Genomic DNA, 288,358 nt, shown 5'->3' on the forward strand with positions numbered 1-288,358 from the left:
GCAGCCTTCAAACAATGTGAAGAGCTGAGCCAGACACAGCGTATTCCTGATTCTGCTCTGGCACCTTCTGCCGGAGCCCTATCACGCTGAAATGCCGCCTGCCAGACAGGAATGGGAACATGCTGCTGCTTGAAGAAGCCTCTGAGCACTGGGATCCTAAGGGGGAAGACCTCCCACCCGGAGGGAGGCTGCTGCTCACCTGCAGCATCACCCAGCCGTTCCCGTGAGAGGATATGGTACCCATGAGCCCTCAGAAAACCACAGTGACCTACCCCCCAAGCTTGGCAGTCAGGCACCTTTATTTTCACCGTGTTTGGCGGAAGCCTACTTGTGAGGTTATTCATCTCATTTCCTTCTGGATTCAGTGACCTCAACAGCCCTAGACATACTAAGGCTGCGGCTCTAAGCTGCAACTCCATTTCAGACTCACATGCTCTGAGGGGCTGACTGTTCATTCTGGAAGGTTCTCCACCTTTGGCCCCAAGCTCAGCACCTAGAATGGCTACACTCAGAGCTGGCTTTGGGCCGGCTCCCCACCCTGGCTGCAGACCGGTATAAAACTCCTTCATCCCTGTATGACCTTTGTGTGCTGAATGGCCAACATCACGTCTCCAGGTGGGAGTTTTTATTATGTTTTACAACCATGAAAACACAGGACGGAGGCTGTGACAGCAAACCTTTCAGACAGAGGAATCGACCAAGATGCACCCGCCCACCCTTACAGCCCCCTTCCACACGTCTCTCAGAGAATGTTCCTGGGTCCTTCCTTCGCAAATTCAGGAGGGTTGAAAGTAGACATTTAAAGTAGCAGGAACACCGTCGGCAAAATGGAAGCAGAAGATAACTTTGAGAAAGAACTGATGAGAAACACAATACAGAAAACCTCTTCTCTGGTGTTACGAGGTCGGGGTGGAAGAGTGTGCCCTGGGCTCAGCGTCCATCCTCCCGAGGTCCGGGTCATACGGGGCCCTCGGTGACCCCCTCCAGGGGCAGGCTGGGGGCGCTGTCGGCTGGGGGCCTCTCGTCTTTCTTCAGCGAGGTCGGGACTCGGAGACTGACATAGGGTTTGTGACAAGCTGTGTTGGCCAGAGGAGGGTAGTGCTGTCTGTAGCAAATGTAGGCAAAAATGAGGCCAATGACTCCGCCAACAAAAGAATCTGGGAGGAAAGAGCAAAACCAGGAGAAATGCCTTACGATTCGTTCAAATGTGGCCAGTTATGTTTTCCAGAAAGCATTTTTCCTACCGGTTCCAATGACTGGCTTGCTTGTTGGACCCCCTGAAAGACCAAAGGGAAGAGAGACCACACTGGAGGTATAAATCTTGGTGCCCTCTGCAAACTCATCATTTCTAGAACTTAAACACTCCTTTTAAGTGTGTACTTGATTCTCCCTTCTCTATAAAATATGCATCTGAGCATGGCACAAACTCAGATTTGCATTCTTGATTTTGAAAATCAATTCTGAATTCTGGAAGAAGAACTCCAGCCATCTCTAGGGGATCTAAATGCCCTCAGGGGCTGTGATTTCTTTTTCTTTCGCGAGTTCCTACTAGAGTCCTGCAGTCTTGCCGGTGCACCACAGAAACCCTGCAGGCGCACCGGTCTCTCCCCCGCAGTAAGTGACTTCCCAGGGATGAATGACGCTTCTGAGTCACAAAGTGAATAAAACATTTTATAACACAGTAGGATTGGCTGACTCAGCAGACCTAGTGGGAGGGGCCAATCCCTCCAACAAACCAGAGGTTTCATCGCGTGAGGAGGGTAGACAAGGCAAGGGAGGGTGTCTGCAGGCCAAACAGGCCCCTCTCCACGGCACGGCCCCTTGCATTCAAAGAGGGCATTCAGCTGGTGCCCAACAGAGACCCCATGAAAGCAGCCCACCCCAAAACCCCTCATTCTGTGTGAGTGCGTGTGTGCACATGTGCCCTTTAAACAGTGTCTATGGGTTATTCTTGCCAAAACGATGACAAAGCAATGGGAACCCTCCCTGACAAAAGCAACTTGGAACCCTTGCAGAGGCCCCTGCCAGCCTGAGCGGTCATTCTTAATTTGAGGGTTTCCACGGTCATCTTCATAATCTTGTTGAATTGCCCACATCTGCTATGGGCCGTAGCCTCAGCCCATTTTACAGAGGAAATTCAGGCTCAGAGAGGCCCACAGAGCTCTCCACAGCCACACCCCTTGTCAATGACAGAGCTGGACTTGAACCCTGGGGTCCTGACTCTGCACCCGCGCTGCTCCTTGGGCTGTTCTCACACCCTGGCACGTTCATTCCAGGCTTTCTGATATCCCAGCTTTCAGAACACGGCATGCACTTGGGGTTCAGGTGAGGAGCAATGGCTTTGCTTAACTGATCAGCGCCCAGGATGGTACATTTCCAGATACTTCCCAGTACGCAACACACTGCGTACAGACCTCGTTTAAGTCACAAGCTGACCCTTCTGGGTCTCCTGCAAGGGAGTCTGGGGTGGTCATCAAGGAAATTTATCTTCCAAGAAAACAAACTGTTCAACACTGAGATTTCTTCATTCCAGGTATCAGTCCTTTCGTTATATAGGTATCCTGGCTCCCTCTAGAATAACCGGGATCATTTCTGAGGGAGGGGGACAATATTTTGGTATTTTATTACCTTTTGAAGAATTGCTTCTACCTTCAGCATTTTTCCTAGACTAACAGCAAAATGTTTAATAGTTCTGTAATAAATAGCTTTAAGCTATTTTAAATAAATTTGGCAATTTAGTACATGTAATTTTATTTGTAAATAGCTGCCAAGCAGGTAAGGAACATAGGCATTTCTGTGATGGCAGCATGAAACCCACTGTGTGCAGACCAAGTGCCCAGCCACCACTCTGGAGCCTGGAGTGGGGACAAGCAGCTAGTGATGGTTCTTCAAGGGTAAATAGATGAGGTTATCCTCCCAATCAACATCCTTCCCGTTGCTCTTAGGGACTTGACTTCAAGGCTACACACCTAGTCCTGTCAAGCCCCACAGCCATCTCCAGCCCCCAACTCTACAGCAGCCACTGTCTTCCCTTCTATTCCTCCACAAAGCTTGCTTCTACAGCCTTCTTCCCCTTCCTACAAATGCTGCTCTAATCCTGGGCATCCCTTCCCTTCATCCCCTCGCCTATTCAATTTCTACTCATCCTGTGGAACTCAACTTGACATCCTTGTGCAACGATGCCTCACCCGACTTCCAGACTAGGCCAGGTCTCCCAGGTACACACTTTCATTATCCCCCGTGGGATCAGAACGGCAAATAATGCCGAACTGTTTGATTATTAATGTTTAACGTGGGACTTAACTCCACGCGGGTATGGGCTGTGTCTATCTCATTGGCTGTTGACTCTTCAACACCTGGAAGAGCACTCTGCTCACCTCGCGCAGAATTAAGCTGGTGGAGGGAAGCGGATGAATAAATATAAGCACAGTAATCGGGGGCTAGATTCCTGCCCCTGTCCTGTGGTGTCCTGTGTGGGCCCCGTTCCCCTCTCTGGGCTTCGGTTACCCCATCAGAAACATTTAAGAGCACCGAACAAGTCCATGGCAGCTACAGGCCTTCCCACATAAGTGTTCTAGGAATTTGATTTCCAGGGTCAGCCTACGGAGACCAGCTTTCAGATCACCTGGAAACTGCACCAAGGCATATTCAGAAAGTGGGTCATATCTTTGGGATAAAAACATCACTTAGAAACAAAAGTCATTCTAACTGGTCAAAGAGAAAGACTGAGTCATTGTGGCTACTTCTCTCCATAGGAGCTCAACACGGTGAGACCGTGTGGCCGCCACCAGCAGAAAGGCAGACAAAACACATTAGTGGCCGCTCAGCCCTGGTGAGTAGCCACCAAGGTAGGAGGGGCGGGGAGGACCATCTGAGAGACAGCAGAGAAACCCAGGGGCCCATCCTGCTCCCAGTACAGGCACCTGGGGCCAAGGTAAGGTACCCAGCACCTACTCTCAACCCTGAGCCAAGAATCCTCCAAGCTGAGGGGTCCTCAAAAAAGACCCTGCAGCCCCCAGCAGGGCAAGTGTCTGCACTTCTGAGCCTCAGTTCCCCAGCTCCCAAACAGAGATCTCAAAATCCACGCCACTGAGTTGCGACAAGGATTCAATGAGACCTGCTTCTAAAGATTATGTCCCAGGGCGTGCCACAAAATAAGACCTTCAAGTACAGTGTTTAAAAAATAGTCCCAACTGTTCTTCTGTTCCTCTCCGGAACTACTGGGGACTTTCTAATCCTTCCGCATCCTTCTCTTCACATAGCAACTCAGCAGTCTAGACTTCTCAGCTCTTTTGTGTGGCCAAACCTTCACAGCATTTTAAATAAACATCTCATGAACTTAAAAAAAATGAGTCACCCAAGACATTAAAAAAGTAACATGCACTGTGACTTCCTGAGCGGGGCCATGAGGCATTATTACTGCGATTAGAGCGAGTCCCTCAAACTGAGCGGCTCTTCACATGGCCGGTGGCCAGCAGCCTGTGACGTAAGCCAGGGCTTTTCTTGTTCAAGGTCTTAGACTCGCACTGTAGTTTTGTTTTCCCAATAACCCCAGAGAAGAGCCCCATGGGGCATTATTTTTATTGAAATCTGAAATGATCCAGGACATCTGCATTTGAGCCACTGACGACTGAACAGACCAAACCGCAAAACCTACAAATAATGCCATTTGACTTTCTATTTTCTGTGACAAAGCATTTTATTAGGTGCCTCATTGACCAAAAGACATCAAATCATTCCAAGTACATGTTCCCCAGGCTTCCTGATGCAGCTGCAAGGGAGAGACTGGTGACTGCTGCCAACACTGTTTTCCCATTTAATGGAATGAGTAAAAAGTGGTACCGTAGGTGCCGCCAGAGTTATCAGAAGCAGCCAGGGCAATGAGAGGTCTAGCGAAGGCGCCTTTTCGGCAGAGTCATTCGGGGCTTTGTTTATTACAAAGGTGCTGAACAAGATTTAAAAAATGACTTACTTTATGACCGAGAATGTCATCAAGTGCCTCATGTGGACGACTGTCACTTGGATGAAATCACATTCACATCCTGCAGAGTGTGTGCTGGCAAGGAAGGCTGGCAGGGGACAAGGAGGCCTTTATTAGGGAAAAAACTACTTGGGACTGACTTCATCCCAAATAAAGCAGCGTGGGACTGAAGGGTTCCCACAGGGGAATATGTGGATCTCAGTGTCCCCAAGTACATAATGCCACAGTCTCCTCACTCAGCACTGATGTCATTCACTCATCACGTATATTGTACGGGGATCAGGCATCAGGAGTGAGGCCCGATCTTAGGGCACGAGGCTGAACAAAACAGACATGCTCCCAGTCCTAGGGGGCAAGACAGACACTGAAGAGTGACAGCCTTATCAGGGAGCTACAGCTGTCACACGCGCCATGAAGGAGAAGGCGGGTCTGTGAGGTCGGCCAGTCAAGTGGCCAGGCTTGTCTGGACCAGGGGGTTTTCGCTGGGACAAGCCCCACAGGCCAGCCCTGCAGGACTGGCAGGTGTGAACCAAGGGGACTGGGACGTGGAGGCAGGGAGGGCAGCACAATTGTCCAGGCAGAGGAGGGAAGGGGCGTGGCAAATTCAAGAACTGGGAAGCCCATCTTCTACCAGTGAAGTGGTGTCTTTGTAATTTTACAGGACATTAGTTGACCGAGTTTCTGGCGTGGGCGGGAGAAGAAGGTTTTCCATATTCCCTGAGGCTCTGTTGCACCCTCAGCCTGGACCAGGGGCCCCATTGGCTCTCTGGGCTGCCATAGATGCACCCTTCTCAGCCCCTACTTACCAAGGGGGGCGCTGACTCCCTCTTAGCTGCCTCACTCACCTGCGTTTCCCCAGAGCCCCACAGCTATTATTTAGTAAATGTTCGGTGAACTGAGATGCACTGAAGAACAGACACCACCAGCCACAAAATTTCCACGAGAGGGGAAATTCAGAGGGAAAGAGAGGAGATTCATGGCTGCCCGAGCCTGGGTGAATGGGGCATGACAATTTTCTGCAATTAGATAGTGGTGATGGTTGCACAACTCTGATTATACTAAAAACCATTGAATTGTTCACTTCAAAGGAAAGAATTTATGAATTATGAGTTATAAATTATACCTCAATGAAGCTATTCAAAAAGGAGGGTTAAAATCAACACCAGATGGGCTCCAGTGATAGTGGAAAGAGCGCTAGACTTTAAATCAGGCAGCCTAGATTTGAATCCTTACCTGTAAAGGGTGCATAGCCCCACCCCCTTCTCATGAGGTCAAAGGACAGGAAAGGATCCCACAGAGTCTGGTCGACTGAAGTGCCAGTACCTACCAGCCCTGCTCTCCGGCTCTGGCACAAATAAGCAGAAAGGCTTCTGAAGATGTGCTGTCAAGTCCCTGAGAGGAACACATCCCTCCCTGTCACCATGGCAACATCCAGCATCACTGAGCTGGTCTGACATGGGACCTTGGATGCCTTGGGCTCTTATGGGGCCAAGATCCTAGGGTAGGTAAATACCAGCTCCAGAAAACTCAACCACCCCGCATGACTGTTTCTGTTCTTTTTATCCTACTACTAATGAAGCTTCCTGTTTTTGTGACTTTGAGTTTCCATAAGAGAACTTATTTAGCACAAAGGATGCACGATCTACCCGGGACACTGTAAGCTGGAAGGGCAGCGCCACATCTGTCCACCTCACTACGGTGCCTCCATCAGAGAATGTGTCTGGCACACAAGTACAAGAGACATATGAATGAATGAATGAAAGAATGAACATTTAAAGTTTAATTTGTTTTGTTCATTTATAAAGAAAAAGAACTTTCAAAGAATAAGAGTAATTTTAGTAAAACCCATATATAGAAAAAATAATAGTAAGAAAGAAATATAATTTTGTCAAAATCATTCATTCATTCCACACTTATTTGTTGAACACTGTTACGCATAATGAATGTCGCCCCTTTCCCCAAAGATATGCTGAAGCCCTAACCCCCAGAACCTCAGAATGTGACCTTATTTGGAGTCAGAGTCTATACAGAGATAATCAAGTTAAAATGAGATCATTAGTATGGGCTCTGAAACAATATGACTGGCGTCCGTATGGAAAGGGGAAATTGGGACACAGAGACGGACACATACAGAGAGAAGACGATGTGAAGAAACAGAAGGAGAGTACCACGAGACGATGGAGGCAGAGCTTGGCATTACACTTCCATAAACCAAGGTACATCTGAGGCCAATGAAGCCAGAAGAGGCAAGGAAGAATCCTTTCCTTCCAGGTGTCAGAGGGAGTGTGGTCTGGCTGAGCCCTTGATTTTGGACTTCTGGCCTCCAGAAATATGAGGTGATTTCTATTCCTCTAAGCCACTCAGTTTGTGGATGTTTGTTTCAGCCACCCTAGGAAACTGACACAAGTACCTATTACGTGCCATGCCAACAAAAGAGACACAAATCCCTGCCCACGAGGAGATTTTATTCTAGTGCCAAGTACAGCAAACTACGTGAACTGTTCACTTACATATTGTCTACACATATAGCTGCTTTCACACCACGAGAGTGTGGGAATGGGCTGCAATTTCAACAGGGGGGTCACCACAAGGTGTCCTCACCTGAGCTAAGTAAGATAAGGAGTGGGGAAGGAAACAAGTCACATCCACATCTGAGAGAAGAGCATTCCAGACACAGGAAGAGCCAGTGTAAAGGCCCTGAGGTGGGAAGGCGCTGGCATGAACAAGGAGGGGCAGTGGAGATACTATCCGAGAGGCAGGACCTGAGGGACCAGGTCTCATAGCCAGTTCAGGACCTGGGCTTTGATGCTGGCTGCTACAGGGAGTCACTGGGGGTTTTAGCAGAGGAGTGGCACCACAAGGGATACAGACTTAAAGGCTCATCCTGGCTGCAGTGTGAGAGGAAAAGGGGGAAGGAGGGAGACTGGCAGTGAGGCTTCAGCAATAATCCAGGGAACAGGTGACGGTGGTTTGGACTAGAGCAGGAAGAGGAAGTTGGATTCTGGAAATATTTGAAGGTAGAGCCAATAGGAGAAACCATAGAAAACCACAGAAAGCAGAGAGAAGAAGTCCCTCGAGTGAAATGAAGCAAGGTTGTCAGTGAGACTGGGGAGCAGCCAACGCCCATCTTCCCTGGGGACTAAGCCACGGGGAAAGGCCAGGGCAGAGGGCCGAGGGCAGAGGGTGGCGAGCCTGGCTGAGAAAGCTTCTCTTGAGGCCCCAAAGCTCCCTGTCCAGAGAGTTCTGATGGAGGGGGTGACCTGGGGCTGCAGACGGCTCCAGCCCTCCCACAGGGATGCCCTGGGGATGAAGGCAGAGATGGGCGGCCTCATAGGCAGTCAAGGCTCAGAGGTTCCCAGACCCTGAGCAGCACTTGGCAGCAGACGATACACGTGAATGCAGAGCCCAGCACATGGGGCAGCCGACGGTGGAGGGAAGGCGAGGGGAGGCCAGTTCACTCAAGACGGAGGCTATCATTGGGAAAACCTTAGTACTTTTGTTCTGTGTAAGGCTGGTGGGCTTCTGGTGGGAGCAATAATATAGTTCTAAGGGCTCCTTTTCAGGTCACTTCATTTAGAAAATCTAGAGATTGCTTCTGATGGCCTCAGGGAGGCCTGGTGAACAGCGTGTGCCGCTGAACTGGGTGTGTGCTTGGGGGGAGAGGGGTGAGTCAGGAAGAGGCGGGGAGGGAGCAGCCTCTGCCTGGCTTTTCAGTGTGGCTCATGGAAAGTCAGGTGCAGTGCCCCCGTCCCCAGCCACCCCACCTGCAGGGTTGACAATCTCCTGGAGCCTGAAAACTAAATTCCTTTCCCATCACAGCCCCTTCGCAGCCCAGTCAGGGGAACCAGGATGGCAGTGGCACCATCTTGACATTTCAGCCCAGTCAAACACGGCGTCTGTGACTGGGACGGGTGCTTCCCAACCTCCCGCTGGGTGGAAACAACCAACCTGCTTCCTCCCTAGAGACCCATTTTTCTGGATTACAGTCAGAGGGAGATGCTCTTTCTTATGATGAAACACTACATAAGGCACCCGGGGCTGCTTAAAATGACCTATCATTAGAGAAACCAGTGTTGGTTAGAAGTTTACCCAAAAGCCGGAGTCATATAAGGAAAGCCTGGGTCCAGATACAGGGATCTGAGGGCAAGGGAGCTCGTTATCTCACCCCTTCATGGAGACAACAACACGCTCCTGCTACTTCCATCTCTAACTTGCCACTGACGGAAACCATAAACACACGAGACTATGAATCAAGGCAGAAGAGGGTTCATGAGATGCTCTGCTCTTTCTGTGCATTATCCTCTAGAGGTATTCTCCCCAGCGGGGAATTCCACAAGTTTTAATACTGAAAACATATAGTTCATCACAAAGGTTAAGCATCTTTGTGAAGCGCTGGCTTTGCAGTTGGCATCACCCATGGAACTCTCCAGTTCCCTTCTGACCCGAAAGCCAGCATGTCACAAAGATGTGGAGAACCTCAGCCACACACAGGTTTATTATCCACCCAGCGGTGTTTATTTCTGAAGAAGTCCTGCCAAATGTTTCACTGCCCCTCCAGATTGTAGCCTGTGCCCTTCATTTTCCTCACTTAATCAAACGACATACTTGTGAATTTGGAGAGGAATTCAGAAAGCAGAAAAGACCAGAAGGGTGTCGACTACAGGAAACCACCATGACACTGAACAGAGCAAGGCATCTGAGATTATGGGCTATTTACTGGATATGAATATGTAATCGAGTAATTGGATATACTTCCACACTGGGCACAGTTGCTTAAATCAAAATTGAAATGGAGTCATAAAAATCTCATAATACCAATGTTGTTAGCTAAAGTCTATAATGAGAGGGACTTGGGTTTCGCTGCTGCCTCTGGGGCTCCACATGAATTCTCATTATGATGGATAGTCCCCGCCCACGGTCACCGGGCAGCTCAGTCCACCAAAGAAAACCAACAAGTCATTCATCTCCGTCAGACATCCTGCCTCGCCACCTATACAGCAGTCCAAGGCCTCGCCATCCGTCCCCTTCTCCAAGCTGGAAACCTTGGCGGCCTCCTTGATGACTCCCTTGATAACTGAGCATTGAATGAGCAAAATTTTACACTCATTGAACATTGCTGCTTAATGTGTAACGAGCGGAAGAAAGATGGGGCTGAGTGTGGCGTAGGTCAGGGTTCCTCAACCTCAACATTTGAGGCTGCGTAAGCCTTCATTGTGGGGGAGGTGCTACCTGGTACTTTGTAGGATGTTAATAGCATCCCTCGCCTCTAACTCACTAGATGCCAGTGGCAACCCAACTGATGAAAACCAAAAAGATGTCTCCAGACATTGCCGAATTCCCCTGGGAGGTTCGGTTGCCCCCATTGGGACCACTGGTATACACAGTGACAGACGGCCCCATCAAGAGGGATTTAGGTTAAAGTGCCGCCTGCCTCAGAGCCCATTAGAGGATCCAAGGAAAGGCACCTTCCTCTCCTGGCTGACCCCGGGGCACAAACTGAGCCGACGTTGGCACAGCTGAATGGGTGCTTGGGCCACATCCGTGACCTGTTCCAGCTGATGCGCGTTCAGTCTGGGCCGCAGGAGTCTACCATGATGTGATTTTGGTTTGCCCTCCAAGTACGGCCCTACACGTCACTGAACATGCACTCTCCTTCTCTGCTTTGCCCACCGGCCCACAGAGCATTCATATCCTCCCTGCACGGCTCCAGCTCCTTTCTGTGCCACTTGCACAGGGTGGGGCTGAGGTCCCGTTGCCAGCGGGCCTTGAGTGCACGCGCTGCAATGTAAGCCCTCCATTTCCCCAAAGCCAACAGCTGTGAGTCTTCATTCTTCCATGATGCACCAGCCACAGCTCAGTAATGAGCTACAAAACTGGTTGGGACCAAGAGTATTTAAGCGAGGCCAAACCCATGTCTTAGTTTTCAGGACAAGATCACCACACAAAGGCTCTTACTCTCTTCCAAGATAGGGCCAAAATCTCTTCAACTCTGAAACCCTTAATGCTTTCTCAGATCCAAAGTGGCCGAATCAAAGTGGAAACCAGGGATCCATTACTTACAGATAGACCATGTTCCAAAGCATGTCCGCCTCTCAGTCAGTGGTTTGGGAAACTCAACACATCATTCTTCACAAATGATGCATGAAGCAACGATACCGGTTTGCATTTGCGCGATACGTTTTCATTTACAAAGTCCACTCAGATCCGTTATTTCATTCAGTCTGTGAAAGAGCTCTGGGAAATACTGGGGGATTATTGTTCCCACGTTCAGAAGAAGAAAGTACAGTCTGCAAGGGATACGTGAGAAGCAGCCCATAAAATGCCATCCAGCACATAACAGCCCTCATGGGGAAGTGCTCTAAGCACACGGGCAGCTGAGTCTTCTCGAAAATATTCCTAGCTCCAAGGGTGCGGTGGGTATCCACGCCCTTGTGGTCCTGGCTCAGCAATTCCCTCCCTGCTCCCCTCTCATGAAATAGCTTCAGATTATCCAGAATTTCATCCAAATCACTGGATGGAGCAGAGAACAAGGGAGGGCTCAGGGTCCGGCCTGATGGGCCTCTACTACCACCCCCATCAGGCGGGCCTCAAGACCCCATCAGTGCTTGCTGCCGCCACCTGTCCAGACCATGCATCAGCCCTCTTTCCCCTGTACCCTTCACCCCCCAGGCTGAGGCTGCTGCTAAAGGCTCATGACACCCAGAGTGTGGGTTCCAGGATGGCAGAGGGTGGAGCTGAAGCCAGGGAAGGAACAGGAGATGCTGAGAAAATGCTGGGGGGAGCAGGAGGCTCCAGAAGAAGATGGGGAGAATGCGCCCCCAGCTAGGAGCCCCTCTTGCCTCTGGCCTCAACTGTTGCCTCACTACCACTGGACCAAACATCAGGAAAGAGGTGAGAAGAGGGTGGTCCCACAGGCAGCTGGCTGCAGAGACAGAGAATGGGGAGGAGGGGAGTGGTGCCTGGTGACAGCAGAAGGGCAGGAAAGGAAGAGGAGATGCAGCCACAGACCAGCTGAGGAAGGCCTTTCGTCCTGGGAAGCAGGATTTAGGCACATTTAACTCAGTGTGTTTGCTGAGAGCTCTCCACGGTGCTTCCCGGACTTCATCAGAATGAGCGGATTGACTTGTTAACAATTCAGAGTCCTGCCCACTGCTCTAGACCTGCCCCCAAGGGTCCAGCTCCTAGCTTCGATTGGCCTGACCAAGGTGGTCTGAGGATCTACTTTTGAGAAACACAACCCAAGGCCCTGCGCTCCCAGAGGCCACACGCCCTGTGGACATTGCCTCTGTCTCTGCTCCCTTTTTGCTGTGGCAGGTTCAGGCAGGCTGTGAGCTGCAGAGGAACACGGCATGGTTTAGTTTTATTCCAGGAACAAGCCCCTCACTTGTTTGCGTCATCCTGACTTTACACAGATACATACAGGTGAGCTTCACTCCAGCCCTGCCGTGGCTGCTGGCATCCAACCCTGGGCCGGACATCTCCTTTGGAAGAGCATCCGTGGGGAGAAACATGTCGTTGTGGGATGGATGTGAGATGTGAAAGGAGCCAACAACCATTTGGCACCAAGTCTGAGGATGGAGGCAAGGGACCCAGAAGGGAAGTCATATCAGAGTCTACGACGGAGGGCCCACCATCCTGGCAGGACGGAGCGGTCCCCTTGGGCATGTCCAGCAAGGGCAGTGTGAAGGTCAGCGCTCACCTGAACAGGCGTATTTTCTTTCACATTGTGTCTGCTCTGTCATTTCAGCCTACTCTGGTTTCTCACAGTGGGCACTCCGTTCTCCCCAGATAGGTGCACGTCTCCCCTTCCCTGCAGGAGAGTGGCAGACGGTGTGAGGACCAGGTGGCCCCCGGGCAGGAACTCACCTTGCCAGTGATGCTTGTAGTCGCACATGCGGGACAGGGCGATCATCATGGCGCAGTACAGGGGCAGGATGGCAGCACAGAGCCGCCAGCTCTTCCCCCGCCCGCTCTCAGTGAAGCAGTGCAGCTTGCCAGCCAAGTAGAACGTCGTGAAGCCAAGGCCTGAAAAGGCAACTGCAGAAGAGAAACCGCAGGTGTTACCCTAGCAGGTGGTAAGCGACAGGGACAACGGGCATCCTGAGCATCCTGTCTGCCGTCCTGCACACCCCCAGGGGCCAAGGCCACGTTGGCACCAGGCACCATCCAATCTGTCCTCTCACTAGAACCACGCTGGGATGAATCTTTCCACAATGAGAACGACCTTCCAGGCTTACATGAGATCAAAATCTATACTATTTCATTCATTCATTCATTCATTCATTCAAACAGTGATTTAACGGGTATGTACTCTGTGCTAGACAGGCACAATTCTAGGTTGAAGGCAATAAAAAGATACATCAGAGGCTGTCTCTGGTCTCAAGGGACTCACGGTCGGTTTGAAGGACATGGCCAAGCTAATAGTTTTACTACAATGTGTTGCATTCTATGTGTTGAGTTCTTTTCTAAGAAAAAAAGGGCACAAAAAAAGGAACAAATGACTGTGATGGTGCCTTCGATTTCAAGGGCTGGGGAAAGTACGTGATTTTTGGCGTGGAGACACTCACTAAGGTGGGACCAGCAAATGCTGTGGAGGAATGAGTTTAACAGAAAAGCCAGTGATGACAAATTCCTTATTCTCTCTTAGAAATGATGGTTATTAATTTTTAGAATTGCAAAGACAATTCATGGCTGTGCTTAAATCCATTGTCAAAAGTATGGAGTCCCGTGTAGTGTGTAAGCCGCAAGCTTTTCATTGTCAGGTTTAAAACATACTTGAACTCTGTGAGATTTAAGGTGGGTCTTCTGCGGGCTTAGAACAACGGTCCTAAACCCTGGCCACACACGGAGTCACCTTTAAAACCTAGGAAGTTTTCAGAAATACTGGTAGTCAGGTCTCATTGTCAGGCTTTCTGCTGGACCCTGGTGGTGTGTGTGTGTGTGTGCGCGCGCGCGCGTGTGTGTGTGTGTGTGTACTCCCCAGGTGATTCTAACACAGCCAGGAGCAAGTTTAAATGCTTTTGTTGAAGGCAGGGGCTACAGTTCCCACCTTCTCTGGCTTCCAGCCTATTCGAAACTTTCCTCTTGATGAGAACACACTCCTGACGGGCAGAGCTCCTGGGTAACCAGCCCACACAGTGATTTGGTGGAATGGGTCTAATGCCAGGAATCCAAGGACTTTAAGAGACTGACTGAGCCTCATCCTGAGCAGCAGCCTGGGAATCAGCGAGCTTGTCACACACACAGAACCTCAAGTCCGCCCTGGACCCACTGAGTTAGAACCCGCATTTCACAAGATCCACAATGAGCTGTGTGCATCCTGAAGTCCGAGGAGGCCTGGCCTAAACACATTCATCCTCTTTATATGACACCCCTGCCAGTTCATCTTCAGGAAATAATACAAAACTATGGGGAAATCTAGAACATACCCTGCTCAGAGCTTTTTACAATTATGGGAAAATGTAAATACAGGGGCACAGAGAAGCACACTGGGATATTTCCATTCAGTGGATTATGATGCAGCCATGGAAATTATCCTGATTCTGTAGCACTACAGACAACACTTAGGACACACAATGTTAAGTGAAAAAGCAGGATGCTAAACTGCAGGTTCAACATAATCATGGTTGTAGCGCATGGATGTGAGTAACTGCAACTTTCGTAAGTTATCACTGATAATGATGTGTCTTCTTAAATGCGATTCCTCCCGGAATGAACACAGGCTTATGCCAAAGTAGAACTTTCTCAGCAATCAAATTAAACAAGGCAGCAGAGTACTTTTTGTTTTTGTTTTTAAACAGAATATTAAGCCAGGGTTATCTCAGGAATAAGAATGAAGCACTTAAACATTTCTGAATAATGATTAGCACTCAAATAAACAGCAAAACAGTGCCAGCATATACTGAACATTCTGTTTAGAGTACAGCTATGAGCAGAACTGCATTGCCCAGGCCTGTTCCAGATGGCTTGCTGTGATGAAGGGTACTGAATGATTTACAGGGTGTACGGGCCGCCATCCTAGCAAGCACAACGGGTCTTAAGTTCCCATCCTCGTCCTCTTCGCTCTGTTCCTTCTCTTCCTTTACACTCTGCCCCGAGGTAGCGGGGTGGGAGGGGGAGGCTGGACACTTGGCTCTGGTGGGAACTGGCCTCATTCTGAGCTCTTACCGGAGAAGTAATGGACTTCGTTCAAATCTGACAGCTTAGCAAGTCTACCCACCTAATTACTGCTACTTCGTTTTATAAAAGGGGTTTGAGCATCCATGGATTTTGGTATCTGTGGGGGTCCTGGAACCAAACCCCAAGGATACTGAGGGACAATTCTACACTGAATGTGGGGAGCATAAAAGATCAGCCCTGGGGCTTTGGAGGGTTGTGGATTTCCAAGATTTGAATCAGAAGAGAGGCAGCTCTGGGTATCACCAAGTTGTCACCTCTTGGGAAAACATGAAAGAAAAAAAAAACGGTCAATGAGCACAGGGTAGATGTTGAGCAGGAATTTGTATGTGTTCTCATAAAAAATGATTTGGAGACTTTAAAATAGATCATTCCCCGCTCAACAGCCCTGAGCCTCCAGGCACACTCACAGGATGGACAAGGGAAGGGGAAACCTTCCAAGGTCAAGAGCTGCGGCAGGTGGTTCGAAGCCAGACACTCGGCCTCCACCCAGTCACCTCTTTGCCCCCAGGAGCTCAGATCTGGCCAGCCTTGGCACTGGGGGCTGTGGCTCATTCTGTGGAGAGCAGGTAAAACTGTCTCTCCCCCAGAGAAGGACCCATGCTGCAGGCCCCCCCAAAACGGTGAGGTGTCTACTTCTTTGAAAGGGAGGAGGGTTCAAAGGTATTTTTAAAGGCTGAGCTCAACAGCTGAGATCCTGTGGACATCCAGATGCAGCCCATGTCCTTTGAAACCTTCTACCGGGCCTTCAGGCAGTATTTTTAAAGCAGCTCTGTGCACCTTACCTCTCTAGCTGACGTGACAGACTCCAGCTCTACACTAAACCTTACGCGTGTCACTTCCTCACTGATATAGTTATTGAACCAGCATCATGTCCTTTGGCAAAGGGCTTCTGAGAGGCACTTCCTTCTGGCCCAGGAACCACATCCCAGGCACGGGCAGCTCAGGTGCTTTGCCAAAATTCCTGCTTTTCCAAATACTATCCAGATAAGAAATAAGCTCTAGCAAACCATCCTGATGTCACAGGCTCCCATGGTTTTCCTGCCACCTCCTCCTGTGAGGCCGGGGGTTTGGGTCCCAGGTGTAATCTCCCGTGAGCCTTCCAGCTCTGAGATCCTGGGACTTAGCAAGGCTGAGATTCAAGTTCAACTGGGAGAAGAAGAAAACAGAAAGGTTTTTAAAGGAATGCTTTCCAACTCTGGCCAAACAACACCCTCTTCTCTTCTCAAAAAGGGGCTGTAAAACCTCCTAGGCTAGTGAGGGACAAGCGAGACGATGTTCATTCCAAGTGACTATCTTTCCCCTTAAAGGTGCTCTTGCTTCCAGCACGGTCAGAAAATAAAACCGAGAAGTGAGCTTCCAAAGGTGAAGGCAGAGCACTGGACGTTTGAAAGATGAGGATTATAGAACAGGATAAATGCATCCATATTTGACTAACACTCTGAACAACAGAACTATGGTTAGAACAGTCCCAAGCCAGTGGGGTGAGAGGAAGCTGATGGTCTATCTCTCCTGGGGGCTCCAAATGTGCTTATTTGCTCTCCAGGGTTTAGAAGACACATACCACACACACACACACACACACACACACGAGCGCTCATAGTGATCGTGGGAAAGAGCACTTCGCTTTCAGAGCCTGTAGCAGGTTTTCTTGGCTGGCAGCAGCTGATTGTAAATATTTATATGTTGATCTGGCTGTGAAGAGTAAAGATGCTTCTGGAGCTTCTAAACTCGGAAGCAGATGAAAGAGGGTGGCTTCCCGACCCTGTTTCGGGCACTTTCAGGGCTCACTTGGCTGTCATCAATGACACTCGAGAAGCAAAGCATCACGATACAAATTGCTGGTCCAGGTGGGGATGCCAGGCACGCCACATCAACAGGGCTACCTGGCTGCCCGGTGATTCTGAAAGGGAATCACTGATTCTTCTCTTCAGCTACGCAAATGAATTACCACACGTTTACAACCTCCCCTTTGCAAAGAAAGGTCTATTTACTGAGCCAGCTTACGTGAAAGAATGTGGATTTGCCTTTTCCTCCCCAGTTGACTTTTAAAACAAGTGGAAGAGGTCTGGACCCCAACAATGGCAAGAAATAAGAAAATTAGCACCAAAAAAAAAAAAAAAAAAAAGCTTTAAAAACAGATGAGAGAAAATCAGGGCAATAAACCTGACTTTTCGTGTTGCGTTTCTTCGCTCTTGCTAATAGATTTCTCCAAACCGATTTTTCCTGGCACCACAAATGGAATTGTGTTCTAATGAGGTCATCGGTAACAAATTTTCATTCTATGATGCTCAGAGAGTTAGTATTTTCTTCTCCTCTCTTGGAGGTAGTTGAATTAACTACCAGGTAGTTGAATAAACCCTGATGCTGAAGGGTGTTTTGAGGAGGATGCCAGTGCATCTGCACCAGACCATCCCAAACCAAGGACGTGGAAGGAGCACACCTGGTTGGTGCCTGCAGACCCCTTGCAAGCAGGAGAGTGCTGTCAGGAGTCAGAGATCTGAGTTCCCATCTTGGCTTTGCCATTACCTGAATACATGATCTTTCTGGGCCTCAGTTTTCTCTGTAAAATAAGAGGCTGAACCACAAGGGGCCACCACATCATGCACGAGGGGGGAGCCAGGCAGATGGGGATATATGAGTAAAGTAGTTGGATGCTACAGTCAACTATTTTTTTTTTTTTTGCAACAGGAAACCTTCCTGGCCTATCCTCTATTACTCCACTATCGCTAGACACTCAGATCCAAGAAATATTTCATTTTCAGAAAAAAAAAATCAATGGTTCATTTGCGATGATAAATGGCAACAAATACCTGGCCTCGCCAGTGGGAGACATCTGATCTGGGAGTGGTAAGGACTGGGGCACACTGGGGAACATTTGCCTATTTAAAGATTCAGCCCTGCCTCTGCTTAGCTGGTGTTTGCCACGTGGAAATGTGGGCTCTGTGTCTGTTCCCAGAAGTTTTGATCTTCTGACAAAAGAGGGAAACCCTGATATTTATGAGAAAGGTCTCCATTTTTAAAATATTAACAACTGATCAAAAATTAATACAGTACCGACAAATGGAACTCATCCGTGTGCCAATGAGGCTGGGTCTGCAGGCTGCCAGTTTGAGAGCTCACTGAAGTCCTGCCTTCTGGTGCTAACGGTCCACTGTTTAAATGACCCCCTAAGCCTGAACCAAAAATTACGTACGTCAATCCATCCCTCCTCTCCACAACAGAGCGAAGAAGCACTTCATAAGTTTGGGGTGATTTTGTTTAAACCAACAGCAACAAGAAGTTAAGTTACACAGGGGACTTGGGGATCACATAATCCATTCAACAGCAGGGGATACTGGGTGCTGTTGAAGAAAGCAGACTTTTGAGGCAACCAGAACCCATGTGGATTCAGCTCTGCCAGTTTCTCCCATGCGTGCTCACCTCTGGGGGCCTCAGTTTGCACATCGGAACAATACCGTTACTAGCACTCAACTCACAAAGTCATCTTTAGGATGAGATCATGAGGAATCGTAACATGCTTAGCGTACTCGCTTGGCATGCAGTCACCCTCCTAACACTGTGCCCAGCCCCAGCTCTGTGAAGTTCCACTCTCGAAAAAAAGCCTTCACAAGGTCCACTCTTGCAGGCTACAGCTCTTCAGCTGTATAACCGCATGCTTGCTTAGAGAGAATTCCAGAGCCGATTCTCAGCCTCTTACAATTCTGCAGCCCCTGAGGCTCTCAGCAGATGAAAAAGGATCTTAGCTGGTGAACTGAGCAAGAGCCTAAGTGAGAGGAGCCAGCGGAGCTACTGCTCCCATCCCACGGTGCAGACGCCTGACGCCCTCAGACGAGAGGGTCAGCCAGCCAGGGGGCCGCGCTCAGCTCAGGCTGTGTGACCCCATCATAGAGCTTTTCTCCTGGGGTTCATTCCTCAGAAATGAGTTTCACTGTGTTGAAACCTATTTTCATGTCCCTGGGGCCTGAAATCCCTTAAGAGGACCAGTTTCTCATTCAGAGTTTCAGTTTCATAATTTCTCAATTCATACCTCATTCTAGCTGAGATGCTTGCTCTCTTTTCTTCTTTATGACAAGCTATACTCATTAATATTCCAAGTCCCTGATTAAGAGATTTCACTTACAAAAAAGGCGAAAGAAGACTGCCACAGATCTTGAGAGCATGTGGGTCCACAGTGCATCTATAGCAGAAACCATTCAACCTAACAGGAAAGCCACTTACTTATTCCTCATGAAATGACCGGCAGAAGATCATTGGCATCTGATTTAGTTTGGTAACTAAACCAGAGTTACAATTTCAAGGGGAAATTCTAATAAAAGTTACAGAATAGATTGATTTTTTTTTTTTTAATCTCTCCTCTCTAATCCAGCAGCGATGAGATGGTTTGGCTCTGATGTAAGAGACAAAAAGTCTATCTTTGCTGGAACAAAGAGAATTCTCAGAATCCCTAAAAATCTCCTGAATCTCACACCAGTGACTCCTTTGGGACTCCTTTCTTCCCATTTTTTTTTTGGATGGAGGAAGGGAGGATAATAGGTGCATTTATTTATTTAATGGAGGTACTGGGGATCGAACCCAGGACCTCATGCATGCTAGGCATGCACTCTACCACTGAGCTATACCCTCCCCTCCTGGAATTTCTTTTAAAAACAAGAGTTCATCACAATCAATGTAATTCAACAACCTCAAAAATTATCGATTAATTCAACTAGATAATTTAAGGGAAAGGATTTGGATCCTCATTTATCTTAATTAGTATCTACACACAATTCCTTCTCTTTGCAAGTGTGTAGCTAGGTAGACAGAGGTCCCACTGCTCTGTAAACTCTACAGGGTAAGACGTACACTGCCTTCTTCACTCCTGTATTTGCAGCATCCTACACACTGATGGCACATAGTAGGTCCTCATAAACACATGTTGAATGAAACAAGGCCCAGTGGCATGTCACTGCCATCCATTCCTTCATCCGTTTTCTCAACTCCTGCTTACTAACAGCCTCTTGGAGCCAGGGACCTTGCTGGGCCCCAGGGATAAGAAGACAAGGAAAGTTCCATGGAGGAAATAAGAGTGGAGTCTGAGGACAGACAAAGGAAAGAGGGGTATAAGACAAAACCTCAGTTATTCGGAATCCAGGAGCTTAAGTTCATTCATCCCTGCAGTTGAGCTGCCTGTGAGTCTAGGCATGGTCAGAGTGGCCACCAGCCAAGGTAGAATTACTCGAGTACCACCAGCCTTCAGATTTAACAAGAACCGTTGTGCTGGTGAGAAGCTGAAAGCCAGAGGCTGGGACAAAAGAGACTGGGTGGGTCCTCAGCACCTTGGGGAAGGCAGGTGAAGCCAACACCCCTTGACAGCCTGATTCAGAGGATGGAGAGAATCATTTTGGCCCATGGAAGGAGGCCAGGTAGCAAGCAGACTTCGTGGATACAACCCTAGAGATGTAAAATGAACTGAGACCCAACCGCTCATCAGAGGTGGAGCGAGGCATGAGCACAGGTGAGAAGTACTCTCGCTGCACAGCTGGATGGACCTAGGTAGGCGTCCTGACCCCCCACCTCCTACCTGTGTGACCTAGGACAAGGTGCTTAACTTCTGAACCTCAGGCTTTCATTAGCTGGTTCCACTTCATCCCCAGAACAACACAGTGACATAGATATTAGGCCCATTTTATGGACAAGAAATGGAGGCTCAGATAGGTCAAATTATCTACCAAAAGTCAATGCAGCCCACAAGAAACTGTGAACTATTTCTAAATAGAGCAAAAAAAAAATCATAAATTTTCTTAGCATAATTGCAGTTATAGCACTGCTAATTGCCTATTTGTTTTCATACCCCCTATAAGCATGCGATTATCAGGGACACCACTGAAGCCCTAGGACCCAGCACACTGCCTAGCAAGAGAAGTCACCGACACACAGTGACTGAATGAACATGTAATCAGTAGAGACAATTTCCACCTTTCACAAACATAACTTGACTCTGTTGAGTACTCCGGCAACAGCAAGATCCTTGGAGACAGAAAGACATATGTGGCCATGAAAGGTCATGTCCTTCATCCCCTGTTTCTGGGCAGGGTGATTCTTAAGCTACCAGAGCCAGCTGAGATTTCCATCTCATGACAGAAATGATCGTGCAGCCTTGTTTGGGAAGGAGCAGTGGGGAAAAGGAAAAGGAACCAAAAAGCTCATAATTAGTCCAAAAGCAAATGTCAGAGGCAGGAAATGCAAACAGAGAAAAGCAGACAGCAAACTCCTTGCATAACCCCAATTTGCATCTCCAAAGAGGATTTTGTTCTGAAAAAAAAAAAAAAGAACCAACTCAGGCACAACGCACAAAAAGTGCAGAGGAAGCATGAGTGGTAGGGAAGAAACTGACTTTGGGGGAAGAAGGTGAGGGTCCTTTTGTCAACCCCTGGGAAGGAGTGAAGCACCAGCAGAGGAGGATTAAGGATTTTTAAATGACAGAAGACACTTTGGCTCCCCCCATCCACCCTACACTGCTTGATGAAAAATTCTTATTAGGAATCATAAATGTTCTCCCTCGCCCTAGAGCGAGCTAAGAACAGTCACCAGGATGGGATGTGGTTTTGCATATCAGAACATCCCAATCTAACAGAAGCTCTTAATCCCCAGGACAACTTTTGCTTTTTTTCAGTCTTGATTATACACCAAAATGACCTGAAACATAAATATTAGACTAAGACTTCAAAAGGGAGAAATCACCTTTTTCCATAACACTGCTAGGGGAGCTGATAAAAGCATGGGCAGGATTCAATAAAGATAACATTTTAATGGAAAATAATTTTATTTTACCGTCGACAGCCTTAGCAGAACGTACATTTGATGGCAAGATTTGAATCGTAATGTACACATTTGAGAAACAACTGAAAAAGCAGTAACCATTAATTTGCCCAGGGTGTTCCTCCGCTTAGCCCCTCCATGGGGTGCACGGCTTCCCTGGGACCTGGGACTGCCACAGCCCAGCTGTCTGCTGAGGAAGTGGCCTCAACTGAATCTGCCTTTTGTGAAATATTGTATGATTTCTCAGGGGAAAAACCACCCTGCTAACTTGCGCCTAGCAGCCTTGATGGGGATGTGCAGCCCCCACAGGAAGGGAATGTGTGAAATAATAGAAACTACATATATTGGTCTCTGCCCGTGATTCCCAGCATAAAGCTCCTTAAATCCTTGTAAATTCCTAAGTGATAAGAGCACAAGAAACATCTTTTGTTCTATTGAGGAGACTCTGGGTGGGCTCGCGGAGTAGGGCTGGTCACCAGAAAGACCAAGCCTGATTAGAAGCTTGGAATTTTCATCCGTCATTTGCCAGAGAGAGGGGAGACGGGCTGGAAACACAGTTAACGATGGATTAGACCTATGTGATGAAGCCTCCACAAAAATCCCGAAAGTACAGGATTCAGAGAGTTTCCAGATTGGTGAACATATCCACATACTGAGAGGGTGACCCAGACTCCATGAGGGATGAATCTCCTGTGCTCAGGACCCTCCCAGACCTCATCTTACGTATCTTTTTACCTGGATGTTCATCCGTATCCTTATCATATCCCTTAACAAACTGGGAAATGTTAGTAGGAATAGAGGAGAAACACAGGAGGAAGACTGGGCTTTTCTACCTAGAAAGTAAACAGGCTGGGTGTTAGGAAGATCCACCACCCCTGGGGTATTTGGCTCAAATGCTGACCATCAGGGCAGTCTGTGATGGGTGCTGACCACACGGCCCAATCAAATCTTCCCAATATTGTGTGGATGGAAAAGGGGAAGACAAACCAACTTCACAATTCTGTCCTAAGCCAGGCTAGGCCAGTGTTCTGGTTACTGAGGAAAACTGTACACCTGCCAAGTCGCAGGACTGAAGCCTCAGCGACTGGGTGGCTGACGTGGCAGCTTCCAAAGCTTCCCCGACATCCTGGTTTCTCTGGCAACAGACTCCCATCACCAAAGACCATCCAGGTTCATCCGTCACTTACACCCCTAAGGGAAATCACCATGATCAGGACAAGAGCCTCACTTACTTGATGGATCCAACAGTCTCCCCTGTTACTTCAAAAAAGGTTTGCTTTATGTTTCTATGGGAATTGTAGATTTTTTTTTTTAAGTTAGGAAGGCCATTTAAATTTTGGAAAGCAAATATGTGGCATTTAATCTCCTGAGATCTTGGCAGCACTGCTAATTGATCAAGGGACTCTTCATCGAGAAGCCAGCTTTGGACTCAGAGTCTTCCTCAAGACAGTGTCCAAGTAGCGACTTGCCCCACACAACAAGGTGAAATCTACCTTGGCTTATTTTAAATCATATCATCCAGGGCAGCACAAAATAGAGCAAAAAAAAAGAACTCTCCTAGGTTGTTAGAAGATCTGGGTTCCTGGTCAGAGTGGTGTCCCTCCCAATGCTCCACCGTGATGTCCACCAAATGGGGAACATAGTCCTCACCCAGCTCTCAAAAGACAGGGTATTTGTGAAAGCACTTTGTAAACAGAAATTCGATATACACATGAAAGGTGTTGTTAGTAAAGCTGAGGAAACAGGTAACTAGAAATACTGAAGCTGGTCTTGAGCCTAGATCTGACTGTTTCTAAGCCCAAGTTTAATCCTCTTTCCCAATACAGAAATACTTAGTAATTCCCAAACCCAAAATTTTATTTCCAGCAATGTGGCAGACTATATATCCTAACAGAAGTAATTAAATGTTGGATGAAATATGAAACAAGCAAACAAGCTTTTAAACATATAAACACTGAGTTGACACTAAGAGAAGAATTAATGAAAGCAAGGTTTCCCAAAATGAAAAGAAAGCAAGAGGCTAAGATGCAAGGAAACAGCAAAGCAAGATTGTGCCCTGAGTATATCTGCAGAAACCTGTAGACCTTGAACCTCACTTTGATGTCTTGATGGGATGCAGGGGTGAAAAGACAAAGTCTCAGGCCTATCCAAGGTGGAGAACACAACAGAAGACCCTGAATAAACCTTAGATCCTAAAGGCTTCAGAGTAAGTAAAAAAGGAAGCCTCCTTTTCAGAAGGAAATAAGAGGGAAGCTTGGCTGTCCCCATCTTTCTGCTGTGTGGAGAGATTTCACAAATACAGGACAACTCTTGTGGGTTTTTGCTGCCCAGTTCATACTTCTTTTATGGTCCCGCAAAAACCTTAAGTGGAAAATTAATTTTGGAAGGTCCTGGAGTAGGGAATGCTCTGTGGAGGAATTCATCATCAATCGAGACATAAAAAAACTTCCCCAAATAAAGTCCTAGGAAAAGTTAAAAACCCACAGGAAGAAAATTCAAAACACAAAAGATTTCAGGGCATATATAGGAAAAACAGATTCACAACAATGTTAGATATCATAAGGCACAGAATAGAAAATAATTACTTGCACTATGTTTAAGGAAATTATAGGGAAGCATGAAAATTAGGACAAAGAAGAAGCATTACAAAAAAAAAATGAAGCAGATTTTTAAGGATCAAATAGAATTTCTATAAATAAAAAATGAGGATTAAACTTAAAATGGATAGATTAAATAATAAATAGATTAAATAAATAGATTAAATAGCAGGTGAGACAAAGCTGAACAGAGAATTAGTAAGTTGGAAGATAGTTTCAAATTTTTTCCAGAATGCAGTTAGAAGAAAGATAAAAAATATGAAGAGAGGTTAAGTGACAAAGACAATACGGTGAGAAAGTCCAACAAACATCTAATTGGTCCTAAATTAGGGGAAAAGATAATTGAGAGAATGGGGAAGAAGCAATATTCAGATAGATAACAGCTGAGGATATCTCAGCATGTTTTTTTTTGTTGTTGTTTTTTCATTTTTTTTTTTCAGCATGTTGAAAACCATAAACCTGAGATTTAGAAAGCCCAATGAATCTCATGTATCCAGAGGGAACTTTAATTCAAAAAGACACAGGAACCCCAATGTACAGAGCAGCACTATTTATAATAGGTAAGACATAGAAACAATCTAAATGTCCATTGATATATGACTGGATAAAAAAGTTGTGGTATATTTATAGAATGGAATACTACTCAGCCATAAAAAATAAAATAATGCCATTTGCAACAACATGGATGGACCTGGGGATTGTAATTCTAGGTGAAGTAAGCCAGAAAGAGAAATAAAAATACCATATAATATCACTTATATGTGGAATCTTTTAAAAAGGGTAAATGAACTTATTTACAAAACAGAAACAGACTCACAGACATAGAAAACAAACTTATGGTTACCAGGGGGGAAGGGGGTGGGAAAGGATAAATTGGGAGGTCGACATTTGCAGATACTAACTACATAAAATAGATAAACAACAAGTTTCTACTGTATAGCACAGGGAACTATATTCAATATCTTACAGTAACCTATGATGAAAAAGAATATGAAAATGAATATATGTAGGTATATGTATGACTGAACTATTATGCTGTGCACCAGAAACTGACACAACATTGTAAACTGACTATACTTCAATTAAAATTGAATTAAAAAATAAAGGTTACATGGAATTAAAAAAAGAAGCCCAGTGAATCCCATAAAAGTTACATAAAAGGAAACCCACACCAAGACACACAGTAATAAAACTTTATGACACACACACACAAAAGCAAGTGCTAAAAGCATTCAGAAAAGAACAGAACATCAACAAAGGAGCAGCAGTAAGACAACTGGCTTCAAATACGCCAAAAACTCGAAGCCAGAAAGCAGCTAGATGATACCTTCAAAGTTCAGAGAGATAGTAACTGTCAAATCAGAACTCCATATTTAGTAAAGCTATCTTCCAAGAATGAGGTCGAGTAAGAAAATTTAGAAAAATCAAAAACAGAGCATTTACCACAAAAACGGTATCAAAGGAGGAAATTTAAAGGATATATTTTTGGCAGAAACTGGAAAGGCTGAGATGGAAAAGGAAATGGTATGTATATAATTAAACTATGCAAGGTTGGTGGTTTTGTTGGGAAAGAGAGGGGAAGAAAAAGGCTAGAACAAAACACCAAAGAAAACCACAAGATATATTAGAATGCATTTATCAGAGCTAAAGCATTTAAAATCTTTATGTTGCTCAGGGGAAAAAAAAAAAAAGAAAAGAAAAACATTAATTAACATGAGACTTTGTTAACTATGTTTGTTAATCAAGAGTCCTGGTAGAACTTCTAAACAGAAGGAGTAAAAATAATGGAATCAGAAGATGAAAATATCACAAGAAGGAAGAAGAAGACAGCACACAATGAATAATGTAAGTAAATTCTAATATATGAGTTGTAACAATAACTATAATTGAAATTAGCTCCCCCAGATAAAAGTGAAAAAACGCACAGATAAAACATAGAGCAAAAACAATCACAGGACAGAAAAAGATATGAGATGCAAATATTAACCAGTAGAAAGTCAGTCTCACTATTAAAGCAGATGTTCTTTATAGTAAAAAACAGTATTAGAAATAAAGATGGTCATGGACTTAATAATAAAGGAAGTAGAATATATAATAGGAAGTATGATAATTCTAAACAATGTTCACATATCACTTCAAACTATATGTATCAAAAATGGACAAAATTACAAAGACCACAGAACTATGATCCCTACTATAAGTGTGGAATTTTTAATGTACATTTTAATAAATTAAGTATAAATTAATATTAACTTGTTGGTTAATTTTATAAATTAAGCATTAATTAATAATAAACAGAACATTTAGACAGGAGATTTAAGATTTGAACAGCACAATTAACAAGCTTAGTTCAATGGACATGTATATAACTTTATGGTCAGCAATTTAAAATTTTACGTTCTTTTTAAGCCATATGGAACATTTATGAAAACTGACCATATGTTAAGCTAGCCTTGAGATCAAAGGATTGCTAATTTTTACAGATCACATTATCTGAACACAATGTAATTAAACCATGAATAATTTTTAAAATACAACAAGAAAAATATCATGTTTAGGATTTCTTAAAAAAAAAATCTTTTATAAACAACTTACAAGTCACAGAAGAAAAATCAAAATTAGAAAATTTTGAGAAGTATAATTAATAAAAACAATCTACACTAAAACTTACAGAATGTATCTAAAGCAACATTTATAGGGAAATTTATAGCCTAAACTGTTTAAGTTAGAAAAAGAAAAAAGGCTAGCATTATTAGACAATGCACTTAAGTTATTAAGCTCAGAAAAGAACAGAACAAATTTAAAGTTGACAGAGGGAAATAATAAAGGTAACAGCAGAAATAATGAAAAGAAAAGCAAATACATAGCACAGAGGCTCATAGCAAAAGCTGCCTCATTGACAAGACAACAGATTAACCTCTGTCAAAATCAGCAAGAAAAAACATAGGCGAGAGAGAGAAGGTACATTTAAGCAACACAGAATGAATAATCCAGAGACCGATTGAAAACAAATGATATTATGAAATACTTTGTCAATACATTTGAAAACTTATGTGAAAGAACTAAGTTCTAAAAATAAATAGAAATTACCAAAAATTTCTCAAGAAAAAAATTTAAAACACAAGAGTTTTTTATTTTTAAGTAAATTGACTCAGTATTTTACATTCTAGGACCAAATATTTTATGGGCATATCTACCAGACATCCCAAAAGGAAATAAATCATCTTACCCAGACTCTTTATAGAGAATTAAAAATTCATGTTATGAAGCTTGTTTGCTATGCTCTTCAAATCTTATACATTTTCCCATTTTTGTCTAATTTGTTAGTCACTGAAATGAATATTTAAAGTTTTAACCATTTTGGTGGATTTTGTAAGTCTTGTACTTCTTTTTTGTACTTCTCTGGTTTGATTGGTAAAAGATATATACAAAATCACATAAAACATATCCATAGGGTTTACATAATAATATTATTATTACTGTTAAATAACATTCATAAATGTTAAATAATAATAGAAGGCGGACCCTCATGTACCCACCACTTGGATTAAAATATAGTCTTTAACTGTAACCTTAGAAATTCTTTATAACCCTCCCACCACCCCCTGGTGCCTAATTGTTCTTACTCCCGCTGTAGCCCTTACCTTGAAATTTTTGTATGTATATTTTCCTGTTAACTAATTACCCCTGTAGAACAACAGCAGGATACTAAGAACTTTATATGGTCCAGGAGCAAATGAAGAATTAGAACCAGTCACCAAACTATTTGCCTTGTAACAGTGACTATTCAGCCATTCCTTTAGTCATCAAGCAAGTCAGGCCATTAAAAAAGGAACAACTTCAAATCCCCCAGCCCTGGTCTCCTCTCATTGTAAAGCTTAACTTAAAAGCTCCATGACCCCAGGCAGCAGCTGCACATGCCAAGGCCACGCGCAGTGTTTTGTCTGGAGCAGCTCACCGGTGCACACAAAGTACTAGATTTGGCTTCAGGAGATGCTAAGTGTCAGGATTATGCAGCCTTTAAATTGCATTTCTGTGATGACAGTGATTTTTTAAGCAGAAAACAGAAGCGATGCTCCTCAAGAAAACACAACAAAGGAAGCCTACCCAAACATCATCTCATTATTCAAGAGCAATGAACTCCAACTAACACTTAATTACAAAAGGCGCGTGGAGGCTCTGAGCAGAATGAGACATGGCATTCTCCCGAGGCCCTTGATTGATTTCTCAGATTACAAAATTCAAGCCACTGAGAATTCTGAAAACATTGATTCAGCAAGACTGAGCCCGGGGAGCACTCAGGGCTTGTAATGGGAAGAAATACAGAAGAAATGAAACTGGCCAGGCTGCCTGTTACAGATCTTACATCAGGATGTATTTCAAGCTTCGCTGATATTTTATTTTTCTAATGCAGTTATTTCTTTAGGGTGAAAAGACATCTCACCCCTTTTTCTCTTCTTCATTGCAACACAGGCCCACGACTCTGTGTCATGTGTCATGATGTTCTGCATGATTTGCATAGGCTCCAAAATATGCTAAGCCAGGATTTGGGTTACTTATTTTCTTTAAAAATTATTAACAAGGAAGCATGCCCCACAGACATGAGCACAAAATAAAATACTTCTGTCACAAAGTTATCAAGGAAGAAAGCGGCTCCTATGAGCATAAATCATCAACTGGAGAGTTCTTCATAACGATATAACTTTATAAGATAGTTAGGCACAGTAGCACCTAAGTGCCTGGGTTTGAATCCTAGCTTCACTGCTTACTAGCTGTTCGACCTGGGGCAAGACACAACGCTCTGGGTCTCACCTGCAACATGGGATTAATGAGGATGTCTACTTCATGGATTTTTCCTGAGGATTAAATAAGACTACGCATGTAGAACATTTGATGTATGCCCAGAATATAGTAAATGCCCAATAAATAGCTGTATACAGTCAGCAGAAAGACTCTATACTTAGTTGAATATGCTCAACAGGAGACTGAACTTTCTCGGTGTCCCCTCTATTGCAAACGCAAGCTTAAGTGATATACGCATATCCACGCCATTTGACGTTCTGCCCATGAAATCTGAACACACCCTGCATCCACAAATAGATGATTGGGCCGGAAATAGTTTACCTGTCCCTCCCATCACCACCATGACTTTCAACATGAGAAAGAGAACAATTGCTCCCCAGGTCAGAAGAGCTCTTAACCATGTGATCAAAAATTACTTCAAGAATCTCTATAAAAGCACGGAAAACAGGAAAAAAGTGCCAGAAGTCTGATGACAGGGAAATATCCTGATTTGTCTGGAAAGTCGCTGAAAATATTCATAGAATGGAGTGTGATTTCCTAACAGCGCTCACCACTCTCCTAAGGCAAGGATCGGGGAAGGAGTTAGTCACGCAAGCCACATGTCTGTAGAAACAACAGATTGGGGGACAGCCTCACCTGTGACTTGGTCTCCTGGTACACAGCCAGTTACTCTCCTGGAAGAAGCCCTCCTTCGTTGTCTTTACCCCCTTATGAGACCTTGAGGGCTGATGCTCATTCACTTTCACACTTAACTCAGTGCCTGGAACCCAGGAGTTAATATGTCTGTTGTGTGAATATATGAGAAGTCAAATAACCTGCTCAGGGTCACCACTGGAAGTGACAGATATAAGACTCAAAATTACATCCATCCATTCATTCATTCACTCATTCATGCAAACAGGCACTAAGATAGTCAGTCCTCCCAAGCCCCATGCTCCTTCTGCCTTGCACGATGACATTCAGTAGGTCTTGATTTTAGTGAGGCATTTGCCAAAGCCACACCCAAGAACTTGAACAGGCTGAGCAACAGGGGGCTATTTTGGAATTTTGGGATTTTAAGCTGACTAAAAACTTAAAAAAAAAAACAAAAAAACCAATGCCACCCTGACCAGGAGCCCTTGGTCTTATCACTCTCCAAAGTCTTCCTGGATGACTTGGATGAAAGAGATTAAAAAGTAAGGTGCCAAGTAAAGTCCTCATAATGCTGCCGAGAAGTCAGAGTTCTTTTGACTTAAGCAGTTTCACAAGCCCGGTGCACAATACAAGGAAAATATAAAACGTGATTCAAATACTACGGAGAAAAGCCAGTGGGGGGCAGCTCACCATTTGGAAGCTTCTACATTACTCAGGTCAACCACAGTACAGAGTCAATTTCTTTCAATCTAACTATTGGAGTAAAAGTTATTCCATGAAGCCAGGTTTTCTCTTTTCTTCTCTAGAGGCAAAAGTAAGTGCTTTGCTATTTGGGTTCTGCTTGTGTTGGTGTTTGGGGTTTATTTCTCCCTTTCTGGTACTCTTCTCCATTCCCTTCCACCCTCACCTCCCAAATTTGGCACTCAGTTTAACTAACAGCTTCTGGGAAGTTATCAGCATTCCCCAAACTTCCTATTGGAGGGTTTGAAGGCAGGCAAGGCAGTCATATTCTGCCCAGAGTGAGCAGGCAGAGCTGTCTGCTGTGGATCTAGGAGTGGGTAGGTGTGGGGACACCCAAGGGAATGCCAAGTCTGGGTCACAGCTGAGGCCACTGCACCGGTCCTCTCAGACCTCCCTCTCCACCTCCCTGAGACTCTCCAGGAGTCTCAGACACCCATGGGCATCAGGAGGCCCCAGGCATGTGGAATCCAGGTGACTGTCCAGGACAGGTAATCTCTTTGATGGCAAAAAGTTACATAAAGTCAATCTACTCACAACAAAGAGCAACATTTCATATTAAACAGTGTAAAAAAAAAAAAAAAGCTTTTCTTGAGATTCCAACTCAAAAAAATTAAACTAAAATTTATAAAAATAAATTTTTTACCTTCTTTCTAATAAAATATGGGTTATAATTACAACTAACCTAATTTTTACAATGAAGAATAAATCAAGTTTGGATGATTTTGGACATAATTTAAAAAATAAAAGTGCACAGCCACAAAATACAACACTTTTCCCTCACAGTCACTAGGAGGATCTTTTCTCTTAACAGAAACATTGGTAGTATTCATCACTTTTTCCTCAATTACGTCTCATAATCCTTTGACATCCAAATCAGTCTCTTCTGAAGCAACTCTACGGGCCTCATTCTACTGGATTTGCCCCCTTCCAATTGTCAACTGGTCTCACTGTCTGATCCAGCAGTTCTGAAACATCACTGTCACTGACTTCATGAAAGCCTGCATTCTCAAGATGTGCAGTTTGATTTATCATCAATTTGCAATGTGTTTGCATTGAACTGTCATATTAAAACACCCCATAATCAGTGAGAGCTGAGCGAGGAGGAGGCAGGAGGAGCAACAGCTGTTTGAGAGCAGGTTAATCTGAGAGGTGGTCAGCTCCTTGCTGTACACTTCCTTTCACAGCATGCTGACATTAGCTTCTCCGTGCAACCTCGTAACTGCAAAGAATCAGGTAATAATTTGAATGCTGAGAACCCTCACGTCCCCACCCCTGTCCAACGTGGTGGAGCTCTGTCTGTATCAATCATCTGGAGAAGAGAATTTCAGAGGTGGGGTCCCAGCTCCCTCACTGCAGCACTCAAAGGCTTTTTCCTGTATCAATTCCATCAGCTCCAGTCTTTGTCACCCAGTTCCTTGAAGAGATCTGGAAATCAATGGAGCCGATATGCCTTCCCAATCACTGATGCAAGCCTGTGGCTTTGGGGAAATGAGTCTCAGAGATGAAAGCTTGTTGGTGTTCTATAGCCCTGAAGTAGGTCATGGATTCAGTCAGTTCGGCTAGAAAAGAAAAGAAAAGAAAAGAAAAGAAAAGAAAAGAAAAGAAAAGAAAAGAAAAGAAAAGAGAATGGAAGGGAGAAAGGAAAGAAGGAAGGAAGGGAGGGAGGGAGGAAGGAAGGAAGGAAAGCAAGCAAGCAAGCAAGCAAGCAAGCAAGTTAGCAAGAAAGCTGCAGCAGCCACTTGTCAAGTCAGTCAAAATGGTCCAACTGGTCCACCAACCAGACTGCTTTCCTGGGAATGAGCACAGAAGTAGGTGCACTTGGAATGCAGGAAATGACAAAGTTCCTGAGACTCCCCGAGATACTCCTTGATGGCCAATGGTGGTAGAATGAGGATAGAAAATGTCAAAAACCTCCAATCAGATTCCAACTTTCTACTCAGAGGAGGGATGATGACGTATTGCCCTGATTTCAGCTTCAGGGTTTCATCCATTAGACAAAGAAACTGCAATTCAGTGAAAGGTCATCTAACTGTACTCAGCCAGGAGTTTAAAGGAAGAGGACTTTATTGCCAATAATACAAGTTTTTGTCAATGAATGAGAATTTGGCCTGCCGAGATTTTGAAAAAATGTGTGGATTTCACAAGACACACACACACCCCCCCCAACATTTACTCAAAACAACTTCCAACATCACCACCTGGGGCTACAAGGTTGAGAGTTTTATTATGAAACAATTCTATCAACAAATATTTATTCAGTTCTGTCTTTGTGCCTGGCCAGGTATTAGGCTCAGATCTGGAGGGATAATGAGATAAATTTGATTCTTGGTCCTACGGAATCTAGAAATAGAAATAATTATAAACTATGAAAAGTGTTAGGAAAAGAACATACAGGCTTTTGGAAGAGAAAATGGCTGGTGGGGCCTGGGAGGCACGACTTGACATAAATCTGAAAGATGAGAAGGAGCTAGATATGCAAAGAGCATCAGAGAGTTCCAAGGTAGGCAGGCCTTGAACAGGGAGAGCTTGATACACTCAAGGAATCATCAGGTCAGTAGGAGTAGACCATGACATGACATGAGGCTAGATGATTAGGCAGGGGCTAGATTTTTACGGGGCTTTGTGGAGCATGAAAACTCACTTGATTTTTTCATTCCAAGAGCTGGATTTTAATGCTAAGACTGTTAAAGAGAAGAGTAATAGAAAATCAACTGGTTGCTGTGTGAATGGCAGGGGAGTGAAATGGAAGAAGGAAGACGTAATAAGAGCCCATTGGTCTGGACAAGTGTATCATCAGATGACAACTGACCTCCGGTTACCCTGCGATTTCACAGTGTCATTTCAAATGCCACTTCAATGCAGTCACAATTTACAACCTGCTTGTTTTTCAAGTTAAAAATCAAATGCTATGTGAAAGCCTTCATCAATTATCAAGCTGTTCTTAAATATCTTTCAGGTATACTAATATGTAGACAGTATGTTCTCAGTGTCTGAACATTTTTTCTTTTGGTCTAGTTTTCAAAATTAGATTAAATTTATACACAGTGAAATGCACAGATCTTAAGTCCTGAAAAACACAGACATTCTAGCAAACAAGCCCCACCCCCTAAAAAAAAGATAATGTTACAGCCTTTCCCAGTCAGTCCTCCCCCAGGCTACAACTGCCACGCCTCCACACACACTCAGAACAGTCTCTCTGATCTCCATGGACTAGTTTCACCTGTTCTTGAAACTCATATAAACAGAATGTTACAGTATGTACTCTTGTGTTTGGCTTCTTCTTCTCAACATGTTTTTGAGCTTCGTCTATGTTGCTACATGTATGAGTAGTTTGTTCCTTTTAATTTTTAACTACTCTCCTATTGATAAACATTTGAACTGATTCTGGTTTAGGACTATTAGTAATAAAACTGCTATTAACATTTTGTACAAGTCTTTTTGTGAACCTGTGTTTTTCTCTTGGGTAAACACCTAGGAATGGACTGCTGAGTCACAGGGTTAAGTATATGATTGCGTTTATAAAAAATGACCACCAGTTGACAAAGTGTTATATAATTTCTACTTCTATCAGCAATTTACGAGAGTCCCACTCAAATCTACATCCATCATTATTTAGTGTTGTCAGTCTTTTTCAATTTAGCCATTAGATAATGGCTGTGAAGCGGTATCTTGCTATGGTTTTACTTTGCATTTCCCTAATGAGCAATAATTAAGCACCTTTTCATGTGCTTACTGACCATTCATATATCTTCCTTCATGTAGTCTCTGTTTAAGTCTTTTGCCTACATTTTTATTGGGTTGTCTTTTTATTACTGATCTGTTGGAGCTTTTTAAATACTCTGGATATGCGTGGAAAAGTCCTTTGTGAGATATATGAATTGCAGGTATTTTCTTTCAGTCTGTGATTTGCCTTTTTATTTTCAAAATGATGTCTTCTGAAGAGTAAAACTTTTATACTTTGGTAAAGTTTAATTTATCATTTTTTTTAATTGTTGGGGCTTTTATATTGCTTCTAAGAACTCTCTGACTATCCGAAAGAAGTACCAAAGACATTCTTCTACATCATCTTCTATGTAACTTACAGATTTAACTTTTAGTATATAATTAATTCTGAATTTTTATATATAGTGTGAGGTAGGGGTCAAGGTTAATTTTTTTCACACTTCTTTTCAGGTTTTCTGGCTTATTGATTTTAGTCTTCCCTTTTGCCACTGAACTACCTTGGCCATATGTGTGTGGGTTTATTTCTTGACTCTATTCTGTTCCATTATCTATTTATCTATCCTTAAGCCCCACTGGTTTGATTACTGTAGCTTTAGAAGAAAGCTTGAAATCAAGTACTATCAGTGCTTCAAATTTCTCTCTCTTTTAAAAAATTGTTTGGCTATTTTAGACCCTTTGGATTTTCTTATACATTTTATAATCAGCTTTTCAGTTCCTATAAAAATTTATAATAAGATTGTGTTGAATCTATAGTGCAATTTAGGGAGAATCAATATCTTAACAATATTAGATCATATGATTCATGAACATGGTATATAGCTTTATTTAAGTCTTCCTTAATTTTTTCTCAGAAATGTTTTATAGTTTTTAATATATAGGTTTTTGTAAATTTTGTTAACTTTATTTCTGTGTATTCATAAGTTGATGCTACTGTAAATGGTACTTTTAAAATATGCATTTTCTAATTGTTTTTTTGTTATATAGAAATAAAATTGATTTTTAGATTAACCTTGTATCCTATGATCTTTCAAAATTCAATTATTGATTCTAATATACTTTGTATATTTCTTAGGCTTTTCTAAGTAAATAATCATTTCATCTCCAAATAAAAATAAGTTTTCTTCTTCCTTGCCTTTTATTTCTTTTTTTGCCTAACTGTACCAACTAGGACTACCATCACAACTTTTAATATAAGTTTTATATTTTTATATAGATAAAATAATTAAAGAAAAAATTTTATTTAGATATAGGAAATGGACATCCCTTTATGATGTTACCAATTAAAAGGGGAAAGCGTTCAGCCTTTTGACCATTAAGTATGAAGTTAGCAGTAGGTTCTTCACAGATGCCTTTTATCACACTGAGGAAGTTTCATTTTATTCCTAGTTTAATGAAAGCTTTTATCATAAATGGGTGTTGTTTTTTTCTAAATCTATTGACATGATAATACAGTTTTTCCCTACATTTTTGTTAATTTCATCAGTTGCAATGAATGAGATTCAATTTCTAAATTAACTTTGAATTCCTAGGATAAATGCCAGTTCTTTTTTTGTATTACTGGACTTAATTTGATAATTTATTAAAGGATTCTGTATCTATGTTCAAGAGAGATAATAGCCTATAATTTTTCTTCTCTGCAGTATCTTTGTCAGATGTTGTCATCAGAATTATACCATAACCTCATCTGTTTAGTCTTATAGAACCAGTTGGGAAGTGTTCTCTTCTCTTCTATTTTTTTTTTGTTTAAGATTGATATTACTTCTCCCTTAAATGTTTAATGATAGAAACCAGTGAAATCATCTGAACCTGGAGATTTCTTTCTACAAAGGCTTTTAATTACAAATTAGATTCCTATTTCATCCTTATCAGTTTTGGTGATTAGTGGTTTGCCAGGAATTTGACCATTCTATGTGCACTGTTGAATTTATTCACATAAAATTGTTCACAATATCCCCATATTGTCCTTTTAATATATTTAGAATCTATAGGAGGAGCTCATTTTTCTTTCCTGATATGGCAATTTGTGTTTTCTCTTTTTCCCTTGATCAGTCTTGGTAGGAGTTTATCAGTTTTATTAACCTTAAAAATAACAATATGGCTAAGTCCAATACCAATTTCTCCCCTAGAGCTGGAACTGGAAATCCTTTACCTAAAAGTTCTGGCATTGCAAACATCTGAATTGTTGGAGTCTAAATCAATCCCCCAAATCTAGCACCAATTATCTTGGACCATATGTAATCATTATCCTTAAATTCAATGTAATGTGACTTAAACAACATTTTAAATTAGTGTATTTTGAAAGTTCAATGATACAATCCTCACAACAATATTATGAAATAATATTATATCCATTTCAAAGATGAGAAAACCAAAGCTTAGAGAAATTAAGCAATTACCAAAGTCACAAAGCTATTTTGGATTCACAGTCACATCCTTCTGATTCTAACCCCCATGAACTTTCCACTCAACCATGAAGTTTCCACAAACAAATAATTCAGGATCCTATTACCAGTGCTTGAGCAACCTGCCTTTAGAAAGTATCATACTTCATGAAACAGGACTAAATGCAGCTTGAAAAAGGAACACAGAAAGAAAAGATACCCCTCAATTTTTTCACATGACCAAGAAGGGTCACATTGTACTGAATAAAATGCTATTGTTGATGGAAATTACAGAAAGCAACATTTTGGCCAAGCCTAAATGAATGTGGCTGTTTTTTGACTTATTGAAGATCAATCATTCTCATTGAGTTTCTCCTCCAAACTGCCAATTGTTTAATTTTTTTAAAAGATACAATTTTCAACTTTCACTTCAGAAGTTATGATTGCTGAGGATGGGAAATGTCACTTGCAAGCTTACGTCATGCTATATTTGAGCAAAATCATGCCATTTCTATTTATCTAATAACACTTCCTCACAGTTGTTTTCCCCCTCTAACTTCTAGACATCTTTGTAAGGCTTTATTTCCTTTTAGTCAAGAAATACTAGAGTTTAAACACTAATTTTAAACACTAATTCTTACTGAATGCTTTATTTTAGAAAATAGAAAACAATAACTTTCCTTTCCATTATCTTTGCTTATCACTCTTAAAAAAGATTAAAAACAAGGTAACTATTTCAAGGACAGTCATTGTAGGAAAAAGAACATGCTATCCAGTCTCCCTAAACTCTAATAAAATACCGGACATAGATTTTGAATCTATTAATTCCTTGTGAACTTCTGTTATTCATTTCACCTGTCATTCAATGCATATGATAAATTATTTAACGCTAAAAACAATCACAGACTGTGAATTTACCATGGGCAACAGTTCTCTCCTGTATTCTCCAGCATTATCTATACAATCACTCTGCAAGAGAAACGAGGTGGATGATACGGAGAAGTGAAGGCGGATCTTTACAATCAGAGACGGCTACCAGGAAGAGCGGGGGAAATGCCCAACCTTGAAAGATGAGTAGATAGGATGTACATTCATTGTCTCAACACTATTTTGTGCCAGGCAGGGGGCACTGTTAGAGAAGGGACAAGAGGGCATTTCCTGAAAGGGAAGGGAACGAGCCATTTGCTAGGGCCGTGACAATGGGGTCTTGAGGCTGACTGGTTTGAAGGGCACGTGCTGGAGAGGATAGGAACATACTCCCCTCAAAGGGAGTAGGAGAGTATGATGGTTAATTGTATGTGTCGACCTGGCTGGACCACAGGATGCCCGGATATTTTGCTGAACGTTGTTTCTGGATATGTCCGTGAGGGTGTTTCTCGATTAGCATTTGACTGGTACACACTGAGCAAAGCAGACTTCCCTCCCCGATGTGAGTGAGCATTGTCCAATCTTATTGAGGGCCTGAATAGAACAGAAAGGTGGAGGAAGGGAGAATTTGCCCTCTCTCTCTGCCCCACTACTTGGCTGAGACCTCAGTCTTCTGTTTTTGGAATGGGACTCACATCTTCAGCACTCAGACCTTTGGACTTGGACTGGAATTTACAACACCAGCTTTCCTGAGTCCAGCTTGTAGACGGCAGACTGTGGGACTTCTCAGCCGCCATAACCATGCGAGCCAATGCCTCATAATAAATCTCACTGTAAATCCACAATTGGTCCTGTTTCTCTGAAGAGCAAACTCACATTGGTTTAAGCATGGTATGGGAAAATCCCCAGATTAGAATTCCCTAATGAATTATCAGAGAAATTGGTGAGTGACTGTGAGTGATACAGATGCCAGTATTTTCAAGGTTGGTGTCACAGAGGAGCATTTAGGGTTTCTGGTGACACGGTGGGTGAAAAAACTGAGGAGGAGACTGTATAATGGGTCTGGGGACCAGAGGAGGTACAGAAGCCAGGTCAACTTTCCATTCTCAAGAAAGATTTAAACAAAAAATTGGAAGAGAGCCAAACCTTCATCCTGTCCACCTTTAAGCTACACTGTTATTTCCAGGGCAGAGTCAGGGAATGAGACAACACCCTGTGATGGCTGTACGCAGTCGAGAGGCACCACATTCCTCATATTCTCCTACCGTCCATCTGTTCCCTGTGACAGATACTTGTAGCAGTATCTCTTAAGAAGAAACCATATAGACGGCCTCTGGGAGAAGAAAAACTCCATCCAAGTGAGTGCTGCAGATGTATGGCAGACTTTTTCAAGACTGTGGGAAATGAAGACATCGTTTACCAACAATCAGGATCTAACTCCTCCAAAGGGCAGGGACGAGAGTGAAGCATCATAAACAGTCACTTCGCAGAGGGCATGGTGGTGGTTGTTACCGCAGAAAAAATTTCGGCCAGTTAATTTCTCAGCAGCAAGGGAGGAATGAGAGTACGGGCTGGACGCATGAAGGGAACTGAATATACTTTTACAAAGTCACGAGGTTTACACCATTCCTGTGTTGGGCCAAATGCCTCCAAAAGCACCTCTTCTTTCCTGGGGGAGGTGGCCAGCTCCTCTGCAATGAACTTGCACTTCCATGCCTGTGCTATTCCAAATCCTCTCTCTCATAAACAGACCACTAAACAGTGGTCCCCAAGTTGCCTCCAACTTTTTGGGAAAAACATCCCAGCTGTACCCAGAGACTTCCTTTGCATCTCTAGCGAATGCCCCCCTACATTGTTATTTGCCTAGAGAACTGACTGGTACTTCTGCCTTTCAGCTTTAACCACCAGCCAATGAGGAATACAATGGAGAAAACAGCAGGTGATGACTTTCTGTCCCATGGTCTAAGGTCAGGCTACATCTCTGGCAGTCTGTTTCCGGGCCCATGCTGTCTGACACATGGGCTGACCCTCGCTCTGGGTATCCCCTGCCTCTGTAACCTTTCTGGTGTGGATGCAACTGTTAACCAACCTTCCTGGAAATGAACCTCCAGCAGACCTCCCACTTCTAAGCCTGAGGCTGGTAGGCAAGAGTGCTAAGCTGCGTTCATTGATTTGGCTTTGTTCGTAAGCCCAGCTCAAGGGAGGCTCTTTGAAACACACACTGGTTTTCAAGAATGATCTAAGTGGCACGCCGTAATTCTCAGATGCACAGCAGGCCATGATCGGAGAAATATTTTTTCAACTTTTTACTTTTGTTTTGAAAAATGACAAGACAGCAAGTTTCTGAAGTGTATAGATCTGTACTTAGAATCAAATTAATAGCATCAGTGTAGACATGAGAACCCCTGCAAGAGGAATGTGTTGACTGAATATACTGCACGATTCTCACAGCAAAACGCATACACAAAGGACAGTATTAAGGATGGAATAATCCAACACACACCTGTCAGTATGGGACTCAACCGGAAGCACCTGTAGCCTGCTGTCATGCTGTGTTAGAAACAAACGCAATTGAAGGGATACCTACTGGGGACAGATCTTGTTTCACTCTTGCTCTCCCGTCTCTGCCAAAGGGGACAGAGACTAGAATTTTCCAATCTTTCCCAGAGTCAGAGTTCAAGGAAGAACAACACAAAATCATCTCATTTAATTTCCCCCCAAACCTTGAAAGGTAGGGAGTAGAACTCCCATTTTACAGATGAGTAAATGGAGGCAGAAAGTCATGAAGCGAGTTGCCAAGATCACATCGTTACTAAGTATTTGTAGCCAGGCCAAACTCAGGTCTGTCTGAGTCGGAACGTAATTCTTCTCTCTATCAAAATCAACGTAGCAATGTTCTTGAATACAAAATAATTTATTTGTGTAGAGCAATCTAATGATTATAAACACAAATTTATCATTTGCAGCCCCAGGCTAAGTCTTAAAATGGCATTCTTTTGACATTCAGCAATATGTAGTTATGAGCATACTGAGAAAGAAAAAAATAGATGAATGCTCATGGTAATTAGACTAGAACTTGAAAAGCCTTAAAATGATCTAAGTGCCCCAGCCCTCTTCTCCACAGGCACCATGACGAGGGGCAGGGATGCTCGGGGTTCCTCCGGTCCGAAATGTTCTCAGCCCCTCTTCCTGGTCTTTCCCTACCCTTCCTTCAGTATTAATTGTCCCAAGTGCCTCTTATTATGTAAGAGACACCACTTAATTATTATGTATTATGTACTTTTCCTACTTTTATATGTCAGGCTTGTAATTAAATGGCTATTTGAGTAATTATTTGTTTAATGTCCATGCCGTCCATCAGGGCTGCCAAGACTGGTTGCTCAGAATGCTCACTGCCCAAGGGCACCCAGCTGATAAGGGACGCCTGCTTTCTGCTCACTATGCCCTGTACCTCGGATTGCGTCTGCTAGGAGCAAGAGACACCATTTCCTAATTGGTATGAGGCACCAGATGGCTTATGGTGGCCCTGCCCTGTAAACACTGCTAGGACAGGGATGATGTCTGTCCCCTTTCGCACTGTGCACAGACCTGGCACAAAGTAGGTACGCAATAAACATGCGTTGCATTAATGACTGAATCACTATAGAAATGCATTAATGAGTACCTTCTCAAGCACTTACAGAGTATTGGGGCGGGGGGGGTTACCTAGTGACAAAGGTCAGATCGTGAAATATGTGGCAGCATCTCACTTGTGTTAGCAGCGAAAGCCTAATAATAGGCAGAAACAAGCCCTCAATTCACAAGACCAAGAAATGGGGAGACACGGGCAATTCTTCACTGGGCTTCCTTATTTGTAAGGTGCAGTAAATAACACCCAGGTCAAAATACTCGAACATTTGACCAAAGGTCCATATTAGCGAAGGACAAAAATATGAGCCATGTATTTGACAAGGTTACTGATAATTGTGGGATCTGGATAAGCTCGGCCGGAGGCTTGCAAGGGTATCGAGTTCCACCTAGTGTCTAGGCAGTAAATAAACCATAAGGAAAACAAGAGGTTTTCCTCCCTACCTCCCCTTCCTTCCTTCCTTCCCTCTTCCCTCCCTTCCTCCCTCCTTCCTTCCCAGCCTTCTTCCCTTCCTTTCTTCCTTCCCTCCTTCCTTTTTGATGAAAGATTGTAGAGTTCTTCATGGCCCACAAAACTAACAGGGAGGATCCTATGAGAGACAATCACCTGCAACTGAATCCATCTGCTGGTGGAAATAAGCACAAAGAGGCTCCCAAAGAAGTTCTGAATTCTGAATATGTCTGCTAACAACAGCAACAAAAAAGACTTAGGAATGTCAAAGCTCTGCAGTAAAGAAGCTCATTGGTTTCTCCTCCCACCAGTCCTGGGTTCCCAGGTCCCACCCCAGACTTCCAGGCAGAAAGGACCCTAATCAATGGTGTCATCTTGGTCTTTATGGGCATTGGCGGGCTTCCCTAGCTCTGCTGGAGGATTAAATGGGTAAGTCCCTTAAAGCTGTCAGCACAGTCCCTGATACACTTTATGTGACATCCGTTCACATTATCATCAAAGGGACAGGGTTGCTGGAATACAGGAAGAGGAGGCAGGGGGGAGGAGAGCAGGTCATGAGGGGAAGAGGTAGCAGGGGCCAGATCACACGAGGTCCAAAGACCAGTTAAAGAGACTGGATTATCCTTTAGGCACAATGGAAGCCACTGATGAGTTCTAAGCTGTGGAGTGACCTGACATCATCACTCTAGAATGCCCTGCTCCTCAAAGGCTTGAAATGCTTTTTCTACTTCTCTATCTCCAGTGCTAACTCCACTGCTGGCATAGAAGGAAGGTGCTATTTAGCACTAATTAGCAGACACCAGAGGCTGATGAGAGGAAAGAAGTGTTGGTTTGCATCATCCAACAACTGCATACACTTGGCTGTAGAATGATCTGTTTCATTTTCCTTCAGCAGACTTAACTTCCTAATTAAGTTGGCTCCAGCTAGCATTCAAATGACTTTGCATTTTCCAAGTAGATGCCAACAGAGGCAAGAGAGATGGCCCCCAGACCCAGTGGGAGGCATAAGGAAGCAAGTCTCGAATGAAATGTTTTTTGTGGAGACCCTCATGAGAATAACTTATGTGAGTTCTATCCAAAAGGGAAAAGAAAACACAATGGCTCTAAGGATATGCATACTAGATATGAATACAAAGAGAAAATACAAAGAAAGGGCCTGGTGGTCCTGAACCCAAAAGATTATGTTCCTATGGCAGAGCCCCAGCTGAGGCTGGGCACACACCTCAGGACTGGGACAGTTTCCAGGGAAGGGGATTGTGGAACTGTGTTGGCTCATAATATCTATCTACCTATCTCCCTTCCTTCCTTCCTTCCAACTATCCATATCCCAAAAGATGTCCTAATCAGAGGACATGTGGTCATCCGAGTGTCTATTTTTAGAACACGTCTCACATCTTGAATGATCTCTAGGCCCAAACTTGGAAGACTCAGTTAAAAGCCAATGGTGTGAAACAGAGATAAAAGGAATCCACACAAAATAGCTGCCTATCCAATAATTCCTTTGCAATTAAAGTCCATTCTATCACCACGAGCCAAAAACAAGATCTCTGATGGGCCCAGGGGCCTCACATCCATAAGAAGTCACGACATGTAATAGGAGAAGAAAGAATGAAGAACTGAGGACATTTCATAATGATAAAAGGGTCAAAATAACAATATCATACAACAATCATAAATATGTATGTGCCTATAAAAAGATCTCCAAAACACATAAAGCAAAACCCAGCTACACTAAACGGAGAAACAGACAAATCTATAATCATAGTTGAACACTATCAAACCCTACTCTCATTAACTGACAGGACATGAGACAGAAAGAAGAATCAAAAATCTCTGAATGATACCATCTTAATTGACACATAGGCCACACCCAACAAATTCAGAATATGTTTTCAGGTACACATGAAATATCCATCAAGATAAAGTATATACTAGGTAATAAAAAGGCTCTATAAATTTCAAAAGACTGAAATTTTGTATATTTCCTACTCACAACAAAATCAAATAAAAAATTCAAAATGTTAAGGTAGCTAGAAAAGCCTTCAATATTTGGAAAGTGAAAAATCCACTTATAAATAATACATAGATCAAAAAGCAAGTCACAAGGGTAGTTAGAAAATATTCTGAACATAATAATAATAAAAACACAATATATCAATTTTGTGGGGTACAGCTAAAGCAAGGTTTAAGGGAAATTTATAGCTTTAAATACTTACATTAGAAAGACAAAAAGACTTTAAAAACTATGATTTAAATTTACAACTTAAAGAGCTAAAATATGTGCAAATTAAACACAAATTTTAGAAAATAAAGATAAGAGCCAATATTAATGAAGCAGAAAAGACACAGAAAATTAAGAAAATAAACAGACTAAAGTTGGTGTTTTGAAAAATGTAATAAAATTGAAAAGATTAATAAAATTGATCAACCTAAAATAAAGTTAATCAAGAAAAAAAGGAGAGAAAATGCAAATTATTATATCAGAAATGGAAGGGAGCCTATCACTACTGATCTTACATAAAAAGTCAATATGGGACCATTATGGATAGCTTTATACTAATAAATTCTACAATCTAGATGAAATGTATAAGTTACTTTAAAAACACAATTTATCAAAACTGACATAAGGGAGTTCCATTTCCAGAAAGGTACATGAGAAGTTCTGTGGACCTCACTCCCAAGCTAAACTGGAGAAAATTATTTTAAAAAATAATTTTATCTCTGGAAGTGGTCCTAAGAGCATACAGCAAATGAAGAGACATTTATTGAAGAAGATATACTAAAACTCAGTAAGAAAAGTGATAATCTGTGACATCTGGACCTTGATCCATTCTTCCTCCTTCCCTCCCAGCCTAGTATGATGGAAGGTCCATTCTAGATGGGTAAAGCCCAGAGCACAGGGTTCCCTCTCCCTCCTTCCCCAGCTCCTAGTCAAGGGCAATGGTATCTTGCTGGGAGAGACAGGCTCCTAGTCCTTCTCATCCCCTAAGAAGCCAGAGGCTACTGCGCTCCCCTCCTTCCAGTACCCAAGTCCTGGGCACGGGTGTCACTCAGATGGAACCTGCCACTGTCTCTCTGTCCAGCCCCAGAGATATGGTTTGGGGAGAGGCAGACCTTAAAATAGCGAGCTCTGGAGCTCTTCTCAAAGAAACTGACTTGATCTGAGACTGTGTGGTAAATTCAAGCCTAAGGGTGCTCTCAAAAATGGTAGAGGTTGTGATGAAAAGCAATTAAGAGGAGAATAGTAGCTTCACTAGAGATAGAAACTAGATGGCAGGCCAGCTAGTTTACCAGCAAGAACCAGGGAAAGAGGAGAGGGACGTTCATTTGGGAGATGGATAAATCTTAAACATGACCTCAAAAACTATCCCTGAAAAGCAGCTTGCTTTTAATTGGATGAACCTGTGGAGCAATTTATGTCCCAGGGCATCGTTGAAAACAACAGACCAGTAAGTCATCAGTTAGTGGAACCTAACACAGTTTCTTCTAATGTTAAACATATACCTAACTTTTTACCCAGCAATGTCACTCACAGATATTTAGCCAAGATAAACGGCAACACAGTTGGCTAAAAGAATTGTACACAAATGTTTCATAGTAGCTTTATTAACAATTGAAAAAACCACAATCTAAATGTTTACCAAAGAGAGAATGGACAATCTGTGGAATATTCATTATGAATGAAATACATTTCAGCAATAAAAAAGAACAAATTACTGATACTCATAACAACATGGATGAACGTCAAGATATACTGAGCAAAAGCTGCCAGATGCAAAGAGAACAAACACACTATATGATTCCATTTATACAAAGTTCTAAAGTAGGCAAAAATAATCTAAAAGTTAAAAAAAAACAACAGCACAGTGGCTATCTCAAGATGGCTGGAAATGAACATGAAGGAACTTTCTGGGGTGATGCAAATATTTCACATTGTGATATGAATATGGGTTACATAATGTGTCCATTTGTCAGAACCAAATAGCAACGACTTATGCATTTCAATGTAAATTTTTAAAATGCTGAAATAATTTTTAAAAACCATCAGCATTATTGAATGGGGGTAGGAAGTGGGCAGAGAAAAAAAAGGAAGCAAGAAGGGCAGATTAATGTATCTGGGACATGGGGATTCATTAGATTGCTGTTTTGTTTTATACATCTAAATTTTTCATAATAAATTTTAAAAGACAGAAATAAAAAGGCATTAAACTTTAATTATAACCTTTAATCTGACCCTGGTCCTTTTTCATAGATATCAAATGGTGAGCCAAGTCTTTGAGGGAGAGTATTTTTAATTAATTGAACAGTAACTGTTTCTAAAAATATTCTATTTATTCAGACCAAGAATTTGGAAAGTGGGCGAATTTAACACATGAGTGATCAATTTCTCCCATGTCTGCCTAATTATCAGAGCACAGCATTTCTCAGCCTGGACACCGCTGACACTGGGGGCTGGACACTTTTTTGCTGTGGGAACCGTCCTGTGCACTGTAGGATGGTTAGCAGCATCCTTGGCCTCAATCACTAGATGCCAGTAACAACCGCCCCCCCCCCAACTTGTGACAGCCAAAAATGTCTCCGGACCTTGTTAATGTCCCCTAGGGGACAAAACTCTCCAGCTGAGAACTCCAGGACCTAGAGTCCCACTCCAGGACAATATCACCCACAATAGGACCAAAACTGGTTCTTGGGGAGATGAGAAAATCTTAGATATTAAAATTATTTGTGATCCTCCAAAGGGGCAAACATACAAACAGTTATACAGTATATCCGTGGTATTAAAGTTTAATGGTAGGGAAGAGCAATTGGGGTAGGGGGAAGCCTATAAAAAGGAGGAAGGGTGATAATGAAAAAACGATTGAAAAGCATTATCCCACAAAGAGATCTGATTCTGCTTAAAGCAACCATTCCCTCCAGGGGTTTGGCATCCTCAAAGCAAGTCTTTCCAGCATTCAGAAGAGTCTTCACTTGCGTGAAGATGTGGCAAAAATAAGTGCAGTTGCTTCCCAGAACCTCTGAAACTGTCTTGGAAGCTTGAGATGTAGGATACCACAAATTCTGGAGAGGCTCTTGCCAAGTTTGATGATGTCCCCTGACATGACAGTGAACCTGGAAGTTTTCATGTCTCGTTTGGAAGACAAACCACACAGACTGTGCTGACCTCAGACAAACCACCACGCATTTGTTCTGGTTGAACCACTGACCCAAGCAGCCTATGCCATTTCATTCCATTTTTAAAAGAAGAAGAAGGTAGCATTTTTCAAGCTTCCTGTCTACCAGCAGAGTCTGTGGGGAACAATTTCTTTTCATTAAATGATGCAAAACAAACGAATCTTGCAGTTTCTTCTGGTCTCCTGTTTCCTGTTTCTTTATGCAAAAGCCTGCCCAGCCACTCCAAGAAGCAGCTGGTTGATAATATTAAATATGCATGCTTGATTGAGTCAAACCTGGCTGCTTAGCATAGATGATCTCTTGCGATAATTTCTCAATCCACAGTTGAAACCCATTTTGATTCGTTCCGCAAAAGCAAACTCCCAGACACTCAGCCTACAGAGACCCTTTGGTGTATGTATTCCACTCTCAAGGATTCTGTCATCAAAATGACAGTGAGGTTGAATGAGAATCTGCTAACACATGGTGCTCCTGCAACTAAGGTGTTAGAGCATGATGATGGTATTTCTGATTTTTAAATGATACAGGAAGGAACAAGAGCGTGATGGCTAATTTTACGTCACCTTAGCCAGGCCATAGCGCCCAGATGTTTGGTCAAACACCAGTCTGGATGTTGCTTTAAAGATATTTTTAAGATGTGATGAGCATTTACAATCAGTTGACTTTAATAAAAGGAACTCCCCTCCATGATGTAGGTGGGTCTCGTTCAACCAGCTGGAGGCCTTGGGAGCCAAGACTGAGGTTTCCCAAATAAGAAATTCAGCCTAAAGATTGCAACACAGAAATCCTTCCCAAGTTTCCAGCCTGCTGGAAATTTCAGACTTGCCAGCCCCCACAATCTTGTGAGCCAGCTTCGTAAAGTAACTATTCCTCTCCCTTTATATATACACACACCCTGTTGGTTCTGTTTCTCTGGAGAACCCTGACTAATAAAAACAGAGACAACAATTCTATCTTAAATGGAACGAGAGTCACTTCAACTCCACCCCACAGTCAATGAGGATGGGAAGCAGCTGACAGAGCAGATACTGACCCTCAGGGCCAGGGAAGGCGCATCTCCATGCCTGCAGAGGGTGGTGCTGATGAGAAGGGCTCATTCCCCAGGCAGGGCCCTGCAAAGCTTTGAACCAGAGACACAGGTACCACAGGAGGCGGGGCTGAGACACAGACTGGACAGGAAAGTAAGTGGAAAGTCCCTATAGCAGTTAAATTCTTCAAGTCCCCACCCCATCCGCAAACCAGAAAACGGCCACCTCCCCAACTCTTGAAGAAGGTGGAAAGTTTACCCAACCAAGGCTCTGGGCTTGGAAAAAGTAGGCGGGTAGAGAACAGGGCCGAATAATCAGACTGAAAACAGGGGGATGGAGTGGAGATCTGCAAGGTGACCCATGAGAAAACCAGCCCCTGGGCGGTGGCTCACATACACCTGGCAAGAGCCTGGGGGTTCTCCTCCAGGGAATGGAATAGCCTTCAAGTAAAGACCAGAATCTAACACTCAGGGTCACCCAGTGAAACCCCAGCTCAATCCCATCCACCCTTGAGCAAAGTCCAATTGGTGAGATCCGTCCAGTTAGCTCTCGTCTTTTCACCTTAAATAAGAACAACCAGCCGAAGATCGCGAGATATTTAACGAAAGCTAGATACTCAAAACATGCCAATAAAGAGAAGGCGTGGAACACATGAAACCTGCAGACAAAAAGAGGAAAGAGATAGTGTACCCACGAAAAAAAGAATCAGATGGTTTTTTTTAATCAGAGTTTAAAGAAGAGCTCTTAGAAATTAAAAATATAAAGACCATAATAAAATTCAGGGTTGGTAAATAAAAAATTTTAAATCTCTGGGCGAGATGAACAAAAAAGACAAGAGACAGACAATAGGCAATACAATTAAAATATAAGATAAATCCAGGAGATTCAGCACCTGCCTAATACAGGATCCAGAGAAAAGAAACAGGGACTATAGAGGGAAGGTCACAAAGTTCCAGAATAAAAGAACCCACTGAGGGACCAGAACAATAAATACAAAGAATCCCAGGAAGGCACATCATTGTGAAACTTCAGATGACCAGAGATAAAGGCTCCCAAAAGGTTCTAGAGGGAGAAAGAGAAAAGCAAAACAAAAGAAAGGAACGTCACTGGGTGTCTCTGAAGCACACCGTAAACTAGAATCCTGCACAGAAATTATTTTCAACCTAGAATTCTATACCCAGCTAGGGAACAGAATAAAGACACTGCAAACATAAATAACCCAAAACACAGAGCTCATACGCACTCTCCTGGGAAATGACAGGAGAAAGGGCTTTTCCCGCAGAGGCTTTCCCCATCCCCTGACTCGAATTCTCAGCTCTCCAATCCCAGAACACTCCGTTAAAGCACCCAGTGTTTGTCCTGGCCCGAGACAGGTCATGGCCATGTCTGCGCATCCTGTACCCACTACCTACAAAACACGAAGTGCTCAAAAACAGTCTGCTTAAATCACCATCAATCAGCCAGACACACCTTTGGAATTTTGTCTGTCATTTAAAGAATGCATCCCACAAGCGTTGATTAGCCTCTAAAGGCCCCCTTTTTATACTGTAATGGAGTTGTTTAAAAATGAAACATCTATGTGCACCATTCAAGGGCACTGGTCTTGCTTTAGTAATGTTTTTTCCTAAACTTGTTTATTAGCAAATTCAAGAAGATAAAGACTTCCTATAAACTGCCCCCCTCTGCAGCCCCACACATGCATAGCCTCCCTCAGTATCAGCATCCTCCAACAGTTATTACAAATGATGAATCTACACTGACACAGCGTAATCACCCAAAGTCCATGGTTTACATTAAAGTTCACTCTTGGGGATGTACGTTCTATGGGTCTGGACAAACAGATGATGACACACATCGACCATTATAGTGTCAATCAGAGTAGTTTCACTGCCCTAAAAACCCTCTGTGCTCTTCTGTTCATCCGTCCCCCACACAGACCCCTGTAGTAACGCTTCTTAATACTATGTGTCTGGAACGTGGGCAACATGTTTGCAGTTTTGTGGGCCAGGTCTTTCTTTCACTACTCAACTCTGCCGTTATAAAGTGAAAGACTCCGTAGACAATATGCAAAAGAACGAGCATCTCTGCGTTCCAATAAGACGTTATTTATAAAAACAGGCAGCCCACACACTGTCATTTGCCGACCCCTGAGCAATGGTATCGCTTTATTCATTCCCACCATTTTTACAGAAAGGAAGTTTCTTGATAGCTTGATTTGGCAATAATAAGATTTTTTTCCCTCAATTTTTCTCTGGGAGTTGGAACAACACCCAATCTGAGATGGGTGAGATAAGACCCAAGCTGAGATGATGTGATAAGAGACAAATTTCCTTTTCAGAATTTCCCTGTACTGAAGCCACATTGCTTTCTTTCCATTTTAAATCCCAAGCTTCTCAAAACTCTGAAGGAAATCACTCACTCTTTGAAATTGTGATCTCTGCTTTTCCAACAAGCATGGCTCAGGTGGCCTCACAGAGCAAGTCCCACAAAGTCGCTGCCCTGGGGACATGCTGTTTGTTGAAACTCTGTCACGTGGACACTTCAGGGCAGTGCTGTTTGACTGCTTATGGTAAATTAAGAACAAGAGCCAAGAGCTTTCGCTTCTAGAAGAAATCAATGTTTGTTCTTATGTTCAATGAGAACCAACTATTCTGCGAGGCAAGGGTCACCAACTATCTGTGAATAGAACAGAAGCAAACCCACGCCTGCCTAGAATGGGGAATTCATCTCAGGAGAAGCCCTGGCCCAGACCAACTGTATCCACGCAGTCAAGTGCAACTTACAAAACTGATTTTAGTAAAGGAAGAAAGAGCGTGTGTATCAAAGTGGGAGTCCACCGAGGTCACCCCAACTGAGGTCCACCACATCCTCTGTGGAGCCAAGAGTCACACCAACCACTAGGCTTCCTATTAGCAACAACAACAAAAAAAATCCAGAAAACAGCAATGATGATTTTTCTAAGTGGATACGGCAGCTCCCTATGAGGCAATCACTGACCTGTCATTACAGAAAAAGAAAAGAAAGCAGAAGAAAATACTCACCAAAGCCTAGAGGCTGGAGGATTCTGTGCCCAAGCAGTAAAAAATCTGCAGCATTTTAAGTACATCTTCAGTGAAAAATAGTAACAACCTCTGTCAAGAAGCTTGTCCAGCACAGACGGGACATCAGCCCCACACCTGACAAGGCAGCTGGTGGGCAGACCTGTCAGAAAACGCTTTTGACAGGGAGCGTGTGCCTCTCAAGTAAAAACTCTGTGGGCCCTGGCCTCGGCTCTCTGCGCTCCAGCAGTGTTCTAGCTTGAGTTACTCACATGAGAGCTACTTCTATCCCAAGTTCAAATGCAACAGCAGATACAAGTTGGTGCTGCCGCCCTCCGTCAATCATCTGAAAGTCAGGATTAAGGCTTTCCTGGAGGGTTTCACTTCTGACCGCTTACTAACACTTCTGAAGCCACTTAAGAGCTCAGCACCAAGTCTCTGGGAGAACAGAACGTGTCCTAAAACAGCAGAGAACTTGAGTGACCCCACAAGGACACAGATGGAGAGCAGACAGCCGCGGGCCCCAGGTGAACACCATTCCAGGTACCTCTACACGACGCCAGCACGGGAACCCCTGACCGTATGGAGACAGGAAACCAGTACAGCAGGCGTTCCTCCAGCTGGCACCGAGACGGCCTCCTAAACAGATACTGACTTAAAACCTGACGTCAGAGAGGAGGCACAAAGTCGGAGAGCAAGTGATTCCAAATGCATGTGCGGCCTCACGTGACAGGGATGCTGAAAACTGGAAGCCCCGCGAACCCCACACCTTCACGTGTGCTGGGCCCTCTGCCACGATACCCTCAGAGGGCATTTCAGAGACACACACACCTGTGAACGTGCTTCCTCTCAATCCCTCCCGTAACTCTGGAGACAAATCCTTCCCATGAACTGCTAAGTGTTCAGTCTTAAGTCTCCTGACTCCTTTCTCGGGACTGTTGTAACGAATTACCATAGACCTGGCGGCTGAAAATGAAAGATTTATTCTCTCCCAGTTCTGGAGGCCAGACGTCCAAACTCAAGGTGTCAGCAGGGCCGTGGTGCCTCCGGAGGCTCTATGGGAGGCATCCTTCTCTGCCTCTTCCAGCTTCCAGGCGTTCCTTGGCTTGTGGCTGCATCACTTCAATCCCTGCCTCCGTCTTCACGTGGCCTTTGCCCCTGTGTCTCTGACTCTCAAATCTCCCTCTGCTTTTCTCTTATAAGGACACCTGGCATTGGATTTAGGGCCCACCCTAAATCCAGGATGATCTTGAGATCCTTAATTACATCTACAAAGACTTTTCCAAATAAGGTCCCATTCACAGGCTCCATGGGCTAGGACTCGGACGTGTCTTTTGGGGGCCATTACTCAATGCACTACAGTCTCCAAGAAACTAGAGGAGAAAGCAAGTTATTTATTTAAGCAAATGTGGACTGTGGACACCTCGTTGTATTTAATCACCGAAAGCTCAAGAAACGATTGTGCTAGAGGCTGGCACAACGGTCAATGTAGTGTCCTTGAATAAGTCTCTGAGTCTGTCTAAGCCTCACTATGCCTGTGCACAAAACGGGGACAACTGGACCCAGCAGGGCTGCTGCACAGCTGGATGGAGATTCACTTGGAGCGCCTGGCAGCCCAGTATTGTGACAGGCCCTAATCTCCAAAGACTGAGCAAATGCCCAACAACCACCCTGCAGGAAAGGCCATCCAGTTGTTCCCTGATGCAGCCACTATCGGGATGTGTATTAGGGACTTAGAAAAAGCAGCAAAGATTATTGGTACTTAGAAAAAACAGAGAAGATTAAGGTAACAGGCTTGCCAAAGGGGAACCAAGGATTTTAAGTCATGAGAGCAGCCTGTCCTCTCCCAAGCGGTCACCTATGAGCCAGGACACTCTGGAGCCTCAGCTTTGGTGATAAACAATAACATGGATAACTGGGGTTTATTTAAAGCACGATCCCGAGTACTTTACATATGCTGAGTGGATTAAATAGGACAGTGCACCTAGACATGTTGGCGTGGCAGATGCTCCAGAAATGTCAGCGGTCAGCATCCCTTATGTTAACTGTCACTCCAACCAACAGTGGAGGCCTGATCATCCCCACTGTACGTAGCAGCAACTGAGGCACAGAGAGGTTAAGTCACAGAGTTAGAACTTGGCAGAGCCTGGACTTGTCGCACTTCAAAGACCTGTGTGATTTCCAACACACCACCCTGCACCAGGTTCACAGAATTGAGTCTTTGCTGTAAGGCTGGTCCCAGCCCATAAAACTATAATCAGACTATATACTGGGGGGGGAGTGTACATGTATGTATGTATGTACGTGTGCATGTGTGTATGTGTGTGTATGTATGTATACAAATATGTGCTATATGTTAGTACATAGACACACTCACTCACTCACACACATATAATACGTTCACTGAAGGAGTAAACTAGAGAGAACACTGAGCTGAAATGCGTAAGGTCCCAGGGAACATGGTTAATTCCCTTGCACTGTCATGTTCCCAAATGGTATTGCCAAAGGGTAAACTGTCACACGTTCCACTCTGCCGAGTTCACAAAAGCAACACATACAATGTTTTGTAAACTCCAGAGCCTCATCCACAGGCTTATTCCTTCCCATTGAATATCTCGGTTCTAAGTCAACCACCATACAGAGAAGAGAAGTGAACTGGGCTTAACATTCACCTATCAACACTCTTCTCTCCACCTAAACTCCAAAGAAAGTGATCAGGAGACATGACCCGGGAATTAGAGTGTCCCAGCCACTGAACTTACAGGAAGAATGGATGCTGGGGAAGCTTTTGCGGCCCTCGGACACCAGGTCGGGGTCACCTGTGCAGTGCATTTCCGAGTTCATCACTCCATCTGGAAAGCAGCGGTAAAAGAAATCGGGGCGAGGTCTACAAAAGACACCATGGACATTTTCAATATAAAATGTTGCCATCACAAACAAACCCCAAGCTGACCCCCGCCAGGCCCCACTACCCCAACCAGCTTCTTCTTCTGCCATCAACTTTGGAGCCCCCAGTGGAAGACACTGTCGGCCTGGGAAAAGCTCAGGCTTCGGGGTCAGAAAGATCTGGGTTAGAACTCGCACTCTGCCACTTACTAGTTTTATGACCTTGGGAAGGTCACGTAGCCTCCCCCAGCCTCAGTTTCCACATTTGTAAAAGAGGGAGATCCGTACCTTCCACAGGTGAGGTCCTGAGGGCTAAGTGAGATGACTTACAGGAGCCCCCTAAGCGCAGCGCTGGTGGAGTGAAAGGTAGTTCCTGCCACCATCTATGGCTCCGCCACTCGGAGGCTGCTTCCAAGATCCAAGACTGAATTTGAATGGCCAACTCCCTGCCCTTCCTTAAATAGCAGGTCTCCCCTAACCTCACTGGGAGGACCTGGAAGCTCAGCTCCAAGATGGAGAGCACACAGTCACCAGGTGGGCTGCTGGTCCAGGCTGTGGGGGAGACTCTCCAGGGAAGTGGAGTAGAAGCTGGCCCTGGGGTCCAGCCTCCTGCCACAATCACAGCTCACATTTCGGGAGTACTTCCTGGGTACCAGACCCGGCGCTAAGCCCTGGACGTAGGTCATGTCATATGGTTCATATGACAATCCCAAGGCAGGCCCTGGGACTTCCCTCATCTTACAGATGAAAATAAAGGCTTAGAAAGATTACGTGCCCGCCCACGGTCACACACAGCCAGTAAGTGGCAAAGGCAAGCTGTGAACCCCAGGAATTGGATTCTTGCCCCTACACATTTCACCCCATGCGTGTCTGCTTCCCTCAAGTGAGAATTCTCACACAGACACGTGATGGTCGATCACATTAATTCAACTAATCTTTGCTGAATGCCTGCCATGGACAAGGTTTCGCTAACGCTGTGAATAGAGTCCCCATTTTGTGTACACACTGGCTTACAGTTCACACACTGGTCCTCCAGCTCTGGGACCTAAGCCCAGCAACAATCCACCAAAATCTTAACCTATCAATTAGCAATAATCCGTCAGAGCTGCTGGTGTACGGTCTCTCCTGCACGTGGCTAGTGCTCCTCCGACTGTGGCTACTCACCTACTGAACCTCAAGCTCAGAGCGGACAAAGGCCTGAGAATCAGCGTTTTATCAGAGTCCCACAACAACTCTAAGCACGGAAAGTTGGAAGGACACCGCAGCACCAGGTCACGCACTTCCTAATTTGTACCCACCTTCTGCCCCCTCTGTGCCTGGCCAGCACTGCACGCCAAGTAGATGATCATTAAATACTGAGATTCTGAGAGGGGAATCCAACCTGTCCAAGGCCAACAGCTAGTCAGGGCCAAAGTCATGTCTTGAGTTTGGGTCTTTTGGCTGATTGTCTCTACAGAGACCGGCTCACTTCCGGAGCAGTTGGGGGAGAAGCCAAAGATAAATGGAGGACAGAAATCATTTCCCAGGCAGGTAAGAGAAGTGTGCCCTGAGCCAAACAAAGCTCAAAAGCCAATCCATACTTCTCTTCCCGAAGAGAACAGTAAGTAAGCAATCTTATTTATTTCTGGAGGCCAAAACTGACAAGCGAGTGGGTGTCTGGTGAGGACCTGGGACAGCAGTACATAAACTGGAGATGCCAGCAGTAGGCTTTAGCCCACAAGATAGTACAGTCAGTGGATACTTCTTTACTGCTGATGTTCGGCTTACTGAAATACTGAGTTCGTAATTCAAAGGAGAGGAAAGATCTGTGTTGAGGACAGAAATCCCAGGAGGACAACAATTTAAGGGAAAACCAGAACAGCTCAAATCTGTCCTATCCAGTGTTCTGTGGCCAAGGTTCCTACACAGATGACCTTGAGAGTCTAAGTCACTGTTTCTTTTTGGAACTTACCTTCCCACTATTAATTTAATAGTGTTTGTGCAGACTCCATTCAAAGCAAGAGCCAAGGACACAGCTACAAAACAAAACCAACAGACAGAAAAATAACCAGCTGGCTCTCAAATCAAAACCATCATCATCATCATCACTGTTTCATCATCATCATAATTGATTTATGACCATAGAAATATGAACAAATACCCTTAAACAAGAGAGGGAATTTGGAGTGGCTAGAGTAAAACATAATTAGAACAGGACTTTGGAGAGTGCCTCATAAAATTCCAAGCCCCTATGACATGAAATTTATCTCTCTTTCTTGACTGAAATTTTCAGTATCACAGAGCAGTCCATCTATCATGTTCTGGCCTGATAGTAACAGATTTAATACTACAGCATGTAGAATTTCTTTCACTGGTAGCAAGAAACATAACTTTTTTGTTTTCTCCTGGCAACCTTCTCAGACATAATTCTAATCAGAGCAGCTGCCGAATCCTACAAATAGGAGGTGCCCACTCCACCATTACCTCCTCATTGACCTACCCGTCTCCTGCCAACAGCTGTCCACTTGTTATCAAACAAATCACTGTTTCTGAGAAGGTGAAGCGTCCCACCTTCTCACTGGGTTTTGGAAAGGTTTACCCAGGTGGGGCTTTCCGCCACCTAAAACAGTAGGCACTTCTGGATGCCATGCTTTAAAAATAGACAGCCTGGGGACTTTCTCCAAGCAGCTGGGAAGGACTTTGCTGGATGAAGCACAGACTGTCCAAAGGGTGCAAGTGAAATGAGTCACAGAGCCTTCTCTGCAAGAACGCTGCACCTCTCTCCTGTGTTTATCAAGACTGCACAAAAGGCAAGTCAATGTGATGGAAGGTCAAATGCTTTGCATAAGCAATAAAAACCTACGGATGCCCCGTTCCATTGCTCTGTTGAATAATAAAGCGTAGTTACCATTTCCCTTTGGCAAATAGTCACTGTTCAATACCAGCTGAGATTTATGTAAGAAAGTAACAGTGTAGGGATATTTTTAGGAAGGAGCTGCCTACAGCAATTCATGGTCCTCCAGGGAGACAAATGTGTTATTCTACAAATGGAAAGTACCGTGAATGACCAACCCAGTCACCAAGGGCACAGGCCACTGAGATGGAGGCAAAATTCACCTGCTTTTAAGAAGCCATGGGAATGGGAAGCAGAGAGAATGAGAGGGACCAGTTCAAATGAACACTTTTGTCAAAGGGAAACTAATGCCCCAAGTATGGGATGGGAAACACTGCCGTATCTGGTGTGGCAGAAAGGAGGGACGGGCCACCGGGGTGGGGAGCAGAGCATGAGTCAGCAGCATGGTGCCACCATTGAAACACCAAGCACGTAACACCACATGCGTAAACTAGAAGCAAGAGTGGGGGAACTTGGAGAGATCTTCTGATTACATTCTGCACACACAGGCCCTTCCTTCCTAAAACATCGGCTTCCCTTCTGTCTCACAAGCTCAGAGCACTGCCGAGAGGTCTCCTTTGCAGAGAGGAGGGCATATTCCCCGGGCTATCTTCCCTGCAGCATTCTCCCAGAGCCACAGTAATTAACAGGCTGTGAGGCGGCCCTGAAATGACAGGGGTCTTTGCTTGTTAGGGCTGGTCCAGTAGGCTCACTGCTGTGTTTTCCCAGCAGGGCTGGACTCCTTATCCTGGTCCCAATGTGGCTTTATCACAGAGATCTCCAGGAACAAGCATCACTAGCTGATCTCATAGTGCCCATGGGGAACCTGACAGACCACTACATCAATTCAGAACACCATGCGCGTCCCCAGCCTCGGCAGCGGCTGGGCTTCCTGTAGCCCAGAGCAGTTCTCTGAAAAGCTTCAAGTAGCTGAGCTAGAAACTGTGTGGATGTACTGTAGCTACCAACCTCTGGCAGCTTCACTCTCTGATTCAAAAGCCTGAAGGAGACCAAAAAGAGTGGGGATCTGGAGTGACGACATTTAGGGTGGAAGTCATTGCAGCGTTCCAAGAGTAAACGGAACTGATTATTATGTTCATCTGAACAGCACAACCCCCAAGGGACCAAAACAGGGGACCTTTCCCTGATACCAGAGAGAAGGCTGGGCTGAGATTAGATGCATGAGAGGCTGGCCGAGCAGGAAATGAATGGTCCCAATCAGGGGGGCTTGCTGATTAACAATAGCCCCGGGTAGCTGGTTCATAAGGGCTGTGTTCACAGCGACCTACAGCACTGCAGGCTTGGGAGAAGCGTCAGAAAGACAAGCCAGACTGTGCCTGATAAAGAAATTCAAAGCAGCGTGTCCTGAGAGTTGGCCCGCAAGTGGCCTATGTTGAGGGCACGCCTGCTTACAAGCACCCCCGAGGATTTAGATGTCTTTTGTTGTCACTTTTGCTGTTGCTAGGAATTCAGCACTGTGGTCCTTCCAAAACAGGGTTCTCTGTTATGCAGACCTGGCTGTCTGCAGCCCAAATCCCTTACAGCCCGACGCTGGGTGGGGCAAGCCCCCCTCCCCTCATCCAGGAGCAGATGCGCAAAGGGGGCCGCTGGGGTCTGCTTGGGGTCCAGGTCTGCTGAGGATGCAGGGGTAAAGAAAGACCTCAGCACTAAACCACCCTCGCCGAGGAAGTCCTGGATCCCAGATAGCAGTGGAAAAGTACTCCTAGTCTTGGTTTTTAAAGATCCACTCCCCAACCCCCTACTTCCAAGGCTCCCTAAAAGCAGTGATTTTTTTTTTTAACTGTGTACGATGGGAGGTTCTTCATCATTTTTACAAGCAGGCTCCCGTTTATTTAGGCAGACAGAACATCCAGTAACTCCGCCTTCTCTGTTAATATATAGGAGGTGGGTGTGGTGTGCAATTTAGAACTGCCATCCTAAGGGAGATTTAGCTGAGACTAAAAAGACCTACAGGAAGCTCCTCACTGCCTTAACAACAGCCCAGTTCCAAGAGCGGGCAGCAAATTATAACCATAACCATGAAAGACAGTTCTCATCCACAGTCACGTATCTTGGGACTCTGTGCCAGGGGAGCAGCTAGAATAACAAGGGAGGCACAGGGATTTCCAGGTTAACCGAGAGGGCTCCCCATGGGACATTTGGGGGACCACAGTGGTATCTGTCCAAACACCACCCCAGCTGCTCAAGCCACGTCCATGAGTGCACTGACACCGTCCCTGGAAAAACTGACCCTCTCATCACCTCAGCTGAGGAGACTGAGACCACCAAACTCTCAAATCACAAATGAGAAACCTGGGGTACACACCTGACTTCGGGGAGGGCACCTACAGGCTGGCCAGAGATTCATGACTTTGGTGTCCACACTTCAGAAATGAGTCGAGCTGGAGTCTCCACCTGGAAAGTCTCGACCATGAGATGTGCTGAAACTTGGGAGGTGGGCACTGGAGCTGAATGGACATATAGGTGTGGGCCAGGGGCACCCACCATGACCAGCTCCAGCTTTGTATAGACCAAAGGTGTGGGCAGCAGAAATGACATCCAGACAGGAGACTGAAGCCAGGGGTGAGAGGAGAGGGAAGGCGTATCACAGAGCAGAGGGTCAGGAGGCGAAGGGGCATCTCCACCCCAGGTGGCTTGGATCCCTGCTCCATCCCCACCAGGCTCCTCTGTCCTCTTCCTTATTCTTGGATGTCTTTGAGACTGCTTGGTATAGCCCTGTAACTAAATCTCTCATTTATCTGAGCTAATTTGAGAGGAATTCTGTTCTTTTCAACTAGACAGAGCCTAAGCAAAGCCTGGTTATGTAACAAACATTCTCCACCCCTTTACTGTTCTCTATAACCTAGATTTCACCCTCACCCGCTTTCCCTTACCAAGAAAAGGGAAGACCATATTTTGCTACATTTTCATTTCCTCAAAGCCCAGTAATTAACAAACATAATCTTTAGTGAAGAATCTCGTATTTCCAGATTTACTACCTAACTGGATGGTGAGCCTATGCAATACACCAGCAACACAATTTGTGTGAGGGTTTGGGTAACTTTAATGTGCAGTGTCAAAAAATAAACCTAATTCAGTTTTCCTAATGACCAAACAGCTGAAAATCTGGCTACTGGGTAGTTTATTTTGGTTGTTAAACAAACCAAATAGTTTTGCTTTCTCTTAATATGTCATTTACTCAGTTTTTTGATTAATATAAAGATAAGGTAAAAAAAATTTAATCCTAAAAATGTCAAACTCGTAGCACATGAAGATACGGCTTAGCTTGGGGAGAATTTATAACAATGGTATTATAATCAATGGCAAAGACTGTAGCATTCTTTACACAATCACACTTCCTTAACTGCCAGAATGTTCCCAAACTGACAATGAGTTATGGAACTTTTTTCCAATTTATGTTTTACATCTGCTTTTGCCCATTTTTGCCTCTAGTTAATAGTGGTTGGTCAAGGAGTCTGTGGTTGATTTTTGAATTGCCCATACTGTGGACATATTAGCCCCAAATGTGGGACTGGGCAATCAGTGGTGACAATGTTTCAGATTCACTTTGCCTTACAGCCAAGAGCTGCCCTTCCCGTGTGCCTGGGAAGCACAAGAGCTCTGATGTGCGAGACTGATACTCATTTTCAGCACAAGGGACAGCGGCAATGGGCTGGCCCCGGAGGTAAGGTACTTACCATCCGTGCACTGGCTCTTCTTAGGGCTAAAAGTTTATTCTGTCTAGTGTCTTCCAGGCTTAATTTGGTCAAGAGAAAAATCAGTTGGGTGCAACTGAGATTTTCAAAATCTAGTCATCTAAGTTCTGCCCCATCCCCTAAAGCAGAAACTGAATACTCTACCTAGGAAGGCTTCCTTAATTTCAGTCTTGTCTGTCCGCCGGATAATTTTCACCACACAAATAACAGCCAGAGGTGTGAGGAAAGAAATTGCCTGGAAGAAATAACAAATAATCCCTTATGAGGACAGCAGTTTGCTATCAGAGGACTGACTGATAATTAGTTCCAGTTAGCTTAGTTTAGACTCACTAGTTGAATGATCTCACTGAACTCCTGACCTCCAACTAAGAAGGATTTATATCTATACTTAGAGGCTCCATAGACTTGAAAACTCGGAGGTCTGATTATGGGTTATAATTGATTTGTAATTGCTGGGAGCCACGTTGAAATTGGTGGCTTTTTAAACAGAAAAGGATAGTGTATAATTATAATGACTCATCTTTGCCAGGAACCCTCGTCACGTCCTCCCCCGCAGAGGGGTGGAAGAACCCTTGGCCTCCCACCCCCAGCGCTCTGGCAGCGTGGGAGCACGTGGGACTTGCTTAGAGTCAATTGATTCATTCCCTTTTGGTGTTCTTTTGTTGAATAGTCATTTCCTCTGCAAAGCTGAGGATAGTCCTATTGTATAAAGTCTCCTTCCACCATCCCCTTCTCTCCTCTGGACCAAAACACACAGAAGTGCAATAAGTGTTTAATGGATCAAGCTGGTGGGATTCAGATGCAAACAACAGTCATTAGCAAATCTTCTATGAGGCGGAACTATGTCTAGGTACCATCAGGAAGTGGAGTCTCTTAAATCTTCATGCTGGCTCTGTGACTATCTTTGTCAGGCTTGGGGACTCCATCATGTGCCTGAGGACACACAGCTGGTGAGAAGCCAGGCCAGGCTTTGGAGGCCAGGCTTTCTGCGTCCTGTACCTAGTCTCCTTAATCAATATTCCATAATTAGCACATTGTTTTCAGCATTCCAACAACCAAGAAAAAAGGTATTTATGTTACTTTCTTATAACAACTCAGGATAACAATCAAAAGGGATTAAATAGCTCACAAATCCACAACTGAGCTCACAGATGGTGGTGGGACGGGTGGGGTGTGGCAACTATTGACCAATGGTGCTCACACTTTGGGAAATCGCTACCCATGCTCTCTAGTCGATGTCATTTTCTGGAAAGGGGCTTTTCAGTAGGGCCAAGGCATGAGTAGAAGATACTTTTCTTTTTACAAAAACAGAATTCAACCAAATGAACACCGTCTTTCAAAATAAATAGGTATGCCCTACACACTTGCTACAATAGACTGCCAGAGCTCAAAGCATCTTGGGGACTCCTCTTTGGGAGCTGTCTTCAGAGACAGCCCATGAGAAACCCTTCTCCTTACTGGCCAGTTTCTTTCTGACCACAGGTGGTAGTAACCAGCTCAAAGAGTTTGTCAGCAGTGGCCCTGAATGACTTGGCTATTAAAACACCACATCACTAAGTCCTACCACCAAGGAGGGGATTCAGAAGGCTACAGCATGGGTCTTAAGGCAGCCGTACAAGAGGAGGCTCAGAACTGAAACAGAGAAGCAGAGGATTTCCCCAGGGGTGGCTCACAAAGGCAATACTCCCTTGTGAATGAATAGTTCCGGCAAGTCTGTGAGTTTCCACAGGTGCCTGGGTGGCACTCACACCTGAATACCTGCTGACTCGGTACAAGGCTGCATCCTTCAAACATACACAGGGCAGCTCAAGGAATCGACACTGTGTAACAGGCATCTCAAAGGATACTGATACTGGTGACTGAGAAACACTGTGTCAGTTTTCATTCACACATTCACTGTTTACAGAGCGATGACTGAAGACCCTGCTTACAGAAGCCCAAAGCTACAGTCAAGGTTGAAGAAATTCTTAGCTTTTTTGTTTCCTCTCGCTTTGGGCACTGAAGACCACTTATTTCTGCCAAATAGGAGAAAGTAGCTCACTGAACAGTAAACAGGGCTGCAATGACCCCACCGACAGTCAAACCTTAAATATGAAGATGGAAGAAAACCCTATTAGACAATCCCAGATGTCAATACTCTGAAGTTAGACAGAAACGGAACCCTGGAGAAAATACGATATGGGAAGACATTCCCTCTGAGGCTCTGGTGGCTGCCTGCGGGGAGGACCCTGAGTGGACTGTGCCGACCACACAGGAGACGGGGGGCACTACGTGGGAGACCCGCAGCTCCCAGCCCACGAGTGGGAGACCCGCAGCTCCCAGCCCACGAGTGGGAGCTGAAGAAGGCATCAGAGCTGCCCAGCGGCTCCAAGCTCATGGTCTGATGACCAAGGGGGTCTCTTTAGCACTGCTCGCTGCCTCAGCTCTCCTGCTCCTCATTACAGCCCCACCAGACTGCACTTAATGCAACCTGTTCTGTGACTTTCCTAGGTAGATGCACATTGGGCTGTTTTCTAGAACCACTAACAAACCAATGTTAAGCCAATGTTAAGCACCCAGGAGGGCTCAGGGCTCTCCTCATGAGCTCCTCAGGTGAGGGATTGCAGCCATCAGATGAGACACAGCCCCCACCCAGGCAGCCACAGCAGAAATGTCTGCACATGACTGTGACAGGTGGCCGGGGTGGGGGACAGGTGGGGGTCCTTCTCCCCGCCAGTCATCCTAATGGCATGTGGGCTCCAGTCCCCTTCCATCTTCCTAGAAACATATCTGCCATATCCTTGAGCAGCACAGTCCTCAAATCAGGACAGAGACATATTTATGTTTATCATCTGCTCCCCTTTCTACAAATATTTTTCAACCAAAAGTCGGAATCAAGAGATGAGCCCCAGAAGTCAACACATTAGGGAAAGAACTTCCTCCTGTGCAAAAAGCACCTCTGAAGTGAGTGAAAGAGGGATAAAGAGAGAAAAGGCACCCCTTTCACTCAGCAAGCCAGACTGAGTTAACCCAGTGCACGCCCCTTCCACGTTCTGTCAAAAGCCTTCAGAAGCCTTTGTTCCGCTGCCTGAGCCCGAGGAGAAAGTGAAGATGGACACAGAGACACAGGGGCGGGGAGTGGTTACTTCTACCTCCAAACAGGTGTGGAGATGGAGGACAGACAGCATTTCCCCCAGCACTGTTTTCCCTTAGGTTAATATTTCCATGGCTTTAAAAAAAAAAAAAGTTTGAAAATCCTGAGAACAACCCAGGGGAAAGGCAGTGAATGGTCTGTGCTTATTAAATGGGACCTGAGAGAGACCGAAAAAATGAACTCCAGCCACTCACTGCTGCAGGATGCAGGGCCCATACTGGCCCCTCTCTATTCTCCACATGTTGTCCACACGAGGTATGAAAGGACAGGGCCACTGAATGTACATTCGTAGGTTAGAGGACAAAGGCTGACATGTTCTGAAAACTTACTAACGACATGATCTGTTCCATGCACTTCATGTAAATTAATTCATCCAATCCTCAAGCAACCCCTATGAATGACGCTCCTTACTTAACGGACAGAAAACTAAGGCACAGAGAGGTTAAGCAACCTGCTAAAAGCCACACAGCTAATAAGCAGTAAAGTGGGCATTTGCACACAGACTGTTTAAATCAAGCTCTGTGCTTTTAACCACAGTAATATAGCAACTCTCACCTCAGAAGGAAGCAGCATTAATAAAACATGGTATATGCCTTTACTCTGGAGTCAGAGAAGGAAGGAAGGGCGTTCATTCCAGGAACATGGGTAAATCACAGAAGTGTCATTGGCAGCTGTCATAGATTAAGCACGTACTATGTGTTAGGGGCTTTCCTCACATTGTCTAAGCCTCTAGCTACTCTGTTGGGGGAAACATCCTCCTTGTACAGAAAACAAAACTGGAACTCAGGGAGATACATGAACACACAAATGCACGCCGCTGATGGGACCAGGACACCCCAACCTGGCTGCCATGCTACCTGCAGTGGAGTCCTGAATCACAGTGATCACCTTAGGCCAACAGACGCATCTTACAGATGGGAAAACTGAGGCTGGGGTCATTCTTGCACTAAAGGACACTTAGTAAACTACCGATTGAATGCACTATGCAGCACCTACACATCAAGATAATATATAGAAATCATTAAGCAGGGTCTAGAACGTGGCTGGTTTTGCGTGATGCTCTTCCACAGGTGGGGAGGCCAGAACCCTGTGAAGGAAAATCTAGGGAACAGGCTCAGGTTAAGGGGAGCCAGGTTCAAGCCCCAGCTCTGACATTTATCAGCTCTGTGACCTTCAGTATGTTACTTAACCTATTTACCTTTGAATCTCAGTGTCCTCATCTGTAAAATGGGTACAATGATGATATACATAGCAAAGCATTGTTGCAAGAATTTAAATTCACTATGGCTTCTTATGTACCACACACTAAGTGAAGCATTGTAAGTCTATTATCCCATTTGATGCTCTCAACGCCCCAGGGAGGGAGGGAAGTGCTGTTAAATCCTCCCTTTTACAGATAAGGAAACTGAGGCACTGAGAGGGGAGGGGATTTTCTCAACTCATGTAGCTAGCTAGTAATTAGCAAAGCTGGGAGCTGACCGAGGCAGTTCACTCTGCAGCCCCAACGATTGCTCACCTACGGAGCCCAGCAGAGAGCGAGCTTCCACGAAATGCTGGTTGCTGTTCCCGGGGAAACCTGTTAACAGATGACCCAAAGCAGGCTCCTGTGACCAGACATAAGCTCCTGCCCATCTGTGCCCTTAGGTCTGGGCGGTGCAGGGAGGTCTGGGGCACAGAAGAGCCTAATTTGTCCAGGCATCTTACCCGGGCCCTACAGGACCAACGTCTCCAACAAGAGCCACCAATGAAACCAACACAGGAAGTGCCATCCACCCCCAGCCGTGCTACACCGGGTGAGCCCTGGGCACTGATACAGGGCACTGTGCTGCCAGGATGCTTCTGAGAATCAGCCAAGCAGGGAGCAGCATGTCTGAAGGTAAAGGCATGAGTGTGCCAAGAACATCTATCCACCGGAGGGGTCAGAACCAGAGCACCTGATGTTAGGATGTTAGCCAGAGGAGAGCTTGTCACCGGGGTCCCTGCACATCAGACAAAACAATGGGCCCAGAGTGCCTTAACTTCCGGCATCGGACAGAACGGTGTGCTGTACGGTGCTCCTGGTGATGGCTCCCGACGCACAGACACCTGGGAAAGCCTTGCTGTGGGCGAACCATTACAGCGCATCGCAAAGTAGAGAGCTGAGTTTTCAAAAGCACCTAAAAGTTAAACTGTCTATCAAAAGCCATCTCTGTCTCTTTTCCTTCCCTCCTCCCCGCTAAATTGACTTTATTTCTGTCTCCCTTAGAAGACTTGAGAAGAGAAAACCCTGTTATCAGATCAACACAATATCAGTAATATTCTACAGAAGTACATCTTCTGGACATATCATGGCTGGAGCAAAAAGAGACCAGGGCCAAGGACAGGGCTTGGGTAGATTTTTTTTTTTAAGCCAAGGAAGGAAATGGGGAAATGGCTACCATTTCTTCAGCTTCCTACCTGAGTCGTGTCAGTCCTTCGTGGGCTTTCCTGAGACGCTGCACTGTCTGACTTGTGTTCATGTCTGTGTCCCCACAAGACGAGAAACTGCACCTTATTCAGCTTTGCACCTCCACTATCTGCCACCGTGCTCAGCCCAAGGAAGATGCTTTGTAACTGTCTGTTGAATTAAGCAATAATTAACTAACCTGGAGTCTGTCCACCATTTGCCTCTACCCCTGCCTCCCTCCACCCCCTTCACCACCCAGCACTCGAAGCAAATTCCTTTACACCTGCTCTTCTGTGTGTGACACGCTGCACTCACCACCTCACCTGAGCCCCCAAGGAGGCAGCACTCAATGGCTCCAAGAGGGTCTGCACTCTGGCCACTGGTGTTCAGATCCTGGTCCAGCCACTGGCGGTCATAAACCTTGGATACGTTGTTCGATTTCATGACAGTTTCACTTTCTCCACTAAAATTACGGGATAACAAAAGTGCCAACCTCAAAGGACCCTGAGGGGATTCACCGAGATGCTGTTCGTAACACGATGAGCACAGCTGCTGTTCTCCAGAGACGAGGGCTGCTGTTGTGACCACCGTGACGGTGATGATGATAATGGGGCTCCCTGAAAGTTCTCCTGAGCCTCTCCTCTGGCCCCTTCCAGATTCTATTCGACTTCAGAGTACTGTCTCTCCCAGGAGCCTGCAGGGGTCAAGTCCGATTTGACTTCTCACCACCTGCAGCTCGTACAGCCTTCTTCACCCACAATCAGCTCCTGGAAGTGTTCTCTGCATGCACAGAGACATGAACACTAAAGACAACAACAGAGGGTTTACTAAAAAAAGCAACACCCAAGACCAGCTGAATCTCCCTACACCAAAAAGTAGGCTTTCAAAGATGCTCGGATAAACTCCACACGTTCAGAAAGAAAGCATGATCTCTTCTGAATAAGGGAGCAAGCAGCTGATGGCTTGGGAACATCCAGGAAATGTTAAGTCAGGACTCAGTGTGCGAGAAAAGAGTTTTCAGCCTGTCTCTCTGGTCAACAGAAACCCAGAGTCATCAAGGGAAACAAGTTATCGGAATCACACGGTCCACCCACACCAAGGTTCATGTTGACAGATAATGTCACCTGACGGTGCCAAATACGGAGAAAATGCCAGTCGGGGCTTCCTAATGAGGTCATTACCATTTCTTCCTCATTTAATTCCCTAATATTCTGATATTATTTTTGTGACATTTGACCAAGTAGTTCCTTTAAGACACACACACACATACACAAACACAACTCCAAAAATACTAATTTCCCAAACAAAGAAACACCTGGGTTAATAGCAGCTGCCTTTAAAAAACACTTTGGTTAGAAAATTAGCAAGTTTGCCTTCGGATTAAAATATTCCAACCAAAAGTAGAGGAAATCCCAAGATCGTGTTTATGCATTAAATGATGAAATTTGAGCTTTCTAAGGAAACCAGGCTCTTTTTTAAAAACAGTGAAAACATGCTCCGTTACAAATCCTCCTATAAACACCAGAAGGCCTGAAAGGATCAAAAGCAGACAAATGGTATCTTGTATTAAACTCTTAATAAAAGCCAGGAGAACAAATCTAATTTATGGGATGACAAAGCATTTTCCATCTTGTGTTACAGGTACTCTAAATGTATCTACGGCTTTCCTTGGGTTATTGTGGAATCGCACTAAATCTTGTGAGCAAATGAATGAAATTCATCAACTTCTATTAACAAAACAAAAGGTTGAGGTTATTTCATTAGGAGATTAGCGGGTATGAATCAGTGTTTGTGGCTGAATACCCTTCTATTCTCTGAGCATCACAGCTCTGAATAACTCCTTTACTGCCCCCTTCCCACCACTGCCAACATGCAAATGTGCCCCCTCCTATTCGTGTCTGCAGCCAGAATATTTGTGGCATTTGGATCTAGACTTCAAAACAATCCATTGTTCATAAATCTAGGACACAGCCACAAATTTCTCACAACATCTCATATGAACATTCAGCTCCAAATTGTGTTTTACAGCCCAGGAAATGTGAAATCTTTGAAGAATGGGGATAAGTGACAAACAGAAGCTCCCCCCTATTAAAACTATGGGATGAACTAGTTAGACACACACTAGTTACTTTATTGCTAGGATTTAAGGAAGGTTTGAGTTAGAGCAGAAATGATAACAAAAAAAAAATTGATTTTAATACTCAAGTGTAACATAATGCCCTACTCACAAGCACCCTGAATTTTTCAATTGCCTTGGTATTCCCAAAAACCCAGTTTACTTTCCAGCAGAAAAGTCATTATGAAAAAGCAATTAAAATAACACTCAAACACTCATGTAGTGTTCTGGGCACTTCGAGCTGTTTGCAGACCCAAAGATCTTTCCAATCATCACTGACGAATAAGATTGCCTCCACAAAATCAGAGGGATTTCTTTCAAAATACAAAAATATTCCTCATATGCTCTGTGAAAGCTCTGAAACAGTCACTTAAGTTCCCAGAGGCAGAAGACACAGCGGCATGGCAATAAGACTAAACTTTGAGCTACAAGGTTGCCCATCCAAAAGCTACATTATTGTTCTGTAACAAGAGGCAGCTTCAATATTTTCTCTGCTACAGAGAAGCCTGATGGCAATTCTCCAGGAGCCAGGAAGCATCAGCAAGGAGTCCTGGACACTCAGCTCCCGACTGCAGGGCAGAGTCTCCTGGCTAAGAGCGGGGCTCAGAGCTGGCTGTGAATCCTGGCTCTGCAGCTCTCTGGCTGTGTGGCTTTAGGCAAGTTCCTTCATCTCTCTGGGATGCAGTTCTGCACCTGCAAAATTTGGGCAATAATGACATCTTCCTCCCTGGGATACTGAGTGGGACTACATGAAATAATCCTTTCTTAAGCTCTCAGCAAAGGGCCTGCACATAGTAAGGGAAGCGTAACAGGCTGTAATTGACATGGAGCAGGGTGAGGAGGTACAAATATTCCCAGTATATCCACCAGCTATCTGGATGCTTGCCCGTTTATCCTAGGAGCAGAGACATGAGATGCTATCCTGGGGTTGAGTCACACACAGCGGTCTCATCACTGGTCAACTGATCAGCAAAAACCAGGAAAGTGGTTAACAGAGCTATCTGTGGTACCTGAGTTAGGCTAAATTGAGGTTTACTTTAAAAGGAGATGGAGCAGGAAACTCTGTTCACTAGTTTCAAGTCTTGTTTTACTGTTTTGGGAAACAACTCAGCATAGCTCGGGTAAGCAGGTCCCTTCTCTTTCCAAAGTGTCAGGCAGTTACTTCTCACATGACCAAGTGGCATCTCTCCTGAGCTGGAACTGAATTTTAATTTGAGGGGCTGCTCACTTTTTTTTTTTTTAAGCTGCTCACCATCATCAGCAGGGGTTGGAAAAGCAGAAATGAAAACCCGTTTTGTTCATACTCAGGAGAGTGTTCAAATCATCCATGAAATCAGGGTACTTACAAACATGAGGCGGGTAGGTATGTTGTCTGACTGCACCAGAGGATTTTTATAGAGCCAGATCTCTTCAGGCTGGATAACTCTCTGGAATGGATCCAAAAACTCTGTAAAACTGAAACAAAACAAAGAAAGAGGCATGAAGGCAGAGCATTGGAGAAGGCAGCTCTTGCACGTGCCCAGGTGGACAGTCCAGCCTCAGGGGGAGGGGAGGGGAGGACAGGCTCCCGGGCTGATGGTTCTCGGCCAGTTCCAACCGAAAGATGGAAAGAATGACTGAGACTGTAGCATCTTCTGTCCCCACCTGCCAGCAAGGACCAACTCTGGGCATAAGAGAGCAGCTGTGAGGCTGACATACAAGGACCCTAAGAACTTGGGGTTCCAAAGTGAGCCGGAAGTTGGAAGTCCAGAATAGTGGCTCGGACAGGGGCCAGGCAAGGCCAGCAGCACAGACCCTGGGAATTAAACGGACTTGAGCTGAAGCAAAGGCGAAGGAGGAGAAAGAGCTGGCGGCGTTCTTTTCTTCATGTTACCCGGACAGCGCCCCGCCTCCCTCGCCACCACCAGGGGGCAGAGTGAGAAAGAAAAGCTTCCAAGAGAAGACAGAAGATTGGGACAGGAGAGACTCAGAGAAGGATGGAAGGGAAAGGAGGAGCGAGGTGCATTCTGGGGCTGCTGCCAGGAAACCAGACAGCTTTAAGCATCCACCGCCTCAGCTTGTCCTGGGAACCCACAACACCCAGGTGGAGGAAAGACTCACCACCAAGAGGAAAACTGGGGGAAGGACAGACAGAGACTGCAGGGATGGGGTTTGCTTTGTCACCTCTCGGCCATCAGGCCACCTCCCGGCTCTCCAGCCCAATTCTCCACCTGGTGAATTCAGTTCAGAATGGCTTGAGATGCGGCCGGAGAGAGCACAGGGGCCGGGTGACTCTGGGTTTGAGTGCCAGCCTAAGGAATCTGGCTTTTGAACCAGTGAGGAATTTGGCAGAGAAGCATGGAATGAAATTTACAATGCAAGATAGTGGTGAGAATGGGGAATTGGAGCAGAACAGAGAAGGGAAGGCAGAGGCAGTTAGGAGGCTATGACAGCTGTCCCGGCAAGAGACGCCTGCAGAGAGGAGAAAAGGGCAGGACAGAATGGAAGAACACGCAAGCGGGAGGTAGGGGTGGCCAAAGCTGATTCCAAGGCCTCTGTCTTGGGCTTCCAGGAAAAGGCGCACCGTTACCCAGATGAGGAGTAGGAGGTCGGGGGTGAGGAGGAGGAGGTCAGCTGTCTCTGCATCTGGGAAACCACCCTGGTGACCAACAGTTTCCCGATTCGCCCAGGAGGACTCTCTCCTGAAAGTTCTGTGTCCCAGGAAACCCTGCAGCCTTAGGAACAACCTTGACAGTGGATCATCCTAAAGCCATCCCAGCCCCTGGGCAGAATCAGGGGTCTCACAGCCTTGGTTTCTATCCCAGACTTGGGCTTTTGTATAATCATGATCTGCTGGTATGGCTAGCTACACCGGGAGGGCATGGAGGGTGGGGGCCACTCCAGGGCTGTGTGCTCAGAGCCCAGCAGGACGGGACTCTCGGTGCCTGCACATCTGATTTCTGTCCGGGACTCTGAACAGGTGCCACAGAAAATATCCTCAGTCTGATCAGCCTCACGCTGAATTCTCTTATGTATCAGAAAGAGACCTAAAATTCAACCTGTCTTTTGTGTCTCTCTCTATCTGTCTCTCCCTCTTTCTCTGTCTCTCTTCCTTCTTCTCTTCCCCTCCCTGTGCCCTGAGCTGAGGTTTTAAGTCCTAAAACTCTGTCCCTCTGTGTACTTATGTAATTTCAAGAAGAAAGAAAGTGGTGCCGGCCCATGACTGTTTCGCTCAGCACTGTGCCTGGAACATGCCTCTCGAAGGATCTTATTCCAAGTGCACTGAGATCCCTTTATCTGTGTACAAGTTAACTTATGCTAAGGGCCCTCCAAGCCTCCTCCAAAACGAAGCACGGGAAGCATGCTGTCTGGGCGCTGGGTAACTGCTCTCTGCCCCAGCCCTGCCATCACGCTGCTCTGGGCCTCAGAATAAGCCACTTCTCCTCACTGGGCCTCAGTGTCCTCACCTGCAACATGGGAAGTTGGACTAAGTCAGAGGTGTCAAATGGAGATGGGTCAGAACCATCTAGAGACACCCCACCCCAGACCGACAGTCTTGGTATGAACGGGGCCTAGTATGTGGATTATAAAACACTCCCCAGGTGATCTGAAGGGCCCAGCACTGAGCAGATGATCCCAAATGGTCCTGAACCCTTATCCCCAAGGAGAGGAGACTGAGAGACTTAACTCTCCACCTTAACAATTCTTCCATCAGCTGCAGGACAGGTTCATCCATGTTCAAATTTCAGCTCTGGCTGTGTGGCTCTTAGTGAGTTCCTTAACATCACTGAGCCTCAGTCACCTTACCTGTAAAATGGGCACACCTTATAGAGTGGGAATAAAAACTAAATGAAACAACATAGAGAAAGTACCTAACAGGGCATGAACAGAAACCAGCATTTTATCATCATTATCATTTTACTCTAGACTCCACCTGCAAGCTTTCAGTCCAGGAAAAGTTTTCAGGCTTTTTGGGGTTTTTTGTTTGTTTGTTTGTTTGTTTCATTTTGTGACAACCTCTTCACTGTTCCCGGGTGTTTTCAAAACATTTTAAATATAACTAAATAAAAATTTTGTTTGACAGATGTTCTGAAGAATATATAACCTACTTGCGAAACCCAAAGCTTCCAAAATATTCCAGTTACTATGGCTGCATCACAACTTACCCCAAAACTTAATGTCTTAAAATAATCATTTTGTTTTTGCTCATGATTTTGTGGATTAGGAAACAGAGAAGGGTCCAGCTAGGCAGAGCTCTTAGAATCTCTCATGTGGTCACAGCAGGCAGACATCAGCCGGGCAGCATCACCTGAAGGCTCGACTCGGCCTTCAGGTCAAGGATGGTCCCTCACATGGCCACGGTCGGCACTGGCTGCCAGCCGGGAGCTCTGGGGCTGCCTCCTGGAGCACCTTCGAGCCCCTCTCCAGCACCGTCATCTCAGCAGAGTCAGAATTCTTCATGGCTACTGGCTTCACCCAGAATGGGGGTCCCAAGAGAATCAGGCAAAAGCTGAATGGCTTTTCTGACCTAGATGCAGAAGTCCTGTAGCATCACTAGGTGACAAGTCCTCAGCACAGCCCAGATTCCAGAGAGGGGAACCGACTCCACCTCCTGGTGGGGGCGTGGCAAAGTCTCATCAGAGAAAAGCAGGTAAGATGAGAGATATGGCTGCAGCCACTAACGATCCTGCAGTCCCCACTCTAAGAGACTCCAGAACCTGGATTCCTGTTTCCTCCCCTTACAGCCGGCCGCGGGGCCGGAGAGCTGGCTCACCGCCAAGCACTGTCCTTCCTCAAACTCCCAGAGGTTACTATCCTCCTGGCAATTTTTTAAAGCCTCATGCACCCAGCCTTTTGCACGATTCCTCACCCCATCCAGTGTGGCTGTGACCAGAACACATCTATCAAGCAAACTAGACCCTCTGGGAGCATCGGCACCAAGAAAGAAAGATGTCCCTTCTCCAGCCACGTGCCAGCCACCAGTGTCTGCAACTGAGAATCCAGTCAGCTCGGCAGCTGCACAGAGACCATGGGTCTCAGAATGCAAATGGGAGATGAGGTGGGCACGTGGTGGGATGGAAAGCCCTGGAAACATGAAAGGGTGTTCCCAAGAGAGGCCACACCAGGTCTGGAAACATCCTTCCTCGAGCTCTTTGCAAGCAGTGTGGAAACCAGGAAAGGGAAACCCTGCTTCCAGGTGAGTTCAGGCATAGCCCCAGCTGCCTGCTCACCAGGGCTCATTACACACTGAGGACTGAGGACTCCCAGCAGCGGGTGTGGTCACGGCTTCCCAAATGCTAACGTGCTCAGGCACCACCTGGGGGTTTTTGTGACTGCAGATACAACAGGTCCAGGGAGGGGACTGAGGGCTGGCATCTCCAGCAAGGTTCTCGGTGAACTCTTGACTGCTGGGGAGTGTGTGAAACCATTTAGCTTCCTTTAATTTCCAATAAATACGATGCAGAGGAAAACATCTCAGTGCTGCTGATCTGTGGACCAAACCTGGAGTTGTCAGAGGCCAGGGCATCAGCATTACCTAGAAGGGAGCTTGTTAAAAATGAAGAATCCTGGGCCCCAGCCCGGAGCTACTGAATCAGAATCTTCATTTTTAACAAGATCGGTGTGAGCACTACAGTTGGAGGCAGAGCCCTCAGGGAAAACCAGCGCTTCCCAACTTCAGCCATTTAAGAACCACGTGGACTGGTTTTGCCTGACCCTCCATCCACCTGCACTGTAACTTTTCTTCGACTTTGCAAACTAAAATGAGTTTATTTTAGAAGAAACGTCATGTCATTGAATTATGAAACTGGCATTCCCTCCATAAACAGCTGGTAAATGTCATAACAAATACAATGAAAAGAAAAGTATGCTCTTCAATTCCACCTGAATGCTGTAGCCTCTGGGCGGAGGCCTGCCTTCTCCATGAGGGTCAACGAGACCTTCCCAGGCAAGACGGGAGGATGGAAGGAGAGGAGGCGGGGGGAGTGCGCCCTCTCTGTGGTGCACAGTCAGGAGGGTCACGTCTAGGTATAAGCTGAACTCTCCTTGGAAAGCCCCTACAATCACCTCCAGCAGCACTGGTGTCACAGGAGAGACAGAAAGGAAGATGAACAACAAAAATGACAACTCAGAAGCACAGCCATCAGGGGCCATTTGGTGCAGAAGAGAACAGCCCCACCGGTCTTAGCACCTCCTGCCAGCATTAGTGTATTTCAGGCTAGTGGGAGGACCAACGCCCTTGAGTTTTCAAGAGAAGGCTGAAGAAAGGGTAGCCACTCTTTGACCACTGGGGAGTGTGTAAAACCCTTTAGCGTCCTTTTATTTCCAATAAGTGCAATGCAAAGAAAAACACCTCAATGTCCAGAAAGGGTCTGACAGATCCACGGATGCAAAGGCGTCTCATATTCTGAGGCTGAGAATCAAAACTGTCCTCACTCTGAATGGCACTGTCCCATCGCTGCAGAGACTCGTGAAGAAGAGAGTTGCTATGACAATCAGTACCCCGATTACGTGGCTAACTGCCCAGGTTATCCACTTCATCTCCTGAAATGCTCGAAAGCAGTGGAGACGCTTAAGATTTCATCAGGCTTGACGATCAAAAGTAAGCAGAAAGGAAGGGCTCTGTGTCAGAAGGAGGGGTGGGAATCTAACAGGTCGGAAAGTATCATTTGTTAATCATTTCAAAGCAAAAACGCTATTTAATGAGACGACACAGGTGTGAAAGCAGTGCTTTCTCCATTACTACCGATAAACTCTGGTGCAGCAGCCAGGGCCAGTCCAGCCTCAAAATAACGTCTTCCCCCATCAGATGCATTCACTGAATCTTAACTATCGTCAACATCACTGCACTTGACGGGGATTCAAAACTAAAACATGTCTAAACTGCACAGGGCAACATGTTTTGATGTGAAAAGCATGGGGTTTCTACTAAAGTAAACAGATCATTTCCTTCCATGAAAATAACTGCTCAAAGTCAGGTCACTTGCTGTGGAATTTTGATACAAGACACGCTTCTTTAGTTTCTTCACTGATTGAATTGGACGATTAATCTTAATTGAACATCTTAATTTCTCCCTGGCAAAGTTGGGACAGTGTTACTCGTTTTCTCCTTAGTTTTCTGACGATATAGTTTGAAGAAATCGGAAAACAGAAAAATGAAAACTCAAAGATATTCCACTTTATGCTGAGCAATTCTCTCCTTAATGCATGTGCAGTACCAATGCTTTAATCCTCCTCAGACCAGGTTCTTATCTCCACACCTCACACACAAACATGCATGTGCATACACACATCAAACCAGAACCTAAATGAGTGGAAGGCAAGCAAACAAAGCAACTTTCTAAGATACAAGGACGATCTACCGAATTAACTGAAATAGAAAAGAGGCAGGAGGAGAGCTGATGCGGACACAGAGTGAAAAGCAGGCAGAAAGCTAAAGTCAAGTAAAGCCAAAGTCAAACAGGCACAGACACCTTAGTGTCCCCCCTCCTCCCTTCCATGGACCTGAACTGCCAGGTACTTCTTCCTGCAAAATCACAAACATGTGGCCTGTGGCCCTTCTTTCGTCACCTGAACCTTCCCCCAGGAGCACTGGATGCAATTCCAGGGCACACCCTGCACCACGGGGGGCTCTCCAGGCTCAGCCTGGCATCAGCTAAGGACATTACCTCGCCCCTCAGAGGATCCCCAGGCGAGGCCCAGCTAGTGTAGCATCTGGGGTGGTGACAGATACACACTACGCTCACACACACACGCACATGCACACGCACATGCACACACTCCCTCCTGGTGGCTACTCCTATTTCCACAGCTCAACCCGACCTTAAGCAGCATCGGACACATATCTGCTTCTACAGGAAGGAGCATAGTGGGGGACAGATAATGGGCGTCCATCTCTACTGTTTTTTTCATTCCACAAGCATTTCCTGAGTGCCTGTGATGTGCCAGGCACTGTCCTAGGGACCCTGATGTATAAAACAGGCACGGTCCGCACTCTTGTGGAGTTTACAGTCAAGGGATGCTAAGTGCCACCTGACCGGGGGATGACACATCAAGGCCTTTAGTTACAGGTATCAGAACTCTGACTACACAGAAGCTCGCCCCCCAACTCTTTGGTGGGTGTGTCAGTAGTTGGACCTGTGAGACGGCCCCAGACCTGGAGCCGCCTGTGAGAACTCCTGTCCCCTAGGGATGTTCCAGGGCGGGTATCTATCACTATCCACATGCTGCATGTGGCAACAGATTCAGCCCAAAGTTGGAAACCCAAAGGACAGCTAATCTTGATACTACACTAGCAGGAACGGCAAGTCCCTGAACAAGCGACCGTGATGCCACTGTCCCCTGTGCCTCTTCTGACTCAAAGTCAAGTTCTCAAGGCCCCAGAATCTCCCCAGCATCGTCTAAAAGTTTCTATAGATTTGTCAGTGACCTTTAACTCATGTACCTGGATAATATACTTTTTTCAAGATAGCTTTACATTTCAGTCCCACACTAGACACAGATTTCCACATCCTCTTCCCTGACCATAAATAACACCAGATTATATGGAAATATGAACTTGATCAGACAATTAAACTTGCTTCAAGTCCCTGATTTGGCATTTGCCCCAGCTGGGTGACTTGAACAGAAGTCACTCACCCTCTCTGAGACTTCAGATCTCGCCTCCCAGGATGGCCACACCTCCCTGGGCAGTGACAATACTGCCATTATCAGCAGTAATGAACGTTAGGAGCTGGCACAGGGCCTGGAGCACAGAGGGCCGCAATCAAAGGTGGCTGCTGTTCTTGTCAACGTGAACACAAATGATGCTGCCGTCACGATGACTGGCTCTGAGAAGAACCCCCACCCATTATGCCGCACCTGGGGGCAGTGAGGTTGCCTGCTGCGGGAAGGAGATCGGACAGGACAGACGAACGTCAACAACTACCACATCTTTGGCCCTTCTGTGAGCAAACAATGGCCCAGAAAGCCACTTTTGAATCTTGCAAGGATCCGAAGGAGGAAAAAACCGATAAAGAAGGTTTCCAGACAAGAGCAAACAGCAAAGCATGTTTCTTAATTGCACTATTGGCTTTTTCTCTCTAGTGGGCCTCTCTCATGCAAGAGGGAAAACACTTACAAATGGGCACCAGATGTGGTCAGCACAATAGGCAGGCAGCTCCACTCCTGGCAGGGAGCGGGGAGTACTGGGTTTTCCATTTAGTCCTGGGAACAGGCCATTGAGAGAACATACTGATGGATTGTCTCTGTGAGCCAGTAAAACCAGTGACCTGCCTTTGGACAGGCCTCACCCTGAGTCGGAGTGGTTGGCCACCCCCAGAGGCAAGTGTAACAGTTATAATAATTATAAATGGTTATCACACTTGGAGCCAAGACCTGTACTTGGTGCTTTCCAACATTGCTTCATGTGATGTTTGTAAGAACCATGAGGTAGAAATTACTATTATTCCCATTTTAGAGATGAGGGCACTGAGGCTACATGACATGGTGTCTTGCCTAAGTTCGCACAGCCCTGTGGGCCGTAGAACGACCACTATTCCATGTCCTCCTCAGCACACACTCTGGAATTCCAAGGAGGGCAAGGAACATGCAAACACACATACACACCCACACCCACACCCCCACACACACACACTCCTCCCACTGCTGTAATGGCATCTGCAATTATTTCAATAAGACATAAATTTTTTCCACAATTAGAAGTACAGTCTTGCTCTTGGGAAACACAACACGTCACTCTCACATCTCACGCACTGTGAACAACTGAGATCAGACTCTTGCAGAGAGAAGTTTGCTCTTTGTTGTGAAGGAGGGAAGGAAAGAACACACCGGGAAGGAGGTGGAAAAGAAATGAAGAACCCAAGAAGCAGTTCCCACCACCTCCTGTCATTCTGAGAAGCAGGTCCCTCGCAGGGGTTGACTTAATCAAAGCAACCGGCCTCTTCCCTGGAGGGAGGAGACTTGCCTCCAGGAGACCAGCCGTGGACCAGACAAGGAGCAGCTCCTGGAGTCCCCACCACCCTCCTGGGACAGTCCCTCTTGATCTGCAATAATCCTCACAGTAAACGAAAAGACAGGGGCTTAGCAGCTGTAACTGCCCCCCTGAGGCAGAGCCCGGATTCACATCCTCCTCTCCGCACTTCAGATCTCCGCCCTCTTCAGCTGCGTGGGCGCAGACCCTGGGGGGCAGCCCGGGTCAGGTTCCACTCAGCCCTTCCAGCCATGTGACCTGCGTCAAGGCACTTCACCTCCTGGGCCTCGGTTTCCTCATCTGTAAAGCGGTGCTGACAACAGCGCCTGCCCCAGAAGGTTGCAGACCCCGTGAAATGAGTCAGTAAGATGAAGTGCTTGGGGGGGGGGGGTGACGGCATGTAGACAGTGTGTCGCTGTAACTGCAGCATAAAGCCCACAATTAAGGCCCAATATTATTTCCTCCCGTGACATCTGAACCACAAAGGCTTCAACTGGCCTAACCACCAGTGCCCCTCCCCAGTCCACTCTCTCAGCCAAACCACCCTCCTTATCCAGAGGACCAGGTACAGTGGCTGCCAACCCCTGCACAGCAGGTTTCAGTCCCCTGGCAGCCCGTGGACTTACTCTAACAAGCCAATCATACCCTCCTGCCAGAACCAGGGGGCACCCACCCCCTTGATACTACAAGGCCTGCCTCCCACTGCCCCTGGTTGCTTACTCCTGTGTGGCCTGGTGTGATACGCAGTGTCCGTCTCCCCTGGGCTGCGAGTTTATTACTAATAAACTGCTCTCAGTCTCATCCACTCGGTGACGGCTGGCATGTATGGTCCGAGCCTGTCACTTCAGGGCAGGAATCCCTCCCTCTCCCAGGAGGCGAACAGGAGGTGATGAAAAGATGTACTCCACAGCTACGCCCTCCTAAACATGATGGGGCGGGATGGGGTGGGCAGTGGGACAGCAGAAAAGTCAGCCCAAGCCTGGAGATGCCTTGACCCACCCGGCAGCCAGGAAGGAAGACAGAGGACCAGGAACAGGCTGCATGGATAAAGCGAAACTACTGACTCAAAGATGCTACTGCTCATACCAGTTCTTCTCCAGCTTTTAGAAAAATGGCACTAACCTGCACACCCTACCTGCAATCACCAATGCTGGGACCGCACATGCTTGTGGACCCCTGGCACAGGCTACGTGGAGTGCACGGCATCCCCATGAAGCCTTCTTCGCAAACGTGTATACTCCGAGCCTAATTAGGATTTCAGACCCAACTTCCAGCTTGTTGCAAATATGGAGGCAGAGGAACACACACGCCCAGGAAAAAAGCGGTCAGGAATGTTCCAGATTACAAGAATCTGAAGAGGCAAAACCACCAAATGTAACCATTGTGCTTTGATTGGATCTTGGGTTCAAAAGATTTTTTTTAATTATTAAAAAAAAAACTTTGAAAATGACTGGAGAAATTTGCGGACTGAAGAATAAACTGGATATTAGGTAATCTTAAGGAGGTATAATTTCCTTCGAGGTAGTAGTGACACAGAAATGTAGAAGAATGTTTTTAGGAGAAGCCACTGAAACATCAGGGTGTTTAGGATCATGATCTGTCAGCAACCTACTTTCAAATAGTTCAGAACAGCGTGTACATAAATATACAAATACAGAGATAAAGCAAGCAAGATGAAACATTAATTGCTTAATCTGGATGGTGCATATGGGAATCGTTTCGCTCGTTCAGCTTTTCTGTAAATTTGAAAATTTCCGGGATAAAACGTTAGCATAGGGAGGTCCAGGAGCAGGACCCTCAGTGGGGGAAATAGCGTGGAAGGGAGTGCGGCCGTGAAAGCACAACGTTAGCCGCCAGAGCTGTGGAGTGAAAAGCCTACGTTCTGCGGTTGCCACTTGCTGGCTGTGACCTTCGGCAATTTAAGTCTCCACTCTGGGCTCTAGGCACCTCCTCTGTGGATGAAGATAACCGTACCACCTACCTCGAAGGCGGTAGTGAGGACTGAAAGTGAGGAGTTAGCAGGGACTCAGGGACCCAGCGTGGGGCCAGGTTGCTCTCTGCTCAGGAGCTGTCCCCTCCCCTAGGAGTCATTCCCCAGCAGCAAGGGCATATCCCAAACCACTTCTGCTTCACTGAAAAAGCCGAACATATTCAGACATGCCTGTGATGGAGCCTGGGCAGAAATGGAAGCTTATTCTGCAGAAGCACGATGATCAGAAGCCACGTGCATCACCCCGAAGTCCAAACGTTTAGAGCAACTCTTTCCAAACAATTCTGCAGAGGGCGGCTTCCCTTTGGAAGGAAGCAACGGAAGACTGAAAATGTTTTAATTGCCTGCACTCAAACAGAAAATCCCGGTCTGCACAAACTCAAGCTACAAAAGCTAACACATAGGGTCTAGTGGGGGCTTCGTGACCAGGGGCAAACTGCTGAATCCCCTTCCGCATCTGTGAAATGGGCAGAACACCCTGAGGGGACATAGTGAGAATCTGGGATCATCGTCAGGGCCCACAAGAAGCTCTCAATGCCCAACACTGACACACTAATCACTGAAAAGTTCCAAAATAAAAAAAAAAATCATTCCTGAAATTTCTGCACACCAGGGAACCATGTGTGAACCTAGTTTGGATCTTGATTCAAATAAATTAGTGTTAATTTTATCTGGTGTTACTGCGGTTTGGAAACAGGGATGGGCAACTGAGGTCTTCTTTTTTTTTTTTTTTTTTTTTTCAGTTCTCACTGGTTAAAGTTACTTTTTGAAGTATTTAGACATGAAACGATGCCATATTTGGGACCTGCTTTAAAATACTCCATGAAGGGACTAAAAGAGGGGGACTGCGGAGGGACATAGATGAAATGAAAGTGCCAATAACTGGTGGATGGCGTCTGAAAATTTCACAACAAAAAGGTGGGATTTTTTTCCTTAATGATTTCACTCATTGGCTATAAAATACTACAAAATTAAGTGTCTTATCAGCCGAAGCAACTGATATTCTTGGAAAGTATTATCAGCTTTGAGTGGATCTCAGTAAAGTGAGAACAGGAAGAGTAATGAAAACATCAGAAAGGAAAGAAAGGAGAGAAACAGAAAGAGGTCAAGTCACTCACAAAATGAGTGGCCTTCAAAAATCCACACACCTGGACATACCTAGAAACCCTCAGGTTGAAGGTGCTCCAGAGCCTGGGGTGATGCGGGGCTAGCTCCCTGGCTCTGATCCTGCCCAGCTTGGATGCCTGGGAAAGCAGATGCCTGATAACGAGGGTCAAGAAGGGCCTGTGGATGGGAGCCCCGTGGTGGCAGGTGACTCTGGGCAGAGCCATGCCACTGAGCTTAGGACTCAGGGACACCTGGCACATCTGCCTCCCACTGGCTGCCAGGACTTCCTAGAATCCTGACCCCCGACCCCAGCACAAGCTCCTCCTCTCCCAGCAGAGCCAGCACCACAGAACCTGCCAGGACTGAACACCCTCTGGGCCAGACACACTTCCCAACAGAAAAGGATGTTTGGTGCAGGGACCACTGCACTGTGTCTGAGCCACAGGCAGACAAGAGCCACTCCAAAGAAAAAACCAGTAAAAGACAGAAGACAGAGAAAAGAGTACATATTTCTTTGCTAAGAGAGCTCAGTCTCTCATTAATCTTTGACTCTACAATGTCCAGTGAACCATTCACTTCTGGATTAATTAGGAGTCTTTAGGAATTTAGACAGAGCTTAAAGCACTCTGGAACATTCTGGCCCAGACCAGGCTGTAGCAAGATCCCAGGACACACCACTGAGCAGAGAACTAGGGCAGGAGAAATGCCCCTCAGCACTCAGGGCAAATCACAGTGAAGACAGAACTTAATTTGAAGAGGCTTCTGAGCTGTAATTTTAATTAAAATACACCAGCCAGAAAGCACTTGTTCCTACAAAGGAGCCTGAGATGTGTCTTTGAGATTTTCCTCCCTTCTACCTTCATCTGATTTCCTGCCGTGTCAGTTAGCAGCAGCGAAGGGCAACGTTGGGTCTTCTTTACCTGAGTCAGAAACTAGCAGAGGCTTGACCTGAATGAAGCCCCCAACCATTCTCCCTTTGATGGATTTCCCCCAGTGGAGGGGTAGGCCATGTTCTCCTACGATGGTCTTCAGTTGGGTAGACAGGCCAGAGGAGGCGGACGTGTGAGCTGGAACCACCACAAATCAAAAGGCTGAGGGCTGGGGACAGCCGTGACCAGATGAGAGGCTGATGCCCGGGCCCAAGTCAGGGCTGAGAACAGGAATGGCCAGGTCTGTGGTTTTTGAGCATATAAATCCTCATTTTTGCCCCTAAAGTTTGTCACTGATGGTGAGCATCACTGGGTGTTTTCATGGCCACCCTCACTGCGAACCCTGAACTCCTCAGAAAAAGTCACTTTGAGATACACACCTGACCTTGGACAGTGGAGACACACCCCCATGCTGGTGTCTGTGGCCCCAACAGCACAGAGAATATAGTTATTATTTTGCAATAACTTTAAATGGAGTACAATGAATAAAAATATTGAATCACTACGTTGTACACCTGAAACTAATATAATACTGTAAATCAGCTATATCATAATAATAAATAAATAAATATTAGTTGAATCAAGACTAAACAAATAAATCCAGTTGTTTCAATAAAGATCCAACCCTCTGCCACATGGAATCTTAAGTCAGAGGCCGGTAGCTGGTCACCCTTGGACTGAAGGCAGCCTGCTGCTGTGTTTGGTTTGAGCTGCTCAATGTATTTTTTTTTTAATGTGCAATTTGAGGCCAATATTTAAAAACCTGGCACTCTTACAGCAAAATCTGAATGTCTGGCTTCTGCTGAAGAATTTGGTCTGGCAACCTTGAGCCTGCATTCCTGCATGTTAGCAGAGAGTTGAAGGAGCTGAGAGGCAGCCCCCCACTTTGGGCAAGGCAGAGTCCTGTCCCAGGTCCCAACCACCTGTTTGTGTTGTGACCTCCCCATCCCGACCGTGCAGTGTGACGTTTATGCTCGCTTCTCATGGCTGCATCAGGCTGGCTGCTGGTCCACTTGGGAGTGGGGGTCATTTAACCCTTTGGGCGCCCTCTGTGAAGCCTGCTCCCCTCATGGACGGTGCACCTCTCCCTTCTCAGGGAGCTGGGCTTTGGGGGGCGCTCGTCTGCTGAGTGTATGTTAGGACTAATGAGTCCACAGCACTTGTGTGTTTAACGGCCCCCCTCCAACACCAACACCACCACCGCTTCCCGGCTGAAAGTCAACATGCAGACCTTGCTCACATCCTCATCTGTCCCAAGCGATGGAACAACCCCAGCCCACAGCACTACTGAGGACTGGCTTTGATAAGTCAGACTGCCTGAAAGGCTCCTTATTCCCACGGTAAATGAGCTGTCATCCTCAGAAGCATCCAGAGGTAGGAAGGCAGGATGAGAAGAGGAGGAACTAGGGGAGGGGGCAAATCACCTGATCACTTCCTCAGTGCTCCCTACCTGCCAGCAGACTGCCAGGCACCTCTTACACCTCATCTCAAGATCTCCTCACAGCTAAAAAGTAGGCACCATTATCCCCATTTTCCAGAGAGAGAAACTGAGACCCAGAGAGGTTTCTTGGCCTGCCCAAGGCCATTCAGCCAAACTGGAACCCAAACTCAGGTCTTCTAACCATAATCTTGGGCTCTTTTCACTGCCCTCAATTTTGGAAACATGGGCAAGAGTACTCTGAGGGGGGCGGGGAGGCCATGGGTGGGCTGCAGACAACAACTCGGCTCAGTGGAGGGGATGGTGGGGGGGTCCAGGGTCTGTCCAGGTGTACGGAGATGCAGACTGGTGCTAGTTAGCAGCACGTTAGACTAGGAATCAAAAGAGCTAACTAGCTCTGACTCCACCACTGATAACTGTAAGTGTAGGAAAGTCACTCGCCCTTCAGTGCTGCTACTTCCTTGCAGGTAAAATGGAAAGTCACTCACTTATTCATCCATTCATTCTCAGCACAGCAAGGTAGTTAAATGAAAAGCACAGATTCTGAAATAACTTCCTTGGGTCTGACCTTGGCCAAATCACTTTACTTCTGGGTGCCTCATCTGGAGAAGGATTATTATAAATGAAATGGCTCATAGTAAGCCGGCCCAATAAATGGTATGTTTTACTCATCATTGACTCATTCACTCATTCATTCAGCAAGCACTGGCATCCCACCCACCAGGTGAGTAGGTCTTGGGACCCTGGGCACCTGTCCTTCGACCCCTTGCCCTGCTCACTTTCTCCTTCCCAAGCTCCTCGCCCTCCCACTGGGCCCTTCAAATCGGCCCCACAAGGCCAAGGTCACCAGGCACTGGAGCCCACACCAGCTCCCAGGCCAAGCCTGCCCCTGACTTCTGGTCTTCCCAAACTGACACCTCCATTCCAGAGTTCTCCCTCCTTCTCCTGAACTGTATCTCCAGTTCCTTTTGAGCTGACAGCTGTGGGTTTCCTTTTGGCATTGGAGACAAGTCCCAAGTGGGCAGTAGCCACCAACACCGGGAGCCAGAGCACCTGTTTTTAGCTTAGCTACTAAATCCACTGAGGAAGGATTTTCCTCATTTTTTTCATTAAGGAACTGGACTGAATAGCTTCAGGGTTTTCTGTCAAAGTGCGGCAAATCTCCCCTCCCAAACAATGGAGAATTTAAATTAGGGAACACCTACATTCCAGGAGTGGAATTATGCACTTGACATATATTATTTCATTCAGGCTTTACCACACTCTACAAGGTAATTTTTGCCTATTAAGAACTGAGTTTGGGAAATGCAAATTAAACCCACAATGAACAGGGGAAAGGGGAAGGGATAAATTAGGAGTTTGGGATTTGCAGATACTAACAACCATATATAAAATAGATAAACAACAAGGTCTTACTGTATAGCACAGGGAACAATATTCAATAGCTTATAATAACCTATAGAAAAAAAAAGAATGTGAAAAAGAACATATATATGTATAACTGAATCATTATACTGTATACCAGAAATTAACACAATATTGTAGATCAACTTACTTCAATTAGAAAAAAAAAAAACCCACAATGAAATATCACTTCACACCTTTTAGAATGGTTATCATCAAAAAGACGAGCGGTAACAAGAATTGGTGAGGATATGGAAAAAAGAGAACCCCTGTGGACTGCTGGTAGAAATGTAAATTGTTGCAGCTACTGTGGATAACAATATGGAACTTCCTCAAAAAATTAAAAATAGAACCACCATACGAACCTGCAGTCTCACTGCTGGGTATATATCCAAAGGAAATGAAAACAGGAGATCAAAAAGATATCTGTACTCCCATGTTTAGTGCCAGATTATTTTCAAAAGCCAAGATAACGGAAACAACCCCGTCTATCAATGAACAGATAAAGATGATGTGAGATATACATACAACGGGCTATCATTCTGCCATGAGAAAGAAGGACATCCTGCCATTTGCAACAACACGGATGGGTCTTAAGGACATTGAGATAAGTAAGAAGAGAAGGGTCAGAGAAAGGCAAATGCTATATGATCTCACTTACAGGTGGAATCTAAAAAAGCCAAACACAGAAACAGAGACTAGAATGGTGGCTGTGGGGGCCAGTGGGGTGGGTGAAATGGGGAGATGTTGGTCCAAGGGTACAAAGTTCCAACTATTAAGATGACTAAGTTGTGGGAATCTAACATACAGCATAGTGATTATAATGAACAATATTGTATTTTATACTTGAAATCTGCTAAGAGAATAGATCTTAAATGTTCTCACCACAAAAAAAGAAGTATTAATTATGTGATGTGGTGTAGTGTTAGCTAACGCTAATTGTTTCACAATATATAATCAACACGTTGTGGACCTTAAACTTACACAATGTTGTATGTCAATTTTATCTCAATAAAGCTGAAAAAAGAAAAAAAAATGAGTCTAAAGATCAAGTAATATTGGTAAAAGGAGTCTAACAGTATGTTACTAAATAAATCGACCATTGCTTCTTGCCTTAAATGATTTCCCAAAAGCCCTTTAACTTTCAATTTTATATGTGGTGTTATGTGTCTTCAAACAAATCAGCACCTGGTACAAATGGCAATATTACCAACCAAAAGGATCCCCTTGCAAAACACCAAAGGTGTGTCTTTAATACTGTATGCCAAATCAGCAGAAGGGTGGGCACCTTCCCACCTGTACATGTAATTGCTTTGCTTAAAAACATAACAGTAAAACTCCCCAGCTGCACCTGAAATATGAACACTCAAAAGCAGAAGAGTTATCCTCGCCTTTCTCAACCTGTTGGCCAACCCGCTAGACTTACGAGAGAGGCTTCCCCGGAATCTGCAGTCGTTATTGGAAGCTCTTAATTGGCTTACAAGATTTTGCACAGCTCTGCAAATCTGGATAATCAAGTCTGGGAAAGAGTGTAATCAAGCTGATTTATCCACAATTATCTCCCCCTATTATCCTCCTTGTTACCCCATTCTGCAATTACGTGCATGGGAAATTTTTATGTAATGGAGACACACGGGAGAAGGCAGCAGATCCCTTCTGAAGCCCATAGAAAGCAAGGGGCTCAGCTCTGTCCAAGGAGCCAGGGCCCCTACGGGAGACGGCCCTGCACCGGCTGACCTCGAGAGCGGTGGGACAAATCGGGGCAAATGCCCAATGACCCCCATGCCAAAGCTAGTGCTCCTTGCACCCTACACTCACTTGGAAATTCACAATTACCTCCTCCAAGAAAGGACTCACTTGTGTCTGGTCAAGGAGTGACCACTACCAGGCATGTTACAAAGCAAGCTGAAAAGTAATAGTGAAAAACACATTCATCGATACTTGTTACTGGCTCTGACACTGAACTCCCATTCTCTTCCCTATGTTAATAGTAGTTTAAAAAATAACATTATTTTTTGAAGTACCATCAGTTACAATGTGTCGATTTCTGGTGTACAAAATACAATGCCCCAGTCATACATATACATACATATATTCGTTTTCATACTCTTTTTCATTAAAGGTTATTATAAGATATTGAATATAGTTCTTTGTGCCATACAGCAGAAACTTTTTTAAATCTATTTTTATATATAGTGGCTAACATTTGTAAACTTCAAACTACCAAATGTATTCCTTCCCACTACCTTTCCCCAGTAACCGTAAGATTGTTTACTATGTCTGCGGTCTGTTTCTGTTTTGTAGATGAGTTCATAGTGTCCTTTTTTTAGTTTTTCTTTTTTTTCAGAGTCCACATATGAGTGATATTATATGGTATTTTTCTTTCTCTTTCTGGCTTACTTTACTTAGAATAACGATCTCTAGTTCCACCTATGTTGCTGCAAATGGCATTATTAAAAAATAGTATTATTATAACATCTGGCATTCAAGTACCACACACTGTTCTGGGCACTTTAAATGCACTATGTATGTCTTGTCAACCTCACAATGTCTATGGACTATTACTAGTATTACCCCCATTTTACAGATGGTCAAACTGAGGCTCTCACAGGCCACACAGTATCAGTGCAGCCAAATCTCAGAGCCTGTGCCCATACTCACCAAGTGGTCCTGCCTCATCAAAGGAGAGGTGGAGACAGAGGGGCCATGTTCCTATCAAAGCATCAGCTGATTTTTTTAAGGGAACATTTGGGAAGAAGCAAGAAAAAGTTTAAAAAACTGCGAGAAAGTCACCTACAGATGGAAGCTGGTGGGGTCATCTGATTTGAGGCTGTTGGCAGCACCAGCTGATCTATGGAGGGCATGGAAAGTCCACAGACGGAGGCGCTGGTCTTAACTGGGCCACCAAGTGCCTGTGACCTTGGTCTCTTCATCTGTAAAATGCTTGAATGGCCTCCAAGAAATACCAGTTGATGACTTAGGGTTTGGAGAGCTTCTAACAGGAGAACAGAGCAAAGCGAGAATGCCCTGGAGCAGTAGTTCTCAACCCCTGCTGCATATAACACTCACTCCAGGAACTTTTAAAAATATCACTGCCCTTGCTCTGCCCCAGACCAATTAAGTCAGAATCTCTGGGCACCCAGGGGGCGCACCCCTGCTCTGGAGCCACCTTACAAAGGGAACCAGGCAGCAGGCACCTCGGAAGGTCACCAGGATGCAGTTCTTTATTCTTTTCACTTTTTCTGTTCTTCTCTCTTTCATTTGGATTTTCTCTTTGATCTGTCTTTACTTCATTTATTTCCCTGCTGAATGAATCAATAATGGTCCTTTTAAAAAATGTTACAAGGAATCCACAGTATCCAGAATTAAAAAAAAAAAAAAAGCGCCTGTTTTGAGTTCAGCCCGTGAATCCTTCTGCTTTACCAGGACTCCCCGTTAGTTGTGAGCTAAGCAAGCAGGCAGTGCTCTCTCCAACCAGGCCACCTGTTATGGCCTGAGACTGGCCGGGGCTGGCAGCAGGTCCCTAAGCCATACAAGCCCTTTCCAATGGGCAGCATCCAGCCTAGAGTTTGGGTTTGGGGAAGAGATTCCAAGGGGCCATTCCAGCCCTAATTGGAGGTGTGGCTCCCGAGCAGGTGCAAAGAGGTTAGTAAATGTTTGTTGAGACCGAAGGCTGTGCCCGGCACTGGGATCCAGTGAATGAGGCACAGCCCTCGCCCTCTGGGAGCTCACAGTCTAGGGGAAGGCACAGGCTTACTAACTGACTGTATTAGTTTCCTCTTGCTGATGTAACAAATGACCACAAACTTAGTAGCTTTAAACAACAAAACAGAGGTCAAAGTCTGATGCAGATCTCACTGGGCTAGAATCACGGTGTTAGCGGGGCTGCATTTCCTCCCAGAAGCTCTAAGGGAAAATCCACTTCCTTGTCTTTTCCAGCTTCTAAACGCTGACTGCAATTCCTTCCTTCATCTTCAAAGCCAACAACAGTAGGTCCAGTCCTGTCCACATTCAATCTTTCTGCCCCTATCTTCTGCCTTTTCTTCTGCTTTTAAGGACTCAAGTAATTAGATCGATCCCACCAGGTCATCTGGGATAATCTCCCCATCTTGAGTCTGGCTGATTAGCAACCTTAATTACATCTACAACCTTAATTCCCTTTGTCATGTAAAGTAACAAGTCACAGGTTCCAGGAACATCATTCTGCCACACGCTAGCCATTTACGGTGACTGGATGTGAGGACAGACTATTAGTGAAACGAAAATCCTGTGCTCTTCCCTGCGTTGCTGTTTTTTGTTGTTGTTGTTATTTACATGACATGCAAACACACAAAGGACAACAAGAGAGACAAGGAGAAACCCCCCAAATGTTAACAAGAGCTGTATCGGCTCCGTCACTGTGCCATCACAATGTTTCCATTTCCAGTGTGGCACCTACTGCCACACAAACGCTGGCTTACCGCTGGTGAGCCTCGCCAGGCTGCGAGATCCACCAGAGCACAGCCCTCGTCTGTCTCTCCCCCTCCGGCCCAGCGCCCGGAGCAGAGCCACGCCCGGGGTGGTCACCACAGTGGATGCTGGTGGAGGACTCACAGTGTGCCCAGCACGTTCTTAGTGCTTGACACGCATGAACTCACTCAGTCCTCACGAGACCCACCCTCCCCCAGAGCAGGACATTATTAAGCTCCACTGTTTGCACATGAGCAAACCACTCTAGCCCGCCTCTCTCAATGCCTCCCACGGGGGCCCTTGGCGCTCTCACCACCTCTGCTAATGGAGGCCAGAACTGACTCCATGTCCTGTCCTCAAACAATAATTTCTAATTTATTCCAATTCTGACTTGGATAAACACTCTTTCCATGGAGATTCCACATGGACAAGGCTGAAACCTTGGCAGGGAGCGCCCCACGGGGGGTGGGGGGAGCTCTGTTCCTGGTCAGTGCAGTGGACACCTCTCTGGGACTGGAGTCCCACAGGCTGGGGGGCGGGGTGCAGGGAACCAGGGGCATGATTCTGCAGGAGCAGAGGGAGAGTGGAGTCTCCACTAGCCCAGGACAGAGGGTGTGGGGAGGGCTTTGGAACGTGTGGATCCGGGTTAGAATCCTGGCTCTCCACTCGGAACCGTGACCCTGGGTTTGTCACTTACCCGCCCTGCCTGTCAGTGAGAACCAGGGTCTCTGGACAATGGGGAAAAGCTGAGATGCATGAGGCAGTTGGACCCAGGGCCAGGATCTCCTGCCCAGTTGATCCATGTTGCCACCATCCTCATCATTCTCCCCATTCTGACCACACCAGCCTCCCTGAGGCTCCTTGAACTTGCCAAGAAGCAAGTCCCTACATCAAGAATTTTATCCACGCCATTCCCTCTCCCAGGAACGCTCTTCCCCGACACCTGCATGGCTCACGCCTCACATTCCTCAGCTTCTGCTCAAGAAGCATCCTGTTGGCCAGGCTTTCTCAAACATATTTCTACACAAAACAGCAACACCCCCTCCCAAAGCAGCCCTCTCCCGCCTCCTCAGCCACGTATCTTTCCTGCTGTTCATCACCATCCATCAGACTGTATTTTCCCTCGAGTCCCTATTTATAGTCCTTCTCACCAGATTAGACTATCAGCTACATGAGAACAAGGACTTTGTTTCGTTCACAGTTATGTCATCAAGGTCTGGAGTTCTGCCCGATGTCTAACTGGTGTTCAGAAGAATCTGTTGAGGAATGAATCATCTCTCTCTATAATTTTAGAGGAAAAAGAAACCACTCACATATGTACTGGTATTTCCTCTAAAAAATGATCTGTAATCACATTTCTGGCTACAGAAGAGAGTTATAGAAATGAGTTACATGTTGGGGTACAAACACATGCACATACACACACCCCAGACGACCAGGAAGGCCATGGGCAGGCAGGATGACAAAGGGCAGCAAGGCTGGGACACGGAGCCTTCCCGGGCAGAACGAGGCCAGCAGATCAATGATCTGATTTTCCCTCTTCCCTCCACTCTGGCATCTATGAGGCAGGGAAAGCTCCATGAGCCACAGTTGGTTTTCTTGGACCAGCTCAGCTTACCTGGACTACAGATCTCTGACAGCCTCAGCCATGAGCAACACGGCTGAGAACCTGACGGCAGACGGGAGCACAAGCCATCTTTTGTCAGGGGTCCCCCTTGGGCTGAGTGCTTTACAGAAGTGGAGACTAAGCCTACATTTCACAGCTGAGGTTCAGAGGGGTTAAGTGATTGCACTGGAGTCCCACAGCCGGGAAGTGGCAGCAGGGACTCAAGCCCGTGCTGTCTGACTCCCAGGTCCGTGAGGTCTTCCATCACCCACGACACCTCAAGACCCACCCAAGACCAACATCTGCGTGTTAACAACGCAGCCAAACTTGGCCATTTGCTGACCCAGGCGGGGGGTGGGGGAGTGCGACCAGAGTGGGTCAGACACTGAAACAGGGAAAGGCTCAGCTAACGACCCAGAAACATTGACAGAGGAGGCGGGAGGGGGCTGTATGAGGCAGGCACAACCCCACAGCCGCTGGATTCCTGCACTCACCAGATCCTGGAGGAGATGCTCTTAACCTGCAGACGGCAGACTCACAGCATCAGAGGCCCTTGGCGCGGGAACAGACTTCAGGTCTCAGCTGCTTACTAGGTAGGTGGCCTGACACAGTGAGCCCTCACCTGCCCAGCAGAGGTGAGAGGACCACCAACCCCACAGGGAGGCCGTGAGGACTCAGGTACACAAAGTGCCTGAAGCCCAGGGAGGGCCCTGGAAGGGCTGGCTGTTGTGGTGGTTGGTATTATCATTAGCTTTCAACTATTTACGTCCAACTGAAAAATCCTCTCCAGAGTTCAGCATTCAGTTGATGAGGGACTCCGACCAAGCAAGCAGTCCGCACGTGACTGCACAGCTCCAACTGTTTTCAAGTTCTGCCATTCAAGGCACCAAGTCGTCCCTTCTCCCTGCTGGCCCCTGTGCTGCCCTGGAACCCCTGGGATGGTCCACACCCTCCTTTCTTGGCGGTCCACACCTGGGCATGGTTTGGCTATGCAGCCACAATTCCATTGCCTGTTCCCCACAGGACAAGGTCTACAAACCTGTCACTTCCTGGTGGCAATGAGGGTACAAGCTCCAACCATGTGGAGTCAAGAACCCACAGCCCGTATCTCAAGAATGGACACACCCCGACCCAGGCATCCACTAGGCATCCATCGTGTGCCAGGCACAGTGTCACTACTTGGGGTGGAGCATCCAACAAGGCAGACAGAGTCCTGCCTCCCAGGAGTCCTGGGTCCGAAGGGAAAGATGGACAATCAGACCAACAATGGCCACACTGTCTGGGGAGACGGTAGTGGGGAAGAAGAGGTGTGTCTGAGCACTCAGGAGAGCATAACTCACTCCATCTTGCAGGCTCAGGGAAAGTTCCTCAGAGGAAGTAGGAGGCTAGCTGGGGTCTGAAAACCGTGTGAGCTGGGAGAGGGAGTGGGAGAAGGACAGCTGGGAGGAGCTCCAGAAGGAACTGCTATGAGGCAGTCCAACATCCTTCACGTCTGGAGCTCCTACAGCTGCTAAGAGTATATAAGGCAGAATTAACTTTAAAAATTAGCATCTAGGAAGCCCACAGGCCTTACGAGGACTTCTGCACACAAACCGCCTTCGAGCCAGGCCTCTCCCGTGGCTGGCGGCTGCCGCTGACTCTGCTGAAGCGAACCGCAGGACTCTGCCTGTAATCCTGTTAGAGTTTACCTTGTTAGTTTCAGACCCATCATTCCTGCCAAGGTTTTTATGAATCTTGATTCTATTATCCTACATATTAGCCTTCTATCCTGGTTTTGTGTCATTCTCAAATTTGATAAGCCTGCTTTCTATGTCTTTATTCAAATTGCTGATATAAACCTTGGACACAGGAGGTCAGATTCAGAGTCTGGAGGCATGACCCTTGACAGCGTCCCTCAGCAGCGCCTCAGATGCACAGCCATCACCAGTATTCTCTGGATACGCTACTTGTCCAGCATCTAATTACTCTATTAACCAGAAGTCATTCTCCCATTGTACTCACGGCAGGCACAGACTCAGGAAAAAGAATTGTAATGCCTGGCTCAGCTAGAGTTCAACTATCAACCCACTATCCCCCTAGAAGAACCAGCCAACAGTCAAACGAGCCTCTGGGCACACAGAATACTCAAGCACTTAAACACAGCAGAGCTATTCAGACCCTGAAGCCAAACCTATTCACTCTTATACACAATTTTAATAAGGTGACTCTCTCCTTTCAAAGCCTTAGCAGTTTAGTAGCTGCAAATCAGAGGTGGAAACGTAACCTGCTTCAAGTAAGCACACCGTCTATAGCCTTTCAACAACAGAGGGAAAAATTCAACTGTAAGAAACAGACCACAATAATTATAAACCCCAGTTAGTGCTTGGGAAAGAGGCTTTATGCCTTAGGAATCACAGGGCCACCTGAGGGGCACTGGTTACGAGCAATGGGTTAAGTTATGTTTGGCATCCTTTGTTTTAGAATAAAGGCAATGACATTTTTTTTATGGCATGATAAATACAAGTGTCATTGATATTGTGGATATTGTGGGTAAACATACATTCACTCAGCAAACTTGTCCTGCACATAGAGATGCACAAGTGTCGTGGAAATGGTTAAACAGCTAAAATGTACTGCCGAGCAGCAGTGACCCCCAACAGGCAAGGTCCCTGCCCTTGAGAGTGAGCACCCACTGCGTGAGCTGCCAGTAAACAGGAATGCCAAGAAATAATGGACATCATTTCATATTAAAATAAGTGCTATCAAAAAATAATAATTAAAATGGGATAAAATGATAATATGATAAGGTGGGGCGTGAGACAATGAACAGAATGTTCTGTGAGGATTTCTCCAGCAAGGAACATCTGAGCAGGAATGGGGAGGAGAACCAGCAGATCAGGCACTGCCAGGAGCAATGTAAATTGGTAGAACCTTTCCGGAAGGCAATTTGGCAAAAGTAGAGGGAAAAAAATGCTTTAACCCAGATATTCCTCATCCAGGAACTAAGCCTGAGAATGTAATCAGAGATATATGCATGGCAAAGCATGAGCCAGGATATTTAACACAGTGTTGTCTACATCAACCAGAATCTGGAGACAGATCACTAACATCCAACTCCAGTCTGTTTATCGTATTCGATTATTTGCGCCTAATTTAATGGACTGTGTTGCAGCTATAAGAAAAGCAGTTTTCCCTCTACCCTTCTGACCTTTTGGCTGGGACCCCTATAACAAAAAACAAGTTAACAAGAGAAAAAACAGAAGTGTATTCACATGTATACCTCATAATTATATACATGGGGGATCCCCAGGGGAAAATGAGTAACTCAAAACAGTGGCTTAGAACTCCAGCTTATACAGCATCCCCAGTCAAGAACAATGAATTTGTGAAGAATTCATTTGGCAGGCCAAATGAAAGAAGTTTTAGGCTTTCAAGGGCAGCAAATTGTGGGAAGATCAATATGTATACAAAAGGAAACGAATGGAACACAAAGGCTAGCTGTTAAGTTTGCTTCATAGATTCCTCTGGTCCTGTCTCCAGTGACCAACCTCTGTCCTTCCTGGGAGAGTGAGGAGGGACACCCTTGAAAGTTAATGCCCTGCTTTTAGGCAAATAGGGAGAGGGCAGGAAGCGTTTCCTGCATCTGTCTGCTCTCAACTGCCTTCAACCCAAAATAATCTTTTTGTCAAAGTGATATATCTGGGGGCAGCATATTCTGCCACCATTCACAGCGTTTAGAAAAGCAAGCTGGGGGAGAATACTTATTGGAATAGAAAGATGTCAAGGGTATACTGCCAAATGAAAAGAGGTAGCCTACAAAATTTTATTTCAGAAGACACACACCTTTTCTGCAGAAAAAGTATTATGCGTTATGGCATAAGCGGAGGTGAGGAATCAGGAGACGAAAAGAGCATAAACCAAACCAAACCATGAACTCTGGTTTTCTCTGGGTAGGAGGATCCTACATAATCTCATTTTCTTTCAATTTTTTCTCTCTATATTAAGTTTCCTGCACCGAGCCTACATTCGTCTCGTAATTTTAAAAAATCATTTATTTAAAGCAAAAGCAAAGAATTCCAGCAAAGATCACTTGTTTAAAAGCTGTGGTTCTGGAAAGGTAAGCCTCAGCTCCCAGGTCATGCAGCCACATGAAACAGCTAACCCCCAAGAAGTGAAAGGAAGAAACTGATAGTGGGGTCTGTACGTGAGGAAACGGGTGTGACTCCGCTAAGGACCCCTTCCAAGATGGTTGTGGACAGTCAGCTGTGGGCATGGGCCCTGGGGGGAGGAGGGGAGGATGGAGACCTGGCAAACCTTGGTATGTGTCTGGACATTTAATCAAACGCACACATGGCCACATCACCCCACTGCCACCTTCACCACCTCCCTGCTTGGTCCTACCTTGCACAGCCTCTAAAGGACAGAGGCCAATGGGAGACAGGCCAGGGGCCGGCCATGCTTCCCAGGGAGCTGACAGAGTTGCAAACCCACAGGGTAGCTCAGTGCAGCACCCAGCCTTTTCTTCCTTAGGTTTCTTCCTGGAGATGGAACGTTGTCTTCCTTGAGTGATCCATGCCCTCCTACAACTTCTTCTCTGAGCTTCTCTATATAGCTGAAGGACAAGGCTTGGCTTCTGTCTTCCTGCACCCAGGCCTGGTGGAACTGTGACCTGAAGCCACCTCACCAGTTACCCCATTCACTCAGTGGATATTTCCTGGGCATGTCCCCGGGCCAAGCACACACCAAGGGCAGGAGAGAGAATGGTGAACACAGAAGTCAAGGGCCCTCCTCTCAAGACACTTGTGGGCAAGTGTGAAAATGCTTTCATTAACCCCCGGCCGCAAGGAGAAGTCGCACCTGGACTTATTTCTATCTGACATTGATTTGTACCCAGAATTTGACTCTGTTCAGTGTGAAGTCCAACCTGGCTCAGTCCAGAGCGAGCCCTGCTTTCTGATTCCCTGTTGCAGACAGGCATTCGTGATTTCCAGCACAGCCAGCAGAAAACCCAGAGTAACTTACAAGACACCTCAGAAACAAACAAACAAAACTGGACAATAGGAACACTTCTCTCCGGAGCACAACCTTCACAAAGTTTTTTTCCCCTTCTTCTTTTTTGCAAACTTGAAATAATTAAATTTAATCCCAAAATTATTCGACACACCTTTAGAGTCTCTAGAAGGAAGAAGAAAACCCTCAGGGCAGTAATTCTAAGTGCTGACACAGCAGAGGGGAGATTTTTAAAACACTGTTCTCACAGATTCATTCAAAGCAGGCGGTTTACGGTCTTGAGAGGAAAATGAAAACCATGAATCACACTTCAGGCTTAAAGTACACAGATAATTCATCAAGCTTCACCCGGGGCTACCGATTTTTTTTTTTATGTTGGCTATTCCAAGCCGGGCACTGTTTCCCAACAATGCCTGCTGACATCCAGGGAGAGGTTCCACTTGGTCAAGAAAGAAACAATGATTACAATGAACTGAGATAGCTCTTAGAAACAAACAGCTCTCATGGGCAACTAAGGTCAGATGACTAGAGGACCATTGGGAGAAGGACACAGGAAAGAACATTCTGCTCTGAAGACCGGGCAAGAGGAAGTGTAGGGGAATTTCCAGATGAGCACTTGCAAATATGATGACAATAGCTTACGTTTGCGGCAGGCTCCCTGCACACCAGCTACCTCTCTGCCAGTATTTCTCCCCTGACATGTTCTGGCAGGTACTGTTTTCACCCCCATTTTGCAGATGAGCAAACTGAGAAAGGAAAGGTTACAGTAACCCAAGCAGAGGTGGAGGCAGCATCGGATGCCGGGCGGTCTGGCTCCAGACCCTGGGATCTCCAGCACAGGACTCAGCCGCATCCGACTTCAGGTTTGTTGTGACCAAGATCCAGGCCGGGCACAGCAGGCAGGAGGTCACAGTGTGGGTGGCTCAGGACAAAGATCCCCCTTCCCCCCACCTAACTGCAGCAACAGAACGGGGGGAACACCGTTCATTCCGCTTCCGCCACCTACTGGCAAATGTCCACAGACCGTTCACTCCCCTCGCTGCATTTCAGTGCCCCCACCCTGAATAAAGTGAAAAAAAAACTACAGCACCCACATCGTTTTGTAAGGATGAGACGAGCTAATCGCCCACAAAGCAGAAGAACCTCACCCGGCACAGAGTAAGCGCGCACAAAGGAAGAAGCTGTCATTTCTCCCGGCCAAGCAGTGCTAAGGCAGCCTTAGGGCAGGAGGGCCAGCAGGGGGGCTCCTGAGAGGAGGGCACAGTGCGCCCTGGGCAGAGATGCTCCAGATGTCCTCCACTCCACTCTGCTGCCCACTCGGAGCACTGCCACTCTCGACCCCAGCACCCACTCCACCGCACCCCCGTGACTCCTGGCAAGCCCTCTCGCACCAGCAATTCCCCAGGCCAGAAAGACTGGCCTAGCTGTATCCCCATCTCAGGGGCCCAGCTGTCCACCGGCGACATGATCTGGTCTGCAGAGGCAGGCGTGGGACATTCTTCATCTCTGTGTTCCCAGGGGCTGGCACAGCATCTAACACAAGGGGACACAGTCAATGCACGTCCGAGGCTGCAGGAGTGGAGGAATGGAGGTGAATGCAATGCCAGCCTAAGTGAGGGGAGTGGACTCCCTGCCCCAGACCTCATCCACTCCTGCTCCCAGGACAAGGGAAGTGGACCAAAGAAAGTGAGGTGTCACCAAGGTCTGCCCAAGATGTCGGTATTCTGAGTGTGACCTGTGGAGGCCCCACCCCCAGTTTTTTTAATTTTTTATTGAAGTATAGTTGATATACAATGCCATGTTAATATATATATACATATATATATCCTTTTCATATTCTTTTTCACTATAGGCCATTACAAGGTACTGACCATAGTTCTCCATGCTATACAGTAGGACCTTGCAGTTTATGTATTTTATACACAGTAGTTAGTATCTGCAAATCTCGAACTCTCAATTTATTCCTCTCCACCCTCCTTACCCCTGGTAACCGTAAGTTTGTTTTCTATGTCTGTGAGTCTGTTTCTGTTTTGTACATAAGCTTGTGCCCTTTTTTTTAGATTCCACATTTAAGTGATATCATATGGTATTTTTCTTTCTTTTTCTGGCTCACTTCACTTAGTGTGATGATCTCCAGGTCTATCCATGTTGTTGCAAATAGCACTATTTTATTCTTTTTTATGGATGAGTAGTATTCCATTACACACTTTTACACACACACACACACACACACACACACCCGTATCTTCTTTACCCAGTCATCTGTTGATGGACATTTAGGTTGCCTCCATGTCTTGGCTATTGTAAACAGTGCTGCTGTGAACATTGGGGTGTATGTATCTTTTCAAATTAGAGTTTCCTCTGGAAATATGCCCAGGAGAGGAGCACCCCCACCTCCGTTTTGAAAGCTGAACTTCATAGAGAAAACACCTCCAGAAACACCCACCTATGAACTTTAGGTTCTATACTGTGTCCTGATACTTAGAACAAAGTTCACAGGAAACCTCTGGCCAGGTTGACCACGAGGAGCAGACATCACCCTCAGGCACGGCTGGCTCATCACCTCACGTTCTCTCGGCCTGAGGACACCTCTCCCTCTCATGTCCTACAGGAATGTGATAAATCCATGGGAAGGAACCGTCAGGACTTCTCTTATTATTTTTCCAGCTTTCTTGAGCCGTAACTGACATTGTGTATGTTCAGGGTGGACAATGTGCTGGTTTGATGGGTATATACTGCAGAATGATGACTGCAATAATGTTAACTAGCACCCCCATGACATCACATAACCACCATTTCTTTTTTGTGAAGAGAACATTTACGATCTACTCTCTGAGCAAATTTCAAATATATAATACAGTATCATTAAATGTAATCACCATGCTGTGCATTAGATCTCCAGAACTTATTTACATTATAACTGGAAGTTGGGGGGGGGGTGGAATGGGGAGATGTTGGACAAAGAACTTCCTTTGGACCAAGACTGTGTTTTGATAAGCAAGCAGCTTCCCAACCAGCTGCCCCGCCGAGGCTGTCTAGAAACACAGTTGCATTTGAATGAGCCCAACAGGGTGGGGAAAAGATGGGCTGCAACGTGCAGGACCTGTGCCTCATTAGGAACAGAGGAGGTCATGTGCTACAGCAGCCTACAGGCCAAGGGTCGAGAGACTGAGGTCCTAGGCTCACATCTGCCACTGAACAAGGAGGATCTGATTAAGGCTCTCTGTTTAAAAAAAAAAAAAAAAGGAAAGACAGATGAGACAAAACCTAGAGACTCTCCCAGGTCAGACACAGGGTCTAATGTAATTCACTGTGATGCCTTCTGGTAAAATGTCAGAGCTCCATTCACTCGGCATATGTCAATCCTTTTCATGGCCATGACTTCACTGAGGTTGTCGGGGTCACTGAATTATCAGAAGGCCTCACCACCAGTCCCTTCTCTTCCCCTCCTCACCCAAATCCACTGTAAACTGTTCCAACACGTTAAGCACTCAACTTAAATGTTTCACTGAGAGCACCTTCATCTCACTTATTAACAGTGTGACACCACGTGAGTTCTTTAACCTCTCCAAGCCCTGCATTTCTCATCCGAAAGTAGGAAGAATTATGACATTCCTATTCCATAGGATTGTTTGAAGATTTAAGAAGTAAACTGCCTTTGCACACTGCCTGGCATGTAGTAAGTGCTCAATAAATATTACTTATTACTATCATCAACCTTGTCATCCCTGGAGCCAAACAACCCTAGTTTGCTCCTTCGAGAAAACAATAAAAAGGATCTTTTGCATCAGGAATGAAATCGAAGCAAAGTACATCTTTCTTGTGGATTTTCATAAATAAGGTATTCATATTCTCAAAATCTAACTGAGTATGTCCTCATTACATGACTGCAGGTATTTTCACTGGTCCACAAGAGTGAATTAAAACACAATGCATCCAGGAACCAAGTATTTCCACCATTTAAAAAAAAAAAAGATAAACATGAGACTTCTATGTAACTGTCATTGGTATTATATACATTCAGTCAGAGCTAATATGTTTAGAAAAGATATCACAGAAAAGCAAATTCTGAGCTAAGTCTAGAAAAATAGGTAGGATTTTAGATAGGCAAAGAAGAGGCCACTTCCATCATGACTCAGAACACCATAAAAATATTCATGAGCAAAAGTAAGACTCAATGGATTTAATAAAATTTTAAATATAAAAAATGTAAACATTCTATCAAAGAAAAATTTGAAAAATATTTTTAAAGAGACATCTAGTTCAAGATGACTAACTGTATTCGTACATTTTGTCTCTCTTCTCTCTCAAAACCCCACTAAAAAGAATTAAAAAAAAAATCCATAGCCAGGCTGAATAGCCTCAAGGGGTGCCAATCAGCAAAGCAGAAGAGGAAAAAAATATGGAAAAGATAAAGCACATGGGAATAAAATACCGGATCATACAACAAAGGAGAAACCTCCCTGGAAAGGAGTTTAGACAGAGGGGGAGACCAAAATTCTGTGTACAGATTTCCTTCCAATCACTGGCTAACTCAGAAATTGCAACAGGCAGGAGAAGACTCCAAGGATCGCAATGGAAAGTAACAGTCGCAGTCTAAAGGGTGAAGGAGAGATTTCAGCAGCCAGCTCATGCTAGGAGACAAGAGTTTGGAGTTAAAGTTTCCTCAAGTTACACTTCTACTGAAACCTTTGAAGGGCCAAATCACTGGAGTAAAAAACACATCCCAGGACTAAAGGATGCACCCTGGGATCAGAGGCAAGACCAAGATAGATTTATCCAAATGTAGCCTACAACGAAGGTTCTGAGGATTAAGGTGACCCAGTAGTAAATTAATGGCTTGCAAGAATAAAAACACTCTTCAGAGGATAATAACAATCCAGCAACTCTACAAGGTGTGATCAACAATGTCCAATACACGATTAAAAATTACTACACATGCAAGGAAGCAGGAAATTGTGACCCATAATCAACAGGAAAAAAAAAAACAACAGAATCATGGATCATCCCAATGTTGGAAATTGCTTTAAAGGACTTTCTATCACAAATACATTTAATTCTAGGGACAGATGAAAAGAATAGGTAAACAGGTAGAAAACATCAGTGAAGAAACTAAAATTCTAGAAAAGAATCAAATGGAAATTCCATAACTGAGAAACAATGAGCATCTGAAATAAAACATTTATTGCATGGGCTTATCAGAAAATAGATACAGTAGAATAAAGAATTAGTGTATTTGAAGACAAGTTAATAGCTATTATTTCAAAATAAGTCACAGGGAAGAAAATTTTTTAAAAAATAATAGAACAGAGCATTCAAGACCCGTGGAACGGTATCAAACTGTCTGACATATGCATAATTGAAGAACCAGAAAGAGAGGAGAGAGAGAGAATGGGGCAAAAGAAATATTTGAAAAAATATTGTCTTAAGAGTAACCAACTGATGAAAAACATCAAACCATAGCTCCAAGAATCTCCGCAAACCCAAGCAGGAAAAATACAAATGAGACCCCCACCTAGACACATCATAGCCAAACTGCTGAAAACCAAAAATGAAGAGGAAGTCTTCAAAGCAGCCAACAAGAAAACACATGACATTCAGGAAAGCAACAGTAACAGTGGCGGCTGACTTCTCACCGGAAATGATGCAATCTACAGGACAATCCAAAGCCATCTCTAAAATGCTGAAAGAAAACTGTCAACCTAGAATTCTATATCCAACAAAAATACCTTTCAAAAGTAAAAGCAAAATAAAGAATGCCAATAAAACAAAAGACAAGAGAATTCATTTCTAGCAAACCTACACTATAAGAAATGCTAAAGGATGTTATTCAGGCTGAAGGGATGAAATCCTGAAGGGAAAACCAAATCTTAAGGAAGTAATAAAAAGTACTTGAGATCGTAACTATGTGGGTAAATAGACATTAAAAATGTGGTTTCTGTAAAAGTATACTAATTACTAAAGACAGAAATAATTTAAACGTTCTATGGGACTTACACAGAAAAGTGAAATCTACAACAATGAATCAAAGGCATGAGAAAAAAATGCTTTCAAAAAAGATTTTTACATAGCATGTGAAATGGTGTAATACTGACTTAACGGTGACAAGTTTAAAAAATGCATATTGAAATCTGTAGGGAAACTACTAAAATTTTTTAAAGAGGTATAACTTAAGCACAGTAAAGAAGATAAAAGGGAATGCTAACAAGTATTTGATTAGCCTAAAAGAATACAGAAAAGGTATTCTGTATTCTTGAATTTGTTTTTGTACAAATGGAATAAATGAAAAGCAAGTACCAAGGCAGTAGGCTTAAACCCAACCATACCAGCTGCATTAACTGTAAATGGCTTAAGCACTCCAATTAAGTGGCAGAGATTGGCCAGCCTGGCTAAAATTAAAAGGTAAAACCAAAAGCTATTTATAAGAGTCATACATGAAACATAAAAATACAGATAGGTTGAAAGTAAAGGGACTGAAAAATACATTCTGTGCAGACATTAATCTCAAGAAAGATAATGTAGCTATATATTAATATCAGATAAAGTAGACTTCAAGATAAGGAATATTAAAATAAAGATGTAAACTTTGTAATAATAAAATGTTCAACTCATCAGAAGGAAAAAAATTCAAGAACACTAACTAGAAATGTAGACATAGGAATTGGATCTCCAAATCATTAAAGGAAATAAAGGGGAGGTAACAAAACTTAAGCTATTCAGCTAACGCAAGAAATAAGAGAGGAAAGAAACATAAAAAAGAAGTACCACTTAAAGAAAACAGAGACTAAGTTGGCAGCAATACAATGAAAGATCAGTTATCTCAAAAAAAAAAAAAAAGTGAAAGCTTTAATTACCCTAGTCTGACAGAGGGAGCATATCTTCACATTAAAAAGAACAAATTTAAAAGAGTGAAAATATGAGGATTTGAATAGCACAGCTAACTTCCTTTAATATATTTATAGCTTAGTACTCACTAAACAGAACCTATTCATTATATTCAAACTATGTAAATTTACAAAAATTTACAGTGTGTAAATTTAAAAATTGACCATGTCTGTGGCCATACAGAAAACCATAACAAATTATATAACACAGAAATCACACAAGCCACAATCTCTGATCTCAGTTCAATGAAACTATTTTAGCACATATGATTATCCCCATATTTAAGAGTAGGGAACTGAAGCCCAGAGAGTTAAAGCAATCTGCCCACATTCACATAACTAGTAAACAGCATATCAGTGCTTTGAACCCAGGCAGCCTGGCTCTGGATCTGGCAGTCTTAACCACTGTGCTATGTTCCTTCCCAGGGAGAAGGGGCTATTTCCCCTCAGATATCTAAACATACTATAAAACTAGAATAATTAAAATGTTATATTGAGCCACAATCAGGCAAACAGATAATCAGAATAGAATTCACTTGCAGTTCATGGACATACGGAAATTTGTATGAGAAAGATGTCACTGAGAAAACAATGTCTATTTCATAATTGACAAGCCACACGCAAGAAAAAAGTTATATCCTCTACCTCACTCCATACGTTTAAAAAATTCTCACACATTAAAGAATTAAAATTGAAGAATGAAATTATAAAATACTAGGCAATATAGGAGAATATTTCTGTTTTAGATGAGAAATGATTCCAAATAGGGCAGAAACTCTGAAACCATAAAGAAAAAGATTGATAGATTCAACTACGTCATTAAAATGTGCACCATGATTTCTATCAATTCCAAAGAAACTTGAAAGTCAACCATAGAGGTGGAAAAAAATTGCAATTTATAAAATAAAAGATTAATATCTATAAGGAATAAAGTACTCCTACACATTAACAAGATAAATCTGAAGATCCAATAAAAAGCATGGATAAAGGGAAATGCCAGATATTTCACTTAAAAAATATAAATTTCTAATACACAGGTGAAAAGATGCAAATGTTATATTCCCTCCCATGGCATAAATATAAAACATTAATAACATCTAGCATTGGCAAGGATGTCAAAATACAGACACCTTTGAACTACTGGTAGAATAGCCCTCTGGGTGGCAATTTGGCAGTGCCCATCAGAATTTAAAATACTTGTGGCCTTTGACCCAGATATTTCATTTGCACAAGTTTATCACAATACTTTAATAGGTACCTTACATTATATATGCACAGTTGTAATGTTGTTTGTCATAGCAAAAGATGAAAACACCCTAAAATTCTGGGAACAAGTTAGCACAATGGAACACTAGACAGCCAGCAAAAAGAATCAAGTAGATCTATAGAGACAGAAAATACCTCCAAGATGTAGTAAGTAAAAACAGTTAAACGATCGACAAAATGTGTTCTCAATTTTTTTACATTAGAATATGTGTTTAAAAGTTTAACTTTTAAAAGTGAAGGGAATGGAACTTACAGAAGTGCACGAGTTCAGGGAAACTTGCATTTTTTCTATTTTAATTTTTAAACTATTTTATAATCTTAAAATATTGTTCACGTGAATGGAAACACATTCATCCCCATCACATTCACTTTTGTACAATTCTTTCTAATATTTTCCCAAGTCAGACATATTTCCTGTAGTCTGGAAATATATTTTTGTATAGTTCTTTCTTTAACTATTACATCATAAATTTTTACCGTGTTTCCTCATGATTTTCAAAGTGATTACTTTAGTAGCTATCTAATATTTATTTGAATCCATAATTTACCAAACCATTCTTCAAATGTTGACCATTCGAGGTTATTTTATTCTTATTTGACAAATGCATCTGCTTTGTATGAAACACAGCAATGAACATCTTTATATATGAGGATTTTGTATCTTTTACAGCAGAGCTTCAACATATTTTTTTAACAGTTCTGAGTCAAAGGAAAGGAATAATTTTACTGCTGTCTGTGCACTGCAACATTGTTCTTCAAATGGGTTATATCCATTTATAATCCCACTTGCAGCATCTGATCATATCCATTTCACTACAACCTTGCACATCCTGCATGTTAATCCTTACTTTCTGATTTTCCTTTAAATATTTTAGTTGATATAAAACATAGAGGTTGATTTTTGACACATCCCCACTTCAGATGTTTCTAAAGTAATCACAAAAGAATCATCCAGTGCCCTATCTGAGGATACTTCATTAGCTTCTTTTTTTCCCCCATAACAGGAAACATCCAAATTGATTTTTCTAATTATGCATGAAAGTAATAAATATTTACTGTAAAATAACTTAGACAATAAATGGTGTAAAGAAAAAGGCAAACATAATCCCATCAGCCAGAAATAACCACCATTAAGCTTTTGTTGTTCATCTTTATAGCTATTTTTCTTACAGATACAGACACAAATTGATTTTATTACATTACCACATTACAGTAGCATTATGCACTCTTATGTAACCTGTTTTTTATCACTTAACAACAGTTTATGGGTGTTTTCCCCAAGCTAACAAATAGTTATCTACAAAACTAATTTTAACAGCTGTGCATTTGTTCATTGTAGCCCATAAAAAGCTTGTGCTAAGCTATATGCAATGCATTTTATTGTTTTTAGATGCATATCTTGCACTTCTGTGGAAATCAAAGATTTAAACAAGTATTGGTTATTTGCATTTTGTTAGTTCCCTTTTTTGAAGAGCTCTTTCCTTCTCGCATTGATCGGTAAGAGTTCTCTGTATATGAGGAGCATTAACTGTTTTTTCAAAACACTTTTTAAATGGAAGTATAGTGGATTTACAATGTTATGTTCATTTCTAGTGCACAGCATGGTGATTCATTTACACATATATGCATATCTATATTTTCCTTTTTATTCTTTTTCATTATAGGCCATTACAAGGTATTGAATATAGTTCCCCGTGTTATGCAGTAGGACCTTATTATTTATCTATTGTATATATAGTAGTTGGCATCTGCAAATCCAGAACTAGTAACTTCATAAATTACGACAACAGCATCGCCCCCTCGGGGTGGGGAGTGCAAAGATTAAATCACCCAGGGTGTGACAGGGACCTAGTACAAAGCTGGCACGCGGTGTTAAAGCTTGTTTCCTTTAACCAAGATGGAGATATAGGTCAATAAAAAGATACCTACACATATTCACATACCAGCCATTTCTTTTTCCCAATGGCTACTTGAACAATTATTCAGAATGCCCTCCCCAAACTTCCAGGTTCAGCCCTGCTATGGTACTGACAGCTACGCTCATTACATTGTGACAGTAAGTGTCTTTTATTGGCCTGTATCTCCACCTCCCCATTGGAGGGGACAGAGATGGAGGGAGGAAAGGAGATTGGCTTTAACGCCTACCATGTGCCAGTTTCATAGTAGGCACCTGTGTACATTACATCCCTTCATCTTTACAGCCTCCTGGGCAGTGATACCTTGTCCTCACCTTACAGATGAGGATGCCAGGGCACATCATCATAATCAGCAGTCAGGATTGAACTCCAAAGCCCATGCGCTGATTTTGGCGCTATGCTGTCTGCCCTCCCACTGGGTGGGATCCCAGCGCTAGGCATCCTCATGTCATTCACTGGAGCTACCACATGCTTTACACAAAGTAACTGTTCAAGGGATCAAGATTAAAGCAGCATACAGACAAGAGCTCTCTTTTAGTCTTTGAGCTGCATAAAAGGAAGCCAAATCCTCTTTAAAAACTTCAGATGAGTAACCCAGCATTTCCATTCGTCAGGAGATATCCCAAAGAAATTACAAATGTATTCATTAAAAACAAGAGCATTATTATGCTTAATAGCCAAGAACAGTAAATAATCCAAACATCCATAAATGATACCTATAAAATGAGTAAATAAAGAGGTACCGTCACGCAATGACACACTCTAGGGCAACGAGAATTAACAATCTACAACTATGCACAACATGAATGAGTCTCAAAAGCATGCTAAGCACCCCTCCCCCCAAAAAAAGTAAAAAAATGAGTACACACTGTATGATGCCATTTACACAGAGTTCAAAACCGTGTTAGAAGTCAGAGTGGTGGAGACTCTCGGAGGTGGTGGAAGGGGGCTTAGCGAGTGGAGGGTATTCTGGGCAGCTGTATATTATACATCATGACTTGCCTTTGTATACATTATTTTTAGGTTGAATTAAATGAAATTCCCATTTTTGTAGGTCAAAACAGTCACACATCAGCAATTTCATATGGTTCAAACTAATACTGCAATAAAAACATGTTTTAACGACCCTCTCCTCTGGTAAAGGAGAAAGATACATCTAGCATTGATCAGCAGGCTGCTACCTTCCTGAAAACCAGCCTAGATGCTCCTGTAGCTTCTGACCCTGTTTCTTGCTCCTTTGTCTTCACTGGAGACAGAATAACAGCCGGTCCCTCACCTCGGCAGGACAATTTTCACAGTCACACATCAAAAGAGTGCGATGGAGCGGTTCCCTGGCTCCACGGCCCCAGTTCCTCCCCACTTCCTGCTCACCCATCTCCCAGTCCTGTACCAATTCACTTGCTCACTGTGAACCAGTGTTTCTAATTCACCCACAGAACGCCAAGATTATATTTTTTAAAGGAGCAATATTACCAAGATGATTTTCATATTTAAAAACACTATCATAGAAAAACAGAGGTACGGTGCTTTTATGAGCCTTGGGTGGGTCGTAAAAGGCATAATCTTTATAACTGATTGAGATAACTTTATCCACAAACTATGAAACTAATGATCTCCTTCTATGGTGTTACAAGCATTTATCTCCCTGTAGAAAAACACCATCAATTCTCAGAATTCTGGGTACAGCTGACTCATTTTACAGTGGCAAATAATATTTCAAACAGAAGGAATCTCCATTTATCAGATGACAAAGCAGACGCCGTCCCAGGCGGGGGAGAAGCACTGGGCATGCTTGGTCCATCATGCGCCGAGTGGGCGAGGAGGGGGCGGCTGGTGAAAAGAACAGTGTGGACCAGGCTCCGAGCAGAACCCTGCGTGGTGAACACAGACTCGGAAGTAAGTGATGGGAACGCGGCATTTTCCTCACACGTTATCTAATGCAGTTAGGCTGATAACACTTTGGATTCAATGTCCTAGAATCACTGCTGTAAAAGGGCAGCAATTTGTCACCACTGAGAAGCCACAGGGCTGAGGCACCTCTCCCCCTCCCATCAGACAGCAAGCCACCCACGCGGCAACATGGGGTACAGCTCACTGAATGAACTCCTGGCCAGTTTCATACCTCAGTTTTGGGGGCTAAAAGGAACCATTTGCAATATATTTAAAGGAGTTTATTATTTTATAGAAATCTTGCAGTAAATCATTTGTACTAAGAGTCTCATTAGCCACCTGTGGCATTTCTCGTTCATGTACCTCATGGATTCAACTTAACAAATGGATAATAGTAATCACATTACTCGTCTCGTTTAATATTCACAAGACTTGGGTTCGTGGATGCTGTTAATATTCCTGTCAAAAAGATGGGGAAACACGGACTGAAGTGGGGTAAATACTTCACTAAAAGGCTCACAGTTAAGTGGCAAACCAGAATTCAAGCCCTGGTAACCCAATGCCAAAGGCCACGACGGTGACCCCTACACTACAATGCCATTCCTAGACACGATGGATACGTAACAGGAAGTCACAAGAGTGGGGAGAGCACACCTAAGTGTTGGTACACATACCATAGGCACTTACAGCACCTTATTTAATAAAACCCAATGAAGTAGGAATTAGTGCCATTTCCCACATGAAGAAACCAAGGTTCAGAGGTTTTAGGCAACTTGCTAGTTAATAGCACAGCCAAAATCCAAACATAGACCTGTCCAGCTCCAAAGCCCATGGTCTGTCATTTACATTTGGCCTTAAACAACCCTTTGTTTCTGGAGAGCGAGCAAAATTACTACAGGTGATTTGTCAGAGAGAACAGACTTCTGCTACAGTAGCTAATGAGTCCCCAAATCACAGTTAATGTGGAAAGTTTCCTTCTGTCCCACAGAGTCCACTCCAATAGCAGCTGTCCTGCTGCCTGCATCTTGCCCCCGTCATCTCAACACATAGCTCCGTGCTCACCACCAACAGAGAAGGACAGTGACGGGCCACTAAAGGGGACAGATGCTGCCTCAACCTGGAGGTGAGACCTGTCATTCCACCCATGTTGCCCATGGCCCCACCTCAAGGCAGGGGTCTGGGAACTGCAGTCTCCCATGTGGTCAGAAAGAAGCAAAGAACCAGAGGAGACCCTCGACCACACGAGGGTCTCAAGCTACTGTAAACTGCACAACTGCGGTTCCCAAATGTGGTGGACAGAGGCTCACCTGCTGAAAATGCAGATTCCTGGGGCTCCATTCCATCTGTTGATTCAGTTAAAGCTGAACTGGGCCCCAGTTAATTTAGATGCAGGTGGTCAGCAAGCCGCCCTTCCAGGAGCCTTGCTCTGGACGAATGCAGAACCCTCAGAGGGCTCTAAACATTATCGCTGGACAGCAAGTGATGTCTTGGCATCTGGTGAGCTCATGAGGCACCGACCACACAGGTGGGAAAGTGGGGAAAGCAAAGAAGACAGAGACGCAGCCTCCAGACGTGCAGCCTGCATGGAAGGGGCTGACTCCCGGGCTCCGAGAGAGCTTGGTGGGGCCCAGCGGTGGTAACTGAGCTGTGCATGGTCACTTGCAAAAGGAAATAGGGCCTGTGTGCCAAGGGAACACCTGCTTTCCCCTACTGGGCACGGATCTGATCATGGTGCTTTTTTGTTTCAAACTTCCCAGGGCTCCCCATCAGTGCCTCCCAGGGAACATCCATGCTTCCCGGCAGGGCCCTTGAGACCATCCACGTTCTTGTCCCAGGCTCATTTCCTGCCACTCTTACCGCCCCCAAAACCCACACTCCGTGCGGAGGCCACACTTGGTGACCTGAACCCACCCAAATGCGCCTCTGGGCTTTTGCTCCAGGGGCTCCATCTGCAGGAATGTTCTTGGGCCGAGGCACTCTGTACCCACCACGCGCTGCTCCAGACTCAGGTGGGGATGTCAGCTCCGAGCCGCCTTCCCTAGCACCCTTCTCCACCTTCTCATTCCTCCCAGGACCAACTGACTCCTCCTTCTCAGTAAATCTGAGCACTGGGCTCCAACTACTCGAACCATCCCCCGACCTGGAGTCTTAAACTGGACTCTTAGGAGTAATAGAGGAAGACCTGTTAGTTACTGTCAATATTCCAAAAATCCGCCTGACAGTCAGTGCCCTCAAGCAAGTCACCTGGATGGGCTAAAGCTCCAAGCTTCCCGGTGTCTGTCTGGAATTGCACGAACTAAAGTTTACTAACGAAGGGGAAGGAAAATAACTACTCCCACTGCAGGCTCCCAGAAGATGCCAAGCACGCATCAGTCGTCTGCATGAATGATAAAAGAGAAACATTTGTAGGCAAAACTTTCAAAACCAGGGATTACACAGAGGAAAATAACAAACAGTGGTGCCCAGCACGCTTGCTCTGTCAGGCTGTGAGCTCCTTCGGGGGCCCCTGGCCCTCCTCCCCCAGTCACCCCAGCATCCGGCACAGGCCTCCTGCGTAGGAAGTGCTCAAAGAAGGTCACTGAACTGACCTGAGGTGAGGCAAACGCCATTCCCTGAGCAGCCGGGCATCCTGAACAGACTGCCAGCTCCTGGTGGAACATGCCCAGACAGGGCACCTCCGGGAGCCACAGGGAGGGAGAGGAAGAAGGAGGGAGGGATGGAGGGACAGAGGGAGGCATTGAGGACCCCAGGCTCACAAATAAAACAGGCAGATCATCTTCCCCACCCCCGCACCCCCTCCCTCCCCACGTCAGCATCTCAGATAGTTGTCATATTTCCAGGGTCCTTTCTGCAGTGCTGTAAATAAAGGGTTTTCGGACTTAACTGATGTCCTGGAGGGCAACGGCCAAGAAGCAGCAAGAGAAAACGGCACCAGTTCTTTAACGTTTTTACCAGCAACTTCCTCGCAGCATCTTTTCCTCTGGGCTCCAAAGCCCTAAGGAAGACCCCTCAAAATCTGTAACAAGCCCAATCAGGGAATCTGAACCACAACCGGCACCCTCCTCCATGGAGGCCTCATCCTGAGAGCATGATTTTAGAACTAGAGTGACATCTCTCCCCACACATGAGCGCTTCCTTGGAGATAACAGGCCACGTAAGGGGATCGCTTCTAGAATGTGGTCCCTTGGGCTCCAACCTGGAAGCCTGGAGCTGGACACATTCTATCCCAGCAGCTTTGGGACCGGGGATCAACCGCCTGTTTGAAACCACATGTACCTCCTGCTAGCTGAGTAGCTACAGGCAAGCTACTTAACCTTTCTAAACCTTGGCTTCCTTATTTGTCAAGGAGGGGAAATTAAGAGGATCCCCTCAAGTGAAATGAGGCTTATAAGAGAAATCACATGGAATGCCTTTGGCAGATAGCAAGCCCTCTGCTGACCAATGTCGGCTGCTGTTTTCTTCTGAAGCAGTACAGTGAGGTGACTGAGAGTCCAGACCACACAGGTGAAGGACCTAGATTTAGATCTCAGTGCCCTTACTAGCTCTGTAACTCGGACAGTCCCTTAATCTGTCTGTACTTCAGTTTCTTCATCCATGAGCAGAAATATCAATACCCCACCTTAATCAGGTGCATATAAGGGTTAAACGGTATATGCGATTTATCTTCATTAGTGCCTGGCTAAAAGTAAGCCCTCAATAAACAGTAGTTATCATCCTGGTGACAACAGTAAAAGTGGACGTAGTGCACCACTAGTGGTGCACCGTTGGTCGTGGGACTGCTGACTGGCCACCGTTTCCACACTGCGCTTGCTTGAATTTGGCAGGCTTTGGCAGGTGCAGAAACACACACAGAGTCTCTGCTGGCATCTTGGGTGGCAGCAGGACAGAGGAAGCCCACGGATGCCCCTTCCCTCTGCTCTGCCCCAGTCCCTAAGTAAGAGCAAAGACCACAAGCCTCACAGCACTCAATTCAGCCGCAAAGCTACACATCGTACTTTGATTTTTCCTAAACATTGATTCCTCGAACCAATTTATTTCCTGTTAGGTTAAACTTTATGTGCCAGTCCTGATCTGCTTCACTCATTACTAATTTTCTTCTCAGTGATTTGAGCCTCTCAGGCAGGACTGAGGACCTCTGGGGTGATCTATGGAGAGCATCCTATGGAAAGCATCCTCTGGGGACCCCATATCATCAAAGCTCAGCACTAAACCTGGTCAACAGACAGAAAACTGGATCCTTAAGGGAATAAGGAAAAGCATATGTTCCTACTACCTCTGGATCCAAAAATGCATTTCATTAGCACTAACTTCAAATCTACGGGAGCACGTGGGCATTGCAGGGTGGGATTCTGCTCTTACGCAGAGCAAATATGATCAGAGATCAGGTGCCTCTACACGCGATGTTGCTCCAGAGGCACAAGTTTGCAAAGAAGTAAGGAATCCCCCCACCAAAGGTTATTCTCTTATTCTGAGAAAAGGGGTACATACACCAAGCAGAACCAGATAATATCAGCTAAGTTGGGATCCAACAGCAGAGAAACTGGATTCAGCTTGCCTGGGGGGGACTTTCGAAATCTACTCAAGTGATGCTCTGTGACTAAGAACCACCACCTTCATGAAGAGCAGAGGTAGGTACAAGCCACTGAAGCCTGCCATCAGACCAGTGCAGGCAATGGAAGAATAAAGCTTCCCCCGAAAGTCAGCCTCTGTCATCTCGCCAGAAGCTCATCTGAGAAAACAAAGGGTCTTCTGTATCTGTGTGCTCCGAGCCAGTCCTTCCGGAAGTCGTTATCTGCCTGATGGTAATAGCATCTGAGCATCCAGGATTCTCACCCAGGGAGTCTCACACTGATACCAAAGCTGGTCTTTGCAGGTAAAAGAGCCACAAGTTGGGCACACTGTTCACATTTCCAATTTGAAATGAAACCAGGGAATCATCCAAAAATGCCATCAGCACCCAAGCATATCCCTTTGGGTGACAGCAGATCCCCAATTAAGTAATTAATACAAAGGGGAAGTTTGGAGAAAGGAATATAATAAACTGCCTGGTTTTTACATAACATCCCTAGAGAAAGCAAGAAGCACATAAAATGATAATTATCAAGATTTCAAATCCACTGCACAGACCATTATATTTTTGTAAACATCTCATTAATGTTTGGAGGGATATTTGAAGGGAAATCTTAAAACAATATAAACATTTACATATTATTGGACCCCTTTCTTTATTTGACAATTCCTAGCGGCAATCAAAACAGGCAGCCAAAGAGCCGACCTCACTTTATTTCAGCATTACTCACACAAATATTCACGCAGCAAATGGTAAATTCTACTGTGCACTGAACACTACTTCATCATTTCTATCACATAATAATTTAATGGGGCTTAACCTTCCTGCCAAGTGGAAACTGTCCCCAACTGACCACAAGGCACGTACTAGTTTTAATGTATATTCCAAAGGTAGGAAAATAGACCAAGAGGTGGGGAAAGTGTTTTCTGTTTTCCCAAGTGCATCAAGACCCAACAGAAGTTCTGCTTCCTTCTCCCCACTGAATAACACTAGTGTTTAGCCTGAAGCTGGGAGTGGAGGCTTTTCTGCATCTGGGGAAACTCACGGTTTTTTTCTGATGCGGTGAATAAACACGCTGGATGAATTTAGTCCCTCGTAAAGAAAAACATGCAAGAAAGGGCATTTCTTTCCACGTGTATACCCTGGGCTGCAGGGAACAGAAGTCGCCTCACAGCCTCCCACCTGCTTCCAGTGACTCTGGATTCCGGGCAGAAATCCTCCTGGTTGGAATGTCTCAGTGGGCTTAGAACATAACAAAATCAAAAAACTGGCAAAACCAGAAAGTTCATGCAACTTTAATATTTAAAATGTATCTGAAAACAGTCATGGGCAAAGGAGGAGAGAGAACCTGACCCGCTAATGGAGGGACAGGTGTAGATGTGGGAGACTAGGTGACAGGGGATGACAGGGGGCTGTGAAGTCGGTCTGAGCCTGTGTTCTGGGCTTGGATCTGAAAGGCAGAGAGGTGCCAGCTCCCTGCTGCTTGGGCCCGGAGGAGGTGGGCGGTGGGTCCCCAGGGAGCACTGAGGCTCAAACGTCTCTGATAGAACCCGCGCCAGCGCCCCCTCTTCTTTCCAAGACCGCTATTTCCAGGTACTCGCCGCTCAGAGCCCTCGGGCCACTTCGCTGCTGCCCGCAAGGGTCCCGGCCTGCACCGTAAGAGGATATGGACTCCGACTCGGCACAGAACTTCGGGCGTACAGAGTCCACACCCCGGGCTGCGGCCCCCGAGCCACCACAGCAACAGTTTTCCAACGGGATAAGAACCGCAAACACCTCCAGAGAAAACGCTCATCAGGACCCCGGGCGCCAAAGCCAGGGACACGGCAGGAGACCAACCCTGGCCCTGGGCACAGCGGGGTACAATGAGAGATGCGGCCAGGAGCAAAGACTGCAAACGTCGGGATCGGAAGATCACGCACAGGGAGAAACTTCCCGAGGGCGCCAGCAAGGGTGCGCGCCTGCGTCCAGGGGAGCAGCCCTGAATCCCCCGGCAGGTGGTGCAGAGCCGGCGAAAGGCTACGGCGAGGGGACCCGAGCGGCCGGCCGGCCTGGCGCGATGGGGGTGGCGGGAACACGTTTCAGCCCAGCGCGCGCGGGTGCCTCTGCGCCCAGAGTCCCAAGAAGGGACCCGGAGGATCTCTCTTGGTTCCCTAAGACGCATCTCCGGCACTGGGAGGGGAGGGGACCTCGAATCCAGGCCCCGGAGGGACGCCGTGGCGCAAACAAACTTGGGGCGCAGAGACGCTCAGTCCGCGGGTCCCCGCGTCCGTGCTCCCCCGCCCGCGGCGCGCCGCTACTTACACAAAGACCCCGAAGAGCAGGGCTCGGACCCCGATCTCGATGGCCAGTTCTCTCATGGCGCGGCCGGAGCAGCTCTCGCGGTGGCGGCGGCTGGTGCTCTCGGCGGCTTCCGCAGCTCGGCCGGCGCCGACTCGCCAGACCCGGGGCGGCGAGGGAGGCGCGCTCCAGGCCGCGGGCGGGGGCGGGAGGCGGGCGCTGGGAGGGGGCGGGCGGGCGGCGGGGAGGGCTCAGCCCAAGCCTCCCGCCTCAGGCTCCGGGGCTCGGGGACACCGCTCTGGCCGCCCCCGACGCTCTCGGCCCCGCCGCCCCGCGCCGAGCGGAGGGCGCCTCGGGGACTCCCCGCTCCCCCGCGCCGGGCGCCGCCTCCGCGCCCTCAGCCCGCGCAGTGGGCTGGCGGCCCGGGGAGGGGAAGCCCGGGGAAGCCCCGCCGCCGCCGCCACCGCCGCCGCCGCCTCCCTTGCGCGCTCCCCGGCTCCCCGGCCGGTGGGCGGCCCCTGGGCTCCGCGCCCAGGCAGCGCACTCGCTGGGTCTCTGCCTGCGGCCCTTGTGCGTCTCCCCGCTCGGCCTCCGGCTCCCGCTCTCTGCTCTCTCGCTCCCTGGCACACGCGCCCACGTGGGCAGGTAGTAGGAGAGCGCTCTGGGGATTCTCTTGGGTCCCTGACAGCCCTGGTACCCAGTGTTCATGCCGAGCAGCGCTCCGTCTCTCCCGTTTTCTGCCCTTCCTACATCTTTCCAACCTGGAATTGTTCCTTTTTTCTAGGAAGTTCCCCCGAGATCATTTGCAGGCTTTGCTTTGCCCTCAGGAAGAACCAGCCAGACCCCAGGGGTTCTGGTACAGACTGAGGGGAGCCTGGCTCCTTTCAGGCCGCTAGCGCCAGTCCAGGGGAGCTGCCCCCCAATCACGCCCCAGCCCCCAGCAGCTTCGGACTGGCTCTGTGAAATGTGAAAAAGGAGACTGGCACGGTCCCTGCGCCGTCAGGGTCGCTCATGGCTGACACAGCATTTTCATCAGCACCTGAGGCAGCGGAGGCTGGAGGTAGACCCAGGAGCCTCATTCTCAGGCTTCAAAGGCCAGTTCCTCACAGGTGGCCAGGAGGTCAGGACCTCAAACCATAGCCCAGCGGGGGTGAGGTTTTGCTTTCCCCTCCCTGTCAGGATGATGTATATTTCTCAAAGTCTGAACTCCTCGCCCTTACTAACTTAAACCAAATGGACGTTCAGGATGCAAAACTCACAGTACCCAACCGTAACCATCAGGTTGTTCCCGGGGAGCCCAGATCTCTCCTGGGTTTTGTGAGCAGGGAAAATGGATTAGACGGAGTTTCTAGGGAATGAGGAGCCATAGCTCAGCTCTGGACAAGAGGGAGAGTAGGAAAAACGAAGACCTTAGGAGGAGGGCTTTGGCAACAGGCAAGCAGACCCTTCCTGGAAAGGGATGCATGACAGATCCAAGATTTGGAGTCAAGACATTTCAGGGTCTAGAAAGAGAGAGAGAAACAGATAAGGAACAGTCCTGGCTCTGTGTGGAAGAGATTCCATCCCGGAAGCCCCACAGGCAGGAACTGCATCTGATTAGCTGGTCACTGAATACTCAATGCCTGGTACATTGTGCTTGGTAATATTTAGTGAATGAATGAATGACTACATACACATCAGGCATGTTGGGTGTCAGGTGGAGGTGGAGTGGGAGCAAGGAGGTATGGGTCTGTCTCCTCTGTGCCTCAGGCCCTGCAACTACCCTGGACATACATGGACTCCCATGAGTTGGCAAAGAAATGGAAAACCCCATAGTTAACCCAGCGACCTCTAATGACGCAGCTCTGAGACTCAGGTGGCCAGATTCTAGGAAGGGATACTAACAAGAGTCCACAATATTAACACATTATTTACCTGTAAGCATCAACTGAGCACAGCCTCTGCAAAGCTATGTGTTGAGTGCTAGGATTCATAATCCAAATCTGCCCTCAAGAAGACGGGGAGACAAAGAACCATGAAGAAACATCAAGGAACTATGCAAAGCGGCACTAATCAGTCCCAAAGGAGTGCTTCAGAAAACCGGATCACCCAGAGATCAGAGATTGGAATCATTCCTTTGATCTGGGGTGACCCAAACACAAAGCCTTGTTGAAGAGAGCTGGTTCTTAACAGGCAAAGTAGAAAAGCAGAAAAGGGAGGAAATGTCAAGTGAGGGCCTGGGTCACATGCTTCATCCCTAAGCTGGAAGCAAAACCTTCGCCCAAAGCCCCTGAGCAGAGAAGGGGAGGAGATGAACCCACAAATACAGGGCTGACTGCTCGGGAGGAGGGAAAACATTTGATATAGAGCAAACATGGACCGGGTTATGCCCTTCCACGCCACAACCATGCACGCTGAAGACAATGATCATGCTTCCCTGAGTTCCTGTCCACTCCCTGGATCTTCAACCAGTAGAAGAGTTTTCCTGGGTGCTTGGTGATAAGGCTCCCCGCCTCTGCTTTGAAATGCAGACTTACAAAACTGCCTTTAAACAGCGCTATGATGTCACCCAGAGGCTCATCTCCAGCTGCCCAGACTCTCCCTTCTCCACTCTCTTTGGCAGCCCTGTCATCTGCTCTAATATGGTCTCCTTTCTTGTTTACCAAAGTCATCTGTCAAGGGAAAGCGCTAGCCTTGTTCATTATATAAACCTGGATCAGGGTATTCCGTGGGCTCGCTCTCGTTCCCTTTTTCCTCTCTCTTTCTCCCTCTCGCAGAAAAATGTGTAACTCAAGGCAGGTCCCTCTAGAAGGGCAGTCCCCATAAAACAGACATCCTCGATGTCCCAAATCTCACAAAGCAGGAGGCCGCTCCCATGGGTTTGGAGGTGGCTGGCTCCAGCAGCCGGCTAGCCGTGAACATGTGCCAAATAGTGCAGCTCTCCAAAGTGCCATGTGGCTGCAGCAGCAGATAAATGAGCCGACAAGGGAGTGAAGTAGAGGCGGGTTCGATAAAGCAATCCAGCCAGAGCAGCCAGATGCCCAGCTTGGAAGCCCCTGCTGGCTCCTCATAAGACTCCCATGGAATGTGACGGGTTCTCTAGTAAACGAAGCATGGTCAGAGGTTCTAGCAGTCTCAGACACGTTCTATCACAAGACATGAAATAAACACGTCAGTTCCTTCCCGAGACAAAGTGAGCACCGTAGCTGTAAAGTGCGAGGCTGATCTTTGAAAAATCACTTCAGAAAGTAGACACTCAAACGAGTGCAGCTCCCCTCAATGCTTCTGTGGCTGCACACGTTTTCAAAGTGCCACTTGGGGGAACATCTCTCATACTTCATATTGAGCTTATGAGCATGCCAAGAAAATCACCTTCATCCCTTCATCATCATGTCTCTACAGTTGGAATTTTTTTGTTTAAATCCCAAATGGTATTGTCCAATATGATGATTCCATATTGATCAGATTTTTGGCTATTTCCAAAAACCAAAGCCACTTTTCAGAAAACACAAATTTGCAATGATTTCTTATAATAGGAATTTCCATTTCCAAAAGGTGCACTTTGTATCTCAGTGGCACCTGCCCAGCTGCACTAAGAGTGTGTCCTGGCGACCGAAAGCCAGCATGCTGATCCTGACCTATGGAGAACCACACATTCAGGTTGCCTGGCGTGCCTAAAACACCAGGAATTGAGGAGGAATTTCAGACGAGATCATCAAGTTCAGCTTGGTCCACAGATATCTTCCACAATGGTCTTAATAAATGTTTGTCTGCTTGAACACCTCCAAGGATGTGGAACTCATTACTGCTCATTCCTTCTCTGGAGAGATCTATTGTTGTTGCTATTTGAGTAGAAACAGACTTGCCGGTAGCCTACATGCATGGGTCCAAATTGTACTTTGGGGACCACAGAATAAATTTAATACCTATTCTTCTACCTTATAGCTCTTTAATTATGTAACTGAAAAGAGAGAGAGAAATGGAGATGAGAATGGAGAGAGAGAGAAAGAGGGAAACAGAGCAAGTCTTCTCTTTTCCAGGCTAAATATTCTCAGTTCTTTCATCTTCCAGTAGCAATACTTATGAGACCTCTGAGGATATAGCATTGCAGGCCTAACACTGAAGTGCATTAAGCCAAATTCCACATAATAAAAGGCAATTTTCCTACTTCCTGGAAGGAGATAAAGCACAGTGCAAGTGATTTAACCTTTTCATATCTTTAGAGTAGTTGTTCGGCCATCAAAGGAAAAACATGAATGAACGACGTCTTAAAGGAAAAAAAAAATGTTACTTCATTTCTTAGAAAGCTTTAGGTTAGGAACTTTCTTTTTTCAGCAAAATTTTGTCTCTTATTTTCAGATTCATCATGTGAAATGTCAGAGTACCATTACCTTTACTTCCTCCAAAGTGACATCTTTGGGTGGGAGCCATCAGCTGGGTTTCCATTGCCATAGATGTGGTGTCACCAACAAGAATCCTGAAATATTAATGCAAGAAAAAAATGTAAAGATTAAGAAGCCTTTGTCCTTAGCGCACAGCTAGCTCTGCTCCCTTGCCTGTGGGTGGTCCAGGACCTTGCCGAGACCCCCCAAAGGAGTCAGACGCAGGACCAGAACCCAAGACCCCTCACTCACAGTACTGTGCTCTTCAGTGGCACCCAGCTGCATCTCGGATGGAACCTGACTGTGATTTTGATTTGTGTTTCACTGATGGCTAATGATGTCGAGCATCTTTTTATGTGAGTTTTGGCCATTCTTTCATCTTTTATTTGTGAAGGAGCTCTGCATGTCTTTGCCTATTTTAAAAATTGGGTTTTTGTTTTTTATTATTGATTTGAAGGAATTTTTAATATATCCTGAATCCTAGTCCTTTCTTAAACATGCATATTACAAATATCTTCTATCTGTGCCTTAACTTTTCATTTTCTTAACAGTTCCTTTTGCAGAGCACACATTTTTAATTTTGATGAAGTCCAACTTACCAATTTCCTCTTTTATGGTTGTTCCTTTTGTGTCCTAAGAAATCTTTGCCTCTTCCACATCTGTGACAATTTTCCCCTATGTTTTTTCTTCTAGAAGCTTTCTAATATTGGCTTTCACATTTAGGTCTATGTTATATCTCAGATTAATTTTTGCAGGAGTGAAGTAGGGGCTTATTTCTTCATTAGGACATCTGGTTGCTCCAGCGTTGCTTGTTAAGAATATCGTCTTCTCAGGCTGAATTGCCTCGATAGCTTTGTCAGAAACTGACATTTTGGATGAGTCTGCTTGATTCCTTTCCTTTTCTCCACCTATCTCTTTGGGGCCCTGCTCTGTGCTAGCCAATGCCAAGGGACTTGGACAAATGTTCCATACAGCTTTATTCATAACAACCAAATACTGGAAACAACCCAAACATTTATTAACAGGGAATGGATAAATGGTGGCATATTCTTACAATGAAATACTACTCAGTGATAAAAAGGAATGAGCTACTGATATATGCACACACACAAAGAAATCTCAAAAGCATATTTTGAGCAAAAGGAGCCAGACAAAGAGAGCATACCATATGAGTCTATTTATATGAGCTTCCAGAACAGGCAAAACTGGGCTATGGTGACAGAGAGTGAGAAGGTGGCTGCTCCTGGGTGGAGACGAGAAAAGTGGCCCAGGGGAATTTCTGGAGGTATGAGAAATATTCTGTGCTTAAGTGAGATGCTGTACATAGGTACATACATTGGTCAGTATTCACCCAACTGTGTGCTTTAATTTAATTGTGTGTAAGTTATATCTCAAATTTTTAAAGGAGGGAGAACAAAAGAAAAAAATAGGTCACAGGTCGCAGAAGTTTTCAGTGAAATCCCCCAAGCAAACCATGCCAGCTCCTCAGCTGGTCCAAGTGTCCTGCCTGCCACGGGGTCATACGCGCTCAGCAAAAAAACACTGTGCTTGTCTTTCAGGGACCTGAACAGAAAGGTCTCTTCCAGGAAGTATTTGGAAGCTGCTCAAATGCTCCCTGCAAGGAGGCACTCAGATAACAGTAAAGGTTGTCTCCCTGGCTGCTGACCTGAGCTGTCTGATGAGCGAGCTAAATGCTCCCAGCCCATCCTTCACGGGACAACTGACATTTGTTTGCAAGTTCTCGGCCTCCATTAGCCAGAAAGCTTCCTCCTGGGAGCTTCTTTAGAAGAAGGCAAGGGCGCTCCACACAGCTCCGCCCTACATTCTCCTCCCGTCAGGGAAACCTGGCCGTCTGGTCAGTCTTTTTCCCTCAACGGCACCTCTTGCCTTAGGAGTGCTGCAAAAATATCCACCAAGGAAAAGAAAAATGTTCTCCTTTATGAGCCAGGGTCCTCCTGGCCATAACTGTTATCCTGGGAATGAAGTGGGCTGCAGGGCTGGGCTGCGGAGGACGTGCCCACAACAGATAACTAAGAGTTAGGCAGGGCCTCACCCTCTAAACATCAACCCTTGTGACACGTTGCTATTTCACCATTACAGCTTCACTTGTGTAGCAAGGAAGTGTTTCCTCTTCAAAGATACCCCTTTAAAGAACAAATTCTCCCAAGCAGAGTCACGCATTCTTTTTTATTTGTCAATTTGCTGTTTACACTCTCCCATGCATTACCTCCTTTGATCCTCACCTCATGAGGACAGTTTTTATTATTATTATTATTATTAATATATTATATAAAAATAATATTATTAATTATATATTAATAATAATATATATTAATATTTCATCATCATCATCATCATTTCCACCTCTTTTTCTGGAAGATAAACCTCACAGTTGTGTGGCTCACCCAGACCATCTATATGGTCAGCTGCAGAGTAGAACCAAGGAGCAAGTCTCCCAGGAACAGGCCCAATGTCCTTTCCAGCGTGCCCAGGTCCCCAGCCCTCACTAGCCAAGTGGGGACTGATGGACTGACTGCAGGGAGAGCAGAAATGGAACACAGAACCAGTGCCTGGGAAAGGCAGGAAGGGTGCACGGCATGGAGGTATTGGGGAGTGAGCAGAGGGGTTGATGATAGGAAGGAAGGGGTGACCAGGCCCGCCTTCACCTGCTCCTCGGTTTGGCATATCTGTCCTCAGAGAATCTTAAACACACCAGGAACTCAGAATGTGCTTGTAGCTAAAACTACTTCACCAAGCCTTCCAGGCCAGCAGGTGAATCAATTATGATTCCTCTAGTAGCAATTGAGAGAAAACCCAAGTCAAATTGACCTAGACAATGTCCAGAGGAGAATGCTGGGTTCAGGCACAGTTTGATCCAGGCCTGAAACTGTGTCATGAAGACTCAGTGTCCTTTGCATATCACTTAGTACTGCCTCTCTGTTGTCTTCATACTCAGATCGGTTCTCTCATTGTCAGGCAGCTCCAGCTTATAGCCTCTCAGGTCCACGTTCAGTAGGGAAAAAAAATGTGTGCATAGGGGTGTGTGTGTGTGTGTGTGTGTGTGTGTGTGTGTTTGGTTTCTGATAGCTCCTGAGATTTGCTCTGATTAGACCAGCTTGGGTCATGTATCCACAGTGGTGGGGACTAGGGTTGTAACTATGCTGATTGGGATAACGCTGGATCATAAACCTTCCCCTTAAACCAAAAGAATTGAAAGTAGGAAAAGGGCAGAACCTTGAGCTAAAGTCAGTTACTATGAACGGTAAATGGATATGGAGAAAGCAAATATCAAATGCCCACCAGACAAGACGCCCACCACCCAGATCTCACTAGACAGTAATCACCAATGGAACAGGACCTTTTCCATGTTCACCACCAGGTCCTCTAGAGAAACACCTGGCCCAGAGTAGGTACTCAGTAAATGGTAATATTTGTCATACAAATAAATAGATGAGTGAAACTCAAGCTTTCAGAGAAAGTGCTAAATATGGCTTTGTTTTGCTCATCTCTTTCTTTGTCCAAACTAGGATTTCAGAAAAGAGTTGGGTGCACAGCCACCTCCAGCAGCTATGCCCATTCTTGTTACATCCATCTGTCTGAAAGTCCATTTGCTGCCTGAGCTCAAAGCAGACGACACGTGTCACTTTCTATCATGGTGCAGGTGACACTGATGAGTTTCATAAGTTAATATACATATTAAGACTGCATCTCATAGCCAAGAGATGGAAACAACCTAAATGTCCATGAACAGATGACTGGATAAAGAAGTTGTGGTATGTTTATACAGTAGAATACTACTCAGCCATAAAAAAGAATAAAATAATGCCATTTGCAGCAACACAGATGGACCTGGAGATGATTGTTCTAAGTGAAGTAAGCCAGAAAGAGAAAGAAAAATACCATATGATATCACTTATAGCTGCAAACTAAGGAAAAAAAAAAGACATAAATGAACTTATTTACAAAACAGAGTCACAGATATAGAAAACAAACTTATGGTTACCAGAGGGGAAAGAGGGTAGGAAAGGATAAATTGGAAGTTCAAGATTTGTGGATATTAACTACTATATATAAAACAGGTAAGTTTCTACTGTACAGCACAGGAAACTATATCCAATATCTTGTAGCAACCTATAATGAAAAAGAATATGAAAAGGAATGTGTGTGTACATGGATGACTGAAACATTATGCTGTACACCAGAAACTGATGCAACATTGTGAACTGACTATACATCAATAACATATGTGTATTATTAAGACTGCGTCTTGGAGCCCAATCTCTAAAGAAATCTTTCCACCTTTTGTTCTCCCTCAAAGAGATTAAGGAGAGTCAACTGCAGAGAGACAATATGTTTAGAGTATCAATGGACAGATATACACACACGTTGGCACAGGGGCCCCAGACAGCACTGCCAGTGACCAAGAGCACAGGCCCCTGAATTTCCAAAGGTATCACCCTGCAGGTGTACAGTCTTTGCAGACATGGAACATAGAACCGCCTGCCTCCTGGGGATAAAGTTGCGTTATCTGACTTGCTACTTCTCAGCTTCTCCAAATATGACTTCCAAAGCTATGGAGTTCTCTAATCATAAGGTATGTATAATGCCAGGGTTTTAAGGATAACGTGAAAACCTCGTATTGTCTGTAAAGTGTGGGATATGTGTTTATTTTTCTGGTAAGAGTGTCTACAATTTTTATCTGATTCTCAGAAAGCTTCATAGGAATAAAAAAGAAAAGTCAAGTACCTCTGCTCTAGTAATTCTCAGATCAAACCACCTATGACCCCAATAAGCTTTGATCAGCAGCAATCCCAGCCTTGTGCCCCAGAGGCATTAAACAGCTTTAAAAAAAAAAAAAAAAAAGATTCTAATTGGATAACAAAGATTTCCTCCCAAGATCAGACTCGGAATCAGGTCCACCTGGGCATCTGACCTAAGTCCACCAAAACACACAACCTATATTTGGAGAGGTTGAGGGCCCCTGAACATGAGGAAAAGGAGAGAAGTGGCCGGAGGCGGAGCAGTGGGTCCATCCAGGGTGTCCCTGAAGGCTGACATTTCAAAACACTGTCTGTAACTCGGGCTCTTTTCCCAAAAGGAATGACCCACCTTCTCAGGATAAGTGTCCTCAGGGCATTGTCCTGTGTCACCCACACTCTCTTGCCTAATCACCTCCACTAAGACCTTAGAGGCATTTATGCAAGATCCCAAGACTGGGTCAGCATTAAGGATGACCAGTCCAGACAAACGAAAGAATTGGCCTTTGGTGACCATCTGCCAATGACCACTTTCTGGAAGTCTCCTGACTCAGGGATGGTGGATGTCTTCCTATCATCTTTCTACTGAGCATCAGCTTGCCCTTCTTATGCTAATGGGCTCTCCTTTTCTTCTGGGGACAACTGTGTTATAAAAGTCTAAAATTAAGACCCAGTATTTCTTGTTACCTGGACAGCTGGTGACACCAGGAGGGCCTCAAATGGCCTCAGTGCAAATTCCCCTTCCCACTGTGCTCTAATGGATACGGCCCCTTCGCCAATGACCCTCCTTGTCACACAGGAACCAGGCACAGTTTCTGCTTATCCCAAGTGCTGGGTTTCAGTTCCCTGCCAGCCTGCAAAATTACTCAAACAAGCCAATCACATCTTCCCATGAAAATCAGGGGTCACCCAACTTGTTCACTCTGTTTCCAGGTGCAACCCTCATGTGGCCCAGGGTGGCATGCAGTGTCCTTCTTCCTGGGACCATCAGTGCATGTGATTACTAAATTACTGTCTATCTCATCTGCCCATTGTCAGGGGTCATGTGTTATCTGTTGGCCATCCCAGTAACCCCAGGTCAGGGACTCCTCCCTCACCAAAGGGGAGAGGAGAATAGGAGATGATTAAGACAATCACCATCCCCAACTCTCACACCCTGTGCTTCCAGTAAAGCTGTCCTCACTGTCGCCTCAATGATGTGCACTGACTCAGGCCTGGCCAATCAGAGAACACAAATTCTCCCGGCCACAGTGATTGGTCAGGGATGGGCACATGACCCGGTTAGAATCAATGAGATACAATGCAACCTCTCCTCCTACTGCTGAAGAGGCACTTTTCTTCTTGTTTCAAGGTAGAGCTTGGAGGAGGTAGGACTAGAGCTGGCCCCTTTTCACCAAAAACATCCTGAGAGTTAAGCTCCTATGGAGGAGAGAAGGGATAAGATTTAGAGAGATCAGACCCCCACCGACGTTGTAAGAGGCCCTGGGGAAGTTAGGTCTAAAGCGAGTAATACTTGGACTTCCCAGTTCTATAAGCCACTACATTCCTGGTTTTGTTTTAGTCAGTTTGACAAGGATTTTTTCTGTCATCAAGACCAGATTGAATCATTAAAATCTCTTATAGCAATTACAGAGTGTTTGCCAAATACCTACCATGTGCCGAGCACTGTTGAGGGATATGTGGGGACACAGAAGGGGCTACAACGGTTTAGTTAGCAAGATCAATACCCACAAAGCAAAAGCTAATGACTGAGTGCTACATTAAACAGCACAGACACGCTTAATGTAGCAAGGCAAGGATGCTTGAGAGTGGCTATTCTGTCCATCCATCACCTACAGAATAAAATTCCATCCCAGAATGACTCCCCTCCTCCTTGGCCTCTAGGGATCCACGTGCAGGACCAGGAATTGTCAGGAAGGGCAGGAGGCGGGAGTGATGTCACCAGGACCAAGCTGGCCCCTTGCCATTTTACGTGAAGCTCATCTCCTTATTCAATTCACAGGTCTGTTTTGTAACTTTCCAGGACACGCGATGTTCTGACAACTTGAGTAATAAGTGATATTCACAAGATGTTTCCCCCTTCTCTGGGCCAAGTGTGCTAACGAGAAAGGGTGCCATGTCTCCCCTCTCCCCAGCCTTTGTCCAAGCAGTAAGGGAGCACTCCTCCCTCCCTTTTAAGTCCGTCATCAGTAGCTCTAGACAACAACAACATTCTTAATCCACACAGAGAGAAAGCCAAATGGAGATGCCAACACCCAGAAGATTTTCTCTGGTTTTGTCCTGATGAGTTGAAGCAGAAGGTTAATAATAGGCCAAAGTTCCAGGGGTCCCACCAGGCAGGGCAGCCAGATGTCCCTTTAATCACTAAGAGCCATTACCAAAGCAGGGGCCCCGGAGTTGGGGGGGTGGGGTGGGCAGGTGACCGGTCCCCGGGAGAAACACCCCACGGGGGATGGACCTGGGTTAGCAACAACCTCACTGTTATTTTCTTGCAAGCGCAGTTCCAAAGATGTATTGGTAATAGGCAAAAATTTGGGAAAGTTGGATCTCTGTGGGAGACAGATGCTGTATATTCTACACATCGAATGGCTTATTTTAAAAATTGGGAACATGATTGTACATGATGTTAACTAATTTTTAGTGAGTCCTACCAACACTGTGTAGACAAAAAGACACCCTCTTCCAGTAGGAGAAAGTCCCTTATTTTCAGCCTTGCCTCATCCAGGCCATTAGGAACAGTCAATATATTTGTGGAATGAAGGAGGAACAGCATGTGCTTTGCAATTAGGCCCATCAGGGCCATGGTCTTGATGCAAACTTTGGGAGTTGGACCCCAGCTGTGTCCCTCTTTCACTGTGTGACCCTGGGCAAGTGACTTAACCTCTCTGTGCTTCAGTCTCTATAAAATGACAATGGTAGTTACACCTGGCTTGCAGAGCATTTGGGGCGCCCAGTGAGATGGAGCATGTAAGCGCTGAGTACTGTGGGTGGCACCTGGCCAGGGCTGGGGAAACGGAGCAGCAGTTACTGCAGACCAGAGGGAGGCGCTGGCATTCCTGCAGGCCACGCGCCAGAATATGGTGGTCTCAAACCCGGCTCTGCTTCAGGGGGCTGTAGTCAAATGCATGTTGTTTTAAAACAGATTTTAACCACCTTAAAAGCTGTAATAAAAAAGAACACACACCTGCCTGGGTCACATACTAAATCTTAAGACATCCAAGGTTGCCAGAGGGTGAACCGGTGCAGCCATATAAGCTCATTTTTGTGCAAACTTGGGGAAAGAACCCATTCTCCATCTCTGCGTTGGTCTGACATTCATAGGAAGGTAGCGCCAGTTTGGCCTCACTGCACTCTGGTGAGTCGTTTTAAAAATCCCGGCCTTTGCACATTTCTTTGCATCAAATGCACAAACGAGGACACCACTGCCTGCCTGGTGTGTGCTCTTATCACTTTGAAACAGTCAGCTGGGCCAAGACAGGTGATCGCAGGGGCATTCACGGCATGCACATTGTACCGCTGTCACATCAAGACAACATCATATGCTGGCACTACTCCTATCCCCATTTTAAAGATGAGGACAGTGAGGCTTGGAGAGATCAAACCACCAGCCCGTGATGCCACTGACAATCACCTATAGATTCACACTCAAACCTGGAGCCATCTGACTTCAAAATCTTTGTCCTTTATCACTCCCCCGAATTTCAGTCTTACTTATTCTCACGTATGATGTTAACCAATTGATTGCTGTACTTTCTATCCCATGGCGGGTTAGAAACGGACATGGCAGGCGGCCGCTGCCTGTCAGCGCTCAGGGATGACGGAGGCTGTCTAGCTCTGGGACCGCCCAGCGTTAATGACAAACATGCAACACAAATAATCACATAAAGCCTAAATTACATTCTGCACCTCCTCTTTTAAACGGAACGTAAGGATGCAATGTGGTCTCTGAAAGACTTCCAGCAAGAATCACAAGCAACATCCGGGTTTGTGCTTCGGAAGAGTCTGGGTCAGTGATCTGGATTATCCGTGCCCTGGCAGAGCTGGCTTCCTCCTCGCAGAAGTTCTAGGCCAGCTTGATGAGTTTGGAACAGGCAGAGAGAAATGGTTGAAGGGCCAAGGGGATCATTTTGGGAGGAAAGCTGCATGGTCCCTTGGTGGGTTAGCAAAGGAGAGGAGGACAGCTGTGAGGGCAGGCGCTGCAGCATCTCAGCTGAGGGACAGAGGCTGGTTTTATGGAGAAGCTGCCAAGACCAGGTTAAATAAAGGGAGAGCAGCATAAAGAGAAGGCACCTCCTTTTATCTTCAGAGCCCTTTCAAAAACTGGATTGGAAAACAGCCTAACCTACTGGGAAGCACTGCATGGGAGGGCTTCTGCCGGCCAGTTTTAAAGGGAGAAGTGAGGTGGAGGCACCCTGAAGGGGCCCGAACCAAGGAAAAGGCATCTTTTAAAGCGGGTGCTCTGGTCTGACCACACATCGCTGCTCTCAAGAGGTCTACAACTTTGTAAACTGCCTTCAAAGGAATCAGACAACCATTCCCCTCCGTCACAACCTGGGAAACACAGGCATACCATATTGCGACTCTCACCTGACATTTCGTTCCCTGTCCACTTGGGAGGGGACAGTTCCTACAAATCGCTGCCTCTGTGGTGCAGGTCATGCTACCTAGAGCGACCCTCTCATCTGTGCAACATTATAAATCTCTTGGACGATCCGCCAGCAGCACCCGCCTCTCACCTGACGTCAAACAAAATTCACCAGGAGTCGTCTTCCACTCCATTGTAGTTTAGCCAACCCTGTGGTTACACACAGTAAACAGAATAAACACAACACACAGACAGGGAGGAGTATTTCATGCAAAAGCTTGAAGCTGACAATATTATCAGCTCCGTCCCCATCGTTGTCTTCCGTGGTTTCAAATCGTCTGATGGAATTTTTAGATCTCATTCAATAAAAATGGGGAAAAAAAAACCTACAAAACTCTGCACACAGGACATGTGAAGTGTCTCCTTGTGGGGGAAAAATGTGAGAAGTTCTCCACTGATGGACTGCATGAGAAAACTCAGCCTCCAGAGAAATTATGAAGAGCCTGGCCAGTGATTCCGGGATTTCAGCCATTCACTCAGCAGAAATCCCGTTGAGTGTCACTCAAGCAACTCAAGCCTTGCCAGATCTGGAATATCAGACTGGACTTGGCAGGGGGAGGGAAGAAAGGGCCATTGCTCTTTATTATTAAAATCCTCTGCTGGCAGACTTATACATCAATGTTTATAGCAGCATTATTCACAAAAGCCAAAAGATGGAAGTACCCCAAGTGTCCACCGACAGATGACTGGATAAATAAAGTGTGATTATACATATAATGGAATATTATTCAGCCTTAAAAAAAAGGAGGTGCGGACATGTGCTACCACATGGATGAATCCTGAGGACATGATGATCAGTGAAATAAGCCAACACAAGAGGACGAGTATTGGATGACTCCACTTATAATAAGAAGGACCTGGAGTAGTCAAATTCATAGCGACAAGAGAGTGGGAAGGAGATGGAACACTGGTGTTTAATAGATGTGGAGTTTCAGTTTGAGATGATGAAAACATTCTTAAGATGGATGGTGGTGATGGTAATAAAACAATGAGAATGCACTGAACGCCGCAAAACTGTACACTTAAAAATGGTTTAAGTGGTAAATTTTATGTTTTTTTTTTTTTTGGTAGGAGGAGGTAATTAGGTTTATGACTTATTTATTTTCAGAGGAGGTACTAGGGATTGAACCCAGGACCTCATGCCTGCTAAGCATGCGCTCTACCACTTGAGCTATACCCTCCCCACCCCCACCTTATGTTATTTCTATTTTTACCCCAGTTGGGGGTAGAAATCCCCTGCTGGAAGAATTTCCCATCTCGGTATCTGTCTATCAACCAAAGAACCAAACACAGCAATGATTCACAGCATCCCGCAAAGCGCAGACTGTTTACCATTTTAATTCTCATTTGCACTCACATCTGCACTTTCTTCTCTTTTTTTTTTTCTGTGCCTGACAAAGTGTTCTTTTTTGGCAACTGACTTTTTCTAAGTTGGAAGAAACTTGGAGTAGACTTTCCACTGGATGTAAGAAAATTGGATTATAAAAGACTCTAATATTCTAGGCTTCTTATTTCAAAAATCTGGCACAGAAACTCATAGTGGGTTGAACTTTTTAATATAGAATAATAAAGCTCTGGGTTATTTATTTATTTTTTTGGCTAAAGATATAGGCATACATAACCTTCTCCTTAATAACCTAAGGGCAATTTATCTGATTTTTCATAACGCATGGAATGAAAAGGCCAAATGGAGAAGGTGGCTTCATGTTATTGAAGCTCTCTGCACATTACAAATTCATCCTTCATTTTAATGCCATCACTCACATCTACCTGACAACATCTTTTCACTTTCTTCCTTTCAAAAGGGACTTGGTGTCAGCAAAACAATTACACAGAAAACCTTAAAACGATAAAAACAAAGGAAAGGCCCCCTTTAAAAAGAGACAGAAGCAGGGTTTCTGGGAAGCGCGTCCCGTGAACTCTCTGTATCGGAACATGAATGTGCTGATTGGTGCCTGAAGATGCAGACGCTCCACTGAATCAGAATCTCTGGGAGCCCCGGCCCTGGATCTGCTTTTTATTAAACAAGGTCCCTGGTAACTAAGGGAAGGCCCGCCTGGGGCAAGATGCTGGACAAGACCAAGTGGGATTTGGTCAGAAGGGCTGCATGTCAAAGGGCTGCCTAGGGGAAGCAGACATGTGGGCCCAGGGCCTGCCTGGCTCCACTCCCCACCCCCACCCAGGTACTGATCCCACGTGCCTCAGGGCCCCATCACCCCCACCTCCAATATCCTTAGACATTCCCATTGGTTGTCTTCAAATGGACAGAGCACCACTGCTCGCTCAGAATCCTTAGTTAATGAGGACAAAAAAGTGATGGCCAGGCTGGTGCAGGAGCCTCAGCTGCCCTCCTTCCGCCTCCCCGACTGGCTTCACCACCACGGGCATCACCCTGTCCAGAGCTGCTCCCGGTCCACACCTCCTTCAACCAGAGCCCCCAGGTCTGCTGGACCAGGGTCAGCAAACAGATCTTTGTCTTGAGTGCTAAGTCTCAACGAGTGCTTGTGGGTAACTTGGCTCTGCGATGTGTAGCACGGGCTGAGAGGGGCAGGGCAGCCCCCGGTTTCCAGGACGCCCTCTCTGTCCTTCCGCTGCTTTAAGACAGCACTCTGCATACCTCCATGAATTACTTACTCATTTATTTATTTACAGGTACTTACATAGCACTTTCTAAGTTCCAGACAATCTTCTAAGTGCTTTATAAATATTAACTCATTCAATTCTTATAAAAACACTGAAGCGGAGACTTTTAATCCCCATTTAAAACTGGGGCAGCTGAAGCACAGAGAGGTTCAGAACTTTACCCATAGTTGGTAAGTGGCAGAACCGACTCAAGCCAAAGCGGTCTGTCCTCACAATTTGTGCCAAGCAGTTTAAACAGGGTATACACATGAGTTAGAGGCAAAAATAAAGCACGTCAATAAAAACAGTGTATTAAATTCTGGTTACTGTTGCCTGTCCTCAGGCTTTGTGGAGAGAGGAAATTGAAGTGCATTTCTGAGAGGCGTTAAAGGAAAAAGCACAAAGCTGCAGCTCTCTCATTGACATCACTGGAGCTGAAAGAGGACTGTGCAACAGTAACTTTCTCATTTTGTGGGTCAATGCCATTTAATGCCACAAAGGGCACAATTTATGATAGCTTTTAGGGAAGCAGCCTGCTGATAAATTACTGCTTTGTACTTAGCCTACCCAAGAGTGCCAGAGGGCAGTTTCTTTTCTCATAGTTTAAACCTCTTCTTGATAACTACGTGTGCTGCGGTTTCCCTGGAAAGACCTTATCTATTTTGTGCAAACTGACATCTTAGCCCTAGTCACGTGATCGGAAATCTCTGCAAGTTGAGTGTAAATCGACAACTCCTTTATAGTCAAATATTTACAATCAATGCTCAACCATCCGTTGATACTCGTCGAGGACAGTGGTTCTCAACATGTGGTCTCTGGACCTGAGAACTTGTCAGAAGTACAGATTCTCTGGCCCACCCCAGATCTACTGAGCCAAAACCTGTGGAATAGAGCCCAATGTTCTGTGTTTTAACAAGTCCTCCAAATTGGAGAAAACTGTCCTATAAAAAAATAACCAAATATCATGCATACCATAATAAAAATTTTATGTCCATAATAAAAATTTTATGTCAATTTCTTACCATGAGTTAGGTTTCCAAGGACTTACCTAGGATTTAATCCTGGCTCAACATTTTACTGCCTGTGTGGTTCTAGGCAAGTCATTTAAGCTCTATAAATCTCAGTTTCCTTATCTGCAAAATGGGAATAATAAAACCTGTTATCTAGGGCATTATCTGGATTAAATGGGAAAAAAAAAAGAAGTGTCCAGAATGCTGACAGCTCATAGAAGATGACAAATGCTCAAGAAGTCTGTGTTGGGATTATTACTGTTGTCATCTTTATAGGGGCAATAGCATTTGTTAAGGAATGTTTTTAAAGGGGAAGGATTATGTAATAGTGGGATTATGTTGCAGGTGGGAATTCTAAGGCAGAAAGATGTATTCCAGCCCTGCCTCTCAGAGAGTATCCGGGCAGAGACTGAGGACAGATTCTATCTCGGGCAAATATGTGTCGACCTGGCCTTCCTCCCACTGGACTGCTGTCAACCTAGAGCATCGACATCCTTGACTTTGAAGATCCTTAGAAGGCAGAGATGGTCCTTTCAGTAGACACTTCCAGCCAGACTCTTCTCCTACCAAGGAAGTATCTGAAGACAGTGAGTGGGGGGTGGGAACCACGGTGTTAGAAGAACAGGGTGGACACGGAGGGGGATGAGGGGGAAGATGGGACCAGCCTGGGCAGACCCCAACTCCTCCCCTCCTCCACCCTCCCGAGACCCCTCACTCTGTCCTCCTGCAGCCACCACGGCCCGCCTTTCAAATGTGCTATTCTCCTGTCCCTGGACATAGCCCTTTCCCTCAAATCCTCCCACACAAGCTGGAATTTTTCCAACCAAAACTAAACCCAAAGGAGAGAAAAAGGGGCGTGGGGAGGAAAATAAGCATGAAGGACTCAGAGAAGGAAATACAAACCCCAGAAAACAGCGGAGCTCACCGAGGACTGGGGTCTGATCCTGCGAATTGACTTTTCCTGTTAAATGGAATCACAGGGTTGTCCCAAGGGAAGTGCCATCAGCCCAGGGGAGCCCAAGTGGATTCCCAGGCTCTTTCCCTATCGCATCTGAATTTCTAACCCTGACCTACATCTCTTCATTCTTCCCACTTCTTCCTTTGGGCTAAGTTCAACCAACAGCGAGTGAGGTCAGGACCTCTGCCAACCAACAGCAGATCAGGTCAGCAGGTAAGGTCAGAAGTGAACTGAACAGCAGCTGAAGGATGAGACAGAGTCCAGCAGCTAAAGGACAAGAATAATAACCACAGCTGAGCACCTACTATGTGCTGGGAACTAGGCTGGACACGTTACGTACTTCCTCCACCTCAGTGAAGCCTTGTAACAAATGGACAAGGCATTAGTAACATTAGCTATCGTCCCTGCGCACTCACTGTGTGCCCAGCACTGTCCTGGGCACTTCCCGTAGCATCACGAATTTAATTCTGATTACAACCATATAAGCTATAGATGATTCTTATGCCCATTTTTCAGATGAGGAATTTGAGACACCAGGAAATTAAGAATTGGACCCAAAGTCACACCTAAGTAAATAGCAGAGACTGCAGTTGAACCTAGGGACTGATGAGAAAACCCACCCTCCCCAGCACTGCTTCTAGCAGGAGGGAACAACAGCCATCCAGGGAGAGCCGGGAGTGGTGTGGGCTGGAAGGTCACTGAGTGCTAGCAAAGTGTGGTGGTTCTAGCTTCAGGAAATGATCTGCATGAGACAAAAACAAAAACAAAGAAACAACAGGTGGAACCCGGGCCCACAGCAACTGCAGAGAAAGAAAATTCAGTCTCAGATGAGAACAAAAGAATTCAGAGCGAGGAGGAGGAGCTGCCCTATGAGTCGCTACATCAATCAAAGGTTTCGGCAAAGAACAGAAACCAAAGTATCTTAAGCATCTTTGGATGGATTTTATCACAACGGCAGAAAAGACAAAAAAAAAAAAAAAAAAACAACTTGAAAAACCAAAATAAGCACAAACAAGTGAGATCCAGGCAGCAGGAAATACACTGTGGTCGTTCACCAAAGAACACTTGGTCAGGACTCTGCCCTTGGGCCCTCAGCTGTGCTCTGAATCAGCCACTGTTGGCTGTGAGTCACCTGTCAGTGTCCCTCCACCGGTGTGTCATACCCTCAGGTGGGGGCATCAGCCTGGCCGAGTCTGGACCAGGGACAAGCCCTCGTTCAGCTTCTAGAATTTCTGGTAGAATCCTCTCTGCCACCAAGAGTCACACAGTGCAGGATGCCCTTCCCTCTCCTCCCAAATCCACGCCTTCCACACCAGCTGCTGAGCCCAGCTAGGTAGATAGAGATCCTAAAAACCAGCGAGCCTGGTTACCAGAGAATAAAAACAGCTGGTGAGGTGTCTGAGACAGAGGCGAACCAACCTGCCTCTTTCAGTAGATGGTTTAGCTGTAAGGACTGAGACCACTCTCAAAGTCTTCTTCCTTAGCGTCAGTATCACCAACCTTCTGAAAAGATCCCCTCAACTCAGGAGGGCCTACGACCTTGAGGTCCCAATACCAGGCAGGTGACAAGGTCCTCATTACAAGTGATGGCTGGGCAGTGGCAGAGGACAATGACTAAATCTCCTGGAGTCAGTGGGCTGGAAACGTCTCCCCTGGATGACCACCTTGACCTACTGCTCTTCTCTGTGACCGATGCTCAGAGGAACTGCGGCAGAAAGTGCCCCGTAGAGAGGGAAGTTCATGGCCATATTCTGACCTTCTATCAACAGAGAGTCACCACGACCACAGATTTTTTTTTTTTAACCCATCTGTGCAAAGGCTGGACCTGCATCCAAATTCCCCCGCCTCTGCTTGTGCCGACCTGAAATCTCAGGGTGAACTCAAGTGCACAGTGATGAACTTTCCAAGCTCCCAGAGCTCCCATTATTGTAGATTCCGCTTTTTGCTTATTTCCAACTTGACCCTGCAGAGTCAGACGGGGAATCATTAAGCAAGACTCACCCACAACCCCGGGTGCCTAACGGAGCTGGCATCTGAGATCAAGGCACAAACATGCACACGGTGGGGAGAGAACAATCACCACCACAGATGTGAAACACGTGGCTGACTGAGGATGACAGCAAATGAAAATTTTTAATGGGAACATTTAACTTCAACGGGAAAACCCCCGGAAAATTATAAAAACACAATCATTTGATTTAACCATCTGCATTTGAACGGCTCTGCATGAACAACACATTTAAAAATTTATAAAATGAGGATGATAACACTAATGTTTAGCTACCATAGAAGTGCTTATAATCATCTCACCATCGTCCATAATCAAATAGCAGTTTCAAACATTACTGGACGGTCCCCATTCAACGAAACTGTGTCAACAGAACATGGAAGATTTATCCGAGGAAAAGTTTGTGATTGGTGAGCCCTCTGGTGGCCATAAAGCACAGTGCAGCCAAGGCCTCCGTCCCCACCCCCAGCCCTCAGTCTTGGAGGAGGTGGAGTTGGGGGCCAGAGTCTGAGTTGGAGACCTAATTCTTTCACCAGGCCAGGATATCTGATTCTAAGGGGACTGCTGGGCAGTGAGCAAATGCCCTTTCTTCTCTCTGGTGCCATCAAGGACATCAGGCAGGGCCCAAACCTTCCTACTTCACTGTCACCCAGTACCAGCGCCTCACATTTACAGAACCTGAGAGCAGCACTGATACACAGTATCATTTGATCTGTAAAGGAAACACCATCATTCCTGCAGCTACTGAAGCTGAGGCTCCAGGAGACTTGCGACTCGCCCAAGGTCTTTCATTCTTCTGATCTGATTTTGAACGTCTTCCCTGACCCCCTGTATAAAGTCATACCACCACCCACCCACACCAGCTGCTGTTAAACACTCCATCCTCTCTGCCCCTATTTCTTCAAATGGGGGTGAGCTATCCCTTCCACAGTCCTGGTCACATGTTGGCTATAATGCCTCCCGCACTAGAGTGAAAACTCCAGTGGGTGCCAGATCTGTCTCACTCACCCATGTGCGCCTGGGCCTCAGTGCTCAGGGAGCAACTGTGGAACCAAGTGATGTGAGTGGGTAAGGCACGTGGCTGAAATGCAGGCAGAGACTAGCTGCCCTCGGACTCATTGGAGAAGCCCACTCTCCCTCGGGGCTTGTTGGCTTGGAGCCAGCTCCTGGACATCCTGCTGGGGCCAGCCTGCAGACCCCTCACACTCCACGTGTGCAAGTTAACCTCTGCCCTTGGTCCAGCAAACTCATTCCTCCTCCTTTATTCCACATCTCAGATTGGAGGGACCACTCTCCACCCAGCTGTACAAGCAAAACATCGGGGTGTCATCTTGCCTCCTCTGCATTCGAATACCTCCTTTATCTCCCACCCGTAACCAACACCAAGTCCCACTAATTCTACTTCCCAACGCACCCACCTGGACACACCCACGACCCCCTGTTCCGGGCCACGTTCCCTTGCCCAGGTCATCATCATGAATTGGACCTGCCGGCTGTCCTTCCCAGCTAGGGGGCTGCTCTCCAGGCTGCAGCCAGAGGGTGCTTCCCACAAGGTACAGCTGAGCTGTCCCTGTCACTTAGAGAACCCCCTCAGGGCTCCCTCTTGCCTTTTGGAGAAAGTCCGAAATGGCTAATATGACCCCTTCGGTGGCCTGCCTGATCTGATTCTGGCTGCCCACCCCCACCCCCGTCCTCCTTCCCCACACCCCGCTCCAGCCTTACAGACGTTCCTCCAGAGAGCTCCTGGGCACCGGCCACTACACCACCCCACTCAGGGACATTGTCTTAGTAAATTCTCACACCACCTCTGCAAGGGAGATGTTAATATCCCCATTTTTTAAAACGAAGCGGGCTCAGCGAGGCTGAAGTGATCTGCCTGAGGTCCCCAGGTCTTCCCGGTGGAAGGCCATTTTTCTCCTATCTCATGACTGTCGCTGACAGTGTTTATTAAGCACCTACTGTATACAGGACACCATGCAAGGTAGACGCCAGGGCACGCTCTCCACTGAGCAAGTCTGAAAGCCCCCTTGTCCACACAGGCTAGCAAGGTGTCAGCTGGAGGCCGCCTGACTCCAGCTCCTAGAATCACCAACATCTAGAACAGTGTCCACAGTACGTGCTCCATAAATATTTGTAAAGTGAAAGACTGTCCCTTCTCTTTCCCCTTTTAGGCAATGCAGTTCACAGTGTTTCTAGAGCCATCCGTCCTGCAAAAGGCCAAGCATGAGAAAACATGAGCTTGACTCCTATTCTTCTCTGGTTCTTCAGGTTCCTATCGGTCTGGAAAAGGTTTTTTTTCCATCTCTGCAGACAGAATGCGAATTCTACCACCATGCAGGTCTCTTGCCCCATTGGCAAGCCCTATGATGATGCAAAAAAAAGCTGTGGTGAGGATACTAGAAGATGGAAGTCATTCGGGGACTTTGTCCCGAGGCTGCAGTATGGCAGGGGCCTCAGATGTGACCTGTACTGGTGTCGCCATGCAGAGCTGAGCTCCTGCGAAGCCCCAGGAAAGCAGTGACTGCAGGGAGGAAGAGGCCGCCTCCAGGGGGAGAAAAGGTCCAGACAGCTGCTCATCCAGTTACAGGGCGTTACCTGTTTACACTAGTTGCCATGGCAACCCTGCCCTTCAAATTCAGAAAGTTTCAGGAATGAGATCACTCTGGTGTTAAAGATTTCATGAAGAAACAAACAAACAAAAAAAACAAGTCGACTCGGCAGCCCCTGGGAGCATGTCATTTCTTTGGAGGACTTCTCCCATAAAGCCAGCCACAATATGGAAAGGCTCTGAAGGCTGGTGAATATGAACAGGGAAATAACACAAACTGCTTTGTTTTTCATCCTACGCGTTCAGGATTTGCGAAAATCAAAAACCTTTGTCCTGGCTTTGCAGTTGGTTCAAAAACTGTATGTTGAATATATAAATGAAGAAAGGAATGTTTTAAAAATTGACTTGATGAAAATAGTAATATTTCAATTTATGAAAATAAAAATATTTTTAATATTGACAATTTAAAATTGACTTCTCCTGTAAGTAGATAACAGATAAAATACGCAGATATGTTAAAACTGCCTAGAAAAATAACGTGGCTCTGAAGGTTGGATTTTCTGGTGCATTGTAATTTATGGTTAGAACATGGACACTGACTAGTGGGAAAAGCTCAGGATTTTGGCTTAGAATACTACTAGCAAGCTATTTTTCTTATTTGGGGTGGTCATGATCATTAATTAGACAGTATATGCTTTAAAACAGTTTGGAAAAGCTGAAGTGCTAAACCAATGCTAATAGTTTTTTTTAACCCCATCTCACCAGACTCAGAGTCTCGTGTTTTGCTAATTTGGACCCTAACTTCTCTTTCACATGGTTATTAAACATGACTACGCTGTGCCTTGGGCAACCACGTCCAACCAGAGGGTCACACCTGTGAAGTCTGCAGAGGGGGCACGTGTTTGGGCACTTGGCTGCCCACGTCTGTGCGTGCGTGGACATGGCATCAGGACACCAGTCACTGAGCAGAAACCCCGGGCCATCCTGGCATGAGAAGCAAGTGACAAGGGATTGAGCATTCGTTTCCAACTCACAACAGGAAATGGGAGGTTTCCATGAAAACTCTTCCAGTCTTGTCTGGTTAAATGGTCCACTATCACCTTTTCTGTGCACATGACCCACAAAAATTCCTCTTGGAGACGAATCTCAGTTTCTTGGCAGGCGACCATACCCAGGTGCCATGCATGCCTGAGGAGCCTTCAAATCCCATCCAGACTAAAACCCACCTTTCTCACCCTCCAACTGGTTAGGATGCTTAAACGAGTCCATGGCCTATGTCACCTGCTTCTTCTCCAGAGGCTGGAGTGAATGAAACAGGCAGATGGTATCTGAGAACAAAAGAAAGCCTCTAACCCATTCACATCCTTTTCTTTCTTCTCTCATTAATATTCATCCCTAAGACATTTATTCTGTGAATTTGCTGGATACCTACACAGTGATATGCCCTATAGTAGGCACTGGGATACAATAGTGAACGGGACCCAGACATGACCTCTCACCTTTGCTCTCCATTCTCCCATCTGTTCATAGATACCATTTTCCTGCCCCAGGACATTTGCACTTGCTGTTTCCTCTGTCTAAAATGTTCTTCCCCCAACTCTTTATAGAGTTCATCCCTCCCCCATACCTGTGCTCTCAACTCACAAGTCACCTTCTTAGAGAGGCCTCCGCGGATCACACTAAGAGGAATCTCCCCTCCCCACCCTGCATTTATTTGCTTTATAACTGATGTAAAATTATTTGGATTCTTTGACAGTCCTTTGTCTTCTTCCCTACTGGATCCCCAGCACCAGGCACACTTCCTGGCCTATAATAGATAAAATTTACTTAGCACTTACTATATGCCAGTTGCCCTTTAGAGTATTTTATGTCCACTTTACCAATTAATCACACCTACAAGCCTCTGCTGAGGGTACTAGTCGAGGCATAGAGACGTTACGGACCTTGGTCATGCAGTTAGTAAGAAGCCAGGTTGCTTGTTGAATCTAGGAATTTGATTGTAGTGGCGAGGCTCCTAACCCCTACCCCAGACAGGGACTCAATTTGTCAGCCAGTGTTTTGAATGAATAAATGAATAAGCCTAAGAATGAATGAATGAGTCTAGGATGGAAGATAAACATCAAGCAAGTAATTATTTGACAGGTATATAAGTACAAAGAAATGTAGGCTATGATGTGAGTGTCTGGTAGAGAGATTAAACCTAGCTGAGCACTTCTGGGAGGACCTGCCGAAGGAGGTGACACTTAGACGAGTGGAGGGCAGAAGGGGGTTAGTGGGAGAAGGGGGTTAGTGGGAGAAGGGGGTCGGTCATTCATCAGGTGATCTGTTGGTGACACTGCAAACAGAAGGCGGCTGAACACAAGCACCAGACCCCAGGTTGAGAATATCTCTGTGATAATGTGGAGAAACAGGCAGGGCATTTATCAAGGGAGGAGCAAAAATTGGTAAGTTTTCTGGAAGGCAATTTGCAGAATCCAGGCTATCTATAAACAGCTGGCAGGCTTTCCAATAGACCCGCTTTACAACCCAGCAATTTCACTTTTAACTCTCCATCCTATCAATGCGCTTGCCTATCTATAGAGATAAATGTGTAAGGAAGGTAGCCATGGAAATAGCCTAAAACTGAATAATGAAAAACAAATACTTATCAATCGGGAAATAGATTAGATACTTTTTGGTTCCACCATATTGTGTGGAATATTCTGGAACAATTTTTTAAATGCTTTTTATCAAGAGGCAATGGCACATTAAGATCTACAAGACACAGTGCCAAGTGAAAAAAGTCCAGTAACATTTTACTATGTGCAGGATGATCCTATTTATATATTTTTTTAAAAAAAGAAATTGAAGCTATAGGTGTGTGCACACAACATACACACAGATATAAATGCATGTTTTGAAATGTTAGGGGTGGTTGGAAAGAACATTTAGCACAGCCTTACCTGTGATTTTCTGGGAGAGGGAAAAAGGAGAAAAAAGATTCTGACTTAAAAAAAAGAATCTGAAATGTTTGAATTTTTATAATGAAAATGTAGGCATATATTGCTGTGATTTAATAAAAATCAAAACTCTCATATTGTGATAAAAAGGGAAAAGAACACTGTGTCATCACTATAAATAGAAATCCCCCTGAGAGTGCCCCTGGGGATCCACAGAGGCCCCACCCAGGCAGGAATCCTCTGGCCACACAGCTTGTGCTGGACCATCTTCCTAAAATGTCTAGCTTGTGTCTTAATTTGCTTCCTCATTCACTCAGGTCATTTGGATTCTGACTCCTGGCTTATTCCTGACTCAGCATTTGAGCTTCACCTGGGGTTCAGGACGCCTGCCTGGGCTTCTGCATTCGGCTTTGGCCCTGCTTTGTACCAGTCAATGTAGTTTCACTTTCCTTGTCCACGATTTCTGCATCCTCACCAGGAAGCAGACTAACACGTCCTCCTCAGCCCCTGAGTCTCGCAGCTGAAGAGAAAAGAAACTGAGCACATCCACACGTGAGACAAGGGCACAGCCGTAGCGTCCCCTGGTGACAAGGCTAAGACTGAGCTTTCTGCTGGAGATTCCCCTTTCTCTGCCATGATGCTGGATTATCTACGTGGTTTCAGTTTTCTTTCCAGGATTCTGAAGTAGAGTAGCTCAACATACGAGGAGGCAAAATCATTTTTGTTTGGTTGAAACTTTTCATGGCAGTAATAAAGTAATGCCCTAATCAGTTGGGATGCGTGGACAAAGTAGTGGCTACTTCTGGAGAGCTTGTCTTCCTGGAGATTCTAGTCCAGTTTAGGAGATTTGATACAGGAACACATAGTCTCGAGACTGGTGAGTGATCAAAATTGTCACAGGCACAAGGAGCTATGAGTACAAACATTAGGGGTCCTTAGCTTAGCCAGAAAATTCTGGGAAGGCTTCCTGGAGGAGGCAGATGGATGAGTAAGAGCATCTAGGCAGAGAAAGATGCAGAAGGAGAGGGAAGCGCATGAGTGAGTACATGGAGATTTGAAATGAACGGATTGATGTTGCTCAAGCATTAGTGATGACTGATGTGGCAGTGGGAGGAGATGGCACGGGAGGGGCAGGCAGGGAGGCCTGGAATACCAACTCACATCACTTCCTCTGCATCAGAACATGCCAACTGGCATTTCCACAGTGACCCTTCAGAGCACTGACTATTATTTTAGCACCTTTACACTGAGTCCATACTGTATTTAAATAGGTTAGGGGAGGGAGAGATCACAGTTGTTAAAAATTGGTTAAATCGGCATTTGACATTCTTGTTGACATTCTTTTCTAAAATAAAATGGTCCACTTTTAGGAAGTTCTAGATAATGAGCAACAGGACGATTGCTTTTCATGTCCAGCCTCCCACGTGTGGATATGGCTTACAGTCAGAGAGGTAAATGCAGAGCTTGGCGATGGTGCCAGTCTCAGGATGTGCCCTCGAGGATTTGTCTCCCTCCTGCCGAATCTTGTGTTTGGAATGTGTTTATGCAGAGGTGATTTGTCTCTCTCTTCAAGTGAAAGAACAACCAGATGTTCCTTGATGTTAGAATTGTGCAGTACAGCCTGCATACTGGCACTGCAGCATTCTAATTGATACTGATATGGTACCGACTTGCCATGATAATTCCAAATGCAACACAGCCAGATTTGAAAACCAGATGATTCAGTGCACTACAGTTGTCCTTGGTATCTGCAAAGAATTGGTTCTCTGACCCCCAGCAGACACCAAAGCCCATGGATGCTCAAGCCCTTACATAAAACTGTATATTGTACTTGCGTATAAGCTACATCCTCCCATGTACTTTAAATCATCTCTAGATTACTTATAGTACATGATATAATGTAAACGCTATGTAAATAATTGCCTGCATTCCACAAATTCAAATTTTGCTTTCCGGAATTTTTTTCAAACATTTTCCATCCACAGTTGGTTGAATCCAAGGACATAGAACCTGCAGATATAGACAGCCAACTGTACTGGGTTCAAATAGACATTCTAAATTACTTTTATTAGTGTGTTTTTTGATGCAAAAGAAAGAATAAGAAAGAAGTCACAGTTCTATTACCCATAAATTTACTCTATTATCTCAATTTACTTTTACTTTATTTTTTTATAATCCAGATTTATCAAGGTAAAATTTACATACAGCAAAATTTACCCTTTTGACTGTACAGCTCAGTGAGTCTGGATAAGGCCACAAAACCATCACCACAACTGAGATATAGAACATTTTCATTACCCTCGAAAATTATCTTTTTTAAAGTCATCTCCTTTCCCCACTCCTGGTCCCTGGAAATTACCAATCCAATTTCTGCCCCTACAATTTTGCCCCAATGCTTAAGAAATAATATAAGAATCAAGTAAGAAATTTCAAATATTACGGAAATGTATGAAAGGAGAGATAAAGGGTAATTTAAGAAATACTTTCTTCTTTGTCTGTGAAAGTTCTGGAGTTGGGAAGAAAAGTGGAATCCTATTTTTTTTTTTTTTTTTTTTGGTCAGTTCCTTTGCTTTACTGCATAGTGGCTAGAAAATGTAGTCTTACACTTTCAACTTAATGCAATTTATTGAGATTTTCTCCATGACTTAGTATATGGTCAATTTTCATAAATATGAAAAGACTACTTGACATTAAGGGTAGTCTCCATCAGCTGAGATGCCAGTGTATATTAGATTGACCTGATTAATTTTAATTTTCAGATTAAAAAATTCTCAAGCATATTTTCCTCTATTTCCCCTAATTCTTAAACGAGACTACTACTCTCTACTAGTACCGTTAGCAGAGAAAACTGGGTCAGAGATTGCTCCTCAGAATATAACCACCACTAAACTAGATTCTGAGGAGCAGCGAGCAGTCTCTGACCCAATTTTGTGTGCTAACAGGAGTTAAACTCTCCTTTATATTTCTGTGCATTTCTCACTGTATTCCCTGCCCTTTGTTCTTTACATAATTGGATGCTTTGTTATTTGGTAGTTGTATTAGTTTACTACGGCTGCTGTAACAAGTTACCACTAATGCAGTGGCTTAAACAATGCAAATGTATTATCTTACAGTTCTAGAGATCTGAGGACTCACGGGGCTAAAATCAAAGTGTTGGCAGAGCTGTATTTCTTCTGGAGGCCCCAGGAGAGAGTCTGCTTCCTTGCCTTCCTTGCTTCGGAGGCTGCCTCTATTCCTTGGCTCGTGGTCCCCTTCCATCTTCAAAGACAGAAATCCCATCGCTCTATCCTCAGCTTCCATCACCCTATCTCGTTCTCTGACTCCACTGCCTTCCTCTTTCACGTATGAGAACCCTTATGATTACATTGGGCCCACACGGATAATCTAGGATAATCTCCCCATCTCAAAATCCTTCATTTAAACGCACCCATGAAGTCCCTCTTGTCATGGTCACGTATTTTACACGTTGCAGGAATTGTCATGGCCATCTTTGGGGGGACCATTATTCTGCCTACCACAGAACCTGACATTCAGAATGGGTGACCATTATGGTCTTCTTGTGGAAAATACCCTTTAACAACTTAAAGTGCCACTTTTGCTTATTTTAATCCTTGGCCTTGAATTCAGTCTCGTGTGATGTCAGTACCATTAGTTTAGTATTTGCTTGACCATGTCTTTGTCAAGCCCTTTGCTTTTAACCTCATTGAATCACTTACTTTGAATGTCTTTCATTCAAAATTTGAGTTCTTAAAAACCTGAGCCTGAGGTTTTCTTTTTTTAGCGAATGAAGAGTTTGGCTCTTTTATAGTTACTGGTGTTATGTTTTGCCTCATTCTGTCATCTTCTTTTGTGCGCTTCTTTTTGAGTTTTCAGTGCTTCTTTTTTGCTATCTGGGCTATCTTTCTTTAATCTTATTTACAGCATGTTGCTTTTTCTTGATATTTTTAAAGTTTTATTCACTTGCTATTAGTTCTTCAAATGGTTATATTTATACATTTATAGGTAAGCTTGAACCTATCAGTTGACTTACCAATATCTGATACATCTATTGAATCCTCCTATGAATAGAAGCAGTTATCTATTCTTCCTCTCATCTCACCACACAAATGCAGCCTTAATTTTCATTTATGATATTATTATTCTTTTTTCTCCAGTTTTATTGAGATATAATTGACAGACAATACTATTTAAGTTTAAGGTGTACAGCATAATGATCTGACTTAACACACATCATGAAATGATTATCACAATAAGTTTAGTGAACATCCCCATCACCTCACAGAGATAGAAAATTAAAGAGAAAGAAAAAAGAATTTCCTTGTGATGAGAATTCTTAAGATTTACTCTCTTAATAACTCTGACGTATAACATACAGCAGTCAATTATATTTGTTGTATGTTGTATGTTACATTCCTAGTACTTATTTATGTTATTACTGGATGTTTGTACCTTTTGACTACCTTCATCCAATTCTCCCTCCTCGCATGCCCTGCCTCTGGTTAACCACAAATCTGATCTCTTTTTCTGAGTTTGTTTGTTTGTTTTTGAAGTATAATTGATCTATAACACTATGTTAGTTCCTGTTACACAACATAGTGATTCTCTATTTCTATTCATTTCAAAATGATCACCATCATATGCTAGCCTCAACCTGTCACCACACAAAGATTTACATAGTTATTAATAATATTCCCTACAATGTACATTTCATACATGGGACTCATTTATTTTACAACTGCAAGTTTCTACCTCTTAATCTTCTTCACCTGTTTCTTTGAGTATGCCTCTTGTTGCTGTCACAGTGTTGAGTACATTTTAAAGATTTATGACATTTGCCCTCTAGAATTACGGTATGCAGCTCTGTTCTTTTCATATGTAACCATGAGTTTCAGTGCTCACCCAGCTCTTCTGCCACATTGTCCCCATTTATCTATTTCTGCCCAAGCTCCACCTCAAATATGACCTTCTTCGCCCCTTAGACACCTGAAGAACTCTTTCTTTCCTTTTGCATTTTATTATCTTAATTGGGATATGTCTTAGTATTGATCATTCTGTATCTTCTTTTTTTAATTTTTGGCAATACAAGAGACACAATGATCAATACTGTCTGTTGATAAGAGAGACTTCATTTTAGGAAGAAAACAGTTTTTTTTTCCCCCAATATATCTTTGAATAATGTTTCTGTTCCATTTATTGGATTCTCTGTCAAGGACACCAATTATTCTGAGTTGGATCATTCTGTTTCAATATCTTTGTTTTTATTCTCTGCATTGATATGATTAAATCAGCTTTTATTCTAGCTTTTATTTTGTATTCTCTTTCTTGCAGTTTTGCCATTAAGTTCAAAAATCTTCCTTATATATAATCCAATATCTACTAATATTTTTATCTCTTCTTGAAGCTCTAATTTAATTGAATGCATTTAACCTCCTCTATATAGTAAAGCATTTGTTGGAATTATCTTTCATTTCTTTCTTTTCCTTCTCTTGCATGTTTTGTCTTTCCCTCTGCTTATCTCTTCTCCAGGGTTTTCACACAGTTTTCATGTTGTTGGGGTTTTTTTCATTTACTCATTATGATTAAGATCTTATATTTAGACACAGTGCAAAAAAATCTTTCCCAAGGCCTGTTTATTTTCCCCTTAGAGATTCAGCTTGCAGACTGAAAACTTCATGTCCTCTCCTTACTTTTGGTGCCCCGGGGCAGGGGGCGTTGTGGTAGGTGACTGTGCTCCGCTCTTCCTTTGCACTTTATTCAAAGTCCTGCCCTTCGGCTCACTTTTTTAAGTAGTTACTGATCCCTTCTCTGGGGGGAGGGCCTCAGACTTGGATGCTTCTCTGATTGAGAGTGGAGCCTTTGGCTTCCAACAGAGATAATCAGCCCCGGGGTCCACTTTCCACAGCACTCCTGCTTTGCCTCAGGAGCCCTTCCCCCTTCCCCCTCAGGACTTGGGGGTGAGTTAGCCCGGGGGGTGGGGTGGGGCGGGAAGGCAGGCGGATTAGGCAAAAATGGTGAGTTTGGCCATGGCATTCATCCACGCAGTAGGAAAGACTACATCAGCCCTCATTCTACGGGTCTCCAGCATTCTGGCCCCAAGAGTTTCTCCCCTGGACTCCCAACAATAAAAATGAAACCGAGGGAGGTTGTTTTCCCTTCACCTCTCCTACAGCCCCCGGTACTATCATGACCCCAGGGAGGGTCACCCAGCCCATGGCTCTCTTCCCAGTAGGGTGACCTGAAGTGCAATAGCAGATGGTTAAGGCAGAGTCTGCCCTGAGCTGACACCTGACTCATTCCTCCCTCCTTCTGACCTTCCTCTGGACCTGGTTTCAGCTTGCCCAGCTTCTGCCTCCAGCAGCCAGGGGCGGATGTCCCCCGCAGGGCCCCCCATTGCTCTCTGCTGACTGGCTGACGTCACACTAGCTTTCACACCCTGTGTCCCCAGTTTATGTCCCAAATGGAGAGAAGTGAGATGATTATTCTCCACAAAGACACTGGAGCAAATTTTTAAAATGTAAATTAGATTATGTCACTCTCTTGCTTAAAACACTTCAATGGCACTTCCTGTCACATCTTGAATAAAATCCAAAAGCCTTACCATGGCCCAAAAGCCCCCCACAGTATAGCCTCTGCCATCTGCCCTCTGCCCTCTGCCCCCCATCACCTGTGCCTCTTGAAGGGGACCAGGCTATGCCATGCCTAGAAGTGCCACTCAGGCACAAAGATCATTTTAAACGGAAGGATCTGAGATGCAGGTCCTCAGTTCTGAGCATCAATAGATGCAGGAAGAGTTCTCGTACCTCCCCTTTTCTGCATGAAAGCAGGTCATGAATTTCCCTTTGTGAAAGTGCCCTCTCCTCCTACACTTAGTTACCAGAGGTGGAGAATCAGCGAACCTGCATAAACACACTTTACTAAAATAACCCTTATCTTCTGTTAGTTCCCTCCACGTATTTCCTAGTCTTGTCCTCACAATTTGTCTCCCCTTGAAATGCAAACCCCCTTTCCTTTGTTAAAATGGTATATAAGCTCCTGAGTCTAGATGCCTTTTTGAGTTTCACTTCTTTCCTGTAAACTTCTGTGCACATAAAATATTAACCTGTTAATCTGTCTTTTCAGTTAAATTCACAGGCCCCCGGCACTGAACCTAAGAGGGTAGAAGAAAGTCTTTCTTCCCTGACACTCTCCGCATTGCCGGCTCTAACCCAGCCATGCCTGCCTTCCCCAGCTCCTGGAATGCACGGAGCTCATCTCAGCTCTTGCAGAATTCCATCCCTCCACTAGAAATGCCCCCCCTCTGCCCATCTGGCCTCCAGGTTTCCGCTCAAATATAATAAGTAAGCCTCCTCTGCTGACCTCCATCACGACACAATTTGTTTCTGCGGCACTTCTCAAAATGTGTTTTTGTGCTCAGTAATCGTCCCATTGGAATCCAGGCTCCAAAGGGCGGGAACCAGGTCTGGCCTGCTGACCACCAATTCACCGCGCACCCAGCACAGCACCAGGCAAGCAAGCACTCAGACACATTTGCTGGTGGATGAATGCATTGCCCTACGTAAGTGATTCAGGTTAGGTAATGGCTCCACCCACTGCCCCCGACTGCCTCTGATGGTCCTTCCAGTCCCCACCCAAGGACCCACCATCCCAGAACCAAGCTTACAGTTCCACAGATTCAGCATACCTCCACCACTGTCATTGGAAGACGCTTCTCCCAGGAAACCAGAGTGACGGCGAGCTGTGTCCTCCTCCTCCACCCAGCATGCCCCACTCCCGCCCCCCAGGACCAGGGGTAGCTGCACCGTCCACCAGCACAACTTCCACTTCCTCCAAACGACAGGGCTGAAACGTTTTCGAGAGTCTGAACATTGCCGCCTAAAAGCCCTTTCTCATGTAACTTTGCAGAGAAACTTAGAAGTGTTACAACATTTTAAAGAGATTTGGCATTTTGCTGCCACAAGAGGATTCATAAAGTGAATTAATTATTTAGCTATTTTCTGTAAAGCAGCCTCGAAATACCTTTGAGGTGTCTGTGTTTAAACCTGCTAAAGGATTAGAGTCTGCCTAATTTCTCCCTTTCATATTTTACTAACTTTTTTCCTTCTATGTTTATTCCATTAAAGTCTGTAACAGCATAAAAGAGGAAAGAACGCACTTGATTGTTTCAAAATGCTAATTTCGCCAAGCCTGGGGTGCCTGTTCAAGGTGATTTCTCCTTTAATGAAGAAGTGACTTGGTAAATTTCTGACTCCCAATGTAAACTGTTCAGTGTTCAGTTCACAGCCTTGCTAATTTATGTGTTAATTTGATCAAGAGTAGTTTACAGTGCAAACGCCTACAAAACCTGCATTTCCTTCATTGGTGGCGACAACCAGGAACTCCCACTCAGCGTGTGTAAATCAAGCACTTACTCCTCTCCAAAAGGCAGAGTGTAGTGATTGTAGGTGATGGAAGCCGTGAGTTGGCAGACATTCCACGCACACAGAAGCTACGAGGATAGGATATAAAGATATCCACAGTAGTAGCAAAAATAGGCAGAAAGCATTGTTCCCATGAGGGCTGATCTCCAGAAAAGGGAGCAGTGAATGGCCATCTTGACTGGGGGATTAATAATGTGCCCTCGAGAAGGACAGTGTAATCCAAATGGCTTCCCGGTCCCCCCAGGGAACCCAGCTTTACCATTGATTTAGCTTTCTAATTGGGAGGTACAGTTATCATCATCCCCACTATTGGGGGTAACCTGAATGGTCCCCAAAAACAAAAGACCCAAGCTAATGTCATGGTCCCATGAAGAGGCTAGGTAGCAGGTATGGCTGGTTCAGGGCAAACCTACCAATAGGAGGGGGAAGAACAACTCAAAAGCAGGTGTAGACAAGGGAGGGAGGGCAGCCTGAGTCTGAAGGTAAAGGAGAATATACTTCAGTGATCATGCTGGAGGACCATCTTCCTCAGGCGTTCAGCCAGTAGCATCAGCCATGGGATTGGCAGGGCCACGTGGATAGCCACACAGTCCATGCAAAGCCACACCCCCACCTCCACGTACCGCTGGGGAGCAGAGCAGTGACCAGTACAGAGTCCCTGCCTTCATAGAGCTTACGTTCTAATGGGGGGTGGGGAGGTCCACAGGAAATAAATAAGTAAACAAATAAATCATAAATGTTACTGATCAGATTGTGATGAGTGCTGGGGAGAAGATACTTCCTGGTGCCCTCTTTAAGAGAAAGTTTACCAAATCACAAATACAAAATTAAATGCAAAAGTGAATATTTTTTTGAGAATGAGAAAATAATAAATTTTAAAACTCAATACTTACCACAGACATCACAAAATCCAGAAAAATTACACGATGTTTTTATTAATTAGCTGCCTGATAAAATTTTGTATTACTTTCTTTTCCTGCTCTTCTGCCCATTCATGTGACAATAATTTTTAGAGAACAGAAAGATAATTCAGTATTTCCTCTAACAAGGTTGATTGGCATTTGTTTTTTTCTTATTGATAGTTGCAGGAATAAAATGTGTGACTTCACACAGATATCCTTCCTGTTTGTAATACTGCTACAGGTTTTATGCTACAAATACAGACATGCTGATGGATTCTATTACACATCATGCCCATCAAAAAATTGTGGATTTGTCATTGTAAATGTTGCATCACTGAGGATAGTCTTTCTTCTAAAGCGTCTATGAGAAATTTCCACAGACTATCCTCTGGGTCCTTACATTTTGAAGCTTAGCTCTCTCCCGTTAGACACTTCCCATGCTCAGCACTGTAGGACATGCTCCTACCACGATATGACCTCTGGCTCTGGCCCCTCGTGGCACAATGAAGGATGAGTCAGCAGAGAAGGCAGTAGGAATATTCCTGGAAGCCACTTCTGCATGCGGACAGCTAGTAATATCATAAGTATACATGGATGTTATCCCACCAATGCAAAATAATTGCATCAACAATTCAGCTTCCCCTTAGCCACGTCAGAAAACTACCTCTGGTCAATTCAACCCCATCCAGCAAAAAAGGCATATGGAACAGAGGGGCAGTTTGAATAGAAAGAGAGTGTTATTTTTAACTGACTGTGGTTTAATATCTTACCTTTGCAAATTTTGCAACAGCAAGTGACCTTCTGACCTTTCTAGGGGCTCTCCCGGGGTCCTGGAAGGATCCCCTGCATATGGGACCCCAAGACCTACATGTTGCTAACTAGGCAAACACTTCTGTAAGGCATACTTGTAGTAATGGGTCATCTTATCTCTAAGCTGGATGAGAAGCGTGGACATAAGGGATACTGGGCAGTGAAAACATGGCAAGGTAAATGGTTAGAAGGTGTGAATCATGTTGAAAATTATTCAGGTGGGTGGCACTGGAGTCCATGCACTGGAAGTACGGGTGATGTAGTTCTCAGGCTGAGATGCTTGAATTCAAGATCTTGGATTTACTGAAGTTTCAACAGAAACAAGGACTAGAATATGACCACGGGAGTCCTGGGACTGACTTACACACGATGGAAGCAGTGATCACTGGACACAAGTCAAGAAACTAAAAAGCCAGGCACTGTGTGGATTCTAGAACCACACTGTCCAGGATGGCAGCCACTGGCCACATCTGACATCTGAGTAGTCATATTTAAAATAAGCAAAATTAAAATTTTATTTCAAGGGTCCAATACCCACATGTGGCGAGGAGTGGCTACTATATTGGAAAGTGCAGATACAGAACAAAGCACTATTCTAGAGGATGTTGAAATCACTAAGAATGATGCCCAAAGAGTTGGGGTGTAGAAAAATGAACCAGGCTGCCTGAGTTCAAATCCTGGCTCCACCAAGGACTAGCCATGTATCACCTTGGATGCATTACTTAGCCTGTCTGTGCCTCAGTTTCCTTATCTTTAAAATGGGGATAATAATACTGACCTTACAGGGTTGTTGTGAAGCTAAGTTAATACAGCAAGCACTTACAACAGCATGTGGTACACAGGAAATACTATTCAAGGGTTAGCTACGACTATTACGTGCTAAAACCTGCAATGAAGGAGGGGGCATAAAAGGAGGGGGGACCAGGATCAGAAGATGATCGCAGCAGTGATGCGGCTTGAGGGTGGTGCTGGAGGGAGGCTGGGATTTTGAAGGGAGGATGGCAGAGCCAGCAACGGGAGCCAGGAAGGCACCTAACCCTTCTCTGGTTTCCAAGAAATGTGGTATGAAAATAAAAGCCCACTCTCAAGAGGGCTGCAGGGGAAGCGGAATACTCAGGGTGCAGCTTAATTTCTGCCGGTAGAAGGCGGCGGAAGAAACATTCAGAGAAGAGGTTTATGCTGTGTGGAATTGTGCTGATGGAAACTCCAGCGTCCCAAAATGCAGGGGAAAAGCTGGGGAGGCAGGAGAGGTGGAGAACTGGGTCAAATGACACAATCTGGCCAGAAGAAGCACTACGGTGGCAAAGCTCACCCGGGAAGCTTGTACTTCTGGTGGGGACTGAGGCACACCAGGGTGTAAGGCATGAAGGCATGAAGCCTTCTCCCAGGGGCAGGTGGGAACCCCGAGGTCATCACAGCCTCCTCTGCAGGTCATTCTGGAAATTTACAGTGTATGCTGGACAGTGTCACAGTCAGATGGATGCAGCTCTGGGCTAGTTAGTGTCAAAAATCAGGTGACCTTTCTGTTTTAATCCACCTCTCTACCTCCCTACCTCTCCATCCCTCTGCCCACTCACCCACCTACTCCTCCACAAATCCATCCACCCACCTCTGCATCCAGCTGTCCATCCTGCCACCTGTCCACCCAGCTCTCCACCCAACTGCCTACTACCCACCCCTCTCCCCATCCCTTTTAAGCACCTGATAAACATGACATGAGGCTTCGTGATTCGTTTAGACAACCGAAGCCTTTTCGTACTTTTTCATTTCTAATTGCATTTTCTCCGTTTCTCTTTATAATGATGAATTTTATGCACGTAAATCCCTTGTCTCGTTTATCATTTCATCTTCCAAACCACAGTTCAAGCCATCCCCCCGCCCCCAGAGGCCCCGTCTCCTCCGCACTATTCGCACTGCTTGTGCCTGACTGATTAACTCCTCCAGTCAGTCGTAAGCCTCCTTCCGACACTGCCAGTCTTAGGCAAGAACGCATCACAAGTATTGTGTTGTTTCCTAAAATTTAATAAGGAAACAATAGCTTGGGATTTATACGTTTGCCAACAGTACAGACATCTGCCCAAGGAGAGGTGGATAAATCAAATATAGTTCAGTACCTGGAAACAAAAATGCATCAATAGAGGAAAGGGTTGTTGAAAACATGTGCTGAGCCTGTGTGGACTGTTCCCAGCACAGGGTTTGGGGAAAGGATAATAGCAGCTGACATCTCTGAAGCTCTTACTGAGGGCCAGGTTCTTTGCATGCATTATTTTATTTAATTATCACTATGCTAAGGGATAATTAAGCTGTTACCCCATTTTGCAGATAGGGAAACTGAGGCGGTGCTCAGTCTTGTAGCCAAGCATAGGCAGTGAAACACAGGCAGCTAGGAAGCCTGACTCCAGAGCCCATGCTCTCCCCTCCACTCTCCTACCCCTTTGTATGTGGGAGAAACCTGGAGAGCTGAGGCTTAATTGGAGACCAGGTATACAGTGGAGACCGCAAAGCCTGGGAGGCAAGGGCTCCAGGTGTGAGTCTCCTTCCTGCCGTTACCTCATTGTGTGACCTCAGATGAGTCAATTTACCCTCTGGTTTTCATAAAATGAGAGGACTGGGTTGATAATCTCCCATGGCCGTTCCAGCCTCAAAACCTGGACTATCTACATTACTACATCGCTGGCTACGGAATTCATTTACAGCGTTAAGCCAAAGTCGCTGCAAAGGTATCCAAGGATTAGAATTAACCAGAGCAAGGACTGCAGGTGGCAACATGAATGCACCAAACATGAGGCACAGTCTGGGCAACTTTGTGTCTAGTGAGGGTATCAGAGATGATCCCAGCCGTTAGAAACAGGTACCACAAACCGTTTACGCCATTACCCAGAGGATGGGCAAACCCCGAAGCATCCTTTACAGCTAACAGCTTACAAGGAGGCACATAGCCAGTAGCCAGCACACACAAGACACTGAGTTGACTCGTCCACTCAAAACGCTGCTGTGTCCCTACCGCGTGCCCAGTAGGCAACCAAGTGCTGGTGACGCCAGATGATTGGAAAACAGAGACAGGAGCCAGACTTTCAGACACCCGGCTTGGGGAGCTGTGACACGCCCTGCATGGGAGCACACACGGTCTGAGGGCCCAGACAGGGAGCCTTTAATCCATGCTCTCCCCAGTCCCGCTGACTTCCTTCAGTTCCTCAGACTCACCAAGCTCCTTCCTTCTGCTTCCCCAGATTCTGAAATGCTTTCCTTCTGCTCTGGGGATCGCCAGTTCCTTCTCATCTTCCAAGGGTCAGATTACAAGTCACCTCCAAAGAGCCCCCCCTCACCTCCTTACCTACGAGTTCCTCTGTCATTCTCCATCTTAGTGTCCAGCTGTCTTTCTAGAACTTATTTATTTACTTTTTTTTTTGTCTTAACACCCTCACTAAACTCTAAGTTCCAGGAGGGCAGGTGCTGGGTCTGCTCTACGCACCTCGGTACTCCCAGTGCCCCAGCAAGGGCCTGTTACATAATTTCAAGCATCTTCTGAATGAATAGACATCTGGGGGAGGGCAGGGGAGGTTTTACAGGGCAGACATCCAAAGGAAGAACAGGGTTCCCAGGCGTGCACTGGTGAGGAAGGGCTGTTCAGACACCGGCATGTGCAAAGACCCAGGGGTGAGATGGAGACGGATGATCTCAGGAAACGGCTGCCTGATGGGGAATGAAGGACTTGGCTCCCCTCTCAACACTTATGGTTCTAAACTGTGCAAGGGCCTGCTCTTCCTTTTTCCTTCTTTAGGAAAATGGTGAGCCAGTGAGCAAACAAGACCACTGAGTCTAAAATAAAACAAGGCTAATAAAAACAAGGAAATGATGCAAATTATGGCTTATTAGCTGCATGAGGGGCGGGGGGGAAGCCTCACAGTTGATGAAACCGCACATGACAATGAATCATGCCTTGTCTCCAGATCATTCCACTGCAAAATGGCTACACTATGTCTGTCTTGGTATAATTCCTGAAAGGACTGGCAGACAGTCATTACCACGTTAGTCTAATTTATACTTGCCACTAGCCCCAGTGTGTTATTCTCATCACGGATGAGATCAGCTTCAGAGATCACAGCCCTGACAAGGAAAGCTAGCGAAGCCCGGTTAACAGAAGCACCTGCCAGCCCTCTCATCAGCCCCAGTTGTCTAGCGACTTCTTCCCATCTCATCCTGACTTTATTCATAAGGATGGGATGATACAGTTCTGAGGCTGCACTTGGGGCTTCCTCTGAGTTGCCAAGCATCTCAGAAATCGGGTTTGTGTCACCTTCCTGTCTCCCCTCAAGTGCAGACGCCACGTCTGTTCCCTCCGTCTTAGGCATCTGCATAGTAAGTGCAGCCAGGGGCTTCTAGTTCTGAGAGAGGCGATGAACCGATGTTAAATGGCAAGGATGCCACACTGCATTCAGATTAATTCCAAACATGCTCCTCCCAGGGCTGGTGCCACAGTGCTGACACCAGAGGAATTAGTGAGGATTAGACACCCTCCCTGCCGCATGGAACTGGGGAAGCGATAATTACGAGGAGTTTATGCCTCCTCAAATGAAACGAATGAGCACCTCCTCCCTAATAGAGAAAGCTCCTATGTCTAAGCGTTAGCTGCAACGTGGGTTTTCGGCGGTTAGCATTATTAGCTCTGTGATTAGCCATCCTAATGGAAGCATCTCATGGAACTAAGACGGAAGCCCCTAGGAAGACGTTGCTAGAACTAACTTTACGGTGAGATGGTTCAGGGAAGCTACGACATACACCCCAGAGATTTACTGTGTGCTTTGAACTACCCTTGACTGAGTACGATGAAGAGTTTCTGTTTAAGCAACAAAACCTTTTTCTCCCAGCTTTGAAATCTACTTTTGAAAAATCTGATTCTTTCCCCATCCAGGATCACTTTAACTTTTTAAATTACCAATGCTCCTCCGAAGGGAAGTTAAAACTTCTCAATGAATTAGAAACCTCTTAGTAATCAGGTATTTCAATAAAACCCTCTCCTCGGGGCTTTTTGGTGTCTCTTAGGGGGGAGGTCACTTGACAGGATGAAACGCTCAGAAATCTCCAGGGGACAACCACTGTAGCAGCTGTGACAACCATTTTCCTTGAATTTCTAAGAAAATGTAGGATTTCTTTCCTGTTAGGTTGTGATATACTTTGGCAAACAACTTGGCAAACAGCTCAGGCCCAAGGAATATGTTTTCCTCCAAGAAACGGGGGACTTCAGGGCCCCACTGCATTGTCACAAGTGTCACAGATTAGATGACTGCACTGCAGAGTGACGCTATGTAAACAGCTCCCCTGAACTTCTGGGAAGTCCAGACACATCTAGGAGCGTGGGATGTTTCTTCCAGGAAACTTGACTCTGCTAACATCAGTGATTTGCAGGCATTAAATATACAAGAGATGATTGTTCAAAGACAAAACTAGTTCCTCTCTCTCACTTTCTCAGGCAAGGTACCTCAGTAAATGTACGGTGTCCTTTTATCTATTATTGAAATGACTGTATAAAGCAAAGGTGAATAATTCTATAATTTAGCCTATAAAGTGAAATGGACTGGGTCTTCCATAAACTGGAGCCCAGGGCTAACGGGTTTGGCCCATTCCAGGACGTAGCCACCGCAGTCAGCCTGCCCCGTGTCATGCGATCTTGGGGAGGACCAGGGATGCAAGGACCGGGGAGGCCAGTGGCTCTGCCGAGCTCATTGCCTGCCTGGGCTCAGGACTGCTCTGCAGAGGACTGGCTCATTAATATGAGAAAGTGAGTCCAAGGGAACATCCACCAGCTGCCCGCCTCCCATATTGCATCATTATTTTAATAAAGACAATCATGCACAGGGAGGGAAAGAAGCCCTCAAACTATACAGAGAAAGGTTTAAAATAAAGAGGGGCCCGTTGCTCTCCCCCACTTCCAGCCCTCAGGAAAGATAACCATGATCAAAATTTCCTGCACAGCCTTCCAGTAAAATATTAATGCACAGAACTGCATATATCTGCATATGCTTTAAAAATATTCAACTAGGGTTATGTTCTATATAGATATATAAAAAGATATATAAAGATATATAGAATATATAAATATATATATATCTATAAAAATATATAAAATATATAGAAAAATATTTATATATATAAATACATATGCTGTTCTGGATTTTTCCCTTAATATGTGTTGAAGATCATTTCGTATCACACACATCTCTATTTTTTATTTGTTTTATTTTACTTTTTTATTGTGGTAAAATATACATAACATAAAAATGACCATTTTAAGAGTATAATTCAGCGGCATTAAGTACATTCACAGTGGTAAATGTATAAGCATGTGCAACAATCTCCACTATCCATTTCCAAAGCTTTTCGCCATCCCAAACTGAAACCCTGTACTCCTTAAACAATTACACTTCTTGTTCTTCCCTCCCGAAGTCCCTGGTAACCTGTCTTTATGAATCCGTCTATTTTAGGTACCTTATGCAGATGGAACCATATGATATCTGTCCTTTTGTGTCTGGCTTATTCCATTAGCATAATGTCTTCAAGATTCATCCATGCACGTGTGAGAAGTCCCTGTCCCCAACAACACTTCCTGTAATTGCTTTCCAACTTGAAGGGTGAACAACAGCATCTCTCCGATACTCTGATTTGCATCCTTTAAATATGGAGTGAGGTTCTCACCTTCATTTTTACCCCGTCACTGTAGTCAGTGATGGGAGGAGGCAGCAGCTTAAACCCAAAGGTGGAATGTGAGGGAAATGGCACACCTGACTCAAATTTAGCTGTCAGAGAGCCCAACCAGGCTGTAAAATCTCAGAAGCATCCGGAGTACGCCGTAACTCCTGCGTTTCCATTGGAGCTCTTGGCACTCACGTGTGAGCTGGGGCTTCCGTGGAGCGCGTGGCTGTCTCACACGTGGCTGCTCCCTCTCCCCCGGCCTCTCTCCTGAGAGCGGCCTCACTGAGGCCATTGAGGCAGAAGGTGATCACGGCTCCACCGCTGGCAGCAGCCTGGCTTGTGAGGACTTCCCTGTGCCACTGAAGGTCCTCACAGCCTCCTTTGACCGAGGAAGTTTGAATTCTCCCTGTGGTTGGACATCCATCTCTGGGAAGACTGTGAGTCCCAGGCTAGCTGGTTTTCAGGAAATATGGAAGCCTGCTGTACTAGGTCCCTGTAGCTGCTGTAACAAATTACCACAACCTGGGGGAGGGGGGAGAGGTGGAGCTTAAAATAATGGAAATGCAGTCTCTCTCAGTTCTGGAGGTCAGAAGTCTGAAATCACGGTGTTGGCAGGAACACGCTCTCTCAAAGGCTTCAGGGGATCATCTGTTCCATGCTGTTCCCTCAGCTTCCCGTGTCACCGACAGTCCTCGGTGCTTCCTGCAGCTGCACCACTGCAGCCTCTGCCTCCATCATCATCACATGGCCTTCCCCCTGCCTGTGTCTCTGTCCCAATTTCCCCCTTCTTTTAAGGGTACCGGTCATGTTGGATTAGGGTCCCCTCTAGTGGCTTCATCTTACCTTGATTTCATCTGCAAAGAGCCCCCCTCCAATAAGAGCGCATTCACAGGTGCGGGGGTTCGGGCTTCAACATACATTTCAGGAGATAGGATTCAACGCGTAACAGCCGACTGAATCTAGAAACTTGTCTCCAAAATCTCGCCTTTCCGATGCATTCTTCACTTTGTCACTTGAGTCATTTTGTCCCTAAATTATAGCAACTGTCCTCTCACTCCCTTACTTGGAAAGCTGTCACAGCTTTGAACATTTGCAGAAGCAAATCCAAACTCCTTAGCGCAAGAGGGCCTCCACGATCCGGCCCTTTCTAATTTCTGCCTCTTCTCTCACTACTTCCCTCTCCATGTGCTCTGCATTCCAGGAGCTCCCACCCATCTGCCCTTCCCCACACACACGCTGCACTTTGACTTATTTCTGTACCCAAAACATCCGTCCCTCATCCTCTTTACCTCCCGAACTCCTACTTATCCCTCAAGCCCCAAAGCAAGCACCATCTCCTCCAGGAAACCTGCCCCAATCCTCCCCACAGGCTAATATTCCTTCTTCTGAGCCACTGTCGCTGCATCTTTCCCCACTGTTGTAAGTCCCTCCCTCTCTGGCTGAAATAACTTCCAGGGGATTTAAAGGTCTCACGTCCTTTTCATCCCTCTTCATTTTCCTGGGATGCAAACATTAAAGACTTGAAGAAATAATGGCTGACAATCTCTCACATTTGATGAATGACCCCAATATAAACACCCAAGAAGCTCAACAAAGTTCAAATAAGATAAATTCAGAGACCCGCACTGAGACATTTTATAATCAAACTTTCCAAAGATAAAGACAAAAGTACAGTCTTGAAAGCAGCGAGAGGGAAGTGAAGCATCACAGACAAGGGGTCCTCAACAAGACTGTCCAGACTTCTCATCGGAAACTTGGAGGCTAAAAGGCAGTGGGCCAATATATTCAAAATGCTAAAAGGAAAAAGAAAAAAGCTGTCAACCAAGAATCCTGTATTGACAAAACCATCCTTAAAAAGTGAGGGAGAAATTAAGACGTTCCCAGATAAACAAAAGCTGAGACCATTGTTTCCCACTAGACCTGCCCTGCAAAAAACACCCAAAGGAGTCCTTTGGGTGAAATTAAAAACACCCTGGAGAGGAACTCAAAGCCATATGAAAACATGAGGATTTCAGTGAAGTTATGGAGGATTGCTATCCTTTTGGTACGTGAAGCCCCTGTAACCCACACTCACCCCTCAGGCTCCCACTGTATGTTGGGTGAGATCAAACCCACCCAGATAATCATCGATCCATTTTAACCAATGACACACTCATCCATAATATTCACCTTCTCAGCCATACTGCTGTGGAATTTAGGGACACAAAAGTGATAGCGTTACCCTCCATAAAAAATCAAGGAAAAAGAAAAGCCTTTATTCTCTTTTCTGAAACAGGGTAATGAATTTCCTACATAGTGCAGCATGAGACTAGGGATCAGACAGAGATGCATTTAAATCTGTATTTTGCTTTTCACTTGCCATATGGTTTGGGAAAACGATTTAACCCTTTGAGTTTCTGTTGCCTCATAACAATACCATAATAATAGCCAAATTATAGAGTTTATATGAGGATTAAGAAACATATATTTAGTAGAGAGCCTGGAACAGCCTGAGCATCAGAGAAGTTGCAAACTGTCATAATTATTATTTTTTATGGCATTTTTAAAGCACTTCTCAAAAACAGGCATGCTGATATATTGATATATGTATGCTCTGTATCCCATTCTGTTTAAACAAATGAACTTGCCTCAGTAAACTGATAAAAAAGTAAAATAATGAACAGGGACCCACCTCCAGCCAACTGCCCTCCCTACCGAGGAAACAAAGGCCTCCTCCCATGCTGACGCTTAGCAGAATAGCCTGACACAGCGCCGACTCATGCTTCCCCTATCCCCGCTCCGTACTCTGAGGACAGATCTATCTCCTCTTCGTCTTTATCTCTCAAGGGCCAAGCAGAGCAGTGTAGGTTCCTGGCAAGTAGCGTCTGTTTAATCAGTTAATTCCTTGACGACTGAGCAAGAACCGGGCCCACTCTTCGCCGGCGGTCTAGCTCAGCCACGCTTAGGTGCGTTGCAGATGCTAAGCGCCTAGCACGGCGGCTTCCAAGGAACAGTGACTGTCGATCCTGTCACTGATGAATCACTGGAGAGCAAGCTTAACTTAGACTTGGTCTAGATAAAATTGCATTTCTTTTAGAGGTTGAACTGAGTCCCTGAGAAGTATGACAAATACAGCAATTTGGTCATGTTCATTGAAGAGAAATCTGAAAGCTTGTCCCCAGAGGTGCTGCTGGCACAAAATTCAGGAGACGCTTCTTCCTTGTGTGGAGCTGAGCTACGGGGCACATCCGAGCAAGGCCCAGGTAGCGCCGTAAGGAGGAACTCATGGTTTTGCACACGCTACCTCCACCCCATCTCCTCTGGCCCCCTGGTTCTTTTCCAGTGTTTTCTGCCTCAGTGAATGGCTCCACTGTCCATCCTGGCATATAAGTCAGGAACTAAAATGTCACCCTTCACCCTTAACGTCTCCATCACTTCCATTTCTAAATCCAAAACTACATCTTGTCATGTTTATCTCCTGAATTGCATTCAAAGGTCCAGGCATGTCTACTACCATCGCAGTCCAATTTTCCATCATCTCTCACTGGTTTCTTAATGCTCCCCCATATCCCTTCCTGCCCCTCCCACACCAAAGCTGAGACGTTCCATTCCTTCCAAATGGAAATCAAATCACGGATATCGCACACATCCACACACACAAGCACTTATTCTTAAAACCTTTTAACATTTTCCCTTTGGTATTAGGACAAAAGCAGGAGTTCCCGGCAAAGCCTACCAGGCTCTGCAGAGCCTACATACGTGCCTCCTCTTCAGACCCACCCTGACTTGTTCACCCTTCACTCAACGTCACACTGGCCTTTACTCAATTCCTGGAACACGCATGCTCCCTCATGCCCCAGGCCCTTTGTACTGGCTGCTCCATCTTTCTGGAATGCTCTCCTCTCACCTTGACCAGGTTCAAAAACCCATCTTTATCATTCAGAACTCCATTCGAGGGTCACTTCCTCAGCACATCCTCATCCCTCCTGAACAGGGCAGGTTACCCTTGACAGCCTCTCTATTAACATGTGCCTCTCATTTTTAGCACATACAATAAACAGCTTCTGTTTCAGTGTTTCACTGCGTGACTATCTGATGCATGGTTCTCGCTTACTACCCTGCAGGCTCCACAGGGCAGGCACTGAGTTTCTTCCTCATGGCTTAGATCAGTGCCTGGCGTGTGGCAGGTGCACAGTAAATGTTTGTTGAGTGGCTGAATGACTAATTGTGAATGAATGGATGAGCCCATGCCTTAATACTTGCCCCGGGGCCCACTTGATTGAAACTCCAGCACCCTGCACCGAAGAGCAGGGGAGACCATTCGTTTTATAAGGAAAGTGTTACTGGTCACCCAAACTGTCATAAAATAATCTCAGTAGAGCAACCAGTGCAGCCATAAGGGCAGTGAGTGAATGGGCCACATGGGCCTGCCCCCGAGTTGGCATTAGTTGAAAGTGCTCCCCAAGCAACTTAGCTAAGACCATTCAGTGAGGTTATGTGCATTGCTTTGTCCATTGGTACACTGGGGGATGTCTTCCAAGAATCATGATTTCCATTTCAGCACAGGTAGCATCTCTTCTGAGAAAATTACCAAATAGGCTTGGCGGCCTCTGCAGGCACCTGGTTGAAGATAGAGAAATGATGCCCACAAAATGGAAAAGGACCTCTTTTTCCTCGTTCACACTGCCAAATGGGCATGTAGCCTTTCAACTAAAACTCAAGTAACTCAGACAGAAGTAAGAAGAAGGGGTTGGTAGCAATGAAGCTGAGGATGCTCCTGAGGCCTGATGGGTACCAGTTTCTGAGCTCTTCCTGTCAGTCAGGCTCTGTGCAAAATACCCTCCAGGAATAATCCCATTTGATTCTCACAAATACCCTTCAGATGCGGGTACCGTTATCATCTCCCTTTGACTGACTGAGGAATGAGGGGGTTCAAAGAGGTTAAATGGCTTGGCCAAAGTCCACATCGAGGAAATCACAGCCCAGTGTGCAGCCCAGAGCCTCAGACTGGGGTCCATGTGACTTCAGCAGCATGTGACATTGCAGATTATAAACTGAGTAAACCGCCTCCCTACTGCCCCAGCTTTCCCACCGTCTAGCTTTGTCAGTCTTCCTACAGCAAACACAGGGAACAGAACCCACATCTGAATGGCAACTGTGTGCCTAGAAAATGGAATAAGCCCCACAACAGCCCTGTGGAGAGCAGTATTATCATCTAATTTTACAGATGAAGTAGCTGAGAACTGGGGAGGGTAAGCAGGTGCCTACAGCCACATAGTCAGTTAAGTGCCCATTCCAGCAGTTGAACCCAGGACTGGCTTTGGGACATCTGTTCACTTGATCCCTTCTGCCATATAACATGCCTTCTGCCTGTAGCCAGTATCCCTCTCAGTCCCAAGCAGAGGTTCCCAGGAACACTTCTGAAAAAGATATTACAGGACCAGAGACCCAGGTTGATGGAGAATCTGATGCCTGGTCTTTTTTAAACCAACCTGTTTTCTTTGCATTCCTGACAGGTGCTGATTGTAACAATTACTCTGTTCTATTTCCAGGGGCGCTGAAAACATTGAATCATTAAGCCAGCAATCACTTAGCAAAATAAAGACATTGTATTAAAATCACAGGTCGGATTTAAGTTAATGCTCTGTAATGTATCTGCCTATTCTGGGAGATCTGAAACCTTAACAGGATCTACCCCCAAAGCTGCTTTTCCTGCTCCCAGAGCAGGCTTATCCCACGACACAGCCTGGGAAATTCAGCTGATCACTACTGCTCAGAGTGAGATACTTCCAGCTTTCTGTAATACCCCTCCGTCCCTGAAGTTCTAGAAAGATATCAGGTTTCGTTGCAGAGCCCCCCTCAGTCCCCAGACACCTCAGAGCCTGAGGAGGCTCAGAATGACGGTTCTTCGAATGGGCTGAATGACATCTGCTGAGACAGGAACATAGTCAAAATATAACTGAGAAATTCCATCAGGGCTTCCCCGACAAAAGATTTCTTCCGTGATGACTTCAGTTACTCTCTCAGCATTTCTGATTAAAATATAATCACTTTAACACGGGTCCACGGGAGACAGGATTCTGGAAAAGAAATGACTCTTTCTGCGAAGAAATAAGTTTCAGAGTTTCAGAAGACACGATCCAGACCTAGATATGTGGTATCTGGGCAGGACCCCTCAACATGTAAAATCCTCAAACTCTCTGACACGCTGGACCCCAGACACACCCCATGATCAAGAAGGGGGTGCACGTGTCCACTGCAGGAACAGGAAGCAAACTAACCAACTGGCTTCTAAGCAACCCCCACTGAGAGGCTATGCTCTGGGAAGAAGGTAAGGGGCTGACAATCTCAGAACAGACAGACCCTCCGGAGTTCCTCTGTGACACCAGGGAAATAGGGAAATTCATCGAGGTTAAGAGGAATGTGACACCCTGTAAAATGTCCTGATTGGTATCACCTTTCCTGTTCCATCCAGTTTTTCTATAAAACTTCGAGATCCCAATCCCCAAGACAGACTGGTAGTCTCTGAGGGATTATCCTGCTGTGCCTCCTCTTTGTCTGGCAAAACAATAAAGCTGTTCTTTTCTGACTTTCCCAAAACTCTGCCTCTGAGTCTCAATCTGGTTTTCAGGGCACAGACGCTGGTTTTGCAGCAACACCATGAGGGCAGGAATCTTGCTTTAGAGCAGAGGCTGGCATTTAATAAATGCTTAATAAATATTTGTTGAATGACCAAGTAAGTGGAGACAACCCAAATATCCATCAACAGGGAATGACGAAATACATTAAGGCAGAGCAAGACTGAGGGACAAAGATCAACTGCAAAACACATGTTTTCACTTTCACTGCAAAATGAGAACCAAAGCCCCAGAAGTGTGTGTGTGTGTGTGTGTGTGTGTGTGTGTGTGTGTGTGTTCGTGGGTATGGCTAAGGATCTGGAAGAATATACATCAAACTATTAACAGTGTTACATCCAGGAAAGAAATGAGGGTTGAGGGAATGAATGTTTTCCACTATTTACTTTATACTCTTCTGTTGGGTGTAAATTTTTAGCAATCAATGTGTCTTGAGCTTGTAATAAAAAAGTATATCAACAATACAAAAAATGAAATCTGTGGCCTGAGATCTCAGCTGTACAAACTTTCAAGTTCTAGTTCTCTGAAATCATGGCATTCCTTGGCATCGTTCTGTCTCTCTGGAGCTCCTGGGATACCTGGTTAGAATGCCAGCCAGGCTTGGCTGTTGGCCACAGGGAGACAGGAGGGAAGGGGGCAGGGCACCCACCAGTCATTAAAAGAATGACACGGCAATTAGCACCAAGGTGGTGGAAGATTCAACTCCCAGTAAACCCTAAGCTTCAATACACGCTCACTGAAATACAACAGCATAGTAGATGGTACTTAAAGGCGCCAGGACAGTTTCAAGGCTGACCATACAAGGTCAAAGGGTGGGTATGGCCCAATTCCTGGGAATCCCACCCCCTTCCCCGAAGTAGTTGGAATAGTACTCCCACTTGCTGGCATGGGAAGTTACTGACATGTAAAAACTAGCAACACCGTGCCTCCTGGTCACTCTCTCTTCTGAGTGAGGCCACCCACACTCTGTCTATGGCGCGTGCATCTACTTTTACTTTAAACTGAGCGCCCAAGCCCCACACCTCGTGGCCTTTCTCTTGCCCTCTGAAACAGCCTGCACTCTGTCTATGGAGTGTGCATCTCTCTGAATAAATCTACCTTTACTCAACTGTGGCTCACTCTTGAATTCTTTCCTGCGCGAAGCCAAGGACCCACACTTGGTGGGGAGCGTCCCAGGGACTCAACTGAGACCTGGGACACAGCCACCCTCTCGCCCTGCATTTTTCCTGTGTCAACAGGACAAGGGTGATGTGTTGGTAGGGATGGAGGTTTACTAAACACGAGGCTGAGCCCTGGCCAACCTTTGTATGAAGCATCAGAAATCAATTTATCCACCTGATATAACTGGAAAAAGTCATGTAGGTTACCTGTCATTGGAATTTTGAGATAAAGCCTTGGGGTGAGTGATGTTACTGACAGTTCCACAGTGACCACATTCTATCCACTGGGTCGGGGCTTACTGTGATAAAGTCTTGTTCACCTGGGAGGCCCCGGGCAGCACACTGTAGCCAGGGCTAGGAAGGGTGTCAGGGGCAGTAACTGGTCCTCTGAAAGCTGTCCTACACCTCCTTTCCCTTCTTGTCCCTATTACATCTCCTCCACACCCTCCTAAGGGCTTCCTCCCCCGTCCCAGGGTTAGCACTGCTCTGCTCTTTTCTCTTCAGTAACCTTCTCCCAGATCAACCTCTTAGGTTCTTCTCCCCGTTCCAAGATTGGCTCTGGAATAAAATACTAGCTGGTTACTTCCTGACTATTCCAGATAAGCACTACGGTCCCCCTTTTTGTTTATTTGAAGAAGTCTATTGCCAAGCATGAGGGACAGACAGGGCATTATAAAAATATGCACTTAGAGGAATTACAAAACCACGAAGCAGCGGTTCCAAGTGAGGTACTTATCAGAACTAATTTAGAAGCTTACAAAAACCCCCATCCCTAAAGACTCCTAACACGATACATGATCACACAAAATTTTTCATGTACATTTAAACATTTTTTTCACATGGAATTGAGGTTACTGAAATCACTGGAAGGTTTTCTAAATTCACTGAAGTAGGAAGATGAAACGATACTGACAGTCCAACTAGCTGCATTCCAGTAATAACATAAGGAATCTGAAAAGGGCAGGAAATAAGTGGAGGCTACAAAGGAGAAAAAAAAAAAAAAAGCATGTTCCTTTTTATGCCTAAAATTAAGTTAAAATGTTTTTAAAAATATTCCAGAAAATATTCTAATTAAATATTAATTGTACCATCTGTTAGTGCATATTGGAAATATAGATCATTGGCTTTCCCTTAGAAACCCATAAATCAGCCTTTAATATTTAGAAAGAACAGGAAAAAAAGCAGATAATAAAGTTCTGCTCACCTGTCATTACAGAAAACCAAAATACCAAAGACATGAACACACAGGCCAAATGGGAGCCAAATGGAAAAGGCTATTAAATGGCAGGTGGAGGAACTTAACACAAGGGCAGCCAAGGACGGCCTCTGGAGGTTATGGTTGGAGGAAGTATCTCAAGGTCCTTCTTGTCTATATTCCCTGCAGACTTCTGCTGCAGCGCAGGCTGACAGCAGAGCTGTCCAGGAAGGAGAAGCAGAGCCAGGCTGATGCCCTAAACCAGACGTGGGGCGAGGATGCAAGATGGGATGGGGTCATGCAGGGACCGTGGTCTTACATCTGGCTAGATCCTGGGGAACCAGGAACAGGGAAAACTTGACAAGATCCCAGCTGGGAGAGGACATCACAGACTTCCGATGTCCTCCTTTCCTGCCGAACTACCAAAGTTTCTTTGATTTGCAAACAGAAGACCCACTCTAGCTAGATGGGAGCTTAGGAGGAGAGTAAAAAGGAATTCTTGGAAGGATACTGGAAGACCTCATAGACAGTGGTGTGGCTGAGAGCCTGAGGTCTTCTAAGTTTCTACGTCAGTATGCCTTGATCCTCGCCATACCATAATACCATCTGGAGTTAGCACCGCCTCCACAGGGTAAGAGTGCAGCCCCAACAAGACTGCTCTCTCTCCAGACACCAGCCACAAGCTCTGGGGTCCCCAGGCCACTTACAAATTCAGAAGTTTCTTATGAACCCTTCTGGTTTAATAACTCACTAGAATAATTCACAGAATTCAGGAGAGCGCTATGCTTACGATCGCAGTCTTATTACGAAGGACCAATCAGATGAGAAGACATCCAGGATGAGGTTGGGGAGGGTCTCATCACAGAGCTTTTGTGTCCTCCCCTGTGAGACCAGGGCACAGCCTCCTTCCAGCACATCTGTGTTCACCAACCAGAAAGCTGTTCCAAGCCTGAGTGTCCAGAGTTTTTGTTGGGGTTACATTTGGTAGGCATAATTGGTTGAATCATCAGTCACATGACTGAACTTGATCTTCAACCCCCTCCCTCCACCAGAGTTCGCAATGGTATCTCCTGGCTCAATGCCCAACCCTCTAATTACAGGGTTGAGATTTCAGGTCAAGTTAAAGTCGTTTCAGGTTGCCTGGAGTCATTTTAGCATAAACTCAAGTGTGGTCCACTTGGCCACCATGAATAACAAAGACATTCCTGTCACTTGGGGTACTCCAAGAGTTTAGAAGCTCCCTCCCAGGAACCAAGGATAAAGGCCCAATTCTCTATCACACAACATCCCCTCCAGGCCCTGGTTCTGGGGTTGCATTTGTTTTCTCAAAAGAACAAATCTAATTGGTCCAGCTTGGATCCAGAATCCACTCTTATAATAAACCAGAGACTCAAGGGGCAGAAATCAAACTGCTAGGGTAAACTGCTACAAGATTTGAGAAAGGAGGGGACAGGCAGACCCCCTCTCCTTATAAGCATCTACCAGACCCTGATTAATAACACCTAATCAATAGTCCAGCAGCCTGGAACCAGGAGACCTAGGTTCTAGCCCCAATTATTCCCTTCAAAAAAGATAACTTATATATTATTAATGGAAGAATTGAATATATTCTTAGAATACGGTCAGAGTTGAAATAAGCATTATAAAATCTGCCAGAAATATGATAGAGAAGACTGTGGAGGGTAGGACTTTGCATGAGACAGTGTATTTCATCAAAATGACAACATTTTCTTCAAGTAATTGAAGCCTTCTTCAATCTTGCTATAGGAGTAGCAAGAATGTATTGATTACATGAAGTTCAGAAATTTTATTAGATCCTCAACTCTATAAAGTAATGTAGGAAAATTTATATTAAGGAAACACCCATCACTCTGAAGATTCTAAATCCAAAAACAGCTGAGGATAAAGAAAAAAGATTGTATATGTTTGAACTACTGAAACTAATTTGTGAGAATGCATTTTAAAAAAAAGAAACCTGAAACTATGAAATGACATTGTCTTGCCTGAATACACAGAGGCACGTTAATATCACAAGAGACTGGAAAAATCCTACCAAAGGGCTAATAACTAAAGCAGAAGGTTCTTTATGCTTTGACTCATGTTAATCATTTATCCCACAGAAACCCTATGCATAGTCAGCTCATAAAATGAGTTGATAAGAAGACAATATTTTCCTTTTAGAAACAATTGGACAAAGAACACTTGGATGTGCAGAATCTTGTTACGTTTATGACGCATCTTCCCTTTTCCAATTTGTAAAGCCCACGTGGAAATAAAGACTGATGCCCAAACAAGACCCCAAGAGCCCCTGGGCCTTTGCACTGGCTTACCTAACTTGACCTGTATGACCCCTATCAGACTTAGGAAACAAGTGGGATTTGGGCAACTTCCTCTCCAATACTATATTTATAGATGACCTACACTTTGCCCCTCATTTTAATTCTGAGGAGTAAATATCAGGTTTCTCTTCTTACAACTTCAGTGGCTTATTGGCTGGTCAAGAGGTTGGCCAGGTGGGAGAGCTAAGGCGTGAGGACCTGAGCAGATAAGAAATCCCAGCCGTGATACGGATGGGAGCAAGGCACTGTTCCCAGTTTGGCCTCAGGCAGCATGACATAGCTGGTGGGATTTATCTTCAAACTGATACAGTCATATCACCTGTTCTTCTTTGCAGACAGGCTGGTTCTAACCTGTGCATTCACACAGAAAGCAAGACACACGTAGGGGCAAAGCAAAGCAACCGCAAAGACCCAGAAGGTTGGTGGGTTCTGCTGTTGGTCAGATCCCCAAGCCCGCTGTATCTTGGCCGTGTGACTTAATCAAAAGGATAGTTTAGCCCAATGACTGGTAATTCATGGCCACACACGTTAGTGGGGAAAAGGTGTCATTTTAAAGAGTTCGTGAACACACGTGGCAACAAGCAGCACCATTGTGTTTATCGAGCTCCCAGAAGAAATAAAACGTGACCAGATTTGTGTAAGCCTGTAGGTGCTGCTAAGACTAACTAGAAATTCTTTTTGAAAACCTGCTTTGAAAGTACCCCTCCAGTTATCCGTAGCATGTTGTCACTGTGTCTGTTCTCAATGCACAGGTACTGAAAGGACAACTTCTGTAGAGTAGACAGTTGGGCTCCACCCTCGAGGAGTTTCCATCTGGTAAGAAAGTGGAAGAATAGAAATGATGAGCCGCACTGCAGGTCTCACATATACATGTGATTGGCAGTTATCCAAGTAAGAGAATGGTAAACCCCAGTAAGAGAAGCCCAGATGATATGCCCCAGTAAACCAGAAGATGGAGAGAGATTTGCAGCTGCTGAAAATCAAAGAAGACTTCCTGGAGAAAGCAACCTTTGACCTTGTCTTTAAGAAAGGTAATTTCACGTTGCTCCTTGGGGACGAGGGAGTCGGAGCTTAGACAGAACATAGCATTGACTCTTGGGATCTGTATGCATTTCACAGAGCATGGACTTGTTGGAGACTAAAGACAGGTGCGAATGTTGATGGTTTCTTTGCTTTTCCCCTTAGTCACTGAGGGTCATGTCCACCCATGAGATCAACGTGTGACCCTGGCACTCCCAGCCTACGGCTACAAGTGAGGGTCACAGGAAGCGCATCAGCCCAGGTGTCCCTAGCTCTTCCTCCACGTGCATAATGCAGGCCCTCCAGCTCCTTGAGAAATGCATGTGTATGTTCACACACGCGCGCGCGCGCACACGCATATACACACCCCTACTGTGAAGTGTCATCAAGGAGTCTTCACGTATCTCACAGTAGTTCATGCCCTCTCCTGTCCTGCCGCTGCAGCCAGTGTCCACAGTGCTGATGCTAATTCTGGAGTCAGGGGGGCTGTCACTCCATTCTGCTGATGTCACCAGCCCTCGCGGGCCGGGGCAGGCTGCCTTCCCTGCTCTGAAGCCATGCGGTCCTCCACGTATAGACTAGGGGGGCATCCTCTCCTCCTCACATGTTGTCACAACTCCCACCCAAAGCCACGCCATGAGCTCTCTCATCACTTCATTCTTTCCCCACAGCCTTTCTCTCCATGAGACTCAGTCGGTATGTCAGCTCAGTCCCACCAAAGTCAGAGACTCACTCCAGCCCAATCTTGTTTTCTCCATACAAAACCTTCTCTTCAGTTAAACACACTCAGGCAAATGGCCTCCTGGGGACAGTTTGTTGGAAGGTGAATTATAGAGAAACACCTCCAGGCCCTAGACTCCAGGGGAAGAGTGGGCAAACCCCAGCCTAACCTTCGCAGTCCAGGTCAGAAACGCCCTGGTCCTGAGTGAATCTCACTGGCGAGGTTTGGGGAGGTGGCTGAGCACTGATACTTATTTATCAGAATGTCTTCGGATGATGGGAACGTGCACCTACGGCCAAGCACCACTGCCTACGTGCTCCCTACTGCCAGGGGGACGTCAGCATCTTTTATCATCTCAAGTCCTCTGGAAAGAGAAAAAAATATCATGAAAATACCAAGGACTGTTTTCAAACCAACTGGCCATTGTGTTAAACTATTAAACGTGAGCTCAAGACGAGCAGGGTTTGCGTCCCAATAGCTCCAATCTTTTGAACCAGGTACCAAGAGAATCTGCAATTCTCCTAGGATGCTGGCCACGGTTTTGGCATTGCTTTACCCATTGATTCATCCACAATGAAAAAACTGAAAAAGCAGACGCATCTCAACCGACTTTAGCTGGGGGACCCGCGTGGTAAAGACCAAACTGAACCAAGAACCAGAAGACCATTCGAGCTTTAATGTACCCTCAGGGCAGAATTCTTTCTCCCCGCTATTCATATTCTAGCAAGTGGCCATCAGTCTTCCCACTACCCCCTAGGCCACCGCTCCCACACAGCTTCTGTAGATGCAGTTACCAGGTTCCTTTAGCATCCATCCATCTCCAGGAGGGCTGACGAGAGCTTCCTTGGTGTGCCCTGATAAGGACTTCCCTCGCACACACATTCACAGACTCCCGGTCATCTTCACAATGGGGAAGAGGAAGAAAGCAGCCCCATCTGGCTATTTTGAATGCTTACATTTTAAAATATTTTACAAGAAATTGTATTTTTAAACAGCACTCAGCAGTGTTTTTTAAATCTTACAATCTATTGTTCAATTTTTTACAAAAATGCCAACAAAGCATCATCTAGCTCCAAACGGCTCAAAGAGCATTAGAAGCGGATCTTGTTCTTTTAACCTTCCTGTAAGTATGTTTCTATTACTGCTCAAATCTATGTTAATATCATAATGGCTCTGTGCCGCCAGCTAATGTGATGTATTATAAAGTATGAAGAACTGAGTAATTTCCAGATTATGGGACTCAAATCTATTCTTAATGGGCACCTAAACGTGTATTTATGTATTACTTCACAATAAATCACAGAAATGACCCAGAAGTTTTTAAGCACATATTTGAAAACTCTTTAAAAGCTCCAGAAACCTCAATAAATCTCACTGTACAAATTAATACATAATGTTTCATCTGACTCATACAAAAAAATGTATTTTAAATGCCTATGAGAAAAAAAAACTCTGTGAGTCACCTTTGAGTTCATTTGTCAAATGGAGAAAAGGGAAAAAAAAGATGTGCCATATTACTGAAAAATCTATTGATTTAATTTTACTTCTCATAAATGAGATATTTTATACCAAAAGGAGACTGCATTGAGGAGAAAATTTGAGTTAATTATCCAGATAATTTCAATTAACAGCCATTTGAAATATTTAGATTACTAGATCCAACCTGAGTGGGATGGTTTGAATTACTTGGATAACATAATCGCATCAGCTGTCTTTGAGTGTCTTTGTCACCGTCTGCATTAGGATGGCTCCAGCTCTTGGCACAACCAGTTGTGGCCGTAAGATTTTGGTGTTTTCTTAACTCTCTATTCAAAAACGTCTAGACTGCTTTTTCTTTCACGGAAAGAACAAAACTGATTCTGCTGACTGAAAACTAGAAATTGTCCTACAGACACTGCCTGTAATGAATTGCAGCTCATTAGCTGCAAATGGGCTTTTTCGGTGGCGTGGATTCCCCCCTGCCCCGGGCCTGTTCCTGCTCAGCGCGGGACACTGGCAAGGCAAGCCTGCTTCACCCCGTGCTCACACCAGCAGAAGAACCTCAGCTCCACGTCTGGATAGTCTCCGCTGACCCCTAATACCACCCTCCCCCCTCCTCATCCCACACTGTCTCCTGGAAGCTCCCCAGGGACCACGCCCACTGGACTTGCACCTGGTTCTACCCTGAGAGGCACTGCCAGGAAACAGAGGGAGGAAGGAAAGGGCAGGTGGGGTATCCATGCACCTTGGCCTTTTTTGGTCTCTGCAGTTTGGCCGGGTCCCCTCCACCAAAGGCCGTGGCTCCTGTTGGGAAGTCCTTTCCCCCCTCTCCTCCAGCTTCAGCAACACCTTCTGGCTTCTAGCAATTGCCCCCTCAAGCCACGGGGCGGTAGGAACATCCCCAGGGTCCGGCACTATCCCTCGGTGTTTTCTCTTAACCCTGCCCACACCTTTATAAAGAGCCTCTGTGTTAGTTAATTTTATGTGTCAACTGGACTGGGCCATAATATGCCCAGACATCTGATCAAATGGTACTTCTGGGTATGTCTGTGACAGTGTTTACAGAGGAGATGAGCACTTGGATTGGTAGGGTGCGTAAAGTGAATCACACTCCCCAGTGTAGGTGGGCACCATTCAGTCCACTCAGGGCTTGAATAGAACAAAGAGCTGGAGGAAGGCTGGATCTGCCCTCCCTCTGCCGGACTGCAGAGCTGGGCCGCCCATCTTCTCCTGTTCCCAGTGCTCCTGGTTCTCAGACCTTCACACCTGGACTGGAATCTACCCTATCGGCCCCAGAGCTCTCAGGTCTTTGAACTACACCACTGGCTGCCCTGGGTCTCCAGGCTGAAGACGGCAGACTGTGGAACTTCTCAGCCTCCCCAATCACATGAGCCAATACCTTACAAAAATGTGACCTTGTTTGGAAATAGGGTCTTTGCAGATATAATTAGTTAAGATGAGTTCACACTGCATTTGGGTGGACCCTAATCTAATGACCGGCGTCCTCATAAGAAGGGAAAACACAGACATCCACACATGTGAAGACAGAGGCAGAAATCGGGGTGTGGCAGCTGCCAGCCAAGGGACACCAAGGGCTGCTGGCAACCACCGGGAGCTAGGATCAGACAAGGAAGGACTCTTCCCCCCCAGAGCCTCCAGAGGAAGCATGATCCTGCCGACACATTGACTTTGAACTTCTAGATGTGAGAACGTGACAGAACAAACGTCTGTTGTTCTAAGCCACCTGGTTTGTGGCACTCTGTGCTGGAAGCCCTAGGAAATGAACACGGGGGTGAGCATGCTCCCACCACGTGAGCTTGCGGGCATCTCTCAGGACGGGATGCTCTCACCAGGTCTGACCGACGACATTTCAGCCATTTCAGCAGGTACCCTGGATTGGTAACTCTTACATTTTGACAGTTGTGTCTTCTCGCTGTGTGTCCCCCCCCAAAGCTTCCATCTTTCTCTTTCTTCACTCTCAGTCTCTCATGCCTCCCTCCTCTCCACCCAAGACCCTCTTCTCACCTCCTGGGAGAGGACAAACAGGAGTCACAAGAGTGCCATGAAAGAGAAGCCACCACACCCAGGCAGGGTCCAGGTTCCCTCAGGCCACAGACAGCAGCTCCTGCCAAGTGTCACCACCCATGTCACGCGTGCCTCCAGCCACCACCCTCCCAACATGTTGGCCAAGCAAGGACTGTGACACCTTAGCGCGATGTCTACTGTTCTCCTGAACTGTCACCTTTCCCCACTGAAGCAGGGGCAGGAATGTGCCAGGGAAGAGAGCAACCAGCCTGAAATTACTCGGCTTTTCTTTTCCTAAATCCTGGGCCCACCAGGTTGGATGGAGCTTGAGGAATGGGCAGAGGGGTCCCAGAGGAGCAGCAGGATGAGGCAGTGAGGGTCTTCCCATTGAAGAAGAGATCCCCCGAGATGGGGAAGAGTGTGTCAGGGACTGGTGCCCCCCAAGAGAGACAGCCAGACCCAGGGAGGACCCTGAAGGGGAGGACCAGAGGCACCGAGGGTCCCAGCCTCCCCGCAACTCCACGCCCCAGCATGGCCTGAGTGATGACCAGGTCAGCAGGGAGACTGAGGGTGGTTAGAGACCCCTTCCCTTTCCTGGGTCTGGTCACAACCCTGGGAGTGGAGGGAATCCCAAAATTACTAGAATGGGATTCCTCCAGCCTGGAGGTATGAACACTTATGAGGTAGCATGAGTTTAGATTTGAATTTTTTTTAAGTTATATTTCTTGTGCACCTGAGTTTATGGCCTAATCAGCACGGTCTCCCTTTTCATTTTGTTGAGATGGCTGAAGAACAGGTAAACTCCATAATTAAAGTAACAGCAAGCCAATACATACATGAGAGGAATGTGGGCATTTGCTGACAAGAGGGCATGTTCTAGAATGTTCCTAGGGGTTCTCTCCTTAACAGCCCTAAATCAGAAACTCCCCAATGCCTGCAGACAGTAAAATGGATACGTAAACTGTGGTGTGTGTGCACAGTGACACGGTGCCTGCAGTGAGAATGGGCAGATTACAACCACACGCGACGTGGACAAGTCACACAAGCAAAATGTTGAGTGAAAAAAAGCCACGTGATCCCATTCATGTAAACTGTCAAAACAGGCCAACACATCTACACTGTTAGAAGGTAGGGGCGCAGCTGTCCTGGGGAGGGACAGGGACTATAAAGGGACTTCTAGGACGATGATTGAAGCTCATGAGAATTCCCTGAGCTGAGTGCTTACGATTTGGGTACTTTTCTGTATATATATTATCCTTCAGTATCAAAAAAAAGGTAAGGTAAGGAGAGCATTTCCGACCAGAATGGACAAAGATAAAGATGGAGACAGAAAAAGAAACACACTGGGACAGATGGAGGCAGACAGGGACAGGCAGGGACCATTGCTGATGGACATCCTCCTCCCCGAAGGCTTGTGCTATGTGGGTGTCACTGGGACACTAAATACGTTGGCTTGGGGTAGGGGAGCTTGGGGCCAAAAGATAGGATGTTTGAAACTATAAGATCTGGGCTGACATTCCGACTATCTGCAGAAGAAGTTCGGCACATAAATGGCAACAACCCGCAGACGTAGCTCCCAGCCTCCCCTTTCCTGTGAACGACGCTGCTGAAAGTTCTGAATTCTGTAATGAGCAGAGCTGTGCAAACTCTCATAAACACCCAGCGCACGAGGAAAGGATTTCTGTATCCAGAGACAAACATTTGCAATGGTTCATACCTGAGTACAATAAAATATACAGCTTGCCGTGTTTCTTGGAGGGGAAATGACACTTACTCATAAGCCACAGCAATTTAATGACTGTTATAAACTGCTAAATAATTTTTTCCCCAAAAAACCGTAATACTGCTGGAACCACGTAGAGGCACATAAAACCGCGTGGAGGATAGTCCCATTTTGGAAACTGGGCTACTGGGTGCCTTGTCTCCCACTCCTGATGTGCTGATCAGCATCCCAGCCAGCCCTCTCCATGCCACAAACGGTCCCCAAACTTCCTAACAAAGACCCTAATGGCGAGCTTTTCTGATGGCCCGAGAAATGTTATTTTAGCTGGGCACCTACAAGTCTCTGGAGAATAGAGCCATGAATCATTAATTGCTGGCATTAATGTACACCAAAAAAGTATATATTTGGACACGACCTCATTACTTCTTAAGCATTTTTCCACTTGATTTATTACTCTCCCTTATATGAATGCATGTTCATAATCTGCATTACCAGTCCTCTAATGATGCCACGTCAGATCCAAATGCCACCTCATTATTTCTGACACTCACAGAACCCACTACAGTAAACGCCAATTATAGCTGGAGAAATTCCAGAAGACCTCGCCTGCTACCACCGCTAATAAGCATCCGCGTCATTATACTCGCAGGCAGCCCCACACAATGGACATCTGTGTCTACCCAGCCTGGGCAGTGGGCCCTCCTGTGCACAGGAGTAAGGAGATCCAGCACGGGAGAGCCGGCTGTCGGAAACCATTCCGAATCACCCTGGCAAAAAGCCGTGGGATTCATCAGTACCCTGATGACCGGAGTGCTGTGTTTTACTCTGACAGACACAGGAATCAAGTTTCAGAGAGCGCTTCATTGACTAAGTCACCTTGGCTGGGCTGGGACCACGTGTGTGGATCTGGCGGAGAGGTGGCTAGAAAAGAAGTTTGCCTAAGATCTGCAAGGTGAAGGGAGAGCAGCACTTTTGTTTTTGGAAGGTCTTCATGGTTACACAAGGGGAAACTGGATGTAGGGCAGGTTTCAGCCTGCCCCCCTCTTCCCCTCGAAGTGTGCCCAGCTCTTCCTCCCAAACGCCACCCTGCTGACCGACAGCACATCCAGGCCCACCTCAGACAGACAGAAGAGACTTCCACACACTTCCCCCTCCTGCAGTGGGACCAATGTGGCAGCTTCCCAGTCTTACCTGTAAGCTCTAACTCAGCACTTCTGGGTTAGTGCTTCTGGGTGGCTGGTTAATGACTTTTCTCTAAGCTTCTAACTCTCCTCTCTGGATTCTCCTTCCAGTTTGAAGGTCTGGCCTGATCTTGAAAGGGTCCTAATGGACTCCTGGTTAGTGGGACCAATGGAGGCACCTAATGGGAATTCATCCTTTCAACAAATATCTATCGAGAATCTTCCAGGACTGGAGCATTAGGGTACAGCGGGGGGAAGACGGTCAATCCCTGTCCTCCTGAGCCTGTCCCCCTCGTAAGAAGATATGAACTGTCATTTCCTGGGCGCTTACAACGTCACAGGCAGTAGCCTATGTGCTTTACAAGAAGGATTTCATCCAATCCTCACAAGCGCAAGTTTATAATGTAGATACCATCATTGCTGCCATTTTACAGACAAGGAAACTGAGGCTTACCGAGATTAAGAAACTTGCATGCCACTAGCTCCAGAATGCAAATGCTGATCCATTCCACTAGTCAGTTTCCTTGAGCAGGAAGACCACCTTCCCCTCTCCCCACCTCCAAAACCAACCAACCAAAAAAACTAAACAACCAGGCAAAGTCCCAGGGTACCAGGCACACACAGCCGGGCTAAGCAGGTGCCTGAGCTAACTTCTTGTCCAGCATCCAGAGCATTTAAGTCACTCCCACCGAGGAAAACAGTAATCCCGGAACAATGCTACTTTGGCATCTGAAGGAAGCCTGACTAGGGGACAGTGAGTACCAGGGCAAGGCCACCTGCTGGCCAGAGACACAGCCTGACAGCCAAGCAGGCCCAGGATTGGAGAAGATTTTTTTTTTAATGCATAGAGATACTGAGCTACAACAAGCTCAAGACGTACTACTGGGTCTTTTCTCCATTCTTGAGTACAGGAGTGGTAGTATGAGCACAGAAACAACTGTGAGAAGGATGCCCAACTCTCAGTGGTGTTTTCTCTGTGATGGAGAGAGGGGTGGAGATTCCAGAGAATTCTCATGCAGCAAGTCAGACATTTCATAACATGTAATTTTTTTTTTTAACAGTGAGGATATATACTATTTTTTAAGGATAGATACCTTTGTAAGTAGAGACGTAAATAATTGATTCAATTAGAAGGTGGTATCTCAGCAAGCACCATCTGGGCCCAGATGTGACCCCCTGTCCCCTCCCTTTGCCTCCATATACGTTCAGAGAACAGCACTGAATTAGCGATTGCGCCACGTAATAAAGTCCAAGTTCACGTACAATTGATCTTGCTTTAGACCTCTTTCCCAATTCAAATCAAGGCCAAACCGTTAATCATTCCAGCAGAGCCCAGAAAACTGCACACACTGATCTTTGAATTTTATCACCTTCTGCTCAAGGAATATTGAACCCAAAAAACTTGACAGTGATTTCATTACAACTTAAGAATACCATGTTTGACTTTTTTTGTGGTCCTGTCACAAAACAAGCAGTAAACACGTGCTATTCAAACCAGTGTACTAATGAAAAGGACAGGTTTGAGTTTGCCAGTATTCTCCTTGGATTGATTTTTTCCTTTTTATGTCAAGGAAAATAATGCAAAAACTGAACTGAAATTTTGCAAAGAGACAAGTTTTCTTCTTTGACAGCATCAGTAAGAGCCAGGAGTCTAACCACATAGTTTGGCCTCATGAGAATTAGTCTTTTTGAAGTCAATAAGAAATTCCAATTCTTAAGGATTTCCAGTTCCACTGTATATTTTGGAGTGGCAACAAGAACTGATTTCAATAGTAATTTCATTTTTTAGTGAATAAAAGTGTTCAAAAGGCACGAGACTCAGTCGAGTCACACTGGACTATTCGTGTCTTCCCAACCACTGGACATTTGCATCTCCCTTCCTTTGCCCTCTGTCCCTCAACTCCCCACCCCTTCAATCCCACTCATCACCAACCCCAGGTGGACTGTCACTCTGGACCTCTGGCTCCTCTTAGTTAGAATCAATCAGCAAATTTTCCCTAATGCAACAATTTCACATAGTTTGCATACTCTGAACTTCCGTTAGTAAGGGCTCCTTGTAGCCAGAGACTGTTTCTATTGCCTTTGGCCTCTGTGCCCAGCCTGGCGCCCAACCCAGAGCATATATTCAATGCTTGACACTAACAAACAAATGAGATGATACCTCAGATTCAATGTCCAGCCTTGCCCCACTGGCTGCTTCATGCTCAACAGTCATCAACTTCTCTGGAGCCACTATTTCCTCATCTGTAACATGGAGAGAAAAAGTAACCATGATCACCACACTACAGGACAGAACTGCAGAAAGATTCAAAGCGATGGAGCATGGGAAGGCAGTTTGTAAGGTGTAAACTAACACATACATCATGGGACTATTCAGTGCTCAATTCAAAACCAGTCTGAATTCCATCTAAGGGAAGAAAAAGCATGGTTTTCCAATCTTAATTCTAAATTCTTTCCAACTTATTCAAGCCCAAATAAAGAATCCACTTACATTTATTAATATATAGCTCCTACACGTGAATTTGAAATCTTAACAGACTATCTGTTGGATCCTGACTGCCTTAGCTTGCAAAATTTTCCCCAGTTGGTCTCAGCGTACGTGTGTGTGTGTGTGTGTGTGTGTGTGTGTGTGTGTGTGTGTGTATTATATATATATATAGGGCATTTTGCTGGAAAGCTAAAAATAAATGAAAAAATAGAAATCATGTTTTCTTCAACAAGATTATTTTTTCAAAATGATATAATGTGTTCTATTTTTTCTTATTCAGAAGCTGCCTCGGGAAACTGTATCTTAACACCCCTACAGAATTTGTAACAGATCCACTTTGAGTTAATTTTCTAGAACATTTCCACTCCATTTTCCAGTTTTCTCCTCTATTTACTACTTTCAACCAAAAAGCAAAAAACATGCCTTTTATAGACTTAATTATCCCTGAAGCTAAAAGTAATCTGAGCTCTTTTTCTGATGCAAAGGCGAAAATTTTAAAAGCAATGACGACTTAAAGCAGATGGGCTGCTTATGGGGAAACACGAACCAAAATTATGCAGCCTTCTTTATACATCTTCTCCAGGCAAAATAACTCCAGGTTCTTTAGCACATTATTAAAGTTATAAATGAATCCAGCTTGAGGGCTTGGCAAAGAAATAACACCCACAGAGAGAGAGGGAGTCGGGGGAAGGATGAAATCAGGAGGGAGAAGGGTGAGGTGAGCGGAAATGCTGATTTTAGGCAGGTGGCAGGATTCTCAGGTACAGCCTCCTGCCACCTCCAGTGGGAATCACCTCCGCTGAGTTTATCCTAAATTCTTCCTCCTGGTTTTGAATAAGGATGGAGAGTAGACAAAGCAGCATTCAGTGTGAGAGCTGGAAGGCCGTGGGCTGGCATTAGGAATAAGAGGTCTGCCTCCTGACCTCTGGTTTCTATGCTGGACTTAGCCATTCCTCCATTTTGGACGTGACCCTGTGTCCTTCCGGTGAGCAGTTCTAGTGAATGCAGCTCCCCCAGGGGAGAGCTGTGTGTCCGATGGGAATTACAGCAAGGGTACTCGCCAGGGGCTGCTCGCACATCCAGGTGATGGGGGAGACGAGGGTTCAACAAGGTGTTACATACTCTATTCTTTACTGCCGGTACTTGAGTATTTGCAAATAAGCTATCTTGTCCCCCTCTTTTTAGTGAAATAAATGAACCACTGGTCACAAACCTAAATTACAGATGGCGCAGAATCTACTAATTATTCTTAGTAAACAGGTTGTCGATGTTTAGACTTTCTACTTAACAACACTTACTTATATTCTCAGTCCTTTACAATTTCCCAGAACATTTAGGAAATTTCCAGGCATACAGGAAAAAAGATTATAGTCCATATAATTTATATTTTAGCTATTAAAATTTATGCTCTAATTCCAAGATTTCTGGAAACTATTATTAAAAACTAACCATTTACTAAGGCAAGGAAAAAACAGCCTAGAGCCAGGGTACCAGTATCCCCAGACCTCACTCTGTGCCGTGAGCAAGTCATCTCCCCTCCCCAAGCCTCCATGTCTCTATAGGTAGAAGTTGAAGTTTGGTTAGATCTAGGGCATAAATCAGCTTCACCCTAAATACATCAAACTCGGTGCTGTATTGAAAGGATCGTGAGGCTGCATCTAAGCCTGGTGGGAAAAAAGTGCAGAGATCAGTTAACAATGTCTGAAATCAACAACAACAAAAAAAGTTGGATGGTGCAGGAGCCCTGCCCCGGAGATGACTGCTAAGATCTCTTCAAGGTCTGAAACCCATGCAGAATATGAGCTCTATGTCCCTTAAGGTCATCTACTCCAGAACCCCAGGCACCATCCCCTCTGGAGCATGGAACGGGGGGAAGGGATGCTCATCTTAAGAAGAGACACCAGGTCGCCTCTGGCCACGAGGAGTTCTGAGAGAGAAAGTCCAGAGATGGGGCCAGGAGAACAAGTGAGCATGGCCCTTGCAGGGGATCAGAATATGGAGCCCCCAAATACACTATTTTGGTGTAAGCATTTTTTTTTGAGCTGGAGACAATCGAGAAAAAGCAAATGCCAAAAGTGCTCTCTGCTCTCCCCACATTTGCCTTAAGAACAGACTCAGAATTTTAATCAACCGCGAGAACTCTAGACTCATCAGCCCAGAGGTGGCACCCAGGGGAACCTACCTAACAAGCCTTATTAACATAGCCCTTATCTGTGAGTTCTCCCCACATATTTGCCTTCCCACAGTTCGTTGCCCTTGGAAGCCTAAAGCCCTTTTCCTGTGTCTTGTCACTTCTCTACTCGTTTATCGTTCTTTGCTCAGATGCTGACTATATAAGCCCAAGTTCTAACCACTCCTCTGAGCTTCTGTCCCTGAGTTTCCCCCGTGTGCAAGCACACTGCACGTGCTATGAGCTCTGGTTTTCTCTTGTTTATCTGTCTTTTGTCAGCTTAATTTCCAGTGTCCCAGCCAGAGAATCTAGGAAGCTGGAGAGAAAAGTTTTTTTCCTCCTCTACAGCCCTCAAAAGGAGGCTTCCTATTTGTGGAGCTGGCTGGTGCTCTCTGAAGCCGCTCTGAAGTCATAAAACCCCCCACTCCTGGGCTCTCCACGTGCCTGGAGCCGACTGGTGCCCTTAACCCCCACTCCCCACTTCAGGACCCTCTGCACACCTACATTTCTGCAAGATAAAAGCATCTTCCCTTGATGTGTGTTTACCCTAGCAAAACTAACCCCCTCCCCTCCAGGAACCGGCACATCCTGCCCTCATCAGAGTTGTGAATCCTATTACTCAGAGGAGTCCCTGATGAGTCTGACAAGCAGTCAGGTACCTGTGCACGAACTGATCATGCAGCACCCCCTACTCCTTGTGTTCACAGCCCATTCCCCCCAGTAAAAGACCCTAAGTGTTCGTCCTCAGTGCTCACACAGGCACCTCTTGTCTGTGTGACCCGCTATTGTCTGTGACAGTGCACCCAATAAACTCCTTTCCTATTCTCACTTTTTGTCTTTGGTAAACTTTTTTACCACCCATGACACCAGCCCTCCACGTCTTCCAACACTATTCAGGATCGAGAGCTCTGTTTCCTTCATAAGAAGCTGCACACCACCCTACATCCAGGTTCTGCCGTTTGTCCCGGCCCCTCCCCAGACTTATTGAATCTGGATCTTTGGGAGTGAGGCCCAGGAATCCGTGGTTCAATAAGCCTTCCAGGTGATTCTGGTCCACCCTCAAGTCTGAGAGGCGCTGTTCTCATGGACTCCAGGCCTGCTGGCTCCTCCCCCTTGACCTGATTGGAGGATGTCAAGATACAGCCAAGCCCAAACCTTCAGTCTCCCATTAGCTATAAAATTAACAGTGAGCAGTGCTGGCTGGGTCTGCTCCCGTGTCTCTCTGTCCTCGTTTCTTGATTCTGAATTGCCTGTCTGTGCACCCAGCAAAGCAACGTCTGATTGAGCCATGCAACCAGAAAGCGACAGAAAGCCTCCTCCTAAATCTTGTCACCCTTGGGAACGTCCAAGCCCAGGCACTCAAACTTCACCAGGGGAGCTTGACAAAAATACAGATTGGCTGGGTCCCATTCCCAGAGAGTGTGATCCAGTTTAAGAATCTGCAGTTTGAACCAGTTCTGAGGTTCCTGGGGAGCAGGTGGTAGAGGGACCTCTCTCGGGAAAACCCATCACTTGGTGATCTGTCACATGGAAATGCTGGGAGCAACATGTCCCCATCCTCCCTGAAATGAGCTGATAGTTCCTCCTGATTTGTATCTGATGACATCCATCAAACATGTTAATGCCACGAATGAATGACTTTTAAGCAATTTGTGTAGGTGGCTGCCCATGTAATCAGTCTTAATTCACAAACACTGCTGAGTGCCCACACAGGCTAATAATGTGCCCAAACTCACACATAAACCTCTCAAATGGAAATTAAGCAGGTATATAAGACTCTGGTGGGCATTACTCAACATCCCAAGGGGTAGCATTAGGTTAACAGGATTGAAGCTGAAAAATGAAATGGACCATCAGGAAAGCACCTGCTTAGAGCCACACCTGACTTCAAAGCCAGTGCAGGGACCTGGGATAGAAACCCCTCTCCTCTCTGAGGCAGGTGTGCAGTGGACCTGGAGACCCTCTCGAGGTCTGAAGTCACTTTGAAAAGGAGGATAGTGGAACAGAAAGAACTCCCATCTCCACTGCTCAGCAAAGAGCCTCAAACGCCAAGAGTGGCTGTTACTTGGGAAGACCAAACCCAGACGTTTCAGAGGTCTTCAGCTGTCTATCCAACATCCCTTCTTTGGGAGAACGTCCTTTCTCTACTGGATGTGGGAGCATTGCTTTCCTTGCCCCTATGTCAGCATTGGGAGCCGGTGGGCAGCCTGCTGGCTGCTGCTGACAATGACAGAGAGGCTCTGAGACCAGCTGGCCCAGGGTTTGGTGAGCACAGCTGGCTGCACGCTGAATGGTGCTCACTTAACAGCCTCAGATTCCAGGTACTGAGCTTCTCAAATCCCATTTGTCTCCACTGTCTTCAGACATACAAGCTAAAACTGGTTACAAAAATACAGGCTGAACCTTTATGCGCAAAGGGCTTGCCATGTCTGTCATCCCTCCTGCTCTCCCGCCATGGTCCCCTTTGACTTCAGGATGACTTGCTCCCTCTCGTCCTGCAGTGATGACACCGCCTCCATGCAGCCTTCCCTTTCCTCTATGAATGAAGCACTCAGTACCTCCTCTTAGATCAACTGGATATTTTCCTGCCCTGTAATCAGCTATTTAATGATGTCTCTCCCAATTGGTCAACAGCTCCTAGACAGCCGGGACCTCCTCTTAGTTACCTTGGTAACTGTTTCCTCCTCTTTCCCAGAGCCTAGCATAATGCTTACATATAGTAGGTACATAATACATGCATATTGCATGGAAATAAATGGAAACTCATTAATGAATATGGGAATAATGCACAAACTGCAGGATTTGGGCTCTGGGGTGCCCAGGAGGCTCAAACTAGGCATCACCAAGCAAGCAAAGGAAAGAGCTTCACACAGAAATTAGGCCTCACAGTCGGTACAGAGTGGGGAAAAAGTAAGTGCACACTCTCCATCACCAAGGCACGGAGTGTTCTGCAGAACTCATGCCTGCAAACAGCTGCTGGCAGAAGGAGAGCAGTGAGTTTTCCACTTACTATTTCTCACCACATCCATCTCCAAGGAGAGAATGGGAAGCTGATTTCTAGATAATTACATGAACTCAGATTATTCAACTGGCTCTGTGAAATTGGACTGAAAGGGGGAAAAAGTTTAAAGGGAATCACTAAGCATTAATATCCCAGGAAAATCACCCTAAAACTTCAGCCTAGCCTGAGAGAAATTTGCTGGATAGTAAAACCACAAGATCTTTACTGATTCATGAGTGGAAATGATCTCAGAGCCTGACGGGCATCAGAGTCATCTTGGAAGCTCGCTAAGTATGAGGTTCCTGCTTCGGCTGAATGGACAGGCCCAGACATCTGCATTTTAACAAGCACTTAGTGATCTGGTGCAGGTGACCAGTGAAATCAGCTTTGAGAAACACAGCTGGGGCGACACTCTCTGGAACTCCACCCGGGCACAGCTCTGTGGCATAAGCATTGCTGTGCCCAGGGTTTCAAACTAAGCAGGAGATGTGAGCAGGGGAGTCACTCACCTCCTGGCTCAAGCATGTGAACATTTGTTCAGGTAGAAACGCGAGGGTGGCGCTGTTGCCCTCATCAGAGGTGGAGAGGGCGAACCATCCCGGGGGCATTGTGAGGGTCGCTTCTAATGTGTCAACTTGGCGAGGTGACGGTCCCCAGCTAGTCGAACGCTCATCGAGATGTTGCCGTGGGATGTTTTGTAGATGTGATGAACATCTACAAGCAGGTAACTTTAAGTAAAGGAGGTCATCCTTGATAATATAGATGGACTTCATCCAATCAGCTAAAGGGACTTAACAGCAAAAACTGAGGTTTCCTGAGAAAGAAGAAACTCTGCCTCAAGACTGTAGCATCAGCCCCAGGCTGAGAATTTCCAGCCTGCCATACAAATTTGGGACTTGCCAGCCCCTCCAATCACATAAGTCAATTCCTAGAAATAAATCTCTCTCTGAATATACAGGTATGTAAACATATACATATATGGATGCTAATGTCTACATACATATGTGTACACACACGCACTTGCATGCATGCATTTACACACACGTGTTTACATACATACGTGTGTGTGTGCGTCATATACATGTGTAGAGACAGGGATGGATGTAAGTACAGATACTTATCCTAAACCCTGCTGGTTGTGTTTTTCTGGAGAATCTACTGGCTCTGTTTCTCTTTCTCTGCAGAACCCTGACTGATAGAGGCATTTTAGGCTTTCCCAGACCAAACGTATAATGGTGAAGGCTCCAGGTTTCAGAAAGCAGAAAATAAAAATGTAAATATGCTCTTGGATTAGCAGGTGTGCCCTCCACCTACCTGGTCCCCTGACATCTATGGGCAGAGCATCCGGCACACTGGTTGTCCTCCTTTGGAAGCTATGGTCAGTGCACTGACAGAGTGGAGCCCTTTCCCGAAGGGGTGATGTCTTAGGTTTCTGGGAGGGGGTCCAGCTAAGAGGAACACGATGGCCTCCTTGGAGAGTAAACTTTGTGATCTGTGGCTGGGATGGCTCCTGTCAGGCTTCCCCTGCGTCATACTCCATTCCAAAAACACAGTGATGAACAAACAGACCAAATCACATGGGAGGCAAATGCAGAATGGGTTTTTTTAACTAACACTACTTTATACTATCAGGGGAATTAATTAAACATAACTATTTCCATCTGGTAAGTTTTCAGACACGCTCAAGAGAGTAATTTTTGGAACTTATCAGACGTGCAATAAAAGCATAGTGAGAGACAGCAAGGAGGAGGCAGTTGCAGGGCTTGGGAGGAGACTGTTTGCGATGATTAGATTTTTCTGAGGTGGATATGGTTAGACTTTGATTTACACCTCACTACACTGAATGGCAAGGTCTTATCATTGGTAAACATTAAAGAGATGACCCACAACAGAGAGGGGAGAACACTTTACTCCAAAACCATAAAATATATGCACATCCTCAGGTTAACATTAAGTGATTTTCTAAATTATCTAGTGAGAAGTTGCTCTTGCCAAATTAAAAAAAAAAAAAAAAGGTTGAAAGCCTCTAGGAGATGAGATGTTTCGGTTTAAGATTATTTTACAGATCGCCAAGACCAGGGAAGCTTTAATCACATCATAAAGGTTTTCTTTAAATATACCAAATGAAAATTTAGATTGCAGGGGCAATTGTTGGAGCAGCTCAGTATTTGGGCTTTGAACTTGGACAGATCTGGGTTTGAATTCACCTCTTTTTTTTAAATCCACTTATGACTTGTGTGGCCGTAGGCACATAATCTTTCTAAAGCTCAATGTCTTCATCTGCAAAATGGGTATAATGATGGTAGCTATGAAGATTAAATGTGGTGAACCAGCCCTGGCAGGTAATGTCTGTTGATTTTTTTTAAATGCTCTCCTTTGAGGATTGGTGGGATGTAAGGACCTCCTGTATAGAAGTCAAGTCCCAAAGGCTACTTGCTTGCTCCCGCTGTCCCTGAGGCAATGAAAGGGTGACCTCAGCTCAGCCACTCGGATTCCCCATCCTAAACCTGTGATTCAGGAGTGAGGGAAGCAAAAAAGGAGAGGGCAGTGTAGACTCTACTCTGTTGGTGGCCACGACTGCATCTCAGGTCCAGAGGCAACAGCTCATGTCCTTGGCCTCAGGGCCAGTGGGCATCAGGGGACTCTAACCAGATTGGAACAGTGGGTGACCATTGGTTCTGGCTGCTCGACTCCCTTTGCTCCAGGTCATAACCCAAATGAAGGTTCCCTACCTTCCCATTTTGCTTCCTGATCTCCTTCCCAGAAATTCCTTTTCTGCTGAAATTAGCCAGGGCTGGTTTCTGTTTAGCCGACACCCTACCTGGTACAGTGCTCAAGAACTGCTCAGCTAATGTTGTTGGGGCTTTAGGGAGTTACCAAATGACTCTCCTTTTCTTATCCTCTAGAGTCAGGGACTAATTGAGAAGTAAGACCCAGATTAACTGATAGGCAGAGATCAAAATGTCAGATCAACTCCATTTTCTTACTGTAAGTGCTGGGCTGGATGGCACGGCTTTCCAGTGAGACCACAACGAGGCTCCTAATCCTTTATTCTAGAAATAAACTGGCTGCCCAGGCACACACAAAGCTCAGCAATCGCTCGCTTTCCCCACAGTGGCGGCCTCTCGCTACCTAGGAGAAAACAGAGGGTGGACAGAACACAACCTCCCTGCAAGCAGGCTGATCCCAAGAGATGAATCGTCATCCTCCAACTCACAGCCCCAGGAGCCTCCCTGCTTCCCTGGGGAGAACTGGTAGTGGTGCTGGGGTGTCCTTAACCTCCTGACCATTGCTCCAGCCAGGCTGGCGGTCCTCACGTAAGAACCAGAGGCAAGGTAAACAGCAGACCCCTGTCCAGCCGCTGACTGTGATGAGCATGTTTATCTAAAATCTCATCTGGTTTTTGGTCAGATCACTTCCTGCAAGAGTTTTCTTTTAGTTAGTAGTGTAGCAAAGATAAAACTATCACTGCGATATTGTGACATGATAATTATATATTTGGTCTTCACCTCTGGTTCCTGGCAGAGTTCCTAAAACTCTTGGAATTTACTGAGGTAACAGGAATGCCTCTTGATAACTTCAGGAAGGGCGTCTCGTTGCCAGAGGTACCAGCCATGTGATCAGAGGGGTGGAACTTCCAGCTTCACCCCCTGACCTCCAGGAGAGGGGAGAGGGGCTGGAGATTGGGTTAATAATCACCGATGGTCAATGACTTAGTCAACCGTGCCTACATAATGGAATCTCCATAAAAATCTGAAATGAAAGGGTTCAGAGAGTTTCCAGGGTGGTCAATGCATCCATATGCCAAAACTGTGGGGATAGGAGCTCCTACACTTGGGACCCTCTCTGGACCTCACCGTCTCTACCTCTTTATCTGGCTGTTCACATGTATCCTTTGTAATGTCCTTTATAATAAACTGGTAATAGTAAATAAAACATTTCCCTGAGGTCTGTGAGCTGTTACAGCAAATTATTGAACCCGAGGAGGGGGTGGTGGGAACTCCCAATTTGTAGCCAAGTCAGACAAGGTGTGGGTAACCTGGGGACCCACTATTTATAACTGACATCATGAGTGGCAGTTCTGTGGGACACAGCCTTTAATCTGTTGGGTCTGCTCTAATACCTGGCAGTTAATGTCAGAATGGAATTAAATTGTAGGACACCCCACTGGTGTCCCCAGAGAATTGGAGAATTGTTTGGTGTGGCAAACCCACACATTTGGTGTCAGAAGTGAGTAGAGGAACACTTTTCATTTAATTTAATGCCTCATACCAAAGAACTCAAAACCCCTGGCAGAAGTTAAACCCCTAGCTTCCTATTTCCACTTGAAAAAAAAAAAAATGACCATGCCATATTTCTCTTAAATATATGCACAGAAAATCTAAGAGCTGCCTAAGTCACATTACCATAGAAATGCCTGCTCTGGATTTCTATATCAGAAAGTAGACCTTAAAGGAAAAAAAAATTCTCAAATTTGGATCTTGAAGAAAAAGTAGAGTATGGAATTTCTTTGTGTTATCTCAGCTACTTTTCTCCCTAATAAAACCCTCATTCAGAATTCCATCCTTCTTTTAGTATTTGAGTTCAAATTAATTTAAAATAAGTTAAATATGAATCAAATGAGGTCACTGAAAATTCAGATTCAAATCAAGAAGTGTATAAGGAAGATTGAAACTGATACATGGAAGGCTGAGATGGTATCAACCAGAATTCTCCAGAGAGACAGAACCGGCAGGAGAGATACAAATATTCTTACATGTGTGTATATAGAATATTTACAAGGATTTTTTTTTGTTAATTTGGATTTTGTGATTGTGGAGCCTGGCAAGTCTAAAATTCATAGAACCAGCAAGCTGGAAGCTCAGACAGGATGCTACAGTCTTGAGGCTGATTTTTTCCCTCCGGGAAATCTCAGCTTTTGCTCTAAAGACCTTCATCTGACTGAATAAGGCCCACACCACTATCTCCTGCACTGAAAGTCAACTGATTGTAGATATTAACCATGTCTACAAAAATACCTGCACAGCAACACTTAGACTCGTGTTTGATTAAAAAACTGGGTACCATATCCTAGCCAAGTTGACACATAAAATTAACCATCACCATAGGCTTAGCAGAACCCAGCAATTCATTCAGAACATTTTCCCCTTGCCATAATCCAGCCAAGTAAATTATCTGGCAAGGAACACGGATCATAAAAATTTGATTAACCATGACTTCCATTTCACTGATTTTTGCCAATATACTTACAACTTTACATGTATGCATGTGTATATACATATATGTGTACTTATACATATACATATATATATGACCCGGGCATCCATTTATACACATACCACACACACGCAGACATACACACAGACATAAAATCTGATACAATATAACTTTCAAATGTGTTTGCTCCATAGAGCATGGCAACACTGTATTGCATATTTGAAAGTTGCCAAGACAGTAGATCTTAAAACTTCTCATCACAAAAAAAAATTTTTTATAACCTTGAATGGTGATGTTAACTAGACTTACTGTAATGGTGATTTCACATTATAGACAAATACTGAATCATTATGGTGTACACCTGAAACTAACATAATGTTGCATGTCAATTATACCTCAATAAAAAAAAAAAATGTTTGCTCCAAAACTTCCTGCTCACTTCCTCCTCAAATTGGCTGTATTTTAAGTGAACATTTTAAATTAGTTTTCTATGGATGATGATTTTAGGTTCATTACACGTCCTTTTTTTGTCATAACGATGACATTTAACTTGCCTTTTTCATTTCAAACCATTATGTAGTTATTGTTTAGAGTCTAGAAAACTAATCTGATCTCTGCCTGTCCCTCAGACATCAATGATTTTGCGATACTGAGATGCAAGAAGAGGAAAACCTATGCTAATCATATCAAAGCTGTGACTATAATGTTCCGGGACCTTCACTGTGATTTAACCTCTTGTTTAATTACTTTGGCAAATGTGATTTTTTAAAAACTAGACAAGAAAATCAGTTCCTGCTTCTCCACAATAAACACAGGTCAGACTGCAATTACGCATTACTGCTAAAATTCAAAGCACAGTATGACTTAATAATTTCCAGTGTTTGGGGAGAGCTTCTTCTTAAAGGAAAAAAATCAGTGGAACTCCTTGCTTAAGCAATTCTCATCTATTTGTTTTCTCCAGACTTTATTATGATCATTCTGCTAGATAATGCCCAGTCAAGCCGTAACTCAGAGTGATTTAATTAGCTTTAATAATAACATCTGCCAATGCTTAGTCCTGGAGATTCACTGCAACATAAGGGCATAAATTGGCAAATGCCTGCAACAGGGAATGCCTGGTATAACTCCCACCTCCGGACTCTCGTAAAAAAAAAAAATATATATATATATATATCACCAGCCTAATGCATCTTCAGTTTCCAATGCATTATTTTCCCTTGACCTCCCACCAGGTGATGAATGACACCCTCTTTGGTCCAGTTGATACTCAACCTACAGACATCGTCTCACAAGTAAACTAACTTCCCTGTCTTTTTCCAAAGCATGTCTCTCTCCTTTGAATTGGTATTTACATAGGTCCTTTTCATCAGCATAAAAAGCTCATATAGACACCACCTAACTCTGTTTGCCTGTAAGTTGCTTTGAAGGAAACGAAAGTTTGCCTGCCTCAGCTCTCAAGAATGAACTTGGAACTCGTTTTTGCTTCATCAGAGAATGGTCCAGATAATTAGAAGTTTTGTTTTTGTGTTTGTTTTAATACTTTGGAATATTTAATTATCTCCACTTGATCTGGGAAATAACTAATGAAAGCCTTTGCAACAAGGCAACGTTTAGAAAGATTTACCAGTTTATCCAATGTTTGTCTATGGTTTTCAGGAATTAAATAACTAGAGGATGAATTTAAAAACAGGATGGTTCCAGAGACTCTTATAATAAGAATATACCTTCCTAACCAGGACAAACTGCTTCGTTTGTTAAACTCATTTGTTAAAATATGTTACATTTATTGTATGTTTAGTCCCTCCATCCCAGAAAGATGCAACACTGAATCAACAGAAGCAAAATATCAGGCAACTAAGTTTTATGAGAGACTCAAAAGACAATACAACTTCACTTTTGGTCAACTAATCTCTGACAAAGGAGGCAAGAATATACAATGGAATAAAGACAGTCTCTTCAGCAAATGGTGTTGGGAAAACTGGACAGCAGTATGTAAATCAATGAAGCTAGAACACTCCCTTACACCATACACAAAAATCAACTCAAAATACATCAAAGACTTAAACATAAGACAAGATACAATAAACCTCCCAGAAGAAAATATAGGCAAAACATTATCTGACATACATCTCAAAAATGTTCTCCTAGGGCAGTCTACCGAAGCAATAGAAATAAAAGCAAGAATAAACAAATGGGACCTAATGAAACTTACAAGCTTCTGCACAGCAAAGGAAACTGTAAGTAAAACAAAACAACAACCTAAGGAAAGGGAGATAATTTCTGCGAATGATGAAACCAACAAATGCTTGTTCTCCAGAATATATAAGCAGCTCATATGACTTAATAAGAAAGAAACAAACAACCCAATCCAAAAAATGGGCAGAAGACCTAAACAAGCAATTCTCAAAGGAAGAAATACAAATGGTCAATAGGCACATGAAAAAATGCTCAATATCACTAATTATCAGAGAAATGCAAATCAAAACTACAATGAGGTATCACCTCACACCAGTCAGAATGGCCATCATTCAAAAGTCCACAAATGACAAATGCTGGAGAGGCTGTGGAGAAAAGGGAACCCTCCTACACTGCTGGTGGGAATGCAGTTTGGTGCAGCCACTGTGGAAAACAGTATGGAGATTCCTCAAAAGACTAGGAATAGACTTACCATGTGACTCAGGAATCCCGCTCCTGGGCATATATCCAGAAGGAACCCTACTTCAAAAAGACACCTGCACCCCAATGTTCATAGCAGCACTATTTACAATAGCCAACACATGGAAACAGCCTAAATGTCCATCGACAGATGACTGGATAAAGAAGATGTGGTATATTTATACAGTGGAATACATTCAGCCATAAAAACGACAACATAATGCCATTTGCAGCAACATGGATGTCCCTGGAGAATGTCATTGTAAGTGAAGTAAGCCAGAAAGAGAAAGAAAAATACCATATGAGATCGTTCACACGTGGAATCTAAAAAGAAAGAAAAGAAAGAAAGAAAGAAAGAAAGAAAGAAAGAAAGAAAGAAAGAAAGAAAGAAAGAAAGAAAGAAAGAAAGAAAGAAAGAACATAAATACAAAACAAAAATAGACTCATAGACATAAAATACAAACCTGTGGTTGCCAAGGGGGAGGGGAAGGGACAGACTGGGAGTTCAAAATTTGTAGATACTGACAGGCATATGTAGAATAAATAAACAAGATTATACTGTGTAGTACAGGGAAATATATACAAGACCTTGTGGTAGCTCACAGCGAAAAAAAAAATGCAACAATGAATATATGTATGTTCATGTATAACTGAAAAATTGTGCTCTACACTGGAATTTGGCACAGCATTGTAAAATGACTATAACTCAATAAAAATGTTAAAAAAAAAATTTCTTCATTTGTAGCGATTAATACATCAGTATGTAAACCATCTGAGCAATGATCTACATTTTCTAGAGTAGTCTCCTCTGGAATACTTGGGGACAAGACACAGATTCTGTTCACAAATAATTAGTTGCTGGTTTTCAACAGATGAATTGATAAGCATGATTAAACACAAACATTGTGTATCACAACAATTTTTCCTAAAGAATCCCAGCTAAAACAAACAAACAAACAAAAAACTCAGCTAGTGATGGGGAAGTTCAGACAAGGTCAAGTGGCTAGGACAGACTCTTCTCTAGGGGTACATACAGTGTTCTCAAAAAGTGGGTAGTCTGTCTCCTCCTAAGAAAAAATGAAAGATCAAAGGGAACGCAACTCCAGCATCATAAAAATGGAGGAAAGAGGGAGAGAAGGAAGGAAGGGAGGGAGGGAGGGAGGAGAGAGGCACAGGACCATCTTTTGTGTGCTCACTGGGGAAATCCAGTTTACTTCTTGTAATTTTGAAAATAAAATCCAGGAAAATATTAAGAAAGCGGAAAACATTTCTCAATAATAGGAAATAAAGACTGAAGATCCTATGCCCGCTTCAGGACAAGCAGTTGCCTCTCCCAGTCTCAGGCTTCGAACACCCTAGTGTCAAGCTGGAGCCTTGCTTTCTGTGTCCAGGAGTTAACAGAAGAGAAGAGAAAATGAAAATGAAGATTAAAAAGACACAAGCAAACAAGGGGGCTTGGCATCAAATCAGAGGAAAGCTGAAAGCTTCCAGAACTCCAACTCCAAGTTCCTATTTAAAATAAAATAAGATTAGGACTAAAAGCAGATTTCCAATGAGCTTATCTGATATATACGTAAAGCAGTGTTAAAAGTCAGTAAAACTGCCTGTCTGGTAATGGTAAACAGGCAGAATCGAGGAAAGAGTTGTTTGGTTGAATTAAATTTAAAAATTTAAATACTTTAAAAAGTCAGATCAGTGTAGCTGAGATTAGACGTCCGTCTGTACAATTCACAACCAACTCCCCCTGCCCCACTGTGCCTGGATTCACTCCAAATGCTTGCTTGTTCTCTCCCTTTGGGCTCACGTTACCAGTGGGAAGGACTTGCTCTATGTGCCAGGCTGTATTTACTTTTTTACCTACATACGCTGCACTGCCTAGTTCCAATTGTACATCAGAGACATCTTCCAAAAACAGAAGATCAAAACCAGTGACGTCAACCACAAGAAGTAATACAATCACTGTTACTGACTCTTAACTGACTTAGGAGCTTTCCCGTTGGTCAAGGTCAAATGTGACAGCAACATAATTCTCATTTATTATCTGTCAGATTAAAAGAGGGAACAGACCTGTCATCCTGATTGGATTCCTCACTGTCCTTCATTCTTCATAGCCAGCCAGGCAAAGCCTAACAATTCTCTTTCCATCCGTCCTCTCCACCGCCGCCATCACTCCAGCACAGCTTCAGCACAGCTTCCCTTCATTCTTGGGGCTCGGCTACAGCCCCAGTTTCCTACGAACGTCATGGAAGATCTCAGTGACTTAATTATCTGACGAGCCGGGGAGCTTCAGTTATACCAATAACAGAGATTTCATCCCACTACAGATTGGTGGAAGAATGGCAATGCTCAGAGATAGGTCTGTGTATTTTCATTCCTTCACTCAGCATATAGGGTTGAGCACTGAGCGTGTGCCAGTGTGTGTGTGCATGTTTGTGTGTGTGTGTGTTTGATACACAAGACACAATTTATGCCCTCACTGTGGCTAATTCAATCCGACATCTTGACCTCTCCAATGAAGAGCCATAATTCTACAATTTTTTGTGCACCTAGCCGCCTCCAATTACAAACATCAACAGGGGAAAAAAATACATCAGGAGAAGACTTTAAGCCAGAATCCTGACGATGCTTTGTTTCTGGGAACTGGCGGAAACTGTACCAACTTCCAAGCCTCCACCCATTCCAGTCAGAAACATTATTTCCAAAGCTCGATCACTCTAATACACGATGCTGGAGGTAAAGCTGGACACAAATAGTCTGCTGTGATTAATGATCTTCAACCAGACTCGTGTCTGGCCTTGGTCATCCGCTGCACTGTGCTTTGCGAAGCAATGAAATGTCTGAAGATTTCCCCCTTGCTTTTAGAATGAATTTTTAATACATCTTCAGAAAGGAAGACTTTGTCAGCACTGTTCATACTCTTGACCGCTTTGAAGAGGAGAGAAATGGCAGCCACAGAAACACATATCTCAAGCTAAAAAGATCCAAAGGGGAAGATAAAAGTTGGGGATGAGGTTGTTCTTTTTGCCGGTTACCAGGACAGATTTGAAGCCTCTGCCCGAGCCCAGCTGTTGCCAACAGCAACAGTGCACCCGAGCTCGCACCAGAGTTAATAGCCTAAGCCACATACTTTCAGTCCCACCCGAATAAGCAACAGTAATGCATGGCGATTATCATGGAGACATTATGTTTATAGCCCAGTCTCTTGTCTACACTGCATCTGCCTCAAAAAAAAAAAATGGATATTAAAAAAAAAATGGATATTAAAAAAAAAATCCTCACTCTCACTAGTAATCATGGAAATGCAAATTAACACCAAGAGATGTCATCTTTCACCTGTCAAATTAGTTCAGATGTTTAAAATGCTATTACCCAGTATTGACAAGGGTGTAGGGGAGTAAGCACTCTGACACTGCGGTAGGAGTGTAAATTCGTACAGCTTTTGGGAAGACAACGTGCCAACAAGTGTTACAAACTTAAAATTTTGTATATGCATGAGCTTGGGGTTTTTTGTTCCAGCTGAGAAAACGTAAAACCTAATTCCTCATGACCTGACCAATAAGGAAACTTACTATCTCGCAAACGGAGTGTGGTTGTAAAAGAGCTTCAGGGCTGGTCAATTCAGACACTCCATGCCGTCATCATAGACCCAGGCTCTCACCGTCTTTCTACTCTGACAACATCAGCTTGTTGGTCCACTGTCCTCACAGTCACAGGAGGGCTCCTGGTGACGCGCCTTCACACACCAACATCCAAAAGCAAAAAAAAAACCGAAACTCTGCCTCTTTTTTGGTCTCTTTAAGATGTAGAAAGTCTTCCTTCCCCGGGATCCCCCCGGAAGACTAGCCCTTTACCATTCCACTGGCCTAATTTAGCGGTTCTCAAAGTGTGGCCCCAGGACCAGCAACAGCAGAAACACCTGGGGACTTCGTAGAAGTGCAGTTTCTCAGCCCACCATGGACCTACTGAATCCGAAATTCCGCAGTGGGGCCGCTTCTGTTGCTCCAGTTTGAGAACCACTGACTTAAGCCAACTGATTAACAAGGGGAATGGAATTACCACAGTTGGCTTTCGACTAATCATCATCTATCCCCTTAGACTGGGGATGGGCTGGCCTCTCCTGAGCACAAGGGTCTTGCCTCACTGACCTCCATCCCACCTGCCCGCTTGCATCGTGAGCCCCAACAAGCTACATTCTGAGGCATTAGGCTGTTTTTCAGTTGCGACGACAGAAAACCTAACCCCAAAATGTCTTTAACGGTGAGGAGGTTTATGGACTTATAAGAAGTGTAACACATAAGGGCTGATTCAGAGGACTACCTCTCTAAGCTGTAGGTAAACTTCTTCCTCTTTACTATTCCCCTCTTTCTCTCTTTGTGGGGGATGGAAAAGGGAGTGAGAGCCTGTGCTGGTTTTAAAATGTCTCCACAAATTTTTGGATACTCCTCCATTCAAAGAGCAAAGCTCAATTCCACTCTTCTGGGGTGCGGGCCGTACGTAGCGACTCACTGCTAGCAGACAGAATGTGGTGGAAATGACGGTGCGTAACTTTCAATTCTAGCTCATAAAAGACATTACGGCTTTATCCTTGCTGCTCTCGCTTGGGTTACTTGCTCTGGGGGAGCCAACTGCCACGCTGCGATTACTAAGCATCCAAGGGAGAGGTCCACGTAGAAGGAATTCAGGCCTCCCGCCCACAGCCTGGTACCATCTGGGAAGGGAGTCCTCCAGCCCCAGTAAAGCCCTCGGATGACCACAGCCCTGGCTAACATCTTGACTGCAGCATTATGACTCCTGAGATACCTTGAGCTACAGCCATTCAGCTAACCTGCTCAGTAATTCTCAACTCACGAAATCTATGAAACAATGTTTGGGTGTTTTTATGACAGTTAAGTGTTGGGGTGACTTGCTGTATAGCAAGCAATACATAACTAATAGAAACCCCTAGCAGAATGGCTTGAGCTGCCTGGGGCCACTGCCTTCAGTTTTACTTGGCAACCTTTTCCTCTCCCCAAGACATATGCGATTCCCCCATAGGGGTGGGTTGGAGGTAACGTAACTGCTGTTTTCTTTCCACACTGAGGCCCTGTTACTGGTTCTGGCCCATAGTGTGGCAAACCTTTTCCTTTCTTGTGCTGATTGTTCATCACTTAGATGCCCTGGCATCCCTTCATGCATCTGACTTCTTTAGCCTCTTCCTGCTCTGTGACACACACCTATTCTGCATTCTAACAAGGATCTACAGGCGAGAAATTGCATCTCACCCTATAGAAGTGACTTCAGTAGCAGAAATTTCTAGCCATGCATCAAGGGTGAAGGAAAAGTTAGAAAGTCTTGTGATTCAGGGCAAGCTTGTGGGTAAACTTAAAATTCCATCTCAGAAGAAGGGTGGGGACAACTGCTGAGACAACAGTATTTTCTGGACATTTAAAGCAAATTGACATGACTTTTCCAGCAGGCAACACAGTTCGTCTGACCTAGCTGAGGCTGCGCTTCCATTCTGCCTGGAGAAGAGGCGGCCAATGATTCTGGGCCTTTGTCTCACAGAAGCTTCCAGGCCCGGCAGGGTCAGGGATACGGTAGGGAAATGAAGCAGGCCCACCAGATGCTTATACACTGAACAGGGGCCTCTAAACAAGCACCGTGTCTAGGGTGCCAAGACGGAAACCCAGAGACTAAGTCTGTGTTCCCCAAAGCGTGGGCAGAAGAACCACCTGAAAATGCTCATTAAAAGCACGGCTTCCTCGACGCCATCCACAGTCCACTGACTGAATCTCTGCGGTCAAATCTGTGCATCATTAAGAAGACTTTGGACAATACCGAGGCACCCTAACTTTTTAGAACTATAGCTATTTTTAAAGTATGATTTACATACAATAAAATGTTTAGATCCAAAGTGTTCTGTTCAGTGATTTTTGACAGTTGTATCGACCTGTGAAACCACCATCCAAAACAAGATGCAGAATATTTCCATCAGCCCAGAAAATCCTGTCTTGTCCCTTATCCAGGTAACCCTGACCCCCAGAATTCATGACTTTTGAGTTTCTATCATCATAAAGAATTTTGTCCAGAACTATTGCTTTTGAAACAGTGAGGCTAAAAAAAAGAAAGAAAGAAAGAGAAAGAAATCTGTCACTTAAAAGCTGTAAATAAGCCACTTCTGTCTGGCAGGAAGAAGAGACTTCAATAGTCCATTTGAGGAGACTGTTCCATTTTCTTAGGAAAACCAGCCAAATGGACCTTTTAGTGATGCAAAAACAGAGCCTTCTGAATTGGCAATGTGGTTGGAAATGCGATTCTGAGGACATGAAACTGTATTGGGAGGGAGAATGTTAAAGGTCTCTGTGTTGGAGGCAGGGTTGCAGCTCTTAAGTGTTGTAGGAGAAATGTGTCAAGGACAGTGGAGGAGTTGCTATGACAGTTGTCCTCCCCAGCCCTTTGGAAGGGGTTCCGCCCAAGGTAAAGGGTAGATGAGGGCCAAAGTAGATGGGATTATTTTCACGAGAGACCTTGTGGCACTCTGGGTGCAGACAAGGCAACCCAACATCCTCAGCAAGGGTGGCTAGGTGAATGGCATTTTTCCGCATCACATTTCCTCAATAATGTATTGCTGACATCTGAAGAAGCTTTTGATATTTGTATGTGTATTTCATATCTGACCACCTCATTGAATGAATTGTCTCATCAGTTCTAATAGCCTTCCTGTAATTCACCAGGGTTTTCTAGATGCATAGTATCTTCTAAAGATAGGACACTTTTATTTTTTCCTTCTTAACAGCTATAATGGCTTTTTTTCCTGCCTTATCACTCTGGCTATTATTGAATTATTCTAATATTCTTTAGAATGAAGATACCAGTTGAACTTTTGATCAGCCTGAAAACGATAGATTTGGGAATAGAGCAGCTACAGAGTAAACAGAATAGAGGCCACATCAGTAGTTTGGGTGTGATGTGATATGACTGGTGGTGAGTGACGAAACAGAGAAGGGACATATCTGAGAGATATTTTAGATGAAAAAAATGTTGGATTGTGTTAAGAGAAGGCAAAATCAGTGTAGAACATGGCTCCTAGTACTGGTGGATTCATTGACCATAAAACCATGAAAAGATTTCTATTTTGAATCAATCTTGGTATCCATATAACTTACTCAGCTTAAAAGAAGTGAGAGGAAAATTAAGTATGCATTTCAGTTCATGACAAACGTATGACCAAGGATTTAAGACAACTAGCTAATAGCTTTATTTTCTACTGTACATCCCTGGTATGACTCTTAACCTACCAACAAGCAAAACACGTTTTAAGAATTAACACTTTATTTTGACTATTCCAGTTTGTGAAGAAACCTTTCTTTTCCTTGGGGATTTCAAATGTATAGGATTAGAGTAAGGCAGTGAATATGCCCACCTCAAGCCAGTTGGTAGCATATTAGCATCAAGAATTCACAAAGAGCCCCGTTTTTATCAATAATATTTCAAAATTGTATTTATTTTGGCTTCTTCACCCAACTCTTAATTCTATTTCCACTCTACTATATTACACACTCTTGTTTACTTCACGTATAGCTGCCCCGCGTGGCTTTATTTACACCTAGAGGCATTCTTAACAGTAGTGCGGGTTATGCTTGTTCCACAAGCAGGATTGTGCTGGGTGTATCATTTGGCTTTTTACTTTTTTCATTTAATATTACATGTTTAAGACTTATTGATATTAATATGTATATAAAGAGTATTGAGATTAACAATAAAATGAACACCCGGTGATCCACCACCTGCTATTAGACTGTTGCCAGTACCATAGAAATAAGGTGACCCGATCCGACCAAACTTCCTCACCCAATAGATAGCCCAAAAATCCCAAATTTTTGCTTATTATTTTCTTACCTTTCTTTATTAGTTTTGCCACATATGTTATATACTCCAAAACAACATGTTGTCTAGTTTTGCATGCTTTTCAACTTTATGTAAATGGAATTATAGATATTCTTATGTAACTTTTTAATATTCAACAGTATGTATGTGAGGTTCATTCCTGCAGATGCTTATAAATGTTGTAATAACATTTTCATAGCCGTGCATGATTATGTATCTATTTCCCATCCTCAGATATTTGGGTTGTTTCTGGCTTTTTACTATCACAAAGCTGGTCTGAGAATTCTTAATTAAGCATACGTGCAGGAGCCCCAGAGTGGAATTGCTGGGTTAGGAGGGCATCTTCCACTTCACTAGATGATACTAAATTGTCGCCCAAAGTGTTTGAAGCAACAGTGATTCCCAGCAGAGAATCATCGTTCCAGTGGCACCAAGCTTCTCAGTCTCAATAGTGTCAGAGGTAAGCCTGTGCCAATGCTGTAGCTATAAATATGGCTTTAATTTGAATTTCCTCGCTAACCAATGAACCTGACAATCTTTTTATATGTTTACTGATCATTTGGCAAAGTGACTGGTCGAAGCTTCTGTCTTTTTTTCTGTTGGGCTTGATTGGTACATCAATGGCTATTTTTAATGGCTTATGATATTCCTTTTTATGCACTTAACACGTTTATCAATTCCTCTTACTGCTGCCTACATAGCTTATTTACAACCCTTTGTTATTATAAACAATGCTGTGATCAACATCCCTGTACATGTCTCTTTGTGAGGTAAGAAATTTCCCTTGAAGTGGAGTTGCTGGGTCTTAGAGTTATGTGTGTTTTCAGTTTCCCTAAAGGTTGACAAACTGCTCTCCAAAACAGCAACACCAAGGCGGGAGGGTATAGCTCAGTGGTAGAGTGCATGCTTAGTGTGCATGAGGTCCTGGGTTCAATCCCCAGTACCTCCATTAAATAAATATACCTAATTATGCCCCCCACCAAAAAATTTTTAAAAAGACAAAGGAGCAGCACCAATAGACTCTCCTGCAAGGTCATGAGGTTTCCCATTCATTCTCCTGCACAATTGTCAGCCCTTGGTATTATCCACAAAGCAAGTTTAAGCACTTCCTATCTCATGCGGTTTGTAAACAATTCTGCAAGGCAGAAAATCAAAAAGAGCCAACATTTTTCTAGTACTTTACAATCTGCAGAGCCCTTTCCTTTGCATTATCCACCCCCATTTCATGCCAAAATCCTGTCACTCATTCCCTTGCAAGGTCACACTCAAAGAGCAATGCGTTTCATTCTTTAAATCCAACGTACTGCTTTACATTTTCATGTAAATACAAGTGTCTTGCTCATTCCAAGTATCTGTCTAAGTAATTCCCAAACCCTGTTCAGCCATAAACTGGTCTTTATCCCATACCCTGGGAAACAGATGGGACCAGAGATTATTCTCTGTCACTGGGGTCGTCAAGAGAGAGGATGTGGCTCTGTCATCCTCTCCCAGTGGACCTTGACACCTCCCAAGCCACAGAAGGTGGGGGATTCCTCAAATACTAGAAGGAGTTAGGATTCTGGTCAGCCAAAGATAAGGACAGGCTGCCCAGCAAAGAGATTATAAATAGGTCAGTTAAGGACACAGCGCTCCAATCTTTTCTCCCTAAACATAAAATTTCTCTTCCTGCTTTTTTCGTCCAATATCTGCTGACCGGTTAAGGATGAAAAATGAGCCACGGTATCATAATCACTCAAGCATTCCGACCAATGGAAGCTCTCGCGTGAACTGTTTATTTTTCTAGAGCTTTGTGACTGTGTTCCTTCTGTTGGCAATGTGTCATACTAATGATTTTCCTTTAGCAGTAATGAATTATGACTGTTCCCCCGGCAAGGCATATGGCATCCCATTTCAATCCCAAGTGAGTCGGGGCTGTAGTAATGAATACCAACTTCATCAGTCACATTAGGGAATATAAAACGGTGTTCTCCAGTCACTGTCATCTCTTTCTATAATCTCTGCATTCCATCATTTTGACTCATAATTTCTCGATTTAGTGTCTTTTTTTATTTACAAAACATTCATGCATGTCTGCCTGAATTGTAACTCACACATTCCAATTTCACTAGTAATTTTTGAGCACCTGTGCAGGGCCTTTCCCCACAACAACCCTATTGTTTGTAACTGCGACCACCTGGGCTCAGAAAAGTGAAGGCATTTGGCCAAGGTCCTAGGGATGAAGCCAGGACTGTAACCCTGGGTATAGACCTTAAAACCTAGCGCTTTTTTTTTTTTTTCTAACTATGCCACACCCCGACCTTGTAGAATTTGTCACTGCTTAAGTTTCACACATAGAATTCCTAAATTTTAATTTAATTTTCTCTATAATCCTGAAGAAATTTGGAGAGTATCACTTCATCTATGATATCTGGGTGAAATTCAAGCCAACATTCCATTTGCTTCTTGCCACTTTCCTCGGAGATGCAGCCTCAAGGTCGTCAAACTCAGCCAGGTTCTGTCCTCTAAAAGGCCGCAGGTGGAGGGTGGGGGAGATTTCCACCGCCAATCAGTTGTCTTAATAGACATTTTCATGCCCTTTCCCCATGAGAACAAATACGAACCAATCTGAGTCTCTGCACAGCTTCAGACGTATAGATTCATGCTTTCGAGTATCTTAGGAATCTGTCTGAAACGGGTGACAATACCCCACATTTTCAGGTTTCAAACTTCAATCTTCTGATAGGAATTTGGCTTTCAGTGCAGTATTGCAAACCCAAGGAATCCTGACTGAGATTCAGCTAAACCTACAAGACATGAGAACTTCATAAGAACACGATGAATCATTTAAGGTAAGGAGTCTGGGGATAGGCATACTTACTTCGATGTCATAAAATTGTCATTGTAACTAGTGTGCTCCCTTAATTTTCTTTTCCTGGCCCCTGATGGCTTGATGACTGCTATTCCCACTGCCTGAGAAGCATCCCGACTCCTCTCTCCTCACCACAGCTCCATCTGTCTGTAAGACTCCCAGTTCAGAAGTCGCATCCTGGTAACTGAGACCTTCCAGACACCCCCACCAGTCCCCTGTGACAGTTACTCCCTGACCCCACAGCCGCGTGTGCGTTCATGCAGTCACTCATTCACTCAGCAAATACTCGCTGAGGGTCTCCCATGCGCCGGGCACCATTTGAGGGTCTGGGATACATCTAGAAACCGACAGACAAAAAGCCTGCTGTGTGGAGATTGCATTTCAAGCGGGGACCACAAACAACAAATGTAACAAACGTGTAAATGAAACAGAGTAAATGGAAATGGACAGTGACGAAAGCCATGGGGAAATCTAGAGCAGGGAAGGATGGGGCTGGAGCATGAGGGTGGGGAAGAGGCTTCCAATGTAAAACACAGGGCAGGGTAGACGTCGCTGGGTAGACGACATTTGAGCACAAAGTGAGGGAGGATAGGGAGCTACCCACGGTGGGTAGGAACATTCCAGGCTGAGGAACAGACAGTGACAAAGGCTTAGGGCAGGAGACCTGTTTGGCTGGAGCAAAGTGATGAGCAAGATGTGAGTTCACAGAGGGGGACCAGGCTGTTGCCACCTGGTTGGCCATTCTGAGAATGTTGGGGTTTTTGCATCAAGAGAAATGGGAAGACAGTAGAGGATTTTGAGCAGAAGTGGTCAGATTCCCATGAACTTAGACGGGCTTTTGGGGCACCACTTGGGAAAACAAGAAGTCAGAGGCAGGGGGAGCATCTCCATCCAGACCTCAGCTTCTCCTTTCCGGATCGGTAGCCACCAGCCATGCCAAACCCTGCTCTTCCAGGGGTGGATGTGAGAAGTGCTGGATGCTAATGTCCTCTTTGTTCAAGGATGCGGTGGCAGGTGGAGCTAACTTTTTATATCTACTGATACCTAGAGGGAGAAATCGGTCTTTTCAGAGTGTTACAGTCAGAACTATTTAGAGCCAAGGAATTTCCCCAATGCCTAGTTTCAACCAAGCAGGTCGGCTGCTACGGTCTTTTGAGGACTCGAGATGGCTTTAATGCCGGGTGGGAGCAATGCCAAGAAGCCCACCGGACCACCAGGAGATGGCCCTCCCTGGAAGCCTCAGCTCTCCTGAAAGAAGAGGGTCAAGATGAACCACAGCTCCTTCTGGGTGCGGAGCACATCTCCTGATCCTGTTCTGATCATCATCTGCTGACGACCTCTTCACTGTCTGTGAGAGCAGAGCCAAAAAGCCACTGGGAACAGCACTGACAAGAGTTTCTAGAAAGTATATTTTTCAGAGACTGGATTAGAACAGGTAAACAAGGAGTGAATCTGGGCACTCGGCCATAAGAGTGACATCAGATGCCGTTCTTGGTCCCACCACCCCTGTGTGAGAGGGATGTCCACAGTCAGAACTGGATGATCCAAGGAGCAAAAGAAGTACATACCCTGGGCACCAGCAAGGCAGGGAGAGAGGAGAAATTTTAAAATCCAGCAAGAAGCCCTTTAAATTTCAGCAGGTATGTCAGCTTCATGCATTTTGAAAAATAAATTATTTTACGATTTAAGGTCAGTCTTACTCTGCATTCCATACACTGGGTGGTGTGGTAAGCTTTTCAGTGTACAGAGTTTCAAATCTGTCCCCATCAACAAACCTGAAGGCCTTCTAAAAATGCATATTAGGTATAAGAAATAAAACTCCTTCATCTGGTTCTAAAAGGCAGACTCTTCGATGTGACAAATTCTGTACAGCTTACAAAGACCAAGGAGTGCTTGGGGCTTGTCAGCACTGGGAAGAGGGTGTGCAGTTACACGGCGACCACAAAGCTATTCTGCCTGGCTCTCAGGAACATCTCTGTAGCCCAGCTGCCAGCACATGTCTGAACTGCACCATGATGCTTGCCACCTTCCCCAAGATGTGCACAGCCTGCCCACAGTGGGTCAGGACCACCGCTGGCCCTGAACAGGGAAGGTATTCCCGCCCTCAACAGAATTACCACCAAGCGTTGTATACATAGCTCTACTCTTTGGCACTTGCTATATTGCATTTTGTTTATTTATGCTCTTTGAACCAGGGATGGAAAATATACAGCACTCTGCCAGCTTCCTCCCCACTCGCCCACGATAGATGTTATATTTGATCACAGTGTTTTTCCCACTGATTCCAGACTAGGTCTCAACATTCTCTTAGCACACACTCAGGCAGCCACAACCAACCAGCCAACCAAGTGATGCGGGCACGTTACATAAAACCTGTCTTTCATCCTAATTCTGATGGTCATCATTTTGAAGGGCAGGAGCCATATGCTCTGCATCTTTGTATCCCAAACCCCATCGCAGACACAGAAAGCAATCTAGGCTAATGTTCCATTCCAGAACATTCATATGCATTCATCAAACCTTACCCAAGCATATGGAAATACAGAACCGAATCAGACTTGATCTACAAACTCCAGAATCTTAGAGTCATTCAACAAACATTTACGAGACCAACCCTGATGAGAGGATATATCACAGTGTTGATTCCAAAGAAATTCTGTGTAGGGCACTCTGAAGGCCAAAGAGGTGGCTACAGAAATTAGGTTAGTTAAGTGCAAGATGATATTTTAAACAAACAGCAATTAAAATGTCCTGGCTACTTGAAGAATTGCCTTCCAGAACCATACTGTCAGGCTCTGAGACCTGCTGGCACCCTGTGATGAAATGGCTTCGGGATGACATATATCATCACTAAGCCATTCCTTTCACATTTATTTTCCTCATTACCATTGTTAAGAAATTGAGCAGGAAAGGCTTCCTCAACTGAGGTAATGACCTTCTCTGAATCCTTTACACCAGTTGTAAGGGGCTACCCAATCTGACAGCCCAATTTGTTTTCGTTTCTCTTTTAACCAACCCAAATAGGAGTTAGGTTGTAATTTTTGAAAGTGCCTTAAAACTTTTGTGAGCCTCATTAATAACAAGGCTGATCTGCACATTTGAGTTGGCAACTGTTACTCCCATCGGGGCAGAAGTGGTGGCTCTCCTAATGCCCGATTACACCGGCTAATGAGGCCCATTAATCAGTCCTCGTAGCTTTGGGGAACACCAGTGAAGGGTCTGTTGACCTTCGGAGCAGGCTGCACAGTCACTGTCATATTTTATGCATCAAATTTCCAGGTGTGGTTAGGGTCTTCACTCATGTTTTACTAACAGGATGCTCACAGTCTTGTCCTTTCTCCCATTTTCTGAGTTAGGCAATGACTGCTGGGGACGAGAACCCTGAACCTGTGCTTTGGATCCTCCTGGATGAGCTCAGGTGTCTATATTTCTTTAGTGTTGATGCTCAGATCAAGGGAGTTGAGGTACCTGAGAGTGATCTGCATGGGGAACGGTACATAGTAAATAGGGGTCACTCCCCCAGCAGGCCCCACGATGTCCCAGCCACCATCTGGTCAGACGCCAGCTCACCACATGGGCTGTTCAAAGATACCTGGGGCTCCCAGTCTCTTCTCTGAGTGAGACCTTCTGGAATTTCCATTACCTACTCTTTGGCAAGTCCGAGTCTTGATCAAATTTGGGAATACATTTGAGAATTAAATAAATGTCTGCATTTCTGTGACCTTTGGCAAGTTGTTTCATCTTTCCAAATGTTGGTGTCCCCATGGATAAAATGAAGATGAGAAAGTACATGACTCAGAGGGCTGGTGGGACGCACATGGTGACATCAGCAGGGTTCCTTGAGTGGAATAGGACTTTAATCCACAGTGAGCTCTTCCTAGTCATTAAATATTGTTCTTAATCAACCTGAATCCTTTTGAAAAACAAATTAAATCTGCTCAGTCCATAATAGACAAAGTTCCTTGTCACCTTAGGATAAGGTAAGTGTTTATTCTTGAGTGGATGGAATTGAGTGGATGGGGACAAAGTGACCTTTGAGGCTCTTTCTTCAGGCAGGGAGAGGACAGGCTAAGGAGCAGAGAGCAGCAATGCCTCTTAAGAACATTTTGTGGGAGTTAGAGCTATTTCTGTAAAAGATAATCTCCCTGGAACTCTTTTTTAATATTCATGCTGGCCCAATACATAGAGTGGTAGAGACAAAACTGTTCAAAAACAGGAAAGAAAAGGATAAGTGTTTTGATCAAAATCACCCAGGCAATAAACCACCATATCATATTTTCTGACTACTAGTCCAATTTTCTTTCCTCTAAACCAGCCACTTCTCACTTTGAGAGTGGGCCAATGTCAGAGAACTCTCAAGAGAGGACGGTTTCAGCAGGCATCAACAACTGCCAAGTCAGGTGTTCTGCCAAACAGGTGTCATCTTCAGGACCAATGGCCAATCTTACCAAGCACTCACCACCCCTAAAGTTGGTACCAGTATTATCCTCATTTGACCCATGAGGACACTGAGCGCCAGTAAGGCCAAGTGGGCTTGACAGGCAAGCACCCTTGCCTTACACAAACGATTCAAGGGGGGAGGAGAGGGAAGACTCCTTGAATCATTTCATAGGAACCTGAAATCAAAACTGGACAAAAAAAATAAATCACAGTCTAATCTTAGTTATGAACACAGGTTCGAAATGCTGAATAAAACAGAAGAAAACTGAATTTGGCTCATACACACATATACACATGTGCACAGGGCCAAGTAGGATTCATCCCATGAGTGCAAGGATGGTTTGAAGTTAGACTATCTATAAATATAATCGACTACATTAACAAATTAAAGGAGCAAATGATAAGATTATCTCCACTGTAGTGGGCTACATGCCCACTGTCCAAGATGTGCCCCTGTCCTAATCCCCAAGGCTCTGAATGTTACTTTACTTGGAAAAAATGTCTTTGCATGTATAATTAAGTTAAGGATTGGGGGATGAGGAAATCATTCTGGATTGTCCAAGTGGGCCTTAAATTCAACGATAAATATCCTTATGAGAGACACACAGAGAAGACAGAGCCGAGATGATGATGTGAAGACAGATTCTATGGTTGGAGTAATTCAGCTACCAGCCAAGGAACATCAAGCGTTGCTGGCAGATCCCAGAAGCTGGGAGAGAGGTCTCCCTTCGAGACTCTAGGAGGCATAAACCCTGCTGACACCTTAATTTCAGATTTCTGGCCTCCAGAACTGTGAGGGAATAAATCTCTATTGTTCTGAGCGATTCAGTTTATGGTAATTTGTCACAGCAGCCACAGGAAACTAATACATCAATGAATGAAGAAAATTTTTTTCTAGCGTTCAACACCATTTCCCAGAAAATAACTTAAAAAACTAGAAATACAAGGGAAAGGCAGTTTACAGATAGAGCAATGGTATTTGCAACCCATATCCAAACTAACATTCAGAATGTGGAAAGAACTGCAAGTCAATAAGGAAAATACCAAAATCCTAATTTAAAAAAAAAGGGGGAACTAAAATACGAACAGACAATTCATGGAAGAGGAAATTCACTCAGTCTCACCTGTAATCAAGAAAATGCGAATTAAAATACAAATGAGGTTCTATTTCACACTCATCAAATTGGCTAAAAGTTTAAAATGAAAATATCAATGTTGGCAAGTGTGTAGAAAAATTAACTCAGCGGGCCTGATTGATCAAATCTTGTGCGTTCTTGGGAGGGCCTGCTTGTCTGACCAGCCCTTGGCTGGCTCCTGGGAACTGTTGGACTGTTCCTTGGGCTACTAACTGATAAGAGCGTTTTATATACTTTAACCATGCTGCAACAGCTTGTTTAGATGATTTGTGCAAACACTGTGACTTACAGTGAACAGTGACTTTCTTTGTGCAGGTCTGGAGTTCAGTAGCTGTGGCTAGTCACAAAGGCAACACGTGCCTGTCCAACCAGCGTTTATTAAAATCTCCAGACTCCCAGGAGTCAATAAACTCTTCCCAGACACACAACATTTCACACACGTTGCTGCAGTTAGTTGCCAAAGGTATAAGAGTGTCCTGTACAACTCCATCAGGAGAGAACTTCTGGAAGCTCACACACACCTGGTCTCCCCAGATCTGACCCCTTTTCCTTTATTGATCCTGTCTGCATTCTTTCACTGTAGTAAATCACAGCCATGATAAAAACTATTCCTGAGTTCTGTGGGTCCTTCTAGGAAATCACCCAACCAGGGGGTAGTCTTGGGACGCCTGAAGCAGTGAGAATGTGGAGACACAGGACTTGCACCCACAGCTGGTGTGCTGAGCGTTCCAGAGGGCAACATCACAAGACAGGGCAGGTTTAAGACGCACACGTGCTGAAGTCTAACAATTCCATACGTGTGTTTCTAACCTAGAAAACCTCTCTCTCAAGGTCACGTGTGAAATTGTTCACTGAAGCATTGTTTCTAAAAGCGAAAAACTGGACATAATTTCAAAATCCACTGAAAGGAGAATGGAAAAATACATGATCATATATTTGTGCAACAGAAAATGGCAACAGCACTGTGATTCAGTTATACATACAGATGTGTGCAAAGCATCTCCAATGAATCAATAAGAGCCACATCGACATGCATAATACGCCTCAAAAACAAAATGTTACATAACAGAAGGAAGCTGAAAAAAACATATGCATGGTAGGGTCCCATTTATGCAAAGTTTGAAAACATGCAAGATTAATTATTTAAAGCATAAGAATGATACCAACTTTATGAAAGAAGTTATTCTCTAAAGAGAAGGAGAGAAGAAGGGTGGGGGAGCGAGGCAGAAACAGAGGGTTTACATAGATCTGCAATGTTTTATTTCTTACGTCGAACTGAGGTTTGACCTCCAGCTTCCAGCTTCCAGCTTCCATACAAGCGTCACTATGTGTCCCTTCCTTCCAGTGGTGTATTAATTAAAACCCAAGCAAATTAACTTAGTCCCACCTGCAGTACGTTCACACAGAGCTCTGAATTAAATTTAAACAAAACGCTTATTTTACTACAAAAGTTTAGTTGCTATCTATCAACTTGTGAGAACTCAGAATGTAATTAAATGCTGTAAATAGCGACTGAAGCCCCACACTAATGACAAAGACCTTAGAGTTACACTTCAGGAGACAATTAAAAACTCTAGAGAAGGAATGGCTACTAAATCACTTGAGCTACAGGGTATCTTGTTCATTTAAAATATTGAAGAAAATGATAGTAAAATCAATAGGAAGGTCTTAACACATGTAACTTGGTCAGCAGAATATAAATTAGGAGGAGTTCTTAATTAAACCATTCGTATATGCTGATGGATTCATTTCATCTTTTAGGAAACATAGACGGTTCCAGTTTGTCAATGAAATATCAGAAGACTGAAACCAGTAAGTTTTGTATTGAAAGATGAAAAGCCAGACAAGAAGGCTAAATATCAAACACTTGAGTTCTCCAAAAGAAATACGCAGGAGATGTAAGACATATATACTGATGCTGCCTTATAATTTTAATTAAAAAATTGGGAAGTATGAGTTTGACCAGTTTCAGTATTTTAAAATTCTCCTTAATTAAAACTTGCCAGAAATTGTAGAAGATAATTTTATGTGTTTTATCAACTTTCAGTTCAATTTCACAAATATTTCATAAGGAACTACTTACAAGAGAACCGTTCTAGGTTCTGTAGAGATGAGAAATGCCTTTGTTATGAAAATAGCAAAAAAAAAAAAAAACAAAAAAACACGACAACTAGTGCTACTCCATTGGGTACCTTGCCACGTGCTGGCAATTTTGTTAGAAAATTCGCACAACAAGGAGGAAAATGAAGTATGTGGGTGTGTGGAGGCAGAGGCTGGAGAGCATAAAGGGTAGTGAAGGGACTTGCTAAGACCACAGAGCAAAAACTGGCATGAAGCGTTCAGAGAAGGAAGTTTAAAGTTTGAGATACTGAGCATAGAGATGTTCTCAGAGGCTGTCAGGTTGCTACAGTATAAATTTTGGTTTTGCTGTAACAAACTTAAAATAACACAGACGTGCTGCCTTACAGTTCTGTGGATCACAAGACCACCATGGGTCACACGGGGCTAAAATCAAGGAGTTCAGCGCTGTGTTCCTTCTGGAGGCTCTAGGGGAGATTCTGTTTCCTTGCCTCTTCCAGCTTCTAGAGGCCACCTGCATTCCCCATATCCCCTTCTTGCATCTTCAGTCAGCAACAGCCAACTGAATCCCCCCCACATCAGGTGACTCTGACCTCCTTTGCTACCTCCCTCTTCTACCGTTAAGGACCCTTGTGATTACGCTGGGTCCATGCACTAACCCAGGATAATCTCCCAATCTTCAAGTCAGTTGATTTGTAACTTTGATTCCATCTGCCCCCTTAATTCCCCTTTGCCATGTAATGTAACACGTTCACAGATTCCAGGGATCGGACTGTGGCTATCTTGGAGCAGGCATTACTCTGTCTACTTTATAGAGGTTGCTAGAGAAGGCCAACACAAACTAGATTAACCACGCAGGGCTCTTTACTGAAAGGATACTCTGAAATCACAGTATTTTAACGGCAGCCCAGCCTCAAGGACAGAACGCAGCGGGAAGCCCTCTTTCCCAGTCTCTCATCTGTGCTTTGCTCTACAACAACGGGTCTTGTCTCCCACTGGAGACTGGGTTCCTTTGACCTGGATGCACATTTCAGACTACGGCCGCCAGTAGTTTGTGAATTTCATATCCCATTGTCGGCTCTGCTTTCCTTGCTCTCTCTCTTGCTCTTGCTCTCTGCCAGTTCCAAGATATCAGAGTAAGCAGTTCTCGGTCCATCTTGAGCCAAGGTTCTCTACGGTCTTGGCTGAGGGTTTAAAAATTCTGCCCCACAGAACCACAGAAATGGGGTAGGAGTTGGGTGAGATGATCAGTTTCCCTCAAAAAGATGGAGTGATAATGAATAAATAAATCAGCAGATACCTACAATGGTGACTAAGCTGAGTAACTCACCTTCCTGGCACTCAAGGACCACACAGAGAGAAGGAAGACACATGGATACACAAACTTACACATGATGGGATGAATGTGAGGATCACAGCCTGAGTCCTGTAGACAGAGTGACCCCTTCCAGCGGAAGAGCTCAGTGAGGCTACAACGTTCGGTGGAGCAGAGAGAGCAGCCCACGATGAAGCTGGATAGGAAGGGTAAAAACAGATCTGCAGAGTCAGCAACAGACAAAGGTATTTCTTTCAAAATAAGGGGTCAGCAACAGACGAACTTGTGTTTTAGAAAAATCACCCTCCATTGACTGAGCTGGGAGTGACCGTTGCTAGACAGGGCAAGACTTGGTCCAGAGACACAAGTGAGGAAGCTGTTACCGCAGCCCAGAGGAGAGCCCAGAGGAGAGCCCAGAACCTGACTGAAGCACTGGGATGGGAAATGAGAAAGGATGGACGCACCTTCAGAATGGAATTTCAGAAGAAGAGAGCAGATCTGATTAAAAGAGGGAAAATAAACCAGTGGTGCCAGGCAGTGATTGTGGCTGGGAGCTGGGATCCTGACTCCAGAGCACGGACATCCTGCTGATTGGGAAGGAATTAAAGCTAAACTTATTTTTGGTGACTTTTCGTCTTTTCCAGGAGTGTGCTAGTATATGTTTTAACTACTGACTCTGGTTGTGGGAGGGCCTGATCTGTAAAGTTTACCAACTTCCATGGTGTAAACACTCCTGCCATGACCAATTCAAACTATCAACACGAAGTCACTGGATACAGAGTTGGGAAACCAGCCAGCAGCGGTGGTCCAGCATATTCCTGGCTTTTCATTCTTCAACATAACACTTTTTTAAAATAGTTGGTCCATTTCAGTGGACAAGCAGATGTCTAGATGAAGACATCTCTAGCTGGACTTTGAGAGGATCTGCCGCTCACGTACCTCTCCTGTCCAACCTTCTTCTGATCTCAGCAACTGAGGGTGAAGCCCAGCACAAAGGAAAGAGGACACAGCAGGTGTGCAAATGTTTGGCCAGATATTGACTAGAGCAGCTAGCCAGTGGGTGAATAGAGAAAACAGCAGATAAGACGGGCGGTCATGTAGTCAGCAGCTAAGAACGATAAACTCAGAAGCTAAACCACCTGGGTTTCAATTCAGTTCTTCCACTTGCTGGTTTTATGACTTTGGCCCAGTTGTATAACCCACTCTGTGCCTCTGATCCTGATCTGCAAAATGGGAATGTAACCAACAGTACCTTCTTCCTAGAATTATTACGTGGATAAGTAAAACAAGGCAAGAAAAAGAAAGTGCTTGGTGCATAATCTTCACCCAATAATGCTCCTGATGATAAAGACAATAAAAATAATAAAAACTCCAACTCACTTGTTTACGCTATATGCTGCTAATGAAGTTACAAACCAAAGGAAAAATGGCTTTCATTCCCTTAATGACTTTGATAAGGAATTGAGTAAGACATGGTCAACATTATGCTGGACTTTGAGTCCCGTGACGTCTGAGTTTGGGAACGTCGCTCATTCATCCGTATCTCCAGAGCACTGCACGGGCCTGGCCCGCAGAAGGGGCTCGGTAAGTACTTTCGCTAACTGGATAGAGCGCACAGTGCTGCAGGGTCTATGAGAACGAGCAAGGTATTTGATCAACCTTCGAGGAGCCTCTACTGGCACATTTTTCCAAAATGTTAATGACATTGTGTCTGCCTCAAGATGGAAGTCTCCTAAAAGTTAGCAATCAGGTAACCAATAAGGACGACAGGAAACACATTTCTCTCCAAAAAGCAAAAGTACATTCCTCACCAAAGCTTAAATGGCAGCTAAGCTGTTTTCATAAAAAATAATCAAATGTCAGCCTTGTAAATATTTATGACCCTAAGCAGACAGTCATATTTGAACATCAATTGTTTAAAGACCAATCAAGTGCTTTTTGGCAGAAACCTTATATTCTTCACGTTCCCTGTACACAGTACTCAGAAAAACATGCCTTCATAATGTTTTCCAGGATAAGGTTGCAAAGGTAACTGAACGTGACTGTACAAACCCATCCAGAATGTCATTTACTCTGGCTGGTGCATTTGTAAAGGTTAGAAGCAAACGAACTTTGCTGGCAAGGAGGCCACTGTGACTTTTATTCATAATTAAATATTATTTGGGTTACAGTGTTTCTGCCTCTCTGATGCATTTCCTGGTGTAACACAAGAATAAAATGAGCAAAAGGGCAAACAAGTCATCGTAAGTATAATGCTTGTTAAATGCTTCATGCAGGCAGGGGTGTGGCAGTGTGCTTCTGTTAAGTCTATGATCTTCTGCCAGTAACTACCTGTGACTTCAAATAAGCCATCTGGACCTCAGTTTCCTCAATAGTAAAAAGTATATATATATTTAAGATTGTATTAAGCAATACACTATTAGTCATTCATTTGAAGAATGAAACTATTTCTGAACTTCTGATATACCTTCCCACTCTAAAATGTAATGGTTCTATCAACTTGATAAGGGACATCTACGATGAACCCCAGCTGATCATGATGTATAACCTTTTTTATGTGCTGTTGGATTCAATTTGCTAATATTTTGGTAAGGATTTTTGCATCTATGTTCATCAGTGATATTGGTCTGTAATTCTCTTTTTTGGTAGTGTTTTTGCCTGGTTTTGGTATCAGGGTGATGGTGGCTTCACAGAATGAGTTTGGGAGTAGTCCCTCCTTTTCAATCTTCTGGAAGAGTTCGAGAAGGACTGGTACGAGTTCTTCTTAAGAATCGCAAGAAAAATGGACATATTTTATTTAATTGCTCAAGAATAAACCCCCAACTCCCTGAAACCACAAGTCGCAAGTGTCTCATCCCACCAGTGCTCTGCCCAGAGCAAAAATAGCTGGGCATTACTTAAATTTCAGTTTTTGTGCATTTTTCTCTATTCTGTTAGAAAAATCAAGAGAAAAGGAAAAAATGGAGGCACCTTAAAAGCAGCCGTGAAGTCTGTTTAAGAATCAGCCAGACTGCATAAATTTGTCAGGGCTCAAAAATCTGCAATCACTCACCAGGATTTCTCTGCCATGAATGGCCAATTGGAAGATCAAGTTATTCACTTACAATAATACCTAATTGGTACAGAAGTGTCCAAGGATGAGGGGTTCCACTTGATGACTTTTCCAGAAAACTGACATATAAAGATGAAACACTATTTTTAAGCACAAAGGATCGAACACTTTCTAAAATCTGCAGCCCTCTTCCCCAGCTGCTTGTCCTGAGGATAACAAGCTCAAATCTTTTTCGGGATTCAGGTTCGGCATCACTGCATACCCATGATTGCACAAGACCCTGCTGACTTATCGCATCCCGTTGTCCAGGCTGACACTGCCAGGCGCTAGCTCTCCCGGCCTGCCTTGCAGCCACGGCCTGAATATGTAACCCAAACTCGGCCAACGGGATGTCGTGGGGGACTTCAGGTAAGGAGTGGGGAGGGTTGGTCTTTTGTTCTTTCACTTGTTTTATTTTGGTTTGGTTTGGTTTTGTGTTCAAATTAAAAGAGACGAGAAGGAGATAATGACTCTTCTCGTCAGGACACAGTTGCGTGCCCCTGTGAGAGGAGCCATGACAACACCCTGAGGATGGAACATACCTGAGTCCCTGGAAGGATCACTAAGCCACTGAATTTAAGCCTGGATAGGACCCCAAATCTTCTTACCCTGGATTTCTGGATAAGTGAGAAAATGAGCCTCCTCTTGTCTAGTCTTTGCAAGCCAGGGAGCCTTTTCTTGCATCTAAAAACACATAGCTTACAGGCAAGGTCTCCAGGAAAGCCCAAATTGGGGTTCAGAGCCAGCCTCTCTGCGGAACAGGCGACCCAGTGGCCCTTCTGAGTGTGTAACTGCATGAGCTGATATTCAAAGTGGTCTTTTGTTGGACCGATTGTGTGAAAGAGCCTGTTTGCAGGTGCTGACCTAGAACAAAAAGACTGCCAGCTATTCTCCAGCAAAGACAGGTTTATTCAGGAAGAATTCTATCAGCAGAAAATTGCACCTTAGGGTCTATAACCATGGTGAGCCGCCTGCAAGGCTCTGGTGGTGCTTTCTGACCACTGTTGGGTTCCTCCCTCACTGCTCACAGCACCGCTTCCTCTTCTAATTGCCTTCATTTCATCTTCTCCATCTTGGAGATCAGAAAACCAAATGTCATCAACTTACTTGAAAGGCTTTTCTGTGATTTATATATATATATATATATATATATATATATATATATATATATAGTCACTTTATTCCTCCAGTCAGTCACTCAACAGGTACGTTTCAAGCACCTACTTGTGCTACGTGCTGTCCAGGCACTGGAGACACAAAGGGACCAAGAGAGTCCAGGTACTTGCTCTGATAGGACTTACATTTTGGAGGGAAGCAGAAATAGACAACATCTAATTGAAGTAAATGAACAAGATGATGTAGGTGATTATAACTACTGTGTAGAAAGGTGAACGGTGTGAAAGATGAAAGGAAGCAGGGTGGGGCATCAGGGCAGGGCGGATGTTGTAGGTCAGATCAGGGATGGCCTCTTTCGGGAAGGTGACATGTGAAATGAGACGTGGAAGGATGGAGCCTGGCTTGCAAAGGTCACGCAGAGGTTCCCAGGCAGGGGCCAGGGCAGGTGCTGAGACCAGGATGGGAGGAAGTTCAGGGCATTTGAACGGTGGGGGAGTGGCAGGCAGCAGTGAACCAAGGGAGAAGCCACGTATGGACCTGGTGTTACTCCAAGACCAGCGGGAAGCCACTGCGGGGCTACTTGTGGCGGTCCTGGTTTGGTTTTCAGTCCCTGAAAGAAATACTATGATTTGTGTTTTCAGCAGATGGCTCTGGCTGCAGGCTGAAGAATGGACATGGGAGACAGGGGAGAAGCAGGAAGGCCAGCGGGAGGCTTGGAGTCACCCAGCCGGTCGGGACTGGGGTGGTCGCACTGGAGATGGTGAGAAGTATTTGGATCCCAGCTACATTTTGGAGGGTGAGGTTTCATGTGGGTTGTATGTGTCCCCCAGAAATATATGCCCAAGTGTTAACCCACAATACCTGTGAACACGATCTCGTTTGGAAATGGGGTCATTGCAGGTGTAACCAAGTTAAGATGAGGTCACACTGGATTGGGATGAGCCCTACATTCAATGCCTGGTGTCTTCATAAGAAGAGAAAGATGTGAAGACACAGAGAACCCAGGGGAGGAGCCTGGATTATGGAGGATGGCTGGCAGCCGCCAGAAGCTGGAAGAGGCAAGGAAGGATGCTCCCCCTAGGGCCTCTGGAGGCACACGGGCCAGCCGGCAGTGTAATTTCAGACTCTGGCCTCCAGAACTGGGTGAAAACAAATTTCCATTGTTTTAAGCCACCCAGTCTGTGATCAATTGTTCTGGCAGCCCTGGGGCACTAACAGTAGGTTGTAAGAGAGAAGAGCCTGTTATGAGAATGGCAGGCAGTTTTGCAGAGCTCCCAGTGGAATCATGAAACAAAGCCAACCTCTTGGAGTTTCGCAGGGTAGAATTTTTGGAAAGCCACCCCAGGCAAACTTCCTCATCAGTGCCTGCTTCATCTGGCCTCGGGCTGCGGGAGCTGTTTTTGTGTCGGTCTGCTTGGCCAGTGGGCGACTCCTTGAGGAAAGGGATCCTGTCGGGTTTAAATCTGTCTTCTTTCAAGCCTGGTACACTCATTTATTCAATACATGTGTGTGGAGAGCACTCTGCTAAGCCCCAGGCACCATTAATAAGTAGCTGCTGAACTGAATTAAATATATAACACTCCCTGGTAGAAATAAAATACTATAAACAGATGAAATGAGAGATGGAGGAAGAGAGATGGGGAAGGAAGGAAGAAGGGAAGGAGGGAGGGAGGAAGGGGAGAGAAAGGGACTTGCTCCCTGTTTATAATGAGAAAGGAAAAATTGAAAGTCTTCTGGGAAAGGCCACAGGGTCTCTGTGCCTAAAGACCGAGATGCAAACAGATGATGGAGAAACTCACCTCGTAGGACACGTCAGGGGGATCTCAAAGTCCCCCCAGCTCAGGCTGCAGTGTTCCACCGAGGGAGGAAGGACAGAAGGAAAAGCCGTTCAAGGATACAGATCTCAGAGACAGACTTCAGTTTGGACGAACGTGGGGGCCAGGCAGCCACGTGCCTAATCCGCCCTCTTACTGCCCTCGGCCCTGACCTCCCCCACTGACCACGCATCCCACCTTGGCGTGCGGTGTCTGTCTTGTTTGTTGACTGTCTGGCGGCTCTACTCACTGCGGTACTCCCAGCGCTGGACTAGGCACGTGTCGACAGTCTATAGTTTTGTTGAATGAATGAATACACAAATTATTTTAAGTTCCTAATCTCCTAAGCCTCCGTTTTGTCATTTGTAAAATGGGAATTATAGTTATATTCACTTCCCAAGGGCTGCTCTGAGGGTCAAACAAGTGGAAGTATTTCAAATGCTTGACTCATAAAAAGATATTTGATACGTGATACATACTAGTTATAACTAATATTACTATCATTGACATTATTACTGACACAAGAGCTTATTCAGATATTAAAAGAAAAGCTACAGCACGATTAAAAAGGTAAACCACAGGATAAAGAGACATTTGGACAAATGCTGAATAAGATGGGAGGCCTGCCAGATTAAAACGAAGGCACAGAGACCTAAATTGGATTCATGGTGGTGGAGGTGGGGGAGCTTCCCTTCAAGGAAGAAGAGGCTGGGGTGCTAACCAGGTGTCAGAAGGAAGACAACACTTGCCCTTGGACACTCCACTTGCTTCGACAGCATCTCCAAAGGGGCGCCGTTAAGAAGACAGCAGTGGCTACACTTCATGGAAACCAACACAGCCTTCCGCTGCCAGCCTCGAGCCAGGGTTGTTCCTTAGCTTGAAATATCACAGTTCTCGTCTGAATCATCCAGTTTGCCACCTAAAAGTTGTATTCTCGGTTCTTGTCGAGTGCGTATTTTCTCTTTACTTTTGGTCAGATTTTTTACCTTGGAACCTCTCAACAGCTCCAGCAAGGCTTGAGAAGACATCGCTCAGTCCGTAGTCTGCAATGTCACAACAACATAGACCCAGGCCCCGGTCATAAGTCACACTTCTTCTCTGTACCTTATTTATTTCTTGTCAAACTACTTGAACTGCAGCTTGTACTTGAAAACATTTGATCTAGCACATCACCTGGGGAGCCCAAGGTTACCGACACTCTTTGAAGCAAGTCCATGACTAGATTTCACTGTGTAGCTGAGATGCTGAATCGCTAAACGGCTTCCTCATCCTAGACTCATGTACCGTTTGTCTTCCAGCTCCAGAGACATCTGAGACATCGCTCTGTGACACAGTGAAGTAAAACTTGCTCTTGTTTTATCTTGTTAGTTCAGGGATCAACAAACTTTCTGTAAAAGCCAGACAGTAAATAGTTTAGGCTTTGAGGGTCAGACGGTCTTTGTCACAACTGTTCAACTTTGCCACTGTCGCCCAAAAGTAGCCAAAGACAGTATGTGAATGAAATGCGATGGCTGTGTTCCAATAAAACTTTATTGACAAAACAGGCAGGTAGTGGAGGTTTTCCAGCCTCTGCTTTCTGTTTTGCCCCACGTTTAGAAAGCCAGAAAACTAACAGACTCCATTGTTCTGAGAAACTAAAAGGAAATCTAAATATAAACAAGATAACGGAGCTTATTTGCCACCAAATAAAGTATAATTATAAAAAAAATTGCCCAAGTTAATCTTGCTGTTTTATTGTTTTGATCAATTATTCCCAGTCCTTGATTCTATAGGAGCACAAAATAGCCAGCAGAACGCCTTTTCCACACGTCTCTCCTACACAGAACCCAGACATACAAAGCCAAGGGAAGTGAAGAGGGGGGTTCTCCAGGGGGTCTACATCCTTTTGTGTTTGCATAATTCTTGAGTATTTGGAGATGCCCTGTGGCACCCCTTCAGAGTGACGAACTCCAGTAAAGAGCCCAGAGGATGAGACTCAGAGCTGGAGATGGGAGCTCTGGGTCCAGGCTCTATCCAGTTTCCTTGGAAACTTCAGAGACATGAGGAGATGAGAGGCAGAGCTCAAGAGATACAGAAGGTGATCGTGGCCCCAACAGGCAGGTCTTGGTCTGGGCCCTTGAAGATGCCCCACTGGCCTTCCGTGGTCTGGGCCCAGTTTTCTTCCAATAAATTTCACTTTGTTTTTTGCTCAACTTAGCTCAGCTGTGTGTCTGTTCTTTATAAGCAAAAAGTCCTTAAACAAGTCAGCAGCAGAATCAGGTTTAATGATAATTCAATTCTGTTCTGCTTATGCTGAAAGAGACATCAAATGGGCCAGGTGAATTCTGGAATGTAATGTTTTCTGCAAACTATAAATTAATTAAATATCTTTTAAAGTCTTTCATCAGCCAAAACTCCAATATGTGGAAAGAAGATGACTTGCGCTTCAATGTATTTTTCTACAGCTATTTACAGCTCAGACTCCACTTCTAGAATAAAAGTGAATCAGAGAATATTCAGTGCAAAGTTAAGCTAGTGGTTCAAGATCAGAGGAGTGTGATTCATGAGCCAAGGTTAAAATAATTAACACTACACTCAAGCTAAATAAAGCGTAAAGGTGCAGAGAGAACTGCATCTGACTCCCTGAAAGGGGTAGGCAACTGAGTGATGAGGCTTGGGGGATGGTGGGGAGACAGGTAAGTAGGGCAGGAAGGCTCAATAAAATGCCCTGAACGTTGCTCATTCCATTAGAAGGTAGAACTATCCCTCTGCAGGAATTTGCAGAATTATCTTCAGAATTAGTTTCATGGTTTCTGAGGTTGGCCAAGATAAGCAAGGACCAGATGTGGGGCTTTTTTCCTCCCATTTTTTAGCTATTAATTTTTATTAATGCATCTAATTGAAAGAAATAAAATTCCTTTCAAAGGCCCTCTAATGCAGACCTTTCACAGACACTATCTCAGTACTACTACGTCCTCTGCTCTCCACCCCGAGCCCAGGTTACCGCGGTTAGAAGATGTCTTCCGGCAGATCCTGTTGCAAGTCAGTGGGTAACAGGCAACTTTTGGTTTGTCAGGCCAAAGAATGGTGACCCTCCTCAGGGTGAAGAGGTTCTGGAATCCTCATGGCCCCAAGAAGCTTGTCTGTCTGTGTCTTATCTCTCTGTTCCTCTTGCCTCCAAATCTCCAGAGATAGGGTTTCCAGGATAATACACTTTCCTATGAGGCCAACCGCAGAGAATCTTCACAGTCACCAGGCCAACCTTGTCCATGATACTCGGCCTCTCTCCAAGGACGGGGCTGATGGAGAAGTGAGAGCCCATCCACCACCCTGGCACGTAGCAGTCTCTCGCCTGGATTCCGAGAGGCAGCCATGGACAAAGATGCTGGCCGCGGCCAGACTTGGATCTCATCCCACCACGAGGACACTGGCACCAGCGAGCCCACAAGATGTGCTGTAGAACATTCATTCTCAGTCACTAAGAAGGGGTGACACAAGAGCTGCCCTTCTAGAACCTGGATCTCCCTTGAAGACTGCGCTGTGACCTGACATGGCCCCTCCCATACATGGCACATGCATGGGAATAGTCATGAGTACCCAGCTGGCAGCACCAAACCTAAGTTGAGAAGCCTTGTTTTATAGAATTCATCCCCTGTGCCTGTGTGTAGCCTGTAAAGAAAAGGCAGCCTAGATAACTCTCCTGCTTGGATTCAAGAACCAAAGACTGCAGCTAAAGACAGTGGGAATGCAAGTGATGGGGCCCCAGGGATCTGAACTCTGGACTCTAGCAATGTGGCCAGTAGATCACTTTGACTTTCAGGTTCTTCATCTAGGAAATAGGACTAGTCAGGAATAAAAAAAATTAAAAAATAAAAAAATAAAACAACTGGGGAGCACGGGCCAAATCCAGCTGCTACCTGTTCTTGTAAATAAAGTTTTATTGGAACACAGCCACACCACTTACATATTGTCTGTAGCTGCCTTTGCCCCACAATGACAAAGTCAAGGAGCTGCAACATAGTATGTCCTACAAACCCTAAAAGAATTATTATCTGGCTCTTTACAGAAAAGGTTAGCCAACCCCCGTACTAAATGCTTTTTTATGACATCTTCCAAATTCTCTGCTTCTTCCCCATGTTGCCACACACAAAGAATGTGCTTCTAATGTGTGTGTGTGTGCACGCATGTTTGAGTATATGAGAAAGAGACCTTTCTCATTCATGACAACTATAGACGATGGGATGGAATGTACTCGAAGAGACTTCCCCTGGGAGTACTCAGCCAACCAAGAAAGGGAAGATTTCTAGGGGACAGAGCAAAGTTCATGGTTTCTGGGCCCAAGGAGACAATGAATCTGTGTCTCTCCCTCTGTAACACACAGCCTTTGCCGTGGTACCTAACAGGGTTCTCTTTCCCTCAAGTAGCAAAATCCCAGCCCATGGTCACTGCCTCCCTACACAAACTCAAAGCTGAAACCAAACTGTAAACGCTCCTTTTCACAGCTTTGCCCAGTAAGAGGTTTGGCCAATTCCGCATTTTTCAGATAATTTAAATTCCAGCCACTCAGGGATTGTGGATTTCTATTTTCTTCCCAGCTAACAGTGTTCACAAAGAGCTGCCGACCCCTGCATGGGCAACCACTGTCCATTCCAGTCCCCCAATCATGTAAGAGGATTGCTTCTTGCTCAAATTATCCAAGTACACTGGATATTAAGCGATGATTTTCTACAGAAAAAAATCCAGTTCCTGGAGGAAGAAGGACCCAGCAGCTGTCACCACTGCCACCACCCTTTCTGGGGTGGTGAAATATGAGCTGACAGTCTCCGTCGGCTAGCACTTTGCTGATATGGGTCATTTGTCATCTTGACAGGAGGACTGGAAAGGAACTGAATGACAGTTTTAATCCACATGGTAGAAAGCATATTTGTATCAGAAATAGCGGTCTAAAATTATGAAGCTGTTAAAAAAAAATCATTAATCCCCCAAATCCTCCAACTGTCATGAAACAGGCCTCATTTGGGTACTTAATGAAATTACAAAAGCAGGTTCTGGTCCCACCGTTCACGTCTCCCTGGTGGCGTCCTCCTCCTGCTCAATCGCATTCAGCCAGCAACTCGACTTGTACCCCGCCCACTCGGTAACCTGCAGTGCAAAGTGGAGCTCACGCTCTCTTCCGACATCCCTGTACCCACCCAGGGAAGGCTCTGAATGGTCCTACTCAGGTCACGTGCCAGCCTGGGCCAAATACTCATTCCTACGGCAGGGATAGGGGATCCTAACTGATGACACCCCACCAGGACTAAAGGAGTAGGGCCAGGTCCCCAAGGAATGAGAAAGTTCCTCTAAGCAGCCAAAGCTGAAACCACCATGACCTGTCACACCAGCCTCCAAACATGGTGTTCTCAAGGCCATCGGCAAGGACGGGAAGGGGAGTTCACGGTTTTCCAATTTTTAAAAGGTGGCCAGTTCGCCATACCAGCACCGAAAAGCACCACACAGAGGACAGCCCCTTTGCAGCAATGTCATAAAGCAGCCAACAAAGGGTCCATTGTTTTGGGGTAGTCAGACTTACATGATCAGCGACCGCACTACGTGCAGACGTGGGGTTTTCTTGTTCATTATGTTCCCTGGTTTATGTTCCCGTTTCTCTATGATTCCTCCTTCTTTCTCCTGCCACTTCCAGCCTCATAATAAAAAATTTTCTCCAGTAGCTATACTGTGTTCAAATGTTTGAGAGATAACAGGTCATCTTTCCTGAATTTAAGCTTCTGGAAAGGTAACTTTTTGTTGTTGGTCGACATTCACTTTGTAAAGGGATTGTGTACAAGAGAGTTTATATTTCCTAAAGGTCTCTTTATGGGGTTATCAGTAAGACTCTGGGGTGATGGTCTGTGAGTCTTTCTGAAACCTACAGGTGAAGGCACGGCTTTGACCCCAGGCTCCTACCGTGAGAGGAAGCCAGCACACAGCCATCGGCTGCTGACACCCGCTGTTCTTGACTGTCCTCATTCCTGGTCAGAGAGAGAGAATTTTTAGGAATAAAATTGCTCCCCCAGAGCAATGACTGCTCCGGGGTTTCTAAGAGCTTCTCTCCAACACTAACTTGTTAATATTCTCTGATCTTTGTTCCTTGACCAAACATTCCCCACACTAGGTTTAAAGAGATTTCACTGAAGCCCAACTCCCTCAAAGTGGGAAGCACACATTTTCTCAAGACTGACTTTGTTCGACTCTGCCTTATGCTGTTTTACTCCCCACTTTACTTTATTATCCAAAATATATTATTTTAGCATTAAACACACCAGTAACTTGGGGAAACACAATGTTCCAATGTGAAAATCCCAGCTGGTTTCAGACTTTGTGGTTTGGAAGAAAAATATTCTCATTCCAAAGTGACTAGAAAACACAAAGGCTTTCTTTCTGATAAGCACATTTGGAGATCTGCTTTCTAAAAACCCTAAAATATTCTCCGCTATTCACAAAGTTTTCAAATGTACATGAATAAAATATGGTGATTTCTCACAGAAAATACCATCAAACACTGTCCAAACAAGAACAGCCATCCAGGGCCCTTTGAGGCTACATAAATCTACAGACTCTCCAGCCATCAGACTCTGCAGGGCCTTTGAGGATGCTCCTGATGAGTCCCACAATCTCCATTTCTGAGGCTGTTAGGTACCTAGTGTTTGGGAGGCACTATGGAAAACACTATTTCTGTTTTAATCCAGGCTTCAATTTGTGTCGTCAGGGGCACACGAAATGCTGCAAATTCTTAACATATTACTTTAGATGGCGTTTCTATTATGCACACTTGGACTTTTTCATTTTAAGATATTCCCCATACTAGGACTTAGAATTTCTTAAATGTATGCCCTCTCTCATTGCTAGCTGTTAGAGCTTTGCAGAGCCTCCCTGACTCTGACTTTCTTCTCCAGTCCCTCCTGCAAACACTACTAGAGTTACCATCTGGACTCTCAAAACTGATGATCATTCCCCAGTTTTGATGCTTCTGTGTTGCCTATAGAATGACATTCAAACTCTACAGCCTGGAACTTATATTTCTGGACTAAACAGAGTGACAGGTGACTTTACTATCCCATCAAAAATAACCAAAAATAGACAGAATATAATAATAGTTTCTAAAATACTGACTATCAGGCAATGAAGGACAGTGATCTGAGAGACAGGAAAGAAACAGGATAAGCCCTACAATTGTTCCAATTTACTGCCCTGAGAGAGTTTCCAGGCCACAGCACAGGTTGGGGACACAAAACAGAGCCTGGCAGACAGAAAACTCTGGGGACATGCAGAGTATTCCTTCCCTTCATGTAGTCAGTTAAGTACTGGTCAGCACATGAGTAAGCAGAAACTTTCTGAGATTAGGGAAGGAACCACCTGAAAGGATTAGAGGAAACAAGTGCCCAGTTCTCACACAGAACTGAGAATACGTCTGTCTCTCCTACTCAGACTGCAAAACCGCATGACTCACGGGGCCTTGGGTAGAGAACACAGAGGGTTTACCTCAGTAATGAGAAGTAATTAAACACAGACTGTGTGGCTCTGGTACCACCCCCCCCCCACACACACACACACACAAAACCACCCTCAAAAGCAATACTCAAAAGGACCAAACTGCTTCCAAGTAACCTAAATTGGTCACAGAATAAAGCTCAATAAAGTTTATAGAAATGCAAAAACAAAATCTCACAGCTAACAAGATAAATTTCATAATGACTAGCATACATTTAAAAATTACCAGGCATGAAAAGAGCCAAAAAATGTAACCCCCTAAAGAGGGTAAAAATGAATTAATCAAAATTAACCCACAAATGACACTAATGTTAGAATTAGCAGACAAAGACATTAGAACAGTTGTTACGACAGCGATTCATATGGTGAGGTGTTCTGTAGAGGCACGGGAGATATAAAAACACCAAAATTGAACTTCTAGAGACAAAGACGACAGTGCCTGAGAATGAAAAATACACTGGGTGGGATTAAGAGCAGGTGAGACACTGCAGAAACGAGTATTGGTGAACCTAAAGATGTCACAGTAAAAACAATCCAAAATAAAACACAGAGAAAACAGAGAACTTAAAAAATTAACAGAGCTTCAGTGAACTGTGGGAAAGATTTAAGTGGCCTAATATATGCACGATTGAAGACCCCAAAGAGAGGAAAGAAGAGGAGTCAGAAAAAAATATCTGAAGAAAAAAATGACTAAACTTTTCCAAATTTGATGAAAACTGTAATCGACAGATCAAATAATCTCAACAAATCTCAAGCACACTCACACATAAAGAAGACGGAGGAGGAGGTGAAAACTACACCAAGGTGTATCATCATCAAATTGCTCAAAGTCAATGACAAAGATAAAATCTTGCATGCATCCGGAAAAGAAAAAATACATGTTAGATATAAAGGATTAAAGAGCCTTTAAGGTCATAGCAGATTTCTTATAGGGAAACAATGAAACAATGCAAGCAAGTAAATGGCATGACAAACTCTTTAAATTATTGAAAGAAAACCAGGCTGACCAGTAAAAAAAAAATCTCTCAAAAGCAAAAGAGAAACACTTTTCAAGACACACAAGAGTAGAAAGAAAATATAACCAGCAAAATCACACGACCGGAAATGTTACAGGAAGTCCTTCAGGCAGAAAGAAAATTATACCAGTTGGAAAGAGGAACCTAAATGCATAAGAATGAAGAGCACCAGAAATGGAACTTCCTGGGTAAATATATGTAAATGTTGTTGTTTATATTTATTTAAAAGATAACTGACAGTTTAAACCAAAATAATAAAGCAGTGTGGGGTTTATAACGCGTAAAACTAAAATGTATGACAAAACAGCAAAAGGGTCAGGACTGGGGAAATGGAAGCAAATGATTGTCAAGCTTTTATATGTCATAATATTACTTAAATATAGATAGACTCTGATAAGTTAAAATGTATACCATAAACCTTAAAGCAACCACTAAGGAAACAAAGCAACTATAGTTAATAAGCCAAAAGGGAAGATAAAATAGTTTAAAAAAATTTCAAGTAATCCAAAAGAAAAAGAACAACAAATAGTAGGAACAAATAGAAAAAACAGAGCAAAATGATAGACAAACCCAATCATATTAATAATCACATTAAATGTAAACAGTCTAAATTCTTTAATCAAAAGGTACAAATTATCACATTGGATTAAAAAAACAAGACCTAACTGTATGCTGTGTATAAGAAATATGCTTTAAATATTCATATACTAGGGTTAACAGTAAAAGCATGGAAAAAATATACTATGCTAATACCAATCAAAAGAAAGCTGAATTGGCATATATCTAACATCAAATTTTAGAGCAAAGAATATTACCAGGAAAAAAGAAAGTCATTTTATAATGATTAAGGGGTAAATTTATCAAGAAGATACAATAACCTTTAACGTTTATGACCCTAATAACAGATTTAAAATATATGAAGCAAAAACCAGAGCTGCAAGGAGAAACACACACACTCAGAATCATAGTTGGAGATTTCAATACCCCTCTCTCAACAACTGATTGAACAAACAGACAGGAAATTAGTAAGGATATAGAAGGTCTGAACAACACTTTCAACTGATTTAACCCAATCAGCGTTTATAGAACACGCCACCCGACAACCATAGAATACATTCTTTGCAAATGCACATGCAACATTTTCTAATAACCTCAGCTATGAAGCAAGTCTCAATAATTTTAAAAGGATTCAAGTCATTTGAAGTATATTCTCTAAACAGACTGGAATTAAATTAGAAACCAGTAACAGAATATCAGGAAAATCCTCAATATTTGCCGACTTCTTTGCAAATATTCGTAACACAGACTTGTGTTTATAATATTGCCTCCCACTGCTGGAATAGCTAAAACTTACATAGTGCTTACCATGTACCAGATTTAGTGTTCATCATAACCCTATAAAGTAGGTAGGCAGTGATGGAATCTGCTTGAGGTCACAAAGTTAGCACATGTTAGAGCCGAGATTTGCACTGAGGCATACTGGGTCCACCGTCTGTGCTCTTCGGTGCTACTCTCCTGCCTCTCAGTCCCATTTCTGACCGCTGGCCATTTCACAGAGGGCCCCTGCTCCTCTCCCCTCATGTCTTTGCTCAGGCTTTTCCTCTTTAAGATGTGCTCTTTTTGTCTTCTCCCGGTGGTGAGACACGGCCTTTTCCTGCCCTCTCAATTTTGGCAGCTCTTAATACCCAACTCAAAATCCATCTCAGCTTCACTCAACAAGAGTTCTATGCTCCCCACAGGAAAAACACAATGTATTTTCTGAACTCCTGAAGTATTACAGTAATAAGTCAATATTTTTTTCCTGCATTTTCTATAGTAAAACAAGAGAACTGGATCTACAACAGGAACCCAGGCTCCATCAGAAGAAAAGCAGAGGAGGGACGGGCCATAGCTTCTCTGAATCAAGAATTAAAATATGGATGTTGACAAAACCTGCCCTCCTTTTCTATAAAACCTCCTTTCCCACGAGATGAGGCTACTTCCCTAGCCTCACCTGCAGTTACTTCTGGGGCAGGTGCACCTAGGAAAAGTCCATGGCTGGACTGGCCACTGCTTCAGAAGTAGGTCACGTCCAGCCTTTTTTCTAGTGCTCACCTGTCCCTCCTAAGCTGAGACTGCCTTTTGTCCCTGGATTCTCTTATCTACCTGGATTTCTGATGTTCTGTGGTCTGACCCTGGGGGTCACACACCACCCCCCACATACAGTGCATGTGGCACTCATCATGTCACAAAGTGACAAGTGACCTTTTCAAAACGTAAACCTCATTGTGTCATTTCTTGCTTAATACTTCTCAATAGGACAAAGACTAAAACCCTGTCTTGGGGTACACCTCGCAGCACACTCACTGACCCTGTGGAACCCAGACATACAGGCCTCTCTCTCCAACTCCACTTCCAAGTCTCTTCTTGTTAATTCCTACTCTTCCTCTGGATTCCAGTTAAATCCTCTCTTCCTCAGGGAAGTCACGCCTGGCCTGCCCAATGAGCCATTCTTTCATTATCGTTTCCAAGAGCGTTGCATGCTTACCCTTCCATAATCCTGGCCACAATCATAGTATTGGATTCACTGTATGGTTTTGTGGGGGGTTTTGTTTTGTTTTGTTTTTTGTTTCGGTTAGTATTTATCTACTCCACTAGACTGCAAACTCCTTGAGGACAGGTACTCTACCCATTTTTGCATCCCTGGTCCATAGCTTAGAGTTGGTTCTCAATAGCCATTCACTCAATGAGTGACTGAATAAGCCTGGTAACCCAAGTGCAATGTGAACGGTCTGGACTATAAAATGAACAATATTAACTTTCTTATCTTTCACTGGCCATTTCTTTTCTTCCTCAGGAAGCCTCCTGCCTGCGTCTGAGGGATCAAAGGGCTGAAGGAGCACATTCCAGTCCTAGTTCTTAGAGAGACCTAGTCCCTAATGTCCCTTTGCTCGTTATTTCTTTCAACGATCGTTCTTTGACTCCTCTTTTTAAAAACACCCGCAGTCGTGGTGTTCGACACTGCTCCACTGCTGTACTTTTCTGTGACGGTCTCCTGTCTGCCTGTGCAGCTACATGGATTTACAAAGCCCATCCTCCCTGGAGCTTGAGATTTATGCACAAGAAATTGGGCTGATGGGATTACTGATGAGAGACAGAGCACAACTGAATCAGAGGGTCATTCCAAATGAATGTAAACAGGGTTAAGATTTGGGAAAAGCTGATGCTGCCTTCATTTATGCCTCTCTTACCCTGGAGACCACGATGCGACTTTTAATTTCATCATCGTCGAGACATAACAGAACTTGCTGTAAGTCTTAAGCCAAATAGATTTCAGGTAAATAGTCTTTGTTCTGCACTGACCCCAAATCAGACTCTGCAGAGGCCATGGCCTTCCAATCCTCCAACCTCCCAAGCCCTTCCTCCTGGTTCTCATGAGTTCATCAAGTTCCAACAGATTTCAGGATTTGGGGCTGGGTTTAAATTAACTTCCTCCTAATGGCATTTGTATTTATTTTTTCTTCTCTTTATCCCAAGGGATTCAATTGTGTTTCTAGTACTCTCTCATTTTGCTCTACCACCACTTGGATACATTGTTCCATAGGAGGGACAAGTAGAAAAGGGTGGAATAGTGGTTTTCCAAACAAAAAGGGGCAACAGAATTGCTCTGCATGGTCCGACCTCCCTGCAGCCCGGTTCTCTGGTCTGAAATTGGGGCCCAGCGAAAAGAAAGCAGAGGCAAGTTTCTCATGCTCCTCGTTACTGCTGTAGATGTTCCAAGGAGCCCCAAATCCCATAAAACTCCGCCTAAAACCAAAGCTCCTGGCCATAATGAACCACTGAAATGAGAAAGTTCTCGCATGTCCTGCTTTATTATTGCGTGGCAGCATCCTGTTGACACTAGTCCCTGGCTCGTGTTCATTTCTGACACCTCAAGGTTCCTCTTTGGTATTTACTTCTTTCACAGTCACCTCATTTGATCGTTAAAATACTGTGAAGTAAGCAGGGCCGGCTTTATCACCCCCATCTGAGAGATACAGAAACTAGGGCCGAGCAGCAGGCATCTGCTCTTTCCGCTCACCCGCCCTCCCTTCTCCTCTGAGACTGGCGCTTCTCTTTCCCTTAGGAAACAGCTCTTCCCACATCACATTTGGTTTTGATGAAGCTTTGATCAAAGGACACTGCTACAGCTGCCACCACCTCCTGTATCGCTACCACCTCCCTAAGTTAAAAGAGTCATGACTACGAAAAGCCAACCAGGCTCTCTGTCTCCTGGAAATCTGAACCAAGCAGAGAACTTCAAGGCAGAAGGCTGTTGGAACCAAGGGACAGCCCACAATGTCTGTAGCAAGATCCCTGGAGTGACCCAGTTGCTCAAACCCCTCTTTCTTCTGTTACCCTCCCCATCTCCTCCTAACAAATCCTTTCTGTCCTTCTTAACTTAGTTTCTGCCACCTGCAACCAATGCACTCAGCAATAGGTTTGTAATTTGCCCAAGCTCTCAGTCTTGAAAACAGGTCTCTTAACTCAATCTAGTGGTTTTTGTGCTGTGCTATGGAACAAGTTATAAATAATATTAACACCTTAACGGAAAAGACAGTAGGGCTGATACAGTGAATGTAAGTCTCATTCACTAGGGCAGTGGCCTCAGCCCGGGGTTATTTTACTCTACCCCCCACCAAGTGATATGGGGCAACGGCAGGAGACATTTTTGGTTGTCACAGCTGGTGGGGGGGGGGTGCTACTGGCATCTAGTGGATAGAGGCCAGGGATGCTGCCAAGATCCTGCAATGCACAGGACAGCCCCCCCACCAAAAAAAAAAAAAGTTACCTGCCCCAAAATGTCAGTGGTACCAAGGTTTAAAAAGCTTAATCTGGAGAAAATGGAGTTATTTACCATACTAGTCAGGGTAACACCAGGCAGTGACAAAAACAAAACAAAACACACACATACACACAAACTCATTAAAGGTCTGCAACTCACTGTTGCAAAGTCCCCTGTGGAATGGAAACTATTTATTTTATTGAAGTACCATCAGTTATAACGTGTCAATTTCCGGTGTAGAGCACAATGTCCCATCATACATATGTGTACATATATTCTTTTTCATATGGAATGGTTAATCTTTCTGCAGTGACTTGGCAATCCAGATTGTTCCACCATGTGACACAACCATTTCAGCACATGGTTTCCAGGTTGCTAAGGCAGGGGATGCAAGAGCTGGAAGACTGCACGCAAGCTTTTACATGCTCCACCCTAGAAATGACACCTGTCACTTCTACTCATGACTCATTGGCCAGAAGCAGAAACCTAACTGCTGGGGGCTGGGAAATGTGGGGTGGGTTAGGAACAATGGATATTGAAGAGTAAACAACTCCGCTACACAGCCCAGTGCCATTAAATTGTATTAGATACAGAAGTCTATCTGCACAATTTGTGACTGAATGACACGGCTAGTTATCTGAGCACATCCTGTGTAGTGCGTTACTCAGTCGTCTTCTAGAACTTAGGTTTTGTTTTTCGTTTTTAACTCAGTCCTGACTGCAGCCAACAATTCTTATCAAAAAGTAAGTGACATTTAAGGACCTGTTTTGCTCTGTGGTGATCAGACTATGAACTTTGGTAAACAGGCCACAGCCAACTAAATTCCGTTGATTTAAAGAGCGTCTCCTTCCAAGGACAGAATCACGTAAATGAAATTATATCCACATGCAATGCAGAGCATTTATAAGTGAGCCCAATGTATTTTCATTGTAAATAATTAGTTGGACTCAATTTATGCAGAAATGTCATATTGCAGTTAAGAACCTTTTAATATGCATGAAGTACGGTTTCTCAGTCATTTTCAGCAGTGTTTCTTAACCATAGGCACAGTCACTCCAGAAGCCTTTTCCAAAAATAAACGTCCAGACTGACTCTCTAAATTTCTAATTTGACAGAGGTATCCTCATTAAAATTATTGTGGTTGCAAATAAAGAATCTGATTGTGGATACTTGAAAAACAAAGGGGGAAGGGTTTCTAGAAAGATACTAGGAAGCTGACAGAACTGAGTTTCCAGGTCTTGCGAGCCGCAGAACTGGGGCACAGCAGGAAATGCAGCAGCCAGGGTTCAAGGTCCTCCCGAGAGCTTCAAGGGGGCTCACCCCATCACCCTCCCCGACTTGCAAATCTCCAGGTAAATTTACATTTCCCAGAAGGAGATGCTGGACTAGCCTGGCTGAGAAAGGGATCTCCACCCCTGAATCAATCAGCCACAGTGGGGTACGGAGGAATCTTTCATTAAACTGTATAACCCTGAGCAAGTTACTTGACCTCTTCATGCCTCAGTTTCCTCACCTGTGAAATGGAGGTGATCATAGCCTCTGTCCTGGAGGAGCTGCTGTGAGGGCATCTTATGGTTCCAGTTGGTGCCTAATACTGCTGGATCTCGAACATGTGTAATTTGTCATGAAGATTAGGTGCTGTCATTAGTAGATCTACTGAGCACTTACAACGGACAAGCAGTATGAAGCCTCAGACTTGCATTGGCCCATTTAATTCTCGAAGGAGATATACAAGCAGAGACCTCCTGTGTCCGATACCCTCCTTGGAACACGGCAAGCGCTCACACATGTTGAGTGAATGAATGAAGGAACGGTGGTGCCACTGCCAACCACTTCAGTGGAGACTGCAGGTGGTGATCTGCATGGGTGCTGACACCCACCTCTTCCATTGCAGACCCCAGATGCTACACATGCCCAGCAGCTGTTGGTCAGGGGAGTGGAGCTTGCTTCTCCCATGAAGCCACTATTCTAGTTGGTGCCCCACTGACACCAATGACCCCTCTCCTTCTAACACTTGTCCCCATTCTTCACAAATGTAGTCACTAAACATGAAAATGCAGGACTGCCAGTTTTTCTTTGATTTCTTGAAGAGTTCGTGTGTGTGTTACAGGCTCCAAAAGCAGGCAGATCTGGCTCCAACCATGATTCTTTATACCTCCTCGCCATGTGACTTTGGGATAATTCTTTTCTTTCTCTGGGCCTCAGTTCTGCAATGTGAGAAAGAGGGATAAAGTAAAGTAACTTGGCAGCTGCAATACAGTTACGTGAGCAAAGATATAGGAAAAACAGCACAGTTCTTGTCACACAGTAGGGCTTCAGTCAATATTAGCCAAAATTATAATAGCATTTAATAATCATTATTGTTATTGACCATGACGCCACAGCTGATAAAGGAAATAGCTGAAAACTAATCTCAAAACAGTAACTCATTTTCAAGTATATCATGTTTCCTTGTTTGCCCTCCTTGAGATTTGCTCCTCTGTCCTCACCTAGAGAACCTGGATTCTGGAACGAGAATCTAGGTTTGAACCCAGATTCGCCACTCACTAGCTATGTGATCGTGGGCAAAAGTTTCTTAACTTCTTCGTACTTCAATCTCTTCACTTGTAAAATGCAGTCATGTTAGTACTTAACTCACAGGGGATTAGATGCACTAGCACTTGTGAAACAGAACAGCACCTACACACAGGAAGTACTATTTAAGTTTGTGAAATAAATGAAACAGGACACAGGGGAAATTTCGGAGCAGTCAGTATATCCGGGCAGTTGGCTTCCAGACATGTCGTCTTGGTAAGGATGCCAGTTAAACGAGGCTCACTCCATTTTATTTCTGGGCTCACCACTGGATCACTTTTCAAGTTTGGATGACAGAAGGCTGTTACACTCGTGTTCATTGGGGGCTACTCAACTTGATGGGAGGTGGGACCATGAGGTCTTATATGAATCAAAACATCCTGAGGAATGCTGTGATCATTGGGAAGTCCTGGGGTCCCGCTGTTTCCTGGCCTCAGTACAAAGAACTGACACCTATTTCTAGTTGACTTTGAAGCCGTGAAGTCTTAGGGCACAGATGACAAAGGGCTCTGGGAGCCAGCAGATGGTGCCTGGTAAACAGCCCCTTTAAAATAAGCAACAGCTGGAGAAGGAAGGTGAAATGCCCCAGAGCAAGTTGTTTTGCATATGAAGCGTTTGCACTTCTGATCAAGTTTCCCTGAGGCTTCCCAGAAGGAAGACTTGTAAAGCTTTCTCTTTAGAAGATACTGCAGAGAGTTATAAAAAAAATTAAAAAAAAAAAAAATCCAGAGATTTTTTTTTTAAATTCTGGCAAAACCTATATAGCTTAAGATTTATTATCCTAACCACTTCTAACTGTACAGTTTTTAGTGTTAAGTAAATTCACATTGTTGTGAAACAGATCCAGAGCTTTTTCATATTGCAAAACTGGAAGTCTCTACCCATTAAATGACTTTCCTTTTTACCCCTCCTGGCAACCATCATTTTCTGCTTCTTCTATGAATGTGACTACTTTAGATACTTCATATAAGTGGAATCATAGGGTGTTTGTCCTTTTGTGACAAATTATTTCACTTAGTATAATGTCCTCAAGGTTCATTTTGTAGCATACAGCAGTATTTCTTTCCTTTTTTGGAGCTGAATAATATTTCATTGTATATATACACCACATTTTGTTTATCAATTCATCTATGCTGCGTAGTATTTGGGTTACTTCCTTCTCTTGGCTACTGCAAATACTACTGCTGTGAACATGGGTGTACAAACATCTGAGACTCCGCTCTCAATCCTTTTGGTATTTACCCAGAAGTGGAATTGTTGGAGCATAAGGTAGTTCTACTTTCAAGTTTTTGAAAAACCTCCATACTGTTTCTACAGAGGCTGCACCATTATACATTCCCACCAACAGTGCACAAGGCTTCCAACTTCTCCACATCCTCACCGAGGCAGTTTTTTTAAATAGTAGCCATCCTAATGGGCATGAGGTGATATCCCACCTGGTTTTGACTTCATTTCTCTGATAATTAGTCATGTTGAACATCTTTTCATATGCTTACTAGACATTTGTATACAATCTTTGGAGAAATACCTATTCAACTTTTAAACCCATCTTTTCATTGAGTTATTTGATTTTTTGTTGTCAAGTTGCAAGAGTGCTTTATGTATTCTAGACATTAACCCCTAATCAGATTATGTGGCTTGTAAACATTTTCTCCTTCTCCATAGGTTGCCTTTTCATTCTTCTGTGGACTGCATCCTTTAATGCACAAAGGTTTTTAAGTTTGATGTGGTCTTTGTCTATTTTTGCTTTTGTTGCCTGTGCTTTTGGTGTTGTCCAAGAAATCGTTGTCAAGTCCAGCGTCATGAAGCATCTCCATAGGAGTTTTATGATTTTAGGTCTTGCATTTAGGTCTAATTCATTTGAGTTAATTTTTGTATATGGTATAAGACAAAGTTCCAATTTCATTCTTTTGCATTAGGAAATTCAGGGTTCCAAGCACCACATGTGGAAGAGATACTTTCACCTTCTTCTGACTTTCATCATTAAGAGGGGGGATCGGTGAGGCTGCTAGAGTTCTCCTAATACATGCAAGAAGGTCCAACCGGCCGAGGAAGGAAGGAGTTAACTCACACCTCTCTCCTCCGAGCCTCTGTTTCACGACGCTGTTAGATTTGCACTTTCAGCCACAGTCCTGACTTGGCTTCCATCACTGTTCTCAGTTCAGCCTTCTGACCATGGGGAATCGGGTTTGCTTCTTTTGTTTCTCAACAACCTCTGAAATAATCTTCATTCAACCCAAAACCCAGCAAAGCCCATTGTCTCTGCCAAAACTTAACTGACCAGCTTATTTCATCTTCTAGGTACTTACTAATCAGAATTTAGATTTGTTTCCTTTTCCTAATGTTTGGGAAACTCCAGCAAAATATACGTGCTATTCCTTTTAGAGTTACATTGTATTTGTTCACTTAAACTCTATCTCCTTGCACAAACTATCAGCTTAATGTTTAATAGTTCCATCTCATTTCTTGAAAGGTTAGCGATATTTAATTTAGTTAAGCGAACAGAATATAAAGCCACCACAGTCCAACCCTTGTCAACTGGGCATCCATGCACACCTCTTTTACTTAACTTGGAAATAAAGATGATAGCAAAGCCACGCATTCCACCTCACCCCCATGCACATCATGCACTTGAACTGTTGAAAGCGCGCTCCCAAAAGAGCCTCTTTATCTACCTTTGGGTTCATTCTCCTTCTGAGTCACACTCCTCTTTTGATACCCTGTAACTTTAATACTGAGATACAAAGTTAACTCCTTTACCTAAGATGGGAGGGGAATGGGAAGGAGGGATAGAAAAATGATGAATACATGCCCAAATATAAGCATATCAAAATAAAGAAAAAACGCTCATAACTATTACAGCTTCTGCAGTGGATCACATGGTCAGAGCAGGTGTAACTTTATTCTTTCCCTCCTATATGCCTTTTGCCTTCAGCAAGCAGGTCAGCCAGTCACGGTTCCTCGCCTGGGGAGGTGACCCAAAACTTTGATTCTGAAGGGTCTGAGCTCTTGGAAGTCCTGGCTGAACTATACCATTGTGGTTTCCCGCTGACTTTTACCACAGGACATGGTAGTTCTAAGAGGTCCTGGGAGGTACTCCTCCTCGTCTCTCTCATCTCTATTGCATGGAAGTGACCCTTGATACCCAGGCTCACTGACTCCAGCCAGCACAGAAACTCTCTTCTCTGCCTGTGGATTCACGGGCACACGGAGGTTAAAGTGGCTGGCTGGCAGCCTCAACGTCCCATTTCATAGAACTGTCACTGTGTCTCCTGGTGGAAGCATCTGTCCCTTGGGAACTAGGATCTCTAGACCAGTAGACCCACAGTCGCGGAGATGGAGAGCAACTTTCAGGACTGGGTCACTAGGAGTCACAATGAGAGGAGCCGCTTTCGCACTTACTCTCTGACCCCCAGTCCCATGAACACCACGGGGAAGATAGCACCATATACTGACTCTTGATTTAGAGCAAACGATCTCAGCCCTGCAAGGTGTTCTTGCCCAACTGGCACGTAAACGGACCTTCAAAAAGTCTCTCAGGTCAGCTGCTTCAGGACGATGTGGATACTGTCAAACCAGTGAACTCCATGAACACAAGTCCATTGACACACTTTATTTGCTCAACCCCAGTCTCAAGGATACTCCTTACACTGGATGATGGAATCCTGCTGTGCACACCCACCTTGTTAGTGGGCAACACCCCGTTCCTGATAGGTGGCTCAGGTCACATGGTCATTTGGTGGCCCGTGGTCAAGCATTTGTCCAGTAGTACTTGTAAACACCTGTAACAGAGAACGACTTCCTTCAAGTTGTCCAGTGCACTTGGAAACAAACTCAACCCACTATGTTCCGTATTTCCACTAAGACATCAGTGGTGGCAACTACTCCGTCACCCATAAAACTATAAAACTATAGCAGGTAAAAACGTCTATAGAAGGCTGTTGATTTTACATCTGTGATGGATCTGAAGTCACTGTGGGGTGGCAGGGACAGAAGTCAGGAAGAGGAGCTGGACACAAGGAGGGAGAGATCAAGGATGCAGTGAGCCTGTAGAGGTGACCTAGAACACATAAGGACAAACTGGAAACTGCAACACAAGTCAGAACGTGCGCCCCTGAGGACATGGTGACTGGCAGAGGAATCTGGTGTCCCCTCCACCGAGTTGCACACACACCTGCCCCAGGACCCGGAAAAGCTGGTGGAGGAGGTCTGGGGGTTGCTGGAGGAGCTGTGGGCTCACCTGCAGTCCTGTGACAATAAGTGAGCCAGCAAGGTGAGGGTCACCAGGAGCGACTCTTCACTGACCTTCAGAGGGCAAAGGCCACCAGTCACTTCTGCTCCTAAATTCTGTGCAAAATCCTCTTCTGGCCAACCCTAATCCAGAACCAGACATGGCAAGGAATCCTGGGAAACAGTTCCACCTACCTTGATATGATAGAGTCAACACAAGGATGGAAATCATTTCTTAGACTGCTAGAAATCTCTGGGAACAATTTTTCAAGAATAATTTCTCTGCTCTGTGTCTCTTTTTTTCCCTTTGATCCTCATACTAATTTGACTGCAACTATTATGTTTGATTACCATGATCATCATCACAGCTAATATCTCTTGCACATTTACTATGTGACATATTAGTCAACTATCTTGCATCCTTAACTCACTTAATTCTCACATTCTCTAGGGTAGGTCCTATTTTACAGACGGGGAAATTAGAGCTGAGGAGAGATTAAAGAGCTTCCCACGATCGTACAGAGAGTAAGAGGCTGGGCAGGCATCTGAACAGAGGCAGTCTGACTGCAGTGGCCTTTTTCTGAACCACTAAGCTATGATATTCCTAACTTCAAACAGGATACAAATATTAACAAATACCCTAACACAAATGAAAAGCAGAGAATCCCTCTATGAATTTGGTTTTGAGGGGGAAAAAAAACATTTTAAAGAATATTTGTAACCATAAAAATCTGAACGACACATCACTTATACTTAATCCAGGGAGGGTACCATAACCGGCTTCAAATCCCCAGAGGGCATAAGATTGCAGCTCTCGTTTAAAAAGCATTATGACATAAAATATATTTGTATTCAGGTCGTGTAGGACACGAGAGCGACGCTAAAGCAAACCAGATGAGGTGTCGTAAAGACACGGTAAGAGAAACGCGTATTTACATGTTCTTGCACTCACTCCTTTAGCTAATATTTGGGAAGAGTGCTGTGGGGGTGAGGGGTGAGGGGCTGTGGGCAGAGAAGAGATGGAAGCCCCGCCAGGGCGCTGAGCCCACAAGGGGGATAGAGCATCAGGAGAGGGACGTGGCAGCTCCCCTACTAGAAACCAGAACGCAAGGCAGACCCCGTGTCTAAGGCAAGGGAAGACCAAGCGAACCAGAGTTCAGCGAAGGAAGAGAAGTCATCCTAGCTTTCCTTTCTCTTCGTTTCCATAGTTGTGGAAACCCAGGTTTGTGGGAAAGCCCGAATAAATTTGTTTTAGGCCCAAAAGCTTTAAATTCCATGGAAAAACAGTGACCCAGGGAGTCATGAGATCAGGGTCCCATTTTCCTGTTTCTCCCTCTAACTCACCAAGGGATCTACTTCCATTCTTCTCCAGGTCTCAGTTTTATCATCTGTAAAGTGGAGCGGGGTGGGAGGTCCTGAGGACAGCAGATTTCCTTCCTAGCTCGAACAGCCCGGACTAGACTAGACTTCCCCATACAAAGCGGAACAGTCCTACTCCCTAGTCAGAAAGCACGCTCTTGATGCTGCATTGTGCTGCTAAGGATGCTGCCACTGCTGTGTGCTGGCTGAGTTTTATTCTGTCCTGGTTTTGTTTTGTTTTTTTCCAGTGTCAGTGATAAACCCATCCAGATCCACCATGACTCTGCCATTTTCCCTCAAGGCCACCAGATGGCTGAAATCACAAGTCCATCTGAGCCCCAGGACAGAGAGTTGGCCCCTGGCCCCTGACCCCAGCCCCGGGAACAGCATATTCCCAGTGGGAGCCAGGAGCCCCACACCATGAGACCCTTCATACATTAGGAAGACAGACTCACTTCGCACAGGAAGGCGCTGCTGACAAAGTATTCTTAAGACCAGAGCAAACTTTGCAGACTGGATAAAACAAAAGGGCGTGGGTTCTTCACAAACATTTTTAGGACTGGGCTAAAAGCAAATCAGTGGAAAGTAATCTGAGTAGAAAAGCAAATGGTTTGAGCCACACATTCCCAAAAGCAGCAGTGTGTGTGTGTGTGTTCCATGGGGAGATTTTAAAATGGGAAGGCATCCAAGCTCCACGGCCCCCATGTTGAGAACAGCCCCCATGAACCGACCCCAGTCACTAGACCAAGGAGGCTACACCTGTTTACTCAACTAATTCTCACATTAAGCTCGTCTGGACGCATTTCTGCCCTGGACCACAGATGCAGAAACAGCCTAAGGCAGGAGAAACGTGTGTCCAAATCACATGGAGAAGGGGAGAGTTGGAATTTGAATCCAGGTCTAACACCAGACACCTGTGTCCTTCTGTCTACTTACATTGCCCCCCACCTTTTTTTTTTTTTTTTAAGAGAATTGAACTTTGCCTTAACTTTTGTTTGTGCCACTAGACCCTGGCATTGGTCAGGTTGAAAGGCTGTGCTGAGACGTACGTTACATGTGCGTGTTGCACACGGATGAAGGGGGTGCACTCAGTAACGTTTCCTGAATAAACAGGACATGCCGGGCACCGTGCTAGGCAGGAGCTGGAAACACAGAAATGCAAACAACATAAAACACAGAGGCCACTGCTGCACTAGTCAAGACGTGTGCGTAAATTTTAAGGTGATCCAGATGACAGAGCGCTAAATTGTGCCTGGATATACTGTTGGGCCTCCTCAGAGAAACCACTCTTTGAAATGAGCCTCAAAGCACCGGAGGAGCTCACTACTGAAAGAGGGGAAATGTATTTAAGGTAAAACCTTAGGAAATAACAGTCAGTCTGAGTGAGCCAGAGTCAGCTTCCCCTGCTTCCCAAGAGTCTCGAAAGCCCCCCGCCCCGTGGCTGCTGTTAGGAGTGCTGGGGTTCCCTTCAATAAGCAAGACTGACACCCAGTCTGCTCCTTGGTGGTGTGATCTGAATTAGCGATAAGGAGGTGAGGCACCTGTGGCCTTGCTGGGCCGTGAAATGAATCAAGCATGGATAACAGCTATTCTGTCATCCTGCTGTGAGTCAAAAAACACTCAGTCCCAGAACATGTGAGCAGCCATAATTTAGTTTTTGAGAGCCGGGGAGAAGGGGGTCAGTGAACATTCACATGCTAATAGGAATTATATCATAGCCACTCCACACTGAAAGCCCAGAAGAAGCTTCCTGCTCCAGATATGGCTGCTTAAAAAAAAGGACAAAAAAAAAGAAAAAGGATGCATAAAGAAACTTGGAATTGAACCAGCAGGGAATTGAGGAAGTCATTACCTGAACTAAAGAGTCCTGCCTGGTTCTCCTTCACGGATGGACCAGCTCTACTGGCATTTATACAAAACCTTGCAGAGGAGGCTTTGAAAATCTGGAAAGATACTTCAACTATGACGATTAAAAGACTCCACAGAAAGGAAACCAAAACTGGGCTTCAAACTCAAGAGAACGCCATGATGCACAGTGCGGACCATTAATCCCCAGCAGCAGTTTGTCAAGCTGATGTAGCCTCCACAAACTCCTTCCTCCTCTGTGTTTCCTCTGTTCGTTCCTTATCATGTCCCCAGAGCATATGCAAATTTTCCAAGCACATTCCTCCTCTATTCACTGAGAAGCCCCTGGCCTTCTTTGAGGTTTTACCTCTTCCTTCACAAACTTCTTATTTACATGAGAAAGGGTCGTGGCCAATGTAAGTGAACAGCTTGAAACCCTGACAAATTCGTAACGATGATCTTCTGTTTACCTCATCTCTCAGACTGCCCAGCACCCCCTTAACTCATTTTTCACAATGATTTTATTCCAAAAATACTGTTCTTCAATTTTTTAAAAAGTAAATCTGATCTTAAGTTAGAGGGGGGTAGTTTTCTACTTCAGGAAAACCATGTGAAATGTTTTATCAAGTAAACAGAATGTTCTATACACATTTGCCTCCTTGAAAATTCACCTATAAATCATATTTTAAGTGTATTAAGAAATTAGACTGTCATTCTCTAAGTGCTTACAGTTTTGTATGAGCATTGTCATACATATTCACTGATGATTATCATTAATATTAAACCTTACAAAGAGCTTTATTCCATCGAAATCAGTGCTCCTTGACATCATGGCAGAACAATACCAGCTTCCAAAATTCCATAAGAAACAGAAAGAATAGGCAGGAGATTTCAAACTTGGACGGGTTTCCTTGTTCACGGAAATCAACTGGTGATAGGATGATTTTTTTTAAGGCGCTTCTGACAATTAAGCCAACTATAATTTTACCTACCTTAGAGGCAACTTTTTAAAGTAGTTATATTTTCAAATGAAATTCTATGTCTTCCCCCAAAGTATACTCACTGAAAAAGTACAGAGGAAAAAGGCAACACAGAGAGATAAATTTAAATGAATTTGAATTAACAGGAAAGCTCTGAGCAATGGTGAAGAGGGAGGATATGTGGCAATTATTACTTTATGAAGAAACTTCAAGAAGTAACCAGAGATGGGGGAGGGTATAGCTCAGTGGTAGAGTGCCTGGTTGGCATGCATGAGGTCCTGGGTTCAATCCCCATTACCTCCATTAAAATAAATAAACCTAATTACCTCCCCTTATCCCCCTAAAAATCAAAAATTAAAAAAAAAAAAAGTACCCAGAGATAATAGCCAGAAACTCTTCCTGGAGGCTGTCAGAGAGAGAATTGGCCTAGCAAAGTTAAGATCTATATGAAGTTTATTTATTTTGTTTTCACCTCATCGCCATTTCTCTTTCCCCACCATCTTTGGGACACAACGTCTTGTGTTTCTGCCTAGAGTCCTCCAGAAGGAGCCATTTAGGCAAACCACTTGTTGTATTAAAATGTCTGGCGACACAGGAATACTTGCCCTCCTTCCACTGCCCATCAAACTTCTCCTTGCACAGATGTCTGAAGTATTCTGTCTAGAGCTGTGTTATCAAGCATGTGGTCCTCAAACCAGCAGCGCTGGCATCATCTGGGAATTTGTTAGAAAAGCAAATTCTCAAGAGACTAAACTAGGTACTTCAAAGAGATACCTACACTCCTATGACATTGCAGATTATTCACAATAGCCAAGACATAGAAAAATCCTAAGTGTCTGTGAATGCATAAATGGATAAAGAATTTGTGGTATAGGTAAACAATGGAATATTATTCAGCCTTAAAAAAGAAGATCCTGCCATTTGCAACAACATGGATGAACCTGGAGGACATCATGCTAAGTGAAATAAGCCAAACACAGAAAAGAAAAAAAAAAAAGTGCATGCTCTCTCATACGTGGGATCTTAAAAAGTCAAATACATAGAAGCAGAGAATAGAACGATGGTTACCAGGGGCAGGGAGGTGGGGGAAGTGGGGAGATGTTGGTTAGAGGGTACAAAGTTGAAGTTACGTAGGATGAGGTAGTCGGGGATCTGAGTTCAGTATGACGACAATAGTTAATGATACTGTATTGAATACTGGAAATTTGCTAAGAGAGTTCAGGTGTTCTCACTACAAAAAAAGAAAAAAAAGGTTAACAGTGTGCAGAGATGGATAATGTCAATTAGCTTGACTGCAGTAATTGTTGTACTATGTATATCATATTGCCCACCTTAAATATACATAATTTTTACTAAAAAAAAATTTTTAAAACTGCAAATTCTCGAGCCCCACCTTGCCCTACTGAATTAGAGTCAGGGCCCATGACACTTGTTTTAACAAGCTTTCCATGTGGTTCTTATGCACATTAAAGTTTGAAGATCACTGACTCTGAGAAACCACTGGAGAGAGAATTCCAGCAGGGGAGGAGATGGGATGAGCAGGACCGTTTCCAACAAAGAGATTCTGGTCCAAAGCCCTTTCACCCACTGTAAGCCAATTATTGACAAACGAAATGCAAAATGAAAACACTGGAAAATGGTTAAGTCTTATTGAATAATTTCCCTGAACTTTGGACGTGAAGATTCAAAATTAATGACTCAAGGATATTGGAAATGAACAGTATGTCTCACTTAATTCTCTGTGTCTCCTGAGAGAGGCTAATTGGGACCCATAAATTGGAAGAAATTACTTAACGGGTTGATTAATGTCCTGAGAAAGGAGGGGCCCAAAATGGACACATTCTGCTGATTTCTAAAAGGAGGATTTAATTAAAATCAATTGCTTAACCCTACTGTAAACAAGCTGGATCAATCTCTGCTGTGGGGAGTCTCATCAAAGTGCAAGGAGGAGGAAATTAGGCCGCAGTCAGCGGGATTTCAGAGAGATTCAGTATTTGCCAAAAGACTATTTATCACCTGCAGGAATGTAAGAATATAGAAGGAAAAATCAAATATCAGGCTCAGCCCAGAATAGCTTTTCCTGTAAGTGGGAAAGGGGGACACCCAGCCCCTAGTCATCCAGAGGTAAGTAAGTTATTCTCCTGGGTTAACTGCTGTCAGGCTTCACTTCGTAACCCGAATGTTTGCTGTGCCTTTTCAACAATTTGCACACATGGCGGCGTGGGTCTGTGGGAACAGATGGTAGGCCAGCACCGCTGAGCTGGGGCCAGCACAATGAGAGCACCATTATTCAGCAGTGGGCTCTTGGCATTGCAGATTACCCCGGGGCTTTGCAGGGGCCCAGGTCTGCACTCCACACTCCTGCTCCCTCCACCACAGCCTTGGGCTACCTCCTTCCTTCCCTGTAAAGGCCCAGAACCCCCAAGCCTCCAGTCTCAGGGCCTCAGGCTACTCCTGTGCCAACTCAGAATTCTCCTGCAGGTAGAGAAGCCGACCTACAGCTGAGAAGCGAGGAATCGAAGAAGCCAACAAAGCTAGACTGAGCATCGTGGAGGACACAAGAACTCAAAGCTAAAACCCAGGCAGGGCCAGGTTGGTGTGGGAGGCAAAATAACGGTCCCCTCAGAGGTGTCCACATCCTAATCTCAGAACCTGTAAATAGGTTACCTTTCATGGCAAAGGGGAGTTGAAGATGCTGATGCAATTAAAGTTGCTGACTTTGAGGAGGTTATCCTGGAATACCTGCGTGGGACCCATCTAATCACATAGGTCCTCAAAAGTGAAAGAGGAAGAAAAATGCAATGTGGACAGAACTTGACCTACTGCTGCTGGCTTTGAAGTTGCAAGTGAAATGCGGGGAGGCCTCTAAAAGTTGGAAAGACAAGGAAATGCATTCTCTGCAATGAAGGCAGCCCTTCTGACCCCTTGAACTTTGCCCAGTGAGACCCACGTGGGACTTCTGACCCACAAAACTGTGAGAGACTACAAGTGTGTTGTTTTATGCCACCCAGTTTGTGGTCATTTGTTACAGCAGCGAAATGAAACTCATACAGTCAGCAAGGGCTGAGGGGTCAGGGCTCTGAACAGGATAGCAGGCTGGGGGCTTTGCAGGACCTGCTCTGGCCTGAACCTCAGGGTTGAGCGGGCACAGCTGCTGCCTGGCTGGACGGGAGCAGTGGGGAGGAAGCAAGAAGGTAAGGAAAACACCTGGTTTCCAACCATTACTTCACCCCTGAAGTTTCACAAACACTGAATTGGTGGAAATTTAAAGAAATGAGGGAAGCACACTTATTATACTTCAATGTACAGAAGGAAAAAAAAGAAACTAGCACTTAATATTTTACAAATTCCTTATTTTGTTAGAAACATTTGACTTTCATAGCTAATTACATGACAGTATCTAATACATACAAGAATTCAAATATTTTTTAGATGTGTGTCAAATCACACTCAGTCACCTTCCTGCATGATGGCAGTAATAGAGATCCTCAAAACAGGGCAGGTGTTGTACCGAACGATAGAAATCATACAGGTGGGTGATTCCAGTGGTCTTTAGTGGAAGAAATTCAAGGGTGCTCCATCACACTCCATCCCCATCAGGCCCCCGTGGGGAGGAGACTTTGTTAGGCCGCACGCCTGGCCTCCAGGACAAGGCCAATGCCACGTTACCTAGAGCTGCTGGTTACAAGGTCTGGCCTCTCCTCATCTGAGCCGAAGGGTCTGTGCGCTCTGCCCACACAGCAGCCAGGCCACGTCAGCCCTGGGCGTGGGGACCAAGCAGGGCTCTCTCTTGCTATTCCATCCTCTCTGGGTGTAAGTCCCCTGGAGCTGGTGTCACCCAGGCTGGCTTTCCCCTGAAACTGTTTAGGGTTAAGAAACAAAGGTTCTTCACGTGGCCAAACCCATCTTGCCAGGGATATCTGCACTGGTCTCCAGGCCCAAAGACAAGATAACAATCAAGTATTAGCTGGGTGTACTAGTCAGGGTTCTCTAGAAAAATGGAAGCAATCTATCTATCTGCTTATATTTGAAGATTTAATACAGGAATTGACTCACACAGTTACAGACACCAAGAAGTCCCTTGATCTGCCATCTGCAAACGGGAGAACCAGGAAATCTGGAGGCATAACTAAGCTCAAGTCCAAAGGCGCGAGAACAGGAGCACTGATGTCCCAGGGCAGGAGACGATGGAGAGTGAATTCACCCTTCCCCAACCTCTTGGTTCTGTCGGGGCCTCTGTAGACTGGATGGCACACTGAGGAGGACCACCTCCTTCCTTACTCAGTCCACCAATTCCAATGCTAATCTCTTCCAACAGACACAGCCAGACGTGTTTTACAGCCATCTGGGCATCCCTTAGCCCAGTCAAGCTGACAAGTAAACATAACTACCGTTCAAGGTGTTCTCCACCATTGTGCTCCAATATCCTCTGGAAATCACGGGAAGGGGACATAAGGCGGCTAAAGCCTGATTCAGGAGAGTCCTGAGACCACAACCAACTTCTGAAAGCCATCCAACCTACCCCTCAAGCTGTAGCAACTGAAAAAGAGGGAAACAGATGGGGAAAAGAGGTAGGGAGAAAAACAGAAGAGGGAAAACAGTGGGAAAGGGAAAGGGGGGAGGAGGCAAGGAGGGAGGTAAAATAGAATCAGTCTGACCACCATGGGCGTCTTGCACAGTCTGAACCACATTCTGGAAGGACAGAAGGACACCCAGCGCTGCCCCTCCGAGTCAGAGCCAAGGAGTACACACACGAGGAGGAGGTGCATGGGGACTGCCTGCCAACGCCTTTTCCTTTTTAACCATTTCCAGAAAGAGCTCTTGAAACGTGAATGATTCCACTTCCATGGACTCACCTGCAGGTACGAAGTTCAACATGGCAGGACACGGACAATGCACAGATCCCTGTGCCCAGAAGTTCTAATGTGCATTTTCTCTAAGCGAATGAGCACTGAGAAGTGAGCTTTCTTCTTTTCTTTTTTTTTTTTTTTTTTTTTTGGAGCTATTGGAGATCTCAGCTGGAGTGAAGTCATGGCCTATCAGCCCAGCCTGGGCTTTGGAATATTAATTTGCTGGAAAATTGCAGTTTTCAAAATGCAAACCTGGATTTAAGCAGGTAATGGTAAGCACAACTGATGTATTTTGAGGTTTTGCAATATAATTTAGAGATGCATCACATCCATCAGCTGATGCATAAACCAGAGTCAGTTTATTTTTTTTAAAACTTCTAGAAGGGAGGTGGTGTGAAAGGGAGGAGGGGCGGGTGGGGAGTTAGATGATTTATTAGACTGCGAGTGCAACAGCTCGGCTGTGTGTGTGTGCTTTCAGGGATGCAGGTGTTCCATAAGCATTGCTGTTTTTCATGTATAAAAGTCTTACCTCACGTCAGGAAGTTCACCTAAATGTCTAACCACAACCTTTCCAAATGTGGAAACTTTTGCCCCCAGAGAAGACATAACCAAGGTAATGTGATCAGCAGGACAGAAGGGATCTCTGCCTCACCTAGCCCACCGCAGACTGCTGCTGCGTTTCAAGACAGGCAGGCATTTATCATCATTGATTGCTTGTCTTTTAATTTGACATTTAATATAGCGCCTTGTCTCTGAGGCATTCAAGACTTAAGTACGTTTCCTTTTCACTTTAAGTTAACATGATGCCTTTCTTCCAAGATCATCATTCTTAATCTCCTATAAACACTTCCTGAAAGCAAATAGGTGTCTTTAGCCTTTCTGCCAAAAGTATTTCTGATAGTGATCGCAGGTTGTCGTGTATTTGAACTTCTCTCCTCAATGATATCAGTCTTAGGGAAGCTTGCAGTCCTTGGGGCCAGGAGTCTCATCTTTTTACACATCCTGCAAAGTGCCTTGTGAATCCAGAGCCTTCCATGAGTTACATACTGCCGCAGCGGTCATCACTCTCCATCTCCACCCTTGGGGACTGTGGCCATCTATATTTTATGGACATCTCTTAACTAGGGCAATTAATTTTGCAGTAAGCATTCTAAGTGTAAATCGGCTCCTGTATGGCATGCTCTGCCAACTTTTCACAGAGTATGTTTTTTTCACAAAGACATCAACAGGACCCGACTTACAATGTGGTTGCTTTCATGCAGGAGCTGGGAAGCACTTTGAGGATTGCTATGTAGGAACCACCTTAACGTGGGCTGTGCCAAGAGCACGGCCCCTCTGGCTCCAGAGCCTGGGAGGCAGAATTCAAGCTAGATGAGTGTCCTGGGGCTCCCACACAGCAGGCTTCCCGGAGGCCCCCTTCCTGTGGGCAGCACAGGTGGAGCCTGTCCACAGAATACCTTTACTTGACCAGGGTTTGGCCTGGGCAGACACCCCGGTGGCTGGTCAGTGGTGGAGACGTGGTGAAGACAGAGGTGGGGACCGCGAGCATCCTGGCAGAGGGCCGTGAGGCCGGAGTTCAGTTCTCAGATATGGGTGAACGGACGCCAGGTTTCAAGCTGGGGCCTCCTGGTCTTGGATCACCTTTCTAGCTCCTGAGCATTTAATCAAGGTCAACATCCTTGACCTAAATCTGCCTTCAGGGTCCAAGTGACAGGGCTCTGCAACCAGACAGCCTCTCGCCTCTGCTGAGCCTCTGGATGCCGTCTGTGTGGGAAGATGACAGCCTCATAGCACGGTCACGGTGAGACACACACACACACACAGCACTTGGCACAGACACACCCAACGCTGGTAAGTTTTCTGCCAACGTTACTCTTATTGCCTCTGAGCCAGATTCTGACTCCTTCTGTTGCAAGTCTTCGAAGGCTGGAAGGCTGAGTCAGTCCCAAGGGTCCATATTCCTGTGAAAGAAACAACTGGCCCTAGCCAGAAGCCCCCATCCTGGGAACAGAACCAGCATTTCTTCTACAGCGCCTCCCGCAGGCAGCGCCGGGACTCCTTCCTCCGGGAGGTTCTCTGGGACAACATCTGTGAGCTAAGTCTTACGGCCCTCTAGAGACCACTTTTCCTTTAATAACCGAGCAATAATAACCTGAGCTCCCTCCCATGATGCTACAACAAGCCCCTCCTTCAGTGTTCCCAAGAACATGCAGTGAGTATAAGCGGGGCCCACAGCTCCACTTCGCCCCAGCTTCTCAGCGGTCCTACCTGGCTGCCTCTTACCTGCTTGGCCATCCTGCTCCAGCTCTCTGCGATCTACCCAGTCCCCATTCGTGAGCACAGCCTTAGATCCCGCAAACGCAGACCTGTTACCAAAGCTTAAGGAGTCATGTTATAACCGCCTTGTCCAGATAATTCATGGAGCCTCCATACAGGTCCTCTTTTCCTAAGCACCAAGACAGCTGCCAGGTTACCAGGGTTTCCTCTTAATCCCCACACAGAAAGTCCACAGTCATGCCCCTCTATCTAGTGATAAAATCTCTGCAGCCACCCACACCCTCCATCAAGTCGCCGTCCCTGTACAAAGGATGCCTCACGGCCATTCCAGATTTAGCGTGTCGTTTCATCTTTTGCACAGGCAGATGCACGAAACAGAAATTTCCCCCAAAGTGGGGAGCCCTGAGCTCTAATCAAGCCTCCATCTCTGGCGACACAAGGAATGTGAAAGCTCTGAATTATCTTTTCTTTCAAGGTTACAAGAATCCTAAGTGCAAATAGCCAAGGTGCCCCCAGCAGCACTGGGCAAGTCCTTGACTCCCATCTCATGGAAGTGGCTCACCAGAGGGGTCTCCCAAAACAAAGGGGCATCTTCTCCAAAGATTGCTTTGTTTCCATCACAGAATAAGGAAACTCTGAGGTTCTCAAAACAGCTCTTCCCCTGGTCCCAACCATTCACGGTGCCATCATTTCATAATCCATTCTGATAATGTTCTGCTTCCCACTATGCTGGGATTTTGATCCATTTTATAGCCTGTGACTCCTGCATGCTTCCCAATGGATCTCACCAACCAAGATCTTGTAGAACTTCACTTCCTGTAGATTGTTTAAACTGGGCATTTTAAAGTATTTAACCATATATTCCCCTCCCCGGAGGTTCTCATCGACCCTTCTGGCACCTGCTCCTTATTCCACTCCCAAGATCAGGAATCACTTAGACTATGAGCCCCTCGGAGGGAGGGACCCTCCTCCACTCCCCAAGGGTGTTGGCATCCACTCCCAAATCTTTGTTCTTGTCATTAATCTTTGCATTTCTTTCTTTCTTTGCTGTCCCAAGCCCTCAAGCTTTCATCACCCCTGCCATTTTCTCAGTCCGTGCCAATTCATCAGGTTAAAAGGCTCCTGAAATATCCTGGCAGTGAGTGAACTGGGGCTTGGTAGCAGAGGTGGAAACATGGACACGTGGAAAGAGACAGTCGTCCATCTGATACACTTTTAGACATATTCACCTCTGTACAGATTGGGCTCCTGACTGATGACAACACAATCCCTATCAGCTGCCCTCTGGCAGCGAGCATGGCTGCCTAACAGCCTCAGACTCCAGAAGGCAAAATGAATTCCATTCTGGGCATGGAGAAACTGGAAGACAGCAGACCAAGCTGAACTCCGCACTTGCGCCGTCTGCTGGATGAAATGACGCCTTGTCAGTTTTCGCTTTGGTTTTCCTCCCAGAGTCCACCAGCACTGCTTCAGGTGCACTGCTGACTTCCCCTGAACAAGCCTGCCATTTGGACCACCCTCCTGTGATAATATTCCAGATACCAGGGCAGTGATTGAAGAGTTTCAGGCAGCTAAGCTCTATCTCAGGCTTCCAAGAAAAGAGCTTCGTTGATCACGCCATTATTTCCCATTAGCCTAAGAGCAGGGCCCATTTCTCTCTCAGAGCAGAGCTTTCCATAGACAGGTAGCTGCTTCTGAAGGCCCATAAAAGGAACAGGAATTCAAAGATATTTTTTCTGTCTTCAGCTAACATTCTGCTGTGTGCTTCTTTGAATTATTCATTATTGAAATTATGCCATCAGCAAAACCAAACCATCTCTATTAAGGGAAGTTCATCTCTGTTAAGGGAAGTTTTAGTAACTTGGAATATGGATTAGGGTCATCACTCCTGCTTTTACCCTAATTATTTTATCCTTTACATCCAAACAACACCACAGTTCATGTTATAATAGAAAAGCAAAATCAGACTGATTACGTATAGTCGCTGTTACATACTTGGATGTTCAAGGGTCAAAATTTGTTATTAAATGTTAAATACTTTTTTCAGCTTCAAGAGAATTCTCAGCTATGTTACAGTTAATCTTCAAGGGGAATACCATCACCCAAGACCCACAAACAGAATTTTTTAAACGTGGGAAAATCTTATTCTTATGCTTCCAGAAAGAGTCATTGCCAAGTTCTCACTGGGACCCTGAGGTTACCCTCCATGCCTGTCTCCATCATGCCCTCCGGAGCAGGGCATGCATTGGGCATTCATACACCCACCACATACTCATACACACAGAGCTGAATTTCTCTGGGCCTTCACCTTTTCTGCCTTCAGCTTTGATTAGAATCACAAGATTAGGAAAAGTGTACAAAAGAGAAAATCTATCCCACACCAATTCTTCCCACATCCCAAAGTCCTGGCCCTGGAGAAAGACCGTCTCTGTAAAAATGAATGAATGAGGCCAAGGCAGAGGAAATACCATAAGGTTATGCACACGCCACAACTCGTGAGCTGTGCAACCTCAGGCGAATGGCTTAACCTCTCTGTGTCTCAACTTCCTTACCTGTAAAACTTGCGTAATCACAGTACCCACCCTCACAGGGTTGTTGTGAAAACTGAATGAATGAATATACAAGCACTTTTAATAGAGGAAGGAATGTAATACATGAACAGATAGATGATACACGGATTTTTTTTTTTTTTTTAACAGTTGGGAGAGTAGCAGAGATCAATCAACCACTCAACAAGGATTGATTTAGCACCTAGGAAGAGGCAGGCTCTGGGCTTGTTGCCATGGATATGATCATAAATAGTCGAGTTTGGTTCTTACTCTCACAGAGCCCTCAGTGCAGTCATCCCAGACAACACAGGATCTCCGTGTAACTGACATGGTCAAATCATTGCTGTCTTGATGTGACTTGAGTCGGATATGTGCTGTTGGCTCAATTATCAGTGGAAAAAAAAAAACAAAAAACACAAGAGTAATAATAGTAAGCTGGAGGCATTACAAAATGCTGCTGACTGGCCTTGAAAGCATTCCAACTGTAGGCATTATAGAACAAATAAACAACTTTGTAACAACTTTAAAAAGTGCATCAGTCATTTTTTTTTTAAAAAATTGCTCAACTTCTTCTCTATAGCAATCATTTTTCGTTGGTACCAGGATCAAAATTTGATCCCAATGTACTAAGTTAAATATTCTTAAATGATAGTAATATACCATTCCTACAAATCCAGCACAAACGGTACCCTATTCACGGCACTGTCTCAAGTGCTGCAGTTTCTAAAATGTAAAAGTACAGACAGCCTTCATAAGGCCCCTTGGGGCCAGGATTAAATTAACTGGCTTCTTCCTTCCTGTTGTCTGTGTTAAATAAATGCTACTTCGACCAGCCCCCAAAACCCATTCACAAGTCAGGATTAGTGCATAAGAATCACAAGCTCTAAGCCAGGCTCTGGAAGCTGGTCTTATTTTCAGCTGACAAAAATTCACCATTGAAGAGAATCTTGTTGACAACTTACTTAAACTCTTAGGGACCAGTCCAGCAATGCAGAGATTCCAAAGGGAATGGCTACTGATATAAGAGTAAGTAACTTGGCATATTTGCTGCAAACAAAGCTTCAAGGCACATTTGCAACCTTATCCTCAGCAGAAGTGAGAAGGCTTAATTTCAAAATGTGGTGTGATGACTTTAAAAAAAACCAGCCTCCTGGGTCCCTTCATTTGAGTTTACTCTACTGCACCAATCTCCCAACGAGCCAAAAGCGTATTTCTCAAGAATTACCCCTTTGGTTTCCAAATGTCTGCTAATAATAGTAAAAGGGGCTAATTATTGAGAAGTTACTATATTGCAGACAGATTTTTAATGATATAACATTGTGTAAGTTTAAGGCATACAGTATGTTGATTTGATACATTTATATACTGCAATATGATCGCCATTGTCATATTAGCTAACATCTTTATCACATAATTATAACTTCTTCTTTGTGAAGGTAATAATTAAGATCTAGTCTCTCAGTGAGGTTGATGTTTACAATACAGTATTGTTGCTTATAATCACGATACCATGCATTAAATCTCCAGGATTTATTTATCTTCCAGTTTCAAGTTTATACCCTTAAACAACATCTCTCCTGTTCCTCCTCCCCCAAATCCTTGGTAACCACCATTCTACTGTTTTTAACAAGTTTGGCTTTTCAAATTCCACATACAAGTTTTGACATACGTATAAACTGACAGCATGATCAATGATAATGTCTTTTAATTATTGTGTCTAGTATGTCTCCTAACACTAAATGTGATTACTGATATGGTTTGGTTTAAAACTCTCTCCTTGCTATTAGTCTTCTGTATTATTTGTTCTTTGTTCCATTTTTTTCTGCCTTCTTTGGGACTAATGGGGTATTTTTATGGCTCCGTTTTTATCTCCTTTGCTGAATTTTTAGCTGTAACTCTTTGGGCGTTATTCAGGGGATACTTTTAGGGATCTAGAGTATACATCTTTATCTTACCACAGTCTACATTCTGCATTCAAGCAATATTATACCACTTCTTATATAAGGACCTCCTATTAGTTTATTTCCATTATGGCATTTGCACTGTTGTCGTTTAATTCTACATGTTATAAACACCACAAAACATAGCTGTTAACTTTCACTTTAAACAATTATTTTCTAAAGAGACTTTATTATTTTTAAAATGCCTTATACTTACCCATGTAGTAACTACTTTTCGTGCTCTTCATTATTTTGTGTAGATACAGATTTTCCTCTTGTAGCACGTTCCTTCTGCCCGTTGGACTTCTGGAACATTTCTCGTAGTGCAGGTCTACTACTGATTACTTCTTTCAGCGATCTCAAAAAGTCTTTATTTCACACTTTCATTTCTGAAGAATGGTTTCACTGGGTATACAATTGGAGGTTGGTGGTTTTTATCTCAGTACTTTCAAGATTATTTCACTGTCTTCTGGTTTGTATCATTTCCAACAAGAAATTTGCTATCATCCTTCACTCTGTCCCCTCTGTATGTAATAAGTATATTTTAAAAGGTGTTCCTTCACAGAAAATTATTTTAAAATACAAAACCATAAAATATTATTTTCCTATTATATTTGCAAAGATCTAAAGTGTTGATAATATCCAGTTGTGTGGACATAAGCACTTCTGCCACTGTTTGTGGGAGTATAATTTGATTCAGTGTTTTGGAAGATAATTCTACACAATCTACTAAAATCAAAAAATGTCAGAACCTTTCAGTTTTTCTACTAGGATTTTTCTCTAGAGGTATATTCAACAGCTGTGCAAGTGTACAGGAATGCTCAGTGCAGCATTATCTAAGCTCAAACTTTCAAAAACACAAATGATCATAAATAGGAGACTTAAAGGACATATATGAATTTATACGTCAATGAAACCTACCCAATAAAGCAAATTGACAATACTTATTAGCACAAAAATATGTATTAGTAAAGATTTTTTGAGTATAAGTGGCAAGAAACACAATTTAAACAGTTTAGGGGGGAAAAAAAGTTATGGGCTCTTAGAATCCAAGGAAAAGGAAGGCGACTGAACAACCCAACTTAATAAAAACAACTGGAAAGAAAATAGAAAGAAAAAAAAAGTTGGAGGGCTCTGTACCAAACTATATAAAAGATTATCTCTGAGGTTTGGGACTGTGGAGAACTCTCACTTTCTCCTCTACACGTTTCTCTAGGGTTTCAACTTTAATATAAGGAGAAAAAATCATATACTTCAAGATAAATCTTCATAGAAATCCAAAATCTTCTCATCATCAAGCTCTGTGTGTGAATTTTTTGTATTTGCAATAAAACATTGAAAATATTTAATTTTTAATATTCCAATCTAAAGAAAAACATGGAAATATTTTCTTTAAACTCTTCTGGAGTCTGGAATCTATTTTTTTAATTGAAGTATAGTCAGTTTACAATGTTGTGTCAATTTCTGGTGTAGAGCACAATGCTTCAGTCATATATGAATATACATATATTCATTTTCGTATTCTTTTTTACCATAAGCTACTACAAGATATCAAATATGGTTCCCTGTGCTATACTGTATAAACTTGTTTATCTATTTTATACATACCAGTCAGTATCTGCAAATCTCAAACTCCCAGTTTATCCCTTTCCACACCCTTCCCTCCTGGTAACCATAAGTTTGTTTTCTATGTCTGTGAGTCTGTTTCTGTTTTGTAAATATGTTCATCTTTTTTTTTTTTTTTTTTAGATTCCACATGAGTGATATCATATGGTATTTTTCTTTTTCTTTCTGGCTTACTTCACTTAGAATGACATTCTCCAGGGCCATCCATGTTGCTGCAAATGGCATTATTTTATTATTTTTTATGGCTGAGTAGTATTCCATTGTATAAATATACCACAACGTCTTTATTCAGTCGTCTCTCGATGAACATTTAGGTTGTTTCCACATCTTGGCTGTTGTAAATAGTTCTGCTCTGAACACTGGGGTGCATGTGTCTTTTTGAATTAAGGTTCCCTCTGGATATATGCCCAGGAATGGGATTGCTGGATCTTAGGGTAAGTCTATATTTAGTTTTTTGAGGAATCTCCATACTGTTTTCTATAATGGCTGCACCAAACTACATTCCCACCAACAGCGTAGGAGGGTTTCCTTTTCTCCACACCCTCTCCAGCATTTATCGTGAAATCTTTAAATGTACCAGCTTGACAACCCAGGCCCTGCCCTCCTTTACACAAAATATTTACAAGCATAGCTATTTGCCAAACTGCCTCTGGAGACTTTAAGCCAAAAAAAACCCCACCCCCATCTTGTTCTAAATGCCTCATCAACACTTTACAGACAAGAAGGAATATGTGCCCTCCTGCATCCCCTACCCACAGAGTGGGACATTTCCAACAGAACGTGTGGAGCGTGACAAGTCCTCCCTGAGGTCATGCTAGACACACAGCGTACGGGCAGAGAACACAACCTCCAGTACAGCGGTGCCCACGGGGCCACTCCATCCATGCCCTACACACTCCATCACAGCAAAGATGAGCCACAACTTAAATTTTTAAATTACACCACATAGACCCAAGCAAATGAAAATGGCACAGAGTTTCTTCAGGCCATTCAGCTGAGTATGTGAATAGCAGTCTCTGAGCTTTCTAGGTTCTACTGGGTTTTTTTTTTTTTTTGCTCTTTCATGTTTATCCATCTTTCAGATCTTCCTAGCCCTCACCCACTCCACCAGACTATTTGAATTAGAGGTATCAAGATAAACCCCTGAGTTAAAATATACGTTTTGATCTGGTCTGTCCACTGAAAGGGTCTAGGACCAAAGACATACCCCAGTAGCAATAAGCACACCTAGTGTCCAGTTCTTGTTCCAAATATCATTTTCCAGTAACAGGAACCAGGGCTCCTTGGAGAAATGACCGATTCCAGATCTGGGGCAGTATAAGATGAGCCTGGACCACTTTGTTGGCGAAAAAACAAAAAAAAAACAAGAAAGTGTTCAAAGGATGACAGGACATGTCAAAAGAATACTGCAGTCAGCTTGAAGGAGCTCCACTGGCCAAGTCTGAAACAAATCGAGCGTCAAAAATAATGACATGTTGATTTAAAAGTAAACCCATTAATCCACAATGCTACTTAACAAGTGAGGGAGCTCCTCTTTATAGAGAAGTGTCAGCTAATAAATGTAAAAGGATAGAATCAGAAAAATCACTGTTTTTCCACCACCAGTGTAATACTTGATGCAGGCAAAGAGCATCTGGGGATGCTGAAATCCTTGAGTAAAATTCACTGGGTGAAAGCTTTTTGAGGGCAGGGTATTCACACAGTGTCCAAGCATCACTCCACAGATTACGAATTGCACAGGGAAGTGGTACCATTACAGTGGAGTCATCTTTCAAAGCACACGAGAACTGAGATCCAGCGTCATCAATGGGGCAAACCGCTGGCATGTCGCCCCTTGATGGGGTACAACAGGAAGGCCACCACGCCACCTGCATGGTATTCTTGGAACAAAATGCTTAATTTGATCTGATCATAAAGAAACAGACACATCCAGACAGCAGAACATCCTACAAGTCACCCAGTCAAGACTTTCCAAGCACTGATGTCACGAAAGACAGGCGAACTGTTCTAGATTAAAGGAAACTAGGAAGACATAATAAATAAATGCCACATATGGAAAAAAAATCAGCTCTAAAGAACATTATTAGGTAACTAAGACTATGGGTATTACATTAGATGATATTTTTGCGGGTATTTTAAATTTCTTGGATACAATCGTTGTATTGTGATCACGTAGAAAAGTGTTCTGGATCACATTAAAATATTTTTCAAAATGCGAACAGGGGAAAAGGGACTACTTAGTATCTCCCTAAAAGTCCTACTGATAAAACCTAAACAGATAATACCAACTGATATTGAACTAGCCAAAAACTACTGTCAACTTCTAGCCTATTTAAATATTATTGTCAAGATTTCTAACTAGCATCACTTCTCATCCCTCATTTTCTGATTTCTGTCCTATCTCCTCTGTGGCGCAGGAACATGTCTTCTCTTTTGTACCCTCCATGACCTCTAAAACCATACACCTCACTAGCTCAAAAACATTACATTCTTACATTCTTACTGAAGGAACAGGTGACTCATAAAATTTGTGTATTTTCTCAAGTTCTTTGCCAGCAATAGTCAAGCCACCTAGCCATGACACCCCTAACAGGTTAGGGCATCATAACCACTTCTCTCTCATGAGGACCAAAGACTGAGGCTTAATTCATCCATTCAGAAACATCCATCTAATGCCAATTATGTACCAAGTACCATACTAGTGTCCTGGGGAAATAAGGGCAAAAAGACACAATCTCTGTTCTCAAGGACTCAGTATAGAGGGAGAGGCAAATAGACAGGTCATTATAATACAAAATGAGGCATGCCACAGTAAGAGTAAACACCGATGCTAAGAGGCACATAACCTATAACTGAAGAGGGCTGGACTTCTGCTGCAGAAGGAATGATACTTACAATGACCATTATCAGCTGAGTGTCATGATAATCACAAGATAAACCCAAGGTTTATCTAACCAAGGTTGCCCTGAAATACCCAAGACTATGGTTAAACTGCTTCCTCTGGCCACACCGTATCTGGCTAGCACTGAGCCTCCACAAACAAGGCAGCCTGAAGCTCTGCTTATCCCTCAAAACATCCATATATTCTCACTCCTGATTTGCAGGGGAGTTTGTCAAGGATCTTCAATGCAGATGCGGAAATCCATCAGTTTCCCCAAAGACGCTGTGTATAACAGCTGTGATGAAACGGCCCTCATGGCATGAAGCGGGCACGGTTTATCATCTTCTCTCTGCTATCAAAATAATTGCACAGTACACAGCCTTGTTATTAAGAGCTGGGCACCACCATGGAAAACATGTTGAAAAACACCTGCACTGGCAAAGAGGAGTTGACCCAATTATTTCCTCCATCTCTAATTCTGGATGGGATATTAAGAGTAACTGAAAAGAACACATTGGCAAGAAATGGAGATAATTCAGCTTGGGGGAAAATCTTTAAGTATTATTTAATTATACTTTTACACACCCTTTCTTTCCCCATGAGAAATGCCAGGGGTGAAAACATGTTATCCAGAGCCTTTCACCCCTCCTCACCCTAACCCCAACAATTTCCCCCTCACATCTGATTTGAAATTTTTAAAATTCTAATCTAGAGCTCTTTGAAAGATAATGATGGGACTGAGATCCTGCCAAGCACGCAGGATGGGATGCAGTGCACTGTGACTGGAACAGATGGCTCCAACAGAAGCCACCAATTCAATGTGACAGCCCAAGAAGAAACTGCTCTCTTTAAGTCTTCAGCAGTTCTGTGGCCCAATCCTTATTATAACGTCTTCAGAAACACAAAGAGACTTGGGTCTACATAAGCGCCAACAAGGTTCTTTTCAAATAACATATGAACTTGAACAAGATTCGAATCAGAAGAGGACACCAGGTCATCTGTTCTGTTCATTCCCAGACCTAGCAACACAAAGAATTACTCTAGAGCTCTAAAACATCCTTGTAAATTCCAAACTGAGGAGTGCAATATATTTAAACAGCCAAGCACCCTGCACAGATCATTTACGCATTTTGTCATTTTTCCAGTTTTTATCTGGATTTTTTTTACATGAAAAGTCACTACCAATACATTTCAACTGTGCTTTGTATCCCTCCTCAGTCTCACTCCCTGTTTCTCTCCCAAGACAGCTATTATCTTGAAGATAATGTCTTCCCTTCCTGTATGTGTTTTTACAGTTTTTGCATATATGTGTCTATAAACATCTTGTTATTGTTTTAAAATATAAATAATGTAGTACTGTACTTATTCTGTAACTGGGATTTTTCACTCAATGTTTAATTTTAGATTTGTCCACGTTGATACATAAAGATGCATTTCATTCATTTTCATTGCAGTAATCATATTTTTGATGTATCTCTTTTAAGCAGTATCTTTTTTTTTAACTTCATATCTTTGAGTCTTTGAATCAAGAATTTTAATCTATTTACATTTGTTGTAAATATTAATATAACTAACTTATACCTGCAATCTTATTTAGGTGTTTAATTCACCATGGTTTTTCTTTGCTGCTTTGTCTTTATTATTTTTGAGTTTTATTTCTTCTTCCCACATACTGGTTTAGAAGTCATGCTTTCAATTTTTATTCCTCCAGTAGTTACTAAGTTTTCGATAAACAATTAAACACATCCAAAGTTAGTAAGTAACCATATCCTATTCACCATTAATACAAAGTTAGAATGTTTTAACTGCAAACTCCCAGGACAGTTCTGTATTTGTTGCCACTATCTGCTCTTAGATTTCCCTTGTTGTAAAATCCCCACAAGCTGGTCTCTTCCAAGCCAACTCAAATTTAGATTTGCCAACATTCTTACCAATTTCTCTGTCATGTGTTCCTTGCCTCTTTCTCTTTCCATCTGGATTGTGCTTCAGCAAGAGGGAAGTACCTGTTAGACATTCCTTGGAGCAGGGTCTGTGAGCAACAAACTCTTGGGCTTTGAATCCTTTATTTCATCATCTCTCCTGAAGAGTAGTTTGAATATAAAATTCTAGGTTGAGTTTGCTGGGGAGGGTGTGGAGAAAAGGGAACCCTGCTATACTGTTGGCTGGAGTGTAGATTGGTGCCCACTATGGAGGACAGTATGGAGGTTCCTTAAAAAACTGAAAATAGACTTACCACATGATCAGCAATCCCACTCCTGGGCATATATCCAAAGAAAAATAAAATTCAAAAAGACACATGCACCCCAGTGTTCATAGGAGCACTATTTACAATAGCCAAGAAATGGAAACAACCCAAATGTCCATCAACAGATGACTGGATAAAGAAGATGTGGTACATATATACAATGGAACACTACTCAGCCATAAAAAAGAATAAAATAATGCCATTTGCAACAATATGGATGGACCTGAAGATGGTCATTCTAAGTGAAGTGGGCCAGAAAGAGAAAGAAAAATGCCATATAACATCATTTATATGAGGAATCTAAAAAAAAAAATAATGACACAAATGAACTAATTATTATTTTGATTTCTTGAATATGTGTAAGCACATTTGACTGTCCTTTATGATTGGATTACTGCATTCGGCGTTGATTCTTATTTTGTAGTTGGCTTTATTCCTTTGATAACTTTTTAACTATTCAGTTTAAAAAACTGAAGATCTGTTCTTAGAAACAATAATTAGTACATATATATAAACTAAAAAAAATGTGCAGTATACTGTATGTATGTACTTAAATGTAATCTAATGTGTATGTAAAGTTGAACTGTAATAATTCTACCTAATAAAACTGAAAAAAGAGAAAAAATAAAATAGAATTCTAGCTTTACTACCATGGCTTCATATAAATATCAGAATAAAACCTGAGATTATAAAGAAATTAGATTTCGTATTTAGGGAGACAAACCAAGTAACCTTTTGTAAATTGCAAATAAATTTTCTCAGGCTATGCATACCTCTTCCCTAAGTGTAATGATTCTATTCCATTTTGAAAACATTTGTGCAAGTTTTCAAGAACATTTAAAGTCGTATTCTGCCTATGATCCTCTTCAGCTTCATCCCTTTCCACTACCTGACTCCGGCTTCTGCTGTATTGAATGACTGGCAGACCCCTGAACACATCACTCTTTAACACTTTGGGGCTTTTCCCCTCAGTGGCTGTGGCCAGAGCACTTCACTTCAGCCTTACACTATCTCATCGCATTTCTCCCACCACCTCGACACATACACGGACACTTCATTACCCAGCACCTCCCTATCCATCCTTCAAAACAACCTACAAATTTCTACAAATGCACATCTCATAGCACTTTTCACACTCTGCTACTATAATAGGGAAGAACAACTCTGACTCCACATTGGATCTATTCCTTTAGCTCTAACCCTGTGCTAGTTTTCTGTGCTTAGTCATGCTGGTTCTGCACTTTTTTTTTTTTTTTTTTTTTTTTTTGTAAAAGATGTTGCCTATAGCCTGACATATACAGGGCAGCCCATTCTCAAGGCTCTGACCTTTAGAGGTATAACACTTTCCCATTCATATAGAGATAAAATAGTTGCAGAACAGAGACTGACATTTGTCTTGTTGGACGTTTACAAGAACATCATGACCTGACCTACGTGGACAGCTGCAAGAACAAAGGATTCCAACACCAAGAAGTTTGCAACAACCATCCACACTCCCTACCCTTTTTGGTATAAAAGGAGCCTGAATTCTGACTTGGGTAAGAGGTTCTCCAAAGACAGCACTTTGGACAAGACGCCACAGAGAGCTATCAGAATTTCATCAATGGTGGCGCAGAGACATTTTTCTGAAATCCAACAATTCCTTTCATCTTATTTAACTTTTTTCAGTTAAATTTAAGCAAACTGAAATTTAACAGTTTTTAAATAAAAAGCAAACTTACTAAAATCCCATTTTTCCCAAAAACTGTTTTTGTCCATCTGTCTGTACCTATGATGTCTGTCAAATACTAATGAAAATTGGTTATCTCTAGGTGATGAGATTCTTTAAAGATCTGTTACCTTTCATCTTTGTGTTTTTTCTGTAGTGTCCTTTTTAAATTGAATGCGTTGGTATAATTTTTACAAAATTATAAAGTCACATTATTATTTTTTAACTATTGAAGAAAAAGGGATTGGTTTTGATCACATCTAGTGTAGCCATATACATTGATGTCTCACAGAGAAACTGAGGCAGAAATTTTAATCCAGAAGGTAGATCAGTAGTACAAAGTACAAACAGCGTTACATAAAACAAGCCAAGATAGTCCTTGTAAGGAATTTTGCCTGTTCTAAAAAACAGATCTAAAAGTTAACTGTTGAAAGAAAGGTGAAAACTACCCTCTCCCTTCTCCTCCCTAAAGCTCCCATGATCCCCGATTACAGAGGTGAATGCCTCACACGGGAACACACACCCCTGCAGCACCTGCCCCATTCTTGGGCTCTTTCTGCCCAGGGAACATGATTTGAGACATGCTGACTCTGAACTGGTGACAATTAGACATGTGCCTGTATTTCACAGCAATGAACAGGTCCACCTCTAATTTTCTACTACAATTCTCTTCTTTACCAAAGAATTCAAGGGATGTGCCTCTGAACAGTTGGGAAGGGGTAAGCAGCCCCACACAACGTGCCTCATATTTTCTGCCAGAGTCCACCATGCTTCAGACAAAAGAAAATCCCCGGGTCCCCAACACGTCTATTCCACTTCTGCTTTTTCCCTTTTAAAAATAGTTCATTTCTTTCCTACAACATCAGCTATGCAGTAAGATTTGCCTTATTCAACAAACACCTGTTAAGGGCCTAAAGGATTCCAGAGACTGTTAAGCACGGAGAAGTCAAAGATAAACCGGGCATTACCCCTGCTCCCAAAAAGCTTATGGTCAGGAGCCAAATTTTCTACCATTAAAAATACCATTCAACATGATTTATCACCACACTATGGATTAACGGTTAGAAAATTCTAGAAGGCAATTCTAGATGCTACTGCAATTGTCATCTTAAAAGTAATGAATGTAGAAAGGGGGCCTAGACTAGGTTTTTGGCTTTAAAAAAAAAAAAAAAAAAAAAAGGACACAGAAGCCTGGTGTGAGAAAGGTTACCAAAAGAACTACAACAATTTACAACTGATAGAAAGGGTCTTGAGACCTGTTCTGAAATTCTTCCCCAACAAGCACAACAGGCACTGGGCTGCGGTGGAGTGGGGGGTTGGGGCTGGGAGCAGTGCTCTGGGTTAAGATACACTTTTTGGACCACTATCTATGGCATGTGAAGAATATACCTGCCAAGCTCTTCTTCCTTGAGTATCTTTCTCTTATGTCTTTCAGGAGACTAAAGTAACCACTCTGCTTCAGCCATAAAGTGGAAATAAAATTGGCCCCAGTCTGCTGCTGGTAAAAACACTAACTCACTGGAACCCAAGAGGTACATGTTTGGGAGTTACCCCTGCCCACCTAGGAGTCATTGTCAACTCTCCTGAAAGAGGTAAAAGAAAAATCAACACAAAACAGGTCGAGGAGAACGTTGCAGACCAAATGTGTCCACCCAGGCCTACATCTCATGGCTGGAAATGGGTCCATGAAAAGTGTGCGGTTGGCCAGGCACACAAACCTTGGCCTTTTCTACACCTAGTAGAGACCTTCCATTTCCCCTGGGGAGACACACAGAAGTCACAGGTCTCCTTGCTCTCCAAACCTCTCCAACGTGCTTTATGAAATCAGCAAAGTGTCAACGCAGAAAAAGAGACCCATAGTGGTACTGGAGGGTTTTAACACTTTTAAAGTTTGAACCCCACAAAATTATCCTTTAAACCTTCATAGAAAACCAATTCATTTATTTAAAACCTGTCTCAAGCCACCCTTTTTTCAACAACCTTGTTTTATTAGAAGAATTAAAGCTTATTAAGGTGGTTAGAATAATCAGCTTTCCACAACACACCCTGAGGATTTGCGAGGATAACCACTCTAACACCCTGCTAATGTTTATTCATAGTTTATGGTAATTTTCTAAAGTGCACATTCAACGTAGTAAGAAAATATTCTTTACCTTGTCAAAACTATAATCCCTAATGGATCACATACACAGAAGAAGAATTGACTCTTCTTGATGAAAGCTTGAATACAATGTAATTTCTCTTTCAGAGATACAGTAAACAATCATTATTGCATGTCCCTGTTCCAACTCTTCCTTGAAAAAAAATAATAATAAATCCTGCAATTAAATGAAAAATGTTCCACTGATTTGGGGGAATCTGATTTCAGATAAATGGAGTATTTTTCCCAAGGAGAGTCAGCATCTTAATTTCACAAGGGTCCCCCCTCGATCACAAGGCCCTTAAGCCAGCACCCCCCTCAGAGGCAGGAGACCCACAGGGCACCGCTGAGCAGAGGTCAGGAGAGTAAGAACTCCAGGGAGGACATGGGAAAGTGTCAACACAGCCCAGTTCTCAAGGGCAAACCTCCAGTCCCTCCTGCCCAGCTGCTTCTCACCTTCACGGGTTCAACTGTCCTCTCTGAGACCCTGGAATCCTCATGAAAGGAAGACGGTCAGACTTTTTCTTGAATGACATCGTAAGAAACTTCATTTCTATGACCTACCCTCCCTTCAAAGACCCAAAGGAAAAAGTAAAGACTCAGACTTGTTTACTAAAAGCACATTTAAGAATTTGGCCTACAAAATACTCAAGTGGAAGAGAATGTGTCTGATATTATCCAAGGTGGGCCCTTAGAATTCCTCTTTCCAGAAGTCCCACAAAGGGGGAAAAAAAAAACAAACCCAGGGCCATTTACTTAACATGGCAAGGGAGAAAGAATTAATCACCTAGAGGAAAAAATTAGGGACCCTGAACAGGTATCCAATGCCTCCATGGGAAGAGCCTGACTTAAAAACCAGTCATTCAGTCACTCACCCAGGTATTCACTCACTACACACTACTTGACATATCTACTCTATGCCAGACAACACGCTGGACCCCGAAAAGCAGGAGACAGGCCTGCCTGCAAAGAGCCCACCATCTGGGGTCAAAGCCAGACGAGTAAACAAATTTCAGTACAACGTGACGTGTGCCCAAGAGCGGACAGCAGCGGCCCCAAACCAGAGATGCCTATTGCAACCTGCAGAGGTGGAAACTCATGAGCTGGGATTTGAAAGAAGAAAAAAAGTTCATCAGGCAAAGAAGTGAGGAAATGGGATTTCCATGGAGTAGAAGGAGCAATGCCTGAAACAGGAAGCACAAGGGCAGAACAGTGAGCAGCCTGGCCAGCGGAGAGAGGAATGCAGCTCCGAGCCCATCCCAGTGCCACCACCAGTTTATCATCTTATGAGAAACTTGGGCAAATCACCAAACTCAGTCGTCTACACCTCTGCCTACACATTAACTTCAACCCAGAAGCTTAAAAATTAAAAACTAATGCTTTGGTCCCACTCCAAACTAATCATATCAGAATCTCTTAACTTTTTAGAGATCAGTATTTTAAAAAGCATCCCAACTGGTTCCAATGTGATATAAGCCCCAGGGCTCAATGTAAAAGGAGTTAATTTTAAAACGTGACTCCGTAGGTTGTCATGAGGGTTACATGAAATAATAAATGCATAGTGCGGAGGGAGCGTAAAGCTGATGATGGACTATGGGGAGGAGTCAAGGATGGAAATGAGACTGGAAATAGGCCAGAGACAGACCATCAACAGAGCTAAACCACACCATGTCCTTCCCTCTTGCCAGGCACTGTCCCAAGCTCGCCACGAGTGTAACACGGGCAGCCTGGCTCGGCAGATCAGGCTCTCTCACCACGTCTCTCTATTGCAAGTGGATGAAAGGCCCGGATTCAGATACAAAGGCTTTAGGGTGTATCGTGTGGGTACTGACGGGCCATGTCATCAGGGAGTAATGTGATCAGAATTGTATTATCTAAACTCATTCTGACTGTAGAGTAGACAGTAGTCTGAAAGGGGAAGACATGGAGGCAGGGAAGTGATTCTATTCCACATACGGAAGACAGAGACGGGATGGTCTGCAGGAAGAGAAAAACAGCTCTTAGAAACTCAAGAGCCTGAAAGAAAAAAAAAAAAAAAAGACACACAGGCTGGTAGCTTTTTCTCAAACTACCTGGGATACTTCATTAAGACATAAATGTGTTCTGATATACAAATATGTTCCCTTTTGACCTCTTACCCCTTGTACAATTTCAGTCCTCAGGATTAATATCTGAAACAGGTTTAATCATGTCTCTAGAAAAGTCTATGAATAATACACTTAGCATGCTTCCAACATCTTTCAAGAATTCTGTCTATGCAAAGATTTTTTTTTTAATGTCATTACCGTCATCTGTTCAGGGAGTTTGATTTAAATGATTCCCTCTATGGCAGTCTCTTTAATGGGCAATTCATATTTAAACTATTTTTCTATTACTGACATATTAATGATTTTACTGTTTTTGGACTCTGAGCACATATTCTTAGACGACAAGGTTGGTGTTATCCCCATTTTACAGAGGACGACTAAGCTGCTTATCCTTTAGAGAGGTCATGGTTACAGAAAGAATAAACTACTCAAGTATCAATTCTTTGTATGCATCTCTAGCCTCAAAATTACTATTTAGCCCCAGAGAATAAATGTGGCCACTCAATCTTTTCTAGTCATTAAACTTGGTCTATTTATTAGGTAAGGTCTATTTATTCCCAAGAAAAATGGCTATCCTAGTTTAAGTTGTCACTTGTATTCAGAAATACATGAAATGTGAAAAGTAGGCACTTTTCTTTCCGAGTTTTGTTATAAAATACACATAACAAAATTTACCATCTTAGCTACGTTTAAGTGCGCAGTTCAGTGGTGCCAAGTACATTATTAACGTTGCACAACCATCACCACCATCCATCTCCATACCTTTTCATCTTGCAAAACTGAACCTCTGTACCCATTCAGCAACTACTCCTCATTCTCCTTTCCCATGGCCACCAGCACTCTGCGTCCCTGCAATTTTACTACTCTAAGAATCTCATGTAAGTGGAATCACAGGGTATTTGTCTTTTTGTGCATGGCTGATTTCACCTAGCATAGTGTCCTCGAAGTTCATCCATGTTGTAGCCTGTGTCAGCATTTCCTTCCTTTTTAAGGCTGAATAACATTAAAATGAATGTGGTGTTTTGTAGGTCAATCTCATGTGATTCTGTCTAATACATCACTATATTAGTCTGCTACTATTCAGGATTTTCAGTCATTTACACTGACTCTTGGCTCTTCCTTGCGTGTGGCAGGCACTATCACTTGGAACAAGCTGGATCTGGGTAACGGCATCTGAGACCCTGGCTGTGGGGATGGAGGTGGAGTGCAGCCCTATGGTAAGGGTGCAAGGGAGGCAAGGTCCACCTCAGTTTTCCCAGTTTGGGCTTCTTAACTGATCAGACCTAGTGCATCGTCAAACTCCCCAAGAGTAAACTACTTCCTTCCTTGGCTCTTGTCAAACATGACCAGCCTTTGCCTCTGTCCCAACCTTCTCACTGCCTGATCCATTGCCCTCCACACCCTTGGGTGGCAGGACATCTATATAGGAGAGTCCCACCAATGAACTATTGATAACATCACAAGTTGGGTAGATAACTGCTTCAAAATAGATGGGAGTAATATATCGGAAATAGAATCGTCATTCCTACACCAAGCCTCCTTTCCAGTGAGAAATACTTTTAACTCCTAAATCACAAAGTTCTGCCAGAAAAGAGAATGAAAATATTTAGCATAGAATGGAGCACTCTACAAACACGAGTGGTTATTATGTCTATTATGTCCAGGAAAACAGAATAGGAAGACTTTGAGCCTGCCTTTCCAACTCCGTTCTACCAGGGGGAAATGAGATCTAAATGTGCATCAATGGGCTACACGGTGGTGCAGGAATCCACGCTGTGGAATGACCATGCAGCAATGAGAAGGACTAGGTGGATCTTTATCCTCCAACATACAGAGAGCACCGAGGCATCCATAAATACACATAAAATACACGTCCTTTACGTGTGTGGAGGTCTCTCTGTCATAAAAATATCTCAAGATCTTAGTAAAAATTTGAAAGCAGTTTGCTGTGGGGAGAAGAGACGAGGGAACTAGAGAAGGGGATTTTCATGTTTCTTACACAATTTGTAAGATAAAAAGAAAAGAAACCATGGATTAAAACAGACAAGAGACATATCAATGTGTTACAGTGTGTGCATCCTATTAGATCCTGATTTTAACAAAACTAAAGGACGAGACAATGAGGAATCCATATGCTGGACATTTGCTGATAAGGAATTACTGTTAATTTGAGAAGATATGATCATGAGTTATTCTTTTAAACCCTTATCTTTTAGAGACACATTGAAGTATTTAAATATCAAGTGGCATTGGCCACCAAAATAATCCAGTGACAGGTATAGATAAAATAAAATAACCTGATCATTGTTGGAGCTGGGTGATGCTACGCATTAGGGTTTGTTACATTACTTTTCTATTTTTGTGTATGTTTGAAACTTTCTACAATAAAATGTCACAAAAAGCCTTTAAAAAAAAAAATAAATACCTGGGTTTGCCACCGTCCTGGTTGTGTGATTTGGGGCAAGCTATCTACCCAATGTCTGTAAGTTCCCGCCCCTTCTTATAAGAAGTGAGGATAATGTGGCTTAGCCCAGAGTAAACTCTCAAGAAGCTTGGACCCCATTACACCATTGGACACGCTCTCACCAAAGGGTAATGGCTCCTGTTTGATAGCTACTTGTCATCTTTCCTTGAAGGTGCCAGAGGAGACTCAAACCTAACCCGTCTGAAAATGAATCATCAAATTGGATGGGAGGAAGGGTAGGCGGGAGGGAGAGAGGGAGAGAGGGAGAGAGGAAGGAAGGAGAAGATTCATGTTACCATTCTGGTCTGTGCTAAGAGCCAGGCTTTCCACGACAGCTGTCAGGAACACTTCATCTCTGACTTCCACTGCTCCAAGTTTAGACTTCAAGGACAAAGTCATTATGAACGGACTTTTCTCTAGCTTTAGCACCCCGTATCAAGGATCTCTCCACCTCCTGATACTATTAATAGGAGCTTTGCAAAACGCACGCTTCTCATTGCACCCACTTCCCCGAGGAGAGTTCTATTTTCTGTATCTTTGTTCTTTGCCAAGAGTGAACATCCAGATTATAGACAATGCCAACAAACGAATTCATGGACTCTCTAATGCCTTCAGTGTTGTCTGATCACAACCAAGGGTACAGCAACCTATGCTTTTACCATTAACTATTTCATGCCCATCTTCCTAAGACCCTAATTAGGTGTGTAATCGCCATATCAGAGACTGTCCGCGCTCCGGATCCATGTTATTATCAGAAACCAGGGAGGAGGGAATATCCTAGGAGACTGTTTCCTCTACAACATCTTTGAAATTTGAGCAATTTGATGAGACCCTTGTAAGCACCTTGCATCAAAATGTGGTCTCCTGATGGATTTCATACTAGTAATAGTTCCTCCATCACTGTTCAGTAATGGGCACCTTTCTACGTCCTCAGGAATAAATAGCATACTCCTCATGTGCGCAATTTTGTAAATTTGTTTCAGATCCATTAGCTCCTTGGCCAGTGAATGTATTTATTTCTACAGACGCAGTAATTTTGCTGCACCATTAACTCACGGAGGAACATAAAGGCTGTATCTTTCCATAATATCTTTCTGTCCTTTTTCCGTGGTATGTGTATCAAACGGCCCATATCTTGCATTTACTTAGCACTCAGCTTCTCCTGGGTGAGGTTTTTAACGGCTAAGAAAAGCATCAGAATTAGAGAAGCATGATCCATCACACCTGAGAGCTAGAAAGGGGCCTAGAGATCTAGTTCATTGCTGCTGTTTCACATGCGGAAAAGCGGGGTGCAGAGAGCCTGACAGTCTTGCCCCCCTCCCAAGTACAGCTGGTCAGCGATGAAAGCAGAGCTGAAGTCATGCCTTTAGAGTCCTAGTTCAGGGCTCTTTGCCCCCCTACCCACTACCGTGTGAGTCCGATGTCCTTGAACTTCAACCACTGTAAACAAATTATTCCCTGGTCTTTCGAAAGCAGAGTCTCTTTTTCAGACCATTCAGGTACCAGATAATGATGTATGAGAACACATTACACACTCAGTCTTCAAAAGCCCGCACCAAAGCCCCATTAACATTGAGGGAACAGCTCACTGTGGGGACAGATCTCCCCAGAGGGTCTATTCTGGTCCTGCTGATCTCTGTAAAGCCTGGACCTCTTCAGAGAATCTGGGCAAAATCGTGACAGGCGCAAACAAGGAAGCCCCTGACGGAGACTCAGCCCAGCACACTGTGCTCACCACGTGCCAGCGGACACTTGCTCTAAAACGGCGAGCTCCCAAAAGCTTCACATGGCAAGCCCACGAGCACCTCCTTTCTTTACATGTTGATGACTCCCACGTCAACTTGGATTCAAGGTGCTCATCAGGGTGGTTAGGGTGCCCTTCCCTTGATTAAAATAACCTGGTATTATTGGCAACCAGTAAGTGATCAGTTGGTGACCAGAAAGCAACACATTTAGAGTTAAAGTAGCATCTCCCCACCCGCCGTCCCCAGAACCCATCCTCACTGTCTGCTGTCAGTCAGCAGCAGCACATCCATCCACCGGACGCCCATGCTTGAAACCTCAGGTCTGTCCTCCAGCTCTCTCACCACCACCACCCCCCCCCCCCAGTCTGTCCCCAGGCCACACTGATGATCCCGAGGAAATGTGTCTTGATTCCTGGAGTGGTTGTGACCTCACCCTCTACCCCCTCCCCTTCCCCTTTCCTAAACAAGGCCCTGAGGTCCCCAGCCACACGGAGGAACGGGGTGGAGCTAACCCCATCAGCCCTGGGAGGGGACATCAACTGGTGTGAACAGCGAGCCTGCCTCATCCCTTCTGGCTGCAGCCGTCTTTTAGGGGATGGGCATGAGACCCACTTCCAGCTGATGAAATGTGAAAGGATGTTTGCTGAAGGCTCCTGGAAAAGGAGCATCTTCCGTCTTCCACGGGGGCTCCTGAAATGAACACTGCGTCTTCCATTGCACGGGTGAGGGAACACTGGTTACTGCTGGTGGCCATCTTGCAGCCACCTGGACAGCCGGTCTGGAGTACACCCAGCTGGAAGAGATGAGAAATATAAAAAGAAGCCAGGTCCCTGGTGACACTGTTGATGGATCAAGCTTTGCCTGAAGGCTGCATTACCTCTGAACTCTATAAGTCAGTTTGAATTGGTTTTTCTGGGCCTCTTAATTAGAAATAATCCCAAAACAAACCCATTCCCTTCTCCTCAGCCACACTAACCACTCAGACTCCCATTTAAATTATGACAGTATCCTATTTACCTGCCTTTGAACTATAATTCTCCCACACAGAGCTTGAAGAAACATGTCAAATTATAACATTTGTTAAACATTTACAAAGTGTCAGACACTGGTTTGAGTATTTTATATGCATAATCACATATGATCCTCACAAGAATTCTATGAAGAAGGCACTATTATTAATCCCCATAACACAGATGAGGAAACTGAGGCTTTGAGAGATGCCTGTGTCCAAGGTCAGATTATTAAGTAGTGGAGAGCCTAGACTGAAACTCAGATCTGCTTAACTCCCGAGCCCTAACCACTGTGGCAGTCTCCTGCTGTGAGAGCTGCTGCGTCTCCCTGGGACACAGTAAATACAGTGCAAGCTCCTTACCTGGCCCCAGGGCCCTTCCCACCTAGGTTCCAACATCACATCCCTCCAAGATCCTAAGGTATGTCCACGACAGGTGTCTCCCCAACAGGACACAACCTCAAGCCTTTTGTCATGTTAGTCCCTCTGCCAGGAATGCCCTCCCAACTCCCCGTCTCTCGGCAAAATCCCATTTCACGCACTGAGACCCAGATCAAAAGTCACCTGTCCACCTCTTGTGCCGGGACCCATGGTACTTTGGGCCTAAGTTAGGGACTGAGTGGTTACAAGGAGCAGAAAGCCTCTTGAGCTAGCTGAGGTAAAGGAGATGCACCCAGAGGGGACATTAGGCAGTCGCACCAGCTTCTAAGGACAGGAAACAAAGAACAGCCAAGCCACACAGGGACCGGAGCCATCAAGGAGGGGTTCAAGGCCGCTGGCTCCCCCAAGGTCACCTGGACTCTCAGTTCTCTCATTCTCCCCGCCTTGCCCCTTCCTTCTCTCCCCCGTCTACCCGCTTCCCTCCACCAGCCTTCTCAGCAAAGCTCGGCCCACGTGCCCTCCACACCCAGCCTTCAGTCCTCCTGTGGTCCCCAGTCTGGCTCCCACTCCCTGGCACACCTCTGTCCAGCACTATTTCCCCACGTCTCTGTCACTTACATTCCCAAAGCATCTCATTTTCTCAACCACCCATGTTGCCTCCTCTCAGGTCAGGTGCACCCTTGGTCCAGTCAACCGTGTCTGCTGGGTCCATCTGTCCTGGCCTACCTTTCATTGGGGGCTGTGGGTGCCCCGACCATTCCTGCACACACCAACCCGATGGCATCTTACGGCCAGCAGGTGAGGCGCTGTCCCGAGGGCAGGTCAGATGTGCTGGGGAGTGGATGCCCCCCCTCAGACCTCTCAACTAATGACCAACTGGAATTGGTAGATAACTCAGCTCTAGAGCTCTGCGGGGACACTGACATAGGGTGTTCCTCACACTGTCTCAGAATCGCCCAGGAGAATTAAGCCCCAGCTGCCCCTGGCGTTTATCTGTAATAACACACCTTTTTTGGCTTGTCTTCACGTCTCTCTTCCCACTCTCTCACAGGGTTCCTAGGATCCTTAACTAGGCTATTCTACCCTGAGATTCTCCTATGAAACGAATGTCTTTTTTAAACACTGATTCGATGTTTCATTTGCAAGTAACACCTAGGCACCACTGTGCAGTTATGGGATACTGCAGAATATCACAACCTGTTAAATCTTGCAGACTTTTAATAGACAACAAGCCTAAACCATAATTCCACTTTAATTACATCAAGGAAAGTGTGCTTTTGCCCGACTCCTGAAATCTCCTCAGTGGCCTGTTTATTAAAATGGGCACTGCTGAAATATTTGCACTCATTCTTAAAAACTCTATTAGGTAGGTAATTATCTTTTCACTTCCCAGCTCAAAATATCATAAGGAAAATTTGCCATAAGGTACAGAGGGTGGGCGAGGGCTTCCCTTCACCCCTGCACTGTTGAGCAATAAAACTGGCATGATAATTTAATATCCATCATCCCGAAGAGTACATGCAGGCGCTGCAGAGCGGCTGTAATAGAAAACAGACTGATGGCTGGAAAGAAAAGTCCTGTGGGCTCGTGTTATAGTTTAATTTTTTATTTTTTAAAAACTGACATATGCTGAGTGAGTTACTAAATTAAAAGAAACCTACCCTGACTTCCAGTTCATCTTTACAAGGGCACATTTCAGGATGTTGGGAGGGTAACATAAAGGGGAAGATTCACTGGTCTATATACCCTGGATTCTTTCAAAGAATTAGATTCATGGATTTTTTTTTTAAGTAGCATAGATCGAATGAGAGGCAATACCATACACATAAGGGTTAATAGTCAGATTTAAACTTAGCAGCCTCAGATTTTCTCATCTGTTAAATGGAGATTTGAAACAATACCTGAGTCACAGGGTTATTGTGAAGACTGAACAAGAGGATGCCACGTGGAGTCCTTGGCACAGGGTAAGTGCTCGGAAGTGGTTAGCAGACGGGATGGAAGGCTCAGTGGTATAGAAAAAGGGGCAGAATTAGTTCGCCAAGCTTCCTTTTCATCTTTTCTCCCTTTACAGTCAGTGCTGCCGAGGGGGTCTCACTCGTGCCCTCATGAACTTCAGGCCCAAGCACCCACTAAAGGTGACCGCGGTCAGACACAAAGGCAGCAAGCGCACCCCGAGGTACAGACGCCACAGCAGCGTGCACGGGTGTTCACCAGAGGACACGTGCACAAACGTGCAGAGCAGCACTATTCGTAACATCCCCAAACTGGAAACCACCCAAAGCATAGGACGGATGGCACCCGGCCATCCAGCATTAACTAGAGAAACTGCCTATCCCCTCAGCAGCAGAATGGATGGACCAACTGTGCTGCACTCACCAACAGGCCGCTACCTCCCGGTGAGAACGAGCCAACCACAGCCCCGGCAACACGGATGGATCTCACACACACATCACGGACAAGAGAAGCCAGACAAGGGCGGGCGCGTAGCGCGTGATCCCGTGAGCACGACGTACAGAAACAGGCAAACCTGTTCCACTTTACGCTGTCAAAAGTCAGGGGAGTGGTTACTGGCGGGAGCTAGTGGCCAGAGGAGAGTCTCTGGGGTGATGGTAATGTTCTCTTATTTGAGCTGGGTGCTCAAGAAAGGGTGGGTAGACTTAGAAAAAAAAAATTGAGTTGGACGTTCAGAATTTGTGCCCTTATCTGTCCGTGTGTGATACTTCACTAAAAGCTCACCAGGCAAGTGAGCTGGACCCCTTGGGCTCAGGAACTGTGCCTTCCCAAGGCATGGCTGTCTTGTACAGACATAGTAATGCTGGGAGAGCATTACTGGAGACCTGGGTGAGGTTAGTAGACTGTCTACTCACTGCCGACAGCTGGGCCTCACTGTTCACCATCCTACAGCTGACATTCAAGCCTAACCAGATGCAACTGCATGAATATGCTGTGGCCGGACATTTGGCCTCTAGACCAAGACCAGGGACACTTAGAAACTGTCTCTTAGCCAAGATCCAAGACCTCTCACTTCCCCAGTGTCTCTATATGTGTGGCTTGAAGGACAACACTGAGATTGTTCCAACTCATTGCTTCAAGGGACACTGTGACCTCCCAAGCACCAGGCATATGGATATGAGTCATTTTATTTGGAGACAGATGCACAGAAAAAAAAAAAACAGCAGTGAGGTTTCAGTACAAAAGACTAAATCTGGGATCTTCTGGAACAAATGTGTGTGTGTGTGTATGTAGTTTTTATATATGAAGTTACATGTAGTTATATATTTTTAGATCTAGATATATACCAGCATACCTCATCTTATTGCACTTTACAAATACCATTTTGTTTGTTTTTAACAATTTGAAGGTTTGTGGCAATGCTGCATTGTCAGATGATGGTTATAGCATTTTTAGCAATAAAATATTTTTAATTAAGGTATGAATTTTTAGACAGAATGTTATTGCACATTTAATAGACTATAGCATAGGTAAACAGAATTTTTTTATGAACTAGAAAGCCAAAATGTGCATGTGGCTCACTTCACTGTGGTATTTGCTTTATCATGGTGGTCTGGAATTGAACCCACAATACCTCTGATGTATGCTTATGTTATTTTAAATAATTTTTCTATATATATGGTTTTTCTATTTGAAATTGTTTATGGCCTCAGGAAAGCAGTCTTTTAAAAGTCCTCCAGTGACCAGAAAAATCACTTTGATAGACAATTCTTAGTACAGAAGCACTTCCAAATATATGTAATACTTCTGTATCCAAGTCATTTCTTCAGTGATTACATTTACTTAAATAGTCAGACTTTTGTGGACAGTATGTCGAGTCTTGTCATTTCCCACTCCCCCAAACATCTGTGAAGACCCAATGAAAATCCGTTGGCATCTCAGCGTTGCCAGAGTTCAGCTCCCCATCCCCTGGCCAAGGAATGTGGACAGTCACCAAACAGCTAGAAGCGGCAAGAGCCTAGAGCCCTAGGAGGGAGCCCAGCTCTGCAGAGCCCTTGATTTCAGCGCAGTGATACCCATTTCAGGCTTCTGGCCTCCAGAACTGTGGGAGAGTGAATTCCTGTTGTTTTAAGCCCCACATTTGTGGTGATTTGTTACAGCAGCCATGGGAAACTAACATGCAACCTGACTTGTGTTCTTTTTGTTCTCTCTCCATGATGCAACTTACTGAACTTAAATTGATTCTTTCTTTCCACACACACACACAAAACACTTTATAGATAATAAAGTAGAACAGTTGAGAAGAAAGAGTCCTATTTTACTGAATTCCTAAGCACAGAATATGGAGAGAAGGCTCTTATTAGGGTTTTGAGACTGATTACCTTTGTGACCTTGGATAAATCAGAGTCACTTTTCCCCTCTATAAAATGAAGAAATAACCTCTACAGTGACAATTCTATAAATTCAAATGATTCCTACACACCTATACCTTGTTACTTAATTTTCATCTAATCTCATAGCAGTCCCTAGGCAACTGCTGACTTAATGTCACCTCCTTAAGTGCCACCTCCTCTGGGAAGCCCTCTCTGATCACTTCTCTGTACTCCAGTGGCTCTTGGTACACACTTCCACTTCAACATTTACAGCACTGTGCTCTAGTGACACACCTCTGTACCCATCTTCCCCACTAGACATGTGTTACAGGAAGGCAGGAGCCACATTTTACTCATCTCTGTATCTCCAGCACCCAGCTCAGCAAGGAATGGGCAAAGAAATTAATGAGTTGTTATAAAGTAATGACCTCTCATCCTACACAGTTAACTGGTGAAGATGTCACAGGACAGGGCTGAACACCAAGAGTCCTGGAGCTCAAGCACCTCCCTCAGGGGAGCCATTCATCAGAAGCAGTCCTCACACCCAGGCTGCAAGTTTGAGTGTTTTATGTGTTCTCATCAGTGTAGATGTGACTTAAGTCATAATTCAGAATCCATCTCTGACAGCTTGTATGCTTGAATTTCATAATTATGATCAATCTGTCTATACTTCAGAATTTCGAATGGCCGCTAGAAATGCTTCTCCTGGCTCATCAAGGTTTTAGAAAGCTTTTCCCCGAAATCTTTCCATTTATATCTGTAACTCCAGTCTCCACAGATATACGTTCAATGGTAATGCACAAAAAGCTGTACAGCAGAGAAATGTGCCTGGAGCCTGGCTTGTTCGCTCCCCTCTGCTGGTTTTGGGTTCTGCTTTGGGTGGAAGCGAAGGGCTCATCGTGCTCCAGTAAACAAACGCAATCTGCCGAGATTTTGACCAGATTATCTGTTTTTATTGTTTTTTGTTTTTGCTGAATCTCCATATAATTTAAAGGACTTTTCTGAAGCCAGTTGTCAGCATCATAGTTGGTACTGAGTACAGAAGCCATTTATATCAAAAATTATGGAGCCTGGTGTGGATTTGCAAAATCATCACTCATATCTAGACTTCTCTACGAAAATCCATAAGCTTCTAACAAAACTTAATTTGGAAGTTATCTGGTGTTAAAGTAACATCAATCTGGTGATAAAATAATGTTAATCAAAATCACTGCAGGTACCATCCTATTCCTATCGGAAGGTAAAGATCAACATGGGAAGTGAGACTAACAGCAGGTTCAAAGGCCTGATGGGAGCCGGGATTTACCCCAGGCCGTATCTGTTCTGAGATAATGACCAAGAATACTTTTAATTGGGATGCATTCACAGCCAGCAGGAGCCCGAGACCCTCTCTGCCTGCCTGCAGTCATACCTGCCTGCAGTCATATTGCTCAAAATGCTGGCCCTTGGAACTACTTCTCATCTACAAATGATGCTTTTCATATTTATAGATGGTAACCATGGAGACGCAAAACTTAAGTAAATAGATTGGATGCAAACACAAAGCCCTCCAGATGCAACTCCACAAATGTCTCTTTAGGAATTTAACGGACTGCTGCCACAAGTCTGAAATTCTTTGATACCGTTTCATTTCATGTCATAAACTATAACTACATTCTTTGCAAGTTATCAATCCCTTTTTAAAAAATCTGTACCTCCACTAGCGACTGTCAAATTTTGCCTTTTAGAGCCCAGGTATTCTGTGATTCAGACTAAAATGCTGCTAATGTTAGCAACGTTTCCTAAATCATAAAAGGGAAAAAACAAAAACAGGAACGATTTTTCCCAACTTTACACTTTCATCCAAAACTGTCAGAAGCGGTGCTGCTTGAAGGATAGCAGATGAAATTATTGAATCACTAATACTGAGGGAAGCAGTGTTTCAATCAGATGGTTAAAAAAAAAATCAATGTGATGTAGAGAACATTTTAATTCAACCTAATCTGTATAGCACGCCAAAAATGGGTGAGGCACCGTGCAAGACACAAAGTTGAAAACCTTGTTTCTGCTGTCAAAGGTCTGCACATCTCTGCTGAATGTTCTGTGAAACTTGTCGGGAAAACAGGACAGCTGTGTAAAAGGCTCTCCACTGAAAGCAGAACAGTGGATGAACAATCCTTCTCCTCCCTGGTGGTCAGGGGACTGGTGGGCTGTGGCTCAATATGATAGAATGCGAAGGAACAGGAAAGGACAGGAGACAGGAAGGAGGCGGCAGGTAGAGGACTTTCCCATCTGGCTAGGGAGAAAGAGGAGACAGCTTACGAAAAAGTGCAATGCCTTCGTGGAGAAGCAGAAAGCAGAATTTTCCTCCAGAATAGATTAAGGTAGAGAAGTAATTAGGGATGCAAGTTGGAGTCGGAACATGAATCAGGACCTTGGACGCCAAGCTAAAGAGTCTACATAGTTTCCTTGAGGCAATGGGGAAACAAACGAGATGGCTGAGCAAGGGACGATTTAGAAAGATGAGTGTCCCTGAACGGTACAAACTGTAGGGGGCGGGGCGGGGAGGTGGGGAACACAAGATGGGCACCCAGGGGAAGTCTGCTGAAATAGATCAGGCGTAAGCCAGGCTGGTGAAGGCGGGAACAGTAAGGAAAGAGGCATGGGAGAGGTGCTGAAGAGAATGTTCTGGCTTGGAGGCTGAGTAGGGAAGACAGAGACAGAAAGCAGACACTGTATTTTTAGGTTCAAATGACTGGGGTCATTAATCAAAAACAATACAAATTCAAGGAGAGTAAATATGACGACTTGCTGATTTTGGATGAAAAATGTCTGAGACTAAAAGAATCACAGTATCACTTTTATTCAGAGCTTGCCACAGGTCAACAGCATTGTAAGTCCTTGACACATACCAGCTCATGTAACTGCCATGGAAGCTACGTGAGATGGGTATATTATCCACTTTTATAGACAGAATAACTGAGGCCAATGCTACATAGGGAGTGAGCGGCCGAGTCAAGACTTGAACCCAGACCACGGTTTTGCATCAACTTTCAAGTTTCCCAGAGGAGACTGGTGATGTGGGGCAGACGCCTAGAAGAATAATGAGCTAGAGACAGAAATCTGGGGGCCTGGGAAGAGAGCCGAGAGCCGAGGCGGAAAGCAGGGGCAGATCTCTGGCTGGCACTTTATTTTGCTTTCAACTGCAGATCTGAATTTATTTTTTTAAAAAGTGACTAACAGTATCCTGTGATAAATGACTTAAATTCAGAAGCTGACTTTCTGGAGAAATAAAGAGGCCAATTCTTCATTTTCTTCTCATTCCATGCTTTTGCCATTTTTCTCTTCCTTTTTCAAATGACCAGAGATGTTTTACAATAATCAGAGATTCAATGGTCTGAGTATAATCAGGAGAGAGAAACCACACTGCAGTTTGAATAGTAAAAGGTTAATATAAAGAAGTATTAACTATAAAAGCAGATTCGATCTTCAAGAGACCAGCTAATAAGAAGGGAAAAGGACTAAAGAATATAGGACTAGCAGATACAGGGAGAGGCCACCACCTCGAGAGCTGAGGCAGAGCATCCCGCAGCTCAACCCAGAGCTGAGATCTGACCTTAGAAAGGACAACTATGGCTCACTGGATGGCAGAGAAGACACTGGAGACTGTCTTCCAGGATGCTAGAAAAACCATTCACAGGGCAGTGCCTCACTAAAGGCACTCTTGGTTGAGGAAGTGATGCTGGGGGAAGCTGCTGGCTGCTGAATGCTACTGGCTGTGAGTCCTACAGGAGTTAGAAGCACTTAGCTAAAACGAGAAAAAAAAAAAAAAAAAGGCAAGAGGAGTACTTGCAGAAGCCACTGTGCACAAAAGAGCTGAGCACGGCAGAGCTGCAAACACTACAGAGTGATGCTGCAGGAAGTTGTGCAGGGAGCCAGCCACACATGCACACCAGGCACAGGAGACAAAATCCTTTCCTTCTAAAGTGTTTCCCGGGCACCCTCAACCACCAAAATTTCAGTGTCAACTCAGGAAAAATTGTTAAAGGCCCAGATCCATTTTCACAGAGCAGGCAAAAAGGATGAATTTGGAGCTGAGAAACCATTAGTCAACAACTGACACAACTTCCTACTCAGGTATGTCCATTTCCCCTCATGACACTTTAAAAGCTCTCCCACTGTGTTTGTCGGTGGTGCTATTGCTGTTGTGTGTGTTGGGGATGGGGAGAGGGGGTGGGAGGTGTTGTCACTGTTGGTATTAAGAAGAACTGAAACTTTCTCATTCCCTTCCCAACCTGAAAGCCAAGCATAATCTGGCCGCCATAATGTTCTAAGCACAGAACTAAGAACTGAGCTGTAGTGAAGGCAGAACCCTTCAAATCTGACAGTCTTGCCTCCCACCAGCATTCACTTCGCTCCTTAAGAGTAAGTCTTCAAGTACTAAAACAACTGATTTCCAACAAGATCCACAATAATACTCCAATACAAAACTTTTTTTTTTTTAATGAAGTAGAAGAAACAGATGAGCAGTCATTCTTATTCATGGAGGGAGAGAGCAGGTTTTAGTAAATATTTCCTGAGTTAAGTAAGACAAGGGAAGTTCAGTCTCTGGGCCTCACATGATTTTGCTCTAATTTAAGTTAAACAATAGTAACCTCACATCACACTAGTAGTGGATGCGCTTCCACTTAAAAAAAAACTATTTAAAATATCAAAACACATAAGAGATACAGGTAGTAAAAAGGAAAAGTAAAATTTGCAGAAGTTGTGATTATCTCTTTAGAAAACCCAAGAAGCTATCTGAAAAACAAGGTAATAATATAAAAGTCTGTAAATAACTGTATGAAAACTAGTCAAAAGTTAATAGCTCCCCTATATAAAACATAAACTTCTCTTTCACGACAGCAAGAAAAAATTGTGGAAGACCACACAAAAATCTGTATGACGACTGGTTAGGTGGGATGAAGCGAGCAGAAGTAAACCATCCAAGTAGGAGTTTACTTCCAAAATTCTTTAAAATTATAGAAACTGTATTTTTAAAGGAGTATGTCCAGAAAAGCATAGAAGGAAAACACCACAGGAATGGATCCATCACCGCTGGAGAGTATGATGAGTTACTGGAAGAGAGAAAGCAGGGGACACTAAACTCATCAAGAAACATGAGTAAAGGGAGGGGAGCTGCTTAGAATTGAAATATGCCAGCTGCTGGGACCAGAACAGGAGCAGGAAGGCCAGCCTCATGGAGCACAGGCTCACGGGCAACAGATGCCCACACGCCACTACCAGGAAACCTAAGAAGTGAAATCTGGGTCACCCTGCAGAGGCTGATCTACAATGGCAGTAATGTTAGGCCTCAGGCTGGAAGCTGAGAGCAGCCGTGAAGAAAGGGAATGGTGTACCTGCCATATGCCCAGCCATGACAGATCATTTCCTGACCTCCATGTGGCTAAAGTGGTCATGTTCTGGGCACTGACATGTGGAAATCACAAGTGGAAATCACTGGGTAAGATTAGTATGCACTTTTTTTTTTTTAAACTCCTCACCTTTTCCCTTCTTCATGCATAAGAACTGGATGTAATGGGTGGAGCTCTGGCAACCATCTCATGTTCATGAGGATGAGGGTCACATCCTGAGGCTGGTGGAGGAGAAAGCTAAATGAAGTCTAAGTTCCTACTGACTTTGTGGAGCTACCATACCAGGCCTGGACAGCCAGCTTCAGACTGCTTTTATGTAAAAGAAAATAAATCCTCACTCTATAACCTGGAGCTAAATATAGTTTCTAGCTCAAAAAGGTACATAACTACTTAGCTTTGAAATACGTAAAGCAAGATCTGCTAGAGAAGAAACTGGCAATTCAACAATCAGTGGGAGATTTTAATACATCTGTTTCTAAAGTCAACTGATCTTAAACATTACAATTAAAAGGCAAAAATTATCAGTCTGGATTAAAAAAAAGCAAGCCCTAAACACATGCTGTAAGGGATTTAAATTTTTTTAGTGCAGACAGGTAGAAAATAAGATGAAAAAAGATATGCCACGCAAACAAGTGGGTATAAGAATCAGACAAAGTAGGCAAGGAATATTACACAGAAAATGAGAATCATTTCATAATGATAAGGCAGCCAACTTAGCAAGACATAATTCTAAATGTGACACACCTAATAATAGAGCTTCAAAACACATGTAGCAAAAACTGATGGAACTAAAGGGAAAAATAAATCCACAATCATAGTTGGAGATTTTGCCATTTTCCTCTCAGTAACTGATGGAAAAAAAAAGACATAAAAAATCACTAAGGATACAAAAGACTTGAATACACCAGATAACAACTCCACCTCACTGACATTTCTGGAACATCCCACCCAACTGTAGAATGCACGATCTGTAAGTGCACATGGAATAGTCATTAAGAAAGACCCTTATCCCTGACCAAAATCAGCTAATGAAGCAAGAAAAAAATGAGAAACAATTCTGAGGACTTAACACAACTGGCAAGTTAGATCCAATAGATCTACGTAGCATACACCCCAACAGGGACAAAAACATCCTTTTCAAACCACATGAAGCAGTACCAAAAACTGACCATGAACCCGGCTTGGCAGGCAGCCTTCAATATGGACCCCAGTGAGCCTCACCTCCCAGTAACCTCAGCCTTGTGTGGTCCCCTCCCATTGAGAATGGGCTGAACTTAGTGATTCCCTTCTGATGAACAGAATAAAATGAATGTGATGGTGTGTGACCCAGGGACTAGGTCATGCCTGGTATTGCTCTCACTCTCTGATCGCTCCTCCTGAGAAGCCAGCTTATGGTGAAGCCCACCTGGTGAGGAACTGAGACCTCCTGCCAAAAGCCATGTAAAGTGAACCAAGGAAGCTGCTCTCCCAACCCCAGTGGAATCCTCAGATGCCTAGAGACCCACCAACAGCTTGCTGAACCCTTAGCAGAGGTCCTGAGACAGAATCACCCAGGTAAATCGTTTCTAGATTCCTGACTGTCAGAAACTGAGATAGTAACTGTTCACTGTTTTAAGCTACCAAGTTTGGAGAGTAATTTGTCACATAAAAACAAATAGTACATAAGCCACTAGGGGGAAAAAAAAAGTCCCCACACTAAAATTTATACAATCTACTTTGCCTGATCCCAAAGCAATGAAAACAAACAATAATGACAAATCTTTCTTAGAATTTTTAAACCCTTTTAAATAATTCTTGGTTAGGATGGCTGTCAAAATGAAATTATAAACTATTTAGAAATGAATAAAAATGAAAACACTACATATCGAAACCCATGGGATGCAGCCAAATACATTAAGAAACATTTCTAGCTTAAATATATAGTATTTGTTAGAAACCAGGAAAGATTAAAAGGAAATGAACTAAGCACTTGACTCAAGAAACTAGAAGAACCGCCAAAATACACAAATTATTCAGTACTACTGGCGATCCCTGTCAATGTAAGAAGAATTGAAAAAAGAGTTGTAACTATTGGAAAAAGAGATGTCATAATTGAGACAATGTGTTCATCAAATTAGAAAATCCAGGGGAATCAATGACTATTAGAACTAATTCCAATCATTAGAACCAAAGAAGACTTCAGAAAGTGGCTATATCTAAGGCCAACAAAATCACTAGAATGGTAATTGGAAATTTCATGGAGAAAGATTCCATTCCCAGGAGCGAACCAAACTGTCAGATTATCTAGAAATAAATTTACCAGGAAATATATAAGACAAAAATGAATAAAACTATAAAATTTTACTAGAAGAAAGACTTACAATGATCCTGAATAAAAAGGTTTAATACTGTTAAGATTTTAGCTCAAAAATTTATCTATGAATTCAAAGCAATTCCAATCAAAATCCCAAGAATTATGTCAAGCTAGTACTAAAATTCATGTCAAAAAATTCCAAGAAAATAGTTTTTAAAAACAATGAAGGCAATTCCTTTATCACATGTGCTAAAAAGTTACAGCAAATATGACTGTATAACTCTAAGACAGCAATAAACAGATCGTGAAACTAAGTGACAGATCATGAGCAGATCCATACACGGGAATTTCATGTCAGATACAGGCGACTCTTCAGATCAAAGGAGATAAAACAGGTAACCCAGTAACTATTATCAGACAAGTCAAATATCCACTCATAAAAAAACAGAATACACTTACCTCACACTACGCAAACACAAAATTCAGATGGCTTATAAAGATAGGAGAAACTCTAGACCAATGCTTTTATGACCTTGGCAGAGTTAACGAAACACACAGTACCTAGAAACTATAAAGGAAAAAGACTGACTTATTTGCTCACATAAAATGTTAAAACTTCTTGACAATAAAAGATCCTATAAAGCAGCATCAAAATACTAGACGATGAAGAGAGAATAACCGCAAAGGATTAAAATTTACAACATGTAAATACATAAAATGTATCATATGTAAAGCATTCCTCTAAGTAGAGAAAAAACAGTAGAAAAATGAGCAAAGCACATAAGTCTCTAAGACACAGAAAGAAATAAAATAAACTTTGGAATGATGTAATATAGCAGTTATAATAAATGCACATTAAGACTATAAGAAAACCATTTTGTCACCCAGTTTTGCAATACTTGTTTTTTAATTTTTGTGGTTGTCAGCAAGGAAGGTCAGACATATATTCTCATACAGTACGTCTAGAAGAACAAGTTGGCAAAAAACATACTCTTTCATGCAGTAATTTTACCTCTAAAAATCCACCATATTGAAATGTTTTTAAAATCTCTGCAATGATTTATATTAAAATAATTTTCGAAATTCTTCTCAGAATGAGAAATTTGACTTAGTCAACTGAAGTATTATAACTACCAAAAATGCGAACACGTGGAGAAATGTTCATAACATGAAATGAAAAAGCAAGATAGCAAATTCTACAGAAGTAGGTGGACTCACAGTAAAAGCAGTAGGGCTAACATTTATTGAACACTTACGATGGGTCAGATACTGTTCTCAGCTCTTTCTCTGTATTAGCTTATTTAATTTATACAACCCCAACATGAAGTAAATGCTACTTTAATGCCCATAAAGATAAACTGATGCACTGCAGGTCTGGGTGGATTTATCTATGTTAGAGGACAACATTCACTTATATGAAGTAGTTAGGGGGTATCTGCGAAGGCTTTAACGGCTGAGCTTGGTTAGTGAAGGTTTTCAAGTTGAGCTTGTAATACTGCAACCTCACCCACCCATCCACGGCCATCAACTCAGCAAGACCTAGTATCCTTGCCAAGGCTGAGAAGCACAGGGTGAGCCAACAGGAAAGGTTAAAGCTCTGCCTCCCTTCCTAGAGGGAGATGAGGCGTCTCGCTTAGTGACCTGGGGAAGAAAAGGTGGAAGTGCCCCTGACCACCTGGTCTACTCGGTGAGAGGAGGCCGAGACACACCAAAGCCATCTCAAGGCCGAAGTGGATGCTTGGATCTTCCCCGGTGACTGGCACAAACACAGGTATTTGGGTTCTCACCTCCTAAAAACACCACCAGCCCCCTATGATTACACAATCAGGCTGAGCCTAGCTGAAGTAAAACAAAAAAAAAAAAGTTGTAGAACAGGCTCCCACCCCTCCTTTCCTCCCTCCCTGATCTCCCAACCATAGTCTCCATCCTTAAGGCCCCCCCCACACACACACACAGCTCTGCTCTCAACCTGCCCAAATCACTCAAGAAGGAAGCTCAGAATTTTGAACTTTATTATCAGTTGAAGAAATAAGTGCATAAGATAAAAAAGAACGGCCCTGAAGCAGACTGTGCAGGGGAATTTTTAACCAGTGGCAGATTTTCCAGCATCCATGGGGGAATGCTAGAGAAGGAGGCCTTCCCAGCCTCTTCCTCCCCACACTGACCGTTGCTGATACACACAGCCGATCCTGGTGGCAAACAAACAGCTCAATTAGTAATCAGCTCTGTCTTTTCACCTCATGAAAAGGTAACCTGATTTCCCTGCAAGTATAATATATTTGATCATTAAAAACTCTACAAGCCCCCATGGGATAATTAAAGCGTGTGAGAAGAGAAACACGAACGTATCGTGATGGATGGCCGCACACGAGCCCCGAAGAACAGCTGCAAGAAAGGCGCTGATGAGATTGACGAATGCTTCAGGCACGTGGAAACTTCCCAGCAGCACAGGTCGAAGGCTGGTGCTGCATGCAGGCCTCTAAAGGGGCAGCTGAAAGCTCCCTAAGGGGCAATTTAGAGCTCATGTCAGAGTTGCAGTAACGCACTGTGTTCCACGGCCCCAACCACGTTTTGACCTGGGCAGTTTGACACTGTGACGTCTGAAACATCTCAGACTGTCCAACTCAGGAACAGATCCTGGAGACAAATGGCTGACAGATGCCGAGCCTATTAACTACAGCCACAAAGCAGCTTTAATTTAGAAAGTAAACATGGCACAATGTTAAAACCTAAAGCCCCCTGGCAGGAGAGCATTAATGAGGCTGGGAAAGAGCAGGGGCAGAGGAATGACTGAGGGGAGCCGCGGGTTCTGAAGCAGCAGGACTCTGCGAGGTGCTGCAGCAAGGACCACCCCGCCTTCCTTTAGGGGCTCCTGGCTTATCCCATAATTCACCTTTATCATCTCAACCTGCTGCACCTACTGTGTTCCAGGTCGTGTGCTGAGAACTGAGCCTACAGAGATGAACAGAACACAGGTGGCCCCAACCCTCTGCACTTAGTCTAGACCAGACTTTTTCTGTAGAAGGACAAATAATTTAGGCTTTCCAGGCCGTATAGTCACACCTTAGTAGCCAGAAAGTTCTACATGTAAACAAAGCTAATATCTAAGTGAATAGCCACAGCTGTGTCTCTAAAATTTACAAAAACAAGTGGTGGCTGGATTTGACCTGCAGGCAGTAGGCTGCCAATCCTGGGTCTAGAAGGCCATTAAACAAATAAATAGTTAAAACTACAATAATTGGAGCCTGCTCTGTGCCAAGTACCATTTGGCATGCTTTATGATATTTACTCATGTAATTCTCACAGCAACCCTCTAAGCTAGTGTTATTATGCCCATTTTACAGATAGGAAAATTAAGGCATAGAAATGTTAACAACTCAGCCATGATCACACAAATAGGATGAGCTAGGGTTTGAACCCTGCAGGTCCAGGACACACATGAGCACCTCACTGCAACCTGCAACCCTCTCCTGCACCAAACTGCCTCATCAAGTATACAAGGCCAAGTGTGGGGGAAAAAAAAAAAAAAGAGGCCAAGTGTGTTCAAATGTTAAGAAGAAAAAGAACAGGATGGCCTACGTTAGACGGGCTAATCAGAAAATAGTGGCACCTAAAGCATGAGAATCGGCCAGCCAGGCAAGCAGCAACAGAAAGGAAAGAACATTCTGGGCTGGTTAGTTTTCTGTTGCTGCTGTCCAAATGATCACAAACTCAAAACAACACAAATTTATCATCTCCCAGTTCTATAGGTCAGAATCTAGGACATCCTCTGGTTTCTCTGCTCCAGGTCTTATAAGGCCCGAATCCAGGCATCAGCGGCTGGGCTCTTACCTGAAGGCTCCGGGCGTAGACTTGGCTGCTAAACTCACTCAGGTTCTCAGAAGAACTTACCTGCTTGTGGCTGGAGGACTGAGTTTTCGTCTCCCTGTCGGTC

At 44.5% G+C, this 288,358-nt stretch overlaps 1 protein-coding gene, 1 long non-coding RNA gene and 2 other non-coding genes across 7 annotated transcripts in view; 1 reads left to right on the forward strand and 3 right to left on the reverse strand.

Moving 5' to 3' along the window:
• Positions 1-610: 610 nt before the first annotated feature.
• On the reverse strand, positions 611-115,179 carry PLPP4 (phospholipid phosphatase 4). 4 transcript variants are annotated; one of them, XM_032490768.1, is made up of 7 exons: positions 114,859-115,163; positions 69,514-69,622; positions 60,638-60,728; positions 55,857-55,920; positions 53,782-53,906; positions 12,848-13,018; positions 611-1,157 (listed from the first exon to the last, which is right to left on the reverse strand). In XM_032490768.1, the coding sequence occupies exons 1-7, from the start codon at positions 114,912-114,914 to the stop codon at positions 958-960; spliced, it is 816 nt and encodes a 271-aa protein (XP_032346659.1). In that variant the 5' UTR covers positions 114,915-115,163; the 3' UTR covers positions 611-957. The 4 variants fall into 4 exon arrangements, with proteins under 4 accessions (XP_032346659.1, XP_032346660.1, XP_032346661.1 ...); XM_032490769.1 differs by lacking the exons at positions 69,514-69,622; positions 114,859-115,163 and having other exon boundaries at positions 53,782-53,871; positions 60,638-60,813; XM_032490770.1 differs by lacking the exons at positions 55,857-55,920; positions 60,638-60,728; positions 114,859-115,163 and having other exon boundaries at positions 53,782-53,871; positions 69,514-69,589.
• TRNAA-AGC lies at positions 19,712-19,783 on the reverse strand. Its single transcript has one exon. It is a non-coding gene; the product is annotated as a tRNA-Ala (tRNA).
• An 86,053-nt stretch (positions 115,180-201,232) lies between the features above and the next one.
• TRNAT-AGU lies at positions 201,233-201,304 on the forward strand. Its single transcript has one exon. It is a non-coding gene; the product is annotated as a tRNA-Thr (tRNA).
• An 85,064-nt stretch (positions 201,305-286,368) lies between these two features.
• Positions 286,369-288,358, reverse strand: part of LOC116666967 — a 3,289-nt gene continuing 1,299 nt past the window's right edge. The window contains exons 2-3 of the long non-coding RNA XR_004323763.1: positions 288,316-288,358; positions 286,369-286,613 (exon numbers count right to left, since the gene is read on the reverse strand). The exon at positions 288,316-288,358 is cut by the window's right edge and continues 66 nt beyond it. This is a non-coding gene — a long non-coding RNA (uncharacterized LOC116666967). The remainder of the gene's footprint in view (positions 286,614-288,315) is intronic.

This window comes from Camelus ferus, chromosome 11 (assembly GCF_009834535.1).
Source record: "Camelus ferus isolate YT-003-E chromosome 11, BCGSAC_Cfer_1.0, whole genome shotgun sequence".
Classification (NCBI taxonomy): Eukaryota; Metazoa; Chordata; class Mammalia; order Artiodactyla; family Camelidae; genus Camelus; species Camelus ferus.

Bases quoted from the DNA above. Each gene is read 5' to 3' on its own strand.
- PLPP4 (XM_032490768.1), bottom strand. From the start codon at position 114,914: ATGAGAGAACTGGCCATCGAGATCGGGGTCCGAGCCCTGCTCTTCGGG. The intron at 60,729-69,513 runs GTAAGTACCCTG...TATTTCTTCCAG, and splicing joins TACCTACCCGCCTCATGTTT to GCAATTTCTTTCCTCACACC. The intron at 13,019-53,781 runs GTAAGTTCAGTG...TCTCTTCTGCAG, and splicing joins CCCCAGCATCCATTCTTCCT to TTGCCTTTTCAGGCCTTGGC.